The following is a 219,823-nucleotide window of genomic DNA, read 5'->3' on the forward strand; positions in this document are numbered from 1 at the left end:
CGAAAAAGGAGATAGCTAAAAACTTCCACGTTCGACCAATACTCGAATATTGTTCGTCAGTCTTCGATCTGTACCATGTAGGTTGGATAGAGGAAATAGAGATGTTTCAAAGAAGAGCACCGTGTTTCGATACAGGTTCCTTTAACAAGCGTGAAAGCGTCAAGGAGGCGCCAGTGGCAGGCGCTTAAAGGGAGCTGTGGTTTAGTTTCTAGAAGTGTCAACCAATATATTGCTTTCTCCAACGTATGTCACACGAAAGAACCGTGGAGGTGGAATTAGAAAGGTACGAGGCTTTTCCGGCGAACCACTGGCGACTGGAGTAGGAAGGGGGAGGGGGGGGGGAAGTGACACCGGTACATGAAGTAACCTCCGTCACACACCGTAAGGAGGCTAGCGGAATTCAGACGTAAATGCAGATTTAGATGGAGGTACTTAAAAATAGCCCCATGTCTTCTACATCGTCCAATCACGTTAATGTAACCTCCTGTCAAAAGCCTCAACAGCCACCTTTTGTAGTGCGGTCTACTGTGAAACGGATAGAAAGAGATCCAATGAGGATCCGAAAGATACCGAAAGATATGTGCAGACATATCGACTCCAATGCTGTCGCCAGGAGCGCTACGTTTCGCAGGTGAGGATCCATGGTGCGTACAACCCGATCCAGTTGGTCCCACAGATTCTTGAATACGCACGTACACTGCGAATAGTTTGAAACGTTTCATTGTCCTGCTTGTCTATGCCATTCTGCCGAGGTAAAAGAAACTGCATGTGTGTGTATTGTGTATTGTTTACGGCGTAAAGTGAGGCATCGGCTCGCCAATCGAAAAGAGGGAGCAGAGAGGGCTGTGCAGAAGACGTCAGCTGATCGACCCCTCTCCAGGACGACAACGCGACGGCAGCGGCCTCTATGCCAACAGGACATAATCGCCGCGCCGACTGGTCGCGGACTAGTTCTACAGCAGCGTCTCGACTAGCCAGTAGGACAGAAACGTCTACACTCGTTACTTTGCTTGTACATTCTATGTAGCTCGAACCTGGGAATGTTATACTGAAGGACTTCGCTTATTTCGTCTATCGCCCATGCTTGCCACACATCTGTTTAACACAAAGTTAAGTATTTTGTATTTTTTCCTCTTCTAATAGAACTCATTAATACGGTTGTCTTAAATGTTATCTAGCGATCCGAGAAAGCAGGTTTTCTAGACTCTTAATAGTTGACGACTAGGCAGTATCCAACAGCCTGTAGTGGCGGTCAAGAACCGCAGGAATATATGCATACGTGTGTGTTGATGCATTGAGCCTTTCAGAATGACGAGATCACCCAGGAAACGCTACGCAAACATCTCTGAGACCATAAAACTCCACATACGACCTGAACCCTGAAACATACCCTTAGAAAATTAAGAATGACGGTGCTGGAAAAACACTAACATTATTTGATTTTCAAACAGCTGAGCAAAACTCAACATACTCAGACAGTTTTCTCTTTACTTCTTCTGATCATCACTAAAGTGACACACAATATTTTAGCGCAACGCAATCTGACTTTCAATAATCGCTACAAAAGAATAGCCCTGACTAACAATAACTTATACCTTTAATGAATCACTTACCTCACAAAAATCTTTGTTACTCGAACTACTGCAATACAACGAGCGCCAATACTGCCAGCTAAATAAAAGTGTCTAACTACTGAAGGCACTAACTACTGATAGGCATAGTTAGCAAATGAAGGATTCTGATAGAGAATAAACAATGCTTACACCTTAATAGCGTTCAAAAGTCATTCTATATATATATATATATATATATATATATATATATATATATATATATATATATATATATATATGCTGTTGTTGTCTTCAGTCTTGAGACTGGTTTGATTCAGCTCTCCATGCTACTCTATCCTGTGCAAGCTTCTTCATCTCCCATTCTCCCAGTACCTACTGCAACCTACATCCTTCTGAATCTGCTTGGTGTATTCATCTCTTGGTCTCCCTCTACGATTTTTACCCTCTACGCTGCCCTCCAATACTAAATTGGTGATCCCTTCATGCCTGAGAACATGTCCTACCAACCGATCCCTTCTTCTAGTCACGTTGTGCCACAAACTTCTCTTCTCTCCAATCCTATTCAACACCTCCTCATTAGTTATGTGATCTACCCATCTAACATTCAGCATTCTTCTGTAGCACCACATTTCGAAAGCTTCTATTCTCTTCTTGTCTAAACTATTTATCGTCCATATTTCACTTCCATACATGGCTACACTCCATACAAATACTTTTAGAAACGACTTCCTGACACTTAAATCTATACTCGATGTTAACAAATTTCTCTTCTTCAGAAACGTTTTCCTTGCCATTGCCAGTCTACATTTTATATCCTCTCTACTTCGACCATCATCAGTTATTTTTCTCCCCAAATAGCAAAACTCCTTTACTACTTTCAGTGTCTCATTTCCGAATCTACTACCCTCAACATCACCCGACTTAATTCGACTACATTCCATTATCCTCGTTTTGCTTTTGCTGTGTTCATCTTATATCCTCCCTTCAAGACACCATCCATTCCGTTCAACTGCTCTTCCAAGTCCTTTGCTGTCTCTGACAGAATTACAATATCATCGGCGAACCTCAAAGTTTTTATTTCTTCTCCATGGATTTTAATACCTATTCCGAATTTTTCTTTTGTTTCCTTTACTGCTTGCTCAATATACAGATTGAATAACATCGGGGAGAGGCTACAACCCTGTCTCACTCCCTTCTCAACCACTGCTTCCCTTTCATGCCCCTCAACTCTTCTAACTGCCATTTGGTTTCTATACAAATTCTAAATAGCCTTTCTCTCCCTGTATTTTACCCCTGCCACCTTCAGAATTTGAAAGAGAGTATTCCAGTCAACATTGTCAAAAGCTTTCTCTAAGTCTACAAATGCTGGAAACGTAGGTTTGCTTTTCCTTAACCTGGCTTCTAAGATAAGTCGTAGGTTCAGTATTGCCTCACATGTTCCAATATTTCTACGGAATCCAAACTGATCGTCCCCTAGATCGGCTTCTACTAGTTTTTCCATTCGTCTGTAAAGAATTCGTGTTAGTATTTTGCAGCCGTGACTGATTATACTGATTGTTCGGTAATTTTCACATCTATCAACACCTGCTTTCTTTGGGATTGGAATTATTATATTCTTCTTGAAGTCTGAGGGTATTTCGCCTGTTTCATACATCTTGGTCACCAGATGGTAGAGTTTTGTCAGGACTGGCTCTCCCAAGGCCGTCAGTAGTTCCAATGGAATGTTGTCTACTCAGGGGGCCTTGTTTTGACTCAGGTCTTTCAGTGCTCTGTCAAACTCTTCACGCAGTATCGTATCTCCCATTTCGTCTTCATCTACATCCTCTTCCATTTCCATAATATTGTCCTCAAGTTCATCGCCCTTGTATAGACCCTCTATATACTCCTTCCACCTTTCTGCTTTCCCTTCTTTGCTTAGAACTGGGTTTCCCTCTGAGCTCTTGATGTTCATACAAGTGGTTCTCTTATCTCCAAAGGTCTCTTTAATTTTCCTGTAGGCAGTATCTATCTTACCCCTAGTGAGATAAGCCTCTACATCCTTACATTTGTCCTCTAGCCATCCCTGCTTAGCCATTTTGCACTTCCTGTCGATCTCATTTTTGAGACGATTGTATTCCTTTTTGCCTGCTTCATTTACTGCATTTTTATATTTTCTCCTTTCATCAATTAAATTCAATATTTCTTCTGTTACCCAAGGATTTCTACTAGCCCTCGTCTTTTCACCTACTTGATCCTCTGCTGCCTTCACTACTTCATCCCTCAAAGCTACCCATTCTTTTTCTGCTGTTTTTCTTTCCCCCATTCCTGTCAATTTTTCCCTTATGCTCTCCATGAAACTCTGTAAAACCTCTGGTTTAGTCAGTTTATCCAGATCCCATCTCCTTAAATTCCTACCTTTTTGTAGTTTCTTCAGTTTTAATCTATAGGCCATAACCAATAGTGTATGAGCGAGGTGGCTGCTGCCGAGGCCAGTACGCAGCAACATTCGCTGAACGGTCGTTGAGGAATGCTGTTGGTGGCTCCTAGGTACACTACTGGCCATTAAAATTGCTACACCACGAAGATGACGTTCAAGAGACGCGAAATTTAACCGACAGGAAGAAGATGCTGTGATATGCAAATGATTAGCTTTTCAGAGCATTCACACAAGGTTGGCGCGGGTGGCGACATCTACAACGTGCTGACATGAGGAAAGTATCCAACCGATTTCTCATACACAAACATCAGTTGACCGGCATTGCCTGGTGAAACGTTGTTGTGATGCCTCGTGTAAGGAGAAGAAATGCGTACCATCACGTTTTCGACTTTGCTAAAGGTCCCATTGTAGCCTACCGCGATTGCGATTTATCGTATCGCGACATAGCTGCTCGCGTTGGTCGAGATCCAATGACTGTTAGCAGAATATGGAATCGGTGGGTTCAGGAGGGTAATACGGAGCGCCGTGCTGGATCACAACGGCCTCGTGTCACTAGCAGTCGAGATGACAGGCATCTTATCCATATGGCTGTAACGGATCGTGCAGCCACGTCTCGATCCCTGAGTCAACAGATGAGGACGTTTGCAAGACAACAACCATCTGCACGAACAGTTCGACGACGTTTGCAGCAGCATGGACTATCAGTTCGGTGACCATGGTTGCGGTTACCCTTAACGCTGCATCACAGACAGGAGCGCCTGCGATGGTGTACCCAACGATGAACCTGGTTGCACAAATGGCAAACCGTCATTTTTTCGGATGAATCCAGGTTCTGTTTACAGCATCATGATGGTCGCATCCAGGAGGCCGTGGTGGGCGAGTGGTTCTAGCCGCTACAGTCTGGAACCGCGCGACCGCGGCGGTCGCAGGTTCGAATGCAGCCTCGGGCATGGATGAGTGTGATGTCCTTAGGTTAGTTAGGTTTAAGTAGTTCTAAGTTCTAGGTGACTATGACCTCAGAAGTTGAGTCCCATAGTGCTCAGAGCCATCTGAACCATTTTTTTTTGTCCCATCCATGTTTGGTGACATCGCGGTGAACGCACATTGGAAGCGTGTATTCGTCATCGCCATACTGGCGTATCACCCGGCGTGATGGCATGCGGTGCCATTGGTTATACGTCTCGGTCACCTCTTGTTCACATTGACGGCACTTTGAACAGTGGACGTTACGTTTCAGATGTGTTACGATCCGTGGCTCTACCCTTCATTCGATCCCTACGAAACCCTACATTTCAGCAGGATAATGGATGACCGCATGTTGTAGGTCCGGTACGGGCCTTTCTGGATACAAAAAATGTTCGACTGCTGCCCTGGCCAGCACATTCTCCAGATTTCTCACCAATTGAAAACGTCTGGTCAAAGGTGGCCGAGCAACTGGCTCGTCACAATACGCCTGTCACTACTCTTGATGAACCGTGGTATCGTGTTGAAGTTGCATGGGCAGCTGTGCCTGTACACGCCATCCAAGCTCTGTCTGACTCAATGCCAAGGCGTATCAAGGCTGTTATTACGGCCAGTGGTGGTTGTTCTGTGTACTGATTTCTCAGGATCTATGCACCCAAATTGCGTGAAAATGTAATCACATTTCAGTTATAGTATAATATACTTGTCCAATGAATACCCGTTTATCATCTGCATTTCTTCTTGGTGTAGCAATTTTTCGTGGCCAGTAGTGTACATCTGGGTGGTCAGTTGCTGAACAGATTGCACGTTTATTCGCCAACACACGTCACTGCATTCGTCATTCACCACTGCCATCTATGGCTAGTGGTGCACCAAAGTTGTCTCTGTGCTGATTTTAGATGGCGCCCTTTTCCCTGCACAGTATACTTTACCTACGGTGACTCGTGAACAGTTTAGAAGCTTAGCCGTTTCTGAAGTGCTTTACACTTTGCCCTTCTGTACGTCAGATCAATTTCTCCACATTACAAGGACTGCACTGTTTTCTGCATCCCCCGAGACACTTTATTTACCCTCCACTGCTGGTGACTTCTGCTACCCCCCCCCCCCCCCCCCCGTGTGTGAGTGGCTGCCGCACACTTACGTCAACATAGCTGGTGGCCAAATTAATGTGTCCCGACCGTGTATGTCTTGATGGAGAAGTCCTAGTTAGGTAGGCGCAACTGAGTCTTTCAACACGGTTGAGAGGGAAAGCCAATAGTTTCTACCTTCCGCTATTTTGTAATTGATTTCTATTTTTTAGACACGTAATACAAAGTTACCTCTAGGTGCTGCTGTTGTACCCGACAGAGAGTCTGTTCATAGAAATCTACTCTGTAGGAATCAGCATGGGTGTCGAAAAAGACGATCGTGTGAAACCCAGCTCGCGCTATTTGTCCACGAGACTCAGAGGGCCATAGACACGGGTTCGCAGGTAGATGCCGTGTTTCTTGACTTCTGCAAGGCGTTCGATACAGTTCCCCACAGTCGTTTAATGGACAAAGTAAGAGCATATGGACTATCAGAACAATTGTGTGATTGGATTGAAGAGTTCCTAGATAACAGAACGCAGCATGTCATTCTCAATGGAGAGAAATCTTCCGAAGTAAGAGTAATTTCAGGTGTGCCGCAGGGGAGTGTCGTAGGACCGTTGCTATTCACAATATACATAAATGACTTGTGGATGACATCGGAATTTCACTAAGGCTTTTTGCGGATGATGCTGTGGTATATCGAGATGTTGTGACAATGGAAAACTGTACTGAAATGGAGGAGTATCTGCAGCAAATTGACGCATGGTGCAGGGAATGGCAATTGAATCTCAATGTAGACAAGTGTAATGTGCTGCGAATACATAGAAAGAAAGATCCTTTACGATTTAGCTACAATACAGCAGGTCAGCAACTGGAAGCAGTTAATTCCATAAATTATGTGGAAGTACGCATTAGGAGTGATTTAAAATGGAATTATCATATCAAGTTGATCGTCGGTAAAGCAGATGTCAGCCTAAGATTCATTGGAAGAATCCTAAGGAAATGCAATCCGAAAACAAAGGAAGTAGCTTACAGTACGCTTGTTCGCCCATTGCTTGAATACTGCTCAGCAGTGTGGGATCCGTACCTGATAAGGTTGATAGAAGAGATAGAGAAGAGCCAACGGAGAACAGCGCGCTTCGTTACTGGATCATTTAGTAATCGCCAAAGCGTTACGGAGATGATAGATAAACTCCAGTGGAAGACTCTGCAGGAGCGACGCTCAGTAGCTCGGTACGGGCTTTTGTTGAAGTTTCGAGGACATACCGTCACCGAAGTGTCAGGCAGTATATTGCTCCCTCCTACGTATATCTCGCGAAGAGGCTATGAGGATAAAATCAGAGAGACTAGAGGCCACACAGAGGCATACCGACAGTCCTTCTTTTCACGAACAATACGAGACTGGAATAGAAGGGTGAACCGATAGAGGTACTCAAGGGACCCTCCGCCACACACCGGCAGGTGGCTTGCGGAGTATGGATGTAGATGTAGATGTACATCCAGATCTACAGTGACATATGAAATTGGCTTGTATGGCTTACTGTATTTCACGGGGGTTACGTGAAGTAACATAATCATTCCCCACTTATCTTCGACTGCTGGCACCTCTCTGTCCGACAATAGCGCTTCTAACCTTCCCGCTGTGGTCTTTAAGTAGCAGCTTCGTTTCTTATTAGCTATATTTAAGTTGCAGCTTCAATTTCGTATTAGCTGTATCTTGGATAATTAGTAGCTGGGGGCTGAGTCGAATTTGTCACTTCTTCTATGCGATTAGATTGCACATCATCTGTAGGCGTCTGTTTTACTTCTGTATCACGTTGATCACACCAAACTGTGTACCATAAGTGGCGTAAAAAGCAGAATTCAGCCAAAGTTTTCGAGTGACATCTGTTCCCAGAGGAAGCAAAGATTCCTGGGTAACGTTAGCGGGAGGTGTCTTACGAATGCATCCAGGTGATGACGGATGAGTTCACACGGCGACTTCCGCAATAAAGTTTAACGGAAGCGGCAGGGTGATGGAGGGTGGATATAAAAAGAAGGCTAACTCCGCATCCAGCAGCGAAGTGCTAAACCTGCCGCAGCCCCGTTCTTGCGAAACGCCAGGGGAAGAACCGCAGAATTTCATTAAAGGTTTCGGCCACCCGGAAACCCTCAGCCCAGCAAAAACGCCGACGCTCCCATCCGATCCTCGCTGTCTCTCAGTTGTCACGGAGACGGGTTTCCGGAGAAGGGCGACGTCTGCACAGCTCCAGACTGGCAGAGGAAGAACCGCCCGGGTAAGCACCGCCGCAGACAGAGCCGTAATTGAGACTGGCGGTTTGTTAGAAATGAGTAGGTTGCTGAACTGCAGAAGGGAATGTGAAGACTATGCGACGCCTAGGCTACTGTTGGCAGCATTTTTAAGACTTTTGAAGTTACGTTGACGAGTAGATTGGCACTTTAAGGGTGCTCTCATACAAAGAACTCAGCACTGAAATTATTCTCAGCAGGAAATTGAATCTGAACGGACCTAGTGTTAACTATGCCTCATGAAATTCGTATCATACACTGAGAGGTCAAAGTCATGGGCTAGCGATATGCACATATAGAGACGGTGGTAGTATCAGTGCACTGGCGAAACTGTCATTTGTACTCAGATGTTATCTGTGAAGAGGTTTCCGACGTGTTTACTGTCGCACGGCTGCAATTAAGAGACTTTCAGCGCGGAAAGGAATACGCATGGGACATTCCCCTCTATCAACAGTGCCAAGACTATGCCGACAATACTACATTTCAGGAATTATCTCCCACCACGGACAACGCAGTGGCCGACGCCCTTCACTTAACGCCCGAGAGCAGTAACGTTTGCGTATAGTTGTCAGTGCTAACAGACAAGCAACACTGCGTGAAATAACCGTAGAAATCAATGTGGAACGTATGACGAAATTTGGCGTTAATGAGCTATGGCAGCTGATGACCGACGCCTGCAGCGCCTCGCTTGGGCCCGAGACCACATCGGTTGGATTCTACACGACTAGAAAACCTCGACCTGTTCAGACGAGTCCCAGTTTCAGTTGGTAAGAGCTGATGGTTGGGCTCGAGTGTGGCACACAGCTCACGAAGGCATGGACCCAAATTGTCAACCAGGCACTGTGAAAGCTGGTGGTGGTTCCATAATGGTCTGGGCTGTGTTTACAGCGCGTGGCCTGCGTCCTCTGATACAACTGAACCGATCGTTAACTGGAAATGGTCATGTTCGGCTACTCGGAGACCATTTGCAGCCATTCGCGGACTTCAAGTTACCAAACAACGAGCGCCATGTCACTGCGCCACAATTGAAGAACTTTCTGGACAGTTCGAGTAAATGATTTAGCCAGCCAGATCGCCCGACATGAATCCCAGCGAACGTTTACGGCACATAATCAAATGGTCAGTTCGTGCCTAAAATCGTGCATCGGCAACACTTCTGCAATTATGGACGGCTGCAGAGGCAGTATGGCTGAATATTTCTGCAGCGAACTTCCAACGACCTGTTGAGTCCATGCCGAGCCGAGTTGCTGCACGACTTCGGGTAAAAGGTGGTCCGATATGATATTAGGAGGTATCCCATGACTTTTGTTACCCCAGTGTATAGCAGTGTTCCCCTAATCCAGGGCTGTACAACGCTATGATGCCCTTGATATTTTCTGCTGACGCCCTTCATAAACAAATTTCCTTTATAAACGGTTTCTAATATTAAATCTTATTGTTTCTTCAAACATTTTTACAACATTTTTGATATACAGGGTCCGGCATAAAAAAACTCCCCGATTACAAAGTAACGTGCAGCGGACAGTAGAAGGAGCAGAGTGGTGGGGGCGCGTCGTTAAGTAGCTGCCTACGTGCCGTTTTCAGTGTACGCCATGGCGTGGTCTGGTGAACATCGTGCCTTCGTAGTGGAAGATTTTATTCAAAATGGCGAATCGCCTATTAATACTCAACGTGCTTTTCGCGTTCGCTTTGCGCTCGGACGACGGGACCCTGTTCCCGATAAGAAAACAATTTATTCTTGGATTGCTAACTTTCGTGAGACAGGTTCCGCATTAAAAAGGAAACCACCTGGACGACCACGGACTGCAACAGGCCCCGGAAATGTTGATGCAGTTAGAGCTTCAGTTCAACAATCTCCTCGACGATCCGCTAAAAAGCATGCGGCAGCATTACGGATATCTGATCGAAGTGTGAGAAGAATCTTGCATCGAGATCTTAAAATGCATCCTTACAAACTTGTAACTACGCAGGAACTGAGTGAACGAGACTGTGGTGTCCGTGTAAGTTTGTGCCAAGACCTTCTTCGGAACATTCGTCCCAACGATATTGTGATTTTTTCTGATGAAGCACACTTTCACCTTGCCGGAACAGTGAACAGCCAAAATTGCAGGTACTGGTGTGAACACAATCCCCAAGAACTTCATCAACGACCACTTCATAGCCCTAAAGTAACAGTATGGTGTGCTGTTTACAATTCCGGAGTGATCGGTCCTTACTTTTTCGAAGAAAATGACAGGAATTTAACCGTCAACAGTGAACGCTATTGTGCCATGCTCCGCGACTTTCTCCAACCGCAACTAAGGGAGCTTTTTGGTGAAATAGAGAACGTGTGGTTCCAGCAAGATGGTGCTACAGCCCACACAGCGCGGCAGTCACTGGCATTGGTGAAGGAAATGTTTCCTGGACATGTGATCTCGTTGCGTGGAGACATTGGCTGGCCCCCACGATCGCCGGACTTAACGCCCTGTGATTTCTTTCTTTGGGGCTATTTAAAAGCAAAAGTTTATGAACAACGCCCACAATCTTTACGAGCCCTGAAAGAAGCAATTACACAAGAGGTTGAAGCTATTCCACCTGAAATGACTCAAAGAGTAATGAATAACTTCAGGGAAAGACTCAATCAGTGTGTCGACAGTGCAGGAAGCCATTTAAGGGATGTTTTATTTAAAAAGTAAGACCATAAGAGTATTTTCTAAAATGACATAATATGTACTTTTATTTAGTATAAATAAAATTGTTCTACCTTATTTGGTTTTGTTTTTATTAGCTTTCCTTAAAGGGGAGGTTTTTCTGCCGGATCTGTTATTAGCTGTTTTACACGTTGCTGTATAGCAGCCAGTTTGTTTAACCTGTCACTACCGTCCCTTTTCAGTTCGTAGTCATTTCCATAGTGCTTCTCGTCCAAAACATCCTTCAATTTGCGAAAAAGATGATACTCACCAGCAGTTAAGTCCGGGCTATGGGGTGGATACTATAATACTTCCGACTTTAATTTCCGAAGACAAGTACGTCATTAACGCAGCAGAATGCGGACAGGTGTCATCATGAAGAAGCATAATGTCAATGGGTAAAAATCTACGCCTTTTGTCTTGAAAGTGCGGAGTAGTAGATGAAGGGTCTGTCGATGGACCACTGTATTAATGGTGCTCCTATAGGCGTAAGGCGAAGGTTAGGATACCCTTCCTGTATCAAAAGACTGTGTCCATAACCGTTTTGGTACTCAGAATTTGTCTGGCTTTTTTAATTTTGTTGGGGATCGTCGATAATGCCGTTCCACTGACTGGTTCTTTGTTCATGCACTTTTGTCAAAACCCCATGTCCCATCACCAGCAAGAATTTGTTTCAAACGCTCCCCGCCAATCATGTCTTATCGGATCATTTGTAAAAGGTCGGGGAACCCATTTGCTTTTCTGTAACGCATACATCGCTAACAATTTTATAAACAGCTGTTGTAAAATTTCAGGAAAACAAAAGTTCAGTATACCAATAGTCAAAGTCTATTCTGTCGAATTTTATTCCTCAATTCTTGATTTGAGTGTGTCAGTCACAGTTGAAGAGTGGAAATAGAAAACTTTGAAAGCGCAGTTTTTTCACAAAACACGTTTTCCGTGCTATTGCTCTATTGTTCGTACCTAAACTTGATACTGTTGCCAAACAATGGAGAAAGTTTTTCCAACACTCGCTTGTAGGTGGCGCATAGTCTTTGTGCCAAGCTGTACTGCCCTCTAGACGTCCAAAATTATAAATAAATGATAAGTGGTTTTTGTTGACTTCCAGTTCTACCACTTAAAAACTTGATACTGTATTTCTGTACTTGTACTGTCACAAAGGAACAGTACTACCTTAGTATTAATGGCACTTGGAACACATACTTTCTTCCCGCTGTTGGGTCGGTAAGTGACGTTATTGAGAACGAGGCTGTGTATAAAATACAAACTGATGCCTACTAAGACGACTACAACAAACAAACGGCTCCGTTACCAATTTGAACAGAAGGGTATGTTATCAGGCGGCTGTTTACAACTACATCTGTTACTCTTTAAATTGGTTGTTGCACAAAAAGTGCCCAACAACTAGTCTAGAAAATAACAAATGTAACAAAAGCGTTGTAATACATTAAATTATGCTTCTTATTTAAATAAAGTAATGAAAAAGTATGTATATCATTGGACTCAAAATACTGAAGTCGATGAAGTGATTTCGATTTTCTTTTGTAAAAAACGAAGAATGCTCACTGAAAGTCCTTCTTTTTTTCAGTTTCAACATCTTGTTGACAGGGAACCCGCAAATTCATTAAATTTATCAAAGCGTTTTTTAACGATTCTGTCAACAGTTGTAGTATTCATATTAGGCGGCCAGTTTCGGAACTCACAGGTTCATTTTCAAACCTGGCCTACTGGGTCTGATCTGGAAATGCCTTATCTTAAAGTGGCAACACTTGCTTTACAATTTTTTTCTGAATGAATACCACTATCCACACGTGACTCTTACCAAGTAAAAATCACATTTGTGGAGCATGTGTTGCCCCTTTGATGTCTGTTGTTACAATTAGGCACTCTCAGTGCAGCTTCAGTAAACCCGGCTTGAAAATCAACCTGTGATGTTCGAAACTATTCGAATAAATACTGTAACTCTTGACAGAATCGATAATAAGCCCTTCTCCTTCTGGCATATAGACACCTATAAGAGAGGCATATTCGAAATTTGAGGTTAATTGTGGACAATGAATTTTCTGATGCATTAATGACGTATTGTTCGTTAAATATTTCCTTTATATATCACTAATTGTATGTACAACCTTTTTTACGTGTTTCGGCTGATAAATTTCGCTGGGAAGCAGAAGTTTCGTTATGTGACGATTACGCGCCCTCCACGTGTTACCAGAGGCGTATTTGAGTCCTGTCTCTCAGGATCTGCATTAGTCCGATTAAGTGTTGGGCACTACGACATATTTCGTACCATTGCATTACATTTTAACAACAAACTTACCGCTCCCCTACAGTGATTTCTGCGCGTGTTTCACCCCAACGAAAAGATCTAGGGTACACAGAGCATATTTCGGCAGTGTGAGAAGTTTTATTTGAATCTCCCATTAACTCTGAATTAAACTTGAGCATTTTTAATCCCACTGTGGCGTTAGTGATATGTTCCGTTTCAAAATAATTAACGTTTTATTTAGATTCTAAAACTTACTTTACGCGAAGAATTATAACGTGAACAGCCGTCTGAAGATGAATAAGCCCGTTATAAATCGCTATTGGCGCTATTTGTGTAAATAAGTAGCATTATTAACTGTGGCTGGTTTCTGTTTTCTGCTTTCCAAGAATAAATTAGTAAAACCTTTCTTATTATCACTTAGAATCAGTCAGTTTCCTGATAAGTCATTTAGAAAATTCTTAATGAGGTATTTATTTTCTAATCTGCCGCTCCACTTTTGGCGATGGTGCGTTGAGAAGCATAATTCTGTGGTATCGGAATACTTTCTCAGTTCTTTGGATGCAAATGACCTTTGTACAAATAGAGATACGTTGGTTTTTCATTCTTCTGACAAATATCAGATTTTCAGTTTGACTGTTTTCCCTTCCCAATCTTGAATATCGAAGGTCATTCTAATCGTTCATCATCTTTAATTAAACCATTAAACATGATACACAATTTTCGAACTGGATCTTAATTCATCAGCTTTCCATAAATCATAAATGTCGATAGTGCGGACTTCAGAAACACTATTACAATACGAACCTAACACATGGCGGGATAGTTAAGTTCGTCATAAACGATTAGAAAGATCTACCACACTATGACAGCTCGTCAGTTCAAAGCGTTCTTTGCATTTAGGGTGACCTCGTAAAAGACACCGGTCGGTGTGGCCAAGCGGTTCTAGGCACTACAGTCTGGAACGGCGCGACCGCTACGGTCGCAGGTTCGAATCCTGCTTCGGGCATGGATGTGTGTGATGTCCTTAGGTTAGTTCTAGCGGACTGATGACCTCAGACGTTAAGTCCCATAGTGCTCAGAGCCATTTGAACCATTTTTTTCGTAATTGGCACTTCATATTGAGTCACAGTGAACCACAATCCGTCCACAAGTTTTATGAATAAGGACTAGGTCCACAAACACGCAGAAAACCCTCAATAACGGCAACCAAAAAAAAAATGTGTTATCATGAGCAAGGTCATCAGGGTTGTGGTTTCCTTTGCCTTTCTCCGATCTTACCTCTGAATTGGTAAATGTGCCTCTGTAGCGTGACGTGGCATAATGAAGGATAGCGTTTTGACTGCGTCTTGTCGATGTGTCTGGAACGAAAGGAAAGCTACTCCTAGGGAACAGTATCAGAGGTATCTCCGATCTACATGACTGTTGTTTTATCCTAGGACGCTGGAAAAAAGTGTGACGACGAGAAGCGGTACACAGCTACAGTTTGTCTCGCCGTTCAAATCCACGACAGTCAGAAGAACATCTATTCGGTTAACATAAAACCTGTAACAAATTAAACTCCCGCTGCTCTATTCCTGCAGGTGTGAACTGGTTACGAGGGACATGGTACTTAGCCCGGTTGAAATTAAATGTGCTTTGGTACTTTGTACGTGTGAAAATGTATGAAATGTATGTTGTCGATTAAAATGATACGTAACCCCTTTTATATTCCAAGACCTCCTCTAGCTTAAGTTTATGGAGAATCTCTCACTCTCAAGGGATATACGTGATCTCGAGCTTACAATAATATCAAATATATAGTTTCATGAACAAGACTGTCCTTAAACAAATAAAAATGCTCAGCATATTAATGAGCGTCTAATACAGTTTTTTTTTAATTTTAATCTAATCAGTTTGAACTTGAAAAGCTTATTAGACACATTTTTTTCGCAGCAACTCCTGTAGGTAGTACGATTGCACCTTTACTAATACACTGATTGGCATTAATTTCCACACCCCAAGCTCGCTACCAAGAAATGGTTTGCTTTCAAAAAGGGGCGTTAGGTTGCAAAGTGCCTGCAGAACACTGTCGTGATTCTTTGTCAGTCTGAAACTGCGGATGAGGCTAGTATTGTAATCCAAGCATACATGCAGCAACAGAAGAAACGGTAAACAACGTTCATCCCAGCGTCATTGACTGGTTTGCTGCGAATGGTCTCGTTTTCAGTTTTAAAACGACATACCATAATCAGTTCTGCACATGTAAAGATACTATACCAACCACACGTTGAGGAAATAATGAACAGGGTGGAAACTTCAAACTCTTTAGGTGTCCATGTTGATGATAATTTAGGCCGGAAAGAGCACATTTTGGAACTCCTAAAACAACTTAGTTCAGCCACATTTGTTCTTAGAATCATTGCAAATCTTGGGGAAAGATAAATCATCAAGCTGACATATTTTGCACAGATTCATTCAATAATACTATGTCGAATGGTATTCTGGGGCACCTCCTTTTTAAGAACGGCAGTCTTCATTGCGCAAGAATGTGCTGTAAGAACCATGTGTGGTGCTCACTCAAAATCGTCTTGTAGACATATGTTTAAGAAGTTGGGCCTTCTGAGCACTGCTTCAGAGCAAATTTTTTTCCCTCATGAAGTTTATTGTAAATAATCGACTGCTGTTTGTAAGGAGCAACGATGTACATAATTAAAATATTTGAAGGAAAAATGGCATTGATCAGTCCACATTAAGTTTCACATCAGCACAAAGAAGGGTGCACAGTACTGCAGCTAAAATTTATGATCTCTCATCCAGTAATATAAAATGTATGACAGACACCAAAGTAAAATAAAAAAAACTAAAAGAGTTCCTTCTTATCAACTTCTTTAATTCCTTAGAAGAGTTTCTTTTATTGTAAAGTGTAAAAGGTGCTGAGCAGGAACTACAAACTCACATCTGTATTCTTCATAATAATAACAATTCAGCATGTAGCTATATTTACAAATGAATTTTTGATATGAATGTAAAATGACCCGTTCCACATTATTACTAATTCTCACCCAAATGATCCATGAGAGATACAGCAAACCAGCTAACACTGGCAAGCAAATTTATCTAATGACCACACCTAAAATGATTCATTTACCCTTAGCAGAACTGCTTAATTACTTGCTCTGAAGAGTTTAAACGAAATAAAGTAGTATCTTTCCGTCACACACTAAAATTAAAACAAAATAATACCAATTCTTGGTATTATTTTGGGATTGGCTTTATTGTCCTAGTACATGTCATTACACGCGAATGCATGGTCAGAAGTTTGAAAATGAGCAACTCGTAGATTTCAGACTGCTTGTATAAGATGGCAAAATAACTGGGTGGCGTGCGTTATTCCATTGATGGCTTCGGCATAGTCTGACGAAGTTATATGTCATTCAGCGATGACTGTCTGATCATCAGCACGTAACGCTCATGAGTAGAATCTTGAGCGACCTAGTGCCTCACATCAAGCGTACCAGCAAAAGTGTACCACTACAGGCGTTACTACATTTTCTTGTTTTGGAGTGACGCCTTTTCTCACACTAAAACACATATTTGCAAAAAGATGTTCCTTTAGAAACTGTTTCCGAATAATGCATAATTGACCGCTATCTCTTGGTATATCAATACTCTGATTGTTGAATTGAGTCGTAAATCACGACAGTGTTCTGCAGATAGTTTATGTGTAAGACAGATAGTATTGCTCAGGTTTATTTTTATGTGGGAGGCTGGTGACAATAATTCAACTCCTACCTAAAGCCCTGTAAGTACAGTATTTTACCATCCACATTTACATCTACATGTGTACTGCAAAAACTGCCGTAGGGCGTGTAAACGAGGGTGATAATTATACAGTTTGGCATATTATTTGATTCCCTTCCAATTCCCTTTGGGGAAGGTATACCGGAACGAAATTATTTTTGCTCTGCTGTGTGATCCTGAATTTCGATATTTTTCGTGTCGTGGTCAGAAGGCAATATCCCTTGTCATACAAAGTTGGTATTCTCATGTTCCTGGACTCATTTCGCTGCGTGGACTCTTGTAATTTTGTGGCTAAAGGTCTCAACGATGCACAGGCACAACACATTTCTTGTAATGTATGCCACCACAGTTCACTGCGAATTTCTGTTACATACCTGACCTAACAAACCAGAAACTAATATCACTTCCTCTGTCTGCCATATATATGAAGACCATGTAAGAAGAAACTGGAAAGCTCGTGATGTGTTTCTGCTGGCTGACATAATGCATTAAAGGTTACTGACTTTTCTGCAATACATAAAGATCGTAATTTTGTGAAAAAGCCTCGTTTCCTAGTTCCTACAGAAGTCATGTTTGGATGCACGATTCATTGTGTAAACTTCAGTCTATTCAAACAAACTCTCATTCTTATACATAGTGTTCGTACAGAATTCCTGTAAATGTCTTCTTTTCGTGTATCTCAGAACTTTTTTCTTCTTTTGTGCGAAACGTAACTAATCTGAAATACGTATACCATTTGTGAAGTATATGACAGTATATTTAAAATTTTATCAATATTGAAAACGCTGAAAGCCACATGGTAATTAGTTACGAAAATGATATCTGTGTTATAAGAATGTTTTTATCTGTGATAAAACAAAAGAGCTGATATTAGTTCGCAACTTAGAAGCGAAAAAGAAGATCGCGCTATTACAGAAGTCAGAAAGGTGCAAAAACTGACAGTGATTCCAGGTAAAACAAGCTCTTTAAATAACCATATTCATGTAAGCGACGGCTACAGGTACGTCTTGCAAAACTGTACCATCTGTGGCCATCACAGTTGCATGCTAGTGGACTTAAATGTGCGAGAATATAAAACATCAGCCAGTTTCGTGAGACTGAGTCAGTGTATAGACTCGCTGCACGTCTATAAATTTCAGGTTTTTTCTATTTTATTAATTAAGTGTGGATCGGGAGAAATGAATAGCATGGAACATTGTAGGGACTCTTATACTGGACTACGTTTTAAACCTTATGCTGCAGTGTAATTGAGATAAAATTGTAAGAATTTTAGATTTTCATTGTGAGGATATAGCGTAACGTTCCGCATAATTAATTATAAACTACTTGACCGAAACTTAAACGATCAATATCGCCCAACACAGTTGAACCAGTCACGAGGTACGCAGATCGACGGGATTTTAACACTTCTTTATCGTAATTGCTTTACGGAAAAAAACGATACACTGAATCCTAGTAAATGACGTATTGTAAACTCTCTGCGCAAACTCGTCAAATATTTGACATGAACGAGCTTCGAAATTTTCTCGTAGTTAGATTGCCGCTGGCGAGATATAATTAAATGTTGTGTTTGAAATTCGGCAATTATTTATCAGAAAGAATGTGTATTCAAAACAACATGGATATTTATTCGTTTCAAGGTGTGTTCTGTTTATTAATGTGTATATAATATCAATATGATATCTGATTCTAAAGCAGCGTTCATCAGAACATCGTCACCTAGGATTTTAAGTACAGAAGTAAATATCTCATTGAAGGAGCATTTTGTCAGTTCGTTTCGAGAAATTTAATTCGCATTTGAACAATGACGGAAAACTGTCACATCAGTAATGGTGTAGATGTGTAGTGCATAGAGTAGTGAATTCCATAGAATTCAAAACGTCGAGCATAACTAAAGAAGGAATCATAACATGTATTCATTTAAAATTGCAGAAAACTGCCGGCCGGAGTGGCCGAGTGGTTCTAGGAGCTACAGTCTGGAACTGCACCACCGCTACGGTCGCAGGTTCGAATCCTGCCTCGGGCAGGGATGTGTGTGATGTCCTTAGGTTAGTTAGGTTTAAGTAGTTCTACGTTCTTGGGGACTGATGACCTCAGCAGTTAAGTCCCATAGTGCTCAGAGCCATTTTTTTTTGCAGAAAACATTCAGTTTCATCAGTGCAACTGTGTGGTCATTCTTTTTATGTTTCTGAAGATATCGGTGGAAAGTGTTTGAGATTTGTCCCTCAACCCCACATCCACTTGTCACATGAGAGATATTAACTGTCGGTTATTGTAATTGGCTATAATTGATGGAACTGCACAACAACAGCCACACGTGACTAGATCAGGAAGTCATTGAAAACCTATGTAATCTTAACAGCTATAAAACAGAGAGGTTAAAAGGATATTTAATTTACATGTTTTCGATACTGAGGTTCATTTCTTTAAAAAAATTCTCTTCTCTGCCTGTGCCACCATAGTTTCAATGTTTTAGTTGTAGTCTATCCACGTGTTACTTATATCGTCTAGTGGAATGTCCTCTAGTTTTATATGCGTGGCCATTCGGTGTTTTAGCATTATTCTCGATTACACTTCAATTATTCTGTGTTTTGTTAATTGAAGTGACCTTATAGCATCTGTAATCCCAAGTGTATCCCTGATGTCGGCATTTATTTTTATTCTGGTTGTAGCATCGTATCTGATGCGGTTCGTACAAATGATTAATATGTTGGACGTATTTGACGAAATATGGCTATATTTATTAGTGTAGCGCTTACGCAATTGTCTTCAAATCCTGTTATGCATCTCATCATGTAGTGCAGGTACGTAGACATTGTTGCAGGCAATTGCACTGTCCAAGATGTTCAGACTCATGTTTGTTTGGATGGCTGACCACCATATATGTGATCGGCAGTTTTCTGTGCACGTTCTTCATTTCGCTGTTACACTTACGGAAGTCAGTGCTAGTAAAATGAACTGCGTTCTCAGCCTCATCACCAAACGTGACTGTCATCTAAAGCATTCTTTTCCAGTCCTCCGGTATACAGTTGTGATTTCTCTTACGAACAATGAAATGAAGCAGAGATCCAGTTACACAAATCTTACTATAAATATTGCCTATCAGCTATGTACCATTTCTAAGTAACTTAGATTTCGGCGATTTGTTGATACATATGTTGGCTGAAGTCAACCGTTCAAAAAACACTATGTTCCTACATGTAAATTGTGTTTTCGTAACTGATACACTACAGGAAGACCAAATGACATCTATGTGTGTAATTTGTGCTCAATTGTAGCAATTGTGTCACATATTGGCATAAGATATTGACCTGAAATGTTGCTATGCTGGTTACACCTACTAACTAAATGTTTTATGAAAGTAGCAACCTCGTAGCTGTCGTATCAGAAAATTTCTGAACATTAAGTTAATTTAGCATTTCGTATTATTTATTGATATATTTTGGAGGCTTTGTTGATTTCCACTCAGAATCATTATGATAATTACCCGTTCCTGGTCTCAGTTCTACCTCATTACTTTCTTTGATTGTCATATTGAGAATGAAAACCTATCAACTAAATATATTCACTGAAGTTAAAATCTTCTGGGCCATTAGGCCGCGTCATATTTCCTCTAAAATATAATCAACGTTGTGTAGTGTTCTAGAAGTAATGGACACCGGACGATCCTGAAGAAGATCCCAGGAGAGAGTTCGAAATGTCGGTTATTGAACCCAGAAGATTTTAACTTCAGTGACAACGTCCACGAAAGCCTGCGCATTTACATAAATATATTCAGACTGTATCCACTTGTTGCTTTGTGACAGTACAGATAACGCCAGTAAAAATATTTTTCCTCCTCTCTTCTTTTGTCGTAATCAGAATTAAGAAAAATATGACACATTAGTCCAAGATATTCAGTTGAGACTGCATGTCGTGCTGCTAAGATTTGAAAAAAAAAACATTTTGTATTATTACATATGGGTGAAAGAAAGAAAACTGGGATTCAACGTCTGATCCACGGGAAGCTCATTACAAACAGAACACAAGTTCTTGTATTTCTCATAGGAGCCATCTCGACATTCCTTTCCGTCGAGTCAGAAATATCAGGAAAAACCTTACATTGGATGGCCAGATCAGAATGTGGACATTATCCTCTCGACTGGGAGACCAGCCTGATAACCACTGCGTCACCTCCCTCACATCATGAAATTGACCTACTGGTACAGGTTACTGATACTTATTAAATACCATGCACTAAATGGAACCACAAACATAAAAATGCTGTTCTTCAGCTGACTAGTCATCCACTGCCATTTAACTAACAAACCTTAAATCAGCACATTTTCGCTTATATGTGTCTATAAATATGTTGATTTGTAGAAGTACGAAGCTAATTAATTGTTTACACTTACAATAATTAGCGTCCAACGGAATATCCTGGGAATACCGCAAGGAAAGTGGATATATTATTTATTTTGCAAAAGTGACACGGTTTTTTGGTCTAAATAAAGGAGCAATATGTCTTCCAGACGCATCTCAAAGATCTCGGAATTCTTATAGCACTTTCAAATACTCTCACTACTGTGGCTAATGATAGAACTCAGTGCTATATGATTCTAACGTACACTGTTTCACTTTAAAATACGAAAACAACTTCAGTGAAGCGTACATAGTTGGGTGCCATATTGTAGGAAGTAGTATTGTATTGGTTCTAATAATGTATAAGAGGCGATCAGAAAGTTTCAGTCTGAGGGCATTGCTGCAGTGTACATGCAGCATAGCGCGACTACGATGCGGGTATGTGAGCACCGACATGTAGGCAAGGGATTAGTGTGGTACTCGCGTCTTTCCGGCGTGCGTGCGGTAAACGCAGAAATGTGAACTACGGCGACGTTATTACCAGATGCTTCCAAACAGGACCAATGTGCTGTTACTCTTTTCTTGACCGCCGAAGGACAAACACTGGTAGGCATCCATAGGAGAATGAAGAAATTGTATGGAGCAGCATGTCTGTCTGTCGAAGATCACCGTCGCGGAATGGTGCATGATAAGGGGAACTGCTGCTTCGTGGTATCGCGCGCGCGCTCTCGGCGAATGTCGTAGCGCAGAAGGTACGCAAAGTCAAGTGGGAGGCACTCGAGTACACGCCTTACGGTACTGATCTCTCCCCAGGCGATTATCGCGCCATCCGTCCCTTAGAGAAGACCTTGAATGGTCGATGATTCCTGTCGGACGAGGATGTGCAACAGACAGTTACGGACTTCTTCACTCAGCAGGATACGCTTTTTACCAGAGGCTTATTTTCAACTTGGTGCGTCGGTGATATGATTCCCCCAGTGGTCACAGCGATCTTGCCTGATCGGTATATCGATTCTGGCCTGTGCGGCCATAGAACGCAAGATTTTTGATCGCCCCACATATAATACACCACTAGTTGCCGATATGTAGATTAATTGGTAGTAATAATTTGCGTTAGAATGAAAACAGCTTGTATTTTGAATTATAGATAACAGGCTATAATGTTATAAATAACTGAAATAAACAGTAGGGGCCTGTAGGCCCTCATAACAGACTGTAACAAGGTAGCTATAAACATAGTCAAAAAAGGTATTGGCACTCATTTCAAGATAATTTTTCGAGATATGAATGCTGAAATAGGAAAAGAAGATGAATATCAGTACTTTCAACACTACAGCCCAGTCAGCAATCGTGATAATGTAATATGTAAGATTGCGGTAATGAAACCAACCTTTACCTAGGTTTCAGCCCAAATAATCGAGCCTTCTTCAGAAGGTATATCTTCTGAAGAAGGCTCAATTATTTGGGCTGAAACCTAGGTAAAGGTTGGTTTCGTTACCGCAATTGAGGCTGATAGTTTCTTACAGTTGAATATCAGTCTTGTATTGGAAAATACAGCCTACATGATGACTCATATGACAATGGGATTAGACTTATCAGTTTTGCTTCTTCAAGAAATATGGTAGTGGGCAGTACAACTTTTTACACACAATGATATACATAAATCATATAGAAATCTTCATATGTGAATACTTTTAATCAAACTTACCATCTTCTAATAGATCCAAGACATCTGTCCAATTTAATTTCTGTAAGAAGTTACAGTCGTTCTGATGTTGACTCTGACCATTACCTTGTAACAGCAACAGCCAGATGTCGAATATATCAGAAGTCAAATATGTAATCCAAGGAAGGTACGTGGATTTCGTGCAAGGAAATTCCATATTGATAAGGTCAAGAACTCCGAGTCTGCTCAAAGATTCTCTGACTTACTCAAGGAAGATCTGGAACACTGACACTGATAGTAATGAGGAAGAATGGAAGAACCTAAACCACACCCTTACAAAAGCTGCTGATGAAGGTCTAGAAAAAGTGGATCGGACCGTTCACAATGACTGGTTTGTGGAAGAGTGTGCACTAGTAAGAGGAATTATAAATGAGGCCTACACCATAATGCGTCTAGTAAACCATACCCAGAGATCTATAGAAGATTATAGAAGAGTAGGAACAGAAAGAAAGGTCTGCTCAAAAATAAAAAGAGAGTGCTTGAAAGGAAAACACTGGAAGAAGTGGAACAATGAAACGGATGAACGAAGTAAGAACTTTTTATCACAGGTGAAATAAGAGTTGGAAGTATTTCCAGCCAAGGATGAATGTATGTCGAAATACAGATGGTTCAATTTTGAGTAATGATGAAGCAATATGTAGAAGATGGGCTCATCACTTTGATGAACTGCTGAATGATGGTACAGCTGAGAACTAAGGAACCTTACCCTCTATAAATACAAGTAACTCGGATACAGAGAAACCAGAGGCTGCCGTCAAGAAGCTGAAGAGTACTAGGACCCCAGGAATGGATGTAATACAAACAGAACTAATTAAAAGAGCGTGAAAGGAATTTTCAAACATTTCCACAAGCTTATAGTCAAGATTTGGATAGATGAAAGTATCACTGATGATTGGAACGCAGGTTTCATATGCCCAGTACAGAAGAAAGGCGATATTGTGGTGTGCTCTAACTACAGGGGAGATTGCATATTAGGTCTACCTACAGAACATAAAATATTCTCCAACATCCTTTTTAATAGGCTTACACCCTTTGTTGAAAATGCTGTTGGTGACTATCAATGAGGATTTCGTGAGGGAAGATCTACCGTTGATCAGATTTTCACAATTCGGCAACTACTAGAAAAATGCAAAGAATTTGGGATTGACACAAATCACCTCTTTGTAGACTTCGGATCAGCCTACGACGATGCTGACAGATGGGAGCTGTATACAGAAATGGAAGAGCTAGACATTCCTAATAAACTAATTGCGTTAGTGAAAGCTACTGTGGGAAACGCGTGGAGGCAAATTAAAATACGGAACATGTTATCAGATGCTGTGATAACAAAAAATGGAGTAAGACAGACGCATTGTTCTGTCTTCTGTTTAATTCAGCCGTGGAAAATGTTATAAGAGATGTGGTCACCAGTAAAAGAGGGACTATCCTGTATAAATCGATTCACGTGGTGGTATATGCAGATGATATTAATATAATTGCAAGAACGCTAAGAGCAATGGACAATGCCTATACAAGTCTTGAAAGAGCTGCTAGAAACATGAATCTACAGATAAATGAAGAGAACCCTTAGTACATACCTGTAAATAAAAAAAATTATACAAATGAGCCCTCATCCATAGAAACTGGTTAATATAAATTTGAAGTCGTGCTTAGTTTCACTTACCATGGATCAGAAGTAAGAACAGTATCAGCTTTGAAATTCGAAAACGAATATTGTCCGCCAACAAGTGTAACCACACCCTCAGAAAATATTTTAAATCTAAGTTGCTGTTCAGGAAAACTGAAGTTATAATGTATAAAGTGCTACCAGATGATGCTACAACATGGACATTAACAAAGTTTTATGAAAGGCAACAGGGAAAACTTGAAGGAAAGATCGTGAGACACGTTATTTAACCAATGGAAGAAAATGTACCTGGAGGAGGAGATTCAACTATGGACAATGTAATCCATATACTGAATCAGACATTGTCGGGCAAATTAACATTATAAGGCGGGAATGGGTAGGAAGATTAAGAAGATATTCAGTACATTGGTTGAAGGAATCAGAGGAGTATGGAGAGCAAAGCTAAGATGGGAGGGTGATGTCAGAGAGGAGATAAGAAAAATTGTAACTCAAAATTGGAGGACTTCAGCACTAAACAGGAAAGAATGGAATAACCTTCTACAGAAGGCCAAGGCTCACAGCGGGATTGCGCCAATGATGATGGTGACTCCTTCCACATTATTAAGTAATGTAATATCTTACTACACAGTTTGCCTTCTGGTTATCTGATTACCTGCAGTGATATTATTATTATTTCTACTATTTGTAGGACGATGAATATAATGATTATTGTAAAAATGTGTCCAGTTTTGTATCTTGCACTCAGCTATGATCCTTTGACAGTTATCAGCCTCTTTTACAAACATGAAGGAAGTTTTAGCAGCTAAATAGGAGCTACATAGTTTTAAGTAGAGCAGGATTTTTTTATTTTTATTTTAATATTGTTGACACTCTGAATTACTCGTGTTGAGTCTTTGTAAGCACAAAGAGAAACAACACTAGGTCATTGCGTATGAAGCTGAGATACTGGCCGCTATTTGTCTCTGTGGATCCTTTACGTCGTGCAATCGCTTTAGTTGTGTACCGAAAGCAGTACCTTAATTATTATTCCCAAGAGAGAACATAATGAAAATAAGAAACACTGAGACACAGAATATTGTTTATTTTTCAGGTATTATAAAAAATAGGTATATAAAATTTCTCTTCAATCAAATACAGTGAATGAATGTCAATGAGTCGGTAACAGTATGAATACTGTAAATTCCATTTAAAATGTAAAGAAGATAATAACAAACTTCTTTGTATTATGATTATGAGTTGCGACAGAAGTTACAATGTGAGAAACTTTACTCGGTAAAGACTTTACGTACAGGGATTGGATAGTAAAATAATGTTTTAATCCAGCTTGCCAGTACGCTCGGTTGTGGACCCCATCACTGCTAAACTTTGTTTCGGGAGGGGTTGAAACTGAACTGCGCAAAACAGTTTACGTAAACAGTGCCGGCCACAGCTCGGCCAAGTGAAGTGTGGGGTCAGAGCGACAACGGTGCACTAGTCAACTGTGCTGAACAACCGCCGCGCGTGAAGGATTAAAAATTTTGTGAATAAATTGCTGTATCGAATATTCGAAAGACTGCTTTACTTCTTTCACAGGCTGTTTGAAGGAGCTAAATGTCGACTGTGTTGAGTTTCGTTAGTGATTCGTGTTTTGATCAGTACTTGGAAAACTCCCTCTGGGTATGGCATTGGAGCACAACGTGGGATACTGCAACCCTCTCGAGTACTTACTCGAGAGGGTTGCTGTGCTGTACGTAGAATGGGTGCCTCGAATAATTTCGGGATGTACCGGTGTCGGCCCTACTTCTCTGAGCTCTTGCCGTCCTTGGTGGGGCGGTGGATTACGGTGACGGGCTCGAAGTGCGCATTGGGGACGGTCTTGAGCTCCCAGAAGGGGACCCTCCTGTCGAAGGGGAAGAAGGGGTCGCGGCCGTCGCTGAAGACCTGTCCGGGCCACGCGGGTTCGCGGGTGTCGGTGAGGACGACGAAGAAGTCGAGCGGCAGGCCGGAGGGCCGCCCCCGCGGCAGCAGCAGGCGGTTCGGGTAGCCGTCGAGGCGCAGCCGCTCCTCGAGCGCCGCCAGCCGCTCGCCGCCGCCGAGCGCCGCCTCCACGCGCTGGTACAGCTCCCGGAAGCCCGAAGGGTCGCCGGACACGCTCAGCATCTCCCGCGACTTCCGCACGATCGTGTTGTCTCCTGGCTTCACTGCAAACAGAACGTCACGTACGGTGGATCAGCATTTGGCCACATCACACCTATAATGCACCGGGTGACTCGAAAAGAAAAGATATCAATTCTTTAGTTAAAACTTCCAGGCTGAGAGGCCGGGACGATCAACAAAACTGCAGCCTAACTGAAAATCTTATACATGGCTGCGAAACAGCAACTGTGTAAATCTGAAGATGTCAGAGATTTGATGTTTTACCGGTTCCTGACTTCAGCCGTCGCACGGACGCCAAAATGGAAAATATTGAAATAAACGATATCGGAATTGAAAAACAACTGCTATCACTTAGTAGCGGAAAAGCATCCGGACCAGACGAGATACCCTTAAGATTCTACAGTGATTATGCTAAAGAACTTGCCCCCTTTCTATCAGCAATTTATCGTAGATCGCTGGAAGAACGTAAAGTACCTAGCGACTGGAAGAAAGCGCAGGTCGTTCCCATTTTCAAGAAGAGTCATAAATCAGATGCGAATAATTATAGGCCTATTTCGCTTACGTCAATCTGTTGTAGAATAATGGAACATGTTTTGTGTTCTCGTATTATGACGTTCTTAGATAATACAAATCTCCTTCATCATAACCAACATGGATTCCGCAAACAGAGATCATGTGAAACTCAGCTCGCCCTATTTGTCCAAGAAATTCACAGTGCCGTAGACACTGGCGAGCAGATTGATGCCGTATTCCTGGACTTCAGGAAGGCATTTGATACGGTTCCGCACTTACGTTTAGTGAAAAAAATACGAGCTTACGGAATATTGGACCAGGTTTGTGATTGGATTCAGGATTTCCTAGAAGAAAGAACACAACATGTCATTCTTAACGGTTCAAAATCTGCAGATGTAGAGGTAATTTCGGGAGTACCGCAAGGAAGCGTGATAGGACCTTTATTGTTTACAATATACATAAATGACTTAGTTGACAACATCGGTAGCTCCGTGAGGCTATTTGCAGATGACACGGTTGTCTACAAGAAAGTAGCAACATCAGAAGACTCGTACGTACTCCAGGAAGACCTGCAGAGGATTAATGCATGGTGCGACAGCTGGCAGCTTTCCCTAAACGTAGATAAATGTAATATAATGCGCATACATAGGGGCAGAAATCCATTCCAGTACGATTATGCCATAGGTGGTAAATCATTGGAAGCGGTAACGACCGTAAAATACTTAGGAGTTACTATCCGGAGCGATCTGAAGTGGAATGATCACATAAAACAAATAGTGGGAAAAGCAGGCGCCAGGTTGAGATTCATAGGAAGAATTCTAAGAAAATGTGACTCATCGACGAAAGAAGTAGCTTACAAAACGCTTGTTCGTCCGATTCTTGAGTATTGCTCATCAGTATGGGACCCTTACCAGGTTGGATTAATAGAAGAGATAGACATGATCCAGCGAAAAGCAGCGCGATTCGTCATGGGGACATTTAGTCAGCGCGAGAGCGTTACGGAGATGCTGAACAAGCTCCAGTGGCGGACACTCCAAGAAAGGCGTTACGCAATACGGAGAGGTTTATTATCGAAATTACGAGAGAGCACATTCCGGGAAGAGATGGGCAACATATTACTACCGCCCACATATATCTCGCGTAATGATCACAACGAAAAGATCCGAGAAATTAGAGCAAATACGGAGACTTACAAGCAGTCGTTCTTCCCACGCACAATTCGTGAATGGAACAGGGAAGGGGGGATCAGATAGTGGTACAATAAGTACCCTCCGCCACACACCGTAAGGTGGCTCGCGGAGTATAGATGTAGATGTAGATTCGTGATATTCACAGTACAATCGTGAAATGGTCGTACAGGAAACCTCCACTTCATCGCTACCTCGGAGATACTGTGTCCCATCGCTCGTGCGCCGACTATAGCACAACGTTCAGACTCACTTAAATCTTGATAATCTGCCAGTGAAGCAGCAGTAACCGATCTAACAACTGAGGCATTGCCGACCGCAGCGCCGTATTCTGCATCTTTATAAATCTCTGTATTTGCTTACGCATGCCTATACCAGTTTTTTTGACGCTTCAGTGTAAAATTCAGTGAGGCGAGACTTTTTTAAAGGACATTGTGTGTATGTGAAATCTTATGGGACTTAACTGCTACGGTCATCAGTCCCTAAGCTTATACACTACATAGCCTAAATTATCCTAAGGAGAAACAGACACACCCATGCTCGAGGGAGGACTCGAACCTCCACCAGGACCAGCCGCACAGTCCATGACTACAGCGAAAGGACATCGTATTATCAAGCTCACATGTATGGAGAAGTAATATAAATTATTCAATACCATGACAGTTGTAACAGAAAAGAAGAAAATTTGTAATTAGATAAAATATGGATGTCGATTTTGCGCCACAATCGATTTTTTTAAATCGAGAATGATGACGCCATGAAAACGTAGTCATAGAGTCGATTTAAGTGCAAGAGCCCTTAAGCCTTAATGACAGTACCCATTTTACCTCGGAAGATGTCTCCCTCAGTTAAAAAGTTGGGGAGCATAAGAGGTAGAAAAATTAGCTCCTGACCGGCATATTTTTAAAAATTTGTTCTTCAGAAGTAGTGGCCTTATTACATAACATCTGAAGAAGATATTTTTACAAATATCGAAACCGTGGTGAAGGGACAACAAACAATGATTTGCAACTGGTCAGCCGATTTTTTCCAACCTCTTCTGCTTCCTAACTTTTCATCTCCAACTGCGGGAGACATCTTCCGAGGTAAAATGGGTACCGCCATTAAAGCTTAAGGGTTCTTGCATTTATATTGACTATATGACTGTCTTTGTATGGCTTCATAATTCTCGATTAAAAATAATCGATTGTGGCGCGAAATCGACATCCATATTTTATCTCATTTAAAATTTTCTTCTTTTCTGTTGAAACTGTCATGATGTTCAATAATTTCTATTACTTCTCCATACATGCGAGCATGATAATACGATGTCCTTTCCAAAACTCTTGTCTCACTGAATTTTACACCGAAGCGCCAAAGAAACTGGTATAGGCATGCGTACTCTAATACAGAGATTTGTAAACAGGCAGAATACGGCGCTGCGGTCGGCAATGCCAATATAAGACAACATGTATCTCGCGCAGTTGTTTGATGGGTTACTGCTGCTGCGCTGGCAGGTTATCAAGATTTAAGTGAGTCTGAACGTGGTGCTACAGTCGGCTCACGAGCGATGGGACACAGCATCTCCGAGGTAGCGATGAAGTGGAGATTTTCCCGTACGACCATTTCAGGAGTGTAACATGGGTATCAGGAATCCGGTAAAACATCAAATGAGTGATATCGACAGCGGATCTCAGGTTTATTTCACACTTCTAGAGTTACAAAGAGGTTTTGGCTCCGTTTCTCGCAAGAGGCTTCAAATCAGATTGCGTCCTCTTGGAGTATCGGCTCAGCTATCTGACTGGATTCGCGGTTTTCTGTCGTAAAGGTCGCAGTTCATAGTAACTGACGGGAAGTCATCCGCTGTGTAAATGACACACAAATAGGACTTATATGTCGAGTTGGTAAGAACTGGGAAGAGACAGTAGCAGAAGATGAATTAAAATCCTGTTAAGAAACTCGATTTCCAGGTAGGGAAAACAGCAGAAGTAGAGTGATTCAAGCTTTATCCAGTTAAAGAGATCTACCGATTTTAAATTTTAGCGTGGGCTTGAAGGAGATGTTCCTGAAACATCATGAAGGCGAATCGCGTAACGTGAAAATTAGAGAGGCAAGGAAACAAAGCATTCCAAAATGGTTTTGCAAAAGACTGTCAAAGAATAATTTGACAGATAGGAACATAGGCAAGAGATGCTTAAAAGAAGGAACTAAAATAAATCTGTGAAGGGTCCTTAGCAGGACATATACATTAATGAGAGATCTGCAGTGACATCCAGGAATCGTTAACCTGACACTGGAAAGATCAATGAGTGCGAAAAGTTGTAGGAGGAGATAAAAACAGGAGCGAGGAAAGCGTGTTGCAGAATATTATGTATGACAAGTACGTAAAAATATTCACACTAGGACATGTATGAAGAGGTGGAGAACATTTCTTCATGAACTTTGTTGTAAATAATCCCCTACACCTCAGAAGGAACAAAGATGTACGTAATTACTATACCAGAAGGAAAAATGACATTCATTACAAGACATTAAGTTTATCATTACACAAAAAGGGTGCACAATGTTGTAACAAAACCGGTTAATCACTTATCCAGTGGTATGAAATGTCGGTCAGACAGCAAAATAAATTTTGAAGACAGACTGAAAAAGTTAACAATTCATTCTATTCCGTGAAAGAAATTATGTAGTAAAGTGTAAAAAGTGGTAGGTAGGAACAACTAACTGACATCTGTATATTTAATAATAACAAAAAACTTACAAATGTTCAGGGTGTAACCATACTTACAAATTAATTTGTCATGTGAATGTAAAAGACTCTTTATACATTATTACGAACATTATACTAACTAACTACATAAATAAATAAATAAACTATCAGTTCAGTGAACATATCTCATTCTTTAAAAAATATCGTCTAAAATTTAATATTTGAATCACCGATAGTAAGTAGCTGCTAAATTTCCTAGCTAAGGACATTTACTGTCGACATTGTTTATTCGGTACAATTTGTTACTAATAATAATGCTAGTAGTGGGTTTCACTCTGCCTCTGTAATAACATTACTATTTTTTATGAATTTTTGTGTTCAACATTCGTGGATACGTCTTCTTTGGCGCGCGCAAAACTATTTGTTTTATGCTAAGGACTACATAATGACCTCCAGTTCCTTTCCGAAAACGTGCAGGAACATTCTCCTCGTATTTTACGGCGTAGACGCACATACGTCTTTTCAACGACAATGGGAATACACAAGAGTGTGTTAGTAATATTTAAGAATCAAAGTAATGGAAAATCGGAACCTACGACACGGAATAACAAGAAAAATTGGGAAAAGCGAAATGGTAATGAGGAATAAATAATGGGTTGACCAAAAACAAAGCACTGAAAAGAGGAAAGATTAGGTTAAACAGAAAACGAAGAAAGAGGAGGGGAATTGGGAAAACGTCTAAGACTTTAATTAACTAGAGATTTGTGTTTGTGATTTTTTGAGACACAAACATAATGTAGACAAACATCATGTGTACGGGTAGCGCTTCCTGTTGTATTTACGTACAGTCATGGCTATAACAACGAAATGTATAACTAAAAAGAAGAAGACAGTGAATAACATAGAAACAAAATACTGTATTACTGCATAGATTAACACTTATGAGCGGAAAGAGGCATTCTCAGAATTACTAATTACTAGTTACGGTCTTGAAAAATAAAGGAGTATGATCGAGAAAGTTTGATTCAGCATATCTGTCTAGAGAAAGCTAGTCTGACATAGGGTGTATTTTTGGAAACCATAAACCACTTTCATACATGCAGTGACATATATCGTATTGTGCTTGCAGGAGTAGAAATCAGTTGCGTCTTATTTTAAACATTAGCAAGTATGAACCAGAGAATAAAAATGGATGTAGATCTGGAGTGAGAGAGACAGAGAGAGAGAGAGAGACAGAGAAGGTAGCTGGGGTTGTGAGTATACGAAAGCGGATATTTGACAGTGGGAAGACCAAGGTTGAAAACCACAAGTGAATCAAACAATAACAGTATAGAAATCACAGCTACAGGAAGAAAGACATCAGGAGCTCACACGAATAGCACAACACCAGTGAGCAAGATATTGTGAAAAACTTTTCACCTGTTGACTCCAGCTATAGATATATAACTCGCTTACTAATTTGAAACACTTATTGAAATCTTGGGTATCCTTTACAGTTTTTCGACATTAGAGTACTTTTCATGTGCTGGGCGACATTAGACACCAAATGACTCTGTACATTGTACAGGAGTATTCTTTATGTCGTCATTGTCTCATCCATCATAATGAATGTAGTTACCTGCCTACATACATCCACGCACTATCTCAGTTTTTTTTTTTGCCACAGCCTGTTAATTCCAACAATAATGTTATGACTATTCTTGTTACAGATTCTCATCGTCCCATTTATCACAGCTCTGACTATATAATAATGCCTAAAATAATGTCGATTTTATTCACCGTTTCTACTTCAAGTTTCCCAGATTTCCCAAGAAAGACAATACTATTATCGCAGATTTTCACTGCTACCTCTTACACACACATCTATATTCCTGTTCTGAAAGACCGTTCTTCGATGTCGACTGCCTACATTTTTAATTTCTCCATTTCCATTTCCATTATACTTATATACAGTATATTTCCAGTCATTCTTCTGTATTTACATGCCACAAAAAATCTTCATTGTATTGGATTTTAGACTAGTTCGTATCATTTTTGCTAAATTGTGTTGGAGTGCGCATGTACATATGAGTAGACTTTTAGAGTCCAATGTATAGGGTGTATCAAAGAGAATCATCCGATTTGGCACGTCTTTATTTCTGAAACTAAAAAACATATACAATGAATTTTTTTTTGATGAACGGGAACTCAAAAGCTTTTTTACATACTTTCTCATAGGTTTTTAATATGCCCTCCTTGAGATGCACGGCATATGTCAATGTGGTATTCAAATTGCTCCAACGCTGCAGCGAGCATTTTTTGAGTTACAGCTTCCAAAGCTGCTGTTATGCGATGTCTCAGTTCATTCATTGTTGTAGGTAACGGAGGCACAAAAACAGAGTCTTTTACAAAGCCCCCCAAGAAATAACCATATACAGTCAGGTCTGGTGACCTTGGAGACTAGTATTGGTAAGGCCGAACCATTTGGCCCAGTGCGACCTATCCATCGTTCAGTAATACTTTGATTTAAAAATTCCAGCACTTTCAGATGCCAGTGTGGCGGTGTCCCATCCTGTTAGTAAATGAAATCGTTCGAATCAGTCTCCAACCGTGGGAAAAGAAAGTCTCAAGCATATCGAGATATCTGCTTCATGTAACAGTGTTCTCGGCAAAGAAAAATGGGCCATACACCTTTTCCTGTGACACTGCACAAAGCACATTAAATTTTGGAGAGTCCGTTTCATATTGTACAAATTCATGTGGTCGTTCCGTATCCAATATTCTCATATTATGACGGTCGACCTGTCATGCTCCACTTTGCAAGAAAGAGGTTACAGAACTCCACACGTTGTTGTTTGTCACCTTCACGAAGAGCTTGGATAAACTATTTTTTGCATTATTGATTAATATTAATTATTTACTATTTTGACAGATTAATGTGCTGAATTTAGATTTAAGTTATGTAGATTTTTTCTACAGACAGAATTTTGTATGGTCTCATGTGTAAATCTTGACGCAACACGCGCCAGACGAACATCTGGGGCGTGTTGGCCTGTGAGCTGCACGGCGAACGAATTTCGGCGGACTTCTTGTGAAACTATGGCGAACGTGTCAGACACTTGGGGACGGCCAGGTGATTTGCCTTTACACGAACAACCTATTTCTCGGAATTGTTCTGGCCATCGTCTAATGCTCTGTGCTGTAGGAGGATCCACACCGTACCTAGTTCGAAAGTCACGCTGAACGGTTGTGTTGACATGCGACTCATTGCTCTACAGTACTAGCATCAAGCACATCAGTACGTAGCATCAACAGGTTAGTGTTCATCACGAACGTGGTTTTGCAGTCAGTGCAATGTTTACAAATGCGGAGTTAGCTGATGCCCATTTGATGTATGGATTACCAGGGGGCAAGCCGTGGCGCGATAGGTTTGTATCGAGACAGATTTCCAGAACGAAGGTGTCCCGACAGGAAGTTCGAAGCAAGTGATCGGCGTCTTAGGGAGCACGGAACATTCCAGCCTATGACTCGCGACTGGGGAAGACCTAGAACGACGAAGACACCTGCAATGGACGAGGCAATTCTTCGTGCAGTTGACGACAACCCTAATGTCAGCGTCATAGAAGGTGCTGTTGTACAAGGTAACGTTGACCACGTCACTGTATGGAGAGTTGTTTCCGTACCGTGTACAGCGTGTGCAGGCACTATCAGCAGCTGATTGGCCTCCACTGGTACACTTCTGCGAATGGTTCATCCAACAATGTGTCAATCCTCATTTCAGTGCAAATGTTCTGTTTACGGATGAGGCTTCATTCCAACGTGATCAAATTGTAAATTTTCACAATAAACATGTGTGGGCTGACGAGAATCCGCACGCAATTGTGCAATCATGTCATCAACACAGATTATCTGTGAACGTTTGGGCAAGTATTGTTGGTGATGTCTTTATTGGGCCCCAAGTTCTTCCATCTACGCTCAATGGAGCACGTTATCATGATTTCATACGGGACACTCTACCTGTCCTGCTAGAACATTTGCCTTTACAAGTACGACGCAACATGTGGTTCATGCACGATGGAGCTCCTTCACATTTCAGTCGAAGTGTTCGTACGCTTCTCAACAACAGATTCGGTGACCGATGGATTGGTAAAGGCGGACCAATTCCATGGCCTCCACGCTCTCCTGACCTAAACCCTCTTGGCTTTCATTTATGGGGGCATTTGAAAGCTCTTGTCTACGCAACCCCGGTACCAAATGTAGAGACTCTTCGTGCTCGTATTGTGGACGGCTGTGATACAATACGCCATTCTCCAGGGCTGCATCAGCGCATCAGGGATTCCATGCGACGGAGGGTGGATGCATGTAGCCTTGCTAACGGAGGACATTTTGAACATTTCCTGTAACAAACTGTTTGAAGTCACGCTGGCACGTTCTGTTGCTGTGTGTTTCCATTCCATGATTAATATGATTTGAAGAGAAGTAATAAAATGAGCTCTAACATGGAAGTAAGCGTTTCCGGACACATGTCCACATAACATATTTTCTTTCTTTGTGTGTGAGGAATGTTTCCTGAAAGTTTGTCCGTACCTTTTTGTAACACCCTGTATACATCATAGATGTCTGAGACTCGAGAAGGTCTCTGGAATCCGGGAATCATATAGTTTCATTTGATATGTCTCATTACTGGAGTCATCTTATAGTTTACCTTATCTTTCCTTATTTTACGCATATCGTGACTAGTTGAAACACATCACTTACCTAGAACGCGCTTTTTCTCTTACATTCATTGACATAAAACTATGAACTCAGAAATATTTGTATCTCCCATACAACTGGAGAAAATATGTTATTATTATGGGAGAACCTACAAGTATTTGTCAGTTACAGTACTGACCACGAAGACGAAACTGCACGAAAAACAAGCCGGCTGTTGTGACCGAGAGGTTCTAGGCGCTTCAGTCCGGAACCGCGCTGCTGCTACGGTCGCAGGTTCTAATCCTGCCTTTGGCATCGATATCTGTGATGTCCTTAAGTTAGTTCGGTTTAAGTAGTTCTAAGTCTAGGGGACTGATGACCTCAGATGTTAAGTCCCATAGCGCTCAGTGCCATTTGAACCATTTGCACGAGAAACAATTGGTTCGGAGGCATACAAGCAGTTATTCTTGTCCGTCCGTGATTAGCACAAGAACAAATCTTAATTTTTGGTACAATGAAAAGCTGCCTTTATTATCAGCTTTATACTCGTGAATGTATGAATGTGGATGTAGATTCCGATTTCACATGGCTATCATTAGTGAATTAATTTCTCAATTCCCTCCACAAATTGTGATTATTTTTCAGTTGTCCTTCAACAATAGAGCGTGTGAATCTTCTCTTCATCGGTTGATGTCAACTTTGATCAGACCTGTTTAGGTAATAAGGGATTTTGTTGTACATACTGTCTCACTCTATTGTTCGGTGTCTGCCACACCTGACGTTAACATATATCTTTTATCGAATTTTCAAGCAGCTTAGTAAGTAAAAAATTGATGCTTTAAGCCAGAATTCCTGTCCAATAAACAGGTTACATTGACTCTAAAGCGCCTTACTTCTCACTGTTCTTCATTTTCATTTAGGTGAAGTCGAGTGGAGCATTTATTACTTTAGTGTCCCAGGGAATTCGTTCAAGTGTATATGATAAGATGACAAATTTATCAACCGAACAGAATGGAGAACAGACGGTAAAAACGAATGTGACACTGAAATACTCGAACGCAGGTTCTCAAAGGACCCGCCTGCGTAGCTTTGTGAAGAACTCACGTCCCACACTGGACACCGAGTACAATTCCTGGTGCTGGCAATGATTTTTCCGAACTTGATGTGCGCCATTGCACATGCATGACGAAGCAAACCGATTTCAACAGTGATAATAACTCTTTCGCTTTATCTCTCAATGTTTTGAAACGTTAATTCGTCTCTTCCACCTTGTTGAACTATCACGAGTCAAATGTATTCGAATGTTTCAGTGGCAGAGGTAGCCAGTAAAACGCAGAAACTTAACTTAGTACCATTGGATCGTTACACAGTTCTTAATTCTGCACACGTCCTGCTGCAGACGAAAAATTTCAGAACGGAACTAATCTCAGCGCTGTGTATGAGCCACTCGTCGTCGCCCTTTCATCCCTAGCCTGTTGAAACTCGCATTTGTCCTATTTCCTTGGTGTTGTGGTAACCTCGCCGTTACTTTAAAGCGGAGATTGTGGGCTAGACTCGTGCTTGTGGGCATGGGTGTGGGTTTTAAATGTGACGCTGCTGTTTTACATAGATTGTGTGCGTGATGAACTCAAATTACACAGTGAATGTGACTGATGGGTACGACTACAGGCACAGGTGCAATAACTATTTTGTCAAGTAGCAAAAAAATCTGAATCCTTTTATATCTCCATACGTTTTGTGTTACCACATTACTAATTCATCTTCAGTCAATAATAACGTGCTATTACTGCAGTAATCTGTAGATTCGTTTCTCTACATCTTGCAAGAGATAACCCCATGATGATCGCCTATACATAGTGGGAGTTGTATGTTGTACGTAGTGGCCGGTTAATATAAAAACCTGAACAGCCTACTTACAACATTTCTGAAATGGACTTAATTGTCCATAGCCGAAGCCCAAACACAATGGAGAATCCGTGAGACGGTTTAGAACGTTGACTTCGCCCCGGACAGTGGAGTCCAAATCACCATATTCTCTGGTTTCAGCGCTTGGGGAAGAATGCTTTACCACTTCTACCTGCGTTACCATTCCTCCACAGACATTGCGGCACCTCACTGAAAGTGTTCTCAGCAGAGTTCAAGTCGTGATAGAGGGGAAGTGCACACTCCTCATAATAATGGCCACTGATAGGCGCCCAGATATTTTTGATGAGATAACGTACAAGTGAACAACAGGAACGCGGCGAGCCCCTGTGTACTCACGCTTGATGTGGAAGCCGTCGATGACGAGGAACTGGTGGCGCATGTCGTCCAGCGACAGCGAGCCGCCCTCCCACGCCCCGGAGGGCCCCAGGAATACGCGCAGCAGGCCCAGCTGCTCCTTGTCGCTGGACACCTTCAGGGAGTACGAGAAGGGCTTGTGGTTGAGCCGGTGCTGGCGCGCCACCACATTCGTCTTCCTGATGTCCTCGATCTTCGCCACGTCAATTGCGTTGTCCAGTCGGATGTCGAAATCGTCGAAGAATGTGACCAGTTTCTCCACCTTCACTTCCGTTATTTTCACTCCTTCCCACGTTAGCTGGAAACGTGAAAAGCGGATTAATACAGCGTTATGATTTGAAGTATATGCCGAAGTAAACACATTTCAACGGTAACAACAGTCATTTTGTCAATAAGGTATCCAGAAATTTTAATAAAACTGCTTCATTTGCAGATACCTGCCGTCTACAGGAGATAACATAATTTTTAAATTTAAATAATAAGCTGACAGTGGAAGTAATTCACAGAAAATTGTCTGGTGACACACAAGTGATATCAGGTGTTCGTAAGTGAACTGTTATAGTATCTCTGTTGTTCTTAATGCATACAAATGATGTGGATTGTTTGCAGACGAAGCTGTCATTTACCGTCTATTAAAGTCGAGAAAGAACCCAAAACGATTTGTAAAATAGTTTAGGTAAGATATATGTGTGGTGGAAAAACGTTAATTGAATCTAAATAATAAAAATTACGTGATTCTTCACATGAGCACTAAAAAATTCAAAAACTTTTCTTTACAAGAGAAATCATAAAAATTTAAAGATGATCGCATCAACTAATCACCTAGGGTATAGAACTACAGTCATTTTAATTTAGAACGATCACAAGAAAATGTTGTTGGGAAGAAGAATCTAACATTGTGTTCAAAGCAATACACTTATATATGCACTACTATGCTATTAAAGAGACTGCCTACTCCAAAATTGTCCAACCTCTTCTGGAGTACTCCTTTTCGATGTGGGATCCTTACTATATAGGACTGATGAAGTTCACTGGAAAAGTGCAAGGAAAGGCAGCTTATTTTATACTATCGTGAAACAAGTTGGCTAGTCAGATATAGATATCAAACTTTTCTATAGGCACCAGCAGGGTCTGTACGTTCAGCTATTACGTACATAAAATATTATAAAATACAGTAGTCATACCGCCTCCTTTCAGTGTTACCTGTACCCAGAAATGAAATCAGAATGGAAGAGAGTGTATTAAACCAACCAAAATATCGGTGATTTTAAGCAAACATAAACTTTGAATATTGCAAATAACTAAAAACGCAGTGGCAACTTTGTGACAAATATGACATACAACTGTCGGCTTGTCTACATATATGGTCAGTGGTACACATATGATTTTCTCATGCCCCACCCCTCTGCCTCTCCCCTCCACCTCCCCTTCACACCTCTCCTCTCCTCTCTTGTGGGTCACACCCAGACACATTTCGCTCACACATATACACATTTTGTTCTCCCAATCTCATCCCATTATTTTACTGGACATTACTCTGAAACAGACACTCACAGCACACAATTTTTCTGTCCACCCAGAGTTGGCCACCTTGTTCTCTATGTCACACTTGGTTGCAACCAAATTCCATCTTAGCACCCTATATGGTTCAAGGCATGATGGACTTCCAAATGTTATTTTCACAATGTTGTCTCCACGTCTAAATAGACTGTTGTCTTTCAAAACAGTACAAAACATAAATGGCTCACTTTATTGAAACTACTGATGTAACTTACGGTTAAAGTAAACTTGACGCTTAAAACAAGTCGGTGTACTCCACAATGTTATTTCCGGGTCTAAATTGCTTGTTAATGTTCTGTAACACTACAAAGCACATGGGACTATAGTAAAATAAAATGTAAGGCAGTGATAGGTAACAGTTCCACTTAGTCCTGTTTGAGATTATAAGCAGAACTATAGATAGAACTTTCATCATCTAACGTTTTTAGAAGTTTTTCTGTAACGCTTCCCCCCACCAAAATTTTTGGTGTCAAGAAATTAATAGGTCATGTTCTACACTGTTGTTGTTATGGTCATGAGTCCGAGGACTGTTTCTATGCAGATCTCCATGCCATACAGTAGAGATGCCTACCCTAGGGAAAAATTACGACTGTAGTTTCTCCTTCCTTTCAGCCATTCGCAGTACCAGCACAGCAAGGCCGTTTTGGTTGATGTTACAAGACCAGACCAGTCAATGATATAGACTGTTGCCCCGGCAGCTACTGAAATGACTGCTGGCCTCTTCAAGCACCACCCGTTTGTCTGGCCTCTAAACAGATATTTGTACTGGCGAGGCACCAAAGTCACTTCACCGACAGCAAGGTCCATATTTCATACCGGGGGGGGGGGGGGGGGGGGTTTCTACACTAGAAAAGTATAATTGATGTTATTGACTGGCTGACATAGCTTTTTCAATATTTCAGATCTTAGGTCTACTTGAGGTTACGTTTCACTGGCAATACAGAAACCAACTTTTAAGGAAGGCTGCGACATTTACTGCTTGGAACCATGGTGCCAAGGCACTCTAAAAAGCTTCTATCTCCTTTACTTTCCTCTTCAAAGGCAACTACTAAATAATACCAATAGCTAATTCCAAGATAAGGTCTACAGGATATTTGGCGACAGACGTGCATTCTCTGACACTTAAGCATAATCAACTCTACTAACGATTACGTGTTTCGGTGTTTCGGACAGATCTTTTACACAGTACATTACTTGAACTGTATGTTTTCGTAATACCTATGTATAGTTACAGAAAGAACCATATACGACAATTTAGCTCTGAAAATACTTAGATCAAGACGATTTCTGCTCGGGTTCCTTGAAAAGAGTAGCTCTCAAGAGTATTAATGCCTTTAGACAACGTTCCATTCAATGGAAAGTTCGATCTGTGGTCGTGCACGAACAGTCGATCTTTCCGTCGAAAGGAGAGTAGCACATTAAAGAAACAAAAAATGCTTGTGTTTTTTATGAAAATATGAAAAGATTTCTTCTGTAACAGTACAACACATGCAATGCTCGCTTATTGGCATCACTGCCGATGACTTATACAGCGTGCATTAGTAAACGACCACATGACACATAGATGAAATGAAATACTGTATTGTACTTTCAGCTTTTGAATTTAATGCTCATTCATATAGGTAAGAAACAAGGGGTGCCATGCTGTCAACTATCCTCTTGCAACTACTTGTCAGAGTCACCCAAATACAAAAACAAAATTTTCATCTTCGTCTGCTGAAAATGCTAACTTAGAAGTGGAAACAACATGAAATTTCTATGAAATAATATACTAAACGGTAGTTTTAACATCTGAATTTAATACACATTTGTATAGGTAAGAAACGAGATTTGCTATACTGTGATCTACTAACTTTCAATTGCTTTTCAAAGTTAGCCAATTATTATTTAATCTATTTATTTATTTACACGTAAAGTTCCGTAGGACAAATTGAAGACCAAGTCTCCAAGGTCATGGACCGTGTAAGTACACGAAATTACAATGCAAAAGTAATAACAGATAAAAATAAATGTTCATGAACCTGAAAAAGTCAGTTCATAGGTAAATGCTATCAACAATAGAATAAGAATCAGCTTAATTTTTCAAAGAACTCCGCGACCGAATAGTAGGAGTGACCCGTGAGGAAACCCTTCGGTTTCGCTTTGAAAGCGCGTAGATTACTGCCAAGGTTTTCGAATTGGAGTGGTACCTTATTGAAAATGGATGCAGCAGTATACTGCACGCCTTTTTGCATAAGTCTTAAGGAAGTCCGATCCAAATGCAGGTTTCATTTCCACCGAATATTAACCGAGTGAAAGCTGCTTATTCTTGGGAATAAGCTAATATTGTTAACAAGAAATGACAGTAATGAACATATATATATATATATATATACACTCCTGGAAATGGAAAAAAGAACACATTGACACCGGTGTGTCAGACCCACCATACTTGCTCCGGACACTGCGAGAGGGCTGTACAAGCAATGATCACACGCACGGCACAGCGGACACACCAGGAACCGCGGTGTTGGCCGTCGAATGGCGCTAGCTGCGCAGCATTTGTGCACCGCCGCCGTCAGTGTCAGCCAGTTTGCCGTGGCATACGGAGCTCCATCGCAGTCTTTAACACTGGTAGCATGCCGCCACAGCGTGGACGTGAACCGTATGTGCAGTTGACGGACTTTGAGCGAGGGCGTATAGTGGGCATGCGGGAGGCCGGGTGGACGTACCGCCGAATTGCTCAACACGTGGGGCGTGAGGTCTCCACAGTACATCGATGTTGTCGCCAGTTGTCGGCGGAAGGTGCACGTGCCCGTCGACCTGGGACCGGACCGCAGCGACGCACGGATGCACGCCAAGACCGTAGGATCCTACGCAGTGCCGTAGGGGACCGCACCGCCACTTCCCAGCAAATTAGGGACACTGTTGCTCCTGGGGTATCGGCGAGGACCATTCGCAACCGCCTCCATGAAGCTGGGCTACGGTCCCGCACACCGTTAGGCCGTCTTCCGCTCACGCCCCAACATCGTGCAGCCCGCCTCCAGTGGTGTCGCGACAGGCATGAATGGAGGGACGAATGGAGACGTGTCGTCTTCAGTGATGAGAGTCGCTTCTGCCTTGGTGCCAATGATGGTCGTATGCGTGTTTGGCGCCGTGCAGGTGAGCGCCACAATCAGGACTGCATACGACCGAGGCACACAGGGCCAACACCCGGCATCATGGTGTGGGGAGCGATCTCCTACACTGGCCGTACACCACTGGTGATCGTCGAGGGGACACTGAATAGTGCACGGTACATCCAAACCGTCATCGAACCCATCGTTCTACCATTCCTAGACCGGCAAGGGAACTTGCTGTTCCAACAGGACAATGCACGTCCGCATGTATCCCGTGCCACCCAACGTGCTCTAGAAGGTGTAAGTCAACTACCCTGGCCAGCAAGATCTCCGGATCTGTCGTCCATTGAACATGTTTGGGACTGGATGAAGCGTCGTCTCACGCGGTCTGCACGTCCAGCACGAACGCTGGTCCAACTGAGGCGCCAGGTGGAAATGGCATGGCAAGCAGTTCCACAGGACTACATCCAGCATCTCTACGATCGTCTCCATGGGAGAATAGCAGCCTGCATTGCTGCGAAAGGTGGATAAACACTGTACTAGTGCCGACATTGTGCATGCTCTGTTGCCTGTGTCTATGTGCCTGTGGTTCTGTCAGTGTGATCTGACCCCAGGAATGTGTCAATAAAGTTTCCCCTTCCTGGGACAATGAATTCACGGTGTTCTTATTTCAATTTTCAGGAGTGTATATATATATATATATATATATATATATATATATATATATATATATATTGAGAGGCTAATGTCAAGATACCCAGACTCGTGAACAGGGGTCGACAAGAGGTTCGTGAACTTACACCAGTTATTGCCTAAACCGCCCGTTTCTGAGCCAAAAATATCCTTTTATAATGGGAAGAGTTACTCCAAAATATAATACTATATAACATAAGCGAATGAAAATAACCAAAGTAGACTAATTTCTGTGTCAAACGATCACTCACTTCTGATACAGTTCGAATAGTAAAAATAGCAGTATTAAGTCTTTGAACAAGATCCTGAACATGGGCTTTCCACGACAGCTTACTATCTATCTGAACTCCTAGAAATTTGAACTGTTCAGTTTCACTAATCATATGCCCGTTCTGTGAAATTAAAACGTCACGTTTTGTTGAATTGTGTGTTAGGAACTGTAAAAACTGAGTCTTACTGTGATTTAAGGTTAGTTTATTTTCTATACGCCATGAACTTAGGTCATGTACTGCACTATTTGAAACCGAGTCAATGTTGCACACAACATGCTTTACTACCAAGCTAGTGTCATCAGCAAACAGAAATATTTTAGAATTAGCCGTAATACTAGAGGGCATATCATTTATGAACAGGAGTGGCCCCAACACTAATCCCTGGTGCACCCCCCCCCCCCAATCACAGCCGTTATCAACATTGTGAATAATGACCTTTTGTGCCTGTTGCTAAAGTAAGAGGTGAACCAATTGTGAGCTACTGCCCGTATTCCGTAATGGTCCAATTTCTGGGGCAATATTTTGTGATCAACACAATCAAATGCTTTAGTTAAATTTAAAAAAATGCCAAGCGTTCTAAACCTTTTGTTTATCCCATCCAGTACCTCAAAGAGAAAAGAGAACATAGCATTTTTCAGTTGTTAAAAGACATCTAAAGCCGAACTGTACATTTGATAGCAAATCGTGTGATCACTTAGCCTTACATACACAGCTTTTCAATAATATTAGCTAAAACAGATGGCATAGAAATAGTTCTAAAATTATCTACATTATTCCTTTCTCCCTTTTTTTAAAGAGGCTTTACTACTACTGTAATCGCTCAGGAAACTGACCATTCCTAAAGGAAAAATTACAAATATGGCTAAATACAGGGCTAACATGTGCAGCATAGTACTTTAATATTCTGCTATACACTCCATCGTTGCCATGAGAGTCCTTAGTCTTCAGTGATTTAATTATTGACGCAATCTCCCTCTTGTATGTATCACAATTGAGTATTTCAGACATCAATCTCGGAAAGGCATTTGCCAAGAAAATTACATGATTTCCTTTAGGAACTAATGTTTATTTAATTCACGAGCAATGCTCAGAAAATAATAGTTAAATACTGTACATAAATGTGCTTTATCAGTAACAGAAATATTTTTACTGCGAACTGACTTTATATTGTCGATCTTGTGCTGCTGACCAGACACTTCCTTCAACACTGATCATATGGTTTTAATTTTATCCTGAGAATTAGCTATTCTATTTGTATACCATATACTCTTTGCCTTCCTAATAACATTTTTAAGCACCTTACAATACTGTTTGTAATGGGCTACTGTAACTTGATTGTGACTACTTCTAACATTTTGATATAATTCACGCTTTGTTCTACGAGATATCCTTATCCCACTAGTCAGCCATCCGGGCTGCCTCTTACTGCTTGTACCCCGTCTAGAACGTTCTAATGGAAAGCAACTCTCAAAGAGCATGAAAAATGTGTCAAGGAAAGTATTGTATTTATCGTCTATGTTATCGGCACTATAAACATCCTGCCACTCTTGTTTTTTGACAATGTTTAAAAAACTCTCTATTGCTGTTGGAGTAACTTTCCTACACAGTTTTTAATTAAATATGACGATGGTTTGAGTACAAAAGCCTTTTAGTGTTAAAATTTGTGCATCATGGTCTGAAAGGCGATTCACGCTTTCACTAACAGAATGCCCATCTAGTAATGAAGAATGAAAAACATATGGTCTATGGCTGTGCTACTATCCCCTTGCACCCTAATTGGATGAACCACAGTCTGCATCAGATCATATGAATTTAGGAGATCTACCACCATCCTTCTTCTTACACCGTAATATACAAAATTTATACTGAAGTCACCACATATTAGTTTCTGTTACATCCTACAAAGTGAATCAAGAACCCCCTCTAGCTTGAGCAGAAATGCTCTGATGTTGGAGTTAGGTGACCTATAAACAACAACAATTAGAAGTTTAGTATCATCAAATTCAACTGCCCGTGCACAGCATTCAAATATCTGTTCAGTGCAGTCTCATGATATGTCTATGGACTCAATGGAATACTATATTTTAAGTACATAGCCACTCCCCAACCCGTAAGGAACTCCTTGAGAAACAGCATACTTATCTGTATCCTGGTAAAGGAAGTCTCTGAATTATCAAATTATTTAAGTGGTGCTCTGATATACCGATAATTTCAGAATCAACATCTATAAGCAGTTCACTAACTTTAATACCTCTTTTCTTTTGATGAAATATGCTAATCCCTTCTCTGCTTGGAAACATTACATCCTCAGAAGGTGAGCCCTTAGGTAGAGGGACTTCCTTTAATCAGGTATACCTCTCAGCTGACTTCAGTCTAATAAAGGTGCAGGTCTAACACCAACTACTACAGGAATTTTTCGATGAGTGACTCTACCACCACCACCACCACCCACTACACTGTCACCTGTAAGCTTAACCAGCCTCCCCATCCCATACCTATTAGGGTGCAGGGACCCTATCCTACGGTATGATGTTGCAGTATAAAACGTTTGTCATCTTCTGCTGATAATATTTACTTATGCTGTTGCACAGTGGATGTTGGTGTTTAATACACTTAGATAATCTTCCACAGAGTCAAACGTACCATCTATTCTGTCGTTATAGGTCATAGCTTCTAGTCTGGTACCAGCATGTCGTTTAGCTAAGGAAGAAATAAATGTTTCTCTTAAACTCCCATCAGGAACTCTTTACGAAGACGATAAGATTGTTATCCATATTGTTATTCACTCCTGGGCTCGTGTGACGTACGAACTTCTTATGCATATTTATTCTACAAATGAAGTTCTTCCACATTAAACTGTCTATTCGTACTATCTTATCGCTGTTCACAATCATATTCATATTTCGTTGATAGTCAATTTGCATGCAGAAATTATTATTTGATGTCAGGTTACACATCTTCATATTGATGAAAATCCTAGCAAAATTCTGCGTTAGGTCCAGGTCCATAAGGTAATAGTTTTCTACACATAGCTGCTGCCACGTCTCAGGCATTTGATCCTGGAGAATTTACCAAGTAGATAACTGTTAAATGCACGAACCATAAGTTTTTTGAATATTACAGACCATTCCTCCCCCGACTTAGTTTGGCACTCCACTAGGACAACGGTGTCCCCTCTGCCCAATACCTCACACATTTGCCGCCGGCATCTCTGTAATATGGGTCAGAAGACATGTGTAAATTTGAACGCATGAGCTTGTCAGAGATATCGCTGATTAAGCATTAATACACAACTTAGGACACTCTCCCTGGAATGATACACAACCAAGATGCGCTCCATCTGCCTTGCTACATGTGTGTTATGCCAGTGGAATTGTGCTTAGGTTTGTACATATGCTTAATCAGCAAAGTCTCAGACATGTCAGGACTTACTGATGTTTTCAGACTTGTACATGTCTTATTTAGCGTCTTACTAACGTGCAGGCTGCATATGTATGAGGTCGTCGACACACTTGGGTGCTAGTGGACTGCCAAACACAATTATAGAATGGGAAGCTTATAATGTTAAAGAAGGAAACGTGTGGTATGTTAAACAGTTAAGTACATGGTAATGCTCCAGGATGAGCTGCCTGGAATACTGCGATAATTTTGTATAAATTTCTATTGCCATTTGGGTCTAGAATAATTATTTCGCTGGGATTTAAGAAAAGTAGCAGGGCGTGATTACTTAAGATCAAACCTTGAGTTCTATATGCAAGAAGGCTACCAATGTAGCGACATTATGAGTTAAACAATGGTAAAACAGTTGGAATAGGTTAATGTGAAAGAGCTCCAGCTGCAGAATAAAGATATACAGATTTAACAAATTTATATATAAAATTACAAGTCGAGGAGCGTATGCTAATATCGGTAACCATCTAATAGATTTTATAAAGTGTCTCTGAGGAGTGTCTTTGAGAAATTTTTATTTCTTTCGTAGCTAAAGAACATGCTACAACCAGACTCTAAACTGTGATTCATAATTTTGGAATGGATGGTGTAGTTTGATACTGCAGAAGGCTGTCCAAGCTTTTTAAACACCAACTTCCATTGTATGACTGCGTAAGTTAGCATCATCAGCAGAAGATAAAAGTATTTTGTACTGCAGTATAAAGGAAGTACCCTAGAATGGGGTCGCTACAATGCTTGTCTGACTTCGAAAAGTGGCTGCAAGTGGGTAGCTTAACGTATAGGAACTCTCGCTTTTTACTTCTACCAATGCACATTAAATTCAAATGTGAAAACTATCGTTCAGTATTTTTTTTAATCTGAGTCATGTAGTTACCACTGTAGGGTGGCATAAGTCAGTCATCGCCACTCATGCTCTTATGAGATTACTTATGTTTTGTAACGCCATAGAAGATATTTTTATATATTTTGATAAATATTAGATAATTTTTTTTACTTCTTTCAGTTGCAATTCTAAATTATATGCAAAGATATAATTTTCGTCTGCGATCAGAGATTGAACCTCCTGTGTGGAACCGTGTCCAGAGACATTACCACTTCTCAGAAATACTCTTTTCAATCAATCTTAGCGGGAATCATGTCGGTCTAAGGGCTTCCATACAACATATTAATGTTGTATTTGTGCTTTCTGTAGCTACTCATGCATATTAGAAAAAGATGGAGCTTGGACGATACACTGCATTAAAAACCTCTCCTAAATGCGTGATTTTTAGTATGATTTGTGGTGCAAAAACGTCAGGAAAAGTGACATCTGCGATTAAACATGCTATGGATTCTTTCTTCACGTTAGCTATTGGTCTTATTCAGCAGCTGATTATGAACAGGAAAGGAGACTTTAAACTTTATACACAGCTTTGGCATTATAGTGTGGTGATAAATGTCTCAGTCTTCCTCGAAACTTTTTTTTTGTATCAAGTAGGCCTAAGAAAACCTGTCAGTTATCACTACTTGCCTGCTTAGCTTATTATTTGAGCCACAAGTGTTTCCACTGTTACACTGCCGTAGTACAGACCTTTTGGACATGGAAAAAGGTCTTGACAGTTAAATTTAGAGTCTCCTGTCGAATTTTAGGCCTGTAAGTTACACGAGTTGTGTCAAATCTTTGCACATTTTGATAAGTAATACCGACAGTATAAGACATGGAAATAACATTGCGATATTTAATATGAGAGTCCATTGTGCCTTGCACCAAGTGCTGTTAAATATCGAAATTCAGTTGATGCCAAGCGGAGTGCAGAGAACAAGACATAGTGACAAATTGTGTGGTGTGTGTGCATGTCTGTGTGTGTGTGTGTGTGTGTGTGTGTGTGTGTGTGTGTTTATGTACGTGCGTGCGCTGCATGACGATATTTTGTGGCTTCTGTGAATGCTGCTGAAGCTGTTTGGATTCTGTTGACAAAATATCCCGCAGTCGCTTTCCTCGCCTCCATCTGCCTTAGGTAGCTTTCGGAGATTCACGTGCAAGGACTTGCCTAAGAACAGTCAACGAAAGTAGATACACTACAAACAACCAAATGCAGATGTTACACAATTGTCATCGCCACTGGACTAGAATGATATCATGCCCCTCGCCCATCTCTGACGTAACCATGTGGTTAAAGAGAACAAGATGTTCCACTACGGGGTGCACAATGATTGTTTGTTTCATTGTATATGGCTGGAAAATACTGGGTTGTGATTGGGAGAAGAAGAGCCGGCAATTCATTGCTGATATTTGTCCCAAACTCGTCATTTCATTTCTACTCTAAAACCCGTTTCCTTAGAACTGTCTTCCCTGGATGTCTGTATCTGGGTTTGATTTATTAACTGCACTTTTAGCATACAGTTTCCTCTTATTTCTTTTCTATGCAAGTGATAAATAGCGTCTATCGCTAATGACGCAATGCACTTTGATGTATAGTGGCCTATGATTCATTTCATTGATAACTTAATTAAAAATTGACATACGATTTATTTGATACAACCACTTGGTTCTATTCTATTGTGTTTAACTGTGAAGGCGTCTATGAATGTGAGTTTATGAGAGGTCCGATGAAAGCTACTAATCATCGAAATGTGTTACTAAAACTATCATCTAAAACATAGTTTGTAATTCAGAAATTCCACAGTGAGATATGACGGTGACTTCCTCTCCTCGTAAAAGTCAATATCCAATGTGACACACAGAGGTGGCAGAGAAAACACGTGTGGTCAGACATTAGGACAAACTAATTGCCGATGAAAGTTCCGCTGGAACAGGTAATCACTGCATTACACGAAATCACTAATAAATGCTATACACGGATGTGTGATTGCATGATATGACAGTAATTGCGGTTACTGCGTTGGATTAATAGTGGATGTAAATTTAAAGTTAAATGTGCTGTGAAGTAATTTAGTCTGCAATAGCAGTTGCAAAATTGTATTATCTTGTTCATTTCTAGCATCGAACAGTTTAAATTACAGAGCTGTGGGAGATTAGCTTTTTATAGGTTTTATATTAATTTGGAAAATAAGATAGCCATTGAGACATACGTACCATCAGTACTGAGTATGTGGTACATGTCACAAAAGCGGAAACTGATTAGCCGCTCTCTTGGCTGTGACATCGCCACCTCAGAGGGAATTGCATTTAGACGTTGACCTAAAACGTAACAGGTGTGTAGTAGTACAAAGAAGGTAGCAGATAGTCATAGCTTGTCAGAAGTTTGGCTAACATTCGTTTTTACCTTCATGCTTTAATTTTTTAAATTATTCCGTTAATTCCACCACAAAGGGGGGGGGGAGTGTAACCATTAACTACATTGGAGTTCTTAAAGCTATTTGGTATTTTTTAAACAAGTTTTTATAATATAACGATTTTTGATACATAAAATGCAATCATGTAGCTGTCATGGTGTACAAAGTGGCATGTGGCGGTGTTTATACTGATAATTGAGTAACTGCCTCTAATAAAAGAAGATTAGTGGGAAAGGCGCTACTATCGACATGAAGCATTTCTTGTGTTTTTATTGGAGAAACGGAGAGTAAAATGTGACCAGCTGGATTTCAGGATATGCGAGGTTGTGCTGTGAGTGATTTAGCTACGCTTTACAGTGGGGGTATGGAAGTTAAGATTTCTGGAAAGAACTGAAAGGTGTGTATAAACATGCCACACCCTTTAAACAAATCGCAAAATTAATATTTGAGCACACGATGATAAGGATATATTAGTCGTTGATCATTCCCCAGACGCTATCTCTAGCAGTACGATTAACTTACGATAGCTGGCTCAGTTTGGCTAAATACATCTGTCACTGAGAGTAGTCCCTATTGGTAGTGTCAGAGACATCGACACGTATAGTGTGTACTCCGATTCGTTTTATCTGTGTTCTCACATGGTCTGACGACAGGATTGCCTATGCACAAAGCATCGAAGTTCTCGTAATTCAGATACTGCAGCAACGAGGCGTGTACGTGACGAGCAGTTAACTTATGCCACCGGTAAGCCACGCTACACCGGTCCCATTTGATCTGTAAACCTGAGCTATCGAAGGATATCTGATAGAGCTTGTCATTTTATCCATGTCATCCTCTGATGCCCTCACTGTTTCATCTCCCTAAGCTACCAATTCGTCTTATATTGCATTTCTTTCCCCTGATTCAGTCCAACTTTTCCCAGCTCTCCCTCTGAATCTCTCAACAACCTCTGGATCCTTCTGTTCGTCCAGGTCTCATATCCATAATTTGCTATTTTTCTGCAGTTTCTCCAGCTTTAGTGTGCAGTTCATAACCAATAAATTACGGTCAGAATCTTCGTATGTCCTTTGAAACGTCCTACAGTTTATAAATCTGTTTTCTAAATAGGTCTTACCATTATACAATTAATGTGAAATCTTCCATTGTCCCCAGTGCTCTTCCACATGCAGTTTTCTTTTATGATTCTTAAACAAAATGGATTAAATTACACTCTGTGCAAAACTACCAGGCAGCTTCCTCTTTCGTTCCTTTCCGCAAGGCCTTGCTCTCTTACTATTTATCTTCTCCTCGTTTTCCTGCAGTCGAATTCCAGTCACCCATCACAATTCAATTTTTATCTCATTTATCTCCATAATTTTCTTTAATCTCATTATATACTCTTACAATTTCTTCTTCATTTGCGAAACCATTCGACACATAAATTTGTACTGCTGTGGTGGGTGTTGGATTCGTGTCTATCTTGGTTACGATATTGGTTTCAACATGCTGTTCATAGCAGCTTTCCTGCATTCCTATTTTCTTATTCATTTTTGGGTCTACTCCTGCGTTACTCCTAATCGGTTTTGTGTTTATAACTCAGTAATCACCTGACCATCCTGCTGCCGAACTTCATCAATTCTCATTACATCTAATTTTAGCCTATTCGTCTCCCTTTTTAAATTTTCTTACCTACTTACCTGAACCTACTGTCCGAACTGTGGTATGCCACTTTTGTTTTGTCTTCATAAGGCCACTTTGGCTGTACTGCCCCGGCAACTACTGAAAAGGCTACTGCCTCTCTTTAGAAGCCATACGTTTTTCTAACATATCAAAAGATAATCCTCCGTTATGGTTTCACCCACGTTACGGCTATTTGTATCGTTGAAGACTGCAAGCCACCCCACCTCGGCAAAGTGCGTGGTTCATAGGGTGCACAGGAGTGTATTTAAATAAATTTCTGAATAGGTTATTGACTATGTCATTGGTGAGTGGAAGGTTTACTTTCTTTATTGTAACCAGCAGGCACTTCGATGGAAATCTGCAAAGTAGGGTATCTATCTTTCCGCCAGAATAGCTCATATTGTTCAATGTTTTACGAGTAAAACCAATTGTACATTCAGAATTTCACCCTTTATGACTCAAAAGGACGGGTATTAACGCCAGTTGCCCCCATTAAGAACATCCTTTTTGATTCTGAGCCTTATTATTTCCCATATGTAGCATAGTTTGTAGTATGAGGTACGAAATTTCGCAGTATAGCAGCATCACAGTGGACAGATTTGCGCTAAAGGTAAACAAGTTGATTTCACAAGGAGCTGACTTTTTCCGTTGAGCAGACAAGTCTTACAATGGCGAATAGATTCGCTTAAAGATAACGATTTCCCATCAGAAGGATATATATTTTATACGTATTTATGCGTGAAGAAGCGGCAGTAGGCCGAAGTTACATTGAGAGAAGGGTTCGGATGAGAGGAGCAAGTATATATTGGAAGTGTTCTCTAAATTATTATACGATCTGATTTTGCCGCTGGGGCTTTCAGAACAAATAAAGATATCCAGAACTACTCTACGACTTTAGGAGAGGAGAGGGCTTCCATAGCTAATACAAGATGCTTGTAGACGAGGTAGGTGTGGTGAAGGTTGAGGAGGAGCGCATTTCAAGAAAGTACAGGGACGTGTCTATGCTTTGTTTACATTTTACACTGAATTATAATTCATGATTTAGGTTCACAGTGAATGCTATGGCTACAGTTGGATGTATCACTTGCACCTTAAATAGTGTGCTCTAAAATAACATTTTTAATGTGAAGTGCTGACAGTTAGCGCAGGGATTGGGCTCAGCTCACTGCACTATCAGCTTTCCCAGTAATGACTGTGGAAGCAGACAACATCGAGATAAAAAAGAAGCGACCATGTGTAAGGTGGTCATACCGTTTAATTTTTGTATGTCATCGATGTACACGTCAGAGAGAGTAAGTTACGTTACTGTTCAACAATCTTTGATCTTCTCGTGACAGAGTCTTTACCTCTGCTCATCTGATACATTTTTTAATTGAAGTGCGAAGTGTGGTAGTTGATGGACGGATTTGGTAGTGCTTTGTGGACTTGTGATTGTATCTGTTAGATGAAGAAAGGACACCAAAGATGAGTATGGTGTATACAACGGCAGGTGAAAGTAAAATATATTTTGAATAATGTTATTCTTTTTAAGAGAAGAAGTTTGAGTAAGACTGCAGCATTGAGCAGCTAGGAATTATTTTTATCAGTTAATCAACTGGCTCACAGCTGAGTGAAAGCTCACACCACTTCCCTGAATCATGGATTAACATATTAATTGATTAAGCTGTTTGATTTTTACAGAAATTCTCTGTTAACATTGTATCCTCTTTAAATCATTGTTCCATTTGTTAAGCTAAGTATTGTCCAGACCAATGTTATGTCCGAAGATCAAGCGAAATTTTACAGTGACTTTCGAATACATACTTCATTCTAAAATCTTTGTCCTGGAATATCATTTCATAGGAATAGTTACTCTTCACATCCCCCTGTTTGTCATTACGCATTACCACATGCGAACGCGTATTTAGAAATAGAAATCTAGCTTAGCCGCTGCCTGCTTGCTGTTTGCTATTCTGCTTTCGAGAAGGCTACAACAATGTTGTCAACACGCGAGGTAAGTGGGATGTTTGATTACGGCCAGATAATTGTTTTACTTCCGTTGCGCATTTAATACAAAGACAAGCTGCATTCACTTACAGTTACAGTTCAGTTCAAAACTAGGCTCTGTTTAGTCAAAGGTTACCATGTAAGTTAGATAACAGTTAGTGAATATATAATTTTGGTAATACGTAGACTTTTATAGAGTGGGAGGTAAATTTGGCCTAAATTTCAGATAGAAAAAAATATAGTGAGGAGGTTACACATGCTGCAGTCTATAGGATAGCTCCACGGCGAAGTTCACTCTACAACGGGCTCTAGGCACTTATCTTCTTTAACAGTTAAAATCCAGTTCGGTCACGTGCCTTTCCACAATTGTCTTGGGGACTCCTTTGTGTTCTTGTTGAGAAAACAAGGTGGCAGATTATTCTTTCTTTGGACTATTGGTGTCCTCCAACATGAATTTATGAAGCTTGATCATTCGATGATACACAGTGTGGCAACTTCTTCACTATTGTAGGATCCTACAACTTACGACGCACTCTTCAGAGATAGTGTCGCAGCAGTCGTTCACATCTAACATCTATGCAGATCAGCCCAATGGTTAAAATTCGTACAGTCATAATACTAGATGCCAGTACTCAACCACGAATAAAATAAATAAGTGGCAGCTTCCCCAAATTTGAATCTAAACTCTGAACAATGTTGTAACGTTCTATGGGAAACTTTGACCGATGAGAAGATTTACCACAATGAACACATGCGTCGACTTCGAGCATGCTATGAAATTCTAGCGAGGTATTGGGCACAGATTATATCTCCGTCTCACATAGTGGCGAGCGCCCAGCCCGCCTATAAGGCGTTAGCGTGTTGAGTGAGGACGTTTTCACGCAGTAAAGGCTTTGGAAAAGTTGCTTGCGGGTGTATGAATGGAAACAGGAATGCCTAACTGCAGGGAGCTGAGAGCGGCCTATTGTACTGCGATGAGACAGATGTATGTAGCAATCAATTCTGGTATGCTGCGAGGTGGGGGTGTGGGTGAGGGGGAAGGAAGGGAGGGGAAATAGACGTGGAAGACCCACACAAACATGTATTGAGCAGTTACAGAAACAGCTAAACTTAATACTCCATGCTACCACAATCAGATGAAAATTCCGCTCAGGTACACCGAATAACATTTGAAAAAAAGACCATTTGCAAAAACTGAAATCTCATTATATCCATTGTATAAAAGTAAGACCAGTGCAGAATTTCTGCATAAATATCGAACCATAATTGCAAGTCTAGGACGTGGTACAGGTGCAATAAATGATCTGTTGCATCATATATTGCTCCTTAGTAGAAATTTCTTGTGGTTTGGTATACTAGAAGTGAAAATCCTAATTCAGCGATATTACAAGTTAAACATTAAGTAAGAAATAACTGAATATTTATATGGTGTATAACATAAGATTAACGAGCTTCTTTGGACGTTTCGTATAAGACATTATTTCTGCAAATTGTTAATAGGCAGGAATATTGTAAATTCTATATTGTACTAAGATGCGGAAGTAGCAAGAATAAAGGCAGAAAAAGCGACAGCCAGTGACAGGGTATATATCTGTGTCAGCGGTGCAAGACACAGGATCGAAGGGTAAGGGTCGTACGAGAGTTGTTGCTTGGGGGTGGGAAAGATCGGTTCGCGCTCGGAAATGGTGGGGGTGCGGTAGCATAGTCGAAAATCATAAATTCTGCGAAAGAATCCAGTGTGGAATTTAGATGTTTTCGCGAATCATTTTATTTTTTAAACCAAAGTTTCCATCAGATGTCGTTTCAAAAGGAGTAAAGGAGATGGAGAGGAACCTGTTTCATTTAGTGACACATTAGAGGAGTACGTTTACATCACTTGCCAGCTTGCGTTACTATCTGCACAGTTATCAGCCGCAGAAGGGCTTGTGTTTTTAATGAGCATTTTGATTTGAAACTATAACCTACAGTGCGTTCTTGTGTAGTTGGTTATATTGACTCCACCGACGGTGGAGCAGTTAAAAACTCCGCAAATAAAGTTTCTTAATCGTTTTGCACCGGTTAGCTATCTGCCCCAACGTAGCTATTTTTGAACCATAGATATTTTTTCAGTTTGTATCGTGATGATCGTTAGTTTCGCATGCAGGATATCAAGTCATACAAAATTACTTTTGTGCATGTACGGAGAATATCTGTATAGTGGTAACTAGTGGTAAAAAATGAAGTAAAATGTGAGCATAAAATGTGCGCGTCACGCTAGTCGTGTTTTCTGTATCTCTGCGACACGTAATGGTAATACTGAATGAAAGGAAATACTGAACTTATTTGACTAGGATCAGGTCTTCAGTACCATTACATTGATGTCTGTCTTGAGAGGACAGGTTCTTCCTGTCACCTGCTAGGATATCTGAGGAATGTGGGAGAGTAATCGTAGTTAGAAAACCTTGGACCAGCTGACCCTGTTCATTGTATCATGTAAGGGTCACTTGCCGTAGCTGAGGTAAGCTCTATAACGGTCTGCGTTGCGATTGGAAGCTGACCAGTACAGCTCAAAGAATGGAGTCAATAGCTTTCTCTGTTAAGTTGTTTCATAGAGTCCCTTTTCCCTGGAGGAAGCAGCGGCTCCTCCTATGGTCAAAATTGCAGAAATCTAAGAGATAGGAACAACAAATCTCATGCTACCTATAGGCGTGGACAGGATGAGTTTATGTCTGCAGTACCGCGACTTCGAAGGCATTGGCTACACTGTAATGTTATTTATCCGTAGTTCATGCAGTTTTCTGCTAAATGGGTCATGATGGCTTTTTATGCTGGATAAAAATATTCGGACGACAACATAGTCTCACATAGGAGAAGCTACTCTACAAGGACCCAACAGCAATTAAGGTAAGAACCCAAATTGTTTATAACGCAAAGACAGTCTGGGGAACTAGAATCGTTATAGTGTAGAAAAGCGACTGAATGAATAAAAGGAGTATAGTAAATGCAGCAGATAAATATTAGAATTTGAATGCGGAAGGAGATAGTTGCGAATAACATATAATTTCATTAACAAAAAGTAAGAATAAAGAAGGAAATATGTCATGTGTGGAAATCGACACCGAAAATTAATCAGAAATGAAAGTCTCTGAACATGTAGAAAAGTCCAAGAAGACACATCTTATGAGATAGGCACAAAACTTAAACAGGGTAATGTAGATAATGCACACAGACAAAATAAACGATAGCTTTAGGAAAAGGAAGATTAGTGTTTAACGTACCGTCGGCAACGAGGCCACTACAGATGGAGACATTCTAGGACAGGGGAAGTACGTGTACAGAAACCGTCTGTGCATTTTCAGAAGAAAAATCTTAGAACTCCCTTTAAGACATTTAGCGAATTTACGGAAAATGTAGACTGAATTACCGGAAGGCGGTGCGTAAAGCATCGGCCACTCTCCAATTCGCACGTTCAATCACTTTAGGGTGCACAAAACAAGGAGTACTTAGCTGATGAAGGTAACTTAGTAACGGAAGAAGATTATAACACAAGATGATGGAAATAAAATACCATGTAGTCACTAGCAAGAATTAGGCGAATTGAAAACAAGGACACAGTGCAAGATTCTGATAAGGGATATTCAGTCCTTATCCCTGAGTTTCTGAAATGTATTAGTGAACTCGTAATGACTGAATATCTAACTATTCATGCAGCACAGGTTGAAGTCATACAGCTAAAGACGAACGTAACATCATGAAAATTATTGAATGGTGTTGTTTGACACTTGGGAAGTTCCGTCACATTTTGAAAACAGAGGTAGTTATTACACGCCCCTGCCCCAAGTGTGTGTGGGTGTGTGTGTGTGTGTGTGTGTGTGTGTGTGTGTGTGTGTGTGTGTGTGCGTGGGTGGTGGGTGGGTGGGTGGGTGTGGGTGTGTGTTTCGATGTTTCAGGATGATAAATAGAAGGTTATCAAGGAACTTGCATGAAATAAAATAGAGATGAGGATGGTGAGAATGTATTGAAAGAACAGTAAATTCTAAAATCAAGCTGTTTCATCAGCAAATACTGCACAGTAAACAAGAATTTAAAGCAACCTATTGACATATGGAGGATCACAAAACGCAATCCATGAAATGGAGATAAAATGTAGGAGAATAACTGTAGATAAAATCAACTATAAAACGCCAATACAAAACCATTAAGAGGCCAAATTGGTGTGGCAGGGTGATTAATTAAAATGATGGATGATTCTGCCACTGTGCAACGTACTAAAATCCCTCACAGAAACTGACTCAACAGATTCAAAGGGTAGCTTTCGAAACCCTGCAGAAAAGAAATAAATACAAAGTAAAAAGAGAGCATAGTATTAGGAATGAGGAATTAAATTACGCTGTTCAACAGAAAAAAGAGCTATATTTATTGGGGTTTACGAGAAAACTCCTCAGATATTGCAAGACTATAAAACACAAAGACAAGAAACAAAGAAGTTAGCAAGAGCCGCACGTATAGACAGCTGGGAAAGATGTACAGTTAACAAAGAAATAGATGCGCACAGCTGTGATTTCCAAATAATGAAACATTTAAACAAAGAAGAAAAGGCAAATTTAAACTTTCTAGACAGAAAAGACTGGATTAAGTTCTGTAAAAGTATTTGGTCGGTACAAGAGGAGATTGACAAAGTTGAAGAAATAAACGCATGGTTTTCGGAAATCAATAAAATAGATAGTAAGGATTTTCAAGAAGTCTGTGAGAACCGAAAACTCCTGAATGTGAGAAACTAAATGTAGAACTTTTCAAATATCTACCAGAAGTGACTAAGTATAGGCTTTTACATTCTGTAGCTCAGCTTTGGCAACAAAGAATAATACCAATGGATACAGCAATAGTAATACCCATTTCAAACGGGATCAAGAGCGGGCTGTGGATATTATAGAAGTGTAAATCGCTTAAATATGGCACACAAAATGAATGGAATATATAGTAAACAGAATAAGAAACGTGATAGACAACATACCACCAAATAAATTGCAGCGAACTGTGAAACATGCCATATTAATTTTCTTTATTACTTGATGACTTGTTTCGAGCCTCAGCTTATCATCACATCATCCAGTAATGAGCTTGGTCTCGAATCTAGTCATCCACTAACAAAGAAAATTAATATTGCAACTTCAACGGTTCTCTGCATCTTACTGCATTGTTTAGTGAACAATACAATTGCTGACGTCATGCCTTCCACGGTGCTGGAAACTAGTTAAACTAAGAGCAAACGTATTTTCAGAAAGTAAGATCCTGTTCAGATAACAATTTTTCTTTAAAAAAATAAGAGAAAAAATACAATTGAGAAAATACAGTATAACAATTGCATGCTCATAGTCCTTACAGACCAACTAAAGCTTTTGGTAATGTGCATAGAACAAAATTATGGAATATTATGGAAAAAAGAGGAATACCATTACATCCGATCCAAGTTATCCTGAGTAAATATATAGGGACACAAATAAATGTACAGCTAATTAATTTGTTAATATTAGCCTAAGAAATATTAGTAATGCGTCAGACAAGACTGCTGTATCTCACTGGTGCTTTCTCAAGTTACACGTAAACGACATTTTGAGGGAATGGAAGTAACAGATTATAAAATTTATTTTAGAGGACAGCTTCGAAGGAACAATTTTATCTAGACGATTATGTTTGCTCACGACCAGTGTCTAGTTTCTGGTGGCAAAGGTAACCTTCAGATAGACTTCTATGAACTATATGAAATTGAAAAGCAACATCATTTAAGTACATCGACAAATAATACCAATCCATGTCATTCTAAGGCTCAAAACCATTATGATGTAAATTCACATTAGAAAAAAAAACAGTTAACACCTTTGTGTTGTTATGTTGTGACATATCGTATCTCGCCAAAGTGGATTGAAAGATTCAATATGATGCGTGTCACCATAGAATGAACGCTCAAGGAAACACGAAAGGACACAATGCTAAAATTTGAGAACGCTGCGGCAGTTCCCTTGGACTGCATGGAAGTGAAAACTGGAAGGAAGGCCGAGAGGTTAAAGGCGCTACAGTCTGGAACCGCAAGACCGCTACGGTCGCAGGTTCGAATCCTGCTTCGGGCATGGATGTGTGTGATGTCCTTAGGTTAGTTAGGTTTAAGTAGTTCTAAGTTCTAGGGGACTTATGACCACAGCAGTTGAGTCCCATAGTGCTCAGAGCCATTTGAACCATTTGGAAGGAAGGAGGAAGTGCAAGGAGTAACGGAGGAACGGATAAAAAAAATAAGACCATCCGGAAGAATGTAGGAATTTACAACTTAAATGAAACGATGAAACATGCCGCGCACTTACGTCTGATCACCGGAAAGATGTCGCGTGTTTCATTATGGCGACTAAGAATGTGTAGCTTCTGTTGCGATGCAGCCGCAATATGTATTAACATTTTTGTTGTTTTTTGTTTAAGAAAAGCTGAAACTGCTCGAAAGTTTTAGAAGAATGGCAGCAAGGTGTGAGGAAGCAATTTTAGCAGCGTATTGATGATGTAAACGTTCATAGGAACATTTTTTAATTTAGTGGCTTTCGGGTCGCGCCATACAGCCATCTCAGTAGCGTAAAATCAGTTATAACGATACGAACATAAGTACAATGACCAGTCGGTGAGCGGAGAAAATCTGCGATCCAACAGGGAATCGAACAGATAGAAACTTACGTCCTGGATGCGGTAGGGTGGCAGGTTATTCTTGTAGACCTCGAAGATGCCGTAGACGCGCTTGATGATCCGGTAGTAGAGCGGGTCGCGGTACATGGTGAGGTGGTGGTCGAGTGCGCTGGGCGCCATCTACGGGCAGAAGGCAGAGGCGAGGCGTTCAGTGGGGGTGTGAGGGCAGTCCGGCAGCGGCGGCGGCAGCGGCAGCGCGCCAGCAGGCCACTCACCCCGTACTCGTGCAGCGGGTCCGCGATGTGGCCGTAGAGAGCCTGCAGGCCCCACGACACCGACCGGTAGTAGTTGGGCGCCGGCGAGCTGGGACCGCCCATCACGATCGACGCCAGCCTGTTGACCGCGTCGCCCTCCTCCAGGTCCTCCAGCTTCTTCTCCTGTTGGATCAGCACCCAAGTTAGAGTTGCCAGTAGGTCTCGTCACTTGTTGGTTCATCGCCGTTTAATACAGGGTGATTCAAAAACAATACCACAACTTTAGGAATTTAAAACTCTGCAACGACAAAAGGCAGAGCTAAGCACTATCTGTCGGCGAATAAAGGGAGCTATAAAGTTTCATTTAGTTGTACATTTGTTTGCTTGAGGCGCTGTTGACTAGGCGTCAGCGTCAGTTGATGCTAAGATGGCGACCGCTCAACAGAAAGCTTTTTGTGTTATTGAGTACGGCAGAAGTGAATCGACGACAGTTGTTCAGCTTGCATTTCGAACGAAGTATGGTGTTAAACCTCCTGATAGGTGGTGTATTAAACGTTGGTATAAACAGTTTACAGAGAATAGGTGTTTGTGCAAAGGGAAAAGTTCTGGACGGCCGAGAACGAGTGATGAAAATGTAGCACGCATCCAGCAAGCATTTGTTCGCAGCCCAGGAAAATCGACTCGCAGAGCTAGCAGAGAGCTGCAAATTCCACAATCAACTGTATGGAGAGTCATACGAAAAAGGTTAATTATGAAACCTGAACGTCAACTACTCGAGGCGATGGATCGGCCGCCAGGCAGCCCGTGACAGAGCACTTCATCACTGGCCTCCAAGAGGCCCTGATCTTACCCCCTGCGATTTTTTCTTATGGGGGTATGTTAAGAATATGGTGTTTCGGCCACCTCTCCCGGCCACCAGTGATGATTTGAAACGAGAAATAACAGCAGCTATCCAAACTGTTACACCTGATATGCTACAGAGAGTGTGGAACGAGTTGGAGTATCGGGTTGATATTGCTCGAGTGTCTGGAGGGGGCCATATTGAACATCTCTGAACTTGTTTTTGAGTGAAAAAAAACCTTTTTAAATACTCTTTGTAATGATGTATAACAGAATGTTATATTACGTTTCTTTCATTAAATACACATTTTTAAAGTTGTGGTATTCTTTTTGAATCACCCTGTATATCAGGCGGTAGCAACAAGTAGCTTGGGGATAGTTACGAAAAGATCAAGTCTTCCGAGGCATGGAGTACAGAACTTTGCAGAGGTACATAGAACAAAATAAACACAGGACTAGGCATAGTGAGGCCAATTATAGTTAACAGTGCAGCAAGACAAGGGTACTGTTCTTTATGCAGTTCATTAAATACAGATATTCATGAAACATAATAATTTAAGCAAGATGTTAACTTCGCGTTAAGAATAATTCTAGCAACACATTTCAGCAATAAACTGTCGATTGCAGAATATGAAATAACAATAGATAAGACTTAACCAACTAAAAATGTTCAGTACATCCCTTCCCTATTCTACATACACTGAGGTGACAAAAGTCAGCGATATTCACATATACAGACGGCGCCAGTATTGCGTTGGCGGAGCTGTCACTCGCACTCAGTCGAATCGTGTGAAAACTTTCCGAACTGATTGTGACCGAAAGACGGGAATTAACATGCCTTGAACGCGGAATGGTAGTTTGAGCTAGACGCTTGGAACATTCCATCTAGGAGATCGTTAAACATTTCATTATTCCGACATCCACAGTGTCAAGGCTGTGCAGAGAACATCAAATTTCAGGCATTCAACGCAGTGGTTGACCGCCATCACAAGGAGACAACACCGTGGTTCAGGTCGAAGGAAATCGATTTTCGGTTTTCATCATATTTCCATAGATTAAGGTTTTATTTAAGTACTCGGGAAATGATTTTGCTGTAAATTTTTTTTTTCGAAGATTTAAAGAGCATTTTCCTGCCACGTGTGTTTATGTGCCGCGCCCACTTTTCTGTCACCCATTTTTCTGCATATATTTTAGATCTTTATATTCCCTACGTTGCACGTTAGGGATTTTTTTTACTCCCGATTGTGTTGGCTATCTTTGGAATGCAACGGTCGGCATTATTTTGTTTCTGCTTTTTGTAAACAACACGCTTTCAAACACGCGGTTAGTTTTGTTCAAGTGTGATCGCGAGTAGTTGTTATAGAAAACTTGCAATAAATTAGGAGGAATAATGAAAATCAGGAGGCAATGAAGAGAGATGTTTGGGCCATATTCTTCCAAAAGTCCTCTACTGATGATAAGCCATGTCATGGATTGCGTCCATCGGCAGAAAATTCGTGGTGCAAATACAATAGGAATCAGGCAACTGGAGAATCTTATTCTCCCCAGCATTCACTTCCTGCTGCTGTTATTACAGTAATTAAGCCTATTTTCAGAGACTTGGCTCGTCCTGACGTTCTAAGGAAATGTCTGCATGGGCAGACACAGAACCCAAATGAAGTTTCAACAGTATAATTTGGAACTGCCTTCCTAAATCTGTATTTGTAGTCATGCATACAATGAAACTAGGAGTTCACGATGCTGTTATATTCACTTGTGGTAATATTGGAAAGTGTTGTGTATTGAAAAAGCTGGGAGTTAATCCTGGTGAAAATATGATCACTGGGCTGCAACACTGCGATAAAATGAGAATAGCCGATGCAGACAGTTCTGCATCTAATATGGCCAAGAAAGCAAGACAAACATCCAGGAAGGTGGAAAAGAAGCTGGAAGACCTCCTAGAGGCCAATGAAGGGCCACCATATTCAGCAGGACAGTTTTAATTAACTGTAAGTAACAAATTTCGAAAGTTTTTTCTTTAAAGTCAATTTCCCGCGAACTAAAATTTTCAGCACAAATGCCCCATTATTTCAGAAACTTTGATAGATAAATGAATGAAATTTTCAGAGACTCTGCATAACATAAAAAGTCACCTCTGGTACAACACTCATTAATATTCCTCCGTTAGGAAGTTCACAAAAATATTTTCTGCAGAAAGAACTTAATATTTTTTGTTAATAAATTTAAAAAAGTATTTCTTAAAAACTATAAAATGGGTAAAGTAACTTTTAGTGCAGATGACTCTATTAGCACTGTGTAACATACAGTAAAAATATTAAGGTCTTGCATCAAATAGATTCTTCAGAAATGGGTCAAATACTTGTCTAAATTTACATGGGTTAGATAGGCAGGGTGTGGTCGCCTTAACGACCGAAGAGCAGAGGCGGTTGCCTTGAGTTGTCACTACTAACAGACGAGCAACACTGCGTGAAGTAACCACAGAGATCTATATGGAACGTACGACGAACGTAACCGTTAGGATAGTACGGCGAAATTTGGGTTAATGGTCTATGACAGCAGGAGACCGACGCGACTGCCTTTGCTAACAACACGACATCGCCTGCAGCGCCCCTCCTGGGTTCGATCCTAGGACTAAAGCACCGTGGCATAGTCAGATGAGTCCTGTTTTCAACCGGTAATAACTGATGGTAGGGTGCTAGTGTGGCGCAGACCCCACGAAGCCCTGGACTCAAGTTGTCAAGAAGGGACTGTGCAAGCTGGTATGGGCTGTGTTTGCTTGGGATTGACTGGCTCCTCTGGTTCAGATGAAGCGATCGTCGACTTGAAGTGGTTACGTTCGGCTATCTGGAGACCATTTACAGACATTCAAGGACTTCATTTTCCCAAAGCACAATGGAACGTTTATGGAAGATAGTGCACCACGTCACCGGGCCACAATTATTCACGACAGGTTTGAAGAACATTTTGAACAATTAGAGAGAATTATTTGGCTATTCAGATTGCAAGACATCAATCCAATCCAGTATTTATCGGACATAATCAAGAGGCCAATTTGTGCCCAAATTTCTGCACCGTCAACGTTTTCGCAATTGTGGATGGCTGTATATGCAGGACGGCTCAATATTTCTGCAGCGTTCAAAAAATGGTTCAAATGGCTCTGAGCACTATGGGACTTAACATCTGTGGTCATCAGTCCCCTAGAACTTAGAACTACTTAAATCTAATTAACCTAAGGACATCACACACATCCATGCCCGAGGCAGGAGTCGAACCTGCGACCGTAGCAGTCGCGCGGTTCCGGACTGCGCGCCTGGAACCGCTAGACCACAGCGGCCGGCTTGTTGAGTTCATGCCACGCCGAGCAAAACTAGGTACCTCATGACATTTGTGACTTCAGTGTAACATGTCCAACACTCTCGTCCTATATATACAGGTGGGAAATGAAAAAAAAAGTGTCTTAAACCTGAACCAGAAACTTCATATTGATCCATGGCATTCATTCGAAACGCTGTAGACAGACCAGCGTCTGATAAAGTTGACGCCAGCCCACAACAAACAGAGTACCTTACTAAAGCAGGGGTTTATTACATCGAGCATCATTTTTGTTATTATGCATCCGGGAACATAGTGTTGCAGTTAACAATGTTATTGTGTGATGATCGTTCTGAAGAACAAGCAAATATTTACGTCAGGTGCATTTGAAAGGCGGGTTTAGCATTGTCACTTTTCTATAATCTCTCTAATGAATCATGTATGGCAGATGTGCTGACTTTTAACTTGGACATGTACACTCAGTAGTGACTTTAGTTGCCCCTGAAGAGGGATCTGAGACTCCAAAAGTGGGTTGTACAAGAGAATTTTGTACGACTGTAGAGGAAGTTTCAGTTACATACAATACCCAAATACGTTGGGCGTAAAGTGCCACGAGGCACCTGATGCCAGTGGTCCAATCAAGATGTAGCTGTCTGCAATTCTTGATCAAGTCAGTAGCGGCGTACACTGTCTCACTTTGCTAATAGTATGGGGACTGGAACATGGTGTTATTACGTCCCTCTAGACTCGTTTACTGGGAGCTAAGCTATGAAAAGATGACCAATCGTTAACCTTCCTCATATGTCTCTGCACAGTGAATCCAATCACATATGGTCTAGTTAAAGATGCAATAGACGATTGAACGGCTCAGAGCTTTCATAGGTAAGAGCAGATGCTGCCTTGGTGCAATTAGGGCACCAGAGTTGGAGGCAATATACTGAAATAGAGATACAATTTCAGGATCATGGGGTGAAAAGAGATAGCCTATAATTTCTATAGGAATACTAATGCTGTGCAAATATTTAGCAGAGTGGAGGTTTTGATGACATTATTAATTCATTCGGCACCCGATCTCCCAAAACAGTAGTATTTCTCGCGTTACCTAAACTTGTTCCTGCTGTGCCAACACATTTACCAGACATGCTAATTACATAGGGGGTGTAGTAAATGATCGGGCGGCTAGTCTCTTCTTAATTAGCATCAACATCCCTTGGTTACCACCAATGACAGTTCAACACTGCAGGAATTAACATGGATTCTGCAAACAAAGATCTTGAGAAATTCAGTTTGCTCTTTCCCTATACCAGATGGCTATAATTAAAGTGCAACTACTCACAGAGGACAAGTGTTGGCTGTAATTATCGTACGGGAGCGAAATTTGGTAAATATTCTAATGTGACAATGCGGAACCTATTTACAGTCGAAAAAAATTATTTCCAATTTTGGCCGCCAGGTGTAAAGCTGGCGCCGCACAGCATCTCGCCGACATCTCCGGGGCTCATATTGAACAAACTGTGTAAGCGGCGGCTAGTAATAAAATCAACATTACAGCTTTCTCACTTGTTTGACCTTTTCTGCCCACGTCCAGATCCTAATACGTTACATATGGAAATATTTCTGTACGTCTTTCTTTTTTTTTCCAGAGTAGATACATTCCCCATTAACTCATTATCTATCATGTTTCACTGCCATGTGATAATTATTGCCTGTACTGGACCTCTGTGAGTAGCTGCACTTTAATTGTAACCACCTAGTACAAGACCTTTAATATCTGACAGTGATTTGGATTCTCCACCCAGCCCGAGTATACATATGGAGGGAAAGTCAGAGGTAGCTGGGCTTCATTCCACGGGCGCAGCTTACCCCTTCAAGGGGCGCTACCAGCGCTGCAGGCATGTCGCGTGGGCCCGCCGGTAAATAATGAGACCCAGCTCTTGGCCGACAGGTATCGCTATTCCCTCAAGCATTTGATGCACGCCGTCTGCAGTAGATTGACCTTGCCTGTGTTCACATTCTTATAATCAGTTCGCTCCCTGGACTTTTTGCGCGTGCTTGTAACGACTTTCTGGACTTTGGTTCGGGCTAGTTATTCACTTCGGGTCGACTCCGCTGTCATCCACCACAGGAACTACGTGTTTGTACCACCGGTTCTCTCATCGCCAACAGCGCGAGTGATGAAAAACTAGGTTTCTCTTACACCGAGTACGATAAGAAAAGACCCAGCAGACAGTAAATACCTGCATCCTACTTGACGCCGTGTTGCCTGAATTCCGGAATGTATTTGATGCAATTTTGAACTGTCACCGAATGTACTAAATACTAGGATATTTAATACCAGATCATCTTTGTAGCTGCAGAGTTCCTCGTAAATAGAACACAGCGTGTTAGTCGCAGTTGCGAGAAATCTTTAGGCGGAAAGCAATTTCAGACATAGCCCTATTGAATAACACAGTTATTGTTAACATTACACACAAACAACGTTGTAGAGAAAATTTGAGACTGTTGTCGGGTGGTACTGTTGTATATATAGAGGTAGCATTGCTAGAAAATTGTAGTACGGTGCAGAAAGATGAACAGAGAATCGACGACAGGTGCGAGGTTTGGAAGTTAGCAATCAACATAAAAAAATATAAAGATTTGCGCATATAGAGTTGAAAAGAGCTGTTATTGTATGGTAACACGATTGCCAAACATTCACTGGAAGCAGCCACGTCCATAAAATATCTGAGTGTACTCACACCCCACTGTTTAATTTAGAAAGACCACATTAATCTAGCCGCAGAATCCGCCAGAGGGAAATTCGTTAGAAGAACTTTCAATTGAAGTATAGTCCGTGGCTTTTTTTTTCTTTATTGAGTTTCGATTCCACATGAAGGGGGCGGGCTGGCAGCAGCGCAGTATGCCGCACTTCAGCCTACAGAATTTGTTTTAAAAAGATGAATATAATAAATAATGAAAGCAGGCGATAAAATCGGTGACTTAAATGGTAAAATGGCGGAAAATCGTGGAACTAAAAACATAAAACAAATGTTTGATTATGCTAATAAAATACATATGAAGCAGACAGATAAAATAATAGACAGAGAATTAGAAAACACGGCGACAGCCTGGTTTCTGTTCGCAGGAGATATAAAATTCACACCCAGCGACAGCATGATTTCTGTTCACAACACTTTGGAAAGACAAACAACACTGAACATTCACTTGAACGCTGCACTAAAAAGTTGGCACAAATATGACATACAACAGCCGAGGGAAGTTACAGGGAACCTGGACAGATGATGGGAAAGAAAAGTGGGGAAGGAGGAAAAACTGAGGGGAGGGGGGGAAGGAGCCGATGGAGGATGAGGACCCATAAGAGGGGGGGGGTGTTGCTGGGCAGACGTGACAGGGAGTGGGGAAAGACAGAGGGGGGAATACAAAAGGAGTCAGGGGGGAGGGGAGAAGGGAGGCAGAGAGAGGTTAGGCGGGGAGAAAAACAGGATGGAAGGGGGGGGGGGGAAGAGGGAGCCCGGAGAAAGGATAGAGGAAAGGAGGGCGGGCATCATCTGGGAGGGGGAGTTGAAGAAAGCCACCTTGGGAAAGGAGACGAAGGGTGTAGAGATGGTGTAGAGTTGGAGGGTAGGGGGGACACAACAGTGAAGACGTGGCAGGGGGTGGGGATTGGAGAGGAGAGGAGCAACCAGGGGGTGAGGGGGTCTGTGGCTTTCTGAATCCACGTTTTACAGAGTCTTTAGTTTGATCGTCAGTTTGGGACCTTTAGCAGATGTGATTCATAGAGGAAACTCAGAAGATCCAAAGAGGACCAACCCTACACGTTATAGTGTTGCCGTTTGGCAACGCTAGTTTTCGTTACGTTTTTCCAGGCCTACTTCTTGTTGCCAGATGACAACACCATGCATATTGTATACATTGGCGTCCATTCTATGGATTTATTTGACCGTTTCCTCCACAAATGGTAGCACAGTCTCGAATTGAGGAGAAAAGCAACAAAGAGCGCTACAGCGAATTTGACTCACTGTTGAGCATTAAATTGCATAATGTAATTATAAAATGACACAACTTCTGTCAAGTAAAATAATTTTTGATGTTACAGAGATCTAATAGGAGTATAAAACATGTGAAACACTAATTTTTTCCTTAAAAGTAAGTTTCTGTATAAAGAAAATTACGTGTTGCCGTTTGGCAACACTATGCTTTCAGTCATAGCATTTTAGCGTGCTTGCTTAGAAAGCTTGCACGCAGCGCTGACGAAATGTCTGCAATTTCAGCGAATTGATGCTCTTTCTTTTATAAAATTAGATACCATGAATCATGAAAAAGTTTATTTTGTGGATGACGATGGACGATTAAAGAAGTTGACAGACTTGGTTTTCAATACCAGTTCCGAGTAAAAGCGAAGATGTCAGTGGTGATGAAGATGGAATATGTGACACCAGCAATAAATTCGTGAAATCACACAGAGAAACTGTTAATCTTATTGAATTCAATGTGACTTCAAATGATTCTGATTGTGCTGGGCAGACAATCAATGCAGACACCTCGGTAGTTGCAGTAGGAACTACAACCGCATGTACAAGAGGCGGTTCTGCTGCAATATCTGCACAAGGTAAGAACAATACATCACAGATAAAGAAAATACGAGATGTGTTGTGGACGAAAGGAGAGATGAAATATGCAGAGTACCTTCTGCTTGAAAAAGAAGCTTTACCAGATGAGCTATTAACAAAGGAAACTCCATATGACTTCTTTTCGTATTTTTCCCATGAAAATATTTTGGAGTTGATTTCACGCGAATCTACGCTTCATAGTACCCAGATGAATTTCTCTAAGCCCAGCAATGTTACTGTAGAAGATATTCAAAACTTTTTAGGTATTTGTATCCTCTCTTCTGCTGTAACACTGAAGAATGTGAGGATGTATTGGAATAACGTTGTGGGCCCATCAGTTGTACAGGGCAATATTATTGTCAATAAATTTGAGCAAGTGAGGCTCTTCTTACACTTTCAAGACAATTTAGCAAATTCTAATGCAGAAGACTAGCTCAAAAAGATAGGACGTATTTATACGCTCCTGGATGAAAAATTTGGTTCAGTTCCAATGGAGGAGTCATTAACTGTAGATGAACAGATGTGTGCTACCAAAGCCATGCACCATCTCAAAATGTACATGCCAGATAAACCCCATAACTATGGCTACAAACATTTTTTACTTTGTGGTGTATCTGGGTATGTTGACAAAATGGAGACGTATACAGGACTTGAACATGAATGGGACAAGAATGATGCAGAGCCGGATCTTGGTGCCAACAGCGATGTGGTTGTTAGATTATGCCAGAATGTACCAGATAATATAAATCACAAAATTTACTTTGATAATTATTACACATCAATGCCGCTAATGCATTATTTGAAGGGAAGAGGCATTTTATCTCTAGGAACTGTTAGAAGAAATAGAGTTCGCAATAAGAAACTCCCAGACGACAGGTCCCTGAGTTTATTGGGAATTATGAAGTAACAGAGATCTCAAATGTACTCTGGAAGGACAACAAGACGTTTGCAGGAAGTGACCCTGTAAGCAATGTAAAGAGATGTGATAGAAGTAGGAAGGAACATATTTTTGTATCTTGTCCAAAAATTGTGCAAATTTATAACCGGCATACGGGGAGGGAGTGGATCTTCTAGACAGTCTCATTGGCAAATACAGAATCACAAAGCGGAGTAAGAACTGATACTTTCGAATATTTTACCATCTTGTTGATGTAGCCACAATCAACAGCTGGATTTTGTACCGCAGAGTTAACAGCACCCGCAACCCAGTGTCTCAAGCTAAGGAGCTCCAGTTAGCAAATTTTAGGATTGAACTGGCTGAAACTTTGCTCAAAATTGGTTTCAGTTCTACGCAAAAGAGAGGAAGGCCAAGTTTTGTAGAGAAACCATCAGCAAAGAAGAAGCAGACAGCTTCACACCATCCAACTAAAAATGTCAGATTCGATCAGGTTGGACACTGGCCTGTTTATTTAGAAAAAAATAGAGGTGCAAAAATGAAAATAGCAAAGGTTATACCATTATTAAATGCGAAAAATGGAACGTGAAGCTGTGTCCTAACAAAAACAGTAACTGTTTCTCTAAATATCATGTACTGTGATTTTAATGTTTCCAGATTTATTTCACAGAAATATCCTGCTTTAAATGCCACTGAGATCAATAATATGAAATTTAAATTCAAAATCAATTATCTCATACAATATTTGTTCCATAAAATGTATTTGTTAATTAATTTTCCTGTTTGATTTTCTGTTGTAAAAGTTTTGGTAACTGGAGAGTGTATTATGTCTAAACACATGATATTGCCAAATGGCAACAAATAATAAATAATGAGTTTCACATTGTTAAATGAGTTATATAATTTTTTCAATATTTTTCCCCTACATTGGTGAAAATTTTCTAATATATATATTTTGTTGCTCTAAAATAAAAATTCATTCAGTGTAGGGTTAACAGGTTCGATTAGTAAGCGTGAAATTACTGTGAAGAAGCTCTTACAACTCAATGGACAGAGTCTACAAGGGAGGTGTTGCGCATTACAGTATGATCCGCTGTCAAAGCTCCGAGAGCGTACATTCCTACAAGAGTCTTCCGAGATATTGCTTGCTATGTATATCTCCGGGAAAGACCATTAAGGTGATATTAGAGATATTGTTTGCTATGTATATCTCCTGGGATGACCGTTAAGGTAATGTTAGAGATATTCAAGAGACTTACCAACAACCGTTCTTCCCACTCTACCATTCGTTACTGGAACAGGAAAAGCGGCGTTGTGACAGTGTACACATACTATAAGGAGGCTTGTCGGGTATAGTTGTAGATACTGATGTAGGAGTAATGGTGCAGTGTCTTTGGTAATACAACTGATTATACTATAATAAGGAACGAGCAACTTTGGCGTAAGCCGAACCCGCTGACACCTAAAATACCAGCTTTTGAACTGCACTCTTACATGACTCAGAGACAAGTAAGACGAGGCATGACAAAGAGACCCATCACGGCAGAACATCCACCTACAACTGCCTTCCGGAAGCAGTCGGGAGATCAGCGTGGCCAGGACCGGGAGGGACTTCATGAGACCGTGACAGCCATCTCCCTACCTCCACACCTTGGATGACACAGTAGCACAGACCCTGTGAATCCTGAGTTGTGCTCCACTGCGCTGGGGGACAACCATCAAGAAAAACGATGAATCTAGCTAGGATCTAATACCAAGTACAGCAGTCACTACACTGCTGTAGTGTTGTGCTGTGTTTAATGTTGTATAGTAGTGTAGTCCAGAATTAAAAACTACAAAATTGGCGGTCCGATAATGCAGCATAATATAGTAGACCAATTGCATGTGCCTCCTGAATTTAGGATGGACGCCAAAGAATTTCATTTCTTTCTCTTAAAAATTATTACGACTTATTGATGCAGTCTGCCCCCCTCCCCCTTAACCGCAATGTTTATTTATACTAACACATTACACTGATCTTCCTGGACTTTATGACGACGGACCTACTATCGATATAAACCCGTCCAGGCCATAGCAGCCTCACCTGGCGAGGAATAGCTGCTAGTCAGACACACGCACGGTGCATGTAGTATCGCTGAGAGTGCTGTCCGTGTATACAATTGGGAAGGCCCCCGATCTATCTGAGTTTGACCGAGGGCAGATTGTGACGGCCCGGAGGCTCGGAACGACCATTTCAGAAACAGCACGACTTGCCGGGTGGACGGAGTTTGCTGCGGTTAGTGTCTTTAACACGTGACGAAACCAAGGTGGAACCACGTCCAGACGTCGTGGTGTTGGGCGGCCACTCCTCATCACAGATGTCGGACATCGTAGGCTGGGCAGACTGGTAAAGCAGGACTGGCGGCGAACTGTGACAGAACTAACATCAGTTTTTGATGCTGAGTAGAGTGCAAGTGCGTCTGAACACACGGTGCACCGAACACTCAAAACGATGGGCATCGGCAACCACAACTGAAACTGGCGTGTAACCATCGGCACTGGACGTCAGCGTAGTGGCAGAGAGTTTCGTGTCCTGATGAGTCCTCACCTTCGCCTTCATGCTCCTTCACATCTGTACTGTGGACAGAGACGAGCTAGAGACGGCTCCTTTATGTTCTGGGGAACATACACGTGGTCATCCTTGAGGCCCAGTGCAGCTCTTGCAAGGTACCATGGTGGCCAAGAAGTACCGTTTACCCTTGAGGCCCCATTCAGTTAAGACGATGTACAACATTCCGTGTTCAGCGCCACGAAACGATAATCTCCTGGACCCGACCGTCTCGGCGCGGAATTTTATCAACATTAGTGGAATATCTTGGCCCCCAACATTAATTCAACTTGCTAATGAACCGTGGCAGTTCATATCTGTACCAGAGGAACTAAAAGAAGTGTTCATTGGAATTTTATCCAAAAAATGAACAGCAAAAAGATACACGAAAAGCGACCTATCACCTTACGTAACTCAGACTCTAAAATCAAAACACGGACTGTGAAACAGCGAATGCAACCGGTGTTTCACAAAATACTAGGAAAACATCAATATGCCGAGGTACCTGGACCCAGTGTAATACCAGCTGCCTGCGATCTACGGGATGTCATCTGTAGTCTGGCGGACAATATAGATCCCGGCGCGCTGTTATTTTTAGACTTTGAAAAGTCGTATGACCGCAAAAACCGTGAATGACTGATTAAGGTACTGGCGAAGATCGGTTTTCGGCCGACGTTTCGTCAGATTATTGCATGAATGGCCACCTGTCCGACGAAATTGTAAATAGGAGATATGTCAGGCATGGCTGTCCTCTAGCAGTGGCGTTGTATGCCGTCGCGGTACAACCCTTACTCGTACGCATAACATAGTGATCACTTGGAATCAACGTCGGAACGGAGAAAGTGGCTTGCATTGCTTATGCTGACGACTTCTGTTCACCAGCACGATCCATAGCAAATCTGACGGGAGAGGAGAACAAAGTCAGCGACTACAACACGGTCACCGGTACAAAACTAAACAAGTGACAGACGACGTTGCTCCATGTAGGAGCAGGCACTGGTGATGCTATCCAACTCGACTGGCGTGCAGCAAGGGGACAACATAAATCTCTCGGAGTCTACTGGACTGCAGTACCACACGCGATGGCGACAAAAACTGGACAGACGTGCTGCACGAGATCAGACCCACAACATGCATTTATTCTGACAGGAAACTAAATCTTGTGCAAAGAGTACACACAGTCAGAATATCTATAGCGAGCAGAATGTACTATATGGACCAAATCCTACCAGTCTCAAAATACCTAGCAGACAGCATACAGAAGGCGTTCTCTTGATATGTCCTCAGAGGCTACATTTTTAAAGTAAGCTTCGAAACTTTGACCTTACCAACCTCACGAGGAGGTATTGGTCAGTGCCAGACATAAGTGTCGGACATTACTAATCAACCCTACGTATAAAACTATCACCAATGACACACCGAGTGGAATTAAGAACTTAACAGTAAATTGGAAATCATGCAGTATAATGGCACCAATTAATGAAGCTATGATACCCCCCTATGAAGCATGGGCCTTGCCGTTGGTGGGGATGCTTGCGTGCCTCAGCGATACAGATAGCTGTGCCGTAGGTGCAACCACAACGGAGGAGTATCTGTTGAGAGGCCAGAGAAACGTGTGGTTCCTGAAGAGGGGCAGCAGCCTTTTCAGTAGTTGCAGGGGCAACAGTCTGGACGATTGACTGATCTGGCCTTGTAACACTAACCAAAACGGCCTTGCTGTGCTGGCACTGCGAACGGCTGAAAGCAAGGGGAAACTACAACCGTAATTTTTCCCGAGGGCATGCAGCTTCCCTGTATGCTTAAATGATGATGGCATCCTCTTGGGTAAAATATTTCGGAGGTAAAATAGTCCCCCATTCGGATCTCCGGGCGGTGACTACTCAAGAGGACGTCGTTATCAGGAGAAAGAAAACTGGCGTTCTACGGATCGGAGCGTGGAATGTCAGATCCCTTAATCGGGCAGGTAGGTTAGAAAATAGGAGTGCGGGTAAGCTACTACAAACAGCATAGTGAACGCATTATTGTGGCCAAGATACACACGAGGCCCACTCCTACTACTGTAGTACAAGTTTATATGCAAACTAGCTCTGCAGATGATGAAGAAATTGATGAAATGTATGATGAGACAAAAGAAATTATTCAGGTAGTGAAGGGAGACGAATATTTAATAGTCATGGGTGATTGGAATTCAACAGTAGGAAAAGGAAGAGGAGGAAACGTAGTAGGTGAATATGGATTAGGGCTAAGAAATGAAAGAGGAAGACGCCTGATAGAATTTTGCACAGAGCGTAACTTAATCATAGCTAACACTTGGTTCAAGAATCATAAAAGAAGGTTGTATACATGGAAGTACCCTGGAGATACTAAATGGTTTCAGATAGATTATATAATGGTAAGACAGATATTTAGGATCCAGGTTTTAAACTGCAAGACATTTCCAGGGGCAGATGTGGACTCTGACCACAATCTATCGGTTATGAACTGTAGATTAAAACTGGAGATACTGCAAAAAGGTGGGAATTTAAGGAGATGGGACCTGGATAAACTGAAAGAACCAGAGGTTGTAGAGAGTTTCAGAGAAAGCGTAAGGGAATAATTGACAGGAATGGGGAAAAGAAATACAGTAGAAGAAGAATGGGTAGCTTTGAGGGATGAAATAGTGAAGACAGCAGAGGATCAAGTAGGTAAAAAGACGAGGGCTACTAGAAATCTTTGGGTAACAGAAGAGATACTGAATATAATTGATGAAAGGAGAAAATACAAAAATGCAGTAAACGAAGCAGGCAAAAAGGCATACAAACGTCTCAAAAATGAGATCGACAGGAAGTGCAAAACGGCTAAGCAGGGATGGCTAGAGGACAAATGTAAGGATGTAGAGGCTTATCTCACGAGGGGTAAGATGGATACTGCCTACAGGAAAATTAAAGAGACCTTTGGAGAAAAGAGAGCCACTTGCATGAATATCAAGAGCTCAGATGGAAATCCAGTTCTAAGCAAAGAGGGGAAAGCAGGAAGGTGGAAGGAGTATATAGAGGGTCTATACAAGGGCGATATACTTAGGACAATATAATGGAAATGGAAAAAGATGTAGATGAAGATGAAATGGGAGGTATGATACTGCGTGAAGAGTTTGACAGAGCACTGAAAGACCTGGGAAAAGACAACATTCCATTAGAACTACTGACGGCCTTGGGAGAGCCATTCCTGACAAAACTCTACCATCTGGTGAGCAAGATGTATGAGACTGGCGAAATTGCCTTAGACTTCATGAAGACTATAATAATTCCAATCCCAAAAAAAGCAGGTGTTGACAGATGTGAAAATTACCGAACTATCAGTTTAATAAGTCACATCTGCAAAATACTAACGCGAATTCTTTACAGACGAATGGAAAAACTGGTAGAAGCCGACCTCGGGGAAGAGCAGCTTGGATTCCGTAGAAATGTTGAAACACGTGAGGCAATACTGACCCTACGACTTATCTTAGAAGAAAGATTAAGGAAAGGCAAACCTACGTTTCTAGCATTTCTAGACTTAGAGAAAGCTTTTGACAATGTTGACTGGAATACTCTCTTTCAAATTCTGAAGGTGGCAGGGGTACAATACAGGGAGCGAAAGGCTATTTACAATTTGTCTAGAAAACAGATGGCAGTTATAAGAGTTGAGGGACATAAAAGGGAAGCAGTGGTTGGGAAGTGAATGAGACAGGGTTGTAGCCTCTCCCCGATGCTATTCAATCTGTATATTGAGCAAGCAGTAAAGGAAACAAAAGAAAACTTCGGAGTAGGCATTAAAATCCATGGAGAAGAAATAAAAACTTTAAGGTTCGCCGATGACATTGTAATTCTGTCAGAGACAGCAAAGGACTTGGAAGAGCAGTTGAACGGAATGGACAGTGTCTTGAAAGGAGAGTATAAGATGAACATCAACAAAAGCAAAACGAGGTTAATGGAATGTAGTCGAATTAAGTCGGGTGATGCTGAGGGAATGTGACACTTAAAGTAGTAAAGAGTTTTGCTATTTGAGGAGCAAAATAAATGATGATGATCGAAGTAGAGAGGATATAAAATGTAGGCTGGCAATGGCAAGGAAAGCGTTTCTGAAGAAGAGAAATTTGTTAACATCGAGTATTGATTTAAGTGTCAGGAAGTCGTTCCTGAAAGTATTTGTATGGAGTGTAGCCATGTATGGAAGTGAAACATGGACGACAAATAGTTTAGACAAGAAGAGAATAGAAGCTTTCGAAATGTGGTGCCACAGAAGAATGCTGAAGATTAGATGGTTAGATCACATAACTAATGAAGATATATTGAATAGAATTGGGGAGAAGAGTAGTTTGTGGCACAACTTGACTAGACGAAGGGATCGGTTGGTAGCACATGTACTGAGGCATCAAGGGACCTCCAACTTAGTACTGGAGGGCAGCGTGGAGGGTAAAAATCGTAGAGGGAGACCAAGAGATGAATACACTAAGCAGATTCAGAAGAATGTAGGCTGCAGTAGGTACTGGGATATGAACAAGCTTGCACAGGACAGAGTACGAAGCGAAATGTAGTGTGAGGAGGGCTATGCGAGAGGCGTTCAATGAATTCGAAAGTAAAGTTCTATGTACTGACTTGGCAGAATATCATAAGAAATTTTGGTCTTATGTCAAAGCGGTAGGTGGATCAAAACAAAATGTCCAGACACTCTGTGACCAAAATGGTACTGAAACAGAGGATGACAGACTAAAGGCCGAAATACTACATGTCTTTTTCCAAAGTTGTTTCATAGAGGAAGATTGCACTGTAGTTCCTTCTCTAGATTGTCGCACAGATGACAAAATGGTAGATATCGAAATAGACGACAGAGGAATAGAGAAACAATTAAAATCGCTCAAAAGAGGAAAGGGCTCAGGACCTGATGGGATACCAGTTCAATTTTACACAGAGTACGCGAAGGAACTTGCCCCCCTTCTTGCAGCGGTGTACCGTAGGTCTCTAGAAGAGCGTAGCGTTCCAAAGGATTGGAAAAGGGCACAGGTCATCCCCGTTTTCAAGAAGGGACGTCGAACAGATGTACAGAACTATAGACCTATATCTCTAACGTCGATCAGTTGTAGAATTTTGGAACACGTATTGTGTTCGAGTATAATGACTTTTCTGGAGACTAGAAATCTACTCTGTAGGAATCAGCATGGGTTTCGAAAAAGACGGTCATGTGAAACCTAGCTCGCGCTATTCGTCCACGAGACTCAGAGGGCCATAGACACGGGTTCACAGGTAGATGCCGTGTTTCTTGACTTCCTCAAGGCGTTCGATACAGTTCCCCACAGTCGTTTAATGAACAAAGTAAGAGCATACGGACTATCAGACCAATTGTGTGATTGGATTGAGGAGTTCCTAGATAACAGGACGCAGCATTTCATTCTCAATGGAGAGAAGTCTTCCGAAGTAAGAGTGATTGGAGGTGTGCCGCAGGGGAGTGTCATAGGACCGCTGCTACTCACAATATACATAAATGACCTGGTGGATGACATCGAAAGTTCACTGAGGCTTTTTGCAGATGATGCTCTGGTGTATCGAGAGGTTGTAACAATGGAAAATTGTACCGAATTGCAGGAGGATCTGCAGCGAATTGACGCATGGTGCAGGGAATGGCAATTGAATCTCAATGTAGACAAGTGTAATGTGCTGCGAATACACAGAAAGATAGATCCTTTATCATTTAGCTACAAAATAGCAGGTCAGCAACTGGAAGCAGTTAATACCATAAATTATGTGAGAGTACGCATTAGGAGTGATTTAAAATGGAATGATCATATAATGTTGATCGTCGGTAAAGCAGATGCCAGACTGAGATTCATTGGAAGAATCCTAAGGAAATGCATTCCGAAAACAAAGGAAGTAGGTTACAGTACGCTTGTTCGCCCACTGCTTGAATACTGCTCAGCAGTGTGGGATTCGTAGCAGATAGGGTTGATAGAAGATAAAGAGAAGATCCAACGGAGAGCAGCGCGCTTCGTTACAGGATCATTTAGTAATCGCGAAAGCGTTACGGAAATGATAGATCAAGTGGAAGACTCTGCAGGAGAGACGCTCAGTAGCTCGGTACGGGCTTTTGTCAAAGTTTCGAGAACATACCTTCACCGAAGAGTCAAGCAGTATATTGATCCCTCCTACGTATATCTCGCGAAGAGACCATGAGGATAAAATCAGAGAGATTAGAGCCCACACAGAGGCATACCGACAATCCTTTTTTCCACGAACAATACGAGACTGGAATAGAAGGGAGAACCGATAGAGGTACTCATGGTACCCTCCGCCACACACCGTCATGTGGCTTGCGGAGTATGGATGTAGATGTAGATGTAGCATGGAGAGCTGCATCAAACCAGTCTCAGGACTGAAGACCACAACAACAACATGATACCAATAACCTTTCGCCATATTAGACTCTCCTACTGCGAGCTCAGTTACATACGACAAGAAGAAAACACCCATCCACTTTATACCAATGCGAAAACCTATAGTTTTCTTATGACAGATGGTAGAGAAAACAAAGTCACTCCAAAAACGCCAACAGGCGAAATGGAATACCATCTTTTGAAATATCCATAGCTCTCTACTGACATCACACGTCTGGTCTACAAGGTTTCTAATTATCAACAACAAATTTCTAACCAATCAGAAACACCACATCATGCATCTGAGCCCGATATCCGCCTGTATGAATGCGGTCACGTGGACAGCCTAAGTTACAGGTCACCTGTGGTACAGCTGGGATGATCACGGCACACATGCGAAGTAGATTGGCGATAATCGACAGCACGGTTACGCACAACGTCGACATCATGGAATTAACTAGAACAAAAAAAAAAAAGTGATAGCACCGCAGGAAGCAAAATGTCATTTGGATTTTAGTTCACACCGCTGCTTGTATTATCAACCATCGTCAAACAACACTTGAAGATTACTGTGTATATATGGAATACGAACATGCAGAGATAAGAGGACAAAGAGATTTCGTTGGCACGTCTGATAACATGTTGAAAATTGTGGTCCAGATATGAATCCATTTATTTAAGTCACTACTTAGTACAAAACAACATATCACAAAAAATATGGAAAAACCAGGAAAACCTACACAGCTATCCTATCTTACTATCATTATTAGTTAACGTCGTTTATCATTATTATCATTTATCATTATTATTTCTTATTTTTTACTGTATTTTGCAAGGAGTCAATATTAGTTTCAAGAAGAGGACATTTTAAATCATCAGACGATTACTTTCATCTACCAAGACAAATATCAGTTGCCATACTAACGTGGCACTATTCGTTTTAGTTACGGAAAAGGTTAAGGAAAATACAAGAAGACAGAAAAGAAAATTTCTTCTTCACAACTATCGAGAAGAAAGCTATTTTGTGTTCAATAGCAGAGCATTTCTTGAAATTTTATTGCTCTTGTCTCTACCACTACAAATATCGACATCCTATATCTCTATGCAGGACTAAAATAACTTTCAACAAGATTTTAAGATTTGAAATTTAACTAGCCGATTGTGGATTAGTGCACTGGCGTCAGGAATATTCTAAAATTCTAAAAGACTGTTTCATAAGATCCATGTGTTGCCATCTGTATAGAAGTGATTAATTTATTCTGTGGTTCAGTGATGGAAATGGAACTGCTGCTACAAGGAAAGCAATGCTTTACTTAAAGTACTGTTTGAACATAAAAATTGGATACAGCGCAAATGTAATTTTGATGAATGCTGTACTTAATTCTTATAAACTGTTAATTGTATTTGCATTAAATGCATATTTATGTGTTCAGATATAAAGAAAAGTTTCATATAAAGTAAACTTAACGTACAGTTTGGACATTCAACTATTGGATACAGTACAAAAATATTTCCTTTATGGGTCTAGCACCTATGCCAGTTAAAATGTTAAATGTGTTTGCATTCAGTGCTTATTTATGTATGTATGTATTAAAATATTCATATGTAGTAAAAAAATCTTGTTGCAGACCATGCACACCGCTTCATGACGATCATGTTTCCCGACGTTAGTGGCATTTTTCAACAAGATAATGCGCCGTGTCGCAAGACCAGGAGTATGATGGAGTGTTTCGAGGAATGCAGTGGCGAGTCCCAATTGATGTGCTGGCCCCCCAACTCACCATGGCTGAACCCTATCGAATACGTCTGGGATGTGACTGAACGTGGCGTCAGAGCTCCCCTTCCCGGAATTTACGGGAACTAGGTGACTTGTGTGTGCAGATGTGGTGCCATCTCCCTCCAGCGACATACCAAAGCCTCATTGCTTCCACGCCACGACGTGGAACCGCTATGTTATCCGTGGTGGACATATGGGCTACTGGGTAGGTGGTCGTAGCGTTCTGGAGGATCAGTGTATGTTGAAACAATATTTGTTATATTGATGCCAATTTGTGTATAACGTTTGGTCTATTCTTGTGTCTGGATAACAGACTAACAGAAAATAGCAAATAAATAAGTAGTGTTGTGGTGTGTCATTACTTAGTCTCTGCGTTGTTTGAGGGCCTGTGATACTTGTACATTCTTTCGTTTATAACTGTAAAAGTAGGGGCAGAGGATGAAACTTGAAATCTTGTCATCATGTGTGTCATCGTTAGTTGAAGCACTGTCGATAGGTCTGAGATTTACCCGAGTACATTGGCGCAAAGTCTAAACATCAGGAAGCGTGCGTTTCCTACTCTGCAACCCTTCCTGGCCTCAAGGATCCTGATCAATTATCTCAGTGTTGTACACAGTCTCTTTAGCATGTCTTAAGGGCGCCAGTTGCGGACGTTCGTGTAGTAGAAGTGCTGGCGAAATACGATCAGTCGTGAAGCAACACAGAACGTCGAACTGCATTGCGAGTGTTGTGTACAGGGCGAGCTGTACCGGGCAGTTGGGACTCACTTTCAGGAATAGCGCGGTGGCGGCTGCGTCACGCACGCGCCGCTCCCACGAGATGACGTCATCCACGGAGACGACGTCAGCGTGGCTGGGCCGCAGGCCTTCCGGACGCGCCGCCGCCTCCCGGCCGCTCAGCAGCCGCAGCTGCGGGTCGTAGCCCTCCTGCAACAGCCGAAGGGGGTAGCAGCCAGTCCTCCGTCTACTGTGTGCGAAGCACTTTATAGTTGCAGACAGACATTGCTTTACGTTTACTAAGTGCTTGCCAGAAATATTCGACAAACTTACACGAGGATACGACGATCTGTAGAAACAAAGAACACTGTTAACACTCAAATCACAAAGTTTTACTTATTATAAATAGTGTATCCTGGAATACTCGAGTGAAATACAAGTACTGCGACACAGGTTATTGCCCGGTCCTGCTTTTATTGGAACAATAACACATAAATAATGATACATCGAAAATGTCAGTAATCGGTTGTATACAAAAAATGTAATTTTCTTACCCCCTTTTTAGGCACTTACAGGCTTATTTAGCATTATTTGCGAGTGTCAACACTATTGCATTATTTGCGAGTTTCAACAATAAGATGCTTGCAGCATATTGCTGTGTTCATGTGGTTCATAGCTCCTGTACAAAATGCGATGGTTATAACATTCTGAGGAAGGGCACTAAGTGCCTGCAACCGGTTAAGGAAACTGAATTTCCTTTATTCACCTGTTTGCTGATTATTCCAATGTGTACAACTGCTGTTGCTGAAGATGTATAAAATGCTACAAATAAATGATGATAATTGACCCCATTGAAAATCGCCCGCAGAAACCTCGACGACTTTAGGTGTTTTTAATAAAATAATTATTGTGTGGTACAGACAGAGTCTTCAGTTATGAAATGTAGAATACATTATTCAAAATCTTGACTTGCACACAAAAAATAAACAGACAGAAAATAAGATACATTTAAAGCTGTGACTGAAGGTAAGAAATCTGAAAAATCAACAAACAAGTGAGGTAAGACATGCACACACTTGCCATTAAGAACAAGCAAAACAAATGGAAAAGTTACAAAAGCTGGTGCGAGTAGTGAAATCATAAACACATAATCTGGGGGAGACACAACAGCGGAAGTGTAATAAACACTGAAGCGCCAAAGAAACTGGTATAGGCATGCCTGTTCAAATACAGAGATATGTAAACGCAGTATAAGACGCTGCGGTCGGCAACGCCAATATAAGACAACAAGTATGTGGCGCAGTTGTTAGATCGGTTGCTGCTGCTACAATCCCAGGTTAACAGGATTTAAGTGAGTTTGAACGTGCTGCTGTAGTCGGAGCACGAGCGATATGGCACAGCATCTCCGAGGTAGCGATGAAGTGGAGATTTTCCAGTAAGATCATTTCGCTATTGTACGGTGATTATCAGGACTCCGGTAAAATATCAAATCTGTGACATCGCTGCAGCCGGAAAAAGATCTTGCAAGAACGGGAGCAACGACAACTGAAGACAGCGTGACATAAGTGCTACCTTCCGCAAATTGCTGCACATTTCAATGCTGGGCTATCAACAAGTGTCAGCGTGTGAACCATTCAACGAAACATCATCGATATGGGCTTTCAGAGCCGAAGGCCCACTCGTGTTTCCTTGATGACTACACGACACACAGATTCACTCCTCACCTGGGCCCGTCAACACAGGCAATGGACTGTTGATGACTGGAAACATGTTGCCTGGTTTGGGGAGTCTCGTTTTAAATTGTATTGAGCGTCTAGACTTGTACGGAGACAACCTCGTGAATCCATGGTCCCCGCACGTCAGGAGGAGAAAGCTGCTGGAGGCTACGTAACGCTGTGGACCGTGTGCTATTCGAGTGATTTGGGATCCCTGATAAGTCTAGACACGACTCTGACTGGTGACACGTACGTAAGAATCCTCTCTGATCACCTACATCCATTCGTGTCCACTGTGCATTCCGACGGACTTGGGCAATTACAGGAGGACCATGCGACACCCCATGCGTCAAGAATTGTTACAAATGGTTCAAATGGCTCTGAGCACTATGGGACTCAACATCTCAGGTCATCAGTCCCCTAGACTTAGAACTATTTAAACCTAAGGACATCACACACATCCATGCCCGAGGCAGGATTCGAACCTGCGACCGTAGCAGCAGCGCGGTTCCGGACTGGAGCGCCTAGAACCGCTCGGCCACTGCGGCCGGCAGAATTGTTACAGAGTGGCTCCAGGAATACTCTTCTGAGTTTAAACACTTCCGCTGGCCACCACACTTCCCAGACGTGAACAGTATTGAGCATATCTGGGATGCTCCGCAACGTGCTGTTCAGAAGAGATCTCCACCCCCTCGTACTCTTAAGGATTTATGGACAACCCTGCAGCATTCATGGTGTCAATTCCCTTCATTACTATATCAGATATTAGTAGAGTGCATGCCACGTCGTGTTGCGGGACTTATACGTGCCCGCCTGGACCCTACACGACATTTTGCAGTTGTACCGGTTTCTTTGGCTCTTCAATATCGCAGAACGAAGCGGCAGACAATGTGAAGCTATCGAGGTACGTGAAATGCTTGTTTAATGGATAGTGAGAGACCAACTCTCCCGGGCGCAAGATGATAAGGTCTGTACCGAAGGTTCCTCGAAATGATACGCCCCATATGCATGAAAATAGTGGTTTAGACACATATGCGTTCTTGCAAACCTGGAATCATGTGTTGCACAAGGAGGTCCTTATAGGATATACATGTCACTATACATCTAATATGACCACGAAGTGTCATCTCCTCGAAGAAAAACGGACCCAGAATGACGGAGCTTGTGAAATCACACAGTCACATAAGATGAGTGCAGCGATGTTTCTGCACGATGTTCTGTGGAGTAGAACCCCATGTGCAACAGTTCTGTGCATTCATTGGACCGTCCAGAGTCAAATGGGCCTTGCCGTCCGAAGTGACTCTTGAGTGAAAATTCATGGCATTGTAGTCTATCTTTGCATGCAAACGCCACTTCAGCGGCGTCGAAGCGGTTATCTAACACTCAGGCACTAGAGCAACCAGGAGGCTGACCGTGTGTCGAGGTTTCTGACAGTTACATTTGTAATGTGATTTGCTTGGATGGCACCGAGGGTGTTGCCGAACTGGGGGATATTAAAGGGACCCTTTGTTGTTTTATTCACGCACATCGTAATGTTGCAACATCCCCAGCACCTCCCCCCTCCACAGGAATAACACCATCGGAGGGCGTGAGACGAGAAAGGAGGGATGAAGGAGAATATGAAAACTGACCCCAAGCTGTACATGAGAGCAAAAATTACTGTCGCGCTACACTCCAAAAGGGATCAGATCTCGTTAGTGGGTTTCCAGCCCCTTCAATGCCCTTAGTGTGGTTTGAAACGTGGCAGCAGTGTCGAAAATTGTGAAAAACGTTGCCATGTTGCTCATCGCACTGAGAACTGTCGCTGTCGACCGCGAAATGTGTGGGAATCAGCGCGACAATCCGAACCCTGTGACGTTTTTGCGTCGATTCAAAAATGGTTCAAATGGCTCTGAGCGCTATGGGACTTAACATCTGAGGTCATCAGTACCCTAGAACTTAGAACTACTTACACCTAACTAACCTAAGGACATTACACACATCCATGCCCGAGGCAGGATTCGAACCTGCGCCCGTAGCGGTCGCGCGGTTCCAGACCGTATCGCCTAGAACCGCTCGGCCACAACGGCCGGCTTTCGCGTCCATTCTGTCTGAAATGTTTTCCTCGACCACTCACAAAAAAAACGCGTGATTTCAGTGATGACTGCAGCGTTTCTGATTCCTATCGCTGAAGCGTCATGCGAAATGTAGGTAAGAGGTGGGTGTGACGGTTTCCCATCGTGTGACATATTTGGTGGGGTAGGACAGATGTGTGGTGATGTTTAATGCCCATCATTAACCCAGGATAGGATCAGTGATGAATGGAGATTGCTAAATAACAATGAAATTTACAAATTATATAAAGACTCCGATATAGTGGCCAAAATTAAAGCCAAAAGACTGAAATGGATAGAGCATGTCATCAGAGCACCACCAAACAGGACCATCAAGAAAGTGACTGAAGAGATTCCCACCGGAAGACGACCTCTTGGACGCCCACGCATGAGATACTTGGACAATATTCAAGACGATCTCAGAAAACTAGGACATGACAGACAGTGGCAAATTACTTGTAAAGACAGAGCAAAGTGGTTCAACATTGTCCATTCTGCAGCAAAAAGCCTTCATGGATTGTAATGCTTAATAATAATAATAATAATAATTAACCCACCTTAGAGCTCATGTGAACTTCTGAGCTGAGGCCTTTTTCTTGCATATGTAGACACCTTGCTGCTTGAAGTAAGGCCGAACCTGATAGTGACCACTGTGCGCCACGCTTTTTCACTATTACAGAGGAAGGTTATAGGTATCCTTGATTCGAATTTCAAACTTATGTGTGTGAATGGGAGAGAGTTGTGAGGTTCCGAAAAAGTGATCCTTTAATTTTCTTGCGCAGAGCAGACGTGGTGTACCTCCTACTTGACAGCAACCTGCAACCGCGCAAAACACTCACGTCCAGGGGATGGCCACGCTTCAGGCGTCGCCCACCGTGACAGGAACACGCACCAGCATGCCGAATAAGGATCCGCGCTCGTCCTTCGTGTTGCTGAATATTCTGGACAAGATCAACAACGATTATTTGCCCCGTTATCTCTTGCAGCCGCCATGAGAGGTGCGAAGTCCACCGCCGGCACAGATCGGCGCCGCGACAGCGGGCACTGTTTTCCTACAACATGTGAAGTGCTCGCCAACAGCTCGTCCTGTATCCGTGCACCGTGACAGTAATTAAACCGGCTCTCAACCACGAATCGGCTGATCGGTGTCAGCTAGTGAACCAGGTATTCCGTGGAGTTCTGTGCCCCAGGCGCCGGCTGCATCTGCAGCCCAAAAATCAGAAGCTCACTAAGGAATCATCGTCGAACTGTCGCCGTGCAGTGCGTATCTTCTAATCTCCACCTAGCTAAGGCTAGCGACTCTACTTCTTCAGCATTTTGCCTTATGCCACCTAAGTACTGATCGTGTGATTAACTTCCGAACATCCCAAGTGGTATTTGTTCCGGCGTAACCACGAGCGCCGGCACGATGGAAGAGCAGAGAAGGCTGTGGGACGACGTCAGCCAATAGCCGCTGACTAGGACCGCACCATGACAGGAGCGTCCTCTAGCCGAAGAGAATGTAAGCGCCGCTCCTCCCAGCCTCGGTCGGACGTTAGTAGACCGGGACTAGCAGCCCCGCAGATTGGAAGACGCGGTCACTAGTAGAGCCGTCATCCTAACTGCTATGCTGAAACTTGTGTCTCATATTAATCACTTGCATGGAGATTGTATACAGCAGAGGACACAGGTTGCCCATCGCTTGTGACACGTTCTTGTAAACCGAAGGTAAGTATTGTCAATCTACTTTATTGTCATAAAAAACTATTAATGTGATTTGGTTGAATTGTTATGTGGCTATCCGAGAAGGCACCATCCATTAGGCGCCCTATAGGAGACGAGTTGGCAGGAACCCACAGTGGTCTGTACGGAATTCCCACAAGCTTGCTATTGGCGGAGCTAGACTTGAATCATTTGTCATTTGTTTTGACTTTCCGCCACTGAATGATTATTTCCGTTCCTAGTACATAACTCAAAACTCCGCAGAGAGACTTATGTTCTTTAATGATTCAATAAAACCATTCTACAATATTTACCTGGGCAGTGTTCTCATTGCGCCTCCACCAGCGCACGACGTATAACTACACTCATGCTCATAAAATGAGGATAATTGCAGAATGCGGTGCCACACAACATGGCACTACACAAAACTGGCTCTAATAGCTTAGTCACACAGGGATCACAAACGACACAGATCTGTAAGGCCACGGTATTGGTGACAAGTTGAGAAAACCGTCCCGAAACACATGTGCTACAAAACGTCACTGTTTCCTGCGCATGTCCCCATGCACACGTACACAGGCCGCACAACGGGTTGGCATACTCTGGATCACGTGGTAGAACAGCTCCTGGGGTATAACCTCCCATTCATGCACCAGTGCCTGTCGGAGCTCCTGAAGTGTCCTAGGGGTTTGAAGACGTGCAGCGATACGTCGACCGAGAGACGTGCTCGATGGGGTTTAGGTTTGGAGAACAGGCAGGCCACTTCATTAGCCTGATATCTTCTGTTTCACGATATTCCTCCACGATGGCATCTAGGTGGGGCCGTGTGATATCATCCATCAGGAGGAAGGTGGGACCTGCTGCACCCCTGAAAAGGCGGACATACTGGTGCAAAATGACGTCCCGATACGCCTGACCTTTTACAGTTCTTGTGTCAAAGACATGCTGGGGTGTTCGTGCACCAATCATAATCCTACCTCACACCATCAAACTACGACCTCCATACAGATCCCTTTCAAGGACATTAAGGGGTTGGTATCTAGTTCCTGGTTTACAGCAGATGAAAACCCGGCGAGAACCACTGTTCAAACTATACCTGGACTCGTCCGTGAACATAACCTGGGACCACTGTTCCAATGACCATGTACTGTGTTCTTGACATCAGGCTTTACGAGCTCTCCTGTGACCAGGGGTCAGTAGAATGCACCTTGCAGGTCTCCGGGCGTATAAAGCACGTCTGTTCAGTCATCTGTAGATTGTGTGTCTGGAGACAACTGTTCCAGTGAGGTGAGGTCCCGACCAAGGCTACCTGCAGTACTCCGTGGCCGTCTGCGAGCACTGATGGTGACGTATCGGTCTTCTTGTGGTATTGTACACTGTGGACGTCCCGTACTGTAGCGCCTGGACCTGTTTACTGTCTGCTGGAATCGTTTCCATAAACTTGAGATCACAATTTGTGGCACATGGAGGGCTACGACCTGCTGTGTTTGACCAGCCTCCAGTCGCCCTAGTATTCTACCCCTCGTAATGTCATCAATATGTGTCTCAATATGTGTTCTTTGAGCCATTTTCAACACAAAGTCACCATTAGCACTTCTGAAAACGTCTGCACACTTACTCGCTGCACCGTACTCTGACATGGACCAACAAACACCACTGCGTATGTGGACCGCTGCTAGCGCCACCGTGCGACGACCTCAGGTCAAATGCACCGCGTGGTCATACCCCGAGGGGATTTAAACCCACAAACCGCCCACCAGAGCATTCTTTCACCATGTATACCATTATCCTTAATTTATGAGTGTAGATTGATGCATAGACTGTATTTCACTAAAACCGCTTTGGTGACCGTGAGGTTTCTAGTGATGGTGTTTCGGGTTTCATACCTCTTCTACAAAACATGGTTGCCAGTCCACGTCGTAATAACACCATTATGAACTCCATGCGGTTGCCCGCCCTAGCACTTCTTCATCTGTAGAGAAAAGTAAGAGGCATTTAATGCCAAGTCTGAAGTTGTTAATTGTGTACAGCAGCTTGCGGCTGGCTCCAGTCGGTGAGCAGCACTACGGGTACTCAGTACAACCTCTTCGTTTGCTTATGCACCTGCGTCGAATGTCGCTGGTGTCGGGGTGGATCTACGTAGAATGCCTGCAGTTTAGTGTAAATTATGAGAGAAGAGTCTGTGAGGAAGCAGGAAATCAGATGTTACGTAATGGAACACCATAACAGGGGTGTTTGAATAGTAGGCAAGGCCAGAGTACCCTATGTGGTCATAATTTGGGTTTCTTTGGATGTGAATTGGTACGGGCATAGGTTCCTGTATCCAGCTCAGCTGATGCTTTGGAACCTGTACGCAACAAGCCTCTTTTCAGGCTACTAAAATTTATGTTGTTACAGAAACTGGAGCAGCAGCATACCACAGAATAAAATAATGTAAATCAATATGTCAAAGAAAACAGTACGAAGTTTGAGTGAAGGCGTTCAAGAGTAATTGCATTTACGGAAAGTGAACCAAAGCGTGCGATGGAAAGGAAAGGAAATGATTAGAGTATGTCCTGGAGTCATTCAGAGAAACTAAATAGGATTTCCGTATGTAAGTGTGGTTGAATGAGAGAGGGATAGTTTACAGTTTGCATCAGCAGTTTTCAGTTATATCAATGTTACAGCGATTTCAGTGCAAAACCAGTTTGAAAATTAAGACACGATCAACGCGCAGTGGGTAGATGCGCGTTAGACATTTACTAGGACGGACCATAAAAACAAGAAATTCATCGGGAAAGGAGTGGAAGAAATAATTACGACTATGATGAAATTGGAATGGAGATGGGTGGAATATGAAAGTGAGACGAATCAATAGGAGATGGGCCTAAGAAGCTCTTTACCGGATTCAGGGGGATAAGGCAAAGAAAACAGAAAGAAAGAGTAGTGTTTAATGTCCTGTTGACAACTAGCTCATCAGAGACGGAGCGCCAGTTGGGATTAGGAAAGGACAGAGAAGAAAATCGGCCGTGCCCGTTTTGAAGGAACCAATCCGGCTTCTCCCTTAAGCGATTTGGCGTAATTACGGAAAACCTAAGTCAGGTGGCTGGTCTTGAATTTGAACCGATGTCCTCTCTAAAGCGGGTAAATGACATCATGGAACAGGCAGGAGCAACGTGGATGTGTACAACTGAATAGTAAAATAGCCAGGCGAAGGAGCACAATGATCTCTGCGGACCACTGTACATGGTGTACATCTTGTTCCATGCAGCCACATCCTTCGTCGATGGTGTAAATAACGGCAATGGGGTGCTCTGCATGTGCAGATGTTTGTGTGGAACTCAGCTGGCGACACCTTCGGTGAACTGACATATCTGTGGAGGAATGACACGAAGCAAAAGAAGATAATAATGGTGCACACTGGGGTCTGAGAGAAGTCAACGTACTCACTGATCCCAAAGCCGTTCCACTGTGAAAGGGTCGGGGATCTAGGCAGAGTAGTTCTTTCCAGAAATGTTGCTGTCCACAAATCCACAAATGCTTGCCTCGCAGATGCTGTTTTATGACAGCGCGCCTTGTTATGCTGACACACACAGTTGTCGTCTCCCAGCTGATCCTCAACTGCACGCAGTGCACAAGACTGTAAAATGTGGTTGAATCGTTCAGCATTTAGCGTTTTAAGCGTATTAAGGGGAAGATGATGATGCGGTCGCATACTCCTTGACAGAGCGTAGGAGACGATGCGGGAGACCCACACCGCCGTATTAGGCAAGGTTCTAGCGGTGGTGGTTTGCCATTGCCTTCCTTCGACCGTAATGGGGATGAATCATTATGATGGGGACGACATAACAATACCCAGTCATCTCGAGGCAGGTGAAAATCCTTAACCCGGCTGGGAAGCGAAACCGAGACCTCGTCCTCGGGAAGTGAGAACGCTACCACGAGCTGAGGAAAAACCACAAAAATTACCCCCCTTCCAGACCATCATCTCCTCCGTGCTTCGATGCTGGTATTGCACATGATGGAGGATAACGTAGTGCAGTCGTTCACGAAGCCCAAACCCTTAAACCGGACTGCAGCAACTTATAGCAATATTCATTTCGCAAAGTTACTCGTTTCCACTCATCCAGTGTCTAGTTGCGTCGCTGTTTACACCACCTCGAGCGTCGCTTAGCTTTGGCTATGGAGCTATACTGAAGAACTAAAGAAACTGGTACACTGCCTAATATCGTGTAGGGCTCCCGCGGGCACGCAGAAATGCCGCAACACGACGGGCATGGACTCGACTAATGTTTGAAGTAGTGCAGGAGGGAATTGATACCACGAATCCTGCAGGGCTGTTCATAAATCCGTAAGGGGGTGGTAGAGATCTCTTCTGAACAGCACGTTGCAACGCAATAATGTCATGTATGGGGAGTTTAAACTCAGAAGAGTGTTCCTGGTGCGACTCTATAGCAATTCTAGACGTGTGGGGTGTCGGGTTCTCCTGCTGGAATTGTCAAGTCCGTCGGAATGTACAATGGCCATGAATGGATTGCAGGTGATCAGACAGGATTATTACATACGTGTCACCTATCAGAGTCGTATCTAGACATATTCGCGCGCTGACACCTATTGACGAACCAGCATTGAAATCTGCAGCAGTTTGCGGAAGGGTTACACTTCCGTTACGTTCAACTGTTCTCTTCAGTCGTCGTTGGTCCCGTTGTTGCAGGATCTTTTTCCGCAGCGGAGTCGGAAATTTTATGTTTTACCTAATTCCTGATATTCACGGTTCACTCGTGAAATGGTCGTACGGGAAAATCCTCACATCATCGCTACCTCCTGGGTGCTGTATCCCATCGCTCGTGCGACGACTATAACACCACGTTCAAACTTACTTAAATCCTGATAACCTGCCACTGTAGCTGCAGTATCCGATCTAAAAACGCCGGCCGCTGTGGTTGAGCGATTCCAGGTGAGTGAGCCCGGAATCGCGCTGCTGCTACGGTCGCAGGTTCGAATCCATGCCTCGGGCATGCATGTGTGTGGTATCCTTGGGTTAATTAGATTTAAGTAGTTTTAAGTCTAGGGGACTGATGACCTCATATGTTAAGTCCAATAGTGCTTAGAGCCATTCGAACAATTCCTTCTAACAACTGTCCCAGACACTTATTATGTTATGTAGGCGTTGCCAACCGCTGCGCCGCATTCTGCCTGTTTACATATCTCTGTATTTGAATAGGCATGCCTATAACAGAGCCAACGGTTTTTCCGTAGTGGTAACACCGATTTCCGTCAGATCACCGAAGTTAAGCGCTGTCGGCCTGGGCTAGCACTCGGATGGGTGACCATCCCGTCTGCCGAGTGCTGTTGGCAAGCGGGGTGCCCTCAGCCCTTGTGAAGCGAGCGGAGGAGCTACTTGACCGAGGAAGTAGCGGGTCCGGTCTCGTAAACTGATACACGGCCAGGAGAGCTGTCTGCTCACCACATGCCCCACCATATCCGCGTCCAGTGACGCCTATGGGTGAGGGTTTGAAGGTGGCCGGTCAGTACCGTTGGGCCTTCATGGCCTGTTCGGGAGGAGTTAATTTTTTATGCCTATACCAGCTTCTTTGGCGCTTCAGTGTTTGTGGCTAACGAGGAGCTGCTCGATCTTTGCAAACCCATTCTTTTTTTTTCTGCCCTACGCACGGTCATTGTTCTACCTGGACTCGTGGTAGCACTTCGGAACTCACGAGTGACTCCTTCCGCTGATCTCTACAATCACTCTACGCAACGTTCGACGGTCCCTCTCCGTCAGTGCATGACGCCTGCCTGCTCTTGGTTTTGCTGGGGTTCTTCCATTTATTTCACACTCACATCACCGACAGTCGACTAACACAACTTGAGAGTCGTTGAAATGCCCGCGATACATTTGTTATTCAGGTCATGCGTTTAGTCGACCTCACTGACCCAATTCGGTTACTGTTCCTCTACTGACAATACGACACTCCACACCTTCTTTTACACCGGCGAGTCCGCCTCTCGTGACATGTAGTGATCAGTTCTGCCTTACATATGTGTGTGCCGATACTGCTGCTCCGATAGTGTACGTGCAAAGTGACAGAACGACAGACAGGACCTACCGCGTTTCGGTGTGTTCGCGACCACACCATGAATGAGGTTCCCCTATTCTTTGGTTCATCAACGCGAACTGTAAAATGAATCTCGCTCCCTAATGACAAATTTCAAGAACTGTGGTAGTAAAACGATGCAAACGACCGGAATGAAAGACATGTGCTACGTTTTGTCAATGCCATTTGGTTTCTAAGGAATTGGTCTGTCAGTGTATGCAAGACCACCACAACCATTTTCCGGGAACACTGCTAAGGTAACTGTATAAAATTAACATTACTCACAGCGGCACATAAACCTGCGTGCCTTCAGTGGGCCAAACGGCATCAAAACTTGCCACTAGCCGCCTGAAGGCGTGTAGTGTAAGAGGAGGAGACGCCATTTTGTCTCTTAGTTTAACGATTCACTCTAATGAACTACTTAAACCGCAGCGTGTGTGTGTGACCATCAGATGGGTGGTGGTTCTGTATCGTTTTGCGGGTTTCTTACCCACTCAATCGCGTTTACTGAACAAAAACCAGGACGTCTAGTCAACATCATAGATTACTCAGCGTTGCCCTTTTTTCGACATCTTCATACCGCGTGTGTTGACGCTTTCTTTTCCAACGATGATAACGGCCTTGTTCTCATGTTCCATGTTTGACGAATGTTCAGACGACTGGTACACTAAATTCCCCGATAATAACCTCATATAAAATTTCAAAGACTGTTCGGAAGAGAGAGGGAAATGGAGCAGTAAACATTTCAGAAATTTGGCAACTGTATAGGATCCAAAGAACAATCTGTTGTAGAACTCTGGAACATGATTTATGATCAAGAATTTGATGTTTTTGGAGAATGAAAAGCTTTTCTATAAAAATCAAAATGGGTTCCGCAAACAGAGGTCTCGGGAAACTCAGCTCGCTCTTGTCCTTCATGAGATCCATAGCGCTGAAGACAAAAGCACTCAGATTGATACTGTATTCCTTGGTTTCAGGAATTTATTTAACACCGCCCCTCAATGCCTTCTAGTGGAAAAAATACTACAGTACCGCGTATCGCACCAGATTTGATATGGAATTCAGGGCTTCCTTGCAGACAGAACTCAACACGTCGCTCTTAACGGAACAAAATCGACTGATGTAAAGGTAACTTCCGGAGTACCCTAAGTGAATGTAATAGCACCGTTACTATTTTCACCGTACATAAATGATCTGGTGTGGACAGTGTCGGAAGTTCTTTAAGACTTTTCGCAGATGATTCGGTTGTCTACAAGAAAGTACAACGCCACAAGACAGTATCGATTTGCAGAATGACCTGCAGAGGGTGGATGAATGGTGCAGATACTGGTAGCTGACCCTAAACGTAAATAAATTTAACATAGTGTGCAGACATATGAAATACACTACTGTACAACTACACCATTGATAACAACTATGCTGGAAACAGTATCTAGGAATAACTAGACAGAGCGACATTAAGTTGAATGACCACATAAAGCAGAGAGTAAGAAAAGAAGATTCCAGACTGACATTTACAGGAAAATTCTATGGAAACGAAATTCATCTATCGGAAAGATGGCTTACAACCACTTGTCCAACCGATTCTTGAGATTGTTCATCAGTCTGGGATCCTTACCAGGTTGGAGTCATGGAAGACATATCCAACGAAGAGCGATGCCTTTCGTCATGGGATCGTTTACTCAGCGCCAGAGGTGCTTGACAAACTCCAGTGCGGACGACGCAATAGAGACGCTGTGCATCAGGGAGAGATTTGCTACTGAAATTTGGATTCAGTGGCTTCGGGAAGAGTCGAATAATATATTTCTTCCTCCTACACACATCTCGCGGAATGACCAAGATGAAACAGTTCTAGAAATTAGCGCTAATACAGAGGAATACCAACAATCATTTTACAGTTGTAACCAGTGGGATGGAGAAGTTAAATATGAGGGATTACAGACTTGCATGATTTTCATATAGAGAAAACATGGAAAAAGGAAGAGTTGCCAAAGTTGTAAAAGTTGGACACAAAGTCAAAAGTATTGAAACAAGTAGATCTTATGTCGATCAGAACCTAGAGGCATGTTCTTGTGCGCTTCTACTGCAGAATATTTCTCTGATAATTGTAACAGTCTACACATCCCCTCTGGGAAACTTTCAGCTATTTATGAGAAATCTAGCTGCATTATTGAGCTACTTGTCGGAAAGCAAAAAAAGTTAATAGTTGGCGGAGATTTCAGTGCGGATTTCTTAAAAGATACAGACATGAAAAATGAACTAGACTATTATTTGAGTGTTTCAATCTAATTTCATTAGTCAGTTTTCCAACTCGTGTGCAGAAAAATAGTAGGACACTGATTCATAACATGTTTATAGACAGTGCTGAGACTGAAATAATTATGTGTACCCAATTCATTACTGACTAGCTCATCACCGTAAATAAACAGTATGCATCTTACAAGGCGGAGGCAATTTCATACAAAGCAGTGAGGCTTGTTAATGAGAACAGGATACAGTGTTTTAAGAGTAAGCTCGACAGGGTGGTGTGGGATGAGATGTGTAGAAAGAGGTGCTGATGTCAAACACAATTTGTTTCATGGTAAATTTCTGTCGATGTTTTAAAATTGCTTTCCTAAAAAGTCATCAAAAAGAATCATAAAAAATAAAAATCTAGTAAATGGTGGATAACTAAGGGAATTAAAATCTCATGTAAGAAGAAAAGGGAAAATCTTTGTAAAGCCAGAGTAAGTCAACATCTGACATTACAAGCACAATACAAAAATACTATAATATTGTAAGCAAAGTCACTAAAATGTCCAGAAGTATGCTTATCCTGATGGAAATAAATTATGCACGCCATAAGATTAAAACTACAAGTGGCTTTATCAAATTGGGACATAGGACAGCCAGTCAGTTTAATACAACATTCCATAGCAATTAAACTAAATGACGATATTCTGACTGGTAACCCACAAGCTGCAAGTACTTTTAATCATTACTTTCTAAACGTAGCAGCAAACACAGGATTAAATAGTTCAATTCAATTCAATAAACAAGAGACTGTATTAAAAACGTCATTCCACAAAACATTAAGCAACTAGAAGTAGCACCAACAGCATTCAATGAAATTAATATGGCTATAAAAATTCTACAAAATAAAAGCTCTTATTTCGTTGATGGAATTTCATTCACAGTTATGAAAAATACTAGCAACTTAATAAGTAATGCCCTTACTGATACATGTAATTCATTGCTGTTACAGTGAATTTTTACAGAAAGGTTAAAATATTCTATTATTAAACCACTTAACAAGAAAAGTGACAAAAAGACTTAAACAATAATAGTGCAATTTCTGTGCTGACATATTTTTCCTCAATATTCGAAAAAGTAATGTACTCAAGAACAGTTACACTCTTAAGTGGGAACAAATTTCTTAGCATATCACAGTTTGGATTCCAGAAAGGTTGCTTAACTGAGAATTGTACTTACACATTCACTCATCAGACAGTACAAACCTTAAATAGTAGTACATCGCCAGTTCGTATTTTTTGTGATGTCTCCAAGGTCTTTGATTGTGTAGATCATGATACTCTCTTAGAAAACTCAGATTTTATGGAATTGATGGCTTTTCACAGTTTGAATCATACTTGACCAAAGAATGCATAGGTTGTGTTGAATAATTCAGACATTGACGGAAAGGCAGAAAATTTTAGTGACTGGGGTATCATCACAAAGGGTGTCCCACAGGGTTCAATTTTGGGTCCACTCCTGTTCCTCATATAAGTGCATGGCCTTCACCTTAACATTCAGCAAGCACAATTAGTAATTTTCGCAGGTGTTACTGATGTTATAAAAATCCCATTAGAGGGGAAGCAACGGATTAGTTAGTAAATGATATTTTCCAAAGAATTATTAAGTGGTTCCCTGAAAATGGTATTCCCTAATTTTGAAAAAACACACTTTATTCAGTTCTATGTAACAAATAGTGTCAAACCAGCAAGTGATGTAGCACATGAGCATGAGTCAGTAACTAGGATAGAATGCTCCAAATTTTTGATTGTACATATTAACAAAAACTGTAACAGAAGGAAGCATGTTAATGAGCTTCTCAATCCGTTAAGTTCATCCACTTTTGCTCTTCATATAGTAGCTAATCTTGGCAACAAATGTATCAGCCTCCTGACATATTTGCATATTTTCACTCAATAATACAGAATAATTTTCTGGGTGACTCATCAGTCGAAAGAAAGTTTTCATTCCACAAAAACTAGCAGCAAGAATAATATGTTGTGTTCGAGTGATGTAGGTACCTCTTCAAGGAGCTACGATTTTAATTGTGCCGTCACAATACATATTTTGCTTAGATCCATCAAAATTTGAGAAGAGCGATGTCAATACCTACAACACTAGAGGGAAAAATGACCTTCATCACCCATTGTTAATGGTGTCAATGATTGAGATAGGAGTTCAAAATGCAGCAAAATATTTTTTTGATCAGTTGCTCAATAGCATAAAATGTCTGACAGGTAGCGAAGCAAGTTATAATCGTAATTTAAAAGCATTTCTCCTGCACAACTCCTTCTATTACATTGACGAATTTCTACTTAATAACTGGTGGTCAGTAAAGAAAAGTCTAGTTTTTAAGTGTAGTTGCATGAGTACGAAGCGGCGCGCTTACCGAGACCGGCTCCCACAGCTCGACTGGCCTGACGGGCAGCAGGTGATGCGACAGTCTCTCCAGGTCGTAGCGCGCCAGCAGGTTGCGCAGCAGGAAGTAGTAGAGGTCACCGCGCATCCGAAGCACGGGCCACGGACACTCTGTGGCGTTCACCCAGGGCACGATGTACTGCAGGCCCATGAACGCCATGTACGACGCCAGCCCCACGTCCTCTCTGAAGTAGGACAGCCGCGCCTCGGGGTTGCGAGACGCGTGCGACCCCGTGTAGTTGGCCCTGATCACGTACGGGTGGTCCTCTTGAGCGCACAGTCCTGTTTCAACCAAGAGAAGGCAGGTGTTGGCAGCAGAGAATACTAAGGCTGTGTTGTAACATGACTTGAACTGTTCAGGCAGTGTACGTCAGAGTTCGGGCAATCTCGGATTCTGTTCCATCTTTTGATCCGCCTGCGATCTAGTGACTTCGTAAGTAGGCTGTTTAGGTTTTTATGTTGGTAACGCCACGTAGTGCTCTGTATGAAAATCGCTGACTGCGCTGTGTGCAGTCTGTGGCTGGTTGGACTCGTTGTTGGAATATTCGCTTGTGTAGTGTTGGGCAGTTTGATGTGCCCCGCCCATTTACCCCCCTCCACACCTACCCCCCGCCACACCAGCCAAGAGCGCATCAATATGATCTTTGGTAGTCCTCGTCGCTGTCGTGTTTTTGTTTTACCGCGGTTGTTCATACTAGCAGTGTTGTGCTGTTAGTAATTCTTAGCAGTTTGTGTAATACTGTCAAAATGAAACATAGATATCCACTCTCAATAATGTTATCATACACAACGTACCTAATCTTGACTGTTCTGGCCAACTGCTGTCAAAACTGGTATCTAACAGACATTAAAGTACGATAAGACGTGTTGGAATGACACTGACGAAATTATGTACATATGTTTAACAATAGGCAGCTCTAAAGCTCTCAAACACTGAAGACGAACTCAAAGTAATCTCGTGTCTGCTATAAGCAAGCAGTCATAAGAGTTCACAAGTAAAAATTCACCCATTACACACGCAAATATTAATGAAGAATGTCACTGTATAAATATCTGACTGCTTGCATTACGCATTTCTACATTATCCCACTCTTATATTCTTTAGTCTTAATGAGGTAATCAGAAACAAACCAAGTTATCGACTTTGCCTTGTTTATGCAGAACATTGACTTTAGACAATCGAGATAATGGACAGCGTCCTTGGCGATACTACCAATTAATATTTCCCAACAGAATTTCTTACACAACGCGATGTGACGGAAATTTGCGCTAACTACAGTTAACAAATATCAGATTTTTTGATATAGTGCAGATGAAAGCTCATGAAATAAAAAAGACAGTGTGAATACCATTTTTATTTTTCATTCTTATTGATGAATTTTCAACTCGCATATTCAATGAATATCTTTCTACTTCTTTTCACAATGGTACCGGGAAAACTGTATTTCGTACTAACTACTGATTTTCTCCTTTGTTATGACTGGCATATCTGTGATACAAACAACTTTGAAGTTGGAAGATGCGACAGACCATGCGCCGAGCTTAGGATATGGATTGGTGTGGAGGGGGCTGATTGGGCGGGAATTGTGCACCGTCCGGGGCTGTCGCTAGCGTTACGTTTGGATGTGAATAGCGCGTAGCATTGCGCAGTTGGAGGTGAGCCGCCAGGAGTGGTGGATGTGGGGAGAGAGATGGCAGAGTTTCGACAGCGGGCGATCTGGACGCGTGTCCGTCAGAAAAAGGAAATTTGTAAGACTGGATGTCATTAACTGATATATATATATATATATATATATATATATATATATATATATATATATATATAATGACTTTTAAACACTATCAAGGTAAATACATTGTTTGTTCTCAATCAAAATCTTTCATTTGATAACTATGCCTATTAGTAGTTAGTGCCCTCAGCAGTTAGAATCTTTTATTTAGCTGGCAGTATTGCCGGTCGCTGTATTGCTGTAGTTCGAGTAACGAAGATTTTTGTGAGGCAAGTGATTCATGAAAGGTATAGGTTATTGTTAGTCAGGGCCAATCTTTTGTAAGGACTATTGAAAGTCCGATTGCATTGCGCTAAAAATATTGTGTTTCAGTTTAGTGATGATCAGAATAAGTAAAGAGAGAACTGTCTGAGTACGTTCAGTTTTGCTCAGGTGTTTCAAAATCAAATAACGTAGAAGTTTACCAGCACAGTCATTCTTAATTTTTGAAGAGTAACTTTCAACTTCTGTAGGTACTAACACAACGACTTGTCTGAGTTTTTTTAATGCAGTATTGATTTCAATAACGAAAATAACTATGAGAAGCGAACTAAAATAACCTTCCAGGATGCAGGTAATGTGGTACAACGGCAACTAATAAATAAATAAAAGATTGCAATAATGGTTCCCTCATATTCTTGAGCTCTCGTTCGTCCCGCGATCTAATGACGTCTTTTCCTACAATCTCCAAGAGGGATCTTGGCGCTTAACTCATTCTCGCGATAAAAATATCAGGCACTTTATTATGATGTATTTCGTTTGTTCAGAATTTAATTCTTGTTTGATTCATCTGAGTTTTGACGTCTTGTTTTCAACTTATTAAAATCTGGTAACTTTTTTACCTTTTACTCTAATATGTCAACAAGGATAGAATCACTGATTTGCAGTGTACTCGGAAAATAGTAACTCTCATAAACTAACAAAATATTGTACTGGGTTCAGTCAAATAATATGTTTGGGAGGACGACATTTTCGTCTTTGTCACCTTTACTCAAAAATCAGCATAAGTGTTTATATATCCGTACATGCAACTACTGTGTGAGAACTCGTACTGTAAATTCGTTCAAAGACAATAGGAGTTTGTGCAGTGGTAGGTTTCTAATGCTACTTCCTCCAGTGTTTCACGAAACTGTAAAATTTTAAACAGAGCTATATCTTATTGTTGTTGCTAGTTAGTTATTTCTTACACATCCCTGTCCCTTGCACTCGCAGTGCGTGAATCAACTGTCACGTGGTTGTTTGGACATGATCGATACTGTATTGAACGCTGTGGTGTATCAGGAAATATCGAGTATCGTTTGCCCAGCCCTAGTGAATACTATCGAACCATCAGTTTAATGAACCATGACTGCAGTAGGCTAAAATGAATTATTTAAAGAAGAATGGAAGAAAACTGATAGAAGCTGAAGTCAGGGCAGATCAGTTTGGGTTCCGAAGAGATTTAAGAACACGCGGGGAAATGCTAAACCCTCTGAGTTATCTTAAGAATTTAGGTTAATGCAAAGTGAAACGTACTTTTATAATACACAATAGAAAGGTGCTAACAATGCTGATTCGACTAGAATCTTTGAACCTTAACAAAACTCCGTCTGAACAGGTCCCGAAACCCTATTGTTACCGACCGATCGCCGAGCCGCCCTCAGGCGATAGGAAGCACCAGTTGCGGATATGGAGGCGTAAGTGGTCAGCACACCCCTCTCCTGGCCGTTGGCAGTTTTTGTGACCGGAGACGCGACTTCTCAGTCAAGTAGCTCCTCAGCTGGCTTTATAAGGGCTGAGTCCACACCACTTGCCAACACGTGTAAGCCAAGTCCGACAGCGCTTAACTTCAGTGATCCGTCGAGAACTCGCGTTTCAATTGCGGCAAGGCCGTTGGCAAATTCTGAAGCTAGCAAGGATAAAATGCAGTGGGGGAATGGTTATTTGGAGCTCCTAAAGAAACCATACTACATTACAGTAAGAATCGAAGGAGCTGTAGCGTCCCCATGATGTTATTCAATCTGCATAATGAACAAGAAGTGAAGGAAACCAAAGAAAAATTTGGAGAGGGAACTGAAGTTCAGAGAGAAGAAATAAAGATTTTTAAGGCTAGCCGATGACATTGTAATTGTCCCTCACACAGCACTAGACTTGTAAGAGCAGCTGAACTGAGTGTATAGTGTCTTGAAAAGAGCTTATAAGATGAATTTCAACAAAAGTGCAACAGAGGTAATGGAATGCAGTCATATTAAATCAGGCGACGCTAATTGAATTAGATTAGGAGCTGAGACAATAAAAGTAGTAGACGAGTTTCCCTATTTGGGCGGTAACATAACTGATGGTGACAGAAGTGGAGAGGGTAGAAAATTTAGACTGGGAACAACAAGGAAATCATTTCTGAAAGAGAGAAATTTCGTATCATCGAATGTTAGGAAAGCTTTTCTGGAGGTATTTTTCTGGAGTGTAGCTTTGTATGGAAGTGAAATGTGAACGGTAAACGGTTGAGACAAGAAGAAATAGAAGCTTTTAAATTGTTGTGCTAGAGACGAATGGTGATTGGATAGGGAGAGCGAGTAACGAATGACGGAAGTATTGAATCGAATTCTGGGGAAAATATTCTGGTACATCCTGACTAAAAATAGGTATCTGTTGATACGATACATCCTGAGGCATCAAGGTATCATCAGTTTGGTAATGGAGGAAAGTATTTGGGGTAAAAATTGCAGAAGAAGACCTAGACAGGAATACAGAAAGAAAAGTTTCGAATGAGTATAGGTTGTGACAGCTATTCAGAGACGAAGAGAGTTGCACAGGATAGACTGGCGTGAGTCCAACACCAAACCAATGTTTTGGCTGAGGTCTGTAGCAACAACAGCAACAACAACAATGTGACCGACATCAAATGATTTATCAGTATTCAGCAGTAAAAACAACGGGAAAGCATGCAGACCATCCACCAGTTCTCCAAGATGATACTTCTGACATATTGTCAATTACAATTTGGCGGTTCCACAAACACTCATAAGACAGGAAACACGTACTGTAATAGTCACAGCATTATTTAATTTGCACCGTAATGGACACGGCACCGTTCAACACGACTTCCCCGGTGACGGCGCGTATCAAAACAATTCACCGAAATTGAGGGCACTCTTGTCCTCGCCTTAGTCAAGGTGGACAAATATGTGCCTCCACGGAAAGTCACCATGCGGAGTGGCCGCCCAGTTTGAGGCGCGATGTCACGGATTGCGCGGCCGCTCCCGCCGGAGGTTCAAGTCCTCTCTCGGGCATGGGTGTGTGTGTTGTTCTTAGCATAAGTTAGGTTTAAGTTAGTCTCAGTAGTATGTAGTCTAGGGACCGATGACCTCAACAGATTGGTCCCTTAGGAATGCACACACACACACACACACACACACACACACACACATGGAAATTATTCGGCGATCGCTCTTTTCCTCTAAAACATCCCGTAGTGTCTTGTGTTGCGCATGTTTAATTATTTTAATTGTTTCTACTTCTCCTAAACTGGCCTGCAAACAGAAAGCAATAGTGCTACATTGGGCGCAACTGTACTGCCCGGGGCACACACTGATTTGACGCTGCGGACATCCGACTGTCGACGATTCTGCCGTAGAGTATTGTTGGATTCCGCCCGCCGCAGTTATACGTAGTTCGGGTGGGTGCTTTTTCGAAATAATGTGATTAAGTCAATGATGTATTAGCACAGTCACCAGGTACGGCGCAGCCTTAAGGAACGACCATTGCTTGCCCTAATATTCTACTAATGGAATCTTGTTCATGTCCTAGCTGATATTTATTATAACACTTCCATTTAAGATATTTTTCTAGCTCATCATCTGCATAACCTTAATCGGATGTTATGAAAGGCAAGCCTAATATTTAAGGCACGGATATATTTTTGTATTTTTGTGTTTTAAATGTTGCAAAGTTAATTTGGATTTTCGGAATGGTTTTAGTGTGATTGAGTTTATTATTGTTGAATGTAATTTACCATTTTCTCAGGGTTACAGACTTCGATTTGTTTGATTGTTGAATTCTCAGTTTGAATAAAATAAGACTGACTGGTATGCATATTTTATAAAGTTTAACATTTAATTAATCAATTTTGAAATATTGTAAACTATATTGCACACAATTAGCCCAGTTATTCCATTCCTCTTCCTATCATTCTTTTATTCTCTTTACATTACTAATAGCTTCACTTAAAAAACTTCGTTTATTTTAACTAATTTGCAGTTTCTATTTTCATTATTTTTATCTTTAACTCATTATTATTACTACTATAATAATAATACAATATATTATAACATAATATACCATACAATGGAGACTTCTTTAGAACGGCAGTTGCTTTCCATGGTGGCAGCACTTATCAGCAGGAAGTCAATAACTTCCAATAATTTGTAGAAGGAGTCATTAAGTAATATGCAATTCCTTTGGGTTATTTTTGAACAGTCAGTAACCTTAATTGCAATACCCTAGACAAGGTGGCATTTGTGTCTTTAGGACAAGAAAGTAATAAATAATTTTGAACAGAGAGAAGGATGGAGTGACTTTGTGGATCAATTTATGAAAGTATAGTTCCCATTTTAGTATGTTGCCGATTTGGAGGCCAAGACATTTTAGCATTTAATTTCAGGTAGTAAATCAATTCCTTTTCAAACACGTATCAGTATTATTTCTTTATAGTTGTATAGCATTATAGACATTATGTTGGGCTTTTCTTTTTCAAGGTTATATTCAATCACCTCTTGGCCAGCTGCTCTTTTGCTGTATAATGTATTTTCATAAGAGAAAAAGGAACCTGAGTATGCTTCATGGAATATCCCCTATATCTGCAGGATGAACCAAAATTCACGCACTCGGACGCCTCAGCGCGATTCCCTTGTGGGACAGCACAAGAATGTCTGTAACAACAGTTCGTCCAGTGCGTATTTTATGTAGAGAATGGACGCACAAGAGACGCTGTTATCGTTGCTGTTAACCGAAAATACACGCAAGACGAAATTTTGTTACATACTTTTTTGCACTGTTGGTATGTAAGGAATCGCATGGTGGCGTGCGAATTTTGTTTCACCCTGTGTAATATGAGAGTATTATTAGTTGAGGACTAAACTAGTACATTGCCAGGCACTTGTAGGGCCAGAGATTGTATACGCGTCACAGAAGATGAGCATGAAAGTCAAGAATACGAACAGAAGACTTAAAGGATCTAATAAGGAATTATGAGGAAGAATTTAAAATCTATTCCACAACAATGAATATGAAAGTTTGAGAAGAAATAAACACATGATACGGGGGAGCACGAGAAAATAGACACATAATATACAAAATAAGGAGCGTAATACACAACCCCATTCATTCGCATACTGGTCATGTATGACAGCTATCAAAACGAAGAACTGGACGATACCACACCGTCTGTCATACAGAGTTCCCTCAACAAAGGAAAGAAAAGAGGCTTACATGTGGAGCAATGTAAGACATATGGAAAATTATGTATACAAACACTTTTGAAATCTTGGTATAAATGATAAAAAATGAAGAGATAAATGAATTCTTAAATTAAAAATATAATCTTGATGTGAAACTTGACTTACGGTAAGGCGATGGTGATGTGAAGACTGACTTTGGAAGTGGAAATGATGATGAGACTCTTGTTTACGATTAAGATAGTTACGAGTGATGTAAATGCATACCTATTTCTCAACAGCTCTGTGTGTGTCGATGAAACAAGTTCAGAGGCGTATGGGATGGATATAATGGTAGTCTGAATGGTAGAAGTTAAAGGCTAAACGAGTAGGGTGAACCTCAAGCACACAAAAGGAAATTGTAGGGTTTCGTGACGATGTGTCTGGATGAAAATATCGGAGACCTTTTTTTTTAGTTTGCTTTAGGGATAGGGTTTGGTACGCTGTTATTAGAAGATCTGTGCTTATGTTGAAAAACATTTACCACAGAAATGAAGTATTTGTACATAAGGAATTACGAATACTCACTTCTCTTTCATTTTCCGTCCCTACAAGAGGCTGAAAAAAAAGAAGCTTATCGTTTTTGTCGTTATGCAGTGCAACGTAAATCTAGAAGTTTTGTATGCAATTAAGGCAATGTAGATGCAAGTATACGTGTGATTAATGGCAGAATAAAACCCATTTTGCTGCACTGGTTTACATCAGTGTTAGTCAACCTGGACTGTACCGCCCATTATTAGGCGTTCCAGCTTTTATGGTTGGCGGTAAGCAGTTGACATTTTAAGAACATTTTCAATAAGTTTTCAAAAAAGTTTGACTTGAGTACTGGGTAAGTAATTATTATTACATGGTTTCATTTGCTGTGACTCTGCTTTATAAATTTTCTAAAGTAAAGTTACTTCCATATTTTATAAATCGCCATTACTGTGGAAACAGTAGGCGGTTGGAAAGTTTTCTGTTAACAGAGATACAAAAATGGGCAGTAGGTAAACGAGATTGACTACCTCTACTCACGTGTAAAGCAAATTAAAATAACATCCAACGTCTCTCGGCATCAGAATTGAGGTCCCTTACTTTATCTCATTCGCAAAACTTTTAATTAACACTCATGAAGTTTTGTCTGTCACATTCGACATTATGTTACAATGGCGGTTGCAATAGGACTAGGTATAGTGTAATTAATGAATGCTTGGATATCAATAAAAGTTTAGCAGCTTGTATATTGGTTCAAATGGCTCTGAGCACAACGGGACTTAACTTCTGAGGTCATCAGTCCCCTACAACTTAGAACCACTTAAACCTAACTAACCTAAGGACATCACACACATCCATGTCCGAGGCAGGATTCGAACCTGCGAGCGTAGCGGTCGCGCTGTTCCAGACTGTAGCGGCCAGCCCGGCCGGCCGCAGCTTGTATATTCCCCGATCTACAGTATTTAATGAACAAAAGTCAGAAAGTATTGTTTTTCTTACTTTCTATCAGCGAATTAAACTGCATGGTTATACAGTATACCGAATCAACATCATGAACATTATTTCAGACCATTTAACTGTAACTAAGAGAAAGTTATAATTAAGTAAAAAACATGATGTTATGAATTAACATACGTCTTAAACGTCAACAAAATTTATAGTTTCAGTCTCGTGATTGCGTAATTACATTTCCATAGAAATTTTAGGAGAATTATCTACGTAGTAATAGAACCAATAATTAATTAGCAAAATTCGTAAATATCAACTTACCTAAGAAACAGACTTCTGGAACGTTTATCAGTCGTATGATATATTACACGTGATTTGTGCACTTTCTGTATCATGTTAGTAACGAAAATCCCATTAGATCAGTTGTAATTAACTTTTTTACTATCGATTCTCGAACATTCTGATGTAAACACTATTCATTTTCAGTCATACTGATATTAGGAAATTATCATACAGAACATTAACCTAAAATCCCGCTTTGGCATTTGTACTGTACGTCAGTTAATTTTAGGACTGAAATTCAACATGAAATCAAGATGTAACTAATGATTTTACGATAGGAACTGTTTTTGTAACTTCATTAAGAAATTACCACACAAAAGTTAAAAGAACAACATTTAGAAATGTATTCAGGGTGAATCATCATTTATTGTGTTTAAAACAGTACTATCAGTTTGTTGTAAATCATTAACTTCTCTGTGCACAATAGGCTAAAGAACGTACATTTTTAAGATAAATTATGTACTGAGCAGTGCAAAGGACTTGAAGCCAGTCGTATTTTGGCCAATGCAATGACGCAGAGTCTGTACTAGTTGTTGTTTTGTCAATCATTTTGGTAGAAAACAGTTTAGTGTTAATATATTTGTAAATACTTACGAAAAATACATCTGTTGATAAAATGATTAATGAGTGTGTTGAAAAATATTATTTTTAACATCCATGTTTTCATCACGTCCAAAATCCAGGCAAATTTATAATATACAGTCCCTAATGGACATTATTGGTGGATGAGATTCAGCAGGTTCAAAGCTAAGTATTCCCCTGAAAAAATTACGTCGCTTTCATACTACAACGAATCTCTCGTATTGAGAAGTATTTTAGCCAGATATACAGTTGGAGTAACATTAGACGATCCAAAAGATGATGAACGATGAAGCGCAATAATCTATATATAGTCAACAGTTTTTCTTCTTTAAGGCCAGCCACATAATATATGTCTGATAACGACTGGATTATTAGAACAGATGTACCAAACAGCTGCTTCTAATAAGAAATCTTTATTCACGACGGACTGTTTCGGCCTTTATTGCCAGTGTCATGTACCTGCGATTACGATTTCGTTGAGAATACGTATCAATGTAGATGTCATTTATACTGAAGTAGCTATATTGTACTCACGTTTAGATTGATGTGATGTCCATATTACGTCGTTAGTTAACTGTCTTATAACTGCAGAAACGATCAAAAATAACCGAAGAGAGTCGTAACAGATTTTCGTTGTTAAAATAATATCCCTGTTCATCTGCAGAATGTTTGTAAACATATAGCGTCGTAAGAGTGGAACTGTTAAACTACTGTCACACCATAATTAACATTTCATTTTGAATATATTTACATCATTGACCACATTTTTAAAAGAGTGACAGTTAACTAACAACGTAATATGGACGTCACATCACTACAGGCATGAGTACATTATAGCCAGTTTAAAATAAATCACCAAACTTGTAATCGCAAGTACTTGACAATAGCGATTAAGACCGAAACAGTCTGAGGTGAGTAAAGATTACTTATCACGAGGGTCATCCAAAGGAAATGCACACTACTTTTTTTTTAATCCATATTTTATTCTACATGTTTGAAAGTTTTAAAGTGTGTAGGTACATCCTTTAGGAACAATATTTTCAATTCTGCGCATAATTTGCATCCGTCTCAACTGCTTTACGCCATCTTGGAACCAGCGCCTGTATACCCGCACAGTAAAATTCTGGACCAACCTGTTGGATTCACTGTTTGGCAGCGTGCACAAGGGAGTCATCATCTTCAAACCTTCTTCCACGAAGAGAGTCTTTCAATTTCCCAAATAGATGATAGTCACATGGAGCCAGGTCAGGACTGCAAGGCGGATGTTTCAGTGTTATCCATCCGAGTTTTGTGATCGCTTCCATGGTTTTTTGACTGACATGTGGCCATGCATTGTCGTGCAACAGCAAAACATCCTGCTTTTGCCGATTTAGTCGAACACGACTCAGTCGAGCTTGATGTCTCTTCAGTGTCGTCACATATGCATCAGAATTTATGGTGGTTCCATTTGGCATACTGTCCACAAGCAACAGTCCTTCGGAATAGAAAAACCGTACCCATAACATTTCCAGCAGAGGGTGTGGTTTTGAATTTTTTTTTCTTGGGTGAATTTGCATGATGAGAGTCCATTGATTGCCTCTTAGTCTCTGGTGAAAAATGATCACCTGTCACAATTCTTCCATGAAATTCATCTCCACCATTCTCGTATTGTTCCAATAGTTCGCCGCATACCGTTTTTCTTGTTTCTTTGTGAGGCACTGTCAACATCCTGGGAACCCACCTGGCACAAACCTTTTTTAACGCCAACACTTTCGGTAATCTGCAAACACTTCCTTCCCCTATTCCAACTTAGCGTGACAATTCGTTCACTGTGATGCGTCTGTGAGCAGTCACCATTTCGTTAACTGTGGTCATTGTCTGGAATGTGTGCAGTACGAGGCCTGCCACTGCGAGGACAATCCTCAATATTGGCGTGCCCGCTTTCATCATGTAACCTTCTTGCCCACCGACTAACTGTACTTCGATCGACAGCAGCATCTCCATACACCTTTTTCAACCTCTTGTGCATGTTTCGCAGTGTCTCGTTTTCACAGCACAGGAATTCTATGACGGCACGTTGCTTCTGACGAACGACAAGTGTAGCAGCCATCTTGAAGACATGCTGTGACGGCGCCACTCACGGGAACAGGTTGAACGAAGTTTGAAAACAAGCGGGAAGGATGTATCTACACACTGAAAAACTTTCACACATGAAAACTGTATTTTTACAAAAAGAGTGTGCATTTCTTTTGGAGTGACCCTCGTATAAGCAGCTATTTTTTGCACCTGTTCTAATAATCTCTGCATGTAGGTTTAAATAAAGCTAGATGAAGAAGAAACAGGAATTAAAATAGCTGGAATAAATGTAAACAACCTCAGGTACGCGGATGATACGATCCTGTTGGCAGAAAGTGAAGAAGAATTGAGAACACTCTTACTGAAAGTGAAAGACGAAAGTGAAAAGGCCGGTCTTATGCTGAATGTGAAGAAAACGAAAATCATGGCAACTACGCCTACCAATACGTGGGATATAGCAGGAGAAACCATGGAAGTAGTGACCACATTCAGTTATCTCGGTTCCCAGATCTCTGCTGATGGCGACTGCAGCCATGAAATCCGGAGACGCCTGTTGCTCGGTAGACAGGCGATGTCAAACCTTGACAAGGTTATAAGGTCCAGAGATATAACACTAGCAACAAAGATCCGTATTGTGAGGGCTATGGTCTTTCCAGTTGTGTGGATGTGAGACCTGGACCATTATAAAGGCTGAACGGCGAAGAATTGACTTCTCCGAATTGTGGTGTTGGAGGAAACTTCTTAAAGTTCCATGGTCTGCAAAGAGAACCAACAGATCAATTTTGGAGCAAATAAAACCAGACTTCTCCCTGGAAGGTCTAATGTTAAAACAAAAGCTGACCTGCCTTGGACGCACAATGCAAAGGCCTGCCTCGCTGGAAAAAACATTAATGCTGGGGAAGATTGAAGGAACTAGAAGAAGAGGACGTCAGAGGATGAGATGGATCGATGGCATCACAGAAGCAATGTGTTCCAACCTGGAAGGTCTACAGGAGAAAGTGCAAGACAGGAAAAAGTGGCGTGATTTGGTTCATGGGGTCACGAAGAGTCGGAACCGACTAAACGAATAGAGAGAGAGAGAGAAGAAAGGAATGACTGCTGTTTTCTTACTTCATGGCATTAGCAGAGCGTAGGAGGCAGCCAATGCAGAGTCAGTGGACATACGGGATAGCAGTCCTCACTGAACAGAGTTCATCCACATTATATTAGTTCCTGATTGCAAACTGGGTGCCATTTCGCGGGAAGGCTATTTGGAATCAAATGCGGAACAGCGCGCCAGGACGCACTGTACCTCTGAGGCAGGCCTCGTAGGCCTCCTGCAGGACGTCTGCGGTGACGAAGAACTGCGGCAGCACCTCGTACGGCGGCGGCAGCAGCAGGTCCTTGGTGTCGTCGCGGTGCAGCAACACCACGCGCAGCACGTACTCGTACAGGCCCTCGTTCACGTTGTACCGCAGCCACACGGCCACCTGCGCAATGGGACAAGTACTGCCATCACGGCCGTATGCAGGAAACGTACTCATACCATACAGGTTATCGCCACTGACAGGTAATGCCCTCCATCAACATAGTTAACTCTACGTCACCGTCCGTTATGCATACAAAAACACGAGAGAGTACAGAACTGTGGGTACGTTATTTGCATTGACACCGCATGAGCCGTGCGTGGCTCGTGTTCCCGCCATCATGCATTTTACACCCTGTTTTTAAGGGGAGCCGGAGGTGGTCAAATCCAAAATCTTACGATTTTTTTTTTTTTGCTACCGAAAATTTATTAGAACATTCCTCTATAATGTAAACTTTGAATTATTCTTCTACTCGCCTTAGAAGTGGAGTTATTATCATTTTCCCCCACGCCTGCAGAGGAAATGGGCGGCCGCTGAATGCATCACCCTCTCGTGACTTCCTGGCGAACTGCTTGGGATTTTCTCGGCCTTTTACGCATATGGCGCCTTATGTTACGCATACAGCGAGTGTGCAAGGGATGGCTACATTGTTTTCTGTGACAAATGAAGCGCTAAGAGCACGGAACATCGTCTCTTTGCTGCTTACCGTTTCGGCTTCAAAGACTCAAACAAACTTTGGGTTCAAGTAAGCTCAGTGATGGAAAGACAATAGGAGGGAGAGGCAGGCTTACTGATGAGGGGATTGAACGTCTACAGAGATACTATGGGTATGCTATAAGGCACAATACTAGTAATGTTAGTGACATGCGAAAAGCAGTGTGGGCATTGTTCCTTCATACTGCCTCTTCCAATGAATACCCTCAACACAGCCTGTGCCCAAAAGATTCCTCGTGCAAATATAATGCAAAAAAGGACTATGATCACAAACATGGTTTGCCAGCAGCTGTGATAAATGCAATAAAACCAATTTTTCATGACTTAGCACAGCCAGAATTGTTACACAAATGTCTACACGGAAAGGTGCAGAATCCTAATGAGAGCGTAAACAATTTGATTTGGAAAGTGATTCCTAAAAGGGTGTTTGTAAGCATAAAAACACTGCACTTTGGCATTAATGATGCAATAGCAACCTACAACCAAGGGAACAGTGTGAAGTGTGAAGTTCTGAAGGCATTAGGATTTACAGCTGGGGTGAACACTGTACCAGCACTAAGAAATATTGACAGAGAAAGGATAAGAGGAGCAGAAAGAAGAGAAAGACATATGAAGTATGATGGAACAACAGTCCAGAAAAGAAGACAGAAGAGGAAGCTTTTGGAGGATGAAGAAGAAGACCCTGATAATCCATCCTATAGTTCACGAATGTATTGAGAAACTTTGATAGCCATTTGCCGTAAATTAAAATTTTTCGAATATAAAGAACATTTTCTCAAAATCCACGCAAGCTAGAGAGATGAAATTTTTATACAGCAGTCCTAGTGGTCAAACGTACATTGTAACACAGCCATTTGGCTTTCATTTCAGTTTAATTATAAAGCAATTATTTGTAAAAAAATTTGGATCATTAATAAAAAAAATAATTGGAAGGAAACTAGAAAAGATACTCCAAAATCCCTCTGTCATAACTGCAATACTAAACCACTCTATATGGAAAAAAAAATTCAAATTTTTCTATTTGGTAGTTTATTCATAAATGTTCCTCAAACTTAGTGATTTTAACATGGGCGGCATAGGTACCTCCAGCTCCCCTTAACGTAATTTCAGGCGGTGTCCTTTCCTCGCCTGTTGTCGCTGTCCAACACCGTGAGTAGTTTTGACAGCTTAATACATATACAAATTTGATTGTGGATAATCACGCCCCATAACGTTTTGGTGTTTAAATTCTCATTCACCGATTGGTGACAAGCAAGTCGTTTTTCAGTCGGTCCGTGGCTGTCCCCTGGTTGTGTTCCGACGGATTAAGTGCAGTTGGGCTCACCACCTGTCTCACCTAAGTGAACGTGGCAGACCGACCCCCTGGAGGCTTTTGAGTGCTGTTGTCTTTACTGTCTTTCCCACCGGTGTTTAACTGTCTGTTTGTAATCTATCATAGCCAATGATAAAAGAAAAATTCTAGGTTTTACTTCATTGTATGTGAGTTTCGAGTCTGGCAAGTGGATATTTGCTGGAAGGTTATTGCCGTTGTGTTGTCTCTTGTTTTAGTCAGGTTTGAGCTACTTAAAACTTAAGGTTTACGGTTATATTCTGTTAAAATTTTGGAAAATTAACTGTGGGCCTTCAGCTTTGGAAACTTATTCTTAAAATTACCTTTCAACCTTAAACATTGCCGCCTTCTGCCCTTGAAAGGTTATGATAATTTATTTTAAAATCTTGAAAATTTTATTGTGGGCCTTCAGCCGTTTGCATTGCATCTTGTTTATGTTTGTCTGTCCACCCTTGCCTTGATGCTTTCAGCCTAGCGGTCATGTACACTCCTGGAAATTGAAATAATAACACCGTGAATTCATTGTCCCAGGAAGGGGAAACTTTATTGACACATTCCTGGGGTCAGCATGCACAATGTCGGCACTAGTACAGTGTATATCCACCTTTCGCAGCAATGCAGGCTGCTATTCTCCCATGAAGACGATCGTAGAGATGCTGGATGTAGTCCTGTGGAACGGCTTGCCATGCCATTTCCACCTGGCGCCTCAGTTGGACCAGCGTTTGTGCAGACCGCCTGAGACGACGCTTCATCCAGTCCCAAACATGCTCAATGGGGGACAGATCCGGAGATCTTGCTGGCCAGGGTAGTTGACTTACACTTTCTAGAGCACGTTGGGTGGCACGGGATACATGCGGACGTGCATTGTCCTGTTGGAACAGCAAGTTCCCTTGCCGGCCTAGGAATGGTAGAACGATGGGTTTGATGACGGTTTGGATGTACCGTGCACTATTCAGTGTCCCCTCGACGATCACCAGTGGTGTACGGCCAGTGTAGGAGATCGCTCCCCACACCATGATGCCGGGTGTTGGCCCTGTGTGCCTCGGTCGTATGCAGTCCTGATTGTGGCGCTCACCTGCACGGCGCCAAACACGCATACGACTATCATTGGCACCAAGGCAGAAGCGACTCTCATCGCTGAAGACGACACGTCTCCATTCGTCCCTCCATTCACGCCTGTCGCGACACCACTGGAGGCGGGCTGCACGATGGTGGGGCGTGAGCGGAAGACGACCTAACGGTGTGCGGAACCGTAGCCCAGCTTCATGGAGACGGTTGCGAATGGTCCTCGCCGATACCCCAGGAGCAACAGTCTCCCTAATTTGCTGGGAAGTGGCGGTGCGGTCCCCTACGGCACTGCGTAGGATCCCACGGTCTTGGCGTGCATCCGTGCGTCGCTGCGGTCCGGTCCCAGGTCGACGGGCACGTGCACCTTCCGCCGACCACTGGCGACAACATCGATGTACTGTGGAGACCTCACGCCCCACGTGTTGAGCAATTCGGCGGTACGTCCACCCGGCCTCCCGCATGCCCACTATACGCCCTCGCGCAAAGTCCGTCAACTGCACATACGGTTCACGTCCACGCTGTCGCGGCATGCTACCAGTGTTAAAGACTGCGATGGAGCTCCGTATGCCACGGCAAACTGGCTGACACTGACGGCGGCGGTGCACAAATGCTGCGCAGCTAGCGCCATTCGACGGCCAACACCGCGGTTCCTGGTGTGTCCGCTATGCCGTGCGTGTGATCATTGCTTGTACAGCCCTCTCGCAGTGTCCGTAGCAAGTATGGTGGGTCTGACACACCGGTGTCAATGTGTTCTTTTTTCCATTTCCAGGAGTGTATATTATTTGTAATTGTAGCTGCCTGTTTTCCGTCACTTTAAATCTACATTGTTGATTTTTTAAGATTTCTTGTTTGGGGGCTATCAGTCGTTGTAAAAGTTCGATTATGTGCGGCTTTGGTTGTAAATGTGTTAATAAATTACAATAAATTACAACGCAAGGTGAAACTGACCGCAGCCTTATTTGGCCCTTTCCACAATCCTAATCACCTGCTCTGCCCAGCTGGTATAGCGGGCTTTTCACCGCACATAACGCAGTGTTCCGAATTTCCCATTACAGACTTTTAGAACTTGTAGACGGGAGGGAAGTACATAATATTTTTAATACGAACCCACGTCCGTAAACGTACCTTCCCTGTGCTTGGTAGGTTTACAACCGGGTGGTCATTGTGGGAGGCGCTTACTTCGGACCTGCTGGTGTCATTTGACGTCTGTCCGACCTCTCAGACATGGTTCAAGGCTCACTGAAGTGTCTGTGAGTGTTAGAGCAACACGGTTGAGTTCTCCTTTGCAGAGTACACCGTTGTGACTCTTCTGAATGGTGTAGCTCACTGTAATGGAAGAGCTCCTTGTCGCCTTTATCAAGGTCGTCATGCACAACGTATGACTCCATCGCATAGCCGTTTCACCGCAATTACGCAACGGCTTCAAGAAAGGGTCACGCGTGACAATGGTTCTCCAAGGAGATCCCGCATATCCGAACTGGAGTAAGCCATTCTGAATCATGTCGAAGAGAACGTGCCAACGAGAAGATGGACGTTGCTCCCAGCGCCGTCTAGTATGTTGTGGACTACATCCATACCACCTCCAACACTCCATACCACGCCCACGCCTCACGCATCTGCTCGAGTATTAGCTGGCGGGTTCTCTTCAACATAACCCAGTACGGCCTCTTCCATTTCTTGTATGAGTCGTCTCGTTGGAGCACTACGGCCACACCTGCTGTCGGTGAAGTACCCCGTTCTCGAAGCCGTTGCGTAATTGTGGCGAAAAGGCATGTTGCTCTAACATTCACAGATACGTGAATGACGCACAAACCAGGTTAGAGAGGTGGGACAGATATCACACGACATAAGCCAATCCGACGTAAGCATCCCCTACCATGACTACCTTATTGCATACCTACCTAGCAAGCATGTTTTCAAACGGCTATAGCATGGAATCGATAGTTTCCCGACAAAGGTTCCTATTTATATATCATGTACTTACTCTACAAGTGCCTGAAGTTTGTAATGGATATTTCCGAGTATTCTATGTTCACATTGATTCCAGATTCTGTAGTTGCTGTGGGAGAACAAAAGAAACGCCCACAACAGCTTATCGCCGATTTCAATTTACACGGTGTGGGTATAATTAAACTGAAGCTTTTCCGAGTGCTCTAGTGCCGGCTATGTACATCGTAGCACACTGAAACACTATAGGTGTGTTAATTATTACGTACCCCCGTTGAGAATGCTATAACACAGCAGTTCCACTTTCTGTCACCAGGTGAAAACATGGCGCTTGTGTGTTTGCAGTAAAAATGAGGTACGATCAAACAAATGGTAACGGTGATTCTAGTTTATTAGTGTATGCTCACAAGTCATAGCAAGTGTTGAGTATGCTCTCCCGACTCAGTAATATGCTATACCCTGTAACAGGATGTGGTCGACAGTTGATTGCGGTATATTTGCGGTAATTAGAGCGATACTCTTCGTGTGGTATTCTTCAGCTGAGAAAGAGGCCTGTTACATCCGTGATAGACTCGATCTTCCAGCCTCACCCACACACCGAGTGAGATGGCGCAGTGAGCACACTGGACTGGCATTCGGGAGGACGGCGGTTCAATCCCACGTCCGGCCGTCCTGATTTAGGTTTTCCGTGATTTCCCTAAATCGCTCCAGGCAAATGCCGCGATGGTTCCTTTGAAAGGTCACGGCCGACTTCCTTCCCCGTTCTTCCCTAATTCCATGAGATCGATGACCTCGCTGTCTGGTCTCCTCCCCCCCCCCCAAAAAAAAAACAAACAAACAAAGAAACTCACTCACAACCATAAGTTGCATGGATTCAGGACGGGGGACCTGGAAGGCCACACACATCTTGAAATCACCTAGAGATGATGAGCTTGATACTAAAGCAAAACTTTCACCTGGCAAGCGACATCTGTCGCCCTCTCTTGCATTAAAGTAATAGTGTGGACACAGTTGCGTTCTTGCAAGTTTGGAATCACTTGTAGTAAGAAGGGGTCCAGATAACGTACAGATGTAACTGACACCCAACAGGCCCGCGAGATGTCATCTCCTCGAAGAAAAACGGACCGTGAACGAATTAGCTGGTGAAACGACACCACACAGTCCAGTCACATTGCCAGTGTGCAGTGGATGTTCCAGCACAACATGTGGGCGTAGAAGAACCCCTTATGCAACAGTTATGTGCATTTACGGCGCCGTACAGAATAAAATGTGCCTCGTCCGTCCATGAGTGCCAAAAAACCAAGGGAAAAGTGACGGCGGAGTAGTCTACCCTAGGGCTTCACTTGGAGCGCTTGTAGGGATACCAATGCTCTGCAAAATCTTTTGAAACGTTGAACAGGAGAGAGACAACTGCCAAGACCCAGCTCAATCACTGGCTGCAGAATCTGAGACACGTGTTGTACTGTCGGCTATAGCTACAGCAACTTTATCAACAACTGCCATAGGAATGGACTGCCTGCCTCTCCCTTCTGCATTGCAGCACTGCAGCTGCTGCCGTCCTGATAAAACAGCTTCACCAGCAGCGCACGGTCTTTCTTCTTAATAACCATTGATTTTATTACAAATAAGTTCGACCTTCTTAACCATTTAACCCAAGAGTCACTTCACAAAAGAAGTCAACATATGCCACCTAGAGACAAACAACAAGTGACGTCAAAAAAGGAAATATTTCACATTCCGACTACTTACAGCGCCATATTTTCACCTGGTGGCAGACGGTGGAACTATTATTTTCAGCTCGCTCCGTGAGCAAACCTATTAATGAAAATGAAATGTTTCAGTATCCTGCAGTGTATACAGCCGGCACTGCAGCAGTCGGAACTGTCAGTTTAAGTTTAACCACAGGGCATATACAGCTGAAGTTAGAATGTCTTGTAAATAATCGCTCGCTAATATAAGTCTTCCTCCCCCCCTATCTCTCTTTTTCTCTTTCTTTTTTAGTCTTTACCCGTCTGACTTTTTATGCTCTTTTCGTGATTTGACAAACGTATATTATTTTAATTTTGTGACCGGATGCCCTTTGTATCTGTGAACAGTGTAAAATTGCCCTGTATCATGGTATTTTAACAGCTTCTGTATCGTATTTTATGACGCGCACATTGGGAATCATCCCAGTTTTTCTAAAGAAGAGCGAAAAGCCATCTAAAAATCTCAGGCTGGCCAGCATATCAGTGCAACGGTCGTTAATCCGCCGAGATGGTCCCTTTGAAAAGGGCACGGCTGATTTCCTTCCACATCCTTGACACAGTTCGAGCTTGTGCTCCATTTCTAAGGATCACGACGTCGACGGGATATGGATTTGACAATGCTTTGGTTCATCTTACTCTCACAGAATCTAGCGTACTACGCAATAAGTGATAATTTTCATTAATTTAGATTGTATACAATAAAATGTAACAAAATTGGTTCAAATGGCTCTGAGCACTATGGGACTCAACTGCTGAGGTCATTAGTCCCCTAGAACTTAGAACTAGTTAAACCTAACTAACCTAACGACATCACAAACATCCATGCCCGAGGCAGGATTCGAACCTGCGACCGTAGCGGTCTTGCGGTTCCAGACTGCAGCGCCTTTAACCGCACGGCCACTTCGGCCGGCTAAAATGTAACAGCAAGAATTAATGAAGCACAGAACGTTGTATCGCTTTATCAAGCAGTCACTATACGCTGAGCACTACTTGAGTTGCTTTGGTAAAATTTAAATTGTGGTAAACTATAAAATAATTTAACCGAAATTGTGGTATCTGATCCCACTTATGGTCTCTGTATGCAAATGACAGAGAAATAGATGTCAATAACGCCTATATAAATGTCCTACTTTGTTCGTGGTATTACGGAGAGCTGTCGTCGGTGGACAAATGGCATTGATTATTTACTGTTCTACAAAAATTCATTACCTAATATACTCATGCGTTCATATTACCTCTCTATTCATGTTACGTAGCAATGAGTATAGTCTGTCTTAGTATCTTTCTTCTTTTGCCGAATTATTAGGCTGTGGGCCATTTCTATTTCTGCTTTTTTATTCCTAATTGCGCGTAAAATTGTGACTTCTAAATCACAATATTTATCGAGTTTAACTGATTCACTAGCCTTCTGCCTTTTGCAGTGTTCGTCCGTATATACAGGGTATTCAAAAACAGTCTTTGAAGGTTGTAAGGCTCTGCTAAGAGATAATTGTTAAGAAAGAAATCGATACCGTGCGGCCATTTCCGAATTATTTATCATTGAAGTTAGGCAAATAGATCGCCACACGTACCAACACAAGCCGCACGGGTTCATCTGAGTGGAGAGTGTGTCAGTGGAAACGTGTTTGCCTGGTCAGCTGAATCACTTTTCTTGTTACACCAGGTCGATGTCCTCTCCGGATACGCAGTCATCGAGGCGAACGGCTCCTCGAACTTGCTCCGTGCCACGTACGCTGGCCAGTGACGCCAGCATTATGCTGTGGACGACCTTCATTTCGGCCTCCGCGGGACATCTGATTAACCGAAACCAGTATGACAGCTGTGGACTAAGTGAACGTTATTGCGGACTACCTAGTTCTCTTCATGTTCGCAGTCCTCCCTGCTACAAGGGCAGAAATGTGCCACAGTGGTTTGAGAAAGACGATAGTCAACTCCAGAAATCCAAGCAGCTTTATTCCGAGAAAAAGATAATTACATCAGGCAACAAAATAAAAATTGTGTGGGATATAGTGAAGATAGAGGCACGTGGGGCCAAAAAGGAAGATTAAGAGATAGTTTAAAAATAAATGAGACGTTGGTAACAAGCGCATGTAGTATTGCAAACCTCTTAAACAAGTACTTTGTTTCTGTTACTGACAGCATGGGGTTATCAGGTTCGGTGAGCAGTGCAATCTGAGACCAGTCTTTAAAAATAAATTCACTGAAATGCCAATGACATGTCTTCCAAAGAAGTATCATCCATCGTAACATCCTTAAAATCTAAATATTCTAGTGGGTATCACAACATATTAAAGAAGTTAATCAAAGATTGCTCATGCGAGTTACGATCTGTCTTACGTTATTCATGTTGTTAACCTATTATCAGCGGAACATTTCCAGACAGGCTAAAATATGCTGAAGTTAAGCCTCCTTACAAGAAGGGAGATAAAGAGATACTATCAAACTATCGACTTTTGCCGGCTTTTTCAAAAAAATTTGAAAAGGTTGTGTTCAAACGTCTCCTTAAGCATCTGACTGCAAATAATATACTGTCCGAGTTACAGTGAGAATATACGTAATACATTAGCTAATAAATTAGAGGCTACTACCATTTTCTGTGACCTGTCAAAAGCCTTTGACTGTGTGAATCACAGCCTTATGTTAAGTAAATTAGCGTCACTGGTAATGCTGCAAAATGGTTTCAGTCTTATCTAACTAACAGGCAACAAAGGGCGTCGTTGCGAAATATCTCTGCAGTAATGTCAGTCTTCATCTAATTGGGAATTAAGTAATGTGGTGTTCCTCAAAGTTCCATCTTGGGTTAGTTGCTTTTTCTTGTGTACGTAATGACCTGTCGACTGTTACATTGCCAGATGCTAAGTTTGTTTCGTTTGTAAATGGTATAAACATTGCAATAAGTAGCAAGTCAAGTAGAGATTTAGAAATAGCTGCTAATCAAATTTTCATCGACTTTAGTAAATGATTTAAAGCTAATTCGCTGTTATTAAACTGTGAAATGACCCACAATCTGTAAGAGATTTCCTTCCAGCACGTATAACATATGAAGACATGCGGATCGAAGAGATTGAAAGAGTTAAATTTCTGGGATTACAGCTCTATAAAATATTCAGTTGGGAAGGGCATACCACAGAATTGCTTAAGCGCCTAAGCCAGTGTATATTTGCAGTGAGAATGATGTCGGATGTAGGAGATATAAATATAAAAAACTTGCATACCTTGCCTCCGTTCATTCTATGTCATACGGGATCATATTCTGGGGTAATTCATCAAACTGAGCAAAAGTTTTTAGCGTGAAAAGCGTGTAAGAAGAATCATTTGCGCTGTAAATTCGAGAACATCATGTAGAAACCTGTTCAAGTAACTTTGTATTCTAACCACTGTTTCTCAGTATAGTTAATCCCTAATGTAATTTGTTGCAAGTAATATATATCTATTTCCAATCAATAGCTCAATACATAGTATCAATCCTAGGGATAAGAACAATCTACATAAAGACCTGAAATCACTTACCTTGGTCCAAAAAGGGGCCCAGCATTGAGAGAACCCAAATTTCCAGGAACCATTAAAAACTTGGTTTCAGATAAAGCCCGGTTTGAACAGAGTTTGAAAGACTCTTTGATTGACAACTCCTTCTACTCTATAGATGAATATCTTAAAATAGGCTATACACAAGCTTCAGTAAAAATGTCTATTAGATTTCAGTTTTGACAGCACTTGATCACAACAGTAAAGATTAAGTATTTTGTATATGATAAATTTATTAAAAGTGCATAAAAATGTTCCATTCTGACAATACATTAATTGGGTACACATTAGAATTTCCAGTTTACTGTAATGTATTCACCTGTTTCGACAATCTCCTAACAAATGATCAGGGTAGTAAGTATTATATTTAAATGTTTTATGTTTTCTATGTTATACTTTCTGACATGTTCCACATCTACGAGAATCATCTAATTTTTGAGTCTATGGAACGAAAACTGAATCTAATCTAATCTCATGTTGATGTCCTTGCCATGAAATTCGCCACGTGTGATCCTGATGGAACATAACTGGAAAGCTGCTGTTTATCAACTCCGCGCCCCAAACCACCACTTAATAATTTAAGAGAACTGTGTGATATGTAGATAGACATGCGTGGTCACACACCTCCGAAAACATGCCAAAGACTTTTAGAGACTATGTCACCCAGAATGGCTGCTGTATAGTGTTCCAAAGACATACCAACATAGTATTATAACACAAGTCAACAGCCATTTTGCATCTGGGATGTAACACATCAACTAGTGTGTATTTTGGTGTGTAGAATCCGAATATACACTCCTGGAAATGAAAAAAAGAACACATTGACACCGGTGTGTCAGACCCACCATACTTGCTCCGGACACTGCGAGAGGGCTGTACAAGCAATGATCACACGCACGGCACAGCGGACACACCAGGAACCGCGGTGTTGGCCGTCGAATGGCGCTAGCTGCGCAGCATTTGTGCACCGCCGCCGTCAGTGTCAACCAGTTTGCCGTGGCATACGGAGCTCCATCGCAGTCTTTAACACTGGTAGCATGCCGCGACAGCGTGGACGTGAACCGTATGTGCAGTTGACGGACTTTGAGCGAGGGCGTATAGTGGGCATGCGGGAGGCCGGGTGGACGTACCGCCGAATTGCTCAACACGTGGGGCGTGAGGTCTCCACAGTACATCGATGTTGTCGCCAGTGGTCGGCGGAAGGTGCACGTGCCCGTCGACCTGGGACCGGACCACAGCGACGCACGGATGCACGCCAAGACCGTAGGATCCTACGCAGTGCCGTAGGGGACCGCACCGCCACTTCCCAGCAAATTAGGGAGACTGTTGCTTCTGGGGTATCGGCGAGGACCATTCGCAACCGTCTCCATGAAGCTGGGCTACGGTCCCGCACACCGTTAGGCCGTCTTCCGCTCACGCCCCAACATCGTGCAGCCCGCCTCCAGTGGTGTCGCGACAGGCGTGAATGGAGGGACGAATGGAGACGTGTCGTCTTCAGCGATGAGAGTCGCTTCTGCCTTGGTGCCAATGATGGTCGTATGCGTGTTTGGCGCCGTGCAGGTGAGCGCCACAATCAGGACTGCATACGACCGAGGCACACAGGGCCAACACCCGGCATCATGGTGTGGGGAGCGATCTCCTACACTGGCCGTACACCACTGGTGATCGTCGAGGGGACACTGAATAGTGCACGGTACATCCAAACCGTCATCGAACCCATCGTTCTACCATTCCTAGACCGGCAAGGGAACTTGCTGTTCCAACAGGACAATGCACGTCCGCATATATCCCGTGCCACCCAACGTGCTCTAGAAAGTGTAAGTCAACTACCCTGGCCAGCAAGATCTCCGGATCTGTCCCCCATTGAGCATGTTTGGGACTGGATGAAGCGTCGTCTCACGCGGTCTGCACGTCCAGCACGAACGCTGGTCCAACTGAGGTGCCAGGTGGAAATGGCATGGCAAGCCGTTCCACAGGACTACATCCAGCATCTCTACGATCGTCTCCATGGGAGAATAGCAGCCTGCATTGCTGCGAAAGGTGGATGTACACTGTACTAGTGCCGACATTGTGCATGCTCTGTTGCCTGTGTCTATGTGCCTGTGGTTCTGCCAGTGTGATCATGTGATGTATCTGACCCCAGGAATGTGTCAATAAAGTTTCCCCTTCCTGGGACAATGAATTCACGGTGTTCTTATTTCAATTTCCAGGAGTGTACATTTTAAAATGTTCTAGCACGTATCATTTTTGAGTTTTTAAAGGTTTTTATTGTTCATATTCAGTATTTCGCTTTTCACTGTTCTTCTGTTTTGATGTTTAATTGTTTGTTTTTGATTTGCAGAGGAGAGCTGTAAGATCTACAAATCGTCAGTAAATGTTTGGTGTGGTAATCCAGTGGTGTGAAAGTGATCCTCAGTGAGTGTTTCCTTTGAAAGATAGTGCAAACGTTTTGTTTTTAAAACTTACACTACGAAAAATGGCAACTAGTAATTCTCGTTGCTGTCTGAGACACCCCAACAACTTTTGTTATGTGTGCGAAATTCACCCCAAAAAACCCAAAGAAATCCAATCACTGATTTGCTTAAGAAGGCATATATATTTGTATTGTGATTGTCCTGTTTTTCATCAAGATAAAAATTTTGCACCTCATATTGCCTGCATAACTTGTACTACAACCTTAACCAAGTGGTTGAAAGGAAAACGCCGAGCCAAGCCATTCGCTGTTCCGATGGTCCGATGCTGTGGTGTTAACCTAAAGACTATTATTCAGACTGTTACTTCTATCTGACAAATATTTCGGGACGTTCAAGAAAAACTAGACAGAACATAATCCAAATGTGCATATGCCTGTGCCCACGATGAGGGGTTGCCTGTTCCTATCTGTAATTTGAAAACCATGGAACCAGACACCATGTCAAGTAAATCAGAAAGTATTGAACATATAGAAGATTGCTGCCCTCAGTAACATGACACTTCGCGTCAGCTCTTTAATTAAAAGGAATTGAACGATTTGGTTCGCGATCTAATACTTTCGAAACAATGAGCTGATCTCTTGGGGTCGAGACTGTAACAACAGAACCTTCTATCTCCAGGGACAAAAATTTCCTGTTTCCGATCAAGAGGTGTTTCCTTCGCTCAATATTTCTACATACGGAATCCAATGGTCTAAATATGCAGATAGGTGTACAACATAATCCACAGGAGTGGAGACTATTTATTGATTCCAGTAAAACCAGCTTGAAAGCCGTACTACTGCGTAATGGCGAAGCATTTCCATCGGTACCCTTGGCTTACGCAGTAGACATGAAAGAAACTTATGAAACCATGCATTTGCTGCTAGTGGCAAACAAATAAAGGATCATGAATGGCATTTGAAAAATTCATGTGTGTAAATTCAAACACAACTTGAATAATTGTAGGTTGTAAGGTCCGCCACACATCCTACTGTTTTAACCGCAAACACGGTCAACACAAGGAGCTGCAAATCCAAATGATGAACAAACTGAATACTTCAATTTCAAAACAAGAATGATAGTTGACAAATAAACCCATAGCAATGGTGGGCCAACATGCGAAATGATACTTTAACCAGCGGCGACTCTGTAGTAATAGAGAAACTAGGGACACACGTTGCATGGAATGTTTCAGTCAGTACTACCATGTCCTAAAACATTAACTGTTGCTCCTTCTCACCCTGTATAGAGAAACGTTCCAGTTATCTTATCGAAAACGGAATCTTGAAGTTGACGTCAAATTGTTAAAAGAGCCGAACATTTTTACACCTTTAGAGCACAAATCTATTTCAGAGGCAGGTGCAGGCGCCCAACTTTCAACCTATTTTCATAGCATAGCGTAGCGTTGACGTTATATGCAATGTGCTAGAAGAAGGTCAACGTTTCCCTTACCTTGTGGAAAGTGTCGAAGTCTGGGATGTGGTAGAGGACCTTGAACAGCTGTACGGTCTGCCACAGGTGCTTGCCGTACAGGATGGAGAAGTCCTCTTTACGTGGCAGCAGGACCTTTTCTTTGCGCAGCTGCAGGAAGCGCTCCACTGGTGCTTTATCCTTTGGAACAAGGACATCATCTCTCAGTGATCTTCTGTCAAACTTAAGATATTCGCCCAATAGTTGTATAAATGTTTCATACCTGAAGTTTTGGTATGATTTCTTCCCATTTGAATGACTTGATGATATCGATGTGTTCTGGGATAATAGCAGGCTGCTGTATCTTAACAAATAATCTCAAGATGTCCCTCTGGCGCGTCAAAAATGCTTTTTCACCTGCAAAATAGCACATGTATGCATACTAATAGGCTTACATTAAGAATGTATATAAATATTACCCGAAATCTATTACAGTAACATACAACTGAAATTGCCGTTATTAAAATGTAATTTTTGTTCCTTCTGATAAATATGCCCCTCTGCTAACTACATTTGAAAATATTGTTCAGAATAACTCCATATTTGCGTAGTATCTTCTGCTGTAAGAAATTGTTTCCAGTAGCCGCAATGTATCTATAGATTTCTACACAACAAGCTTGCCTGTTTCGGCTTACAATGCCATTTGAAAGTGCACTTGATGGTATGCGAATAGTGCATCTTATTTACTCCTTATTTATGATCAATAACATCATTTTTATAATTTACATTCTACTTATGTCTAGGCTGAGTTGACGACGACATGGCATCCAGCAGCAACTGTGAGCTGTCTGTTATAAAATAATCTTACAAAAATCACGTGGGTTTTATAGCATGAAGCCGCCCGTAGTGGCCGAGCGGTTAAAGGCGCTACAGTCTGGAACCGCACGACCGCTACGGTCACAGGTTCGAACCCTGCCTTGGGCATGGATGTGTGTGATGTCTTTAGGTTAGTTAGGTTTAAGTAGTTCTAAGTTGTAGGGGACTTATGACCACAGCAGTTGAGTCCCATAGTGCTCAGAGCCATTTGAGCCATTTATAGCATGAAATTATCTTGGTAGTTGTTTGAGAGCTAGTTGAGAGATGGCATCCTTGGATGTTGTACGTTTACAGATTTTGCATCTTTGAAAGTCAGAAATGGTGTGTTTGTTACACAGATATTATTTGGTTAAAATTTTTTATGTGTGTGTTATCAGTTATTTCATATGTTCATCCTTTCTTGTGGAAGAAAATTTCGATAAAATTGTCTAATTAGGGGCTATGTTTGTGCGTTGATTAAGTCGTTCGCGAAATTTCCTGTATGTGTGTGTATCTCTAACTCTTCCGAAGATGTACCTATATCTTAAAAATAAAAGCTGCCCTGTACAAATTTTGCACTAGATATCTAAAGGACGTACTCTGAATATTTTGGAAGAATTAGAGATATACATACATATGAAAAATTTCCCGGACGACTTACTCGATGAAGAAACTGACCTATTTAGAATACCTTATTGAAATCATTGAAAGGATGAACATTTGAAACCACAGATAACATACACAAACAATTTTAACCAAATAATATCTATGTAACAAACACACCATCCCTGACTCTCGAAGATGGGAAATCTGTAAACATCCATCTAAGGATCCCAGATCTCAAATAGCTGTCAATTACCACGAAAAATTTGATGTTATAAAAACTACTTGTTTATAGTAATATTATTTCTTAACAGACAGCTCACAGTTGGCCCTGGATGCCATATGCTCGTCAACGCAATCTAGACGCAAATAAAAATGTAGTTTATAAAAATGACATTATTGATTATAATTAAGACGTAAATAAGATTTACTATTCACTACACCCACAGGTGAACTTTCAAATGGCGTTGTAAGGAGAAACAGGTAAGACTGTTGTGCAGAAATCTCTAAATACAAGCAAATAAAGATTATATTGCAGCTGCTGGACTTTTCACTTAATTCACACGCTGCAAACCCAACTGAATAATAAGTAGGCTGTTGTATTTCAAACATAGATGTGCAGTATACACAGAGCCATTCAAATAATGCTCTATCACAGCAACTTGTAGATAGACTGAGAATGCTTTTTCTGAACAGGCAATTTTGAGATCGTTCCGCATTGACTTTGTGTAAGTATGCTGTCTATTTGACTTTTTCTGGGCGAATTCTATTACACAGACTAAAAAGGACAATCATTCACCAAGTCTGCAAGAACACATTAATTTATGCCCCTTAATTGCCATACAAAGTTTGTGGATTGCCAGAAAAAGACTATCTGCCCACCATCATTCAAAATTGTCTCAAAATAATGCACAAAATTAGAAATGGAGGTGAGACAGATCTGATCAAATTCAAACTTAAAGCAATGTTTATAAAACATCGGTGAAGCGACGAATGGACCAAAACGAATGACTGAGTTTTTGCAAAAATTTCAACTCATTTATGATTTTATTCCAGCGTAAAACATTGCAAGTGCACATAAAATGTTTTCTCAGGGCAGGTTCTACTAATCTGAACTACTTCGTGTTTATGGAGAAATAAAAATGTTGGTAAACTAACGTTGTGGTAATATGTACGAAAATACGTCTTATACTTCGTGATGATTTCTAGTGTCCACGCTAAGCTTCCGCGGCCGAAGGAAGTGTGAAGGGTTAAAAATCGTAGAGGGAGACCAAGGGATGAATAAAGTTAGCACATTCAGAATTATGTACGTTGTAGTAGTTATTGGAAGATGAAGAGGGTTGCACGGGGATAGAGTAGCATGGAGAGTTGAATCAAACCAGTCTTAGGACTGAGGACCACAACAGTAACATTTACGTGTACTTGTTCTTCAATACAAGGCAAGTCAAATAACTTACTTTGATCGTCAGAGTTCACCTCTTTGTTTTCTAATAATACGAGTAAATGGTATGCAGAGGTGCTAAAATGACACCCACTCACGGATACCAGTAGTTCGAACTTCTCTGGTACCAACTTCCCTAGAAGTAGTCGTTGGGGCCGGCCGGAGTGGCCAAGCGGTTAAAGGCGCTACAGTCGGGAACCGCGAGACCGCTACGGTCGCAGGTTCGAATCCTGCCTCGGACATGGATGTGTGTGATGTCCTTAGGTTAGTTAGGTTTAAGTAGTTCTAAGTTCTAGGTGACTGATGACCTTAGAAGTTAAGTCCCATAGTGCTCAGAGCCATTTGAGCCTCATAGTTGGTAGAAGCTCGCAAACAGAGAGATTGTGCGCCGTTCGAGGGTCCCAACGTGAGTGGAAACGAATAAAAAAGTTTACTCCAAATTTTTGTCAAAGCGTCCGAGAAAAGTTAGCACAGTCAAACGCGTACAAAAAGAGTACGTTTTTCGCCATTCATGTGTCGCAAATGCGAGCAAAAACCGATACCAAAGTTTCGTCCACCTCGTTGTCAGAGATTCCCACAAAAGGTGTAATGAAACTGTGTGCAGGTCGCGGCCCAAGGCATCAACAACGTCAGTGCCTGTCCCGTGATTTGTACGCCGCAAAGCGGGGCCTGGAGCAGGCGCGTGGCCCGGCTGACGAGTGGCAGCGACACCCACCACCTCCCGGTACGCTTCCTTGGCGGTGTGAACAGCGGCACCAGACGGGATGCAGCAGCTCACGATTCTGCTGAAAATTAATGGGACAACGGCGGAATTCCAGTTGGACACAGGCGCGGCCGTGTCTCTGATTAATGCGAACACGTACCAGCGTATTGGCTCCCCACTACTGCGGTCGCCTCTGCACAGACTGTTGACGCACAGTGGACAGTCCATCTCGTAGCAGTTTGAAATTCAGCACCCGCAAGCTTAGCCTTGTTTGCTTGCGTGGAGCTGGAAGTGCGTTGCTTAGTGTTTCACTTTGAGTGTTTACCCTGTTAAAATCCGCCTTCATAGTTTTTCCCCATTTTGTGGGAAACCGATTTCTTTGAAGCGCATAATATTTAAAATGTTTTCACAATTCTCGTGTAAAAAAATTCTGTATTTGCAAGTCGAGTCACGCGTATAGCTCTATGTTTCTGCCTGACAAGCCATGTCAAGAAAGCTGAAAGGTAAGGACATACTCGAGTCATTCCAGAAGGATTTTCCATGTGGTATTGATAAACTAAATGCCGAAATGGCGATTCTGCAACGAAACACATCGCTAAACAATTCCAACTCAACAACTTATAGGCCAAACCAATGGAAATTGACACCAGGCCATATACACGACTGGCCATTAAAATTGCTACACCAAGAAGAAATGTAGATGATAAACGGGTATTCATTGGACAAATATATTATACTAGAACTGACACGTGATTACATTTTCACGCAATTTGGGTAGATAGATATTGAGATATTAGTACCCAGAACAACAACCTCTGGCCGTAATAACGGCCTTGATACGACTGCGCATTGAGTCAGAGCTTGGATGGCGCGTTCAGGTACAACTGCCCATGCAGCTTCAACACTATACCACAGTTCATCAAGAGTAGTGACTGGCGTATTGTGACGAGCCAGTTGCTCGGCCACCATTGACCAGACGTTTTCTGTTGGTGAGAGATCTGGAGAATGTGCTGGCCAGGGCAACAGTCGAACATTTTCTGTATCGCAATGGCACGTACAGGACCTGCAACATGCGGTCGTACATTATTCTGCTGAAATGTAGGGTTTCGCAGGGATCGAATGAAGGGCAGAGCCACGGGTCGTAACAAATCTGAAATGTAACGTCCACTGTTCAAAGTGCCGTCAATGCGAACAAGAGGTGACCGAGACGTGTAACCAACGGCACCCCATACCATCACGCCGGATGATACGCCAGTACGGCGATGACGAATACACGGCTTCCAATGTGCGTTCACCGTGATGTCACCAAACACGGATGTGACCATCATGGTGCCGTAAACAGAACCTGGATTCATTCGAAAAAATGACGTTTTGCCATTCGTGCACCCAGGTTCGTCGTTGAGTACACCGTCGCAGGTGCTCCTGTCTGTGATGCAGCGTCAAGGGTAACCGCAGCCATGGTCTCCGAGCTGATAGTCCATGCTGCTGCAAATGTCGTAGAACTGTTCGTGCAGATGGTTGTTGTCTTGCAAACGTCCCCATCTGTAGACTCAGGGATCGAGACGTGGCTGCACGATCCGTTACAGCCATGTGGATAAGATGGCTGTCATCTCGACTGCTAGTGATACGAGACCGTTGGGATCCAGCACGGCGTTCCGTATTACCCTCCTGACCCCACCGATTCCATATTCTGCTAGCAGTCATTGGATCTCAACCAACGCGAGCAGCAATGTCGCGATACGATAAACCGCAATCGCGATAGGCTACAATCCGACCTTTATCAAAGTCGGAAACGTGATGGAACGCATTTCTCCTCCTTACACGAGGTATCACAACAAGGTTCCACCAGGCAACGCCGGTCAACTCCTGTTTGTGTATGAGAAATCGGTTGGAAACTTTCCTCATATCAGCACGTTGTAGGTTTCGCCACCGGCGCCAACCTTGTGTGAATGCTCTGAAAAGCTCATAATTTGCATGTCATAGCATCTTTTTCCTGTCGGTTAAATTTCGCGTCTGTAGCACGTCATCCTCGTTGTGTAGCAATTTTAATGGCCAGTAGGTATGTGATGAGCATATACATACACTAATATTCGACAAGCTGTAGAAATTCAGTTTGGAAGATAGCAGTGATAACAAGAAATAAAATTTTTGATAACATTTTTGAAAAACAGCGATCTTGTAAGCTATATAAAATCAATAAAAAAAAACAGTCTTAGGCTTAGTCTTAGGCCATCTTCAGAATTGTAAGATCAGATGAAGTTGGCGTTGTCTAGAACAGTCAGTTCACCTGAACCGCTGAAACTACAGACCGATTTTCCATAACAAACGTCTGCCAACTTCTTTCAGAACCAAAGAAATAAAAAAGGATATTCATTTTCAAATGAAATTAGAACCGAATATATTGTGACTTGACGGTAGTAGAAGATGCTATTAATAATTTACAATCAGAACTCATTTAAACTTTACCCCGCGTAAGGTGTTTTTGTCTGTCAATGAGAGAAAAAATCTTTTTTATCAGTATCACTTCTCATGAAGTAAGTACCACTGTGGAGTGAAGGAGCTCTGAAGTTTCTTCTGGAAAGAAATAAAAGAAACGTCAAAAAATTATTTCTCTGCTTTTCTATCTTCTGAAGGAATTTTCAACCTACGATAACGACAAATAAATCTAGAACTGTCAAAGTGAAAGAACAAAAATGCGGGCTATAATTAATGACTCACGCTCACGTAAGGATGTCTGTTATCTGTTGGCACTGATGGCTTGTAAGTTTTGATACCACAACAAAGACGTCCTTTTCCGAGGAAAGGAGCTGCGCGTGTCGTGCCACATTTCTTTCAGAGCGAGACAGTAAACGACCTGAAGATAATGAAGTCATCATGAACTCCGTGCGTGGGCCGACACGTAACCTCTGGCGTCGGGTCGATAATTCTCCGGTCATAGCGAACAGATCTGTTTTCGGGTTATGCGCTGCCAAAATTAGGCTGGCTTAAGATAGCAGCTATCGTCCATTTTCCTTTGCAATCCCTTATCGCCTTCGTAGGAATGTACATTTTTGTAGTTACACTTAAGAATTCCAGCTAGAAAGACATCTGTCGCTTGCGACACAAAATGACGAGAGCAGAATTCAAGGAGACATTAAACCTGATTTTAAGGCTTAGGAAACGTGTTATTCGATTGTTGTGTTACGGAGATGCAGCTATTAATGATTGGCCTTTCGTAATGAAATTGCCATTTGTATACCTACAAAGGAGGCACGTTGAGACGATAAGCCATCGCAGAAATTTATGCAGCGTATCCTAAGATAGCAAGGGAACAGTGATATACAAATAGAAATAAAATAAATTGGGTTTGTGATAAATTACAACATTAACATTACCCGAGCCGATTTTTTAACCATAGGAACTCTCCAGCATAACACTGTGAACCTGATCGATTACCACCACCTTCCCCCCACCCTCACAAATTGCTTTCTCCCAGTCCCCTTTTTAATTGTGGTGATCAACACCTTTGGAAACTTTCATACAGATAAGCTACCACGTAAGACCACTTCTCTTCCAAGAAAAACAAAATTGCTCATAACACACACAAAAGACACATAAGTAGATTAAAAAAATGTCAACCACTAGTTTTTCTGAAAACAAAATGGAGCTGAAGAATCAAATTAGTTCCGTTTTATACCTACAGAACTACAGTTACAACAAGTGAAGTACGCTTCTCAATGGATAGTAGTGCGTTTCATAACCACTGTATGTCAAGCATACATAGGGCTTATTGGACCTAACTCCAAAACACAAGACATTTATTCTTCTTTCTTTCTTTTTTTTTTTTTTTTAGTCATGAGTCTACTGATGCGGCACGCCACGAATTCCTCTCCTGTGCCAACTTCTTCATCTCAGAGTGGCACTTGCAGCCTACGTCCTCAGTTATTTGCTGGATGTAATCCAATCTCTGGCTTCCTCTACAGTTTTTCCCTCTAACTCTCTCTCTAGTACCATGGAAGTCATTCTCCAATGCCTTAACAGATGTCCTATCATCTTGTCCCTTCTGTCAGTGTTTTCCACGTATTCCCTTCCTCTCCCATTCTGCGCAATATATCCTCATTCCTTACCTAATCAGTCCACCTAATTTTCAACACTTGTCTGTAGCACCACATCTCAATGCTTCCATTCTCTTCAGTTCCGGTTTTCCCACACATGTTTCCCTACAATACAATGCTGTGCTCAAGACGTACATTCTCATAAATTTCTTTCTCGAATTGAAGCGTATGTTCGATACTAGTAAACCTCTCTTCGCCAGGAATGCTCTTTTTGCCATTGCTAGTCTGCTTTTGATGTCCTCCTTGCTCCGTCCGTCATTGGCTATTTTGCTGCGTAGCTAGTAGAATTCCTTAACTTCATCTACTTCGTGACCATCAACTTCCCGCTGTTTTATATCTGATGCTTCTCATTACTTTCTTCTTTCTTTGATTGACTCTCAATGCTTCATCTGTACTCGTTAGACTGTTCATTCCATTCAGCACATCATGTAACTCTTCTTTACTTTCACTCAGGTTAGCAAGGTCATTAGCGAATGATATCCTTTCATCTTGAATTTTAAATCCACTCGTGAACCTTTCTTTTATTTCCATCATTGCTTCTCCGATGCGCAGATTAAACAATAGGGGCAAAAGGCTACATCCCTGTCTGACATCCTCTTTAGTCCAGAGCTCTTCGTTCTTGGTCGTCCACTCTTATTATTCCCTCTTGGCTCTTGTACTCGTACATATTGTATATTACCCGTCCTCCCTATAGCTTACCCCTATTTTTCTCAGAATTTCTAACATCTTGCACCATTTTACATTGTCAAAGTTTTTTCAGGTCAAATCCTATGAACGTCTATTGATTTTTTTTGGCTTGCTTCCATTATCAACAGCAACGTCAGAATCGCCTCTCTCGTGCTTTTAGTTTTCCTGAAGCCAAACTGATCGTCGTCTAACAGATCCTCAATTTTCTTTTCCATTCTTCTGTATACTATTCTTGTAAGCAACTTGGAAGCATGAGCTGTTAAGCTGATTGATAATTCTCGCACTTGTCACCTCTTGCAGTCTTCGGAGTTGTGTGGATGGTATTTTTGCGAAAGTCAAATGGTATGTCACCAGACTCATGCATTCTACATACCAATGTGAATAGTCCTTTTGTTGCCACTTCCCAAAAGATTTTAGAAATTCTGATGGAATGCTATCTATCCCTTGTGCCTTATTTGATCTTAAATCCTCCAAAGCTCTCTTAAATTCTGATTCTAATACTGGATCCCCTATCTCTTCTAAATCGACCATTATTTCTTCTTCTATCACGTCAGCCTAATCTTCCGCCTTATGGAGGTCCTCAATGTGATCTTTCCAGCTATCTGCTCTCTTCTCTCCATTTAACGTGGATTTCCAGTTGGACCCTTAATGTTGCCACCCGTGCTTTTAATTTCATCAAAGATTGTTTTGGCTTTCGTATATGATGAGTCAGTCCTTCCGACAATCAGTTCTTTTTTGATTTCTTCACATTTTTCATGCAGCCATTTCGTCTCAGCTTACCTGCACTTCCTATTTATTTCATTCTCAGCGACGTGTATTTCTGTATTCCTGAATTTCCCTGAACATTTTTGTACATCATTCTTTCAGCGATCAGCTGAAGTATTTTTTCTGTTACCCGTGGTTTCTTCGCAGTTACCTTTCTTGTACCTACGTTTTACTTTACATCTTCCGTGATTGCCAACTTCTGTAAGTCCCCGTTCTAGAAATGTCCATTACTCTCAACTGTACTACATACTGAGCTATTCCTTAGTGCTGTATCTGTAGGCTTAGAGAGCTTCTTGCGTATTTCGTCATTCCTTAGTACTTCCGTATCCAACCTACATCTATCTACATCTACATCTATACTCCGCGAGCCACCTTACGGTGTGTGGCGGAGGGTACTTATTGTACCACTATCTGATCCCCCCTTCCCTGTTCCATTCACGAATTGTGCGTGGGAAGAACGACTGCTTGAAAGTCTCCGTATTTGCTCTAATTTCTCGGATCTTTTCGTTGTGATCATTACGCGAGATATATGTGGGCGGTAGTAATATGTTGCCCATCTCTTCCCGGAATGTGCTCTCTCGTAATTTCGATAATAAACCTCTCCGTATTGCGTAACGCCTTTCTTGAAGTGTCCGCCACTGGAGCTTGTTCAGCATCTCCGTAACGCTCTCGCGCTGACTAAATGTCCCCATGACGAATCGCGCTGCTTTTCGCTGGATCATGTCTATCTCTTCTATTAATCCAACCTGGTAAGGGTCCCATACTGATGAGCAATACTCAAGAATCGGACGAACAAGCGTTTTGTAAGCTACTTCTTTCGTCGATGAGTCACATTTTCTTAGAATTCTTCCTATGAATCTCAACCTGGCGCCTGCTTTTCCCACTATTTGTTTTATGTGATCATTCCACTTCAGATCGCTCCGGATAGTAACTCCTAAGTATTTTACGGTCGTTACCGCTTCCAATGATTTACCACCTATGGCATAATTGTACTGGAATGGATTTCTGCCCCTATGTATGCGCATTATATTACATTTATCTACGTTTAGGGAAAGCTGCCAGCTGTCGCACCATGCATTAATCCTCTGCAGGTCTTCCTGGAGTACGTACGAGTCTTCTGATGTTGCTACTTTCTTGTAGACAACCGTGTCATCTGCAAATAGCCTCACGGAGCTACCGATGTTGTCAACTAAGTCATTTATGTATATTGTAAACAATAAAGGTCCTATCACGCTTCCTTGCGGTACTCCCGAAATTACCTCTACATCTGCAGATTTTGAACCGTTAAGAATGACATGTTGTGTTCTTTCTTCTAGGAAATCCTGAATCCAATCACAAACCTGGTCCGATATTCCGTAAGCTCGTATTTTTTTCACTAAACGTAAGTGCGGAACCGTATCAAATGCCTTCCTGAAGTCCAGGAATACGGCATCAATCTGCTCGCCAGTGTCTACGGCACTGTGAATTTCTTGGGCAAATAGGGCGAGCTGAGTTTCACATGATCTCTGTTTGCGGAATCCATGTTGGTTATGATGAAGGAGATTTGTATTATCTAAGAACGTCATAATACGAGAACACAAAACATGTTCCATTATTCTACAACAGATTGACGTAAGCGAAATAGGCCTATAATTATTCGCATCTGATTTATAACCCTTCTTGAAAATGGGAACGACCTGCGCTTTCTTCCAGTCGCTAGGTACTTTACGTTCTTCCAGCGATCTACGATAAATTGCTGATAGAAAGGGGCAAGTTCTTTACCATAATCACTGTAGAATCTTAAGGGTATCTCGTCTGGTCCGGATGCTTTTCCGCTACTAAGTGATAGCAGTTGTTTTTCAATTCCGATATCGTTTATTTCAATATTTTCCATTTTGGCGTCCGTGCGACGGCTGAAGTCAGGGACCGTGTTACGATTTTCCGCAGTGAAACAGTTTCGGAACACTGAATTCAGTATTTCTGCCTTTCTTCGGTCGTCCTCTGTTTCGGTGCCATCGTGGTCAACGAGTGACTGAATAGGGGATTTAGATCCGCTTACCGATTTTACATATGACCAAAACTTTTTAGGGTTCTTGTTTAGATTGTTTGCCAATGTTTTATGTTCGAATTCGTTGAATGCTTCTCTCATTGCTCTCTTTACGCTCTTTTTCGCTTCGTTCAGCTTTTCCTTATCAGCTATGATTCGACTACTCTTAAACCTATGATGAAGCTTTCTTTGTTTCCGTAGTACCTTTCGTACATGATTGTTATACCACGGTGGATCTTTCCCCTCGCTTTGGACCTTAGTCGGTACGAACTTATCTAAGGCGTACTGGACGATGTTTCTGAATTTTTTCCATTTTTGTTCCACATCCTCTTCCTCAGAAATGAACGTTTGATGGTGGTCACTCAGATATTCTGCGATTTGTGCCCTATCACTCTTGTTAAGCAAATATATTTTCCTTCCTTTCTTGGCATTTCTTATTACACTTGTAGTCATTGATGCAACCACTGACTTATGATCACTGATACCCTCTTCTACATTCACGGAGTCGAAAAGTTCCGGTCTATTTGTTGCTATGAGGTCTAAAACGTTAGCTTCACGAGTTGGTTCTCTAACTATCTGCTCGAAGTAATTCTCGGACAAGGCAGTCAGGATAATGTCACAAGAGTCTCTGTCCCTGGCTCCAGTTCTGATTGTGTGACTATCCCATTCTATACCTGGTAGATTGAAGTCTCCCCCTATTACAATAGTATGATCACGAAACTTCTTCACGACGTTCTGCAGGTTCTCTCTGAGGCGCTCAACTACTACGGTTGCTGATGCAGGTGGTCTATAGAAGCATCCGACTATCATATCTGACCCACCTTTGATACTTAGCTTAACCCAGATTATTTCACATTCGCATTCGCTAATAACTTCACTGGATATTATTGAATTCTTTACTGCTATAAATACTCCTCCACCTCTTAGAGTATTGACTCTTCCTGAGTAATGTCTTAAACTGCAGTCTACTCTTCATCACCACTACATTGTGATCTGAGTCTACGTCCACTCCTGAGTACGCCTTACAATCCAGTATCTGATTTCGGAATCTCTGCCTGACCACGATGTAATCTAACTGAAATCTTCCGGTATCACCTGGCCTTTCCCAAGTATACCTCCTCCTCTTGTGATTCTTGGACGGAGTATTCGCTATTACTAGCTGAAATTTATTATAGAACTCAATTATTCTTTCTCCTCTCTCATTCCTTGTTCCAAGCCCATATTGACCTATAATCTTTCCTTCTTCTCCTTCTCCTACAACTGCATTCTAGTCCTCCATGACTTTTAGATTTCTATCTCCCTTTATGTACTGTATTACACTTTCAGAATCCTTATATACTTTCTCTGCCTCTTCATCGTCAGCTTGCGACGTCAGCATATATCCCTGAACTATCGTTGTCGGTGGTTGTTTGCTGTCGATTCTGATAAGAACAACCCTGTCACTGAACTGTTCACAGTAACACACTCTCTGCCCTACCTTCTTATTCGTAACGAATCCTACTCCCCTACTCCCCTACTCCCATTATACTTGTCCTCTTCTCTTCTTTCCACTTCACTTCACTGACAGATAATATATTTAGATTGAGCCTTTGCATTTCCCTTTCCAGATTTTCTAGTTTACCTACCACGTTCATGTTTCTGACATTCCACGTGCCCCACCCGTAGAACATTATCCTTTCGTTAGTTATTGAACCGTTTTATTATGGTCACCTAACCCTTGGCAGTCCCCTTCCGGAGATCACAATGGGGGCCTATTCCGGAATCTTTGTTCGTTATACAAGGAAGTAATACGGATACGCTTATTGATCAAATTTTCATCTGCCTCTACTAGAGGAATAAGTCCACTTATGAAGCACAACATGGCATACCGCTGCCCTCATCGAGAAGCGCAGACGTTGGATAATCAGTTTATCGTTTTCCTTCCCGTTGCGGTCACATGAAGAACTATCAGGAATGCAACATTATCACATTGTTGTACGTTTTATCTACAATTAAAACTCACAGGTAAGAATTTTTTGTGTGCAGTAGATATGAACAAGGAAAGAAGAGATCATCAGTTTTTTACTGGAAGCAAGCGCAGACGGTAAACATTGAAGAGGGAGACCAAGGCATGAATAAGCTAAACAGATTCAGTGAAACATGGAAGTGAAACATGGACGATAAACAGTTTAGACAAGAAGAGAATAGAAGCTTTCGAAATATGATGCTACAGAACAATACAAAAGATTAGATGGGTAGATCACGTAACTAAAGAGGAGGTACTGAATAGAATTGGGGACAAGAGGAACTTGTGGCACAACTTGACTAGAAGAATGGATCGATTGGTAGGACTCGTTTTGAGGCATCAAATAAAACTAGAATTTGGACAGAAGAAGAGGTTCTGATGTAATTAATGAAATAATAAACAGTAGTCATGGCCTAGGAATGAAATGAAATGAGCTTATGGCATTGTTGGCCGGGTGGCTCTAGACGGGGAAGTTCCGCAGCCGAGTGCGAGTATTATTTCAGTCGGCGCCGTGTTGGGCGACTTGCGTGCCGGTGATGAGGATGAATTGATGATGAGGACAACACCTAGTCCACGAGCGGAGAAAATGTCCAATCCGAACGGGAATCTTTTCCAATAAAAGGAAGCGAAGGATATCTTTCCCCTACTACTCTTACCGTCTACAGCTCCCTCGGGTAACATGGAGATTATTCCCTGAAGTCTTCAAACATTTCCTATCATTCTGTACCTTCCTCTCAGTGATTCCCATGTGTTGCTTCTTTCGTCGATTCTCCGGAGTACCTCCTCATCCCTCATCTTATCAGTGCCCCTAATTTTTAATATCTTTCCTAGCACCACATCTCAAACCCTTCAATTCTGTTCTGTATCGAATTTCCCACACTTCATGTTTCACTGCCATATAATTCTGTGCTCCAAACGTACATTCTCAGAAATTTGCCCGAAATTGAGGCGTATGTTTTGATACTAATAGACGTCTTTTGGCCAGGAACGCCTATTTTTCATACGCTAATCTGCTTTTTATGTCCTCCTTGCTTCCTCCGTCATGGTTTATTCAGCTGCCTAGATATCAAAATTCCTTAACTTCGCCTATTTCGTTTGATGTTACGTTACTCGCAATTCTCATTTTCCGGTTAATTCTCAATTTATATTTTGCACTCGTTAGACTGTTCATTCTATTCAGCAAATTCCGTGTTTTCATCCGCCTCCAAAATTTTCTTTTGTTTCCTCGTTGTTTTTTCGATGCGTAGATTGAACAGTAGGGGTAAAGGACTGTATCCCTGTCTTACAAACTTTCTAATCCGTGGCATGATTTTTGGTCCTCTCACTTACTGTTTCTCTCGCACAATGTATATTATCCGTCTTTTCCTGGCAGTTTACCCCTACTTTTCTGTGAATTCGAAAATCTCACATCGTCGAAAGCTTCTTTTGCGCCTACAATCCCTCACTTTGATTTTTCTTCATTCTTGCTTCCATTATCAAACGTAACGTGAGAACTGCCTCTCTGTTGTCTTTACCTTTCCCAAAGACAAACTAATCGGCATCTAACGAACACCGAGGCCATCAGCTATTCTCGCATAAACTTTAGTCCGTGAGAAACCAAAGCGACTGCTGCTGATGCTTTCGATTTATCGCTCAGAAGTGGTGATTAGTCAAAAAAGGCCATCATAAATCTTTTTATAATTCTAGAAAGGGAGGCGTCGAATCGTAGCACAGACGTTACAACACAAAGAGAGGAACAAGAAGATGACCTATGTAAGTCTTCTACACCCTCACTGATGTATCAGCAATAAATGTATATTCAGTCTTCCTTATCTGCTTTCCAAATTGGAAAACGAATTTGCTAGTTTTTCTCACTAACCTATGTCTTTAACTAATAACGCATCATGCAGATAAACGGGCCCGAAATTTGTCCGGGCTTCGGAAGCCAGTAATAATGGCAATGAAAAGCATCACCGAACGGAAGCTTAGCTGTACTAGGGAAGCTTCACTATTAACAGCAGAGTCAGGAGCTCTTGGATGGTTCAACCTATGCTGCCAAGGAACTGCATCTAAAACGATCTAGTAAAACAACTTGGGAAAATCAACTGTTACCTGCTCTCAGTGTTGCAAACATGTCTGTGGAAAACCTAGCAAGAAGACAATGTTCTGTGGAAAATGTGTTTCAGAGTGAGACACTAAATTCTGCTTGCTTCATATAGTGGACTCAAATTAAATAGTTGTTTTTTTATAAGAAAACACAGTTATGAACGTTATGAAAAAAAATTATACAAAGTGAATTTTATGATTTTCGATTTTGTTCCAATTATAATTTAATTTTTTATTGTGCAGCACACACTAACAATGTCTAAGCAGTAGTAAATGAGCTCAGTGGTATCAGAAGTAAATGAACTTGCATTATGACAAATTAAACAGACACTTTGTTTTTTGGTCCAGAGGCCCCATTGGTGTTACTTTGGTAATGCTAGGGTCAATTTCTTTCGTTGAGAGTGTTTCAGCTTACTAGGCCATCAAACAACTTTCAAGGACTATCTTCGTCGAAAATAGTACGGTACTGGTGAACAAAAATGAAAAACACCGAGAATGAGGTACAAAGGCTGCATCGTTGACGGTTCTGTGGTAAAGTAGTTGGAAATGATAAAGCTAAACACTAAATAAATATAAAGGGGACAAAGTAGAATTAAATAACACTGAACCTCATGGAACAGTGTGAGTGAATGTGGGGGTGGGCTGGGGGGCGGGGGCGAAGATCAGGTGGAACATTCAACGGAGGAGAGGATGTAATATGGTGAAAGGATGTAACAGCCTGTATAAAAATAGTCGAATTAAATCAGGTGATGCCGAGGGAATTAGATTAGGACATGAGAGAGTTAAAGTAGTAGATGAGTTTTGCTATTGCAATTGCAAGGAAAGCGTTTCTGAAGAAGAGAAATTTGTTAACACCGAGTATAGATTTAAGTGTCAGTAAGTCTTTTCTGAAAGTATTTGTATGTAAGTGAAAAATGGACAATAAATAGTTTATACAATAAGAGACTAGAAGCTTTCAAAATTTGGTGCTACAGAAGAATTCTAAAGATTAGATTGGTAGATCACGTAACGAAAGAGGAGGTACTGAATAGAAATGGGGAGAAGAGAAATTTTATGCACAACTTGACTAGGATAATGGATAGATTGGTAGGGCCCGTTTTGAGGCATCAAGGGATCATCAGCTTTGTATTGGAGGGAAGCGCAGAGGGTAAAAATTGAAGAGGGAGGCCAAGGCATGAATACGCTAAACAGATTCGGAAGGATGTAGCTTGCAGTAGTTACTCGGAGGTGAAGGAGCTGCACAGGATAGAGTAGCACGTAGAGCTGCATCAAACCAGTCTCTGCACTGAACACTACAACAACACTTAAGAATTAAATTGAATTGACATTCACAACAAAATAAAATTAATACAAGACAAGACTACTGAAGAATATCATGGAAAGATATTTCATTGACAAAGTGATGTAGAAACACGTTAAAAAGTAAAATAATTGACAATTGTTACATGAATTACGTAAGTTGAAAAATGGCTTTAAGCACTATGGGACTTAACATCTGTGGTCATCAGTCTCCTAGAACTTAGAACTACTTAAACCTAACCAACCTAAGGATATCACACACACCCATGCCCGAGGCAGGATTCGAACCTGCGACCGTAGCGGTCACGAGGTTCCAGACTGAAGCGGCTAGAACCGCACGGCCACAACGGCCGGTACGTAAGTTGAATTATGTATCAGTAGTATAAGGAGGTATTGAATAGGATTGGGGAGAAGAGGAGTTTGTGGCACAACTTGACTAGGAGAAGGGATCGGTTGGTAGGACATGTTCTGAGGCATCAAGGGATCACCAATTTAGTATTGGAGGGCAGCGTGGAGGGTAAAACTCGTAGAGGGAGATGAATACACTAAGCAGATTCAGAAAGATGTAGATTGCAGTAGGTACTGGGAGATGAAGAAGCTTGCAAAGGATAGAGTAGCATGGAGAGCTGCATCAAACCAGTCTCAGGACTGAAGACCACAACAACAACAACAGTATGAGGAAGTTTTCGTACTGTAGGGAAGAGGTAAACTTTATATAAAACAGAATATGCGGATCACACAGATAACCACAATAAAATAAATAAAGTCTGATGCTGGCCTTGTAACGAAAAACTAGATAATTAAATAAGTGAATACTATAGAACATTCATAATGTTGTGATTTTAGTTTATAATTGTGAGGTTATTCTACCAGCAACCGAGCGACGAACCAGTTAAAGTGATTTTTATCATGCCTGTACCATAAATGATTGTAGATTTTTTTGTCCCCTGGTGTAGTAGAAGGTCGGGACTTTCAACAGGTTTCGCATCCCGCAGAGAAGGTAGCGCTGTGGCGTCTGCCTCCAGACGACAACCTACTTGTCACGACAGTGTCGCAACATGTGACGTCAGAGGCCAGTTATCGAACTGCAGACCACAGGAGCAAAACAGTCGGACGATGGCGGCCACTGCTAGTGGAGGTGGTGACAGCAGGAGGGTACGGGGACTGAGACAGAGACTCACCTTCCGGGTTGGGCGCCGCAGCTGCGGCGGCCACGACGGCCAGCAGGACGCACAGCGCCGCCGCGGTCCTCATGTCTGCGCGTGGCCGGACGTGAGGGAGTGACGCGCGGCGTTGCAGCCTTAAGTAGGCGAGGGCACGAGATAAATCGCTGGCGTCAGCCGCTCGCGCGCAACGCCTGGGAGCTAGTGCGGGCTCGCCGGCGTCGCGACGAGCCAGCTGCTGCTCCCCACCACTCCCCTCATCACGCGCCGCGCGCCGACCCTGACCCTCACCGTCATCTGCGGGCTGCGGGCCACTGCACGCCCGAACGCCCACCACTCTGCGGCCCAGCGCCACTGTATCAACTGTTCACTCTGACGAGACTCACGGCGCAGTAGCTGACCGATATTCACATGTTTTCGGTCGCTGCTAACGTTAGATTTCAACGCTGTTTGCAAGCACCCAACAGGAAACGATCGATCGACATCTAACCAGCACGGTTTCGGATAATACACAATGCATCACAGTTCCATTAAAACCGTGGCTATGAAAAATAAATGTCATTGATTATGTGCACAAAATCACTCTATTAGTCTCCTCTTGAATCAATACGTAACTAAAATCGTCTTAAAACTCTCTTGGAGCAGACACTACAGCCCATTTTTGCAACTGCATTTAGTGCTGCAGTAGAATTGAATGTCCTCAGTTGCACCGTAATTGGGTCCGTTATTGCCAGCTTCCAATTCCAATGAAATCAGGTGCTGACAGGTGTGAAAATTACCAAACTATCAGTTCAATAAGTCACGGTTGCAAAATACTAACACGAATTCTTTACAGAAGAATGGAAAACTGGCAGAAGCCGACCTCGGGGAAGATCAGTTTGGATTTTGGAGGACTCTAGGAACACGCGAGACAATACTGGCTGTACGACTTCTCATAGAAGATAGGTTAAGGAAAGAAAAATCTACGTTTAGAGCGTTTGTAAACTTCGAGAAAGGTTGACTGAAATACTCCCATTCAAATTCTAAAGGTGGCAAAGGGAAAATCCAGGGAGCGGAAGACTATTTACAGTTTGTACAGAAACCAGGTTGCACTAAAAGGAAGCATTCTTTGAGAAGGGGTGAGACAGGGTTGTAGCCTATACCCAGTGTTATACGATCTGTATATTGAGCAAGCAGTGAAGAAAACAAAAGTCTAATTGGAGCATAAATTCAAGTCCAGGGAGAAGAAATAAAAACCTTTAGCAATTTGTCCATTTTATTTGGATTGTTGAGCTCCGTGACCGTGGATAATGATATTTTACTATAAAAATACAGCGACCAGCCACTTTTTTGTTGGGTTTTATTAATGCCAATATGCATTTCGGGTTTGCACCCATCTTCAGCTGGCAAATTACACGTATCTTCAGTTTCTACAGTGGTAAAATATCGACAGCAGTTTGGATGCTGCAGCTGGCCTGTGCAAAAGCAACGATTCCAATCATTTACTTCAATTTCGCGAGTTTAAATTTACGCACTATCAGTTGTTCATTTTACTTACGTTCTCCTCTCCTTGTTTTTTCTTGGCCTTTCTTCTTTTTTGTAACAGCACAAACACTTTTTGTCACGTATTTTGCACCGGCGCACTGCGTTATCCGCCATGTTGTCGACTGACAGTTTTTTTTTTTTTTACATATAAGCAATTTATCTGTGGTCAGAGTTATATTTTACGAAAGTTTTGAAGTTCCAGCTAAGCTACCGTTTACTAAACGTTGACTTGGGTGATAGAAGTATTCTAAGTTCGATGTATACTAAGTTTTTTTGTTTTGTTTCTTAGGCAGTATTGAAGATAATAAACTAACATAACACATTTATACAAAGCAGTTGGATTTATATTAGATTATGTTATTTCTTGATTGTGTTTAGTAAGTGGTTTGATAAGTAGAGTATGGAAGTTTTTCAGAAATATTCGGTTTGGTAACTCTGTTTGGTCGTTACGTATGTCAGAAGGGGATGCATGTTTATGTGAATAAATTTCGATGTCTTCTAGGAGGTTCATTCTTTGTCCTTTGTTGGCTAGGTGGAGAACTTGTAGGTTATGGGATATGTCTGTTACTTGATGTTCTTCTTCTGCTACATGTTGGGCAAATGTGGATTTATTTAAGTTTTTTAAACGAAGAGCATCCATGTGTTCTCGAAAACGTATGTTGAAGTTTCTACCTGTTTGGCCTATGTATGTCTTTCGACATGAGTTGCAGTTTGTATATTCCTGATTGATTGTACGGTTTGGTATTATTTTTAGTGTTATGAATAGCTTTGGCCTTTATTTTGTTACTTGTATAGTAGCTGATTCTGATATCTGTTCCTCGGAACAGATTTGCTATTTTATATGACAGTTTTCCTACAAATGGCAAGCTTACATATTTTTCTTTTGGCTTTGTTGTGGTATTCTTTAATGCTGTTTTGTTATTGTATTTGGTTATGTGGGGATTTATCTTAGAGTTTAGTTCATCTATTAATTTTGGATTGTAACCATTATTGTAAGCAGTTGCTTTCATGGTGTTTAGTTCTTGAATTTGGTCAGATGGTTCTAGTGGTATTTTGTGCATTCTGTTTAGCATTGCTCTGTGTAAAGCCATCTTATGTTTATCCGGGTGGCAGGATGATTTATTAATTGTGTTACCTGTGTATGTTGGTTTCCTGTATACTTGAAATTTGTGTTTGTTGTTGGAGCTAATTACGCAGAGATCCAGAAAATTTGAACCTACTTCTGTTTGATGTTTTACAGTGAAGATGATGTTCTGAAGCATTTTATTCATTTCTTTTGCAAGGTTATCAATTTCTTCTGCTGTGCCGTCAAATAAGATTATTATATCGTCAACATCCTTTTGTAATAAATTATCTTGTTTACTATATGGGGGTTTCCTTTAAAAATAATTAATTTGCCAGCTGAAGATGGGTGCAAACCCGAAATGCATATTGGCATAAATAAAACGCAATTAAAAAAAGTGGCTGGTCGCTGTATTTTTATAGTAAAATATCAAAAACCTTTAGGTTTTATGACGACATTGCACTTTTGTCAGAGACGGAAAAGTGGTTGGAAGAGAAGTTGAATGGTATGGACAGTGACTTGAAGGGATAATATAAGATGAAAGTCAACAAAATCAAAACTAGGATAATGGAAAGTAGTTTAACCAAATCAGGTGATGCTGAGAGAACTAGTTTAGGAAATGAGACACTTAAAGTAGTGGACGAGGTTTGTGTTTGGACAGCAAAATAACTGATGGCGTCCGATGTAGGGAGGATGTGGAATGTAGACTGGCAATGGCAAGGAAAGCGTTTTTGAAGAAGAGAAATTTGTTAACATCGATAATAGATTTAATTGTCTTTCCTGAAAGAATTTGTATTGAGTGTAGCAATATACGGAAGTGAAATATGCACGATAAATAATTTTGACTAGTGGAGAATAGAAGCATTTCAAAAGTTACAGAAGAACGCTGAAAATTAAATGGAATGATCATGTAACGAATGAGGAGGCACTGAATAGATCTGGGGAAAAGAGAAATTTGTGGCACAATCTGAATAGAAGAGGGTATCGGTTGGCAGAACACATTCTGAGGCATCAAGGGATCTTCAATTTACTACTGGAGGGAAGTGTTGGGGTAAAAATCGTAGAGGGAGACCAAGAGATGAATAAAGTACGCAGATTCAGGAGGATGTTGGCTGCAGTAATTACTCGGAGATGAAGAGGCTTGCACGGGATAGATTAGCATTGAGAGCTGCATCAAACCAGTCTTAGGACTGAAGACCACCACAACAACAACAACAACAACAGCAGTAACAGCATTGCCTGCTTCAAACCGGGGAGCAACCAGAAGTTGACTGGGGCCAGATCAGGTGAATATGGCGCGTGTCATCCATTTGCTACTAACATCGCTTTGTGAACTAGGACATTGTCATGGAGGGATGACCAGTAACCTGGCTCTCGGTATTTGGATCGAATTTGACAAATTCTCGCCCACAAATGATGGAGGACTCGAAAAACTTGATGCAGCCTCACTGCTCCACCGCCATTTCCCGGCCAGTGTCAGACACGTACTATTACATTTTCGGTCAGGACACCTTCTGCACTTCGGCCTTTTGTAGAAACTTTGAGGATCGTAACGCCATAACTCGCCACGAGAGAGCATTGCTGTTTGGAATTTCAAACAAACAGTCGTAACGGAACTGGACGCACTGTGTATCGTTGTTGTGAAACACAACTGGCTCTTTATTCACCCGACGAAATGAGTGCTTTCGACAGGAGATCTCAGGTTGATCCAACATTTCTAGATATTCAGGAGGCTTTTGTCTCAATTCCTCACAAGTGGCGCCTAATCAAATTACATGTTCATGGAGTAGCCTCCCAATTGTGCGATTCGATTCGTAGACTCCTGTCAGAAGCGACACTGTGCGCAGTGAAACTAAAGTAATATCTGCAGTTGCTCAAGGAAGTGTTATATGCTCTGCTGTTCTTTTAGCTATACAAACGGCCGTCTTATATTGTTTGCAGATGACGTTTTTGTGTATATTCTGGTCTAGTCATAAGAAGGTCAAAATGAACTGAGAAATGTATCAAACAAGTTTCCTGGATGATGCGAGAGAGTAGGAATTGACCTTAAACAATAAAAAGCCTCTGATCCTACACAAGAATGCAAAACAAAATTGCATTGAATTTCAGGTACCCGATAAATCAAACATATAGGTTGTCGACTCAGCTAAATAACTAAGAACGATTACGAAAACGTAAATTTGTACCATCACATGCAAAATGTTGTGGGGAAGGCGCACTAAAGACGGCTTTTCATTGCCACGTTTTTAATACATACATACAAACATACAACAGGGGTCAAGGAGGTGCGATCCAAATGCATATTGGTTTTCCGTGTAGTATTAATCTGCTAGTTCTTCGGAGGAAGCTCATAGTGTTAACAACAGAAATATCGGATAGGGTTCACGAGGACACTGAAAAAGTTGAAAAAATGGTAGCTCATTTTTTTTCTAATCGAGAAATAGGGAAGAGAGTGTCACAGGTATTAAAACAGTTAATATATATGTATCCGTTGTAATTAAATACCATCAGTATCTAAACAACATCGTGGCCGTGTTATGTCTTAAAAGTCCAACTGAATGACTAAATGACTCTGACGTAACACTTAATCTTGTAAAAAATGGCCACTTACTACTCTGTCATTGTTGATAGCAAATAAAAATTGTAAACCATGATGATAAGGTATTTTACTCTTACTGACTGATCGTCTATGCACTATGCAGTACTGCATTCATACGCTAGAATACCTCAAATGTATTCCAGAATGACTACCCGATGACACTACCAATAACACACACCTGGAATGCTGTACCTTCCCTCAACAGTTTCATTAAAATAATTTGGTGCGAGACTAATGTTTCTGTTGAGTCTATAGCCCGCTAACCTCACACCTGTCTATTACAGGTACTGCCTATCGAAATACCGGTACTATTGCGTGTGGTTGCATATATATCATCCAAACTCTGTTTCTATCAAATATATGTATGGACGTGAACTTTTAAAAATAGATTTATTTATAAACTATTTTATTAACCTCTGATGATAAAGGTAATTTTTTTTTTTTCAGTTTTGTACTTCATAGTCAAGCATATATACTTTCATGGTCAGCTTAAGTAGCGAGACAACAACATTTATTTGCGAGAGCATTTAAGCGTGAGTGAAAAAAATAAATATTTAGGCTAAGTGTTATTCTTTCACATAACTGTCTTTAATCTTCACTGTCCTTTATATTCATCTGAGTTTAGTTCATCTTCACAGGTGAAGTCCGTTGTTAGATAATTGTTTACGGAGATGTGGAAAACAATGTCTGGCCCCGAATATGAATCAGAATTTTTTCTTGGCTCTCCTGGGATGCTGCCACTGTAGCTGACTATTGATGGAGTCGTCGTGTGGCAGACGTCCGGTGGTCCACAGGTAAAAAGACAAGATGGAAGGCTGCTATCTTGTCAATGAATGAATTATTTTAGAAAACTGCAGTAAGTAATTCCCGCTGCCTCTCTTCATAGAACTATCAAGACGAAAAATTTTAAATTGTTGTAGAAGGGGTATGATACTAGAATGTGCTGCGGTTGAAATATGGATACTATTTTATGCACACAAGAATGAGCACCCGCGTAAATATGTATTTTAGTATTTTTATTTGCGCGTCTTATTTTTCAGGTAACATGCGCTTTAGTAATCACATGAAATAAATTAACAATTGCAGATCTGTTCACAGTTCGCTCTTTCGAATACCAAATAATGAGTGTAATAACTTTTCACACCTCCTTCTGTATTACTGCCCCGTAGTTCACAGTTCCTGTCCAAGAAAAATGAAGCTGGTGTCTGTTTCGTACATTGACTCAGCGATTTCAGCATGTACACATGTTTGGCGATGAATGGTTCTTTTTTGCCTTTGATGTCTTGAAAATCTTTTGAACTTCTGTGTTCGTCCTCAGCCAGATTATATGGTCTCGAAATCTTGCCTCTTGCATCTCCTCGTCTTGTAATCTTCTCCTCTTGGGAATGCTCTATTTGGTCGCAATTATAAATGTCGTATTTATTCCCGAAACCTCACCTTTTACGGCAGCAATACTGCGATGACGTTTTTCATGAAAGTTCTGTGTTCCGCTCGTTTCTACGTATTCAGACTGCTTCCTGCGACTCATTACTGTAATTGTGCCCTCCATACACTACCATCTGACTTTCGACAGAAACAAAACTGCCCTTCTCTCTACGAAAATTCCGCTCATAGCATCGATTAAACGCACATCCTCATCCGCCCGTCGTTACGTTACCGAGCCCCTGCGTCAAGGAACACCTTTCACTTCTCACCTCATTGTTAACAAAATTTTGTACAGATAAAACATTTCCTACCGGCTCATGCATACACGTAAAATGCATAGAATTGAAGGTACATGAAGCAGTACATAAAATTTATCGCATACATTAAGTTTCATTTACACTGAAGTACCAAATAATAAAAGTAAAGGATCAAGGATGTATAAAGTAGTTATCATTACAAGTGTATTTAATCACTGAAAGTGCCCCGTATTGTTCTGCGTCGGAGAAAAGATCCACTACGATGTGGCAAGCACGTTGGGGAAGCGATAATTACAACAAAGGCATTTTTCGTCACACAAGATCTTTGCACAGAATTTCAGTCACCAACTTTCATTTTCTTGATTTACAACTACATAGGGAGAAATGACCAAGGTAATAAAAGAAGAGGAATGAGACCTCTCATGGAAATATATTCGAGAGTGGAATGGTGGAGAAATAGTCTCAAAGTCATTCTATGAACCATCCGCCTAACACTGAAGCGTAAATTGCAGATTAATCATGTAAGTGTGGATATAGACATTGTTGTAGTCACATAGTTGCTGTGTCAACGCCTCCTTGTGACTATCAGCGTAAACAGAGGGCATCCAAATCCCAGTATTTGCAAGAACTTATATAGTTTAATTTACAGGTATATATACAAAGTTGCCCGCATCTCGTGGTCGTGCGGTAGCGTTCTCGCTTCCCACGCCCGGGTTCCCGGGTTCAATTCCCGGCGGGGTCAGGGATTTTCTCTGCCTAGTGATGGCTGGGTGTTGTGTGCTGTCCTTAGGTTAGTTAAGTTTAAGTTCTTCTAAGTTCTAGGGGACTCATGACCGTAGCAGTTAAGTCCCATAGTGCTCAGAGCCATTTGAGCCATATATACAAAGTAAAGAAAGTGTGCGAGCGCTTCTTGAGTGTTGGTCGTCAGTGGGCAACCCTTACAGGTTGGTCTAATATAGAATATCCAACGAAGAGCGGCCAGTTTAGCTAGGGGTTCTATCACTAACGGCGAAATCGTTAGGGATGTGCCCATCAAACCGCAGTTGCAGAGGCTACGAGAAAGGTATTGTGCATCACAGAGCCTTTACTCTTGTTATTCCGAGAGCGTACGTTCCAAAATGTGTCTGTAAACATACCCTGCCTGACAGAAAAGGTAGCGACAATTACAACAAAGGCATTTTTCGTCACACAAGATCTTTGCACAGAATTTCAGTCACCAACTTTCATTTTCTTGATTTACAACTACATAGGGAGAAATGACCAAGGTAATACAAGAAGAGGAATGAGAGCTCTCATGGAAATATATTCGAGAGTGGAATGGTGGAGAAATAGTCTCAAAGTAATTCTGTGAACCATCCGCCTAACACTGAAGCGTAAATTGCAGATTAATCATGTAAGTGTGGATATAGACATTGTTGTAGTCACATAGTTGCTGTGTCAACGCCTCCTTGTGACTATCAGCGTAAACAGAGGGCATCCAAATCCCAGTATTTGCAAGAAGTGGTCGGATGTCGATGTAACTTCGTACAAATACGCGCCATCGACTGGTGTGTAAATGACTTACAAATGAAATTTTCTGTGGCCCTTAAAGCGGCTAGCAGTGTCCTTTAATTTTGTTTGTGTTTACTGTTATTATCAGGCCCGGTGGGGTATATAATGGGCAAGAACCGTGTTGGATGTGGAGTGACCACTGCGAAGTACACAGACATGCCGCGTTCTCATGTCAGACAGCGTTATCAGCACCTAAAAAGAGTCTGAAAGGGCCCTCGTTGTGGGTCCCCATTCAGCCGCCTGATCGAATCGTGCCATATCCAGATTTAAGGGGCATTCGGAAGTGACTGCGGCCCGATGTTGGATGAATGAAAAGTCTGGCACACTCGTCGTCATGGTTACTTTCGACCAGCTCTGAAAACTACGAAGGAGGACCACACAAACTAGGGAATTACCATCCCAGGAGTAGGCTGCCTTTAACACCACAGAACAGATGGCTGCTTTTGCAGTGGAAGAAGTCGGAGGCGGCGCATTGGTTAGCACACTGGACTCGCATTCGGGAGGACGGCGGTTCCAACCCACGTCCAGCCATCCTGATTTAGGTTTTCCGTGATTTCCCTAAATTACTTCAGGCAGATTCTAGGATGGTTGCTTTGAAAGTGCACGGCGGACTTCCTTCCCCATCCTTAGCTAATCCGACGGGACCGATGACCCCGCTGTTTGGTCCCCCTCCCCCCCACCCCACACCCCCACCCTCACAAATGTTCAAAATATTCAAGTGTTCAGATGTGTGTGAATTACTAAGGAACCAAACTGCTGAGGTCATTGGTCCCTCGACTTACACGCTACTTAAATTTGCTTTACCTAACTTATGTTAAGAATAACATATACACCTATGCACAAGGGCGGACTCGCAGTTCGTGAGATGGTGCCTCAGACCACGTGGCCACTCCGCATGGCTCCCCCCTCCACCAACCAACCAACCAAGCAACCAACCATGACCAGAAAGCACAGACTGCCGATGAATGGCATCGCTTTGTGTTCAGCGATGATTTGCGGTTCAGCACCGTCCGGGATGACCGTCGTCGACGATTACGGCGACGACCTGGGGAGAGGTTCCGTTATTCCAATGTTTCAGAGTATCACAGCGCTGTTACTCCTGGTGCCATAATGTGGGGATGTATGATTCAGGTCACCTCTGGCAGTGATTGAGAGAACTCTGACGACAAAACAGTAAGTCACGTACATCCGTGTGTTACCTCTCATGTGACAGTATCGTGATGCCATTTTCAACAGGACAATGTTCGTCCAAACTTAGCTTGTATCTCTATAATCTGTCTGCATCATGTTGAGGTACTTCTATAGGCCTCAAGACTACCAGATTTGTCCCCGACATCTCTATAATCTGTCTGCATGATGGTGAGGTACTTTCGTAGCCCTCAAGACCACCAGATTTTTTCCTGATATCTCTATAATCTGTCTGCACGATGGTGAGGTACTTCCGTAGCCCTCAAGACCGCCAGATTTGTCCCTGATATCTCTATAATCTGTCTGCGTGATGGTGAGGTTCTTCCATAGTCCTCAAGACCACCAGATTTGTCCCCGATAATCTGTCTGCGTGATGTTGAGGTATTTTTGTAGCCCTCAAGACCATCAGATTTGTCCCCATATAATATGTCTGCGGGATGGTGAGGTACTTCTGTAGCCCTCAAGACCACCAGATTTGTCCCCGATATCTCTATAATCTGTCTGCGTGATGGTGAGGTTCTTCCATAGCCCTCAAGACCACCAGATTTGTCACTGACGTCTCTATAATCTGCCGGCGTGACGTTGAGTTACTTCCGTAGCCCTAAAGACCACCAGATTTGTCCCCAATATCTCTATAATCTGTCTGTGTGATGGTGAGATACTTCCATAGTCCTCAAGACCTCCAGATTTCTCCCTGATACCTCTACAATCTGTATGTGTGATCTTGAGGTACTTCTGTTGCTCTCAAGACCACCAGATTTTTCCCTGATATAACATGTTTGGGACTAGCTCGAACGTCAGTTCCATCCCACTGTCAGTATCCAGGATATCAAGGTCCAGTTACAACAGTTGCGGGATAGCTTGCCTAAGGAGGGGTACAACAGCTTTATGACCCCCCCACCACCACCACCAAACCAATCAGTTCATGCAGCAAGGCCGAAAGAGGAGTACATATAAGTGGGCACTTATTGCCAAGCTTCTTGAAAATTTAACTGGATTTCGTTATCTTTGCATCTACGTCACGTACCCTCTCACCCAGTGAAGTTTCGTTTCGTTTCCTCCTCCCTTCCAGGGTTCTTCCAGCTTTTGTGTCAGGAAGTGTATTACTTTCTCCTACAAAAACCTCTGGAAATACCAAGACGAGACAATCACGAAAATTGGAGCTAATACGGACGCTTAGTGCGATTTCTTGCCGCACACCTTCTGCGAACTGAAGAGGAAACGAAGGAAATAATAGCGATACCAGAAGCAAATACTTGAAGCGGTGTGTAGATGCAGGTCTATTATTCTAGACATATCGAGGTAGACATCCTGGCCAACAAGGAAGCCGCAACAGGTAGCGATGGAATGTGTCAGTGCTAATAATAAGCCATCTTTCAACGAAGCAGTGTTTGCTTCACAATTTCATTGTAGGCTGTGCTCAGTTCTTTTCGAAACGCATCGTTTACATGGACTTGCATTGCAGATTAATGTTTTGTGATGTTGTCTCTGAACCGTTGTTCCTTCTTTCTTTCAAACTCGTCCGGTTACAGGGAACAAATAGACATTTGCCATTAACCGTGATGGACTGTAACATAATTACTTGGTGAGGGCCGTCACGTTTTTATTTTTGTATGCATCATTCATGATACAATCTGAGGCACTGAAAGTCTTAGGTCAAATTCAATTGCCAGATTGACTGAAATACTAAATGTAATTTATGGCATAGAAAATTGACTTCAAGATCTACTCAAGATCTTGCACATACTTTTACCTAAAAAGAGCAACGCAAAAGAACGCAAAGACTATAGGACAAATAGTTTCATCAGTCATGTTACAAAGGCTATAACGAAAGTCATACCAAGGAGAACCGAAAAGAAAATTGAGGAAAATATTGGGTGGACCACTTTGGGTTCGGCAAGGGTAAAGGATGAAGGGATGCTATGGGTTATCTGAGGATGACTGGAGAAAGAATGGCAGAAATGAACAACGAGGTGTATGTTTGTTTTATCGACTAGAAGAAGGCTTTAGATAGAGTCAGCTGGAGTACACTGCTGAGAATTGTGAAAGATGTTGATATAAACTGGAAAGGAGGCGTGTACAAAGCAAAAAGTGACGTAGTAGGGAATGAAAAAATTGTTCAAATGTCTCTGAGCACTTAACTTCTAAGGTCATCAGTCCCCTAGAACTACTTAAACCTAACTAACCTAAGGACATCACACACATCCATGCCCGAGGCAGGATTCGAACCTGTGACCGTAGCGGTCGCGCGGTTACAGACTGTAGGGCCTAGAACCGCTCGGCCACACTGGCCGGCTAGGGAACGAAAAGACGCAAGATATGAGTATCGGAAGGGATGTAGGCACGGATGCTCACTGTAATTGAAGACACACAAATTTAAGAGGAGGAATTGATAGGTAAGACCGTAGAGAATGAAAGAGGAATCGTAATTGAAGGAGAATGGATAAAAGCTACAAAATACGCGGATGCTTAACCAGTACTGGCAGAATCAGAAGAGGAGCTGCAGACGATATTGAAGAGTATTTCGAGAAGTCTGCGGTGAATATATAGGGAAGACGAAATTGGTGAGAATAATCTCCAGTTAGCCATGCGGTTCTAGGCGCTGCAGTCTGGAACCGTGCGACCGCTACGGTCGCAGATTCGAAACCTGCCTCGGGCGTGGATGTGTGTGATGTCCTTAGGTTAGTTAGGTTTAAGTAGTTCTAAGTTCTAGGGGACTGATGACCGCAGCAGTTAAGTCCCATAGTGCTCAGAGCCATTTGAACCATTTGAAAAGTTACTATCAATACGAATTCTAGCTGAGCTGAGGAAAAGATTTGCTAAATACACTGAAGCGCCAAAGAAACTGGTATAGACAAGTGTATTCAATAGAGATATACGTACAGAGACAGAATACGGCGCTGCGGTCGGAAATGCCTATATAGAACAAAAAGTGTATGGCGCCGTTGTTAGATTGGTTAATGCTCCCACAATGGCAGGATATCAAGATTTAATGAGTTAGAACGTGGTGTATTGTCGGCGCACGAGCGATGGGACATAACATCTCCGAGGTAGCGATGAAGTGGGGATTTTTCCTTACGGCCATTTCAGGAGTATAACGTGAATATCAGGTGTCCAGTAAAACATCAAATCTTCAACATCGCTGAGGCCTGTAAAAGATCCTGCAAGAACGGGACCAACGACGACTGAATAGAATCTTTCAACGTGACCGAAGTGAAACCCTTCCGCAAATTGCTGCAAATTTCAATGCTAGGCCATCAACAAATGTCAGCGTGCAAACCATTTATCGAAACATCATCGGTATGGGCTTTCGGAGCCTAAGGCCCACTCGTGTACCCTTGATGACTGCGTGATACAAAGGTTAACGCCTCCCCGTCAATACCGACAATGGACTGTTGATGACTGGAAACATGTTGGCTGGTTGGACGAGTCTCGTTTCAAATTGTATCGAGGGGAGGGACGTGTACGGGTATGGAGACAATCTCATGAATGCATGGACCCTGCATGTCAGCAGGGGAGTGTCAGAGCTATTGGAGGCTCTTTAATGGTGTGGGGCGTATGTAGTTGGAGTGGCATGAGACCCGTGATATGTCTTGATACGACTCTGACGGGTGACACGTACGTAAGTATCCTGTCTGATCACCTGCATCCATTCACGTCCATTGTGCGTTCCGACGGCTTTGTACACTTCCAGCAGGACAATGCGACACACATTTATAATTGCTACAGAGTGGCTCCAGGAATACACTTCTGTGTTTACACACTTCCGCTGGCCACCAAACTGCCCAGACATTATTGACCATACCTCGGATGCCTTGCAAAGTGCTGTTGAGAAGAGATCTCCACGCCCTCGTACTCTTACGGATTTATGGACAGCCGTGTAGGATTCATGGTGTCACTTCCCTCCAGCACTACTTCAGACATTAGTACAGTCCATGTCATGTCGTGTTGCGGGACTTCTGCTTGCTCGCCGGGTGTTCTACACGATATTATGCACATGTAACAGTTTCTTCGGCTCTTCAGTGTATTATGCCTGGAACGTAGTGTTGTATACTAATCAATCGTGGACAGTTAAAAAGAATAGATATCTAGAATGTTTCGAAATGTAACTGTGGAGAAGAATGCTTAAGGTGAAGTGGAGTGACAGACTGAAGAATCAAGAAGTAATTAAGAAAATAGGGGAAGAAAGATGATTATTGAAAGCGATCATATGTTAACTGGGACATACACTGCGTAGGAATCGTTTACAACAACGTATTATGTAGGGGAAAGTGGAAGGAATGAGAAGGAAAGAGAATCAGACTGATGGATGGCAATAGAAGAGGTTGAACATGCAAACAGACGAAGGCAGAGGCTCAGAACAGGACATGCTTGATTGAGAGCCTCCAGTGGAAGCCTGTCATGAGACAGATACACCAAAGAAGATTCATGACGTTCATCATGAATCACAGTGGAGTTTTTGGAAGTAGTAGGTGGAGAACATGATGTAACCTGAATAAAGTTTTGAGATGTTCCCGTATTGTTTTAATTATGTGTTGGGTGACGATAAGTGGCATCTTCTTCGAATAAAACGGTTATACTGAGCTACTGAATGACTAGGTTTCTGCATCTGTCGTTAATATTAGGATAGTAACAGACAGCTCTGACTTCCTAACATCTCATCTTCCAGTCTCAAACTATGACTGCCAGCCGTGGAAAACCGTTCCTGTTCGGGATCCTGTCATACTGCCTAAAGATGGTAGTGCTACAAGATTCTAGTGCTGCCGATGTTGAAAAGCTCGAGTGTTTATGCTCGTTATGGCGCAGGGCCTGACATACGCCCTGATAGTTTCCCAACAGGTCGGTGTGTGTGCAACAGAGAGGCTCAAGCAAAAGGAATCTTCGGAAGAGAGGTGGCGTAGTTGCCTCGAACGCCTTTTGAGGTTGGGTTGGGTTGATTTGGGGGAAGAGACCAAACAGCGAGGTTATCGGTCTCATCGGATTAGGGAAAGCCGAGGAAGGAAGTCAGCCGGGCCCTGTCAAAGGAACCATCCCGACATTTACCTGAAGCTATTCAGCTATAGTTTTTCAGTCACTATCATAGAGGGTGACGATTACTGAACTATATGAAATAAAATCGCCATAACTTCTGAACGGTTTGCGGCAGGACGTTAAAAGCACACAGTTGGCCGCGGGGCATGATAGTAATTAGTATGATGTTAATATATCGTTTGGTTTAGCGACGCCCATTGTCATTTGGATGGGTTCATCAATAAGCAGAATTGGCGCATTTGGGGGACTGAGAATCCACATTTTGCGATCGAGAAGTGTCTTCACCCTCACCAGTTGACTGTGTGACTCGCAGTGCCCAGTCACGGAATCATCGGTGCGATATTCCTTGAGGGCACGGTGGCTACCGAACACTACTTGAAGCTTTTGGAAGGTGATTTCATCCCCATTATCCAAACTTAACCTGATTCCGACGAGATGTGGTCCATGTAAGACGGAGCTGGATCCCATCGAAGCAGGGTAGTATTTGATGTCCTGAACATATGCGTCTCCCTTTTGTGGGGCTATATTAAAGACAGCATGTACAGCAATAACCACAAGACCATTGCTGAGCTGAAAACAACCATTCAAGGTCATCGACAGCATCGAAGTTCCGACACTTCAGCGAGTCATGCAGAATTCCGTTTACATGTTGAATAAAGTGTGTGCGTGCCGTAGTTTGAAACTAATTTACTTCTTTTTCATGCAGTTCAATAAGCACGGGGATGTCATGACACCAAGGCAAGAAGCACGTATATAGTCACATCCCCTCATCCCATTCGCGCTAGCGACGTGACTAGCCCCGCATTTAGCCGCAGGCTATCAAGAGTGCATGAAACCTGTGAGTTGCACATCACAAAGCAGCCCGCAATACAACACTTTCAAACAAAAATGTGTTCTTTAACACTGATTTGGGGGCCCTATTATAATTGTCGTAATGCAGACGAAAGTACTTTGCATGTGGTTATTCGGCCGAACGTTTCTGTGAACAGCTGACGGGAATTAAGTCATCATTCACATCTAAAAGCCCGCGCTCCCTCACATCAGATCCCTAGCGGTGCCCGGTTACATTTGTGGAAACTACATTTGGCAAAATCGCTAAGACGCTTAAAAGAATAGTTAACGTACATTTCGGCAGTTTGAAGCGTGTTCTATTTCGCGAAAATCTGACTCTCTTTCGTACCTCATTTCATCTGAACTAGGTTCCATAATTGTCGTTATTTACTACAGCTAGACGCGGGTTCTTCTCTGGAACCTGTTTGTTTGTTTAGCGAGATATTGTAGGAAACGTACTAGCTGTCTGGCAGACAGGTAGGTGACTCATGATGTAACAGCAAGCTCTGAGGACATCCGTGAAAGTTTTTGTGGGAAATTCAGAATTCAGAAAAGCAAATGTGTTTCAAAAAAGAGTGTATGTTACCATCTATATATATGGCTAACTCTTTGAATTTGTTTCCACGACTAAAATAGTTTCACACACACACACACACACATATATATATATATATATATATATATATATATATATATATATATAGTGTTACAAAAAGGTACGGCCAAACTTTCAGAAAACATTCGTCACACACAAATAAAGAAAAGATGTTATGTTGACGTGTGTCCGAAAACGCTTAATTTCCATGTTAGAGCTCATTTTAGTTTCGTCAGTATGTACTGTACTTCCTCGATTCACCGCCTGTTGGCCCAATTGAAGGAAGGTAATGTTGACTTTGGTGCTTGTGTTGACATGCGACTCATTGCTCTACAGTACTAGCATCAAGCACATCAGTACATAGCATCAACAGGTTAGTGTTCATCACGAACGTGGTTTTGCAGTCAGTGCAATGTTTACAAATGCGGAGTTGGCAGATGCCCATTTGATGTATGGATTAGCACGGGGCAATAGCCGTGGCGCGGTACGTTTGTATCGAGACAGATTTCCAGAACGAAGGTGTCCCGACAGGAAGACGTTCGAAGCAATTGATCGGCGTCTTAGGGAGCACGGAACATTCCATTCTATGACTCGCGACTGGGGAAGACCTAGAACGACGAGGACACCTGCAGTGGACGAGGCAATTCTTCGTGCAGTTGACGATAACCCTAATGTCAGCGTCAGAGAAGTTGCTGCTGTAGAAGGTAACGTTGACCACGTCACTGTATGGAGAGTGCTACGGGAGAACCAGTTGTTTCCGTACCATGTACAGCGTGTGCAGGCACTATCAGCAGCTGATTGGCCTCCACGTGTACACTTCTGCGAATGGTTCATCCAACAATGTGTCAATCCTTATTTCAGTGCAAATGTTATCTTTTCGGATTAAGCTTCATTCCAACGTGATCAAATTGCAAATTTTCACAATCAACATGTGTGGGCTGACGAGAATCCGCACGCAATTCTGCAATCATGACATCAACACAGATTTTCGGTGAACGTTTGGGCAGGCATTGTTGGTGATGTCTTGATTGGGCCCCATGTTCTTCTACCTACGCTCAATGGAGCACGTTATCATGATTTCATACGGGAAATTCTACCTGCGCTGCTAGAACATGTGCCTTTACAAGTACGACACAACATGTGGTTCATGCACGATGGAGCTCCTGCACATTTCAGTCGAAGTGTTCGTACGCTTCTCAACAACAGATTCGGTGACCGATGGATTGGTAGAGGCAGACCAATTCCATGGCCTCCACGCTCTCCTGACCTCAACCCTCTTGGCTTTCATTTATGGGGGCATTTGAAAGCTCTTGTCTACTCAACCCCGGTACGAAATGTAGAGACTCTCCGTGCTCGTATTGTGGACGGCTGTGATACAATACGCCATTCTCGAGGGCTGCATCAGCGCATCAGGGATTCCATGTAAACGGAGGGTGGATGCATTTATCCTCGCTAACGGAGGACATTTTGAACATTTCCTGTAACAAAGTGTTTGAAGTCACGCTGGTGCGGTCTGCTGCTGTGTGTTTCCATTCCATGATTAATGTGATTTGAAGAGAAGTAACAAAATGAGCTCTAACATGGAAAGTAAGCGTTTCCAGACACATGTGCACATAACATATTTTCTTTCTTTGTGTGTGAGGAATATTTCCTGGAAGTTTGGCCGTACCTTTTTGTAGCACCCTTTATATATGTATTCTTACATATATATAGTTTCACACACACATACATACATACACACACACACACACACACACACACACACACACACACACATATATATATATATATATATATATATATATATATATATATATATATATATAGTCGTTATAATAAACTGTATTACGACCAACTTGAAATAATTTCAAAAAGTTAGCCAAAACGCCCATATTCCACTATGAGGCGGGCTGTACCCCACAGTGCAGAGCAGCACAAGTAATGCCGAGACGGTCGTGGACGGGGACTATGGATAAGCGGCGCTGGCTGACTCACCTGCCATCTAAGCACAAGATCCCTGGGTCGAATCCCGGTCCGGCACACAAACACTCGTGGCAGCTGATTCCGCATAACGTCCTGATGCAGCTGACATTAGTAGTTCCTATCCTTTCTGCCCCCCTCCACCTTAAATTACACAATCCACCAAAGCTGCGCTGTAGATTTTGAATTCGGAAAGGGCTCTAAAATGTAACTTTTGCCTGTTGGTCGTTACAAAATTTCCCCTGGTGGGCTCTGCATCACATACCCTTAGAGAGAATACGACAAAGGTCCATCAACAGCAGCGGATGTACTAGCACTAGGAGAAAACAAGCACACAGTCTCGGACAACATTAAAGTCTTGTAAGATACTGCGTCTCGCGGAGCAATTTGCTGGTATTTAGCAGCGTCTGTAGAAATACTAAGTCAGGTCCAACATGATAATGTTATTTATAAATTGTAGGACACCGCCTATAAACATGTTGAACAGAACGACGGCGAGGCATCGTGACGATAAACTTTCACAACAGCTGGTCGTTACTTATGGGACCACAAGGTAAGGTAAGGCCGAGTGCAGGTCCTAAAAAAGTGCTATAGATGTGAGCAGCAGTAACTATGTATTACTTATACGGAAGCTTACCGAGTGCTCCTGATGGTGTCGATGTCGCCTTTGTGGATTGGCACTCAAAGTACTCTAATTTGAATATCCACTGAGAATCTTCGGAACTACCTGAATTATGGCGACAGAGGGTATGGATGGGACTCAGCAACGTGGCGGACGATCCCTAGAGATGTCTTGGCTCGAGTGGTTGGGCATTGACGTCATGCAGTACCAAAGTCTCAACAAAGATAAATGAAGCTATCATAAGTTATTCTGGAGGCGTAACTCGCCTGCTGTGAAGTATGTAATTTTGCATTTGTCTTGTAAGTTTATGAGTGCTCTTATCACTGACCTTACATGTGATCTTGACAACTGTGACGACCGGATGCATTTATGCAATAACATTTTAGAATTTCTTTGAAAGACACGGCATTTTTCAAGCGAATGAGGTTCATAAAATATCAGTTATGTCTCAGAGGTCTCAAAAGTGTACGAGGAATCTTGCATAATTCCTTACTATATAAAAATTATATCTGGAAACTCTGACGTTATTTGCGTCTCATCTTTTTCTATAGTGTTTACGATATCTCAGCTATGATTACTAAGTATTCACATAGTATGCGAATCATGGTGTGATTAAATCATAGCGAAATCTTTGACCTAGTGAGAGTGTTTATATAGTAGTATTTCATGTTTTGTGCTCTCTAGATACAACATTCTTTGACGCAAAACAGTGTTTTATTTTATTTTACTTTTCTTCAGTGTATCTTAATTATTTCTCTTTCCATAACCAGACTTTGACACGCATACGCATTTGAGCGTAATTTATCTTTTTCCGTCTGCTTAGCACAAACATATTCTCTCAGTGCGGATCTGTATCAACTTCTGCGAATTGAATTTCTATCCAATCTCGTAATGCAGACTGAAGTTCACTATGTTTAGTGAATGTCCCGGAATACGCGGAATATTTTCTCCCACTTCTTCTGTAGGATAACGAGAAGCTCCGTAAACAATTGGGGTATCTAGTATGGCCACCAAGCGCTGCATCCAACTGCTAGTATCCTTAAGTTGGGGGTCGTTGGTTCAGCATTGCTTTTCTTTCAGCCCTGTTACGTCAGTATCATGTGTCAAGGAGAATGCCTATATGGTATTGCTGTTGAAAATGTCCAAATCCGTATTACTAGCAGATTATGAATGGTATTTGTGCTTCGAGGGTTGTAACGAGAAAGGTTGCAGTTTAGCATTTTGTAGATACTAAAATCATTAGAAATGTACTAGTAGCTCAGATGGCAAGCATGAGCAAAGTGGTCGGCGTAAATGAGGGAACCGTCCCGGCATTTTTTAGAAGCGATTTGCGGAAACAATTGAGAGATTAATTTAGATTTGGACTGGGATTTAACCCTCTCATTGTTAAAATTTAATACGAATAATTTTACAAATAAGTGGTCCAAAACTGCCTTCCTTTGTGGTAAATAATACACTTTCACTCCCAAAAAACCTTTTAAGATGACCTGTTTCGAAAATCGGTAATGTGGGACATATGGGACCCACGAATGTAACTAGATCCATGTTTTAATGTGAATCTAGGAATTTTTCTGAGTTAAATTTTTAATTATAGAATGATTTTATCAGGATGGCAATTACGGGAGAAAGTAAAACATACCAGTACCGAAAAATATCGCATACAAGTTTTCAACATAACGTTGAATATGGCTTTTCATACCCCACACCACTGTTTGCTACAGTGTATGAAATTTTCTGGGGCATATAGGTCCCACTTCATGTAAGTTACGTACGACCCAGCAAAATTACGGAGGTGTACATTGGTATTTAAAAACAATGTCTATAATTTATAAGAAAATACAATTAGTTATTTCACACATTCTTGGGATGGAGAAGGTGGTGATTGGATTTGATTTTCATCATACACACTACAAACACACGCCGCTCCATTTTATCATTCAGAGCCTTCTATATACCTCAACCCATGGCCCGTAGAATGTTTCTCCAAGTACCAAAACCATCTCGCTACATGTTGGCACTAGACAGATAGGAGATACAGACGTGCCAACGCAGAAAAATACGTATTTCCGTAGTGGGTCATGCGTGTCCCATCAAACTCCATTGCTTCAGGTTGGTCATCATACTTCGCCAAACCATTGGGCTGGCTAACTACACCCGATGAGGCCATGAAGGCCCAAAGGTACCGATTGGCCGCCGTGTCACCCTCAGACCACAGACGTCACTGGATACGGATATGGAGGGGCATGTGGCCAGCACACCGTTCTCCCGGCCGTCTGTCAATTTCCGAGACCGGAGCCGCTAATGCTCAATCAGGTGCTCCTCAGCTTCCTTCGCCGAGCATGCCAACAGCGCTCACCAGACAGGATGGTCACCTATCCAAGTGCTGGCCCAGTCCGACAGCGCTTAACTTCGGTGATTTGATGGGGACTGGTGTTACCACTACGGCAAATCCGTTGGCTTAAGATCACAATGCCTCAACCGAAATATTTAGACTAATTCTACTCCAAATAGATCTACACAGGTCATTCGGTACCCCATAGCACGCCAAACGCCCGTTCGACATAACGTTTTTCGATTGTCGTATAGTTCTGTGCCAACCTATATTCCACCATCATCCTCGGTAGAATAATCCGAAACTGCCTTCCTCTGGAGACAGTTAAACGAATCACAAAGCAATGAGTGGCGCAAACAGTATCGTCCCTCCGAACCCCATTACACTCCTGGAACTATTACATGATTTCACGACACGTAGAAGCCATTTGCTTCTCTGTTAATCTCTAGGAGTTTCCATTTCATCAATACAGTACTGAAGTGTGTTACATTAAATTCAGCCAGAACAGTACGTACAGAATGTCGCTATCCCTTTATAGTGGAATTCACAACCGCTGGAGTAAATCCAGCGGTTGGACAAAAATATTAAAACAATTAGAAACGCATTTTTTTAACTTGAATGCAGATGCTAGCAAAGCCTGCAGGTGGCCCTGTTGTATTTGACCGCGAATGGCATCCGTGCAGTATCCTCATTACGTTGCAAGTCATGGTCAGAACAGGGTTCTATGTAGGTGTCACTGCATTACGCGGGAGCTAAGTGAATTCGAACGTGGCATATTGCTTGGATGCTTGTATGACCAAGGTATCAGATGTGTTTGGTGTTACGTGAGGCACCGTTGGAAGATTTATACTGCTTACAGAGAAAGCGAAAAACTGTCATCCATCATGTTGAGTGATCGTGATGGAATATCATTGAAGAACGTTCTGACTACAAGTAAGAAACGACATCTGCAAATGTCACTGCAGAATAGAGTGTCGCACTCTCGAATCCGTGACTCAAATGGACCTGCAGAAGTAGTGAATTGCAATGTGAACTGGAATTCCTAAAACACTCACAAGCAATGTAATCGCCCGTAACAGAAAAAACGTGGTGTCGAAGCCATAAAACTGGACTACGGAGGAATGGAAGAAAGTAATTTGGTAGGATGAATTTGTTGCACATTGTTTACAACTCCTAACCGAGTTTACCTCCCAGGATAGAAATATGACGGGGTTTCGGTGATGATTTGGGGAGTCATATTGTGGACTTGACTGGCCCAACGGTAACTGTGTAAATTCTTATTACTGCTATGTCATCATTTTGGCTGATAAGGTCCATCGCATGGTACAATACTTGTTGTCCAATGATGATGCTGTGTTGCAAGACGTCAGCGTCCCAGTTCACACAGCTGTGTAAAGGTGCTTCTTTCGTGTTTTGTCGCTAGAACAAAATGGCACAGTTCATTGATTTTGTGATCACCAGTATGAATTGTCGTATCTTCCCTTGCCACCACAGTCAAGAGATGTCAATATTATTGAGCTATTGTGTTGCGCGATAGCTTTTCACCGCCATCATCGCTACGTGAATGTGCCACTCTTCTTCAGGAAGAATGGTTCAGCATACCATTCAAAACTATAAATTATCTGTATTTATCGATCCCTTGACGACTGAAGGATGTTTTCGACGCCATTTGATTTCGTACACTGTACCAAGAAGGGTAGCGTAGTGTGATTTTGGTGTCTCCATATTTTTGTCCATCCCCTATGCATAAGTGCAGCAGCATCTAGTGGGAATTTGCTCACCACGACTAGGCCGCATATGGGGAAATCCACTGACATAAGCGACTTTGAGGAAGGTAAGACTGTTAAGTTCCGTCTCGCGGGAACGTGCGTCTCGGAAACGCTAAAGCTGATTGGCTTCTCGTGTCCTGCTGTTGAGGCCCTCTGTCCAAAGTGGTTGAGAATCGATTAAACCACGAGTGGGCAACAAGATGTTGTACCTCACCATACAAAGTGGGGGTAGGCTTGACACTTCTGTGAAACAGGACGCAGCAACCTGCGGCAGATCTGACAACTGAGTGCAGTGCTGAAGCAGGCACGAGTACTTCAGCCCGCGCCATTCAGCGCGTGTTGTTCAGCACAAGGCTCCGGAAGAGACGATCCTCCGTCTCTCCAAGTTGTCTAACTACTCAGTAGTTAAGCGTCCACGAGTACGGAGTCAATGCAGGGTGGATCAATGGAAATATGTCGACTATTAAGATAATTCGCGTTCATTGTTACACCAGGTCGATGGAAGTGTGCGGACACGCTTTCATCCAGACGAAATGTTGCTCAAAACATGTACCGCAAGACTGCCGTATGCAGATGTGTGCACTATTATGATATGAGGGACAGTCACCTGGGATTGCTTAGCACGCATCAGAGGCAGCATGACACCTACGTAAGCGTTGTTATTGGCTACCTGCATCCCGTGTGGGGTTGTTGGTACCCCCATCGGGCGCCTCCCCGGGTGGCGGATAGGGGAAAGCTTCCTAGATGTAGGTGGTACGGGGAAATGAAATACCCAGGGCGGACCAAAAACCAATAAACCTAGTGGTGTCTGTTCAGCATCTGGCGGCCAGTGGCCAGCGTTCCTCTAGTTGAGGCGGCTGCACAAAATCTTATCGAACTCAAAAATCGAGTCGTATACCTGTGGTCTCAACAGAGATCACCACAAAAACTAAAATGCAACTTGAACACATGATGGAAAAGACTACCACAGAGTCACTGCCCCAGGCACCAGTCGATAGACTGGATTCACCTGATCATCGGATTCTGGGGGATCAGGACACCATGCGGAGAAGAATCGGAGCTTCTCAAAAACTCCTCACACTCTCAAAACGAAACGTAAAAATTTTATTGGTACAATTGGCTCTGAGCACTATGGGACTTAACTTCTAAGGTCATCAGTCCCCTAGAACTTAGAACTACTTAAACCTAACTAACCTAAGGACATCACACACATCCATGCCCGAGGCAGGATTCGAACCTGCGACCGTAGCGGCCGCGCGGTTCCAGGCTGTAGCGCCTTTAACCGCTTGGCCACCGCGGCCGGCTATTGGTACAATTAATGTGAACACCCTCACTAAAACAGGCAAATTAAAGCAACTTACCAACGCAATGGGAAAATTTAACCTGAAAATCACTGCACTGCAAGAGACAAGATTCACAGATGAAGGACACTTTAACACAGAGAATTACAGGATCTACAAGGGCAAACCCGCCATAAAAGTAAGAGACAAACTACCAATTTTCGGAACAGGATTCGCCGTACACACTTCCGTACTCGACTCAGTTATTGACTTCACGTCTCCCAATGAAATAGTATCTCTGTTATCAGTAAAATCAGCTAATAAAGCATACACTCTGATCAATCTGCACGCCCCCACAAATCACCACAATGAAATCTACCCTGAAACAGTGGAAAATTTCTGGGAAACACTAGAAGAAACAACACATAAAGTAACTAGGCACCATGTGAAAATCTTAGTAGGCGATTTTAACGCACAATTAGGGAAGGAAATAAAAATTCAGAGATACCACTGGACCCCACACCAAACACAAACTTACCAACAAGAATGGTGAAAAACTAATCGACTTCTGCAGAAACTTTGGATTTAAAATAATGAGTACCCAGTTTCAAAAACCTGCACATAAATTAACCACATGGAGATCACCCAGTCTTAGACAGGTGAATACCAAATAGACCATGTCGCAATTTCCAAAGAAAACATAAAAGAAATTCAAAACATCAGAACCCGCAAAGGTGTCTTTGAACCAGATCATCATCTTCTCCAAATAAAAACAAAATTCCAACCCAACAGAATACTAAAAAGGCCACCCAAAAGTACCAAACCAGATCCGGAATATCTGCAACCCAACAAAGAAAAAATTATCATTCAAATTAATCAGGAAATATCAACAGACTGGAAGAACCTAACAGAGAAAATTCAGGAAGCCCTCAAATTAGGACACCCCCCTCGCAACAGGAAACATCGCTGGTGGAATGCAACCTGTGATGAGGCAGTCGACAACCGAATAACTGCATGGAAAAAATTTAGCAGTCACAGCAGAAAAATGGGGATATGACAACAACAGACTCTCTGAAATCCAGCAGAATTTCATAAAAAATAATACAAGAAATTTTTATAAGACTTTCAGAGAAAACTTACGGGGATACCAAGCGCCTAGCTTGTGCTTCAAGAAACCCGATGGCTCTCTGGAAGCCAACACGAAATATAACTGCAAAACCTTAGCCCAATATTTCAGTTCCCTCCTCAACTGCGAACCACCCCAAGAAAAACTTCTCTTCTCCAGTATTCACACACCCAGACTCGCATGCCCCGGATCTTGAAGAAATTATGGAGATAGTCAAGCAGTTGAAAAATAACAAAGCACCAGGAGAAGATGGGATCATTGCTGAGTTCTGGAAACTAAACGATCCTATACTTATGCAGAAATTACACCATATAATGTCAGACATATGGATAACGGAGCAGATACCAGAGGACTGGAAATGCGCTCTAATTCACCCGCTGCACAAAAAGGGCGACAAGACAGCCATGAACAATTACAGAGGAATTTCCCTGCTCCCAGTCGCTTACAAAATCCTTTCCAAAGCGCTTTTAAACAGGATAGAATCCCAAGCAGATACACTAATTGGTGAATACCAGGCCGGATTCAGAAAAGGACGCTCATGTGCGGAACAGATGTGTAGGGTGCTTGCTCATTTAATAATATTCGTTACTTTTGAGTAAAATATTTCTTTCTTAATACAATTGTATATTCGCATCAGAAGTATAGAAGAGCGTAAATCATGCAATATTTTTTCAGAGAGGGACGAGCTTTGTAATACATCTATAGCTCACCATGTGAAGCGGTAACGTAGCAGCGTCGACAAAAGTGTAAAATTTAGTTGTTGTCGTTTGTGAAACAGTCATTGAATGTGGAACATCTACATCTACATCTACAATCCGAGAACCACTGTGAAGTGCATGGTAGGGGGTACGTCCTATTGCGCCAGTTGTGTTGGCTTTTTCCCGTTCCGTTCACATTGGGAGAGCGGGAAATATGATTGCGTAGACACCTCTGTGCGCACTCTAAGTATTCTGATCTTGTCTTCGTGACCTATACGGAAGCAATACATAAGGACTAGTAGCATATTCCTAGATTCATTACTTGAAGTTACTTTTAGAAATTTTCTAAGTAGGTTTTCAGGGCATTGTTTGTGTACATCTTCAAACGTCTTCCAATTCAGTTCTTTCAGCTCCTTCTCGATACTGTGACAATTCGTGCTGCCCTTCTATGTATTCATTTAATATACCGTGCTAGAGCTACTCTACGATAAGTCGCGCGAGTGTTTAGTACTGAATCTCGATTGTATCTTGATTGTTCTTCCCCTGTATGCTCCCATTGAACTGAGATCTGTCTTCTGCTTTACTTACTATTGAGACTATATAATAGTTCCATTTGACATCCCTACGTATTGTGAAACCCAAGTATTGGTATGAGTTGACAGATCCCAGTTCACTGATACTGTAGCCATAAGACATCATGATTTTTCGTTTTTGGAACTATTATTTTTTAACATTTAAATGCCAGTTTGCGCCACTTTGAAAACTTATCAAGATCAGACTGAATATTTGTGCATCATTTCTCAAACAGTACCTCATGGTTCATACCTGGATCTGCGAAAGGTCTGAGGTTACTCTTAATACTGCCCGCAATATCATTAACACACAACATGAACAGCAAGGGTTCGGACACACTTCCCCAGAGAACACATGAAGTTTCTTGTGTATCTCTCGATGACTATCCATCCGTGCTAAAATTCTGAGTTCTTCACATCAAGAAAGCCTCAATCAAGTCAAATCTCATTTGTTATCATATACGAACGCACTTTCTATAATAAGCGTAAGTGTGATACCAGTCAAATCCTTTTTGGAAATCAAGAAACGCTGCATCTACCTGATTGCTTTGATCCAAGACTTTCAGTTTGTCATGTGAGAAAATTGCGTGTTAGCTTACATATGGTCGATGTTTTCAGTATCCATGCTTGACATGGAGGAGATCATTCTGGTCTAGATACCTCATTACGTTTGAGCTCGTATGGTCTAAGGCACTGCAACAAATGGATGTCAAGGATATGGGATGATCGTTTTGTTCCTCTTGTAGATTGATGTGACCTGTGCTTTCTTCCAACCTCTGTGCTCAGCTTTTTGTTTGAGGGATATTCAGTATATCATGAGTGAAATTGACGCTAACAGCCCTGAGTTCGGTACGTCGTACGAGAATTAAATTGGGGTATTGTCCTGGGTCTTTCTTTGCGAAAGAACATTTGAAAACGGAGCTAGGCATTTCGTTTTTGCTTTACTAACCTCAGTTTCAGTTCCTGTCTCGCCTATGAGGTCTATGGTGCCAATAACAGCCTTTGCAACGATCAGAATTTCTTTGGGTGTTGTGAAAATTCTTGCGACAATATTCTGGTACTGCAGTCATTCAAGGCTTCACGTGTACCCCCATCGACAGATAAATGCTTTTTATTCAGGTCTCTCTATCCATAGTCCTATAATTTGTTTTACATATGTTACGCTGTAGTCTGTTTTCCTTTAAAAAAGTTTCTTTACAGTGACTGTATACCTCGGAGGACCCCTTCCATCACAAACTGCCTGTTATGTAGATATCTGTATTATGCTTGGTCAACAGTTCTTTTAAACCTCAGCCATAGTTCGTCTACAAGTTGCTATACTGAGTTAAAATTTTCATGATCCTCAATGAGATATGACACTATTATCTCTTTATCCAGTTTTCTGCAAATGTAATTCTTTCTACTAGTTTTAGTTGCCCTTTGTACTTTGGCAATCATATTTGCTAGAACTGCTTCATGGTCACTGGTGCTAGTGCAGAAGAGATCAGGTCTATTCGTTCTCATTACATCTAAATCATTTCCGTCATGATTGAGATTCCGAACTACCTTTTCTAGGTAGATTCACAGAGGCATTTAGTAACGTATTGCAATCGTATGAGAAAATGTGATTTTTTAAAATGTGATACACAGAATGACAAATGGATAATCAAGTGTGTTTGTGCGTTCGTCGTCATATGTAAATGCTTGCACCCGGGTGCAAGATGGTGTTGTGCATTCGTCGTCATATGTAAATATGTTTTGAATCATTCCGTGAAATACAATGAACAGACTGTTAGAACAACGAGCACTTCATAAGAGGCCAGCATCTCGTGGTCGTGCGGTAGCGTTCTCGCTTCCCACGCCCGGGTTCCCGGGTTCGATTCCCGGCGGGGTCAGGGATTTTCTCTGCCTCGTGATGGCTGGGTGTTGTGTGCTGTCCTTAGGTTAGTTAGGTTTAAGTAGTTCTAAGTTCTAGGGGACTGATGACCATCGATGTTAAGTCCCATAGTGCTCAGAGCCATTTGAACCATTTTGAACTTCATAAGTGGATGATGCTACGAACGTCATTTGATAGTTCGCATGCGACTTGGTTGCCATTTTACGAGATTACCTGATATTGTCATGAGGATTGCCAGGTACAATATGAAAGACGATTTAAATAAACTGTTATCTATGTTACTGTGGTCTGTCATGTGGGCATTCACATATGTTTCGGGCACTGATTACTATTACTTGTTTTTCGTTTACTGATTGCCATTACTGCTCACAGCGGAATTAATAACCAGAATGTCACAGATCGATTGCATGTTGAACTAAATGATGTTTCAAAGTGGATGATGCAATGAATTAAATATCACACATGTGTGAGTTGTGTGCTGTTTACTATTCGCCACTTGCAGCGAAATTGGTTTGAACTAACCCATGAACAGATTTCAAAATAAACGACGTATTAAGTGACCTGATTTCTTTTTCGATATCATACAGTGATCGAGGACAGTATGAATAACGGAACCAAGTGCTTAATAGTGCAAATTAACCTTTTCGCGATGTTGATAAACAGTTCGTCATTTGCACCGAGTGCTTTAATTCCTCGTCGTAAAGGGCGTCAACTGCATCCTGCTGGCAAGCTACAAAACTTTTTAATGTGTCAAATTTCAAAAGTATACGTACGTTTACAGTATGAAGGGCGTTGCCATTGGATTACGTAATGCTTTTCCCTACGTGGATCAACGCCACAACTACTACGTCAGTTTAGTCACTTTCATTTAACATTCGTCTGAATACAAATGTAATTAACAAATGTATGAATCCTTTGCTGTAATTGCGTGTCTTCTCATTGCTATATTCTAGTTTACGTATTATCTGTTACACGGTATTTTAAACCATATCCATTAACTTTAAACAACTTTTCAGATGCAGAAACTAGTTATGTAATTAAGTTCTTTTCATAAGAATGTTTAAATATGACAACCAGTTCTATTTAGTGAGGTATGTTCTTATTTATGTAATTTACTGTCTAGAAATTTCTTGCAATATTTGTCTAATATTGAGCTTCTTTGTATTTTTGTATTTCCCTACATTTAACTGTATATTTCCTGTGCTTGTAAGTGTTGTTCATCTGTTTGTGTGTATTTTCTTCAGTTTGTGTATATCAAGCATTCGTGATATTTGTTGTTGTGGTCTTCAGTCCGAAGACTGGTTTGATGCAGCTCTCCATGCTACTCTGTCCTGTGCAAGCCTCTTCATCTCCCAGTACATACTGCAACCTACATCCTTCTGAATCTGTTTAGTGTATTCATTTCTTGGTCTCCCTCTTCGATTTTTACCCTCCGCGCTGACCTCCAATACTAAATTGGTGATCCCTTGATGCCTCAGGATATGTCCTACCAACCGATCTCTTCTTCTATTCAAGCTGGGCCACAAATTTCTCTTCTCCCCAATTCTATTCAACACCTCCTCATTAGTTATGTGATTACCCATCTAATCTTCAGCATACTTCTGTAGCACCAGATTTCGAAAGCTTCTACTCTCTTTTTGTGATCTACCCATCTAATCTTCAGCATTCTTCTGTAGCACCACATTTCGAACGCTTCTATTCTCTTTTTGTCTAAACTATTTATTGCCCACGTTTCACTCCCATACAAATACTTTCAGAGAAGATTCCTGACACTTAAATCTGTACTCGATGTTAACAAATTTCTCTTCTTCAGAAACGCTTTTCTTGCCATTGACAGTTTACATTTTATATCCTCTCTACTTCGAACATCATCAGTTATTTTTCTCCCCAAATAGCAAAACTCATTTACTACTTTAAGCGTCTCATTTCCTAATCTAATTCCCGCAGCATTACCCGATTTAATTCGACTACATTCCTTTATTCTCGTTTTGCTTTTGTTGATGTTCATCTTATATCCTCCTTTCAACACACTGTCCATTCCGTTCAGCTGCTCTTCCACGTCCTTTGCTGTCTCTGACACAATTACATTGTCATCGGCGAACCTCAAAGTTTTAATTTATTTCGTGATATTTATGTAAAATATTAATAGAATACTTGAATCTGCTATTTGGAGCGTTCATACAACCACTCAGGCACTAGTGTTTATTCTGGTACAAGTAAATCAGGTTTCTTCATCATTGCAATGTTTTATACTCTCTGTCTTGTCCATTTTGGTATTATGGAAAATATCCGTTTACCAATTTTTTACGTATTCACGGTAATTTTCCGATGGACGTTTTATCAGTTAGTTACCTGTTTCGTTACATATGACGCTGTGTCATGACCGACAGTGTTGTTGATCGTTTACAGCAGCAACCAGCCGCAAACTGGTTTGGTAATTATTTGTTGAAGAAGTCACTTCACCATTCCGCACTAATACCGTTCATTGACACATGATTTGCATGCTTTCATCAAAACATGTATTACATTGGTTTACACATGAGTTGCTTAGGGATAAACACTCATTTACATACGAAAAATGGCTACACAACACACTTGTGTTAGAATGCCACTTAAGTGAAATGTCCACCTGGAACATCTCTTTTTAAAGTTTATCTCCGACAAATCATACCCATGCTGTTGTTCGTATTTTAACACACAAAGAGGTAGATTTTTACTATTATACACTTTCGTTTTACCACACAATAAATTACCAAAATGCACCAAGAATTTTTCAAGTTCTTGTAGCATATGAAAACAAATTGAGAGATAATCAGAGTAGCACACGTTACGAGGATGTGACAATTCGGAAAAAGAATGTGTATATTACCGTTATGTCAAATTGCAAACATGTTTATCATTAAATTTACGGCATTAAATACAGAGAAATAATATTAACTTGGTGATTTACAGCTTTAAAAACTAATTTCACATAACGATAAAGAAAAAGGAGCCGCTGTGAATCTGTTTGAAGGAACAGAAATAGACACACATTCATGGAAACAGCTCCTCTGATTATATCGTTAATGAGTAGACTGAGCTGATTAACACTACTTTCTTGAAAAACTTCCAGAAAATACCTTTCACTTCCCAAGTTATAAAAAGGTTCTGCGCCAATCTGTAGTTCAAGTACGAATGTTATAATTTTAGAAGTACCTTTACAATCAGTTAGTTTCATAGAAATTAATGTTAATAACTTGAATGCCATGTCATTGTCACAATAGATAAACACATTTAATTTTTACATATTTCTTGTCCATATTTAAGTTTCTACTGTTGTAACTCCCCAAATCCGATTCATTTCTCAGTATTCAATGCTATAAATTATAAAGTAAAGTACATTTTCAATTTGAAATAACAGTGAAACGCCCTGTCCTTTCCCTAAATACTATATCCTGCAAGTGTATCAGTGTATCATAGCAACTTTGACGCTTTCAAACTTTGAAACCACTCTATATTTGTTTCCTAATGTTGTAAACGAACGAAAACATTTCAGCAATCTCTTGTGTGTGTGTGTGTGTGTGTGTGTGTGTATGTGTGTGTGTGGTGTGGATGGGTGGATGTGTTTGGATGTGTGTGGGTGGGTGGGTGAATGGGTATATGAGTAGAAGGGTGGGTGGGTGAGTGTGAAAATACGAAAAATAAGATGAATGTGATTCGTTGTAGAAAAACTGTAAAAACGTTTGTTCCTGGCAGAAATTTGAAGTAAGTTACATTGTAACGCAAGTCTACAGCACATTTATTATTATTACATTTTTGTAACTGTGAGTTATTGTGTAGCCTAGAGGCAATCAACATAACATGTGTTTTGACGAAAGCATGCAAGCTGTCTGATGAACTGTATCAGTGGGAAACCGGTAATGGAACTTTTTCAGTAAAGTAAACCAAAACGAATTTTCGGCTCATTGCTGCTGTCCCCAATTTATATCATATAACACTCATTGTCTCCAATCTAAACTTAAAAAAAAAATTGCCAGACTGACGTTTTACTGAAACCTTGCAGCCTTTTGATTGTTGTTGTTGTGGTCTTCAGTCCTGAGACTGGTTTGATGCAGCTCTCCATGCTACTCTATTCCGTGCAAGCTTCTTCATCTCCCAATACGTACTGCAGCCTACATCCTTCTGAATCTGTTTAGTGATTAGGAATTTGGATTTAATGGGTTACACATTTCGTTATAATTGTTTGTTTTGGTTCTGTACTACGAAGATCAAATAGGAAGACTATGTAGCGAGTTTCCAAATATGAGGAAGTGAACAGGTGGAAGGGGAAAAAATGTGGAACTTTTATAGGAAAAGGGTTAGTTATTAAATCAGAACCAGACATTGAAAAAAGAAGTATATAGAATATCAAACAGAGGAAACTCTAGGCAGGAATATAAAATAGAAAAGGTAGATCAGGAAGTATGTTAGAATTCCTGCTAATGCAAGTGGAGGAAGCGAAGAGAACAATGGAAGCTGTTAATGAATCGCAAAAAAAGTCATGTTCGATTAATTGGGTGAAAAGATAAATAAACTAGATAAAAAAATTAGAACAAAAATTGAATGAAGTTAAACTTGCAACATTTGCAAAACAATGATCATTACAAGGGATTGTAAATAAATAGTAGGAATGTTTGGTAAACACATTAAAGCCCAACCTAATGAGTATGAACAAGAGACATCTGAAATAAAGAATTAATTTGACCGCTTTTTCCAGAAGCAGATGTGGAGGAAGTTAAAGAGAACACTTCTGAGATTGTGAGTAATGCGGATGGTTTTAGAAAAGTCAGTTCAAAACAAAAATTTCTCTAGGTGTCCTTTACTAGTGCATGTAATAGATAGCAATAACTTTAATAACAAAGTTTGTGGTTACATTGGGGTAAGTACACACAGTTTTTGTTATAAGTAATTTGAAGAGTTATTTCACTATAGTAAATAAAATGAGAAAGGATAGATTTTCCCTAAATGGAGCCGACGGATCACATAGATGGTGATCTTTTGAGGAATATCCCACAGAGTTCTCAGATGAATACTGATTCAAGGACAGACTGAGTGAAATAACATAGCCTTTTAAAACAGTCCCATGGCATGACAAGGGCACTGGGGAGAGTATGAAAAAATTTATTGAGAAAATACCAAATGAAAACATTTAGATAGGCCATGCATTGGAAAGCATAATATTGAAGTAGTGGCATAGAACCTGTCTTATATCAAGAGATCTGAATTGATCATAACTATACCTTAGCAGACTTCTTGAACAGAGTGAGAGATATTGATAAGGGACAAAGTAACTGTTATTTAGGAAATGAGACTTTCTAACAAATACCATGGATTTTGGGACCCAGGAGGGGGAAGAAACCAAATGAACTTTAGAGACAACACTAGACGAACGATCATCTATATCAAAGATGGACCTCGCAGGATTCACTGTTCTTTAGTCAATATGCACTTGGTGGGTAAGTTCCTAAAGATTTTGCAGTGTTGTTTCATTCTTTAGTTTTCTTCACTGTTTCCTACTCTTTATCCGTTCTATGTATCAGTCAGCATAACTTTTCAAATGTCAATCTATCACGGTGTATTAATAAGGACAGGACTATAAAAGTTGAAGATGTCAATCTATAAGGTGTGCATATCTGAAAAAACGGGACCTGGACAACATCCCTAGAGGTGACATAATTCGTAATTATGACAAAATTGTTAATGATAAATGAATGGGTTAGAAAACAACAAGAATAACATATATATTTGTGATCTGCTCTATGTAAGAATTTTCAGTGCTTTGATAAAATGCAAAACTGGTATGGTAGTGTACGACGTATGCATAATTTCGATTGAGGTTATATAAGTTTGAACAAAAGTAACAATGAATTTGAGTATTTTATTGCTTTACATAGATAATGAATGCAGACAGAAAGGATCTGCAGCTCGTGTCTTGCGGTAGCGTTCTCGCTTCCCAGGTCATGGGTTCGATTCCCAGTGGGATCAGGGATTTTTCCTACCTCAAGATGACTGGGTGTTGTTGTGTCATATTCATCATCATCATTCATCCCTATTACGGTCGGAGGAAGGCAATGGCAAACCACCTCCACTAGGACCTTGCCTAGCACAGCGGTGCGGGTCTCCCACATGGTCCACTACGCTCCTCGGAGTAAGGGACCTCATCATCATCATCATCAGATAGAAAGGAATTAATGAAGCATGAAGTGAATGTAGAGCAGGATAAGTGAGAGTTCTGACTGTCTTGCTTACATTTATGAAAGAAATAGTGAGAAGTGACTGCTGGATGAAGTCATGAATTTTGATGGGCTGTGATAAGGAAATGTATTAGTACTCCGGAGACCGCAGTAAATAGCAGCTGTGTGTTTTTGGGAAAGTGATCACTTAACAGGGACTGCGCACTATATTGGGAGTTTCATAATGACACTCAGAAGCTCCAAAATATTGCCGGGTGTGATTGTAACAAAAAGCTAAGGATAGTTTATTCTACTGAGTAATCCTAGCTTAATCGAGGTGTGTGTGTGTGTGTGTGTGTGTGTGTGTGTGTGTGTGTGTGTGGTACAAATATGGAAAACATTTTCAAGAGAAATTCACGAAAGACTTATCCATGCTAAGGTAGAATTAGTCGAGAAAATAAAATTCCTACATTAAGGTAACATAAATTGTCCCTTTGTTCATACAAACAAAGATGCGTCTGATAAAGTTGCTTAAAAACTGGGAAGAACTGATATGTTTTATTTTGAAATATAATTCTGTATTATACGAAAAACATGTTACTGTGATCAAGTGATGTTTCTATTACTGCATGGAATCCTAAGCAGTGTAACACGTTCCGTCTTTAGCTTTCTAGTCGATGATCTACCAGCTTCCAATTGTAGATATTCTTGTTTCAGTTTGTTTCTTATACTGTGCTTCAGGACATGTGCTTGGTTCCAGCCAGAAGATATTAGGAGCATTTACTACACGTAAATTTCCCCAAGCGTTTGTGGACGGAAATGATATCCATAAATCTGAGAAACTTCAAAGGAGATTCTAGAGATTGTGCGGAGTGTGATGCGAATTTTCTTCTCTTTGCCGTTCTACGTATTTAAGAACATCGAGCCTCAGAGTCTTAACACATCACACGAAACTGTCACGGATGTGAGTTAGAACGCCATAGTATTCATTCTGGTTTGCTGCTTGGCGTGGTTTCCTTGAGTCACCGCAGCTGAAATGCAGTGAGATTATCAGCCGATCCCCTAGCACGATTCTCAGAACAGAATTCGTAACGTCTCTGACGACGGCAGACGGAGCTCAAGCAAAAAATGTATGTGATTCCCCTGTTACGCAACACTTCTCAGAAGCATTTCATAGCAGTTTCGCGCAGCAGGAAAACATTCATAGTCGTCCTTGATTGCAGAACCTCTTCCTCCTTCGTTCTCTGCAAGCTGCTTTCGAAATCTTAATTATACGAGTAACTGTTTCGTTCTGCGGTCAACCAGTGCGAAGATCAGTTGACAAACTGTCTCGTTTGAGTAAGACAATATGTTCGGCCAGAGAGGTTGTTCTCCTTGTTTCATTCCCTCACAAGGGAGACCTGGGAAGAGTACAGCATGCCTCTTTCCTGACATAAGCAGATTAAGTAACAAAGACGCATTCTAAACATTAGTAAGGAGGTTCTAGTACATGCATGGTGATTTACATTAATAAGATTGAGAACTGTATAAATTTTCTATTGTCTTTGGAGAACAATGAAGCTGATAAAATTGGAGAAAAGAACTACGCAAGACTGAATAGGAAGAGAGGTTGAAATCGAAATGTTGGTTTGGGATATGGAAACAGATATCGTGTAATGTGGATAGTTCTATGGTATAAAAATGTCATATTTGAGGCAGATGTAACTTTGGTGAAGATCGAACCATGGAGAGGAAAGAAGACGAAAGAACAAGAGGAAAGGCTGATGTAAGAAAGGAGGGGGACGGCTTTATTGGGAGTGGTAAGAAGGAAAAATTTGGACACTGGATTTGCAGCGCATGTAGGTACACGATACAAGTTGGGAGGTGCGCCTGTGTTGGTATAAGCGATGTTGCAAACTAGGGTCGGAAATAAGGAGGGAACCGACTGAGTGAGGAACAAATAAGATTTGTTAAAATTATTTTTATTTCAGACGAAAGAGATAATTACGTTTTTGTATTAGTGGTAGCAACTGTGGGTTTTCGGATTTAAATTAAAATTTGTAGTTAATAATTTGATGTATATCATATGAATCACTGTCAGATCTATAATTAATATGGTAATAAAATGCTCCTGTCATTGTCTACATCTAAATCTATACTCTGCAAACCAACTTCAGATGCATGGCAAAGGATACGTCCGATTGTACCAGCTATTACGGTATCTTCCTGTTCCATTCACTTATGGAGTGCAGGAAGAATGATTGTTTGAATGCCTCTGTGCGGGCAGTAATTATTCTAATCTTATCCTCACAATCACTATGTGAACAATACGTAGGGGGTTGTAGTATATTCCTTGAGTAATCATTTATAGCCGGTTCTTGGAACTTCGTTAATAGGCTTTCTAGGAATAGTTTACGTCTATCTTCAAGAGTCTTCCAGTTCAGTATCTCTGTGACACTGTCCCACGGATTAAATAAACCTGTGACCATTCATGCTATCCTTCTCTGTATACGTTCAGTATCGCCTGCAAGTCCTACCTAGTACTTACTTTGACCACATTTTAACAACTATGAGGTAGTGGTATGGAATGTTTGTTAGGTTCCCCGTTTCTCGCGATATAAATACTTTCAGAACATTTTCTTCGGCTAGTACAATTCATGGTCATGAAAGAGGTTAAAACTACATTGATGGACAATGACCTAGCAGACAATATTAATATTGACAGTAAAATGAGGCTTTTTGCAGATCTATAACGAAGTATTATCTGAAAGAAGCTGCATAAATATTCAGTCAGACCTTGATCAGATTGGAAAGTGATGCAGAGATTTTCAACTTGCTCTAAATGTTCAGAAATGTGAAATTTTGCACTTCACAAAACGAAAAAACATAGTATCCTATGATTATAACATCAATGAGTCACTGTTGAAAACGGCCAACCCGTACAAATACCTTGGTATAACACTCTGTAGGAATACGAAATGGAATAATCACCTAGGTACAGCCGTGGGTAAAGCAGATAGTAAACTTCGGTTTACTGGAAGAATTACTTGAAAGTGTAAACTTCACCGGTTGAAGGTGGTTTCCTCCAGTCAGAGCGCTCGACGTCACGTCCGAACCGTTCACCGTTGTCAAAATACCACCACAAGTGGTCAGTTCATTTCCAATGCCTTGTCTTACATTCCGTCTTGATGCATCTGGATCCAAAATCATGGGTCTGGCATTTTTCTTTCGTATTTCATGACACATGATAATCACACCAGAAAATACACGCTCTCTCTCTCTCTCTCTCTCTCTGTCTCTCTCTCTCTCTCTCTCACACACACACACACACGCACACATACATACATACATACATACATACACAAAAAGCTGGAGCTGGATACTTCTGCACAAGACGCGCTTCAGTGTTACATATACACCTAACACCAACTCAGAGATCGACTTACATTGGGTAAGTTTCGCACGACTTTACATGAAGATGCATTTTTGAAGGCGATTGATTCATCCTGGCGATTGAGTCACCAGAGTGATTAATATAACTATTTTACGAACTGTTGTGACATAGCACAATGGTTAGCAAGTCAGCATAACGTGTAGAAGGTCATGGGTTCGAATCTCGTCAAGTGCAGCGAATTTTTTTTTTTTAATTTCTAAGTTAGCAAAGAAATTTGATTATTATCTTTGTTCAGTTAACTGTCATAAATCGATTTTTTTTTATTTCTAATTATTTGCCGTGTCATCTCCATTATCGTATTGACTTTTTCATTTGCTCTTATTTTTCTTCGGAACATTCTTTTTTCGTTTGAAATCTGCATGTGTCGCCTATAATCTGTAAACATGTGCCATTGTGGACGGCTCATCGGTTGAAATCGCGGCATCTCCCGTAGTCAGTGTGAGGATATTTTCGGGTAACCAATGGTAGTGAGAAATTACAATTTGCTTTCAGCTCTAAAACGGATTCTTTTCTGTTTTAGTGTGATGGTAGAGCTGAATTTTAATCGCCATGCCCAAAGCGATTGCCGCAGAATGTTGACCGCTGTTTTCTCGGATACATCGTGGTTAGTTCAGGACACGACTTTAAATTTAGGGCTACAAAACACGTCTTCTACCACTATTCAGTCACTGGTCACTTAAAATTAGCTGTCGATGGGACATCTCGGATTTTCGACGTTATCGGCATTTGTGAAGTGACCTGCCGTGTTTGTGTGTCGTCTGTAGCCGAGCGGTAGCAGCCTGCCTATGTGTCAACACTGTAGCGGTAAGTGTCAGGATGCCAACTATCAAGTAATTTTAGTCGGACTATAGAGGGCACTTCACCTTCGACTGACGATTTGCCGACATCGTTGGGGTAACCAGTTTGATCTGAGCTGTCGGAAATCAATCAACAGCAGCAACTTCGTCCAATACACAGACTGCTTTGTTAGCTAAATCCACCAAAATCTACTAAGCAAAACAACGGTAAGTCGAGGGTCGAATAAGAAAAATATTACAAAGATGTTAGATTGCTTCTCAGTATGTAGATGAGACGCTATGTCGCGGACAGAAACAATGAAATAATGCTACACATTTAAGCTTTCGGCCGAAACGCTTTCTTCCGAAATAGAAGACATACACTAACTTACACAGAACTCACACACACGTGACCACTGTTCCGGCTGCCGTAGCGAGACAATGTTTGTGTGTGTGTGAGTTTTAGCGGAAAGCTTAAATATATAGCAGTATTTCGTTGTTCCTGTCTGCGACTCATAGGTATATTCACAAAGATAAATATTCTAAGGTCAAACTGTCGACTTCATCTCTGTAGTGTAGGCTTACCAATTCACTTACGATTAGTATATGTTATATTGGCGACAAACTAACTATGAAAGATGTCCCCTTCACTTTTTCTACATGATTTCTCGACAAACACAACCTCCACCCTCCCCCCCCCCCCCCAATCACTCACCGACCCTTACTGGCCAAGTCAGTAGGAAAAAGTCTTCTAGCCAACAGCGTATTCCCTTCTTTAGTACATACGGGCCAGCAAGAAGAATAAAATATAGCAGACACAGCTCAATTGATGAATTAGAGCCACAGACGCTGAAGATGTTTCTTAATTATTTATTGACTTTATTCTTTACAACCATGCAGTCATCCACAGCATACGAAAAATTCTTGACCTTATCCTCACACAATCACATTGCCTCATGTTTAAGGTACAAGTCACATTCCACACTCATGTGAGCAAAATGCGTAGGCTATGACGTACTTGCGTAACGTTGCCTAGGTTAATGACGCCTCGTACAAACATAATGCATATAAGTAATAAAATATGTTCATAATGATACTGGCAGGAGACGTTTTCATCAGTCATTATTATTTGATTGGGTGATGTCTAAAACTGTTAACTGCAAATAAATAACTTATTTTTGTCATTTGTCTCGTAAATTCTGTATTTCCAGGAACTCCAAGAAGTACTGCAGTGCCAGCAGCTGTTTGAACCAACACTATAACCTGACCTGTTGGTCGCCTACCGAGTAGCAACATAATCCAGATGGTGCATTTCCTGAGAAAACGTGAATTTGTAGATGCAGCACGTTCATAACGTGTGAAAATCCTATGGAACTTCCAGATGATGAAAGAATGTGCAAATCATGAAGACCAGTTGCTCAGTACAGAATCAACAGGGTAAAAATTAGTGGGTTGTGACACGGTTCAATGAAACGCGCCGTCTTACGTACCAGAATAGACAGGTCGAAAACGCGTGGAAACTGTAATTTGCTTGTGAACTTGGAAAGAATTGGTCACTGACATTATAAAATATTTGATTTACACTAATAGGTTGCCACTAGCATTCTACGATATGAAATATCTGATAGTGTATCGTGTTACTGCACATGACTAGTACTCGTCTTGTACTCTGCAGTTTCAATAGCTCTTGATAATGCGTGTGGAAGAAAGGGAGAGGAAACCTGAAGTATTGGGTTTGTGGCATCACTGCAGCAGGTAGCCGTTGGGATAATTTGATATTTTCGGTGACGACCCCTTACTGGATGGGGATGTGAAGAACGAACCCTTTGGTGATGTCGTAGAGAATAGATTACTCGCCATCGTAATCATGTTTCATATCCTGTTCCACTCCAAACTTTGCCTAAACACGCTTGGCAGATTTTCAGGATCCGCAAGCCTTTCTTTGACTAGTTTTTATGGCACGAAAACTTCGGGATTGTCTTTGGACCGAACAATATCGCACAGATCCTATATGCAATGGATAAAAGAGCAGTTGAAGAACTGCAGTTATCTGTAAAACCCTGTCGAGTTTCCAGCCACATCAAGTGATTAATTTTCCCAAATCTTACGGCTGAATACGCCGCAGCCATCGTACGTGGTATATTAATGAAATCTTCTCATCACTCTTTCGTGCGTCTTTGGCTATAATGTAAACGTCTTAAGAACATCCACTCCGGGGCTAATGTACAGTATGGTGGGATACTGCGTTCCGTTTCGTGTAGTATCGCTTCATTCAGTTTACCACTAGGCTGGACTATTTAACTACAGGAGGGAATAGCTGTTATCCCGTAAGACAGAGCCACGAAATGCACTGCGTGCTAGCCAATCTCACATCAAATCTGACATTACAGCAGCCATCAGAACAGCGAAAGGAATATAATAAAGTATGTAATACACTGTGTCTTCACCTGCTTTGTTGATGACACTATTAGCTTCCTTATTCCTGCAATAAGTTTTCTTAATTAACATCACAAACTAGCAAAAGTAGATCCTTCAGCAATACTTATTTGTATAAGTCATATATTGCCACGTCTATTCTGAAACGCTGAAATTGCTTCACCATTGATGGTAATGGTGGACTGGGCATTAATCTCGTTATGAATTACATCTTAATGCACCAAATATGTCAGAGATCTATTAAAGTAACTTAAGCCCTTCATCTTCATCATTTTCCTTAAAATTTTATTAAGAAAACTTACCTCGAAAGATCTCGGCAAAATTCTCTTATTCCACATCACCACCCGGTAATTTTGCAAGTGAGACAATGTGCTGTATGACGAAAGGCAAGTATTATTTCCAATGAAGAGAAAGATCTCTATTCCAAGACAGCCCATGTCTTACAGGCACTAACTGCCTCAAATTTAGGCCGTGTATGTGGCAGACAGGTGAAGCTCTAGCTAAATGAGATCCATAAGAGGAATTGTTGTGGGTTGGCAAGAGAGCCAACCCGGTACTACTAGAGGAAGCCGAAAGGCACGCGTTTTAGCTCACGCAGGCTGGCGTGAGGTCCGGAACAGAACAAGGAAATTAGACATAGAAAAAACTGACGTAGCTGGTGAAATACTTAACTTTAATCGATAAATGGTGAACGTCGCTCTTGACGGTACATGTTTTACAGTATCAATAGTAACTGGTAATGGCGCCTTGCTAGGTCGTAGCAAATGACGTAGCTGAAGGCTATGCTAACTATCGTGTCGGCACATGAGAGCGTATTTTGTCAGTGAACCATCGCTAGCAAAGTCGGCTGTACAACTGGGGCGAGTGCTAGGAAGTCTCTCTAGACCTGCCGTGTGGCAGCGCTCGGTCTGCAATCACTGATTGTGGCGACACGCGCGTCCGACGTATACTAACGGACCGCGGCCGATTTAAAGGCTACCACCTAGCAAGTGTGGTGTCTGGCTGTGACACCACAGGAAGGATGTACGTCAAGACCTAGCCAGCAAATAGCAACTCTTCACTAGAACACTTCGGATGTTAGAGGTGAAGAATAAAGGAAGATGATGGCGTAGGACCCATATGACGACCACTTACGTCACTCAGCAGACGTTATAACGGCACAGCCTCTAGTACACACTAAACCTAAAGTAAATGGTTTTGTCAGTTTTTGTATGTAGTGTTTGATAAACGCTAATTTGTGTGGTATCACATATCGATACCACCCGCACGGGCGTCAGAGCAACGGAATAGGAAGATTCCATCTGACGCCGGTATCGGACGCGCTGGATCTGGCGGACTCAATGGTGCGCGACTGAACCACATCTCCAGCGGCTCCGTACCGAGGATACTCTCTGCTGTCGCGACATAGGACGGCTGGCGGCTGCGAACCACTCCACGCGCGCTCGAAGCCACGACACCACGGGTTGCTACGCAGTTGCTGCTTGGTCGCGGCCCCATCTTCATCTATCGTGCTGTACGAGGTGCATTCAAGTTCTAAGGTCTCCGATTTTTTTTTTCTAATTAACTACTCACCCGAAATCGATGAAACTGGCGTTACTTCTCGACGTAATCGCCCTGCAGACGTACACATTTTTCACAACGCTGACGCCATGATTCCGTGGCAGCGGCGAAGGCTTCTTTAGGAGTCTGTTCTGACCACTGGAAAATCGCTGAGGCAATAGCAGCACGGCTGGTGAGTGTGCGGCCACGGAGAGTGTCTTTCATTGTTGGAAAAAGCCAAAAGTCACTAGGAGCCAGGTCAGGTGAGTAGGGAGCATGAGGAATCACTTCAAAGTTGTTATCACGAAGAAACTGTTGCGTAACGTTAGCTCGATGTGCGGGTGCGTTGACTTGGTGAAACAGCACACGCGCAGCCCTTCCCGGACGTTTTTGTTGCGGTGCAGGAAGGAATTTGTTCTTCAAAACATTTTCGTAGGATACACCTGTTACCGTAGTGCCCTTTGGAACGCAATGGGTAAGGATTACGCCCTCGCTGTCCCAGAACGTGGACACCATCATTTTTTCAGCACTGGCGGTTACCCGAAATTTTTTTGGTGGCGGTGAATCTGTGTGCTTCCATTGAGCCGACTGTCGCTTTGTTTCTGGATTGAAAAATGACATCCACGTCTCATCCATTGTCACAACCAACGAAAAGAAAGTCCCATTCATGCTGTCGTTGCGCGCCAACATTGCTTGGCAACATGCCACACGGGCAGCCATGTGGCTGTCCATCAGCATTCGTGGCACCCACCTGGATAACACTTTTCGCATTTTCAGGTCGTCATGCAGGATTCTATGCACAGAACCCACAGAAATGCCAACTCTGGAGGCGATCTGTTCAACAGTCATTCGGCGATCCCCCAAAACAATTCTCTCCACTTTCTCGATCATGTCGTCAGACCGGCTTGTGCAAGCCCGAGGTTGTTGCGGTTTGCTGTCACACGATGTTCTGCCTTTCATTAAACTGTCGCACCCACGAACGCACTTTCGACACATCCATAACTCCATCACCACATGTCTCCTTCAACTGTCGATGAATTTCAATTGGTTTCACACCACGCAAATTCAGAAAACGAATGATTGCACACTGTTCAAGTAAGGAAAACGTCGCCATTTTAAGTATTTAAAACAGTTCTCATTCTCGCCGCTGGCGGTAAAATTCCATCTGCCGTACGGTGCTGCCATCTCTGGGACGTATTGACAATGAACGCGGCCTCATTTTAAAACAATGCGCATGTTTCCATCTCTTTCCAGTCCAGAGAAAAAAAATCGGAGGCCTTAGAACTTGAACGCACCTCGTAGTACACAGAGACTTACCGTTGTTGACACTGTGATAACTGGACTATGTTTCTTGTCGCATTACCTGTAACAATTCTTCGTACGTTTGGGGAAATACAACTTAAGTAAATCTTCTGTTTAATCTGATACGCTATGTGATCAAAAGTATCCGGACACCCCAAAATATTAGGCGCATTGTGCTGCCACCTACTGCCAGACACTCCAGATCGGCAACCTCAGTACTCATTTTACATCGTGAGAGAGCAGAATGGGGTGTTGCATGGGACTCTCCGAACGTGGTCAGGTGATTTGGTGTCACTTGGGTCATATGTCTGTACGCGAGATTTCTACACTCCTAAACATCTCTAAGTTCACTGTTTCCGATGTGATAGTGAAGTGGAAACGTGGAGGGACACGTACAGCACAAAAGCGTACAGGCCGATCTCGTCTGTTGACCGACATATATCGCCGACAGTTGCAAAGGCTGGTAATGTATAATTGGCAAACACCTATCCAGACCATCACAGAGGAATTCCAAACTGCATCAGGATCCACTGCAAGTACTACGACAGTTAGGCGGGAGGTGAGAAAACTAGGATTTCATGGTCGAGCGGATGCTCATAAGCCACGCGTCATGACGGTAAATCCCAAACGACGCCTCGCTTAGTGGAAGGAGCGTAAGCATCGGACTATTGAACAGTGGAAAAACGTTGTTTGGGGTGACGAATCACGGTACACAATGTGGTCATCCAATGACAGGGTGAGAGTATGGCAAATTCCCGGTGAACGTTATCTGCCAGCGTATGTAGTGACAACAGTAAAATTCGGAGGATGTTGTTATGGTATGGTCGTGTTTTTCATGCAGGGGGCTTGCACCCCTTGTTGTTTTGCGTGCCACTATCACACCACAGGCTTACATTGATGTTTTAAGCACCTTCTTGCTTCCCACTGTTGAAGATCAATTCGGGGATGGGGACTGCATCTTTAAACACGATTGAGCACCTGTTCATAATGCACTGCCTGTGGCGGAGTGTTTACACGACAATAACATTCCTGTAATGGACTGGCTTGCACGGTGTCCTGACCTGAATCCTATAAAACACCTTTGGGATGCATTGGCACACCGACTTCGTGCCACGCCTCACCGACCAACATTGATACCTCTCAGTGCGGCATTCCGTGAAGAGTGGGCTGCCATTCCCCAAGAAACCTTCCGGCACCTGATTCAACGTATGCCTGCGAGAGTGGAAGCTGTCATCAATGCTAAGGGTGAGCCAACACCATACTGAATTCCAGCATTACAGATAGAGGGGGCCATGAACTTGTAACTCGTTTTCAGCCAGGTGTCCAGATACTTTTGTCGCATGGTGTATTTTCCCGCTAGACATCAAAAAGCTCTTCCATGCACGTCTCACCACGAACTATTTCACGTGGAATGGCGATTTCTACGAACAGCTGGAAGGCGTCGCCATGGGTAGTCCTCTTAGTCCAGTGGTGGCTAACTTCTTCATGGAACAATTCGAAACACAGGCACTGGACTTGGCGATTTGCAAACCTAAGGTGTGGTACAGGTACGTCGATGATACTTTCGTGGTGTGGATCCATGGTGAAGAACAGCTCGGTGACTTCCTAAGACACTTGAACAGCCTCCATGCCAACATAACATTTACCATGGAAGTAAAAAAGGACAAGAAACTGCCATTTCTAGATGCGCTGATCACGAAGTACGGTGAAAACCAGGGACACGGCGTGTATCGAAAACCGACACACACGGACCGATAACTGCACAAACTGTCAAACCACCACCCGAGCCAGAAAGAGGCATGATTAGTACGCTCGTAACGAGAGCAGGACGACTATGTGAACCGCAGCACTCCAAACGAGAAATGCAACACCTTGAAACTGTTCTGAGGAGCAATGGGTATTCCACAAATTATATTAGAGGTGTAACAGAGCCAAACACTCGGCGAAGTAAGGAACCAGAAACAGAAATGTCGAATACGGCCTTTCTGCCATACATTTCCAGAGTGACGGACAGAATCGGCTGTATATTGCGCAAGCATGGCGTAAAGACGATTTTCAAACCGACAAGGAGGATCAAAGAGTGTCTTAGATCGGCGAACGAGAAAAGAGACCCACTTGAAATGTCGGGAGTATACGGTATCCCATGCACATGCGGAAAAGTTCATGTTAGAATGACTGGACGATCAAGTAAAACCAGGATCAAAGAGCGTAAGCAACGTTGCAGGTTGGGGCAGGTGGAGAAATCGGCCATGGAAGAGCACGCACTGAATGAGACCGACCACGTAATAAAATTCACGGACACGGAAGTTCTGGCTGTAGAGAAGCACTATCACACGCGCTTGTTCAGAGAATCTGTAGAAATACAAAAACACGCGAACAGTTTCAACAAGAAAGAGGAAAGCCTTAAGGTAAACGGATCCTGGCTTCCTGTACTGCAGCGAACGACCGTCGCTGGTAGCAAGAGGAGAACCGCACCGGAAACGTCAGCGAAGAAGCCCTCGGACGTTGGCGCGGCAGGTACATATAGTCTGCGGCCGCGAGCTCGGCTCCAGTTCACCACCGGCAATGGAGGGTGAAGCTTTGACAATGTTTAAAATCGACCTATTACAGGACGAGAATGTAAAACATCTATAACAAAATCGACTGAATCTTTGCTCTAACGAGACGGACACAAATGAAAGCTTAGAAACCGAATCGCAAAACATAAAGCTATGTATTGAACGAATTGCGATTGAGTCACTAGGAAAACAGAGAAAGAGAAGAAATGAGAAGGGACCTACTGTATAGAACGAAGGTACCGCAAGAGCAGACGAGGAAAAGGAACAAGTACAAAACCGATTCAGCCAAACGAGGATATAAACAGAAAAGAAAAAAGGTTAAAATCATTGTCAGGAAAATAAATAACGTATCTTAGACTAATTTTGTGATCGGATTTGAACACGATATCTTATAGTCTATAGCTTATAAGACGCTCAAGTAGAAGGCAAATAGACAGTAACGCTATAAACAGCCCCGTGTACTGAGAACCGAGGGTTAGAGGACGACCCCGCCCCCTCCACCCAAGCCTTTCGACGCTGAATGGAGTTAAACGAGACCCTGAAAGAAACAGAAAAACGAAAAGCGACAGGGCGTGACAGCATAAATGCAGAGTTACTTGAATTTGAGCTGAATAACACATCAAATTCCATACCCACGGACAGTTGCAGATGTCATGTTAGTATTTAAAAAAGGTGAACGAAGTGAATAGAAAAATAACCGTGCTATAAAAAGTTTGCGGACACAGCATATAAGATATACGCTAGGATAATAAATCATTATCTACAGATTATTGCTGAAAATCTATTATCTGAAAAAATAGAAAAATCCTTCGACTACGTAAATAGGAAAATCTCATGAAAAATGTTAGACAAGAAAGGATATCCACAGCACATAATAAAGGTTATAGGAAGCCCATACAGAGGGACAAAAGTGAGAGTAAAGACCAACCACGCTTTATCTAATTACCTTTATACCAAAGGGGATACAAGGGTATAGTTCATTACTCAGAGTTTTTAATGCAAGCATTAGCTATATGGCTGAGACATGGAGGCATTAAATTGATCTATGCTTGATATTATCACATGTTGCCGATGACCCTTCAATCGTACAGAACACCTACACTTCACTACAAAGACCTATGTATACACTAACCAAATTTCAAAATTAGTTACCAGAATGAACTCGCCTTTCACAACAAACTACAGAAATATCAAATGTGCGGAGCAACCAATAGAACATTGAGAAATAAATTTAGTAAAGACAGAAAAATCCAGTGTTATGAAGTAATGTCAAAACAAAAGAAGGTTCAGCCCAGATTTAGTGAGTGTCAGTGTATTGAAATGGAAAAAAGACAAGGATTTCAGGACACACGAATATACGAGTAATATCAATAGCAGCAGAAAGTGGCGTGAATAGTAACATAGGGCAGAGAATGAGCTACTACGAGCAATTAAGTGATAAGGTTGTTCTCATCAGATTCGACAAACCTACGCCGACAACAACAGTTCAGTAACACATGCCGATGTTACAAGCAGAATATGAAAAAAGTGTATGAGAGTACTGAGTAGGTAATTTAGCATATAAATGGAGATGAGACTCTAATAATCATGAGAGATTGGAACACTGTTGTAGGGGAAAGTATAAAAGAAATGTCACGAGAGAGTATGACTTGGCATTAGGAATAAGAAATGAGAAAGGCTAATTAAGTGCTGCTATAAATTTCAGCTTGTAATAACAAATATTATGTTCGATATTCAGAAGGGGAGGAGGTAAACTTGGAGAAGACCCGGAGACACAGAAGGATTCCAGGTGGTTTACATCATGGTGAGACAGAGATTACGCAGTCAGATATTGATTGTAAGGCGTACGCAGAAGCAGACATAGACTCAGATCACAATGTAGTACTGATGAAGAGTAGACTGCAGAGTAACAGAAAAGTCTAGGATAATCATTGCAGAAGGAAATGGGATGCTGAAATACTAAGGAATGATGGGAAACGTTTTAAGTTCGCTGAGAATGTGTATACTACGAAAATGAATACCAGAGGACTGAGTTCAGGTGGAGAGAAATGGAGATTTGTAATAACGCCAGCGAGAGATGTTGCCAGACGAACGAAGGTAGAAAGAAGGTAACACAAGAAATACTTCAATTCATCGACAAAACAGTGAAGTACTACAGTGCTCAGGGAAAGATGGGAATACACCAATATAAATCACTTAGTACGTTATAAATATAGAACACAGCAACCAAGGCGAAAGGGCTGCAGGAAAAATGCGAAAAAATTGAAAAAGACCGTCGGACGGACTGGTTCAGCGTGTAGCAAAATCATAACAGCCTCGGTAAAAGAATACCTTAAAGGTCTCAATGACAGGGACGACTTGTCCCAAGATGTGACAGAATGAGAAATTGGAGTCGATATGGGAGATATAGGGAATAGAGTATTAGAGTAATAAGAGCTTTGTAATCGCAAGGTCAAATAAGGCAGAAGGAGTAGATAACATTCCATAGGAATTCCTAAAATAATCGGAGAAAGTGGCAACTAAACGACTGTTCAAGTTGGCATGTAGAACCTATAAGACTGGCAACGTACCATCAGACTTTTGGAAAAATATCAACACAATCCCGAAGATAGAAAGAGCTGATAAGTGCGAGAACTACTGCACATTCAGCTTAACAGCTCTTGCATCCAAGCTGCTGATAACAGTAGTATATACAAGAATGGAAAATAAAATTGAGGATCTGTTAGATGACGATCAGTTTGGCTTTAGGAAAGTTAAAGACACCAGACAAGCAGTTCTGAAGTTTCGCTTGATAATCGAAGCAAGACTGTGGAAAAAATCAAGACACGGTGACAGGATTTGTCGACCTACGAAAATCGTTCGACACTGTAATACGGTGCAAGATGTTCAAAATTCTGAGAAAATATAGGAGTAAGGTGTAGGGAAAGACGAGTAATATGCAAGAATACAAGAACATAGAGAGCACATTAACAGTGGATGACCAAGATTGAAATGTTCGGATCAGATATGGTGTAAGACATGGAGGTATTCTTTCGCCCCGACTGTTCAAACTTTAGTACACTGAAGAAGCTTTGACGAAAATTAAAAGGAGGTTCAAGAGGGGTCTTGTAATTCTGGATGAAAGTGTATCAATGATTAGATCTGCTGACGACATTGCTATTCTCAATGAAAGTTAAGAAGAATGCAGGATCTGTTGAAAGTAATTATGTAATGAGTATAGAATACGGGTTGGTACCCGACGGACTAACGACGAGGGCCAGTGTGCCGGCCAGCCTGGATGTGGTTTTTAGGCGGTTTTCCACATCCTGCTAGGTGAATACTGGGCTGGTCCCTACGTTCCGCCTCAGTTCCAAGACTCGCAGACATTTGTAAGACATTCGCACTATTCCATGAATTACACTAGATGCAGACAGTTGGGCAGTTGAGGTAGACACATTTTGTCCCGGGGGGAGGGGGGGGGGTGTAGAGGTCGCCGCAGGACGGGCATCCGGCCGCCCCTTAAAATTAACGCGCCAAATCCGGTTAACCATAACAACAGAACCCGCAAGTCGGGATAAATGCTTGGAAAGAGAGAGATAGAGTATGGGTTGATAATATACCTGGAAAAAGCAAATCTAATGAGAAATTGCAGAAATTGCGTGAAACTTTAAGTCAGAATTGTTGATCACAAAGTTGACAAAGGAAACTGATTCAGCTATCTTGGAAACAAAATAAACCATGACAGATGAAGCAAGGAGGACTTAAAAAGCAGACTATCACAGGCAAAGAGGGCATTCCTGGTCGCAAAAAGGCTACAGTAATCATATGTAGGCATTAATCTGTGGAGGAAACTTCTGAGAATATACTTTTTGAGCTCCTCATTGAATGATATACCATAGACGGTAGGAAAACCCTAACAGAATGGAATCGAAGCGTTTGAGATGTGCTGCTACAGAAAAATATTGAAAATAAGGTAGACCTATAAGTAATGAAGAGGTTCTCCACACACTCTGCTAAGAATGTAGATGTGGAAAACACTCACAAGAAGAAGGGACAGTATGATAAGACATAAGACATCAGGGAATAGCTTCCATGGTATTAAAGGAGTTGTAGAGGGTAAAAAAATATGTGGGTAGACAGAGATTGGAATATATAATAGAGGACTAAGGGTGCAACTGCTACTCTGAGATATGAAGTTCGGCATGGAGAGAAATTCATTATGGGCCACGTCACATCATTCAGAGATTGCTGACTTTGAGCCAAATTACCGAAGTTTCGTATACTAAGGTACAGTACGGCACGAAGGGATGGTGTGTCGACTGGGCAATATGGTGTATGTTGTACTGATGGCAGACAAGGATAGACGATGCGAATATCTGGATCAGTTATGAGCACCTGTGGATACATTTTTCCTTTCAGCAATTTTTCGCTTCCGTTTTAGGTGACGGAATCGCGTCTTCCCAGGAAGGGAAAGGGGCAGCCGCAGAACCAAAGGAGCCAACCAGCGCCAACACTCTGTCACAACCTGAATCGATGGTGCAGAGCCTGTTGGGGATGGCTCAGAGGCGAGAACAGAAGTGGGATTGTTCACCGGTCCTATAGCAGACAAAGAAGAAGTAGTAGTAGTAGTAGAAGAAGAAGAAGAAGAAGAAGAAGAGGTTCCTCCTTTCTCCTCTGCCTGCAGTAATGTTGTATTCCACACTACTACGCCTGCCAAGTGGTCTACCCTTCAGTCACAATAGCTTGAGGGCCTGGTCTACATTAGGGTGAAGCCAGCGACTTTCTTAGAGGCTAACAGCAACAGCCACACTGCTTCGTCACGTCTCGTCCTATGTACCAGTCGTGCAGAGGGCTGATATAACTCCGAGCGGGACGCATCACTCAGTATTAACCCTCATAGCTATTTGACTCGTGCCCTAACAAGTTAGTACCCATTTTGTATCCAGGCTCGGAGTCGTATGTGGTCCGCAGAGAATTAGCATTGAGTTGGAACAGCAGTTTGAAGAGAGCAGCCGTCAGTCTGGGATCAACATTCTACAGTAACAGAGGATGTTTACTTCTGGAAAGTGACTGTATTGCATATTAGACTTAGTCTCAATCTGACCAGATCCATTGTTATGTTTAATCTGAACTGGACGCTACGATCTGGCGGTGTTCCACCTGCCTTGGCGAATGCGGGCTGGTTCCCCGTATTCCGCCTCAGCTACACTATGTCGGCGATTGTTGCGTAAACAAGATCTCCACGCACGCGTACACCACCATTACTCTACCACGCAAACATAGGGGTTACACTCGTCTGGTGTGAGACCTTCCCTGGGGAGGGGGAGGGTGGCGGGGTCCACCGGGGGCCTAAATGCACAATAACCTTGAAAGAGTGGTTCGATGTGGGGCGACGAAGGGGTGAAGTGGACTGCGGTAGTCGTCGTAGGGTTGTGGACCACTGCGGCTGCAGCGGGGACAGAGCCTCTCCGTCGTTTCTAGGTCCCCGGTTAAGATGCAGCACAATACAATACAATACAATACAATCGCAACAACACTCATTGCCTTCGAGAACTGCAGCAGAACATTTCGGGTAAGACTGCAACATTTCCAGCAGTCCATTTTCGATTCGCCTCCAGCAACTTGCTGACTAGGGCCCACACGTGCTGAGAGATGAATGGTGGTCACTTTCCGCATTTCCTATAGTCAAGTTAGTACTGTTTCCTTCTTCTGATCTTTATCTTTGTACGCTGAAACTCTGTTCTCAGGGCCACTTTTATTTGCCCCCCACCCTGTATTAGTCGTCATACTGCTGCGACCAGTCACGAATTTCTCTCCCGTGCTACCTATTCATTTCAGCGCACCTTTTCACCCAACTTCCTCACTTATTTGTTTTTTGATATATTCGAATCATAACGTACAGCTTTCGTCTTGTACGACTCGCTCTAATACCGTGGAAGTCACTTGGTGATGTCTTAACACATGTCCTGTCATCCTGTCCCTTCCTCTTGTCAGTGTTTCCCACGTTTTCCTCTCCTCACCGATTCTGTAATTTAATTTGTTATCCGATTAATTATCGCTATCCTTTTATAACAAAAGATCTCTTGCCTTCTGGGTTTCTCATATGCCATGATTTACTTCTATACAATTCTGTTTCAGAAATACGTTATGAGAAATTTCTACCTGAAATTAAGGTCCATGTTTGATTCTAATAGACTTTTATCGATGAATGTCCTCTTTAGCCTGCTTTGCTTCGACTAGCAGGACGTTCCTTTGCTTCTAAGGTACGAGAATTCCTTCATTCTGCCAACAACGTGGTTATGACGTCTTCCTTTGTTTCACTCTTCATCCATATCCTGTGCTCGTTACACTGCTCATTCCATTCATCAGGTCCTGTAATTCTTAATAAATGAAAAGCGCTAATTTGCATTTGTTCTACAGTATAACGTTTATTCTGTTAACCGGTTTTCGACCATCTTGAGACATCTACTGGTTGTTGTCACCAAAGAAGTTACTGTGTTTCTAAACGACGTTGAAAAAGAAGTTACATATTTAGATTGAAGCCGAAACGTGCAGTGAATAACATCTTTGACAGTGTGTGGTAATGCAATGTGAAAAGTATAAAGTCGGACAATAAATAAATACAAAGCGAGTAAACAGAAAGATTTTAACAGAAGACTGGAACAGTAAGCCTGCATAACCGTTTATATCAATAAACAAAACCAATAAAATAAAATAAAATTAGTAGTTGATAAGGCTACTTCGTGAAGTATAAAACATGGAGAGCGATATACAAACGAATTAAAAGAAAGAATTATCAATGTAACTATAGAAAATAGGAACTTAAGCAGTACTTGTAAGATAAGCAGAGATGAAAGTATGCAGGAAAATGGACGAGTGTGAGGGAATATAAAGTAAATTCCATGTTTGAGAGTGTGGCAATACTGCATTTCCAAAATTAAAAAGTTGAACAATATACGAATATAAAAGGAGCAAACATGAAAAACATTAACATTATACTCAAAACTGCACCTATGTAACAGTTTGCACTGAATAACCGAATCAGGTAAAACAAAAACAATACTTGATGAAACAACTTCAAGAGATATTAAACAGGGAAAGTAATACAAGTACCAGTTAGAAAAAAGACTAAAAATTGTAACTGCAGCCAATATAGATTACATAGACAATTTTAATAAAATAAAATAACTGAATGAATACAGGAAAATGAGGGAATATGTGGGATCAGACAATGTGAGAAGTAATGAAAAACATACAGGATTGTATTAAGTTTAGGAGAGGAGAAGTATTAAGCTGTGTGTAGTCAATTAAGTTTAGATATAGACTCTGAGCTAGTTGGTTTCTGACTTCCAGGACTTCCAGCTGGTTGAGTTTATGTCTTTTGTTTACAAAGTGAAGGAGATGGGTGTCTATCTGGTAGTAGTGGCCCTCGCTCAGTATATGCTTAGCATATGTGGAATCAGAATTCTGCAACCTCCAGGCTGCGCCCATGTTCAGCCAGCCTAGTTGATATGTCTCTGCGTGACTGAGCAGTGTCCTACTAAGAACCGACGTGAGATTTAGCTAACCTAGAATTCTTCTTCACTTTCACCGAAGATAGCGATGTAGTCAGCGGAATCTTATCGATTTCAATTCCGTTGTTGAACTTTCCTTTTATTTCCGTCATTGCTTCTTCGACGTATAGGTTTAACATCACTGTCTTACACCCTTTTTAATCCGAGCACTTCGTTCTTCGTCTCCCACTCTTATTGTTCCGTCTTGGTTCTTGTACATGTTGTGTATTCCCGTCTTTTACTATAGCGTACAGCTATTTTTCTCAGAATTTCGATTTTGGAACACTTGCCATTGTCTAAGGCTTTTTCCAGGTCGACAAATTCCACAAACTTGTCTTGATTTTTCATAAGTCTTCATTATCAAGCGCAGCGTTAGAACTACCTCTCTGTTCCCTTTATCTTTCCTAAAGCCAAACTGATCGTCATCTAATACATTCTTGATTTTTATTTTCAGTTTTTTTCTACATTGCTCTTGTCTTCGATTAATGAGTTGTTAAGCTGATTATGTGATAGTTACCGCTTGTCTTTCCCTTTCTTAAGTCTACATGAGTGTTTCGCATGAGTTCGGTAAGTGACATGCACTTACCGTTATAATAAGCTCCAGAACCATGGACTGTTCACTGTTGTTGCTCTCTGTTTTTTGTTGCCTTGCTTGTGGACATGCTGCAGGGCTGATCCCTTGGCTGATGGAAGAATGGACAGTGAAAGAGGTCAGGAAATTTGCTTTCAACACTTATAACTCTGATGGAAGAAATTAATGACATTGCTGCACAATAGTGGTTACATGCCGCAGAATCTGGCAGTTGTTATTATAATAAGTTTTCATTACAGTGTGATTGTTCCCTTCACGCTATTCATCGACATGAGTACAGCATTAAAGTCAAGCGAATTTGAAATTGAACGCGATCTCTCTTATTTTTGCGTCTGTGATAATTTGTTAAACGAGTCAATATGAAATGTATAGGCATTTATCTTGTACATTAATTTTATGTGAGAACGGCTTCGCCACAGTGGTACCACCCGTTCTCGTCACATCACAGAAGTTAAGCGCTGTCGGGCTGGGCTGGAACTTGTATGGGTCACCGTCCAAGTCCTGTTGGCAAGCGGGGTGCACTGGGTCCTCGTGATTCCTATTAAGGAGCGACTTGATTGAGAAATTGCGGCACCATCCCACGTATCCGTATCTGGTGACGCCAAAGGACTGAGGATGACACGGCGGCCGGTCGGTAATGCCGTCCTCCAAGGCGTGTTCGGACGGTATTTCTTTTTGTAGTTTTATTTTATGTGAAATGGTTTCTCCAAAAACAATCCTAATTGCTAATAATTGTTTGAATTTCAACAGCGTCGCAAAATATGTTTTTTGAAAAAGAAGACTAGGTGATATCCTCTCTTCTGAGTGAATAGTTTTGGTTTTTGAATTAACAACTTGTGAGCACTGTGTGGGTCATACTGTATGAAGTGTAATAACAGATAGATCATATTTAATTTTAGTCTTCTTACAAATGGTACTCTTCAAGCTTCATCCTGAAGTCAATACGGCAAAGAACATCCATTACGTAATCCGGAAATAGGTTATCAAAGTGCGAAATTAACTGCAGCTCTTCTTAACGGAACAAACACGTAGTTATTCGCTGAAACATTGCTATCTTGGTCTCTACGGTATAAGAGTTAAAAAATGTTACTTCCTAGAGAAGACTTGTTTGAATTACTAGATATTTAGTGTAATTCCAGCGAAATGGTTATGTAACAAATTGCTTCAAGACACAAACACACAGTGGCAAATCTGTTGTTGATTTATGCTTACAGACAATTATGTTCCTCACCGTAGCTTTGGTGCGTGCTTTTCATATATATATATATATATATATGTATATATATATATATATATATATATATATATATATATATATATACACAAATTGTATTTATATTACATGTGCCCAGTAATCTGGAACCTCCAAGTCGCTTGGAGTGGCTTGCAAGAGATCAATCTTCGTGCAGGATGTAGGGCACAAAAGGCACTGGAGCATGTGGCTTGTGGTTTGTCCTTGTCCACAATCACAGGACGTATCTTCTGTTATGAAGCCCCATCTCTTCAGGTTGTCTCTGATCGTCGAACTCCTGATCGTAATCTGTTTAAAGATTTCCACACCAGCCAGCTCTCGTTGTGTCCAGGTGGTAGTTCTTCAGCTTCTGTCGTCTTCAGGTGAGGCGTCGACTTCTTCCATAACTCCAGCCTTGCCTTATCTGGTGAAATGGTGAGCTTCTCGGATATTCTCAGGAAGCTCTTTCGCGATCTCAGCCGTTGCTGTGGTGGATTATGTCCGTGCAGTGGATGGGCACTGTCCTTTTCCACTTTCAGTCTCTCCTTGTTGGCAGCCACTGATCTGCGTACCCGTGGTGGCGCTATTCCAACCAGGCAGTAGAGCTTATCAGTTGGGGTCTGTCTTAAGCAACCTGTGATCAACCTGCAGGTTTCGTTGAGAGCAATGTCTACTTGTCTGGCATGAGATGACCTGCACCAGACTGGAGAAGCATATTCAGCAGCAGAAAAGCACAGTGCCATTGCAGAACAGCGAATAGTTTGTGGATGTGATCCCCACTGGGTCACCGCTAGTTTGCGAATTAGGTTGTTTCGAGCGGAGATTTTCATTTTGGTGTTCTTGCAGTCTGTCTGCTAATGCGTCTATTCTTTAGACAGTGTTTTTGTGATATACGTAATCGGGAAGTGATATCTGTTACTTATATTGTTTTCCTCCGCTTGCTGCCGCGAGGGCTAGCCGCGAGGTCTGGGGCGCCTTACCAGTGTCAGCGCGGCTTCCCCCGTTCGGTGCAGCAAGCTGTGTTTACATAGATTGGACTGAGTCCTCTTGTCCAACTGAACTGATCATTGACTGGAAATGGTTATGATCGGCTACTTGCAGACCATTTGCAGCCATTCATCGACTTCGTGTTCCCAAACAACGACGGAATTTTTGTGGATGACAATGCGCCATGTCACTGGGCCACAGTTGTTCGCGATTGGTTTGAAGAACGTTCTGGACTATTATAGGGAATGGTATGGCCACCCAGATCGCTCGACATGAACACCATCGAACATTTACGGTAAATAATCGAGGGGTCAGTTTATGCAGAAAATCATGCGCCGGAAACACTTTCGCAAATATGGACGGCTGTAGAGACAGCACGGTTCAATATTTTTGCAGAGGATTTCCAACGACTTCTTGAGCCCACGCCACGTCAGTTGCTGCACTACGCTGGCCAAACGGAGATCTGACACGAAATTAAGAGGTATCCCGTGACTTTTGTCACCTTTCTGTCAAGAGGGAAGTATTTCAATACACTGACTCTATTCCCATCATCGTTTACAAATGTTATTGGCGTCTATATGGGTCGAAAATACTTTATAATTTTACAAATTCGTGTATCTGTAACTATCCAACAAATAGGCACTAGCCACTAGTAAACTGTCTTGATAAAATGGGGTTGTCAGACCATGGTATAATGGTTCTGCACTGAGAGATGTTTGTAGAAAGTTACCTCGACAGCTTTACAAGGTCGCAGTATCTCATACACAGCACTGACTTAAATTCAACCATATTAATAGATTAGTACGTTTTCTTTGTTTATTCTGTATTACATGTAAAATATGTAAATCCTCTTGTAATGCCCAGGTATAAACAAATAAAGTCTGTGGTTGTCTACTTCAGATGGCAGAAAAAGACGTACAGCACGATGCCTTACGTAGATATCCTCTGACCATTCTCCTGTACTCTTAGCATTTTGACCGGCTGCTAAATGGTCCCTGATGGCTTTAACTCTCTCGACGTGTCATGTTACTATTTTTGGAAGCGATAAACGTAGCCGTTCCGCTCTGAGTCTACGGACAACGATTCAGATAATTAAGTTACCAGTGGTCTGCTGCACTGATATGCTGAATTTAGCACGATGACATGGCCCTATTGGTTACCGACTGCAAGAAAAACGCCTGTCACATAAAACACGAAAAATCCAGCTAAGTATTTGACTATTGCTGACTTCCGAGTATTTTTAAAGTTTTTTGGCTAGCATCGATTTCTTTACGTAGCTTAGGTCATTCAACCAACTCGCTATGAATATGTTTTACGAACGTGTTTAAGCGGCGATTCGTCCATATGCTCGAACGGAATCACTACTCAATCATCGCAAATTTGGGTCAGTGCTTTTTCATCGCTGCGATGAGTAAATTTAAAACAGCTATTGAGTATAATTATTTTGTGAATAAGGAGACTGAAAAAGAGCAGATGATCGTAAAGTGAAAAGAGCTGCTTGTTGGGCGCACTGAGGTGGAGCAGACATGAATGTAACACTTTTTTTTGAGTCATCAGTCTTCTGACTGGTTTTATGCGACCCGCCGCGAATTTCTCTCCTGTGCCAAACTCTTCATCTCAGAGCAGAGCTTGCAACCTGCGTCCTCAATTATTTGCTGGATGTATTCCAATCTCTGCCTTGCTCTACAGTTTTTGGCCTCAATCACTCCCTGTAGTACCATGGAAGTCATTCTCTGATGTCTTAACAGATGTCCTGTCATTCTTACCCATCTCCGTGTCAGTATTTTCCACATATTCCTTTCCTCTCCGATTCTGCGCACAACCTCCCTCATTCCTTACTTTATCACTGCACCTAATTTTCAACATTCGTCTGTAGCATCACATCTCAAATGCTTCGATTCTCTTCCGTTCCGGTTTCTCCACAGTCCATGTTTCACTATCATATGACGCTGCGCTCCAAACATCCGTTCTCAAAAATTTCTTCCTCAAATTGAGGCCTATGGTTGATACTAGTAGAAATCTTGTGGCCGCGAACGCCCTTTTTGCCAGTGCTAGTCTGCTTTTGATGTCCTCCTTGCTCCGTCCGTCATTGGCTATTTTGCTGTCTATGCAGTAGAATACCTTAACTTCATCTACTTTGTAATCATCAATCCCGATGTTACGTTTCTCGCTGTTATCCTTTCTGCTACTTCTCATGGAAAGATAAATAAAACTATTGATTATCCATTAGACGAATCACCACAAGGGTTGGGCAAAAATGTGGAAAAACCACGAGACATTCATACTTTAACATAAATGCAGACGCTAGCCAAGCTTCCAGGTTGCGGTGTTGCATTTGAACACAAACGCCACCTGCGCAACGTCCTCAGTTGTGTCAGATCAGTGATCTACACTCCTGGAAATGGAAAAAAGAACACATTGACACCGGTGTGTCAGACCCAACATACTTGCTCCGGACACTGCGAGAGGGCTGTACAAGCAATGATCACGCGCACGGCACAGCGGACACACCAGGAACCGCGGTGTTGGCCGTCGAATGGCGCTAGCTGCGCAGCATTTGTGCACCGCCGCCGTCAGTGTCAGCCAGTTTGCCGTGGCATACGGAGCTCCATCGCAGTCTTTAACACTGGTAGCATGCCGCGACAGCGTGGACGTGAACCGTATGTGCAGTTGACGGACTTTGAGCGAGGGCGTATAGTGGGCATGCGGGAGGCCGGGTGGACGTACCGCCGAATTGCTCAACACGTGGGGCGTGAGGTCTCCACAGTACATCGATGTTGTCGCCAGCGGTCGGCGGAAGGTGCACGTGCCCGTCGACCTGGGACCGGACCGCAGCGACGTACGGATGCACGCCAAGACCGTAGGATCCTACGCAGTGCCGTAGGGGACCGCACCGCCACTTCTCAGCAAATTAGGGACACTGTTGCTCCTGGGGTATCGGCGAGGACCATTCGCAACCGTCTCCATGAAGCTGGGCTACGGTCCCGCACACCGTTAGGCCGTCTTCCGCTCACGCCCCAACATCAGCAGCCCGCCTCCAGTGGTGTCGCGACAGGCGTGAATGGAGGGACGAATGGAGACGTGTCGTCTTCAGCGATGAGAGTCGCTTCTGCCTTGGTGCCAATGATGGGCGTATGCGTGTTTGGCGCCGTGCAGGTGAGCGCCACAATCAGGACTGCATACGACCGAGGCACACAGGGCCAACACCCGGCATCGTGGTGTGGGGAGCGATCTCCTACACTGGCCGTACACCACTGGTGATCGTCGAGGGGACACTGAATAGTGCACGGTACATCCAAACCGTCATCGAACTCATCGTTCTACCATTCCTAGGCCGGCAAGGGAACTTGCTGTTCCAACAGTACAATGCACGTCCGCATGTATCCCGTGCCACCCAACGTGCTCTAGAAGGTGTAAGTCAACTACCCTGGCCAGCAAGATCTCCGGATCTGTCCCCCATTGAGCATGTTTGGGACTGGATGAAGCGTCGTCTCACGCGGTCTGCACGTCCAGCACGAACGCTGGTCCAACTGAGGCGCCAGGTGGAAATGGCATGGCAAGCCGTTCCACAGGACTACATCCAGCATCTCTACGATCGTCTCCATGGGAGAATAGCAGCCTGCATTGCTGCGAAAGGTGGATATACACTGTACTAGTGCCGACATTGTGCATGCTCTGTTGCCTGTGGTTATGTGCCTGTGGTTCTGTCAGTGTGATCATGTGATGTATCTGACCCCAGGAATGTGTCAATAAAGTTTCCCCTTCCTGGGACAATGAATTCACGGTGTTCTCATTTCAATTTCCAGGAGTGTATGTAGTTGTGAGTGGATTACGTCGATGCTAAGTGAATTCCAAGGCGCGCACGTTGTTGGTTCTCGCCTGGAAGCTTCCTCAGCGACGGTAGCCGACGTGTTTGATGTTTCAAAAGGTTCCATATCGAAGATGTGTACCCCATACCGGAAAAGAGGAAAAACATCATCCACTAAGTCACAGCGCGGTCGAAATCATGTGTTAAGTGATCGTGACAGATGGTCATTGAATAGGATTGTGATGAAAAATAAAGCGGATGACAGTTTAAAAAGTCACTGCAGAATTGAATACCGCACTCGCGAACCATGACAGTACCAAAAGAACATTAAGGGAGCTCCCTAGCAGCACGAGTTGGAATTCCAAAGGACTCGTCAGTGATGCAAATCCCCTAACAGTAAGATGTGGTGTCGAAGCCATAAATCATGGAGTATGGAGCAATGGCAGAAAGTTGTTTGGTCTGATGAGTCGAGTTTCACACTCTGACTTCGAGCCGACATAATGTCGCGTGAATGAAACATGGCGGGGGTTCGGTGATGATTTGGGTAGTCTTATTGTCGTATTCCATGGGCCCCATGGGCTCTCTGAAAGGTCGCATTACTGCCATGGGTTATGTGACCTTTTCGCTGATCAGGTCAATCTCATGCTACAATGTTTCTTGCACAGTGGTGATGTTGTGTTCCAAAAGGAAAGGGCCCCTGTCACGCATCTCGCATATCCAGGACTGATTCTGTGAGCGCGACGACTAACTGTCGCATCTGACCAGGCTAGCCCAGTTACCAGAGCTCAGTATTACTGAGCCTTTATGGTCTGCATTGGAGATATGGGTGGGAGGTCGCTGTTCCCCTCCTTCATCGTTCCATGAATTTGTCAGTAAGAAATAAGATTTCCTTGAAAACAGTACTTTGCATTCCGCGACGACTATTTTGAATGCCACTGGTTTTTTCTGCACTGTATTATGAATGCTAATGTGTTCTTAGCATTGTTAATATTTCCAGCCATATTCCTCAAGTCCCAACTTGAATTATGTTTTATCATACATAAGAAGGATACCGCATTTTGCAAATGAATTTATTTGTGTGTACCATACATGTTGCGCGTCCTCATGCAAGGCATCTTCGCTGGTCTGTTAATACAATGAAAAATATTTAATTATACATATTTTATATGAGAATTGTAGCGATACTTTGGCGGCTCATATCAAAATTTCTTTTTACCGATATATGGATGAGTTATTTACTTACATTCATTGAATGTCCTATTCATGCAGCCATTTGTTGTTCTTTATGTGCTAAATGAACATTGTAGAGGTTTCTTCTAATGCATATTTCTTTGCACATAACCTATACTGTAGCACACTACGTACGTGCCTTAGGCCTGAGTGAGGTGATCTTGGGAGCTGTAGGAGGGGTGACTAGATTTGTGTGTTGGGGTGGGGAATGAAGGAATGGTGTGTGGTGTGTGGTGGAGCATTGTGTGTGTGTATGTGAGTGTGTGCGTGTGTGTGTGTCCGTGAGTATATTTATACAGGGTGGTCAGAAAATGTGTGAAATGCTTGTAGGGATGTTACAGGGCAGGTTGTACTGAGACATGAATGTTAAGAAAGAAGTTCGATACGTTGCTCCGTTTCCGAGTTATTTAGCATAGAATTTAGCCAAATTCTTAGCAGTGCTAGGAAAAGCTATGTAGCGAAATGTCTGCCTCGCCCGTGTGGAAGAGTGAGCGCGTTTGGTTTTTACGCAGCGTTATCTAATTGCACTTTGTAACATTACGTATTCTGCGTGGGTAAACATCCAACATTCCAGTCTGTCAGATTCATTGGTCACGTTCATCGCTACCAAACAGCGATAGGAAAGCTATTGCGAATAAGCGAATAACAGTATAATGGTAACAACAACTACCAAATAATGAATGACGTTTATTGCGCTGCAAAAGAATCGTGACAATTAAAGTTAAAAATAGGGTGATGTTCAGCTGTTGTAGTGCAAAATCTTTCCTAGCATTTTGCTACTGAATTCCGTTCTGGCTATTTTCAGAGGAAAAAACTGAAGCGATACACATCCCTGATCCAACGAAATCTGAACCAGCAAATACCCTTGCCTTAGACCACGTGATGAGCATGGCGCCACAGAGCAAAACTGATACTGCTTCGTTTAGCTCTCTGCCATTGCTTTGGTGGTAGTAATGCAGACTGTTCACAACACGAAATACTAAAGCAGCTGAAATTTAAGCGAGAAAATGCCTTCCTAATGTAAAAATTAAATTTACGTCTCGACCTCATATAAACGCGATGACTACTCAGATTGCCTCATCAATCCGAAAGAGAATATTACGAGAATTTAGCAGGATCACTCAGCACCAACCCCGAAAGTCAGTGGTCAAGACGTGACGAACAGCGACAGGTATACAGACAACTCTCAACTGCACTACCTTAGGAGGAACACCATGGACAGCTCACAGTGTCCTCACTGCTATCCACAGCCCGCTCCATATAGCAGCTGCGCTACCAGAAGCTTATCTATGGGGCAGCTTCAGACTGATTATACCATTGTACAATGCAGATGAGTTGCACACTTATCCTGTTCAGCTTGCGGCGAAAACTTATTTTAACAGAACTAAAAATATGTTCAAAACGACTCTGGCCAAAATGCCAATTAAGAGGTAGCTATTACGCACTGTTGACCTAAAATAGACTGTTAGTACGTCAAGTCTAGTGTCATACACAACTACAACATCAGGGATACATCCAAAATGTGGATGTTTTATGGATAATAGACTGATACATCGATGCCTTAGAGTAATAAATGAAACTACGGATTCACTGGAAAAATTGAGTGTACGATTACTGAAGCAGAAACAAAACAGGAAGATATGCAGTTCTGCACTTTCATATGTTTTTCGCGTCCAGATCTACCACGGTTAATACCTACTAACGAGCGTGTTCATTGCTTCAGTGATTTTTCTCGTCTTGGTTTGATACCGAGATGACGAACAAAGTGAACGTTCGTGTGATCTACAGGTTCTTCGAATCTGTTCAGAAGTTTTCTCTTATTTTGCAGGACATGTAAAGTGGTATGCGCGATGCTGATGACTGTGGCTACTCCTGCGAGGTTACCAGGAGACATACGACACCAAGTGTTAAGATTCCCCACTTAACTTGTGGCAGTTACCAGCTCAATTAAAGCAGAAGTAAAGGAAATGATAAGATGCAGCTTGTTAAGAAAAATTGTAAATGATTTCAACTGCAGCTACCGTTTTAGATATTATTTATTTCCGAATCGCCGTTCGGAGAAAGTAGCATCGTAAATGGTTTGATGGCACACAAAAATGAGGAGCTTCCTACATTAAGTTCTGGCTACCAGACGAATTAATGCTTTCCGAAATCAACGAGGCAGGCAACAGTGAGAGAATTTCGGTATACACTCAGTGGGTCGTCAATAGAATGGATGAAATTAATATCAATCAGACAGCGAATGGGATCTGATGTAGCAAAGTATTTTATCGATATCATCTCGATAGTAATGACGACGTTTTTGTATTAACAACACCCTTAGGAGCAATCAGGTAGTAAATTGGGAGGAAACTGTACTGACTTCGGGGCGTCAGCTCAGCGCTGCCTACGGTCAATGTGCTAAACAAGCTAATATTATTATTATTTTCTATCTTTCGAACTTACGTGTTCTGAAAATCAAGAAGCTCGTTTACCAGACGCTGTTGGCATTTACTGGCGATCTTCCTGAGAGACCATGCAGTTAACATTACGTGTAAATGACACTTATCGTTCTTTTGATGCATGAACGTGAAAAGAAGGGCAAAATAAGATATAGTTGAATTAAGTCGGATGATGTGGAGGGAGTTTTACACATGGCAAGCAAAATAACTGTCGGTGAAATAACCTAAACGGATATAAAATGTAAGAACAGCTTTTCTCAAAAGATAAACATACTAACATCAAAGATATATTTGAATGTTAGAAAGTCTTTATTGGAAGTATTTGTCAGCCTTCCTGCTGTTATTTACTGGAGTAGATTGTTGTCAGTACACCTAAACATTATCCCTAGATAACCATTACCCACGATCAGAGTCACAGAAATGGGAAAGAACTCTCGTTGGAGTGTTATTCAGTTTTCTACTCTTTTTAGACAGTGGGCACACCAAATGTCTAAAATATGTCTCACGTAAGATTGCACAGTTTTACTGTCTGTTAACACAGCATAACATGTAAGGAGATGAAGTGCCACCAACATATTGCCTACAGACGTGAAGTCGAAAAACCATCAGAAGACTCTAAGATTGTTTTAGATACGGTGGAAGACTATATTGTTGCTGATTTATTTAGGTCTTATGTTTATCTGCTGTGCCGAATAAACTAACGGATAACGCTAGTTAGTATGCACCCTACTAATAAAAATATCGTGATAACGTTATGAAAAAAGTCATCTTTAGTAATACAAAATTTCCCAAATTATCACGAGGTAGCTGGATAATAGACACTTTCGGAATCGAAACAGTCTGTCTCTACGTTCAATCCACAGGCATACTAAAGCAGCGTTGCAGGACTACCACGAATGTATGCAAACTTAGCAGTAGGGGTAGTTACATAACTAAATACAGGAAACAAAAGTCGAAAAATTATGAGAATTGTTGCTGATATATTTAAGTTTTATGTTTATCTGCTGTGACTAATAAACTAAAAGATAACGCTAGTTAGTAAGCACCGTACTAATAAAAATGAATAACAATTTATCGTGACAACGTTACGAAAAAAGTCTTCTTTAGTAATACAGAGTATCCCAAATTACCAGCCGGCCGCGGTGGCCGTGCGGTTCTAGATGCTTCAGTCCGGAACCGCGCAGCTGCTACGGTCGCAGGTTCGAATCCTGCCTCGGGCATGGATGTGTGTGATGTCCTTAGGTTAGTTAGGTTTAAGTAGTTGTAAGTTATAGGGGACTGATGACCTCAGATGTTAAGTCCCATAGTGCTCAGAGCCATTTTTGAACCAAATTACCACGAGGTAGCAGGATAATACGCACTTTCGGCTTCGAAACTGTCTGCCTCTACGTTCAGTCCACATGCGTACTAAAGTAGCGTTGCAGGACTACCACTAATGTATGCAAACTTAGCAGTAGGGACACTTACATAATAAAATCCAGTTAACTATTCGAAAAATTGTGAAACTACAATGGACAGAAACAGGCACTATGTGTTGAATTCAGCAAGTTTTCACCTTCAGATCTAAAGTAGTGACAAAACGTATGAAGGAGAAGTTGTCTCAGGAGTTCCTTACTGATTGTCAAATGGTTCAAATGGCTCTGAGCACTATGGGACTTAACATCTGACGTCATCAGTCCCCTAGAACTTAGAACTACTTAAACCTAACTAACCTAAGGACATCACAAACATCCATGCCCGAGGCAGGATTCGAACCTGCGACCGTAGCAGTCACGCGGTTCCAAACTGAAGCGCCTAGAACCGCTCGGCCGGCTACTGATTGTCGATCTGCCTCCTAGTGGCTCTTTCACAGAAGGCATAAACACTTGTCTTCAGCGAGATTATAACCGGAAACTAACGCACTCTTCCGCTTGAACTGTGAACCCTTTACCCCGAAACTAGCATACAACTATGTCAAACAGCGGCTGTTTTGTTTTATCAGTGATGGCCATGACAGAGAATGCGCAATTCAGATAGGAAAGGAAACTGCATTTTCTGCTAGAATGAGCTTCCTGGACTCAAACATTACTTTTACTTCCTCTATGTCATCCCTTAAGTAAAAATAGCTCACAATATTTAATCTAATGACAAGAAAATAACAAGTCAACCTACCGAGATAAGCTGAACCAAATCAGAAAGTAAATCTACGGTCAGATAGTTACCATAAGTATTTGACAGTGACACCAATTCTCCATTAGCCTATCGACAGGCAGAATACGGCTGCTCAGTCAATGTGACTCTTGATATGGCTTGCGCTGAGGAAGCTCGCCTTACGAAGACGCTGCGTCACCGGCTGCCACTGCAGCAGAAATACCACACAGGCCAATGGGCTTTATTCGCATTTCTGTAACCTTGATTTGGGCCTATGAGTAATTACGAATAATATCCAGATGCACCGACTGCAACTCGAGCAGCATAAGTAAAGAGCAAGGATAATTATTTTGACGGTTCTCCTCTTCCGCAGCCGTCGTAGGTATTGCTCTTTATCTGCCTTAAGGCAACTGGAAAGTAAAAATCTCATTAATTGGAAGTGATTTGCTTTTTAGCGTCAGCAGATACTACACACATCCAGAAAAGTTTTGTATCACCTCGGTTCCGACAGTTCCGGAACCTGTACATAAAATTGGAATAGAGAACAACACGAACATCATTTCAGCCCTTTTTAATGCTCAAGAAAACCACACATTGAATGTTGTACCACCAGCCCTTCATAGGTGGTGGTCCAGATTGCTGTACACACCGGTACCTCTAATAGCCAGTAGCACGTCCTCCTGCATTGATGCATGCCTGTATTCGTTGTGGCACACTATCCACAAGCCCATCAAGGCATTGTTGGCCCAGATTGTCAAACTCTTCAACGGTGATTCAGCGTAGATCCCTCAGATTGGTTGGTGGGACACGTCATCCGTAAACAGCCCTTTTCAACCTATCCCAGGCGTGTACGATAGGGTTCGTGTCTGGAGAACATGCTGGACACTCTAGTCGAACGATGTCGGTATCCTGAAGGAAGTCCTTCACAAGATATGTACGATGAGGGCGCGAATTGTCGTCCGTGAAGACGAATGCCTCGCCTATATGCTGCCGATATGGTTGCATTATCGGTCGGAGGATGGCTTCCACGTATCGTACAGCCGTTGCGGCGCCTTCAATGACCACCAGCGGCGTATGTCGGCCCCACATAATGCCACCCTAAAACAGTAGCGAACCTCCACCATGCTGCACTCGCTGGACAGTGTGTGTAATGTGTTCAGCCAGACCGGGTTGCATCCAAACACGTCCCCGACGTTCCTGTCTGTATCTCCTCCATGTTCGAAGAACATCGCTTTGGTCCGCTCCGAGACGCCTGGACACTTCCCTTGTTGAGAGCCCTTCCTATTGACCTTCTAGGCATGGTTGAGCAACAGACAACATTAGCCGTGCATCTCCTTCCTGGTGGAATGACTGGAACTGATCGGCTATCGGACCCCCTCCGTTTAATAGGCGCTGCTCATGGATGGCTGTTTACATCTTTGGGCGGGTTTAGTGTCAAAGGGACTGTGTCTGTGATAGAATATCCACTGTCAATGTCCACCTTCAGGAGTTCTGGGAACCGGGGTGATGCAAAACTTTTTTTGTTGTGTGTACTAACGTTATGTGTAAATAACGTTGACTTTAATGTTATACACTTGAAAACAGTTTTCCTTAAGCAAAACTCTCATTCATTCCACAAAAAAGTATCGTCTAATCCTAAATCTTAGCATAACTGTTGGTGAAGCTCTGTCAATAACAGCGAAAAGCGCTTGATGAATGAGCTTTTCAATTGTCAAACAAATTAACATGGTTTGGAACCAAAGTAACAGGAATCCTAGGTGACTGGGTCGCAGAAGTAGTATTTGGATGTCCGATATGATAGAGGGCGTATCAACACTTCGTGTTGACCGACGATTGCCGGATGGCAGCAGCTTCGCTTATGAAATCAGCACCGTCACACAGCCTGGGAATTTGAATTTCTTCTACTTAATCGTTGAAGAAGGCGAGCCTGTTTGGGGAAATGTTGCCTGCACATATTGTGGACTATGGTGAGGTGCATGTCGAAAGGGGCACACTTGTATGTGGCTCCCGAATGCGATAATTATATTAAAGTAAACTAAAATGAAACTGTGATATTATAAACGATGTATATTTGTGATAGCTTTTATAATGCGGATCGCTGACTGTGCACGACCGCAGAGCCAAAGATACTGCTTGTGGTCTGAGATTCTAGTGTTGGAGTAAGAGAGCACCGGGCGCACAGTAGTAGGTAGCTGTCTCAGAGTGAAAGACGATGGAGTAGGCAGTTCTCCTGGTGTGCTCTGTGAAGCCACTAAGTGTTAGATTACTATAGATACGCCAATATTGTTGAACATGAAAGCAGAAGTCTTTACGCAAGCAAGATAAAGATGCTAAATAATTGTGATTTTTGTTTTGCCAGCGCATTAGTATAGTTCGTAATTGTTGAGTAACCCCATAAAGTACGTGAACTGACATAAAAAGGCTAGTTATATGTTAGTAATGTTTCTAAGATTTATTAAAAGAGCTATATCTAATTTGATGATTTGTATTTATGCCCTTTTAGTGACTTTAGATAATACTTGCTGTTTAAATCTCATTGTTTGCGGATCAATTAATAAAATTTAACTTCAGTTGTCAGTTGTTTTTGAAAAGCCAAACTTATCTTGCAATATAATTTTGCTATAAAACTCAATGTTAATAATTCACCATGATCAGTACCACCTCCCGGTCGAGGTCATATATTTTTTTCAAAGAAGTTGGATTTTTCATAAACGTTTTCATGTATCAGCCAAAACAATTTCATGTTCATTTCAAAGTATTACAGACAGCATTGTACACCGCTGAGCCTGTAGCTAGCATATTCATGTTTTGTTATGAGAGCCCAGAATACATCGCGTTCCACCGTTGCTGCTTTAGATGTAAGACAATTTAATTTATTTGTTATGTACACAGAGAGCAAAGTTATCAGTATTGAACAGGGCCACAGGACTCAGTGCTTAAGGGGCTGGATGTATTTCGCAGTGACTGTATTTCCTTTTTTGGCATTGGAGTTGCATAGCCCAATCAATTCGTGTACAATTTTGCTAACAATAACACAGAGTAAGAACACCGCTCGCAGTTACAACAGAGTATACGATAATTCGAGTTCAATACCCATTCCACAGTTCAGACATTCATTCCGAAAATTTGCTTAAAAAAAGTTATTTTTTATATGCATAGTTCATTCAACACAATCTTATAGTTTATTTTTATAAAAAGGCCATTTCAATGTTTACTGGCTTTAAATTAATCCATCCTGGTTTCTCATGCGTCTTTTTCCTGTCTGATATTGTGGGTAAAAGCCACCTGTTTCTTTTTGATACCTAAGCACACACTCGCAATTTGTGGCGAACCTGCGTTAAACGTGAAAAATGTTATTTATCTAACAGCATGGATGCCTTGTGGTGCGTAAGGGGTGTTTTTGGTTGTGTAGATTATCTGCCGCTTTCTTTGCCTGAAGTTACCATTTTTAAGGTGTTTACTGTTTGTTTATACAGTGTTGGTTCAAATGGCTCTGAGCACTATGCGACTTAACTTCAGAGGTCATCAGTCGCCTAGAACTTAGAACTAATTAAACCTAACTAACCTAAGGACATCCACACACATCCATGCCCGACGCAGGATTCGAACCTGCGACCGTAGCGGCCTCTCGGCTCCAAACTGCAGCGGCTAGAACCACACGGCCACTCCGGCCGGCCCTTATACAGTGTACTAGGCGCCTACTGTTAAAGAGTACCTACCTGTAGTTTGCTTGCCTCACGTGCTATCCGGTTTCTGTGTTTCATGAAAGTAGTATTTATACAGTTCGTCTTGCTGATGCTTAAAGTGTTTGTTAAATATACACACTAAGACAAAGAAAACCACGCGCCACGAAGGAATTATCCGAATGGGAAGGAAATCGGTAGATCTGATGTACTTGTACAAACAAACAAATAATTTTTGAATGTTGCGCTCCATTTGGTTCCCTTTCTGTGCAGCGACCGTGGAGTATGATAGTATAAAGAATGTAGAAACCAGTGGTGAGAACATAATTTATTTATCTTGTTGCAAATCGATTCCGACTGATATCAGTCATCATCGGCGCTGAAACAAATACAAGAGACAAGGCATAAACAAACAACTGCTTTAAGAAACGAAAAAATTGACAATGAATTATAGTTGCATCAATTACAACATACACAGACGTCTGATATTAAAATTCAAAGTCATAACGCACCATTTTGCTAATCGATACATGCCATAAGTAGCGCCATTACTGGAAGTAACATAAGTCTGCCTTTTGTTGCACTTGGAGTTCGTATGTAGAACGGCAGATGGCTATTGATACCGCTATTCGGTTTCGTCATTATGACAAATAAGTTTCCTAAAATTTGTATGAGTGGAATCATATGTTTAGCGAGTTCATCTCTTCTTACAATTTTGACAATAGTAGTAATTTGTTATTATCATCTGACAAACATTGTTTCAGACATTTTCACTTGTTGTAGTATTTAAATTGGTATTATCAATTACTATCACTGTATTTTTTTAACATGATATATTCCTTATTGCTTGTATTTTACATAGCAAACTTCTCATTCGACGGTGACCACCAATCATGGTCATTAACACAAGAGCCAATAGACAACAGAGGTCTCGTTCTCCTTCCACCGCAATAACCTATTAAAATAAAGTTCCCTCTCCTTCTTCCTTAAGTGACCAATGAAACTAATTACCTTTTTAAAATTATGGCGTAATGGCATGCGCAGTGAACAGTAACAACAAAATATAAAGGACACTGCATAGTTAGAACGCACCATTAGACCCAGAAGAAGGTCGCTGCAATCGTGGCCGAAACGTTGGTTTCTCTCCAGCAGCAGCAGTTTTTACATTGTGATGCAGTACCATACCCAGAAAACTTTTATGTCGGAATTAACAGACTTTGAAAGCGAAATGTTGGTTGGTGCCAGACGCATGGACATTCCATTTCGGAAATAGTTAGGGAATTCAGTATTCCGAGATCCACAGTGTCAGTGGTGTGCCGAGAGAACCAAATTTCGGGCCTTACCTCTCACCACGGAAAATGCTTGGCCGACGGCCTTCACATAACCATCGCAAGCAGCGGCATTTAGCATGAGTTGTCAGTGCTGACAGTGTTTGCTAGATGCAGAGGCACAAGTGAGTATGGTGGTCATGAGAGTTTTGCTCGTAGATCTGTAATCTGTCATCGTACTTTTCTCTTTAGTGAAGTTGTAGGTGGAAGTAGTTCATATTTAGCTCCTGCGGAAGCTTTGTTTATTCGTACTCGTGGTCGCAGGAAGGTAGATGATGATAAGGCTGTAAATTTTTGGTGTAAAGGACATGGTTGCTGTGAAGATGTATCACTTGTTTGTGACTACACTCTGTATTATCTTAAATAAAGTGTTGATCTCGAGTAAAGAGACTACAGACTGACCTATCAAAAACCGAGAAGCGATTCTTAGTGTTTTAGCTCTCTGGGATGATCTCTGGGGCACTCTGGGATGCTCTCTGCGACTTCCCTATGTCTATTGGTGTCTTTGTGAATGTGTGTGTCTCTGTGAGGTCATCGAAGTTAAAGACATGCTTGGTCAAGTGACGCAAGCGCTTAAAGAACCTGTTAAGGTATTTGGACTTAGTTTCTGTCGAAATAACCCCAGAAATCACTCTGGGACGTACGGCGAGCGTATCCCTTACGACAGTGCTGCGAAATTTGGTGTTAATGGTCTATAGCAGGAGGCGACCGACGTGGATGCCTTTGCTAAAAGCACGATATCGGCTGCAGCGCCTCTCCTGGACGACCATATCGATTGGAGCCTAGACAACTCGAAAACCATGGCCTGATTATATGAGTGCCGGTTTCAGTTGATAGGAGGGTTCGAGTGTGGCGCAGACCCCATGAAGCCATGGACGCAAGTTGTCGACAAGGCACTGTACTCCATAGTGGTATGAGCTGTATTTACGTGGAATGGGCTGACTTCTCTGGTCTAACTGAACCAATCATTGACTGGAAATGTTTATGAAGAACTTCATGTTCCCAAACAACGATGACATGCCACAAGGCCACATTTGTTCGCTACGGGTTTGAAGAAAAATCTAGACAACTCGAGCGAATGATTGGGCACCCAGATCGTCCGACATGCATCCCACCGAACACTTATGGGACAGAATCGAGATGTCTGTTCGTTCATAACATCCTGCACAGGCATTACTTTGGCTATTAAGGACGGCTGTAGAGGCAACATGGCCCAGTATTTCTACAGGGGACTTCCAACTGCTTTTTGAGTCCATACCACATCGAGTTGCTCCAGGACTCCTGGCAAAAGAGGTCCGACACCATATCAGGAGGTGTCCCATGACTTTTATCATCTGAGTGTAGTTTCAGTATTTATGTTTCTAATGTGTGACTGCTCTTGCTACTATAAATGCAACAAACAGCCTGCCTTATTTCAATTTTTCAGTTACCGAAGTTGAACGTGTTTATATGAAAACGTTGCTTAAAAAATGTTTAAGTAAAGAGATGCCGCTTAGAGGCAACCTGTAATATAAACTCCGCCTATTGTTTGCTTTTCCACTGTGCTGTCAGTCTCACTATAGTTACTAATGAATTTCTTGCTTTTCAGGGGAATTTCAGACAAGTCTTAAAGAATCTCCATCGACTCTAAACTTGCTTCCGTGGGCACCTGCCGTTAATTGAGTTAATGTGCGTATGTTCTGGCTTTCTTGAGCGCTAGTTACAGCTAAGTCCACTTCAAATTTGTTGTTGCCTTGATCGTGGTTAGTAACTTTACTGGGCCATATTCCTTTAGATGAAATTGTCAAGTACAAATCATTGGCTTCAGAATTTACGTCTTTAATCTGTAATTATTTTTTAAATTTGTGGTAAGTTCCTTTGGGACCAAATTTAGGTCACCTTTTCCTAGGCTTACACACTACTTAACCTAACATAAACTAGCTTACGCTAAGGACAACACACACACCCATACCCGACAGAGGACTCGAACCTCCGACGGGAGGAGTCGCACGAACCGTGACAATACGCTTTAGACCGAGCGGCTTCCCCGCGTGGCAATCCATAACTACCCCTCAGATTTGTTTATCTTATTACAGTGCACTTTTGTAATTGGGCCATTGGTGCAGTTTTCAAGAATGATTTGGATTTAGCCTGTTATTATATCTGCTTCTAATTTTTTTTTTGTTGGCTTTCCAATGCAACGTACCATTAACCGGAGCTTACCCCAGTTTTGCAATTAAGTTTGCCGTGTCGTTTGCTTTACCTGTCTATCAACAAAGCCTCAGAGGTAGTAACTATTTAGCATACAATTTCATTCGAAATTCTTTGTTTGTCACTGTAAGAATTCAAAACTTAATATTTGTTGTGAGAGGCACTTGTTATTTACCCCTGAGCCATTTATTTGATTTTTCTTGGTTTAATTCGTTGTTAACTACTTGTCATTGTGATACCCATATTGTTGATTTTAATTATTTTAAGAAACTATTGTTTAAGGATACCTCTTTTGGTAATCCCAATACCATCCTAAACCCCAAACACAATGACAGTTCGAAGGCCACAGCTAAACTTGATGATAATAATAATGGTCTGTGGGGCACTCAACTGCGCGACTATCACCGCCCGCACAAAGTCTCAATTTTTACACAGTCCAATTTTTACGCAGTCCAATCTAGTCACTGTCTCAAATGATGATGGTGATGATGAAATGACGAGGACAACATAAACACCCAGTCCCCGGGCAGAGAATATCTCCATCCCGGCCGGGAACCGAACTCGGGCCCCCATGATGATGAGGCAGTGACGCTAGTCACTAGACCACGAGCTGCGGACCACACCTAAACAAGGAGCAGGCCTCTATAGATACAGTCAGAGCATAACGCTTCCAATCTATACATATTTCTCTGACAGGAACTCATCCATCCACAGCATAATCCATTTTGGAAATTCGAGTGTTCTGAAATAGATGTGCAAAGTTTTCGTTGACATGCTCGGTTTCATACATCCAGACTGCCAGATGCTAATCCGAGTTCCAGGACAGGTGAAACCAATGGTGCGCTGTAGATACAGTCGCAAACGGTAACACCAATACCCTACCGCACTTGCCATACAGTACTGTAGCACTAGGAGCTCACACCGCTAACTCCAGCAGACGGTTTACAGCTATTCTCGGCCATCCTTCTTTTCGTAGGCTCACAGTGGAATGCCACTCCAACCTGTCTCCACTGCTTCACAAAACAGGGGTGCCACAACACAGAGCCAAAGATCATAATGTCTCGCGGCAACTAAAAAGTGTCAGCAAGCAGCACAGTGATAGAATTCATAAAAGATATCTCCAAGAAACACCATTTTTGCATGGTCGTTCGGCTCAAGTGTCGGAAAATGTGAAATCGATGGATAAACGTAGAATAGGTTTTGGTTTTATTTAGAAGTTGATTAGGGAATGGAAAGGAGATACGTTATGTAATACTTTTAGTGAGTATTGGTGCCGCACTTGCAATCGCTAAATTTTGCAGCCCGCCCTGAACGTTAGTTTTTGTGGCCCCTGTGGACATAATCTAAGATCAAAAGTAATAGAAAAACAGTGTTAACCGGTCAATAACTTCAACTTATTTTTCTGGTGTAGAACGTGACACAATCTTTCCCCCCTAATATGCTTCTCAGTCAGGTGACAAAAGCTCATTTCGTATCGCCAGTAACAAATCCTCATTTAGGCCTCAGAGGAGTTTTAACTATTACTGCGTTGCCTGCTTAGCATATAATTTTAGCCACATGCATTTTGTATTGTTCTAGAACAATAACATGGACAATTTAGACTTGGAAACAGCATTGGGTCACATAATTTCGGGGTCCACAGTTATGTTTTAGGCGGCAAGTGTATCTTAACTTGTAACTTAGATCAGCAGGGTCAATAAATGAGTCACCTGTACCTTGATAAATAGTAGAGACGTTTCAGTTGTAGAAATAGGCCTATTTAACCTGATGGTCCATCACATCTTGCACCAAGTGGGGCACAAATATCGAACTCAAGTCATTACTAAGAGTGGGCCCAGAGAACAAGATGGCTGACTCTGGGATACATACTGACTGGCTGTTTCATTTTAATGACTGGTAAAATACTGAACTGTGATTAGAAGAGAGCAAAATATTTGTATTTGGGCTTAGAAGCTCTGTGCTTTGTCTAATTGCAAGAGAAGGACACATCAGTATATCTGTTGGTGTTTATGTCATCTGTTTGTTAGTCGTAACTATACTGTCTACACATTCAAGTGTATGTGAACAAATCGGTGAAGAGTTGTGCAGCATTTCATTGCACGAACAAATTCGGGAAACGAGCCAACAGTATATTTCAAAGTTACGTGGATATTTCTAGAGTTTTATATTTTGGACTTTAGGTCACGGTACCTACGTTTTCAGAAGGGATACATCACTGACTTTAGGTCGTTTTCTTCAACATTACCCGCTATCTTTCACAGTCTTGGCAGACATGAGGCTCAAAACGTTTCATTCTGTGGTGCCGTAAAGTCGCCTAGATGTTGGTAAGAACACCAAACAGTCAGGTATTAGAACTGACCTCCAAATTGCACGAAATGATATTAACTTCGTGTACCAGATGCCGGAAAAACCATGTTTCCACTTCAAAAATTTGGAGCAATAAACGACGAAATGCCGAAATGAGCATTTACTTTAACATAATAAGCTGTATTTAATTTTTAAGAAACACGTATGGCAATTTTCTTCCGGTATGTAAAAGTAAGAAAAAAGTAGTTGCTTGCTGTGTGTTCCTAAACTGAGCTACTATCTTATAGTTACATAGCTAAAGGAGAAATTATGTTCGTGAAACAATTCAGAAGAAGATGTGCTATAGCCAAAGGCGCTTGCGTTTTCCACAGCAATGGTCGCCGAGGCGACTTAAAACTTGTACGCTGTTCACTTA

At 41.9% G+C, this 219,823-nt stretch overlaps 1 protein-coding gene across 1 annotated transcript; it reads right to left on the reverse strand.

The window, feature by feature from the left end:
• Window positions 1-25,788: 25,788 nt before the first annotated feature.
• LOC126161403 (allergen Cr-PI-like) lies at window positions 25,789-143,605 on the reverse strand. The gene is made up of 10 exons (XM_049917181.1): window positions 143,414-143,605; window positions 125,953-126,086; window positions 125,712-125,870; window positions 111,420-111,597; window positions 98,459-98,769; window positions 82,267-82,425; window positions 61,115-61,276; window positions 60,891-61,019; window positions 38,186-38,501; window positions 25,789-26,904 (listed from the first exon to the last, which is right to left on the reverse strand). The coding sequence occupies exons 1-10, from the start codon at window positions 143,484-143,486 to the stop codon at window positions 26,501-26,503; spliced, it is 2,025 nt and encodes a 674-aa protein (XP_049773138.1). The 5' UTR covers window positions 143,487-143,605; the 3' UTR covers window positions 25,789-26,500.
• Window positions 143,606-219,823: the final 76,218 nt, after the last annotated feature.

The sequence above is a fragment of the Schistocerca cancellata genome, chromosome 2, assembly GCF_023864275.1.
Source record: "Schistocerca cancellata isolate TAMUIC-IGC-003103 chromosome 2, iqSchCanc2.1, whole genome shotgun sequence".
NCBI classification, from domain to species: Eukaryota; Metazoa; Arthropoda; class Insecta; order Orthoptera; family Acrididae; genus Schistocerca; species Schistocerca cancellata.

Coding starts and splice junctions, on each gene's coding strand:
- LOC126161403 (XM_049917181.1), bottom strand. CDS start 143,486: ATGAGGACCGCGGCGGCGCTGTGCGTCCTGCTGGCCGTCGTGGCCGCC. Junction 61,277..82,266: donor CCACCGCGCTATTCCTGAAA/GTGAGTCCCAAC, acceptor CTGATCCAACAG/GAGAAGAAGCTGGAGGACCT. Junction 26,905..38,185: donor CGACGGCTTCCACATCAAGC/GTGAGTACACAG, acceptor TTCTGTTTGCAG/TGAAGCCAGGAGACAACACG.